This window comes from Seriola lalandi, unplaced genomic scaffold (assembly GCF_002814215.2).
Source record: "Seriola lalandi dorsalis isolate HSWRI2012SDOR001 ecotype SW California unplaced genomic scaffold, Sedor1 jcf7180002054542, whole genome shotgun sequence".
NCBI lineage: Eukaryota > Metazoa > Chordata > Actinopteri > Carangiformes > Carangidae > Seriola > Seriola lalandi.
In genome coordinates this window covers 135966-381912 of record NW_019525095.1, presented here as the reverse complement: position 1 = coordinate 381912, position 245947 = coordinate 135966, and the positions used below count along the sequence as shown (strand labels likewise).

The 245947-nt window shown below is 40.5% G+C and overlaps 24 protein-coding genes, 2 long non-coding RNA genes and 4 other non-coding genes across 45 annotated transcripts in view; 16 read left to right on the top strand and 14 right to left on the bottom strand.

Moving 5' to 3' along the window:
- Positions 1-3381: 3381 nt before the first annotated feature.
- On the bottom strand, positions 3382-6682 carry LOC111661304 (uncharacterized). Its single transcript, XM_023414824.2, has 2 exons — positions 6503-6682; positions 3382-6312 (listed from the first exon to the last, which is right to left on the bottom strand). Exons 1-2 carry the CDS (start codon positions 6527-6529, stop codon positions 4738-4740), a joined length of 1602 nt encoding a protein of 533 aa, XP_023270592.1. The 5' UTR covers positions 6530-6682; the 3' UTR covers positions 3382-4737.
- Positions 6683-7416: 734 nt separating this feature from the next.
- Positions 7417-10037, top strand: cldn1 (claudin 1). The gene is made up of 4 exons (XM_023414825.2): positions 7417-7777; positions 8676-8840; positions 9079-9163; positions 9443-10037. Exons 1-4 carry the CDS (start codon positions 7555-7557, stop codon positions 9603-9605), a joined length of 636 nt encoding a protein of 211 aa, XP_023270593.1. The 5' UTR covers positions 7417-7554; the 3' UTR covers positions 9606-10037.
- Positions 10038-30397: 20360 nt separating this feature from the next.
- On the bottom strand, positions 30398-39887 carry LOC111661270 (uncharacterized). Of its 2 annotated transcripts, XR_015437780.1 has the most exons (3): positions 33185-39887; positions 32883-33012; positions 30398-32694 (listed from the first exon to the last, which is right to left on the bottom strand). It is a non-coding gene; the product is annotated as an uncharacterized LOC111661270 (long non-coding RNA). The 2 variants fall into 2 exon arrangements; XR_002761207.2 differs by having other exon boundaries at positions 32883-39887.
- Positions 39888-40236: 349 nt separating this feature from the next.
- On the top strand, positions 40237-46290 carry bcl6ab (BCL6A transcription repressor b). Of its 2 annotated transcripts, none has more exons than XM_023414781.2 (9): positions 40237-40326; positions 42132-42303; positions 42507-42728; positions 42817-43695; positions 43809-43936; positions 44044-44211; positions 44315-44445; positions 44551-44688; positions 44889-46290. In XM_023414781.2, the coding sequence occupies exons 2-9, from the start codon at positions 42143-42145 to the stop codon at positions 45030-45032; spliced, it is 1971 nt and encodes a 656-aa protein (XP_023270549.1). In that variant the 5' UTR covers positions 40237-40326; positions 42132-42142; the 3' UTR covers positions 45033-46290. The 2 variants fall into 2 exon arrangements, with proteins under 2 accessions (XP_023270549.1, XP_023270551.1); XM_023414783.2 differs by lacking the exon at positions 40237-40326 and adding an exon at positions 40397-41758.
- A 974-nt stretch (positions 46291-47264) lies between these two features.
- cmpk1 (cytidine/uridine monophosphate kinase 1) lies at positions 47265-52941 on the bottom strand. 2 transcript variants are annotated; one of them, XM_087176192.1, is made up of 6 exons: positions 52661-52941; positions 51046-51192; positions 49913-50065; positions 49714-49790; positions 49314-49410; positions 47265-48156 (listed from the first exon to the last, which is right to left on the bottom strand). In XM_087176192.1, the coding sequence occupies exons 1-6, from the start codon at positions 52814-52816 to the stop codon at positions 48118-48120; spliced, it is 669 nt and encodes a 222-aa protein (XP_087032318.1). In that variant the 5' UTR covers positions 52817-52941; the 3' UTR covers positions 47265-48117. The 2 variants fall into 2 exon arrangements, with proteins under 2 accessions (XP_087032318.1, XP_023270524.1); XM_023414756.2 differs by having other exon boundaries at positions 52673-52938.
- Positions 52942-53044: 103 nt separating this feature from the next.
- On the top strand, positions 53045-56869 carry fam78ba (family with sequence similarity 78 member Ba). Its single transcript, XM_023414755.2, has 3 exons — positions 53045-54297; positions 54507-54786; positions 55461-56869. Exons 1-3 carry the CDS (start codon positions 53963-53965, stop codon positions 55701-55703), a joined length of 858 nt encoding a protein of 285 aa, XP_023270523.1. The 5' UTR covers positions 53045-53962; the 3' UTR covers positions 55704-56869.
- A 742-nt stretch (positions 56870-57611) lies between these two features.
- Positions 57612-70920, bottom strand: slc35a3b (solute carrier family 35 member A3b). Of its 2 annotated transcripts, none has more exons than XM_023414752.2 (8): positions 70834-70920; positions 66039-66288; positions 65689-65843; positions 63898-64020; positions 63580-63751; positions 59437-59555; positions 59171-59304; positions 57612-58483 (listed from the first exon to the last, which is right to left on the bottom strand). In XM_023414752.2, exons 2-8 carry the CDS (start codon positions 66244-66246, stop codon positions 58366-58368), a joined length of 1029 nt encoding a protein of 342 aa, XP_023270520.1. In that variant the 5' UTR covers positions 66247-66288; positions 70834-70920; the 3' UTR covers positions 57612-58365. The 2 variants fall into 2 exon arrangements, with proteins under 2 accessions (XP_023270520.1, XP_023270519.1); XM_023414751.2 differs by lacking the exon at positions 70834-70920 and adding an exon at positions 67620-67834.
- Positions 70921-71802: 882 nt separating this feature from the next.
- imp3 (IMP U3 small nucleolar ribonucleoprotein 3) lies at positions 71803-74202 on the top strand. The gene is made up of 7 exons (XM_023414760.2): positions 71803-72040; positions 72242-72349; positions 72588-72662; positions 72761-72840; positions 73004-73055; positions 73210-73282; positions 73449-74202. Exons 1-7 carry the CDS (start codon positions 71904-71906, stop codon positions 73473-73475), a joined length of 552 nt encoding a protein of 183 aa, XP_023270528.1. The 5' UTR covers positions 71803-71903; the 3' UTR covers positions 73476-74202.
- On the bottom strand, positions 74120-76296 carry sec22ba (SEC22 homolog B, vesicle trafficking protein a). The gene is made up of 5 exons (XM_023414759.2): positions 76156-76296; positions 75562-75671; positions 75243-75403; positions 75005-75151; positions 74120-74708 (listed from the first exon to the last, which is right to left on the bottom strand). Exons 1-5 carry the CDS (start codon positions 76228-76230, stop codon positions 74554-74556), a joined length of 648 nt encoding a protein of 215 aa, XP_023270527.1. The 5' UTR covers positions 76231-76296; the 3' UTR covers positions 74120-74553.
- Positions 76297-76523: 227 nt separating this feature from the next.
- On the top strand, positions 76524-83000 carry LOC111661254 (uncharacterized protein C1orf21 homolog). Its single transcript, XM_023414762.2, has 6 exons — positions 76524-76798; positions 77884-78028; positions 79473-79552; positions 79977-80047; positions 80217-80280; positions 81998-83000. Exons 2-6 carry the CDS (start codon positions 77938-77940, stop codon positions 82037-82039), a joined length of 348 nt encoding a protein of 115 aa, XP_023270530.1. The 5' UTR covers positions 76524-76798; positions 77884-77937; the 3' UTR covers positions 82040-83000.
- Positions 83001-84063: 1063 nt separating this feature from the next.
- tsen15 (TSEN15 tRNA splicing endonuclease subunit) lies at positions 84064-86259 on the bottom strand. Its single transcript, XM_023414761.2, has 4 exons — positions 86089-86259; positions 85924-86005; positions 85126-85261; positions 84064-85034 (listed from the first exon to the last, which is right to left on the bottom strand). Exons 1-4 carry the CDS (start codon positions 86143-86145, stop codon positions 84863-84865), a joined length of 447 nt encoding a protein of 148 aa, XP_023270529.1. The 5' UTR covers positions 86146-86259; the 3' UTR covers positions 84064-84862.
- A 530-nt stretch (positions 86260-86789) lies between these two features.
- On the top strand, positions 86790-92133 carry LOC111661288 (procollagen galactosyltransferase 2-like). Its single transcript, XM_023414806.2, has 12 exons — positions 86790-87069; positions 87382-87492; positions 87635-87752; positions 87887-88021; positions 88107-88311; positions 89218-89337; positions 89761-89834; positions 89928-90034; positions 90670-90802; positions 90926-91053; positions 91158-91364; positions 91511-92133. Exons 1-12 carry the CDS (start codon positions 86837-86839, stop codon positions 91794-91796), a joined length of 1857 nt encoding a protein of 618 aa, XP_023270574.1. The 5' UTR covers positions 86790-86836; the 3' UTR covers positions 91797-92133.
- A 742-nt stretch (positions 92134-92875) lies between these two features.
- On the bottom strand, positions 92876-99847 carry LOC111661280 (Krueppel-like factor 13). Its single transcript, XM_023414799.2, has 2 exons — positions 99079-99847; positions 92876-97391 (listed from the first exon to the last, which is right to left on the bottom strand). Exons 1-2 carry the CDS (start codon positions 99575-99577, stop codon positions 97147-97149), a joined length of 744 nt encoding a protein of 247 aa, XP_023270567.1. The 5' UTR covers positions 99578-99847; the 3' UTR covers positions 92876-97146.
- Positions 99848-101388: 1541 nt separating this feature from the next.
- On the top strand, positions 101389-135925 carry apoltp (apolipoprotein lipid transfer particle homolog). The gene is made up of 73 exons (XM_023414791.2): positions 101389-101394; positions 101746-101883; positions 101964-102034; positions 102258-102423; positions 102676-102813; positions 103336-103513; positions 103617-103759; positions 104224-104327; positions 105614-105779; positions 105948-106136; positions 106237-106389; positions 106602-106746; positions 107082-107240; positions 107433-107551; positions 107652-107846; positions 108615-108773; positions 108862-109046; positions 109125-109307; positions 110226-110317; positions 110628-110797; positions 110938-111091; positions 111170-111246; positions 111355-111535; positions 111695-111850; positions 112242-112375; positions 112553-112711; positions 112936-113119; positions 113209-113420; positions 113694-113882; positions 113984-114126; positions 114245-114404; positions 114518-114601; positions 114809-114946; positions 115172-115288; positions 115388-115480; positions 115622-115842; positions 115953-116146; positions 116983-117228; positions 117312-117541; positions 117675-117839; positions 118731-118808; positions 120475-120840; positions 121334-121687; positions 122019-122354; positions 122443-122574; positions 122739-122891; positions 123181-123297; positions 123409-123582; positions 123776-123980; positions 124469-124623; positions 124701-124813; positions 125006-125087; positions 126251-126388; positions 126542-126704; positions 126900-127015; positions 127268-127408; positions 128100-128213; positions 128361-128477; positions 128570-128728; positions 128873-129034; positions 129493-129655; positions 129750-129937; positions 130020-130112; positions 130222-130426; positions 130910-131097; positions 131648-131745; positions 132264-132448; positions 132931-133121; positions 133362-133530; positions 133615-133724; positions 133844-133951; positions 134483-134609; positions 134780-135925. Exons 1-73 carry the CDS (start codon positions 101389-101391, stop codon positions 134788-134790), a joined length of 11307 nt encoding a protein of 3768 aa, XP_023270559.2. The 3' UTR covers positions 134791-135925.
- On the bottom strand, positions 135167-141947 carry LOC111661281 (V-type proton ATPase subunit d 1-like). Of its 6 annotated transcripts, none has more exons than XM_087176186.1 (9): positions 141861-141947; positions 139338-139451; positions 138517-138688; positions 137955-138133; positions 136923-137002; positions 136600-136677; positions 136330-136506; positions 136144-136221; positions 135167-135430 (listed from the first exon to the last, which is right to left on the bottom strand). In XM_087176186.1, the coding sequence occupies exons 2-9, from the start codon at positions 139399-139401 to the stop codon at positions 135257-135259; spliced, it is 1002 nt and encodes a 333-aa protein (XP_087032312.1). In that variant the 5' UTR covers positions 139402-139451; positions 141861-141947; the 3' UTR covers positions 135167-135256. The 6 variants fall into 6 exon arrangements, with proteins under 6 accessions (XP_087032312.1, XP_087032311.1, XP_087032314.1 ...); XM_087176185.1 differs by lacking the exon at positions 141861-141947 and adding an exon at positions 141716-141854; XM_087176189.1 differs by lacking the exon at positions 141861-141947 and adding an exon at positions 141716-141854 and having other exon boundaries at positions 135315-135453.
- Positions 141948-143324: 1377 nt separating this feature from the next.
- Positions 143325-151643, bottom strand: asip2b (agouti signaling protein, nonagouti homolog (mouse) 2b). The gene is made up of 4 exons (XM_087176190.1): positions 151562-151643; positions 151313-151426; positions 144855-144928; positions 143325-144262 (listed from the first exon to the last, which is right to left on the bottom strand). The coding sequence occupies exons 2-4, from the start codon at positions 151413-151415 to the stop codon at positions 144095-144097; spliced, it is 345 nt and encodes a 114-aa protein (XP_087032316.1). The 5' UTR covers positions 151416-151426; positions 151562-151643; the 3' UTR covers positions 143325-144094.
- Positions 151644-158215: 6572 nt separating this feature from the next.
- ripk2 (receptor-interacting serine-threonine kinase 2) lies at positions 158216-169529 on the top strand. Its single transcript, XM_023414813.2, has 11 exons — positions 158216-158795; positions 159978-160131; positions 160696-160851; positions 161365-161522; positions 162085-162134; positions 162274-162435; positions 163037-163122; positions 165071-165172; positions 165412-165508; positions 165740-165943; positions 166350-169529. The coding sequence occupies exons 1-11, from the start codon at positions 158551-158553 to the stop codon at positions 166736-166738; spliced, it is 1803 nt and encodes a 600-aa protein (XP_023270581.1). The 5' UTR covers positions 158216-158550; the 3' UTR covers positions 166739-169529.
- Positions 169530-170388: 859 nt separating this feature from the next.
- Positions 170389-176713, top strand: LOC111661258 (Y+L amino acid transporter 2). The gene is made up of 10 exons (XM_023414769.2): positions 170389-170514; positions 170838-171361; positions 172918-173043; positions 173132-173276; positions 174231-174354; positions 175135-175238; positions 175328-175424; positions 175569-175718; positions 175834-176017; positions 176344-176713. The coding sequence occupies exons 2-10, from the start codon at positions 170851-170853 to the stop codon at positions 176436-176438; spliced, it is 1536 nt and encodes a 511-aa protein (XP_023270537.1). The 5' UTR covers positions 170389-170514; positions 170838-170850; the 3' UTR covers positions 176439-176713.
- Positions 176714-177947: 1234 nt separating this feature from the next.
- LOC147818649 (uncharacterized) lies at positions 177948-182272 on the bottom strand. The gene is made up of 6 exons (XM_087176183.1): positions 182063-182272; positions 180377-180594; positions 179746-179854; positions 178897-179007; positions 178442-178520; positions 177948-178310 (listed from the first exon to the last, which is right to left on the bottom strand). The coding sequence occupies exons 2-6, from the start codon at positions 180472-180474 to the stop codon at positions 178219-178221; spliced, it is 489 nt and encodes a 162-aa protein (XP_087032309.1). The 5' UTR covers positions 180475-180594; positions 182063-182272; the 3' UTR covers positions 177948-178218.
- A 4-nt stretch (positions 182273-182276) lies between these two features.
- Positions 182277-183884, top strand: LOC111661233 (uncharacterized). The gene is made up of 2 exons (XR_002761205.2): positions 182277-182611; positions 183786-183884. It is a non-coding gene; the product is annotated as an uncharacterized LOC111661233 (long non-coding RNA).
- Positions 183885-184357: 473 nt separating this feature from the next.
- ccdc39 (coiled-coil domain 39 molecular ruler complex subunit) lies at positions 184358-193625 on the bottom strand. The gene is made up of 23 exons (XM_023414737.2): positions 193375-193625; positions 192539-192658; positions 192263-192409; positions 192005-192163; positions 191778-191870; positions 191253-191381; positions 190894-191085; positions 190636-190739; positions 190413-190545; positions 189942-190136; positions 189642-189806; positions 189423-189560; positions 189015-189223; positions 188769-188892; positions 188510-188669; positions 188314-188420; positions 187655-187795; positions 187219-187398; positions 186989-187077; positions 185852-186806; positions 185625-185729; positions 185454-185530; positions 184358-185283 (listed from the first exon to the last, which is right to left on the bottom strand). Exons 1-20 carry the CDS (start codon positions 193471-193473, stop codon positions 186629-186631), a joined length of 2862 nt encoding a protein of 953 aa, XP_023270505.1. The 5' UTR covers positions 193474-193625; the 3' UTR covers positions 184358-185283; positions 185454-185530; positions 185625-185729; positions 185852-186628.
- Positions 193626-194572: 947 nt separating this feature from the next.
- Positions 194573-197624, bottom strand: dcun1d1 (DCN1, defective in cullin neddylation 1, domain containing 1 (S. cerevisiae)). The gene is made up of 7 exons (XM_023414817.2): positions 197532-197624; positions 196629-196842; positions 196334-196502; positions 195696-195826; positions 195524-195606; positions 195344-195440; positions 194573-195193 (listed from the first exon to the last, which is right to left on the bottom strand). Exons 1-7 carry the CDS (start codon positions 197607-197609, stop codon positions 195117-195119), a joined length of 849 nt encoding a protein of 282 aa, XP_023270585.1. The 5' UTR covers positions 197610-197624; the 3' UTR covers positions 194573-195116.
- A 215-nt stretch (positions 197625-197839) lies between these two features.
- On the top strand, positions 197840-199211 carry setd9 (SET domain containing 9). Its single transcript, XM_023414816.2, has one exon. The coding sequence runs from the start codon at positions 197886-197888 to the stop codon at positions 198744-198746; it is 861 nt and encodes a 286-aa protein (XP_023270584.1). The 5' UTR covers positions 197840-197885; the 3' UTR covers positions 198747-199211.
- Positions 199212-200525: 1314 nt separating this feature from the next.
- On the top strand, positions 200526-205567 carry eif4a2 (eukaryotic translation initiation factor 4A2). The gene is made up of 11 exons (XM_023414780.2): positions 200526-200630; positions 201577-201634; positions 201740-201872; positions 202181-202320; positions 202730-202898; positions 202977-203086; positions 203427-203570; positions 203983-204120; positions 204223-204312; positions 204601-204680; positions 204759-205567. Exons 1-11 carry the CDS (start codon positions 200602-200604, stop codon positions 204901-204903), a joined length of 1236 nt encoding a protein of 411 aa, XP_023270548.1. The 5' UTR covers positions 200526-200601; the 3' UTR covers positions 204904-205567.
- On the top strand, positions 201915-201988 carry LOC111661311 (small nucleolar RNA SNORD2). The gene has a single exon (XR_002761213.1). It is a non-coding gene; the product is annotated as a small nucleolar RNA SNORD2 (small nucleolar RNA).
- On the top strand, positions 202550-202624 carry LOC111661310 (small nucleolar RNA SNORD2). Its single transcript, XR_002761212.1, has one exon. It is a non-coding gene; the product is annotated as a small nucleolar RNA SNORD2 (small nucleolar RNA).
- LOC111661309 (small nucleolar RNA SNORA81) lies at positions 203144-203325 on the top strand. Its single transcript, XR_002761211.1, has one exon. It is a non-coding gene; the product is annotated as a small nucleolar RNA SNORA81 (small nucleolar RNA).
- Positions 203665-203847, top strand: LOC111661308 (small nucleolar RNA SNORA81). The gene has a single exon (XR_002761210.1). It is a non-coding gene; the product is annotated as a small nucleolar RNA SNORA81 (small nucleolar RNA).
- A 5112-nt stretch (positions 205568-210679) lies between the features above and the next one.
- b3gnt5b (UDP-GlcNAc:betaGal beta-1,3-N-acetylglucosaminyltransferase 5b) lies at positions 210680-216671 on the bottom strand. Its single transcript, XM_023414745.2, has 2 exons — positions 216363-216671; positions 210680-214316 (listed from the first exon to the last, which is right to left on the bottom strand). The coding sequence occupies exon 2, from the start codon at positions 214001-214003 to the stop codon at positions 212840-212842; it is 1164 nt and encodes a 387-aa protein (XP_023270513.1). The 5' UTR covers positions 214004-214316; positions 216363-216671; the 3' UTR covers positions 210680-212839.
- Positions 216672-227488: 10817 nt separating this feature from the next.
- LOC111661257 (F-box-like/WD repeat-containing protein TBL1XR1) overlaps positions 227489-245947 on the bottom strand; it is a 19184-nt gene continuing 725 nt past the window's right edge. For 3 of the 7 annotated variants that reach the window (XM_087176181.1, XM_087176182.1, XM_023414767.2), the window contains exons 2-17: positions 244251-244317; positions 243523-243568; positions 240919-241022; positions 240648-240793; positions 240230-240449; positions 238221-238353; positions 236526-236667; positions 236017-236080; positions 235826-235923; positions 234419-234479; positions 233890-234011; positions 233462-233536; positions 233180-233307; positions 232028-232193; positions 231811-231912; positions 227489-230229 (exon numbers count right to left, since the gene is read on the bottom strand). In XM_087176181.1, coding sequence (XP_087032307.1) covers positions 230203-230229; positions 231811-231912; positions 232028-232193; positions 233180-233307; positions 233462-233536; positions 233890-234011; positions 234419-234479; positions 235826-235923; positions 236017-236080; positions 236526-236667; positions 238221-238353; positions 240230-240449; positions 240648-240793; positions 240919-240976 — 1542 coding nt within the window. In that variant the 5' untranslated portion in view covers positions 240977-241022; positions 243523-243568; positions 244251-244317 and the 3' untranslated portion in view covers positions 227489-230202. Of the gene's footprint in view, positions 230230-231810; positions 231913-232027; positions 232194-233175; positions 233308-233461; positions 233537-233889; positions 234012-234418; positions 234480-235825; positions 235924-236016; positions 236081-236525; positions 236668-238220; positions 238354-240229; positions 240450-240647; positions 240794-240918; positions 241023-243522; positions 243569-244250; positions 244318-245947 lie in introns of those variants that run through there. The other 4 variants (XM_023414765.2, XM_023414766.2, XM_023414764.2 and 1 more) reach the window with 2 other exon arrangements.

Below are 245947 nucleotides of genomic sequence, written 5' to 3'. Positions count from 1 at the left end.
TGCTATAATATGACGTTTTTTGCCATTTTTTTTGCCATACTATACTATGATGTTTTTTGACATTTTTATGCCATACTATACTATGACTTTTTTTGCCTTACTATACTATGACGTTTTTTGTCATTTTTATGCCTTACTATACTATGAGTTTTTTTGCCTTGCTATAATATGACGTTTTTTTTCACATTTTTGTTCCATACTATACTATGACGTTTTTTTTCACATTTTTGTTCCATACTATACTATGACATTTTTTTGAAATTTTTGTGCCTTTCTATACTATGACGTTTTTTGACATTTTTATGCCATACTATACTATGACGTTTTAATGACTTTTTTTGCCTTACTATACGATGACGTTCTTTTGACATTTTTATGCCTTGCTATAATATGACGTTTTTTTACATTTTTATGCCATACTATACTATGACGTTTTAATGACTTTTTTTGCCTTACTATACTATGACGTTCTTTTGACATTTTTATGCCTTACTATACTATGACTTTTTTTGCCTTACTATACTATGACGTTTTTTGCCTTGCTATAATATGACGTCTTTTTGACATTTTTGTGCCTTACTATACTATGACGTTTTTTGACATTTTTGTGCCTTACTATACTATGACGTTTTTTGACATTTTTGAGCCTTACTATACTATGACGTTTTTTGACATTTTTGTGCCTTACTATACTATGACATTTTTTGACATTTTTATGCCATACTATACTATGACTTTTTTTGCCTTGCTATAATATGACGTTTTTTTGACATTTTTGTGCCATACTATACTATGGCTATACTATTATTAAACTATGACGTTTTTTCTTTAATAAGAAAGCATTGTGGTCCAGTGGTTACTCTCTAACTGTTGACTCAGAAACAGAAGGTTGTGAGTTCGAATCCCTGATGGACCAAAAACAAGAATATTAGGTTAATTGGCAACTCTAACAGTCTTTTATAATGCATTGCTAAAGTATGACATTTTCATTACTTTTTATGCCTTACTCTACTATGATGTTTTTTAAAATTTTCATGCCTTACTTAACTATCACGTTTTTTTGACAATTTTATGCCGTTTTTGGATATTTTTTCACTTTACTAAACCATGACATTTGTTTGTCTTTTTATGCCATACTGTACTATGACGTTTTTTATGACCTTTTATACCTTACTTAACTATGGTGTTTTTGACATTCTTATGCTTAAGTACACTATGACGTTTAATTCCTTACTGTACTATGATGTTCTTATGACTTTTTATGCCTTGCTCTACTATGACGTTTTTTTTCAAGAAGAAAGTATTGTGGTCCAGTGGTTACAACTGTTGACTCAGAAACAGAAGGTTCTGATTTCAAACTCCTGATGGACCAAAGACAAGAACTTTAGGTTAATTGGCAACTCTAACAAGTTTTTATAATGCATTGTTAAAGTATGAAATTTTCATTACTTTTTATGCCTTACTATACTATGATGTTTCTTTAAAATTTCATGCCTTACTATAGTATCATGTTTTTGACAATTTCATGCCTTGGTATACTATGCGGTTGCCTTACACTATGACATTTTCATGAATTTTTATGCCTTAGTGTAAAATGACGTTTTCATGAATTTTTTTTGCTTCACTATACTATGACGTTTTTTGACATTTTTATGTTTTAGTATACTATGACGTTTTTATGACTTTCTTTGCCTTACTATATTATGACATTTTCACTTTCTATGCCTTACTATACCATGACGATATCAAAAAATGTTATTCCTAAGTATACTATGACGCTTTTAATTACCTTTTATTCCTTACTTTACTATGGTGTTTCTGACATTTCATCCCATATTATACCATGACGTTTTTATGATTTTCATGCCTTAGTATAATATTTTTTTTACATTTTAATGTCTTAGTATACTATGATGTTTCTATGCCTTAATAAGTAAGACGTTTTTATGACATTTTTATGCCTTAATCATAGAATGACGTTTTTATGCCATACTATAATGTGACGATTTAATGGCTTTTTTTGCCTTTCTTTACTATGGCATTTTTTGACATTCTTATGCCTTAGTACACCATTACGTTTTTATGCCTTACTATAATATGACATTTTTATTACCTTTTTTGCCTCAATATACTATGATGTTTTTTGTATACCATGACATTGTACTTTGACGTTTTTATGACCTATTATGCCTTACTTTACTACGGCGTTTTTTGACATTCTCATGCTTTAGTACACTATTATGTTTTTATGCCTTATTATACTATGACGATTTTTGATATTTTTATGCCTTACTATTCTTTGACGTTTTTAAGACTTTTCATGCTTTATTATACTACAACTTTTTTTTTTTTTTAATTTTCTTACCTTTTTATACTACACTACTTTTTATGATGTTTTTAAGCATAACTATACTTTGACACTTTCGTGACTTTCTATACTATAACATTTTTATGACGTTTTTATGCATTACTATTACGTTTGTATGACATTATATTATGATATATGATGATGATGATGATGATATATTTTATGCCTAATTCTCATGCTATATTATATTATCCAATATAGTCCAAAGACAAGCACTTTAGGTTAATTTGCAACTCTAAGTGACTTTTTTATGCCTTGCTATACCATGACGCTTTTTGACGTTTTTATGCCTTGCTATAATATGACGGTTTTTTTTTTTACATTTTTGTGCCTTATTATACAATGACGTTTTTTTACATTTTACATATTATGACTATTCAATGCCTTACTATACTATGACTTTTTATGCCTCACTATACTATGTCATTTTTCGTCCTCCATATCAGAAACTCAGATGATGTCAAGTGAAAACACAAGCAGCCAAAATACCCTTCCAGCTTGCTTAGCTAACTGTACACCAGGGGCCATACCTGTTGTATTCCTTCCTCGTTGGTCCTCGACGGAAATCGCAGAAATTCGCACAGAGAAATCGAAGCGAACGTACGTATTTCGTGAACGCAGCGTTTGTAGTTTTGAAGTTTTCATTGTTTGATTTTGGGTTTTGTTGATTTAGTTGGTTTGAGTTTGGTTTTGTTTTGTTTTTTGTTTTTTTTTACACACATACACACATACACACACATCCATATACACCAGTGTGAAGTACCTCAGATTCGATCCCACTCCTCAAGGTTGAAGGTCGGCGTCCTTCCTCTGTGGACCAGCTTCAGCGCTGAAGTCAATCTGAACCTGACTCCGATGCAGCAGGTGTGGATCAGCTGACAGAGGAGGACACCTGGGGCCTCATGTATCAAAGCCTTGCGTAGAATTCACAGCGAGACCTGCCGTACGCACAAAGCAGGAAACATGCGTACACACCAAAAAATTCACACGGATGAAACCGTGCGCGCACAGAATTATTTTTCTAGAACTTTATTCACTTTCTCTTGATGAAATGTGTCAGAAATATTTACAGTTGTATTTTGTTTATTAACATCCATGCTATGTTTTCAATAGACTCTCACATGGAATGAAGCAAGACTATGAGACTATCCAAATCTTTTCCAACTTTTCACATTAGCCAAACATTTTTCAAATTAATTTCATCAATATTTTGTGGTTTGTTTCGACATTGGCATATCTCATTTAGTTTCTTCTTTTTGCTGAGGCCCTCAGTGAATAGAGATATGCATTTAACGATTTCCATACCTCTTGTTGCTCATTTGACAACAACCCTAATGTAAATGTCTGGTTTACCCAATAGTTTTGGTCAAGTGAGGATTACCTCCAATTTAACGATATTCCTCCAAACTCTGGAAATAAGACAGCCACCTCTTTTTGTCATGTGAATTGTGATGTCATTCAACTCGGACCAAGGACCCAATTGACCTTCTGGCCTTTGACCCTTATTAAGTGTGGGTTAGGGTGCTGTATTCAAGGTGTAGCCATCTGTGTGCCTTGTTGTTTCCAGGCCTCCCTCCTCCCCACGCCGCTCCCTCTCTCTTTATCATCCCTCTCTGTATTCAGGGGCAATGGAGTGATCACAAGAGGACTGGTGGGTCTCGCTCAGTGTTTTGAAACCCCTAGATGACAGAGTGGATGGCTGTGATGAAATGTAACTATGTAAATTTACTCAAAATCTAAAATTAAGTTCAATTTTATGCTGCTTTATACTTCTATTTCACCAGATTTCACGAGGAGATATTATACCTTTTACTCTAATAGACTTGTATGACAACTATATAAACAGGTTCTTTTGCAGATCATGATTTTACCTACAAAAGAAGCCTTTTTTTTAAGTGTTAAATTGAAATGTCAATTTTTATTGACATGTCTAACAGTTGTTCTAGTTTGTTCAAATTGCAAAATACATAGTCTGTAAATGGACATATTGAAACATTCATACTGAAGACTGAAGACACTCAAACGCTGCTAGTGTAGGCTACTACAGAAAGAGGAGAACCAGAAGCTACTGGAGATCGAACACACCACAGTCATTAAACACATGTTAGCAGATGATTAACATGTTCTTCATGGTTCCTTTTAGCAGTGACAGGATCTTAAAAGTACTGGATTGAACTTTGAACTTTACCAGAAAAGGGTTCATCCACCCCTCTTATCATTCAGCAGCCGTTATGTGTACTGGTTATCAGCTGCTGAGTTAGAGGTTTGTTTACAGTACTGACTCTGACAGTCAGAACATATAATAATGTGACTCTTAGTCTGATGAGGATATATTTGCACATAGAACAAAATCGAATAAACAGGGAGAATTACTGATTGGGGTTCTCGGCCATTGTCTCATTGCTACACTGAGAATGCTCATTTTTCAAAATATGCTCCTGAATGTTTCCATCATGATCCTGAAACTGCACCTTCACAGTCAGTGGAGAACATTTATCCACTTTACATTTGATGATCATGGTATCACTGGATGTTTGGAGGCTACAGCTGCTGAGATCCGGCATCTCGTCTTTAGACACCTGACACACCAGCTGGTCCTTGTCGATGGAGGCGACTGTTTGTTTTTTCAAATAGTTCGGGCTCTCGCAGAGCATCCTGTCCAGCATCTCTACGTCGAGGCTGTTTCTCAGCACCCAGTCATGAAGGTACCACATGTGGCAGTCGCATCTCCAGGGGTTTCCATGCAGCCTCACTGTGTGCTGGATGGCGAAAGGTTCTAAAAGGCCCAGTGGGAGAGTTTCCAGCTGGTTGTCAGACAAGTAGAGCTGCTGAATGAACGTTTGGTCCTCAAACAGTTTGGGCTCCAGATTTCTCAGATTGTTCCTGTTGAGGTGGATCGCTTTGATACCAAATAGATTGTTGAAGATTCTTTCAGGCAAAAATTTGAGCTGGTTTTCAGAGAGATCCAGATTCTCCAGCAGTGTAATATTTCTAAAAATGTCTTCAGGAAGTTGAGAGAGCTGGTTAGACGACAAGATGATGTCGGAAAGAGATGTCAAATCACTCAGAGAGGACAGCTCAGTCAGTCTGTTGCCTTTAAGGTTCAGCTCCCTCAAATTTGAGGCGTTGAATCCAAACACTTTATCGCTGAAGGCTGTAAGAAGGTTTCCTCGGAGGTTCAGCACCTCCAGCTCAGTTAACGCAGAGAAGGTGCCCTCGGCCAGCTCTGATATCTTATTCCACTCCAGGTGAAGCTCCGTCAGCTGAGAAATATTGTGGAATGTGTCAGATGTAAGATTGCTAATGAGGTTGTTGTTAATTTTCAGGATCTCCAGCTTAGCCAGACCAGAAAATGTCTCTCTTTTCACTCCTTCAAGTTTATTCTGGGACAAGTCCAGTACACGAAGGTTGTGGAGATTCAGAAAAAGAAATGTCGGCAGATCTGATATGATGTTTCCCTTCATCTGCAAAGTTTCTAGTTGTTTCAGGGAGTCAAACATGCCGGGAAGAATCGCCTTGAACCTGTTGAAGTTGAGCAGCAGTTTAGTCAAGTTACTCTGCTTTGAAAAAGTCCCCAGAAACAAATGTTCCAGCCAGGGGTTCCCACTAATCTCCAGCTCGTGCAGCTCAGTCAGATGATCAAAAGCCTGAGCGTGAATACTTCGCAGTGCATTGTTTAAGAAGACAATCTTGGTGAGTTGGGGGCTCTCCTCTAAAGTGTGAGGGAGCAGGTACGCCACAGCTGATGTCATTACAATAAAGTCCTTCACTTGCTTTGACATGTTTCTGGGCAAAGATATCATCCGTTCGTCTGCACACAGCACTTGGACCGAAGTGAAACACTGGCATTTGTACGGACAAGAGGTGTATGACTCTGTGTTGCCTTTGTGACAGAAAAGCAGCACCAGGAACAGTGTCAGGCCCAATTCTTTGTTCATTTTCCGCTGTCAAAACATGTAGAAAGTTTGTATGAATGAACAGGGAAGTGAGGCTGACGTTGGTTTTATATAAATACACAAACACATGCAGTACACTCCTGTTTCTTTTGTAAAACCTGGTATTTATTCACAGAAAGAAGAATGAGTAATGTTCATTTAAAGGAACAACTGTTCAAATGAATGAAATTCAACATACCTCTGTGTTACAGGGATCACGCAGCATTGAATCAAGTTTCCTTGTGGGACCAAAAGAGCCAGCTCACACAAAGTGCAAACGACAACAAGTCTGAATTAGGCAAGACAAAACCTTTGGCCAGTGGCCAGCTCCTGTCACAGTTTCATCTGCAAACAACAACAACAATCCTGTCATTCGGTAAATCAAATGAATCACAGGATTATATTCTCTGTAGTCTCACTAGTCTCACAGAGTAGCTGATTTTTATTTGCTACTGTTATAAACAAGGTGTGGAAGAAAGAGGAGGATTTTTGTCTTTTTTTATGTTAGTTTCAGTAAAAGTCTGTTAGCGTTGAGTCACTGTTTACCAAAACAAAACAAATAGATTCAAGAGAAAATGGGCTTTAATGGGAAAAGTAGATCACTCTGTCCATCTACAACTTCTGCTGCCACTACTAATAACTATACATATTTTATTTACTTAACCTGGGTGTCTTTTGAGATGCATCTCTTTTGCAAAAAAAGATCTCATAAAGGTCATAACAGCACAGTCACATAAAAAAGAATCTACACATAATATAAATATAACATGGTAACACCTGACTAATGAGGCATTAAGGAGGGAGCTTGACTTTTCAAAAGATTTATATTCCTGTCATGTAAATTGTTACAAGCCCACAGTGTATCAATCTTTCATTATTTTATAATAGATGTGAAAACTGTTGTTTTACTGTGTGTAACTTTGCATTTTCAATGAACGTTGGTTGGAGGTTCAGGAGTCATTTTTTAGTCCCTGCAGGAGGCCATTGCTTCCACTAGGTGTCGTCCTGCTCCTCATAACCTCAGTCAGAGGTGATGGCATTCCTGGATCCCTCCCCCTTCCATCAAATGCAGGTTATTCCCTGAAGATGCACAGGTAGACACCACTGTTTGGGACCATATCCACCACCTGAAACCACCTGGAACTACTTTAAGAAAGTTTTGTGTTTTTGTTTCACTGCCTTCATAACTAGGAGAATTTTTCCTTTTTCCTTTTTTTCACTTGGATCTTTTACTATCTCTGAATTTAAATAATGGCCAATGCAGGAATCCAGCTTCTTGGCTTCACATTGGCCTTCCTGGGCTTCGTTGGATCAATAGCATCCACAGTGATGGTGGAGTGGAAAGCTTCGTCTTATGCAGGAGACAACATCATCACAGCTCAGGCTATGTATGAAGGCCTGTGGAAGACTTGTGTGTCACAGAGCACGGGTCAGATTCAGTGTAAAGTCTATGATTCACTTCTCCAGCTACCAGGTAACATTGTCTTACACATCATGTTTTTTCATTGCACCATTTATAAGATTCCATTATAAATATCAGCTATTGAGCATATTGTGCAGAGCATACTGAGCCCACAAATTATACTGTGTCCAGCATCAGTTTCTATCAGCGTGGGAAGAAAATGGGTCATGGGACCATGAACAGTCCATTACAGAAACAATATTAGGATTTTTTCAGTAGTGACTTCATAATTGCTCATGAAATAATTGGACCAGTTTAAAAATTGTCTGGTTGTATATTGCAATGTGTGAATCTCTCTGGCCACTCAAACCTTGTGTGAGAGAATACCCTTTTCTTGAAGACCTCTTGCATGCAGAGACATGTCAGCCAAATACCAGCAGCTGGCAGACCAAGAACAAATCCATTCAAAAAGAATAGAAGTTATGCAAGGCGATCAATTATCAAATGTAAATGTATGTGTGTAAACTGAATTTTAACTTATTGACTATGAAAGATCACAGGTGATACCAGCTTCATCAGATCAAAAAGCCTTGCATTGCAGTGACTGAGGACACCTCAGCTGTTGTGACTCATGTTGTCAGTGCTCCCGCCCGTTTCGTGCCTGTTGAAAATAAGAGGATGTACAATGAGATTAGACTAGGCTATATACCGAGGACTGCTTGCGTGATGCTATTGGATATCATAGAAACATTTTTATGCTCAGGTTTTATTTAAACTTTCTTATTAGACAGAAGCGCGGGGGAGTGAGATCACCGCTTGCAATTCATTCATTATAATTTTAATGTATTTGTGCAGTTAGAAAACATAAAGGAAGAAAGAGTAGGGATGATCCAGGAGAGAACGTCCTGCTGAATCTACAAGAGGAAAGATGAATGAATGAAAACCTGCTAAAAATCAACTTTGTCTCCAGGGATGGTACAGGGCACACGCGGGCTGATGTTGTCCTCCATCTTGCTCAGCTTTATTTCCATCTTGGTGGAGGTGGTGGGCTTGAGGTGCACCACCTGCATGGCTGACCAACCTGAGCAGAAGGACAAAGTGGCACTGACTGGAGGGGTCATCTTCATTATCGCTGGTTAGAGTTCATTCAGTGCACACACACACACACACACACACACACATGCAATGGACACACACTATTTGAACATCACCTGGGTTGTAAGGTTGTTTTTCGTCCTTGAACAGGCTTTGGCTTGTAGTGTATATGCTGGGTTTTACTTTTATTAAGACGAAACACAACAGATGATTCTCTTTCTTACCCCTTATAATGCAACAATACCTACAACAAGTTTCTCTGCTCACTGGTTTTCCAGGTCTGCTTGCTCTGGTGGGAACATCTTGGTATGGCCACAGAATAGCACAGGACTTCTACAACCCATTCACTCCCACTAATTCAAGGTGAGTTAAGTAAATGATCAGGTATGACTGAAGGTGTTTTCATATTTAGTGTGCAGACGTCAGAGTGGTATCAATCTTCTCATCTAAGTCACAGCAGTAAAAGCAAAGAAGCACATTTCCCATAATGTCAAACTATTTCTTTAATTTTCAAGCATAGTCTTCTATGTTTATGTAGTGATCTTAATAACGTGATCAGTCTGTGTTTAGACTTGAAGACTGGTAATGTTGGTAAATTGATACGCAAGTATCAATGTAGGCTAATCTGTAAATCATTCACAGATTTGAATTTGGAAGTGCCCTGTATGTTGGATGGGGAGCTGCATGTCTCACTATTATAGGAGGGGGCTTCCTCTGCTGCAACTGCCCCGGCAAGAGCTCAGGGAAATCTCCACGCTACCCACCGTCCCACTCTGCCAGCCAGCCAGGCAGGGACTACGTCTAGGGGGACAATCACTCCATCCAGCCACTGCGCACTGATGACTGGACATCTTTCAGACTTGTTCAATATTTTGCAGCATGTACATTTGCAGGGGTTGTAACTGACACATGTTTATAGTTGTTGGGAAATAAGTTCCACACATTGCAAAAACAATGAACGGCAAAATGTTACTTGAATCTGGATGTTATAAATGACAATTCTGACTAAGAACTTCAGTACAAGAAAACTGTATTAGAATTAATCAGAAGTATTTTAAACTGGAATTATATTTGGCCAGTAAAGGTTCAACATATCTCAGGACTCCTTTTTCTCCCCACAGTATTTGCAACTAATACCATTTTATTTCTACTTTTGTTACTTTGCTTTTTGTTTGGAACGTTGTCATTGTTTGTTCATCACATGTAAAATAAAATCCTTGATACTTTCCTATGATAATATGCTTTTTGTAGTGTCTTTGTTTTCTTTTTACACATACTTGTACATCGTAAAGAAACAGGGTCGGGCTTGATCAGACCAAAACCCCTCAGGCAACAGTTAAATGAAAGATAGAAAGAAGTTATGCAAGTTAAAGAGCAATAATGAAGCCTCTCTTGGAAAAAACGTGCTTCTGTGAATATTTTTAGATTGTTTTTTAAAATAAAAAAAAAAGAAAACAACATTAGGAAAAAGCTGTGATGGAAATAGTTACATAACAGCCAGAGGATTCATGGTTTGTGTGAGACCTGAGTTTAGGTTAGGGTTGGCTTTTGTGCATGCAAGTGTGGACAAGCATATGCATGTGTTTAGGGGGAGGAAGAAAAGGCCAAGCCACAGCGTAATCATCATTATCCAGTGGAGGAGGGGATCTGTGAATAAAATGTTTCTATATAAATTTATTAGAACTTAAATGAGGCTGACAAAAACCAAACTGTAGAAAAGTCACAGCAAAACAGGATTTGAATATCTGGTTTAAAGGGTCGATGTGAGCATTAAACATTTCATGAAAAGATCATTTATAGTATTTAGGATGTAAAAACATTGAAAAAAGAGAGAACAAATTTAAATGGTTGCATAAAAGGTTTATCTTGCAATAATACATAGACAGACTCTTTAAAAAGTTGCTCTTCAATGTCCAACATGCGGCAGTCACTTATGCAGAAATGTGTGACCTCAGGGAAGAAAACTCCAGGGGAGGTGGGAAACAGGGGAGCGGCTCCTGACATAGCTCCGACCTGTACCAACATGTCTGCTCACAGACAAAGTGCTTTCATCAGAGTTCACGAAAAACATCAGCTCTCAAGACATTTATACCCACCTATGTTTTATCACACTATGTGCTTCTTTATATTGAAGAATTGCAGAAAATTTCAAATTTCCCATCCCACATGCACTCACACAACATGATTTAATCTATGGTTTTATCTACAACACCGACACACAGCTGTCTCCATTGTGCCACCTGCAACATACAACATGCAGTGATTCTCCAGCAGAGAGCTCCACCTTCTGGATACACGTGAGTGTGCTGCTGAAACACCTGCAAGATAAACTACATTTGGACTCAGTAACTTTAACAGTCACAGTTAAAGTATCGTGAATAATGTTGAATGTTCAAATTTAACTTGTCTCGAAATCTAGAAAAGATACACAAAATACACAAAGATCATTAAAATAAATAGTTCTGATTTCAAAATGCAAACAGTACACTCTCGCTGATTTTGTTTTGAGCGGGCTAACTTATAATTATTACAACAGCAGATTGAACAAAAGACCATATTCCTACATAAGCAATAAACACCCTGTGGTCACTGTTGGAGCAAACAGAGAGAAAAGATGAATGAATGATTCAAAGGGAAAACCGGAGCCTCTCTTAAAGAGATGAGTTTTTACCTAAAGTATACTGTGACGATACGACTGAACTGCAAAAGCATTGTTCAGTCCAGGCTTGAAGATGTTAGGACTTCTTTGCCGGTAGTTTTGGGGCCTGAATGAACTGTGTGAACACTGTGAACTGTGTGAATGAGATTTAAGTTCAATTCCTGAGTATGAATACTTCATCCGCCTCTTCGAGACCAACTTCCTGAATTGGGGGAAAAATACAAGAAGAGAAAGTGCACTGAAAGTTCAGGTCCTGTGGTTGTGATGGGGCAATGGGAAAACGCTCATTTATTCCCCCCCCCTTGACTTCCAGGAACTAATCTGGACTCTTATAACTGTCAGTGACGCTGCTTTGTCATTTTGATGTATGGGAAAAATACAATTGAAGACGTACTGGTGGGGCAGATAAATAAATGTTATTCACAAAGGGCAAAATATAAATGACCTGACAAGTAATGAAAGAGTGGAAAACAATATAATGACTATGCATGTATGAATATATGTTTTTAGTATACATTTCAGGAAATTACAAAATAGGAGAATTATGTGTCTACCATAAACTTCAGGCCAAAGTCCCAAATAAACATATTGTGATACTATTCTGTAGTGCAAGCAAATGTGAAAAGTGATGGTGTGTGGCCACTAGAGGACAACAGAGGCCAAGTTTCAAATCTCTTCGCTGCTGCCACCAGACAAACAAACTGTCACTGGCAATGAAAGAGAGAAAACCAGTAAAATATGTGTTTATATCTACACTGAGAGATATTACTTTTAAGAACTCTTTGACATTATCAAAATCATTATTATTTACATAATTGATTACAGCTTTTAGACAAAAATGAAATTACTGGAGGTCACATATTTCTTCATTATAAACCATTAATATAACATACATACATAATGTAATACATAAATTGAATTTCCATATATGAAATTTACATGCAGAAAAAACATATATGTAAAAATGAAATATGAAACCTTTTAGAAATTGGAACAATTTCATATATTGACATATGTATCATATATCATATGTATCTAGTCCATACAAATATCTATGTTTATATCTGTATGTTTATATTGTAGAGACGTAAGCTAAATATATATTTATCCGAAAGCCTGTTGAAGTTATATACTGTATGTAAATATAAAAGATGGACATGAATGTGTTTAAAATAATAAGAAAAACATACATAAGCATATAGATTTTCTAGATTTCAAGTATGTTGTTTTAAACTTGTATATATATAGATAAAATATCGTATTGAATTAAATATATCATTAACAAATCATGTTATATCATGTAAAAAATCATCATATAGACATTTTTAATACACAATATGTATGTACATACACAAATTTTACTATGGGTTTTTCATATATATTATAAACTTATATCATCATATATCTGTATATACCTGATAATAATATATTTCCTTATAGGCAACATATATGGCAACATCAATGACATATACTGTACGTCATTTCTTTATGGGAATGAGCACTGTCGTTTATTCTGACTCAACCCAACTGTCCCGCTGCTTTTAAAGGGGAAATCCATTAATTTTATACGATGAGATCAGAGTTTTGAAATGAAGAAAAAACAAAACAACGTTGTTACGTCGGCTTCAGCCTGGCTTGAAGAAAATCTACATCAGAGAGTCTATGTTGCATCTTTTTTGTGCTACACTCAGTCACTGAGTCACAAAAATGTGTATTAATGAAAAAACTGAAAAAAGTTCCCAACAAAGACACTGTCGAATAGTCTGAGTAACGTTTTCCAAACATTACGCGGCCCAGCAGTTTTAGGAAACTACTTAGCCTTTATCAAAAAAACGAAACTTTAAATGTGTGACTAATTTTTAAAGACTTATGTCAACACCAGGAACCTGTGGAGTTGGGGCTGAGCGCCACAGGGAAAGTACTGAGGCACAATACTTGTTGGTTTCAGTCTTTTCATGGGATTTGTTGCCGATAACAAAACTATATAAAACAGCACAAGCTTTATCCTTATTATATATACAGCAAAAGGTCAAATCTGATGGAGAATTTATCAATTAATTCAATTGCAAAAATTGTTTATTCACAACTATAATAATAATAATAATAACAATAGTCATAATAAAAACTGAGTAATTAACAACAACTGGATAATATATCATGAAAATGACTGAAATGGACCAAGAGAAACAAAGTCAAGAGGATAAACAAAAGAAATAATATCTTTAGGTTATCATAATTGCATAATGGTAACCGAACTAAAGTATTTATTGTACACACAGGACTGATTCTGACTCTGACTCTTGCTCTACTTAGAAAAGGCAAATGAAAAATGAAAAAAAAGAGAGAGAAGAGACAGAGCATCTTAAATGTAAATGTTTAGGATTCTTGGGGAATAGGAATGTATGCAAACAATAAATAAACATGACCTACAATATGTGCATGGATTTGACCTTTGACCCTCTGCACAGCTTACCCTCCAAAGCTCTAAGAAGGGTCTTAAATGAGTATTAGCTAATTGCCCAAACACTAAGCACAACAGCTGCTTGCACAATACATTGAAGGCATGGGTGTATGACAATCTTCAGCACCAATACTATTTTATATTTTATCTACATTTTTACAAATAACGCAAAAATAAAATATGAGGATGCGATATGACATTTTTTATGGTCTGTGGAAAACAGCTAGGTTTTTAGATTGATGAAGTGCATCAACATAGCAGCACTTAACTCGAGGGCTTCCCCGCTCTTCAGACCAGTATTGGATCTGGAGCGGATCCAAACACCAACTCAAACTGCTGTAATCAGCAGAGTGCAGCTGCCAGACATCACAGAAAAATCAATGAGCGGCTACAGAATCAAACAGAAAAACTCAACTACTGCTGAAATCGTCTCTGTCCTGCAGGAGTGTTTATGGCCTCTTGAGTATTATAAAACTATCATGAAAGTACTGAATAAGCTGAAGTACTTCCTTCAAGATAATGTGCAGTGCTAGGAACAGATTCATTTAGATCAGCTGGCTTCATCAGGTATGTGTCACGTGGTTGTGCATTGTAAAGCTGCACATTCTGGCAGGATTCCCACGTTTGATTAGATATTTTATTACCATTGATAGCGTGTACAGAAATAACTTTATATGTTGCCATAAAGCTAGAGAGAGTTAGATACCACAGTTCTTTGAAACCAACAGCTCGGTCCTCCTTGAAATGATCACATAATAGTCTTAGAAATGGATATAATGACTTCTTGAAGATTTGGCAGCATTAATTGCATTATACGTTTTTGTTTGTACACTATATAACTAAACCCCGTACCTACAGTAGGAAAACCACCCAAGACAACAGCATGTTTCGATCTAGTGATACTGTGGGAATATTTAAATAACACCAACATTGGGTCACAACGACAACAACCCAGAGTTGTGTCGGTGCTATGTTTACCCCTTTGACCTGAAGTGATGTTGCCATATATGTCACCTATAAGGACATATATTATTATCACATGTATACATCCTCTGGACATATGAAGATATAAGTTTATAACATATATGAAATACCTATAGTAAAATGTACATATTATGTTGTTAGCATATACAATATATATAGGTCTGCTATATATATATATATATATATATATATATATACAATATATATTTAGCTTATATATGCAAATATATTAAAACAACATACATATACGAATTCGATATGCTTATATATGTTTTTCTTATTCATTTCTTATTCATATTCATGTCTATCTTCCCATTGCAAATAATATCAACATATACTGACAGGCTTTGGGATGGATATATATTTATGTAACATGTGTATACAATATAAGCAAACATACATAGACATACATATTTGTATGGGCTAGACATGTATGTCATGATATTAAATTGTTCCCATTTCTAACAGGTTTTATATGTAATTTTTTATTTTAAATGTTCATACAGTATATGTAAATTCAATATATGTAGTCCTACATATATTACATTTGTGTTTGTGTAGAAATGTTGCTGGAATGTAGGTAATGACATACTGCCTAACTTTAAAATGTCCTTAAATATTGTAGATTATAATATAGATATAAAGAAAATAAAAAATAAATATGTGTCATTGTTGCCCTCTAATATTCTCTGTCTCTAATTGATAAATATAATCAACAACCACTCATTCTCTAGAGAGATAGTTACTCAGCCATCTTAATATATTTATAAGTTAATAGTGTCTTCTCTTTCTTTTACAATTTACTATTAATGGTTGCAAGGAAAAATAATGAATGAATGAAAAAATAATAATATAAATACTGTATTGATACAAATTAAAGTACCCAACTATATAATGTAGTCGCTTTATCGGTCTGCACAATAAATGTGTTTAGTTTTGAAACTTTATAAACATTTTGCTGATGATTTCAGGATTTACTTTTGAATTCAGGACGTTAGTGGAGAATTTTTCCTACTCTTAAGTAAGACATGAATATTTCTCCCGCCTCTGCTCATTAGACAGAGGGGGGTTATTTTGTGCTTAAAAGCAGAGGTGCCCTCTCACCTGATTTTAAAGTCGCAGACTGTCAGCATAACATCCTGAGCAGTGTGGGCAGAGATCCTCCTATAGAGGCTTTACAAGCGGATCAAAATAACCTGATCTGTTAATCCACTCTGCTCTGCTCCCAGGAGCTGGGACACCACACAGAGACTCAGCCTGTAACCCAGATACTGAGGTGACAGGCTGGGACCATTATTTCTTATTATAATTTTAGAAAACTCAGACTTCAGTTTGAATTATGTAATACTGAGCACAGTTTATTGCAGTGAGCATCCATTTGATTAGTCCATGTGTAGGTTTATTATGATACATATTGCATAAAAAACAAAAAAAATCAATAACATGATATTGATTTCAGCTGCATTACCCAGCGATTTTAGATCTTAGACCTGTCGCTGCCGTAATAATTACCCATATGAATACCTGATGTAATCCATGGGCGTTCACCTCAGACGTTCCCACTGCCGGAGACAGGGTCACATGAGTCATGGTGTGGATGGGTGTTAAGCTGCCTGGGGAGGGAACTCAGGGCTGCAGTGTAAGTGGCTGATAAGTGGTGTCGTGGACCACCTCCTCTCTTTAGTAATGGTCCATCATAACTCATGTGACTCGAAAGACTCACATGATGGCCGGGTGGGATACAACTCATATGTGACCTCAACGACTCTCAAGGTGTTGGCGACCCCCGCAAGAGGTTAAATACCTGGGACTCCCCACGAGACCCTGAAGAGGCCTCTCGGGTGAGAGGTGAAACGTCTTTATGAACCTCAAGCTGCCTTTGTGTAGCTCTTAGTGATCCATGTTATGTAAAGCATGATAAAGTTTATATTACACAGTGACAGTTAAAAGCGAAAAGACAATATGATAAAGCACAGAACTGTTAAACCTGATAAACCTCAGACTCAGTAGTCTACACATGCGGTTGTAAACCTTCGCTTGAGAAGCATCAACGTGAGAATAAAAATATACAATATCCCAGCTGCAGCAGCAGTGCATTGCTCTCTGTCACTCCCTGCGTCTGCCTTCAAGCTGTAAGAATGAGACTCTTCCTTCAGCTCTACAATAATAAGCCTTTCTAGCTGGAGTCCAACATTTACACATAGTCCTCCATGTCCTGCACAGAAAAAGCCCCCCTGCCCCACGACCAGCAAGTCAACCCGCGCTTGACATTTCATTGCTAGATATAAAACATTTTGCAAGCTTCCTTCCTTCCTTGTGTTATATGAGTATTTCCAAAATCTCTCTCGCTCTGGCAGACTTTTTGGAGTCTCCAAAATATCCAGAACGACACGGCCAAGACGTGGACGTTAAGTGATTTAAACACACAAAGACGCTGCCAGGCATCGCTGCACTGGCTCCCTGCCTCCTCCCATCTGACGGAGAGTGGGAGCCAATTGAATTCAAAACTCTTTTCACCTCTGCATTCCAGAGTATTACCACACCCTACCTAGGCCCATAATATTTTGTAGAGATATACAGCTTGTATTGCCCTTAAATTTATGATTTCATGCCTGAGAAGAAAAGACATCACTGGGATTTGACTTCAGCCACAACAATATTATGACCATGTTTCTATTTTGTGGTCCTCAAGTGTCATACTTTTATTCTTCATTACTTTGGTTTTGAATCAAAATTCTCTACAACACCATAAAACTAGACAGAAAATGTGCAATGCTGCCTACAAACACACTATGATGTGAAAGCGTGGTTAAAATAACATTTGTTTACTGCCAACATGAATGTTTTTAGTCAGTTAAACCTTCATGATGAAACAATCAAAAAGTTTGTTTTTGCACATCAGGAAAAATAGCTAAAATTATAAACACTTTCCATGTGTGAATTAATTAATCAGATACAGTGCCTTATTACAGTCTTGGTTATCTATCTACCAATCTGAAAATGTTTTGTTTTCTTTGCTTTGAACTGTCAGTTTATTGTAGCTCTCTGAGATTTATTCAGACTGTGTCACTTGCTGCATGAATAAAACTCTAGAGACATAGACATCTTTGCATCATGGGTACCACATGGTATTTCTTCAACACTTTCATATAGAGTGTAGCTCTGTATGAGGTGGCTCTGGTCTCATCCCTCCTCAAAGAACCATTGAAATGTCTCTTTGAGCTTTACACAAATACAGCGAGCTCTCCACGTGGCGGACACATGGTTCTGATCATGAGACATGGAAAGCCAGAAATAAGTCTCTGTTCCAAACACACACTGGCTTTACTGCGTTCTTATTCCTAAGAAACAGCTGGCCATGGTCGTGGATTAAAAACATTATTTTTTGATATTTAGACTTTTTCCACTATTGCTGTTTTATGGCAGATATGTTGAAATTCAGTTATGTGTTCTGAATGTGCCTCTGGGTCTGAACTGAAGTGAACAAAAGCTTTGTGTGAATGGAGTTTATTTTAGCAGCAGGCTGCACTGTTTCACATGGAATACACAATGGATCTGCTTAAAGGTTAATTCATCAATATGTTTATACCAAGTCAAATGACTGTGTAATGTGAAAGGAGATTTACCCATTAGATTTAATCATTTATTCAAATAAAAGTAGTGATACCATCCAGAGTTCCTGCTTTCAAAATTCTACTTCACCAAAATTGCGTAAGTATTACCAGAAAAAGGTTGAATTTTAATGTGTTACAGTCAAAGTACTAATTTAGATGATTACTTCAGAATATTAAAGGTATTAAACGTTCTTAAAGACAATTTCTTAAATCTTATCTGCATGAGATAATATCTTGTTTCAACAACAAGGTACAACTTAATTATTCCTATTAGCATGTGATGGCCTCATGTAAACCCCAGCTTGCTGCACAGCTCCAGCTCCAGCATGTCTCACTGGCAACACAGCTGAAAGCACCTGTGTGGGTTTACAGTAAATGCAATGAATTTCATCTATAATAAGGCTTCACTTTTTATAAGTTGGGCCCATATTTGTACCTAAAATCAAAGAGACTGTAGTTGTCAGATCAATGTATGGGAGTAAAAAGTTCCTTCTGAAATATAATAGAGCATTAGTATAAGGTAGCATAAATTCAAAACACTCCATTTAAGTGCAAGTACCTAGAAAATATATTTAAGTGCAGTAGACATATGAGGTAATGTATCTACAGTAATGATTTTTTACCACTGGGAAGAAGCTGCACTGTACTCTGCAGCTCTATTGCACTTTTTAGCTTCTGTCCAGCTCTTTGTTTTGGTGTACCCTCAGGTTCCCTCTGGCTGCTTTCAACAGCCATGTTTCCAGTTTCCATCAGCAACAAGTAGCAGTTGTCAGCATACTGATGTTTCCAGAAATGCCAGAGGCGTTTGGAAGACGAGACAGGGGCCATTGAAAACATGAGCAACTGACCGATGACTAAATTGGGGCGACTTTAAAAAGCTTTTTTAAAAAAAACGTGAAGCTCTTGTTGAAAAGTGCCTGGTACTGATCAGAGGAAACGTGGCTGTCCACACCTTCACCAACAGAAGCACTTACCAGGGTTACAGCACATGGGGATCATCCATTTCAAATTAGAGAGAAAAGAGGGAAAAATCCAAATATCAGTTGCAGTTTTCCAAAACAGGCTCATAATTAGATTTCAGTTTTTTTCTGTGCAGTCATCTGAAATTCATTCATTCATTCAATTCATTAATTTGGTCTACAGGACATACCTGACATTAGTAAGAATGGAAATTAACTCAGTATGTCACTTAATTATTCTCCTCTCTATAAATAATACACTTCCTTTCATTCAGAGTATTTTATGGAAGTCATGTATAGATGTTTAACTTGATAATCCTAAACAATTGGTAAATCTTCATCGGCAGTTAACAAAGACAGTAGTCTCTTTGTCTTGTGAGATAACTGTGACACATACACATACATAATGGTATTATATCAGCATGGTTTTTTTTTTTTATTACATACACTTTTTAACGTTTACGTCTAGTTTTGTGTCAATTTATAAAATGCCTTCCTCCAAGATTCTGGTTTTGAAACTGCAATAAAAAAAATCAGGAAGCCACATTAACTCATTCCAACCTTTGAAAACATATTCATAATTTAACCCCCTTTAGAAAAGAATTGATAATGATTAAATACTAAAAACACTCATTGTCATGGAAAAATAACAATCTGAGAGCCTGAAATAGAGAAGAGCTGGGGTTGTCTGAGGTTAAAAGACTTGTTTTTGCTTCCCACATGCTGCGAACAAACTGGTTGCCAAACAACAGAGTGCATGGTGTGTGTGGTGATTTGGCCTGACCTATAACATTTAATCTTCGGCTATCTGACAGTTGTGTGCACGGCTCCAGTTACCTATGAGATGTTACACATACTTCTCCACTCCTTCACAACACTCTGAGACACCCTGAAGCACCAAAAAGTATGATATTATTGAATTATATAATGATCCTGATATAAATGATTCCTTTGTTTCTTGAGTCTGAATCAAATAAATTCTGTCCAGTCAAAGAGTTGGAGTTCCAGCACTTAAGTTTTAACTGATATTTTCACAGTTTAACAAGACCTTTACTCTTCTCCTTGCAACTTCATCTGCCAGTCTGTCATGAAACATGAAGAGACTCTTGAGAGAAAATAAAAGTGTGTGATAGTTCATTATCAGTGACACTGTTACCTGCTCTTACAGGTTTGGCACGGCCCTCACGTGTTTTCACTCCCACTGCTTCAGCTGCAGCTTCCCCTACGGCATCTCCCTCACAACCTGACACTGCAGCTGCAGCTCCCTCCACACCGGGGTCAAGTCACCTCTCCTGTACAGCGGAGGAGGTGAGGGCGGAGCTCAAGAGGCTACGTTCCGGTACCTTAAATATGGCGACCAGGTGAGATAAATAACTACGGACCGGTGGCCCTCACATCACACATCATGCAGGGTCTTGGATCGGCTGCTTCTCTACCTTCTAAGGTCACAGGTTGAACATGCACTAGACTCCCTACAGTTCGCCTGCAAGCAACATACTGGAGTGGATGATGCCGTCCTTTACATGCTCCACCGGGCCCATTCTTACTTGGATGAGTCATGTAGTTACAAGGATTAAGTTTTTTGATTTTTCAAGCTCATTTAACACCATCCAACCCCCTCCATTCTTAAAGACAAGTATGAAGGGATGTGGGTGGATTCCTGCTTCACGTCATGGATTGTGGATTACCTGACAAGACGACCACAGTAAGTCAGGCTGGGTAACTGTCTCAGGGACAGTGATGAGCATCACTGGGGCTCCACAGGGGACTATGGACTGGGGTATATGGCTGACTTTAAATACAACTCTGAGTCTTGCCACATCCAGAAATACTCAGATGACACAGCTATTGTGGCGCGTATCAGGAACGGGCAGGAAGAGCAGTACAGGGATCTGACGATGGCCTTCAGTGAATGGAGCGACAAGAGCTGCCTCCTTCTGAACACCTCCAAGACCAAGGAGATGGTCATGGACTTTCGGAGGTCTAGGCCCACCATTCAGCTAGTCAACATTCGAGGGAAGGACATTGAGGTGGTGCACACTTATAAATACCTAGGTGTGCACCTGGACAGTAAACTGGAGTGGTCCCTGAAGAAGGATGCCATCTACTGGAAGGGGCAGAGGTGGCCAGTGTACTTTTGCAGCTGGCGAAAAAGGCTGGGTCTGTGCTTGGTAGGAGTCTGGACTCACTCAGGACTGTTGTGTAAAGACGCATGCAATGATAGATGGACGCCGTCTTGGACAATACCAACCGTCCCCTCCACAACATTCAAGCAGGACAACATCTCATCTCACTGCGCTGCAGAACAGAGAGGTTCAGGAGATCCTTTGTTCCCACTACCATCAAGTTATACAACCACTCAGCCAAAGGAAGTGGACTAATTTCATTACTATTATTTATATATTATTAACTGTTCCATCTGTGCTGCTGTTAGTGGCTCATTCTGAGAATCTCCTTAAAAATCATTGGAGGAAAGAAACTTACACATCTGTTCAAGTACTGCACGTATGCACAATACTGAGGTGCGTACTCCTCTTCCTTGAGTATTTAAGTTTTATACTACTAAATACTAGTTTTATAGTTTAATAGTTTTTACTCCATTACATTTATCTGATAGCTGTTGTTATTGGTTAAATTGTAGATTTTGATTTTTAAAAACCTTTGATGAGCACATAGCAAAATATCTAGAATCAGCTCTACCTCAACCAGCCAAACCTTTAGAATAAATGCTGCTTAGATTTTAATACAGTAATAATTACGACTTTTATACTTTAAGTAAATTTTGGCATTTCACATTTGCATTTGTTGAAGTTTATATTGTTAAGGGGATAATTTCTTGTAAGGAAAATGGCTTGTGGGTAAAAAAAAGAAATAGAAGGAATAAAAAAGAGTTAAGTGACCTGTTACATTTTAAAGCAAATTACAGTTTTCATTGACTAAGTGAATTGAATGCAACATTTTTAAAGCTTGCCAATCAAAAAACACCGTTGAGAAATTTCTTCATCTGCACTCATGGGTCAGATGGTCCTGTTCTAGTCAGTGAGTGATCACAGAGGGATTGCCTAACACAGATAATAGGATTCAGGCTTCATGCAACAGAAAATTGAACAAATTACACAGTATAGGCTATGTAGATGCTTAATGTGGCATAAATAAGTATCTAAATTGATCTTTCCCATCTAGTCATGCAACAAAAAGAACCTGATGCTTGTCTGTGAACACACAGGCTCTGACACAGCTGCTGTTGCTGCTAATGAAAAGAACACTATAGACAAAACCAGCGATTAGTTCTTAAACAGTCACGGGAAGCTCATAGCATCTTGATTCAGCTGTGTGTACGCAGTGTTCCCATCTGATTCAATTTACAGGGAACATGTGAGTGTCACTCAGAGGACAGAACGCAGAAAAGTACAGGACAATGACAACAGGAAGCTGTGAGCGCACTGCTGGCGAAAATTGGCCAAAATGTACTATCTGTATGTGACGCTTTGATTTCACTCCCTCCACCCCTTGTATGGCCTGGGGAGATATTTAGTGCTTACTGCCTGTCTCTTAGAGGTGAGCTACACCAAGCCTACGGAAGACAACTTAAAAAAAAAAACGCGGAAGGAAAAGATCGATGCCATTTTCTTTTTCTTTTTTTTTTAATGTTTTTATTGAACATTTCCAAGATATGAATTTACTCACTTCACAACATGACACAAATCACAACACACAACATCATGGCTTGTAGAATATACCATAGATCTATAGTGCACAAATAAGAGCACACATGCACACACAATAAGAGTAATACAGAGTATTGAAGTTAAAGACCCCGGACTAGAAGAAGGCTGCCTTTTGTCTCTACAGATATGATTTCTTAGTTCTTGGGTTTGAAATGCATTTTGTTCCAGCTCAGTAAAGATGTCAGAGGCAAGTGTTGACAGGAAGTATCCTGTTTTACAGGTTGATTTTGCAACCAGATACTTTTTTTCCAGAACTAGTTAGCCTTAGCCTTTAAAGTCAGAAATGTAAGACTGAGAAACATACAAAATTAAATTATCTGTATAAAATGATAACTTATATGTCTGGCCTCCTCCACTGACTTCTTTCAAGTCTGATTTGCTCCTTATTGCTGTTGGCGGGAGCCTAATAGTTATATCAAAAAGAAGCGGGAACAAAGGGCAGCCTTGTCCGTTGCCTCAGTAGAAGGCAAAATAATTACAACTTTGTTTGCTCTAATGCAAGACTTTGGTGAAGCATACAGGACCTCAATCCAGAAACAAAAAGCTAGGACAAAGCTGAAATCATTTATGTCTGTATACAGAAAATTATATTCAATTCAAATGTCTTGTGGGTATCAATAGGGACACATACAGAGCCAGAGATCCAGACATACATAAAGTATGTGAAATACTTACCAGAGAATGGTCGCCTTGAGATGAATCTTGTTTGATCAGGATGCATTATAGAGTTCATGACCTCGTCAAGCCTGGCTGCAAGGACATTGCTGTGAGTTGGATGGGACGACCAGCGGAGAGAGCTCAGGTAAACAGGGTGTTCAGCCCTCACCATCGATTATGGACCCCGGAGAGCATCGGTTGCTAGGGCTAATCTTGGTCTTCAAGCCATGGGTCACCAAGTGTTCATTCAAGAGTGATTCATCCTTCTACGGAAAAATCAAAGTGGTTGCTGCTGTGCTGGCAGTCTGTCATGCTGGTTTTGCAGAGCCAGTGGAGATATCACATTAAGAGACCACACACGCGCAGCATGACACGCTGACTGGTTGGGGATGGAACTTGTGTAAAGCAATACCCGCAGCCATTTGGGGATGCAAAGCCAACGTCTCCCTTCGAGGGGTGATTAATGAAAATCTGCGAGCCCTTTGAGATGTGATGGTGTCAGTGAGACTCGACTCCCACACTCTAAATACTAGCAGCCATCCATCCTCAGGTCCTTCTAACATCCAAGTGCCATCTGGCTTTCTCTCTGGAAACACACATGCATAAAGGCGTCTTTGATAAATGCTCATAGTGTGTGGAGTCAGTTCAATAACTTTTCATGAGTTCTTCTGTGGTAAAATGACTCTGAAATTTTCCCCCAAAATATTTTGTTTTTCACCTTTCATAAAACATAATGAAGGATATAAGTCAGGGCAGGAGACGTTTCATGCACATTAATGATTTCAAATGGGAAGCCAATGTTAGGCCGAAGACATACGGTGGCTCTCAAGAGGATACTATCTGAATAAAATATTAAACTTGTTATTAGTAAATTCTAATCCAATATTTGCAACTGCCAAAGCTATGGAGGCCTGGGGGGTTCAAAATTAAACATTGTTGCTTAGGTCTGAAAAATTGGACAGCCAATCACAGAACTGGATGTGCCCAGAAACCCCGTCTCCAAGAAATACATTTGTAGGAAACATAACTATGTTGGGATCATGTTTCCTGTTAATGTAATGAAGATGTATCGTTAATTCATTTATTGTGCAAGTCGCAAATATGTTGAACTGAACATCGATCAAGCGATCAAAATGTCCAATCTTTGCAGTACAATATCCACATAAAAAATGTATTTTCTGGTTATGGTTTCTGTTAAATTGTGTATAAAAGTAATTTCTAGGACACAGGGCTGGTTTATTTCTGTCTCTGAGAAAGACTTTGACATGAAAAGTGACTTTATAAAATAAAATCTATAGAATTTAGTGTTAAACACTTTAGCTCTCCAGACAACATGACACATATGGCTGTTACAAAAACATATTGGTTAAGATTGTGGGAAACGTTGACTTTTGGCAGGATGTGAACAACGGTCATATCAAAATCCAACACTTTGTACAACAAGAAAATCCACCCCGACTTCTTCCCTAAAGTACTAGTCTTTTATACACACACCTAAAAACTACACTTTGTTCAATTTCCCATGTCATTTAGAAAATGCAACAAAGACAGGTAACGCTTACTGAGATGATTAAAACAAAGCTGCTAAGAACCGACTTAAAACCAAAACCAACAGAAACCAAGTCACAGTGCTGCAGTGTGTTTTACTGTCAGTGGATGAGTCAGTGAGTGTGTGGGACAGTGGAGGGCTTGAGAGTTTACTCAAAGACAAACTGAAAGAAACTGCAACAAAAGTACCATGCATTTCTGTGACCTAAAGCCAAGCTGCTAGTAATTATGATATGATGTTATGATGCTAAATGCTAAGTGTTCGCTGTAAAGTTCAAGTTCAGTTTGATCGTTATTGTCAGGCATACAAAGCATCAGACATAAAAACATAACAAACATCTGAACGCATGGGCACAGCCAAAAACGGAGTGTTGCTCAAATAACTTGAGGCGTTGAGATAAAATTGGAATATTCATCGCTTTGCCTTCCCCTTCCCAGAAGCAGTGTTTGTTCAGTTATTAGTCGGGTTAACAGTGAGGAAACCCTCGTAATGAGGACTATCTAAAAGGGAAATAATTCCTCTGTTAATAGGAAAGCCTGCGGGCTGTAACGGAGCATGGTTTTCAAGGGTGATTCCACTGATGTTTGGAAATGAAAAATGAAAGAAATAAAGAGATTTAAGGGTGTCATACAGTGAACTGTGTGAACCTCACTGACATCTGCTGTGATCCCTTCACATGCACCTTTGAGTGCCTCACACTTAGCACTGTGTGTTCTCATCACAGCCTGCGTCAATGGAGACCACTGAGTATGCTGTCAAAGCAAATAGACAGGTAGCCATTGTTCCATATAGTCCCGATAATAATTAATCCATTTTAATGACCTTGTCTCATTTACTTTCACTGCATTCTGAACTATAAACTCCACCACGAAGAGACTGACACGGGCTGGACTGAATAACACGGTCAGGGATGTCAGAGTGAATCCATCCCTGCTGTGAGAAAAAGGATTTAGCAGATGTCTTATCAGATGAAAACTGGATCTCCATGTTTAGTATATTTTGACTCCAGTCAGACTCTTTGGGGAAGTCTTGTAAAAGTTTATTTTTTCCCAGATTCTGACTCCTGACTCTGACTTGTTTTGAGCCTCTTCTTGCCTCATCCCTTCTCTCTTTCCATACCTCTGCACATTGTCAAGTAGCAAGCAATACTGAAATCATTTTCTGGTGGTGACATAGCCCCGAGCTGATTTTACAGCTAGTGTAAGTGCCAGTATGATTTAAAGGTGTTTTCATCTCAGTGGTCGAAAAGCAGGAATATATGTGATGGTTTCCATCCTCTCCTGTGCCCTCACAGAGGAATGTGATCTCTCAATCCACCCAGATCTCCTGTGGCAGACTGTGAACTGTGTGTGAACCGTTTGACATGGATGTGGATCATCAACTCTCACAGGTCTCACAGGACGTGGATCAAGACTGGACCCTCAAATAAAGACCCTTTATCTAAAGATTGTTGTGTACATGTTCTAAAGACATGTACATTTACACAGGTGGCGATTCAAAGAGTGGGTTGCATTCACATCTGATGAAAAGATAAAGTTATTAAAGTTAAATTAAAGTTAGTTAAATTTTCTCTTGAATTTTTTTACATTTCTTTTTGCAGTTTTGAAATAAAGGATGAATTCTGAAAATATCAACTTCTCTGATGCCTTCTATCATTTTGTAACTGACCACCGGATACAGCAGTGAACAGTGTGGCTTACAGCCAGGGGCCAGTGTCTCTGGCAGACAGTGTGATGTGATTATGTTTCCTCCTCCTTGTCTCGTCTGTGTTACTGCACCTCGGAGCAAACTGATCCAGCCAGCAGACACTGCCTAGTCCTGGAAATCTGTCACCTGCAGGTGTCAAATGCAGAGACAGAGGGCCCTCCTACACTGCGGCTGGTACCCAAATAACCCCGATGATTTGTCTCATGTACGATGCTGCCCCCCTTTCACACCTCCCCGTCGCTCCTGTGCGGAGCAGTTGTTTACCTCTAGCTCGGGTTACACTTGTGGTTGGGCCTTGGCGAGTCTTGTGAAACCAAAGAGATGACCTGGAATTCTATCCTTTGACCCCTGTGTGAAAGGTCTGCTTGTGACGAGGCTGCACTCACATGATTGGGTTCTTTCTTTCTTTCTTTCGTTCTTTCTTTCTTTCTTTTTTAAAAATCAACCAAACTATTAACCATTTTTTTGCAGAGAGACAATGCAAAATCAACACAGCCAACAATAGAAAACCACACCTACAATATGCAATTAAATAAACATCTTTATAATAAATAAATACATGCTCTATTCAACACTCCAGGGCAAAACACTGCTGCACGTCGCACACAGTATCATGTTTCAGGTCGCACTCCTCAAACTGGATTTACCACCTTGGTTTATAGCCTGACCTTGAATGGTGGGAATGTGAGCCATAGCTGACACAAGGCAAACAGACTGCATATCATTTAGAAACTCTGAGCACAGGGTTGTTACAGTTACATTTAAAAAAGAATTGTTTACAGCACAATAAACAACCTGCTACATGAAGAGAGTGCACAGCAGCCACAGATAACAGAGCAACAGATGAAACATTTTTAAATTCCTGTGACCCCAACAATAAAAGTGATAGTAATAGCACCTTCGAGTTTGGTCACAGAGATATAAAAACACACTCGCTGCTTTGTTTATAGGTCAGTGTGTTCAGGAGCCAGCTTGAACAGATTGAACAGAACAAGAAGTCAACAGGACACAGGGTTCAGCTACCTCACTGCCAGACAGCACTGATGCAAAAATAAATATTTGGTGATCTGATGGAATTGCAATTGATTTAAAATACAATCTGTTAAAGATTTGACTTAAACTGTGAGTAAATTTGATGTCAGACTAAACAATAACTTAATGGGCTGTGCCTCTCCTTCCACAACATTGGACCAGAGCCTGCGTGCTGCACAAGCTGAATTTTTTTGGTCAGGTTTTGCTTCATTGAGGTTTTTGGTTGCAGGGATCAGATTCCTCCAAGTGCTGCGTTGTTATCCATGGCTTCGCTCTTTTCAGATTTCCCTGGATCTTATGAACCTCTCTCAGATTTTCTCTCAAGATGCAAATTATGCTGACATGATTGTTGTTTTGGCTTCCAGAAACAGTGGATTCATCACACCACTGCAAAATCACTTCCAGGCTGGACCTAGTTTGCTGAAGTAATGTGTTATTGATGGTGATAAATGATCCACTAACATAGAGATATTGCTTGAGTTCAAGTGAACCTCAAAACACAGAGTGGATAAAGGAACAGATTTGGGGAAATATGCTTGTTTGCTTTCTTGCCGAGAATTAGACGAGAAGATTGATGGCACATTCATGTCTTTCCAATCAATGTGAAGCTACAGCCAGTAACTGATTATCTTAGCTTAGCAAGCTTAGTTTAGCAGCTTAGAGTGGAAATAGGGGGAGACAGCGAGCATGACTTTGTCTAAATGCAACAAAACCCACCAACCAGAACCTATAAAGCTCACTACTTAACACGTTGTATCTCATTTTGGTCCATTCAAAACATTTCTGTGTAAAAATGAGCGATTACTTGCAATTAGCCTTTGGACAAAGCCACTCTAAGCCGGGAAAGCCACTTTCCAATCTTATAGGCCCCATATTTCCATATTTGACACTTTTCTGGTGTTTTTATTTGAAGTGTTGATGTCCATACGAGCCTTTCTTCTGATTGGCTGACTTTTTTCTGGGTGATCAAAAAAAAAACCAAAAAAAACCCCCAGCAGATTTCTGGTAAACATTCAGAGAAACCAAATCCTGCAAGGTTGGATGGTGGGTGCAGGTGGGTGGGGCACAAAGTTACGAAAGTCCTCACGGCTCATTTTAAGACACGGTTACAGGCTTTGTGCATTTCTCTGTGGACGGAGAGCTTTGATACTTTCATAGTATCAATATAGAACCTAGACCTGATCTATAATAAAAAAAGATATGGAAGTCTCTCTTTATACAATATGGGACCTTTAATGCTAAGCTAAGCTAACAGCTTGCTGGCTGTAGCTCCATGTAACGTGGTATCAATCTTCTCATCTACTAATCTTCTCAATAAAGTGAATAAGTGTACTTCACAAAATGTCAGACTATTCTTTAAGAAAAAAATATAGACATATGTAACGTAGTGGTGTAATTATGAAAAATTAATGTTAAACAAATTGCAAGAAAGCATTTTATTTGAATATCTCATTTGATCTAGAAGCTCAAGAGTCTTGTGCAAAAAAGTAATTGACAGTTAAAAAAAAAGCCAAGCTTGGTCTTACTCGTAGATAAATATACGCAGTATGTGAAGCAAAATGCCAGAGCAGATTTACCTTTACAACCATAGTAACCTTATATTTCATTAATAAATTGAGTATATCTACGTAGAGCAAACTGCTTCTTTTGCTGTCTGACAGTTAAACACTGAAAACACAATGGCCTTTGTTTTGTAAGTAGGAATCCGAGTACTAAAACATCAAAAACTTCAGTGCAACATGGATGATTAAAAGCATAACATCTGCTCTGTGAGTGACACTCCCCTTTTTCCATGTTCCACCAGCATTCCTGTAACTACCAGCACATACATTTTAACTGTTGGCCACATGAATCTCCCACACATCCCTGCAGAGAGGGGCGGGCATGCACTGCTGGGGCATGTCATATTTTCTAAGCAGCAGTTAAAAATTTTAATATATCCATCCGTTTGACATTAACACAGGTTATACATTAACCTGGTTTTCAGATACTTCCACTGTAGAAGCAGAATGCACTGTTTGCTCCCTCACCTGTTTTTTTCAAGGGCAGATGTTTCCCTTTTAGAACGTGTAATAAATCAGAAGCTATTGCAGAGGCAGAAAAGGTTGAAAACAAAAATAACACTTATATTCCAAGCATGCTTTAGTGAGAGGATAATGCACCGTCTTGTCTGTTTCCTCGCCTGTTCTTCTCTGAGGTGCTGGCACTGCAAACTGAGAGGGAAAAGTAAAACTCACAATCAAAACCTGTGGGTTGTTTTTGATTTATGATAAAAAAAATATAACTAATTTCACCCCAGCAGTGGGTCATTTTGCACCAGCTGGGCTCAGTGAATCACATCTGTACCCAATGCTCAGGTTACACAGTGATAGATATCAGTAGAGGTAACTAAGAGACAGTCCTAATGATGCACTTGTCCACCATTAGCGTTCTGCTGGGCTGTCTCCTGGAAACATCCAATGACTGTCACGGGATTGCGTGCATATTACCAGCATGGAGTGATGTTGTATGGTTCATGCAATGCAAACCTGTGCTTAAGGTTGAGGGAGGAGCTGTCACATGAACATGCAAGGAATGCTTTCCTTCTGGTTACCAGCAGGCAGCTGAGCCTGACAGCAATCTCCACAGAAAACAAGAGCAGGGAAGATGCTGTCAGTACAATAAAAGTTTAAAAGTGGAAATGTCACACGTCATACACAGCAAGCACAGTGGTGAGACGATTACTATGGTTACAGTGTAATTCAATTGTGTTTTTTACCTCGTCTCAACATTTCAAAAGAAAAGATGACAATTATTGCAGTTACTGTGTCTACAGTCACCAGGTTTTTGCACTTATCATTCGTGGAATATTTTCATTCTTTAAATGACAGCACATTATCCTGTGTTATACATTTACTTGTAAGGTTTTTTTTTAAACTTTACGTTTAGGACTGTTTTAGGGGGGAAGGGGAAATTCAGAAAAGGGGAAGTGTTATGTATTTGTCTTTTTTCTGAATGTATATGAATGTATCATAGAAAGTGACAGTGATAGTGAGAGGTTTCAGTTCAAAAATAACGAATGGCTAGAATATTCAGTAAACAGGACACATCATTTTGTTATAGCTTATAGCTTGACATTGGCTAATTCCACTTCTAGCATTTGATTATAGTAAGTGACTATGTGGAAATTATCATGGCTTCAATATATTAACATTTAGATTTGGAGTGAACCATAAAAATTTTAGCACTTTTAGTTGTTTATGACAAAGTGAATTGTACCACTTTAATAGTGTTATATTACTATGGAATATTGTGGGAAAGGTGCTGCAGTTTTTCTCTTAGTCACCCTAATAATTTCCACACAGTCCCTTAAAAAATCACCTTCAGTAATATTGGTCTTTGACAATAACAACAAAAGTAGCTGTTGGGATATCTGTTGTATAACCTAAGCAAATCTAGCAATAATGTTTGCTCATCCTAGGAGCTCTGTCCCAGTTTCCCTCCTCTGTGGTATGCAGACTTCTGGCATCTTCTCTCAAAGCCTCCTGCTGCCAACTCCTTTAAAATTGTCGGCTGTGAAAGACAGTATTTTTTTCATTGACCCACCAACACGGAACGAGATGAACCTCAGGCTTCTTCAGAGGTCACAGAGTTATCTAATTCACACATCACATCCGGATTAGCAGCTAATCAGCGAGTTGGTAGTATGACAAGTCCCCCAGTGTCTGCAGCTGGCAGCCAGACTGCAACTAATGGTATTAGCTCCCTGCTCTCTATGAGCCTTATCTCCTTATCTCAAAGGTATAATCAGCAACTTCTCAGACCTTTAAAGGTCTGAAAGGACCCACTTTTGATCCTGTGATTTTTTTTTAGTCCTCTGAACCTAAACTGTGTCAAAATAATGTCACATAATAATGATTAAAAAATACGTTAAAATAATGTTGGTATTGCAACAAAATCTCTGGAGAAAATTTTCAAAGTGAATGGGTATAAATATTTTATATGAATGAATCACTGTGCAGCAATTACGGTATGTCTCAAAGGAGATCACCTGACTACTACTACACACAGTGTTCATCTCCCTGAGCGTTTCTGTTGCGCTGCAGCCACAACAAAAGCATTGCAGGGAATACAATCCTTCCTTTGTGAAGTTCATAACGTTTGGCTGCTGCTTATGTTTAAGCTTAAAATACAGTCCACAAACTATAGGCTCACTTGATCACTTTGCTATGACACTTTGAGGTTTAACTCAGGTTGCCTTGCATATATTTTCCTTATTCACAAGAATAAGTTAGAAGGTGAGTCTCTGATTTTTATTTCCAACATTTTTTCCGCAGTCCCACATTAGTATTTCTCCTCCAGTGTTTACAAAATATTGAACAAGCATGCACAAAAACCAGTAGGACACAATCCAACATCATCCAGAGCCGCTGTTTATATTTCAGTGACATTCACATAATTGCCCACTTCGGTTTGTGTTGTGTTTTTGCAGTTATCTCTGGGATGAAGAAGAGTCAAAGACAAACCAAACAGGTTTCTGACATGTCAGTGGACACAACACCAGACTGTTGAGGAAACAAAAGAACAGGGAAATAAGCAACAAGAACAATCAAATGTTTAGAAATTACACGATTAAATATTTTTAAATCATTTTAAATTTTAAATAAATAAATAAAAAATAAAAAAGTGACTATCCTTCTCTTTAGACTACCATATCTTCTTCAAAACAGGATGGTATGCATTGAAAGTGCACCTCATTGGTTGGTTGACTGCTGGCATTTCCTTGTTGCCACAGAGGAGGACAGTGTGTAGGGGCGATACACACACGGATAAACATATGCTGCAGGCACAGTTTTTGTTATCCCTTTAAAATGTGTGCAGACCTTATTATAGGAAGACAAAAAGAAGAAATTCTCAATATTAGATGAACAAATAACAAATCACAAATCTTTCATGACAGCAGATTTTTCAATATGACAACGGGATCCAGATGTTTATTTCAGAGCACACACACACACACACATGCACTTTTTCAGTAACATGCTGTTTGCATACACTTTCACATTTGCCCCTGGGAGCTGCCTGTTGCAATAACAGTCTGCTTCTGTTGATGAGGTGAAAGACATCATCCCCTCGTTCATTTTCCTCATCCAAATTTTCCCAGCTGCTCTATTGTGAAGGTAAATTTCCAAAGCTAAACCGCTGGAGAGGCACCCAGGATCACATCTATAAGTTTCCTCTCTCTCTCTCTCACACACCCACTCCCACAAACACTCACACACCACACCTCTTGTTTCTGCGTAGCCCTGCCCACCCCCATCCACCTCCCTGAGGCTTTGCTGTAAAACAACAGGGGAATCAGCCATGGTGACCCAGCGCGCTCTGGTACTTTTCCACAGATAACATGTAGTGAGAGCTGGAGTGTTGCAATATGTGTTTATATTGACTCCGCACATTTATGGCCTCACATTCCATATAGTCAAGGTAGACTGCGCTCAATTCTCCTTCAGTGAAGATGGTTTGTTCTTTTCCCCCCGTGTATGAATTGGCTGCCGATCAACATCCAAACTTTTCCACTCTCGGCATCGTGATAATCTTCATTTATACAGCGTTTAATGAGCAAGTTAATTAGCAATTAACTCCTACTGAGATGTGCGTTGTCCTGACCAGCCCTCAAACGGTGACACATAGCTTTCCGCATGATTTACTGCACACAGCGATCCTCAGAGTTGACCTTTCCTCTGCATGTACAGCAGCAGGGCCATGCAGAGACCTTTACAGGGGCAGGTGCTCAAAGTTAAAAAGCGGCACATTTAACAAGATTTTAAAACACCATATAGAAACATGATTTATGTTGAATTATAGCAAACCATATTCGAACAGAATTTAAACTGCATCATACTGAGTCAATGATTACAACCTATTAAACATCACAGAGTCGTATTATTCTAATCAATAAGTGAGACAGGATTGGATTCTTCTTTCCGCCAAACTGGCAAAACAACCAGAGAACCACCATTAAACTTATGCTGCATAACTGATGCACAATTTGAAGGTGATAGAGTGACATGTGACATGTCATACCCTTTTTGCAGAAATCTACCAGGGCCACGTTTGCTCCATAGGGTTGGTAAATGCCAGTAAACAGTCGGAGCTGTCACGTTGGATTAACTAAATTGGCCGCCATTTTACATTAAGGCTACTTGAAATTAAAATGATAGATTCTCTAAAACAGTGAACTGAAATACATTCACCCACAACAAAGACAAACTGAGATAAGGCGCCAGTCAAAATCCTTCGTCTTTCCTGAGCAGCGCAGCTTTGTCATTAGCTGGCGGCTAACAACTGCTTGTTCTGTGAAAAGTGCAAATACCCACTAACGTGCATGCTCACTTTGTCTTGTAAAACACATCAAAACAAGTATGTTTTATTTATTTTTCTGTAAATCCTTTATTTAAACAGGTATTCTCACTGAGATCTCCTTTTCAAGAGAGACTAAAAAATAAACCTAGACAGTTTATACATAAACAAACACACCGATAATTCACATAATACAGCTGTAAGCCTCACTACCCAGCAGCTGAAATCTCCCCCTTTCAGAGAGAAATAAAATCCCAATATTTTTCCAACTGAGTGTCTGTCTGCGGCGTCCCAGGTCGCAGCTGCAACTCTGTTAGGGAACGTCATGGATGACCTCAAGTGAGAGGTCATCATGTGAAGCAGAGTGACTGAAGGCAGCCAGGACATTTTATCTTTAGCTAAATTATTGTTAATTGTTAAATATTCTTCTTGATTACGGGCGGAAAAACCCAAAAACATACAATATGCCTTGACAAGAGGGCACTTTGAATATCAAGGGGCAAAGGGGCAAGTGCTCAAGCACCCTCAACTCCACCCCCCTGCTTGTGCATGATGTACAATCCATTTAGCCACTTACAACTGAGGATGCATTCTTTGGTCTGGTGCAACAAAGCCACCATTCATGTATCCCCTCTAAGCGTTTTATTAGAGGTTGGACCACGAGGACATGAGTCGCTGTCCTCAGATGACCTGTAACCAATGAGATGTTCCAAATATTGTGATTTATATTTTGGCCAGAGTAGAAGAACTTTGCAGACTGGCCTATTTTTGCTTCAGAAAACACTCTCAGGAACTCATTCTACAATGGGAATGTTAAATCTAAATGAATGTTTTTAATCTTAATAAATTATCAGTAAGAGCTAACTTGCTTGATGTGTCATAAATCACCAACTTTTGCTCTTTGTAATCCCTATCTGTTATTATCTTGTGCTCAGCTGAACCAGGATGAACAGCAAGGCTCTGAATTCTTTCCATCTGCTCAAACTCTGTGCACCTGTGACAACAGCAAAAGCTCCGGCGTTGACAAAAATAAGATGAGGTGGAAACTTTCCGCAATTACAAACAAACAAACAAACAAACAGAGCAATGCAAAGTTGGAATACAAAACACAGAATTAAAATTTATATCTCAAGTGCTGAGAGGGAACTCGATGGGCTAATATGAAACAGTCCCCTCCTCCCTTCTTCCCTTTCAGACCCAAATGTCATCAGGTTTTATGGTAGCTGTCTTGTGCCTTGGGAAATGCCTGTTACAGCGTCCAAAAGACCAAGTTAATGTGTTCAAGTAGCTTATTTTGTCCAATAAACAGTGAAACTAAAAGAAATGCTATCGCACAAGACAAAGAAAAACAACAAATCCTCACAATTAAGAAGCTAGGGCGGATATATTTTGTAATTTCACTTGAGTAACTTAATCCACTGTCAAAATAAATAGTAATACATGTTTTTTCAGTCGACTAATCTAATTCTTCAGCTCTACAGTGTCATGTGTTGTGTTTCATGTGAAGTTATTCACACTTTTTACTTAATCAGCCACTCTCATTGAGGTCAAGACCTGGGGGAAAAAACTGTTTATAGTCAGACAACCACACAACCGGCTTTCACACTTCAGGTTTTTCTCACTTAAGGTAAAATCTCCTCAGTGCTATAAAGAGCTGACCTGACAACACATTGTTGGCTGTTGGCTCCACTGTATACTTGATGCATCAGGGTCACTCAAGGTTCAACAATTATTACACAAAGACCACATACCACCTGCAGTTTAAATATGTACTTCTCAGTCAGGCCCATGCAGGCTGCATGAAAGCAGTTCAAAGTTCACTATGTTTAGCTCACATGAACTTTCCATATTCAGTGTTTCACGGTTTGTGCGCAATATATACTTCATCGACAGCTGTTGAAAAATGATACTGAGCTTTGTGCTATAAATAAATGAGCAAGGTGTTTTTATGCACCTTGTTTTACTCTTTTGCATTTTGAGCATTTGAACTTTCTTTTGCCTTTCGGTGGTATGTAAAACTGCAGTCTTAATATCTTGCAAGCACATCGATCTTGCAAGATATTTTTCTCTTCTGCACGCTACTCCCCAAATTCAAGTGCATACTCCCGGTTCAGCAGAAATGAATGCTTCTCTCTTTCCCCCTCAGGCTACATGTCTGCAAAGACTGAGCTAGTTTTAGAGTCATATTTAACTGATGTGACCTTTGATCCCTGTCAGGCAACCATGTGCCTGGGTCATGTTTTGGGACAGGCACGTTGATATCCGTCTGCGTCTAGGCCCCAGGTCAGTAGAGTTCATGAGAAGGTGGGGGGCGTTTGTTAACACATAGCACTGCCTCTTTAGGCGGCCGAGCAGGAGAGAGGACGAACGGCAGCAAATACGTTCCAGGGTTGGTTGGCAAAAATCCCATGGAGTGTTGTTTTCATGACATGGATTCTTTAAATGGGACTGGTAGAAAATGAGATGTCTCTTTCTCACACACACACACACACACACACACACACACACACACACACACACACACATTGACTAACAATGATGATCAACAAAAATACATTTTATTGTTTATACATGTTATTATATTTTTTTCTTTTGTGCTTCTAGAGGAACCTTTTTAGAAAATTACCCTGGTGATGTCACAGTGATGTCGTCAGGGTTTTCTCGGACGGGGTTCAGAGACTACAAATGATCGTAAGTCTGCGTTAGAAGCTGGAAGTGAGGAGAAATATATAGGCATTTATGCGGCAGAGAGGCTCCAATGAAATACACTATGAAGTTGCATTGTGGGAAATGTAGGATCCAGTATTTCTCAAACTTGACCCACACCGGGGACTAAAAGTCTGGAGATCTCTGCCTCTGTTGCTTCAATTTTGATTGTTCTTTTTTAAATCTGTGTCTGGTAAGACCCACAACATTATGGAAGTGCATTAGTAAAATCACTGGAAAGGACCTCTACTTGCTTTAAAATGAATTTAACCTGGTTTACAAAACTGGGTTAATCTGTGTGACCAACAGCAATAACAGTCATATTTCTTGTCTTTCTGCAGGTTGTGGTGAACCAAAATCAGAACTTCCTTGCAGAAAAAAAAGATGTCTAAAAAGATATCTATTCTGCAAAACAAACCAAACACACTATATTTGGGCAATTATGTTGATTAGACTTTGAAATGTACAGATATCACATCTGCTGTAGCTTATCTGGTCCTACACAGCAGCAAACCCTAATGTGAAATTGAAGATGCTGCGCTGATATAAGAAAAGGAAAGGCTGACTAATCAAACCTATACATCCTCTTGCCTGCAAATAAACTAACAAGCCAGAAAAGCAGATGTTTATTTTCTGCCAACGCTCTCGTACCAACTGAACAAGTTTCGTCTCTTCTCATTCAGACCAAAAACTATTGCTTCTTTCAAAGGATGTGAAGATGAACAACCCACAGAAACTTAGGCCACTAAAGATAACCGCAGGGGAAAAACATGTAGGGTGAAAACATTAACTAGAAATAGACCTGCTTTGTTGCCATAGCCACCTGAACAGCTGTAATTTAGACCTGTTGAACTGCACTGCACATTTATTTAATGGGAGAAGGCACAGTGTGTGAGAGTTTTCTTTTTCTTTTTCTGCAACATACAAAGATAATGACAGGAAACTTAGCTGCTCTGTGTGTGGGTGGAAGGAAGGCTGATACTTTTAGCAGCAATATAATATTTGTTTTTAACTGTGTCTAATGTTGCTAAATTTGCTTCCCGTAAACTGCCGAGTCCTGACCCTGATGATGTGCCTTGCGAGATTTAAATTTTCTTTCAGCTTTATTGGACACTGGTTTATTAATGGTTAAAAACAAAGGTGTTTGCAGTTTGTAATATGCATGCACAAGACCACAGTGGAAGGTAATGTTGAGCAAATGCATATAAAAGTGGAGAAAACGCTGCATCAAATCCACACTCTCTAATCAAGTCTAAATGTTGTATTTCTGTAATAGTCCTCAGTAAAGTCACAGTTTTCTAGCTCTAGTTCTCAATTACTGTAGTTCTGTTTTTTTTTCCCCCACTGAAAGGTCTAACTTGCCTGAATGTTTGCTGCTGCTGCTGCTGCTGCTAGTGAGCGTGAAAGATGATGCCAGCAGAGGGTAATTCTATATATTTATAAACAACCTCAAAACACAGAAACCCCTTTTGTTTTTTAAAATTAGATTTAACTGAACAGAGAAGTGAAGTAGATGAACATGATCGTGCTCTATGTGCTCAAATTGTGTCATCATTCAACACAAAGGTAATTTCATTTATAGAGTAAAGTTTTAGTTAGTAGTTTAGATGTTATATTCATTTAAATCGTAATAGCAATCAATAATACTCTGCAGTTTGTTAGATACAATATGATTACATGCACAAAGCTAAAGCCTGTCCACCAAATTCATGTTTAACATACTAGTGGAGCTGATCTGTACATATGGACAGGGTACTGAATAGGTTAAGGTAACAAGTTACATAAGAATCCTAAGCAGTTAATAAGGAGTCGGTAAGGAACACGCAAATTTACTTGAGGAAAGACAAAAATAGTAACAAACAATAAATAGATATAATTAGGTGGTGCTTTTGTGCCATTTAGCAGATGAGTCACTGTTAATCAGAGGGAAGCCATTGAGACAATGGTTAAATATCAAGGAGCATGTCATTACACACTGATTCATAAACATAGTATATACTATATACAGCAGTCTGTTCTTTATTATCTTATCGTTGTATCATTTTATTTATACTACTCATTGCAAACAGCAATCTTTAATTCACAGTTATTCTGGAACTTTTTGTTAGTTGCTCGTTAAAGAGCTTGTTCCAGGACATGTCGATTGTGACTCATACACTCATACACTGGTAAGTACTCAGAATTTTTGTTTGCCTTATTGTATCGAAGTGTTACCAGATTAATACACAGCTAAGATAATGAGACAGGAAGTGGTGGGAACACAGACGAATGCAAGTGAGCCTTTTGGAGAGTTGAGGACTTTACGTACACGCACACACATTGCTTTCTTATGTGTGACTTTAAAAATAAAAATGACACACACACACACACACACATACACACACACACTGAGAAGTGAGATTAAAAGTCACCCATAAATTATCAGTATTTCAGAATTCCCCAGAAGACCATTCAAATGTTCACTTTGAACTTGTATAAAATGCCCTTAAAGAAGTGACAGAAATAAAATATTCACATAAATATAGTGCCTAAAGTATTGACAGAAATTTATTAGCCCACTCCCAAGAGGTTTCTTTATCAGTTTATCCAAATGAACGTGGCTCCTGCCTAAAGCAGTTATTCAGAGCGAAAAAAACACATGACGCAAATATGTAAAACTACACAACTAAAAGGGGGCATTATATGTTTTTATTATTAATTATTAGAAGATATGCTGACTGACTTTTCTCGACTGTTCGTAGAACCTCGGGCAGGTTTACAGCGATAACTTGCTCTCATGTTCCCCACGGTATTTATAACTCGGTCAGCTGACCTTGCACTTGGACCCTTCCACGACGCGGGGAGATTAACTCACACAGAAGAAAACTACAAACCCGCTCAAATCTCTGCTATATTCCCGCATAAACATACAAATGTGATTTAATGCGTGTGTTTGTTAAGCACCCATATGTTACACGTTACATTATTACCGGTGCAGTGCTGAAAAGAGGCAGATGACAGTGACGGGCTCCCCCGCCCCGGAGAAGATGGTACGGTCCTCTGTTAAATTTCCGAGAATTGAGCCGCTGTGTTTCTTAGAACTGGATTCTCAGAACTGGATGTGCACAGAGTTTCGAGGAAACTTTTACAAGGTGACATTTTTTTTCCTTCCTATTTTCTCAGCATTAGGTCAGAAGTGTAGTGAAGTAGCAGATGCTCATGTGGCTGCACCGGGGCTGGATTTATTCAGTATTTTGAATATGTTTTGTGATTCCTTTAGCTAGAAGTGAACTAAGAGATTTGAACTATGGGAGCTGGTTTTGACAGCTGCACTGTCTTTGACTGTGTTTTAGACGGAAGTGCTGCTTCAGGTTATGTGTTCGCATATAATTGTATCACTTGTTCTTTAAGCACCAGCGATAATAGCTGCAGTCGGAGAAAAAAACAAACAAACAACAGTTTTGCGACCATAACCTTCAGCCAGCGCAGCAGTCTTTGGTAGTAGCTAAATGTTAAATGTCTCTTTATTTTGTGTCAACATTTGACATAACATTTGGCATGTGAAATACTTGTTGCGCCAAAAGTGGCGCAACAGGACCGGTAGGTCTGGTTCAGTCACATCTAGTTTTCTGTCTGCGCATTTTCTTTCCTCGACAAACAATCTTTTCACTTCTCTGAATGTCTCCGACGCAGAGCCCGACGACTTTGTGATTGTACCATTAGTTTAAATCGAGAAAACACTTTTTTTTTTAAACACTTAGAAGAGTAAAAGCATAAGAAAGTGCGGCACAGTCCTCAGAAATGACAGCTAAACCGTATTTCTAAACTTGAACGGACTTGTGCTGGCCTGCTCTTTGGCTTACAGCCGAAGTTACGCAGCGAAAACTAATCACTCCTTGAAATCACATACTACCAAATCATGCTGTCTCAGTTTAGTCCAATATTAGAGGTTTAGAAATAACCGGAGAGATTAGTTTAACAGGAGGGGAGTAAATATTAATGGGTTAAACGGGATGAGTTGTACTTGTATCGGGGAAGGGGAAACCTCTCTGTGTACTGGCAACCTAATCAGAGCAGCCAGGACGGAATGTGCTCAACGTCAAACACGTTTACAACCTACAGGCTGCAGGTTGCCAGCAGTCAGCTCTGCTACAGGCTGGAAAAACTGCAGGGGCAGATGAGAAAATTACAGACAACATCATTGTAAACCTAGAGTTCAGAAACGCAGGACTTGTGTTTACTTATACTGTAGTTTATTAATGTATTATCTGTGGTTACGTCCGTTGTTGTTGCCTCAAAATTATAATAAACGTTGCTCTAAGTTATAAAGAACTGATCCGACGAAATATCACAGTTTTCAATAATAATTTATGTTAAAATATTGGTAATAGCCGATGTAATAACATTGTCATTAAGGCCCAATAAGAAGTAAGGCATGGCTCAAAATGTTTAGTAAACCTCCCTCTTACTTTTCTCTTTGCAATGACGCCGCCTTTTGACAGAACAAAGTCAAGACAGTTGTCAGATTGTTGTGATTAAAAACCCTGAAGGCTTGTATCACTGAAGAATGACTATGAGCCGGAGGTGATGAAATATAATAATAAGAATATGTGTTATCTTATATTATAAGAATATATATACGAGTGTGATTTATTAAAAAATTAATTAAGTGCGTTTTGGTTTATAGATTTTGCTTGCTGCAAAGTTAAAGCCCAAATGCTGCAAAATAAATCTCATCTCTAATGTTGTCAGAATTGATGATGATGTATTTTTATTGAGCATGTGTTATTATTCAGTAGTAAAGTTGTGCTCATATTGGTTCCAATATACTCATTCTGAAATGTTGTGCTCATAATACATTATATGTGCCTTTATTTAGCAGTGGATCAATGTTAGAGTCACTGATACTTTTAACTTATTTTAACAAATGATTCATTATTTTCTTGCCCTGGTTCAGATTGTGACAGCATGGCCACGACTGCAGATGGCTGCATTCAGTTCACACGCCATGCAGGTGACGTCCTGCTCAACTTCAACCGCCTCCGCAGCAGGAACATCCTGACTGATGTCACCATACAGGTGGACGGGCAGCATTTTCATGCTCACAAGGCAATCTTGGTGGCCTGCAGGTACGCACCATCATGAGATGCGAGTTCAGCAGCATGAGTACCTATGGACATGTTTTTAACCTGTTAAAGGAAGAGACTTTTTTGAGTTCTGTGAATAAAAGAACCACACCTGCACACCTTTTATATAGAACTGATGCAGAGTTGTGTCATCTCACCTTAATAGATGATAAAACATGGTTTCCATCTCTGTTGCTCTCTTATAGTGGCTTCTTTTATACCGTGTTCATGAACCCCGAGAATGCAAACCTTAGTGCCATCAGCTTAGACCCCAAAGTGGACCCCAAGGGTTTCTCCATCCTGCTGGACTTCATGTACACATCCTGTCTGAACCTTAAAGACAGTCTGGTCCTGGCCACCATGAACACAGCCATCTACCTCCAGATGGAACATGTGGTTGACACCTGCCACAGATTCATCAAATCCAGGTAAAAGACAGCAGACAATGTGATAGGACACAATCTCTTGACTTGTATATTGAAGGAATCTGATGTGGAGTTGAATATGTTTCTGCAGGCATCAGTCTCTGAACGTGCAGACTGAAGAGGTACGGATCAACTCATTACATCTGGCTGAGGAGAACCCTGCATTGAGGCCTGTTGATGAAAAAGAGACAGACTTAAGAAATGTCCGCACGTCAACCTCATCCTTTGTCCAGGAGTGCAGGTGCAACATCCCCAATGTTTTCAGGGGTATTAACACGTCCGGTTCCTATCATGTGTACGGTGACCTCCATGTCCCCGCTGGGAAGCTGGAAGGTTCCCATAAGATCAGCGCCCCTACCAGAGGGGGGGCTTTGTCCCAGAAACGATGCTCGCAGGTACCCAACACCAACATTACTCACAGTGACTCCACCACCATCATCCCCCACCCGCTGCCATTTCACCCCAGTTTCCCCACCACCATCATCCAACCAGCAGGAGTCCACAGGAGCCATCATGGGCCTGCTGCTCCCATGGAGGAAGAAAGTATTCAGCACCCGCAAACCAGCTGCCTGAGGTTGTCTCCAGGTTTTAGCAAAGGTGTCATTTGTAGCCCTCAAAGCCCACTCCGATCTGACTGCCAGCCAAACTCTCCCACCGAGTCCAGCAGCAGCAGAAATGCAACCCTGAGCCTCAAACATCCGTCAGACTGCCCCAAAGACGCCAAGGCCCGCAACTGGAAGAAATACAAGTTCATCGTTATGAACCAAACTCCTGATGAGAATGAAAAGGAGGCTCAGGGAGGCAACGCTGATGCTGCAGACATGTCCCCTACACTGAGCCCCTGCAGAAGTGGCGGAGCAGGTGAACACAGTGAGGTCCAGTCACACGAGGGAGCCAGCGAGCACAGAGAAGAGATGCCCATGTCTCAGAGTGTTGACAGCTGCAGCAGCAGCACCTGCAGCAGCATCAGGTAAAACTACATGTCACTGTCAAAACTGTAAAATGAAACGTACTATAAATTAGTTAAACAGAATAACTTCCCTTTATATGAATCAATATATATGGTCTTTATTCTCTTTGTAGCCACCGCAGATGCTCCTCCTGTGGCTGTGACAGCCCTCAGCGCATGGAGATGGGTCACCTTTCTCCTGACTCATACAGCAGAGACGACACTACCAAACTACACTCAGAGTATTCCCCCTCCCGCTGTGGTAAGTGCACACGTATATATATATATATATATATTAAGATGAATAATTTGGTAGGATTATTTAGCATAAAAATGCTCTGAGGTATGACTGAATACTTCTTCCCACAGAAAACAACACCTACTTCTGCAATGGTTGTGACTCCAAGTTCAGTGATGAAGATTCCCTGAAAGACCACATGGTCCAGGTCCACAGCGACAAGCCATACAAGTGTGACTGCTGCCAGGCTGCCTTTCGCTACAAGGGCAACCTGGCCAGCCACAAGACTGTTCATACAGGTAGGATTGATAAGTCTGCGTTGGCTTTTTAAAGCACTATCACGTGGACTTCAGGGATGTGACTGTGTAATTAATTTCACAACTCGGTGATCTTAACTTCCAGGTGCGAAGCCGTACCACTGCAACATCTGTGGTGCTCAGTTCAATCGACCAGCCAACCTCAAAACTCATACCCGGATCCACTCTGGGGAAAAGCCATACAAGTGTGAGACCTGCGGCTCCCGATTTGTCCAGGTGAGAAAACAAAAAAAGCCACAGCCACATCTCCGGGAAAGCTTTTGCAAAGCTCTGCCTCTGTCTGTCTGTATGTATTTAATATATTTCTTCATTTTCCCGCAGGTGGCCCATCTTCGCGCCCACGTTTTAATTCACACAGGAGAGAAGCCGTACCCGTGTGAGATCTGTGGAACCCACTTCCGCCACCTTCAGACGCTCAAGAGCCACATGCGCATTCACACTGGAGAGAAGCCTTATCATGTAAGCCTCCAATCAGTCTTCTCTTCTAAGCCACTGTGTTTGCTGGCTAAATAGAGTAATCCCTTTTCCTCCATGATCCATGTGCCTATCAATAGTTATGTCCTGAGTGGTAATCTGGGAGATCTATGAACTAAAACTGGGGTTAGAAACTTCCTGTTCACAAAAAGTGATTATAATTTATGTATTATTATTTTCTTCAGTGTGAAAAATGTGACCTCCACTTCAGACACAAGAGTCAGCTGAGGCTTCATCTCCGACAGAAGCACGGCGCGGTCACTAACACCAAGGCTCAGTATCGCAGGACTCCCAGCAACATCACCGCAGGCCTCTTGAACTCCTGCTGAGCCGTCTGCAGTCCTCTCACGTGTCATTTTTTGATTTTCTTTTGCATCGGGCACCATGTTGTCAAAAGATTTTTATTTTTTCTATACACAGATAGAAACATGAATATATATATTTGCCCTTTATGCATTTGTAAATGATGCACATTACTTTGTGTAAGCTCTTTGGTATTTCAAAGATTGTAAAAGTGTATGCTTTCGTTGTGAATGTATAATAACAGAATGTACATTTTGAATGTGAATTTAAGCAGTTATTTCTCTTTTGTTCAAATTACTTAACAGAATGTCAGCTTTGAAGGACAGTCCTCTTTCTCATTCGGATTGAGAATCGCTGTTACAGTTTTGCTTTCGATATTGGTTTGAATTTCCCCAATAATGTGGTCACAGTTTATGCAGTTACTTTTCATTAGGCTGTTTTTGTAAATAAGGTAATATCTGCTGGCAGAGTACGAATATATTTACGTTTAGTTTGTTTTTCTTACGCACAGAAAGCTTCACTGAGGGGCTTGTTATTTTGCCATTTCATAGTTTGTGGTATGTATTGTAATATGTACAGATTGTCATTCATATGAAAAATTGCTATGTATATATTTTCTTCTCTTATTTTCCAATCATTTTTAGGCTCCTGTTGGTATTTTGCACATACTCATAATGCTGTGATACATATATTTTCGTACTTTTAAAATATTTCTACTTAAAATGTTTGTGACCTGTTGAAATTATTTGTTACGCCCAGTGTATAGCACCTGCTATATATTATTTATAGTCTTTTTTTTTTTTTTTTGCTGTACTCTCATTACATTTTGGTGCTGCAATGATCCCCCGTCCCCAGGGGATCATTAAAGTTTTAATCCTATTTTATGTAACCATATGTATTATAGTACACTCATTCAAACCAGTGTATTCGTAGTGCCTTATGTTCACACTTTCTCAGACTAACTATTAATGCATTTTAAATTTGATGATATGAAAGCCCCGGTACTTATAAACTGCTTTCGTGATGCATTTGCCATTTTGCATTTGGTACTTTGCCCTATCGTTATGTGTATGCATGTCAGGTACTGTTGTTATGGAAGCTGATAATCTGTTGTGTATAGCTCTTAAAATGCAGATATACCAGGCCTCAAGCTAAAAAACGCTCAGGAATATTAGTATTATGTAAGCAGGTGTCTTTGTAACTGCAAATTATATACATATATATATATATGAAAAAAATATATATATGTGAAAATAAAATAAAATGTATATAATGTAGCACGTATTGCAACAGTATTTCTCATTATTTTTAACTGAACCTTAACATATTTTATGGCCCAGTTTTTTGTTTATATACACAGGCTAAACCTGCTCTCTGGCTCTCCCTGGTGTTCACTCCTAAAGATCAATTATTCTCTTACTCAGACTTTAAAAAAGAAATACCTGACTTGGGTTAGCATTTGGAGGAGAGCAGATGGTTTAGTTAGCTAATCAATTATCCAATATTTGTACAAAGGGTAATGGGATACATTTTTACAGAGGACAAAGTATGACTCATTTATCAATAATTAAATGAATAAATTAAAGCTGGAATTTATAATATACATATTTGAAATAACAAGTATAAATACATTTATGAATGCTGAAATAAATACATACATATACAGTACATATACATATATATATATATATGTGTATATATAAGTCTAAATGTGTGTGTACTACTTAAAAGTAAATAAACACTGAAATAAAAAAAGTAAAAATACAAGAATTAAATGTAAGTTTGTAGAAATGAATTACATATTTATTTATTCTTGATTATCTACATTTATTTGTATATCGTTTCTTTATTCATTCCAGTGCTGATACATTTCCTATATTAGTCAAAACATTTCATTTTAGCATGTGGTTATTTATTTGATGAAAGAGTCATATTTCATCCTCTGTAAAACCCAACTCACAGTGAATGAACAAAACAAACATACAAAACACTAACTGTACAGTGATGTCAAGCGCCCCCTCCTGGCTGATTATGTAGAAAGCTAACAAGTGCATGTGGTTTGTATTTGTAAAATCTGCAGAAGTTGATAATTTGATCTCTCAAATCTTGTAATGGACAACAGCACTATACTTCTATAGTAAAGCATAAAGAGGCAATAACTACGAGAAAGAAAGCACATACTGTCAAAATAGGCAACCATCACATCGTACTGAACAAAGATCCTATATTAAATGAGCAAAACAAAGGGGGAAAAAAGGTCAATGTTTTCACCTTTCAGCTTTATCTCCAGTCCTTCAAGAACATACAGTTCAGATTCAACACATGTTCATTTCTATCTTCATGTTTTCTCTAAAGTATGACTAGTCCCAGGTGTCATAGCTATGATGAAGCACATCCACGTGTTCCAGTACAGAGTTAAATATTCAGTCAAATAATGGGCCATTTATCAGAGTACCTGATAACTCCACATGGCACAAAAACAGTATTCAGGTCATGTCCGTGTTATGAGAAACATGACACATGCATTTTATTTGGAGACAGACAGGCTATTGGCTGCTCTGTAAAGTTCTAAATCGATCCTGGTCTGTCAACATCAAGTCAAACAACTATTTGGTCTGAAGCATTATGGCTGCTTCCAATGACATGATACTCTGAAGACATCAGTAACATACAGTGGGGTCCAAAAGCCTGAGACCACTTTCCCATTCACTGGAATGAGAAACTGTATTCAAGTTTTTGTAGTGAATTTTAGGACTATAAGTGCCTTTGATTAACAAAAAAATCTCTCTAAACTAATCATACATGTTGTTCCTATGCAAAGGCCTCAAACTATGATGAAAGAGTGCAGTGCAGATGAGCTGAGCTCTCCTGAACATGAACTAGTTGATCACAAATAGCTGCTAGGCATGTCTACGCCTCATTCACACCAATACATATTGTACACAAACTCACAAACAGTGCTTCAATTATAAAAGGCATGGAAAACAAAAAAATATGTAATCAAAGTAAAAGTCATATGTATGGACATAAACTTATTATATAGTGTACTTGCAGTTGATAAAAAGAAAACTAAAAATGTAAATGAATGTTGATGGCTGCTGGGAAAATTCATCACTCTACGCCTAGGATGGTTTTCACGTCAGCAAACACCTGGAAGAGAAAAACAGGTAACTTTGACTTATGAGGACACAAACATGGAGCCGCAGTTCAGCTCCAGCTGAGAAATTTCAAAACTTGAACTAATCCAAAATAGCCTGAAGCGCTGCACATATTTCTAACTACGATCACATTAAATATCCGGGTCGAACGAGTTTTTTCAGGGCCGATACCAATACCAATTATTGGTAATCAAGGAGACTGATAACCAATATTTGGAACAGATATGCCAACACAAAACTACTGTTGTGTAAGGACACTCACCTGGGAACTGATTCTATAACACTGTGGTTTTACTTCTACTGCAGTAAAAAGTCTTTTCAGTAACAGTTAGTGACCGTTCACCTGCTGACGAGCTGCAGTCAGCAAAGTGTCTCATCGCCATTCACTGGAGTTTCTCATACTAGAGGCGTTTATTGCTGCTCTATTGTATCACAGGTAATGCTTCCTTTTCTTCATCACAGTGACTAACTACCTGCTGTACATTTAAACTTACACTAGTTCTGGGCCAGAACTCACAGCTTTCTGCTCCTTTTAGCGACTTTCACTAATTCAGCTGTTGTTTACATGTTGTTCAGTTCAGTCAGTTACTTTAGCTTAGCAGTTAGTACTGTTGTAACTTCAGTGTAGAGGATTGTGATGCCAACTTCAGTAATGTCTGCTGTTTTGCCCTCGACACACAGCTCCACTCCTAAACCGGAGCAGCTCGTTAACCGCAGCTGTCTGTGTCAGTCTGTGTACACAACAGCCTTCAGCGTGATAGGCTTACTCATGACGTATAACCAATCAGATGGTGCTGTGGGCGGGACATTGCTCCAGACCACAGAGCAGAGACAGGTGGCTGCATCAGAGCCAAAGTAGTGCATTTTTAAAGAAATTCATTTTATCGATTAAAAAAAAAAGTTACTGATAATAGAAAAATTTTACCACCGATAATCGGCCAGGCTGATAACCGGTCAATCCCTATAAAAATGGGCCAATTGCCAAAAGGAGCTGGTATCAATTGGTGGGAAATTCCTCATATCACTCTACTTATGTTGCTCTTTAAATCATACTTTCTACATTTTGCGCCATTAAAAGGATGCAAAAGTTTAAAGAAGGGCATCCATATCTACATCCACATTTTCCTACACTTGATATCATTTACTCACCTCATCCACTGAACGAGAGGCGTCTACGGTGCGAACCTTCCCATGTTTCTCATATAGTTCAATGATTGGTCGTGTAGACTGCAGGTAGGTTTGGATTCTACATCACAGAAAAATATGCCTGGTTATTGGGGTCAGATGACACAGGGGACTCAAAGGAGACACAAATTAGGTCAAAAACACACATGCAGGTATCCAACAGTCAGTTAAATGGGTCAGAGAAATCTATACTGATCAGACATGCTTGTTGTACTTTGTTAACGACAGAAGGAAATCATTACATGAAATCAATTGTGAAAAGCAGCAGAACATATTTGCAGGGAGTACGCTGATAAAAAAGTACATTCTCAAATCTGAGATAAAGTCTAAAGTAATGTATTTTGCTTGTATTTCAGGACTCTACCTTTTCTCCAGGCTTTCTCTGTTGTCATCTGTGCGCCCACTGCTCTTCCCTCTTTCTAGACATCTGTTGATGCACACCTGTGTAAACAAAGGAGATCATGTCATGTCTTCAGTGTAAAGTAGATCCTAGAATATCAGCTCAGCTGTATGTGACTAAAAACAGCTGGAGGGGTTTCAGCTTTCTAGTTTCCATGACCTACCTCATTGCTGCAGTCGAAGAAAAGCACAAATTTGACATCTGCTTTGCCATCCATTGCAGTGTTCCACCCCTGAAGGTTGTCCTCGTTGCGGGGGAAACCATCGATGAGGAAACGGAACTTTTTCTCATCTTTCCCCATGGTCTCTTCCATGGCCTTGAGGAACAGGGATAAACTATTTTTTTGATCCTGATCTGAATTCATTGAAAGAGCTAACTACTCAAATGACAAATCAGAACCTGATTCCAGACAGACAATTCAAAAGTGCAATGACACACAAATTCTGCTGTGTGTGTGTGTATATATATATATATATATATATATATATATATATATATATATATAGCAAATTCTGCTGTGTGTGTATATATATATATATATATATATATATATATATACATAGCAGAATTTGTGTGTCATATATATATTTATATATATATATATATATATATAAATATACACACACAACAACCTTGTATCATAGTGCTGACAAACTTGACACAGAAAACTTAAATTTTAAGAAAAGTGTACAATCTCACAGTGCAGCTGGGATCATTTTTCACAGTTTCAAAACACATAACCAGTGTTTGAACATTAGCTATGATCCATGTCAGACATGGATTGGATTGCAACTAATAAAGCATAACATTTTAGAGCTGCTACTACTGATTATTTGCTTCAATATTATTAACATCTTTAAGTCATCGTTTTCGTCAAATATAAAAGGCATAATTGCCGATTACAAGTTACCAAAGTTATGTTTTCAAATGATCTATTATGTGCGGCCAACATTATGGAAACCAAAACATTTTAATCTAACAACAGACAGAAACACTAAACCCACACATTCACAAGGCTAAGAGAAGCAATTGTTTTGTGTATTTACTTACTTTAACATCCTGAAATTGAATAATTGACTCTTTTCAGCACTAAACATGAGACGTGAGCCCAGATATTGGCATTGGTATAATCAAAATTCAAAACTGTCAAATCTGTCATCACAGTAAAAGTTTAATATTATGTTTCCTTTTTTTTTTTTTTTAAGTCGTTGAGTTGCATACGGTAAATTGTCTGCCCAAGATTAACTTCTTGTTAGGCAGAACAAACCTGATTTGCAGCCTGTATTTGGTACACACCTTCTTGAGTAAATTGATGGTAATCTCCACAGGGACAATTTTGCCCTCCTTGATGTAGTTGGATATGAGCTGTCCGAACTCTGACCCTTCTCTAGCCCGCTCTGCTCTCAGCAAGTCCCCAGCTGACAAATGGGTGTAGTTGTAGTTCTGAGACACAAAAACACAGGCAAGTTTTAAATATGAAAACTTGATCTCATGTGATTAAAAAAACTCATAAAACAAAGCATTTTGAGATTAGTCACTGAGTGAATTTCCAGTTAGGTGAAAGACAGAGTTATTTTTTTTTAAGAATGTACATTTGTATATTTATATTAACCTTAAACCTCAACAGCAAGGAGTACCGCTTTTCCAGACAGGCTAATTCCTCCTCACTCACAAGCCAGGAAAAAGTTAGTCCGTGTGTACAGAATAAAAAGAGCCTCTATGTATAGCAGCCATTCAGGCCTGACCACCGTACTTGAAGGGTGGCAGCCAACACCCAGGAACATCCATGAACAGTAGTAGTTATAAAGTTTTTTCTTGTATGCTCTCTCTCATTCAAACACAGGCACACACATACACAGCAAAGAATCAACATTTGCCCCCAGTAGAGCTACAGCTTCATTAGCTTTCATGACTTTGACTTTCAGACAAACATCAAAGCAGAATTCTTTAATGTTCTGGCTTTCAAAACTTTTTGGGAGGCTTGTTAAAAAATAACTTTTTGTCAAACTCATGCTGCTTCTTTAGAATAGTGTGTGAAGCAGTAAACAAATTATGTTAGAGAAAGCTGAAAACAGTAAGACATAACATTTTTACCATTTCAGTCTTAAAATCAGGAGTGCACTGTAGACCTATCCCTTTTATAGACTGATGTTGATTTATTTCTGATTATCAATTAAAAAAACAAAACACAGCAGGTAGAAATGATCACAGAATACTTGGTGTTGAGAGTGCATAACTGCAGAAATTACAACACAGACTAAAAAATTAAAGTGCTAAGTTGAAGTAAATAACATTTGATGATGTATGTTGGGTCTTTATTCGTACATCTGGGTTGGGTGAGGTAAAGGATCCTCAGCCAATACATGTCTACGTCAGCATATGTTTCTGTTTGCCAACAGACAATGGTGGAGTTGCCAAATGCTTGCCAGACTTACATCTGACCATTACATAATCTCGGCTGCATAGATAAGTCAATGATAAGGTTACAACACGGGCCAAATGTCAATAGGCTATCTGCTCCTGTCTCTGTTTGTACTGTGTGAAGCTAATAAATAGATTTTCATTTAGTCTAGTTACAAAGACAAACTTATCAAACACTAACAGAAATCAACGCGTTGGTTTTAACTTAAAATACATAAATTGAACTTTTGTAGCTCATGTATGCCAGCACCGGCTTGTACATCAGCACATAAACTGGACAAATAAATATTGCGTGGCTAACTAGCTAGCTTGCTAATATACTGGTTCATTTTAGAGGACAACCGGAAGTAAATGCATTTGACACTTTACCTCACAAAAAAGCGTAATTAACAGCCACAACCACCCTAAAATTCACAAAATACCATTTCCATTCCGATATGCTAAATCCTACTTATAAAAGTCGGCATTTTTTTGTCGTCCTTTAACTTGCCATCCCTCGTACCTCCACGATTTTTGAGCACTGGGTTCCTTTGCCGGCGCCAGGCCCGCCCAGCACGAACACAACCTGCGGCTTCATCATCAGCGACGCCCGGTACAAAAAGCTCGGCACCTTCTGAGACAAGCTACCGAACAAACGGCCGATCATAAACCAGCACGACCAGCTGCAGGCGTGAAGCGGCGGGGTTGGGGAGGGGGAGCAGAAATAATAAGACGAGCTGGCCGGTGAATGCGTGTCAGTGTCGGTGGGTAGGAAGTCGCGGAGGCAAACGACACCACTTCCGGTGTTGACTTCAGCGACCAATGGGGCTTCCACAGAGGCGTGATGCTGCTGCTGGTAGCCACGCCCACTCGCACTTGTTATTTTTTTTCAATGCAGCGGTCGGGTGACGCCCCTCCCCTGCCTCTCCAGCATCAGCACCTCCAAACCGAACAAGGCGACCCGCGGCTCGAAGAGGATGCTCTCCGGTCCGTGATGCTCACCAGCTCGGAGGAGACACAACGATGAGACGACCAACCGAGAGACGGCTGGGTACAGTCACTGTTTTCTGCACGTTTATGCTGCCTCGCTGCCTCCATTCATGATGCACCATTCATGCATCCCCAAGAATGGAAGCCCAGAGCGAGGAAAACATTAAAATCGCCTTTTATAACCCCGCTGTCTCGCTTTTATAAGCCACATTCTCGCTCATTTGATGAAGCCTCTTTTCATGTAGGTCAAAGATATGAAGAGCCCGATTTTATCTTTTGAGGGCGCCGCGCGAATGTAGGGCTAATAATACGGTAAAGCCAAGCAAACAAAAGGCATCCAGCCCCCCTCCTCTGACGCACCTGGCTGCCCTGTCGCCACTTGACATGACAGCGCAGAGCCGGGAGCAGAGCAGCAGGATCAAGGGGCACCGACGTGCAGCCGGACGTGTGGACTCGACAAGGAGCAGAGGAGCCTCCGGACGCACGGCGGAGAAGCAGCAGCAGCCCAGGGGTGGCCGGATTGCAGTTTCTGGGGACGAGCGCCAAGGGCAGTGCGGCAGTCAGCAGGCAGACCGGGGGGAGGAGGCTGCGGAGATCTGTGATACTTCCCCCTCAGTCCCCACTGCGCTCTCACCTCCATATCATCCTGAAAATATGATGTTGGATGCTTTTAAGCTTGATCAATGGTGACTGTGATACCCCCCCCCCCCCCCCCATCATTCTCTCTCTCTCCTCTTTTCCCCCTTCCCAACCAATCAGTGATGATGGGCAATTAAAAGATTAGATCTGCTCTTCAGGCAAGGGTGGAACCCGGAGGGGACTGATGTGCATACTGGCCAGGTATCATCTGCTCCCTTCTTCTCTGGTTTTGCTCATTTTGCTTGTCGCCTGCACTATGGGCTGTATTCAGAGCATCGCATGCAAGCCCCGCATCAGACGGGAGAACATTGTGGTGTATGAGGTGTCAGCCTCTATTGACCAGTGTCCCACCATCATTGAGGAGAACTCACCGATTGTGCTCCGTTACAAGACACCTTACTTCAGGGCCTCAGCAGGAGTTGTGATGCCACCAGTGCCCCGTAATGAAACCTGGGTGGTGGGCTGGATCCAAGCTTGTACCCAGATGGAGTTCTACAACACCTATGGTGATATTGGCATGTAAGTCTGTAGAAGACACCTTCAGACTTTAACTTTTTGTTCAGTGTGTGTGTCTAGGTGGGTATGTGTTTGGATGTGCACACCTCCTTTCTGTTCTGCTCACTTACACAGACAAACTCAGAACATATAGACCACAACTCTGCCCCTGCCACTGCCAAAAAAAGCCTCTCATCCTCTCTCACTCTGTCCTCCTCCGTCCACTGCCGCAGGTCCAGCTGGGAGTTACCAGAGCTGCGAGAGGGTCGGGTCAAGGCCATCAGCGACTCAGACGGCGTCAGCTACCCCTGGTACGGCAACACCACTGAGACGGTCACTCTTACTGGCCCCACGTCCAAACCGTCCCGCCTGACCGTCAGCATGAACGACAACTTCTACCCCAGTGTGACCTGGGCAGTCCCCATCAGCAACAGCAACACGCCCATGCTGACCCACATCACCAGGGACCAGAGCTTCATCACCTGGCTGGTGGCCATGAACTCCGTCACCAAGGTTGGATAAAGAGAAACAAGTTTGTTCCCACATGCATCAAACTCATATCTTAATTATCTTCAGAAATCAAAGTGTCACAGAGTCATCAATATGTTTTACCCAGTTTGAATGGAGAACACTGACTCTTAATCTTTAGACGCTGCACCTGCATCACACACAGACTGACTGCGATCTAATCAGCTCCTCCTGCACTTTTACTTTCTGGTGTAAAGTTACAAAGTACCTCATCACTGCCTTCAACTCTGCTGAATATAACCCCTGCGATGGCTCTTGATTGCAAAGACTTCAAAAGTCAGTCCAGCATAAAATGTGTATCAAAATGCCCACAGTGTTTATGTGTTGTCTTTGTGAAGTGAAATGTTCTATCCAGGCTATTTTAGAGAAGAAGTGCTTTCCTCATTGTTGGTTAATAAGTAAAAGAACAAGAAAAGATCACACCAGTCTTTGTTGTGTTGGCTGCTCAGTGCAGAAATGAGGGTTCAGGGGACAAAAAACTGGCATTAAAATTCTGTATCTTAGTCAAACGTTCCTCTGTGTTCAAATGAAATGATTATATAATTCATTAGGATGCACATTAACTACACATCTATTAGCAGTAGAGGACAAAACGAATAATCAACTTCGGCCTTATACAGTGTTGATGATATTAATTTAATGCTGCTCTCCTCTTCCAGGAGCGTATCGTGTTGCAGACGGTGCGGTGGCGGATGCGGGTGGACATCGCCGTGGATCCAGACATGCCTCTGGGCTCTCGGGCCTCGTTGATGGGTCGTCCCTACCAGGAGCAACCGCACATCCTCAACTACCAGGAGCCCATACCTCCCAACGCGCTGGGGAGGCCAAACGCCAACGACGCCCAAGTGCTAATGTGGAGGCCACGGAGAGGGGCTCCACTAGTGGTCATACCGCCAAAATAAGAGGGTCAAGTGGTTACGCAGACAGCCAAGTCGAATTGTTCCCTCTTGCAGAAAAAGGGCCAGTGAAGGTGAAGTCATGAAGCCTATCAAAGAAGAGACAACTGATGGTTTCTCTGCTCTCAAGACGCCAGCAGCTCATTACCCCTAAGAGATTAAAGTGGACCATTAAACAAGCCAGAGAGGATATTACATCACAGAATGGTGTCAGAAAAAAAAAGTCTACAATGAACTAGTGTCAAAGGCCTGGAGTTGCATCAATGCTTGTTTGGCCCCTGACAAGTTTTGGACTGTATCGAAAGAGATCTGCCTGCCTTTTAGCGAAGAAGGAACACTGTTTTTAGACGTACCACAGAGGTATTAGTCCACAACGAGAACTGCATCCTGCATCCTTATGTAGATCTTATTGCATGAGAGAGTGAGAGAGACAAAAAAAACTGTCCTTGAGAAGTTTAAGAATAGCATTTGTTTTGTATAACTTGATACCTGAAGACATTTTGATTGAAAAGTCAGCCAAAAAAAAAACAACTAAAAAAAACAACAACCTACGGCTGGTTAAACCTCGTCAGTGCCAATAAAGGCCTTTCAGCACACTCAGTACCAGAGTTAAAGGATGTATTCAGAAAATTTAAGAGACAAAATTATTATATTATTATATATGAATCTTTTTAGGTTAAGATGAAACTCATACATCCATCAGATTGTATTAAGAGCACCCACTTGGCATAAAAGTCTGGAAGAAAAAGACATCTGCTGTAGTTTTCACTGGAGTTTTGCTAATACACCAAACTTATGCACAGACATATTTTCAAGTCTCTGTAGTGCAGCTGATATTGTATTCAGATTGGGTGACAAACCATCAGAGATGAGCTGGACCTGTTACCACATTAAATAAATAATGTCAGCGATGCTTTCAATGAGTGCAGTGTAAATGACTTGGAACCGTGCCATACAACAAATTTAAAACAAGAGTGTGATAGCAGCGAGGGCCACGTCGTATATCATCGCTGAAATGGGGCCGAACTGTACTCAGAACAAGGGTAGATTTGATGTGGCACTAATCAGGCCATGTTGCACTACAGAGTTACATAAATCTTCCTACAGTCAGGGAAATCTAAATGTACTCTTAACAGTTTCCTTGATGTGGAATTAAACCAGACTGAATTTTGGCAAGGATTGATTTGGGATATGTGCCATTTTTTTTTTTAAAAACACTGGTTCAATGAGCTCACACCACATCTCATATCTCCTCATATCACTGACATCAATTATTTTGCAGCAGGTTTCTGCAGACAATCACAGATGAAGGCCATACTGTGTCATCAGTCCAAGTCTGTGCCTGCCACTCCACACACGAGTCACATGACTCATCCTCCATCTGTGCTTCTCTCCAGGTTCACGCCTCACCTTCCCATCTGCCTGCTCTTTTCCTCCCCATCACGTCCACCTCAACACACACCACGTCCGTACTAAATATTCTCATTTGCTCTGAAATCTACAACTATGCAAAGATTGTGACAAAAAAAAAAAAACAGCAAGAAAAAAATGGCAAAATAATTTGTTCATCTGCCTCAATTCTGTTTTTGTCAGGGTCATCGTTGAATAAAAATGTCTGTTACCACCCTGTAAAATACTCAGAGGTTAAACTAGGTTATATTAATTCAGTGTCTACAGTTGTTGCTGCACCGCAGCTCATTCAGCCATCTGTTGCTATAGAGACTGGTTTGGTTTTTCTGAGTGCACTGCAACTGGAACTGGAAAAACAGTTCAAAATATTCATGGGTGTGCCTACCTCTGTGTGTATGCATTAGCATGTGTGTGTATGCGTATGAGGGTGCACACATACACACGTACAGCTCCGTTTCATCCATTCATTTCACTTTGAAGTAACAAACGACATCAAGGCAGAGCTGGTTGTTTCAGCATAAAAGATGCCTTAATTTATTCATTTGTTCTTAGATTACTTTGCATTTAAATAACATTAAAATGAGAGCTTTTGATATAAATAATGAGACTGAGAGCAGCAAGGTCAAAGCAGTCACATCCCATTTTATCTCATCTCATATAAAAAAGGACATTCAGCATCTTTGAACAGAGGTAACCCCTCCTCTTTGCAGCAAGTTTGCTCTTCATTCCGCCACTAGATGGAAGCTCTGTCAAGGATTTTTCTCCTCTTTGAGGCAGGCGCTATCACTGTCATTAACACCCTTTTTGGTTTGTAAATACATCCCTTCTCCCATATCATATGACACATACAATTAACTTGACTGAAATAGATAACTATAAAATAACATTTCCCAGCATTCATGTGGCCGTGGTTTCATCCTGGTCCCTTTAAACTGCAAGTACATTTTTATTAGACAGTTCTGTCACAGAGTATGTTTGTTTTACTGCAACAATGTGTGTTGACATGTCAAGCTCCACAGTTCACCTGTAAGTGTTTCATGAGAGAAAAATGTATTTCACATTACTGACCCCCATCTTTTGTGCAAATCAGTATTTTCCTACAGGAGAGATGGGGCGCATCCAGTTTTAACAGTCGCGAGTCAATTGGCAGTAACCGGTTCGATCATCTCCACATTTCCCACATTTTCAATTTCCACGTGCCAAAGTGGCCGTCACAGTTCATAGAGTCCCGCTCTACGCTGTCCTGGGCGGCGTCTCCTCAGGTAGCAGAGTTCACTGAGGTCTCTGTCTTGTTGGTGCTGCCACTGGCAGGTTTGCTCTCGTAGCCGTACAGAAATGTGGCAGCAATAACCAGCACTGCCCCTACGAAAAATACCCTGAGAGAAAGACAGCAACAGGAACAGGACAAAAAAAGCGTTACAAGTGGATTCAATAAACAAACAACTGCGCTCTCAGTTCATATCATGCAAGCAACAGTCTACATCCAGCAGCTGCGTGAGGTTGTACTTAGCCACAGGGCGCTTAGTTCAACATCAGCATGGTAAACAATGACAATGCTATCTCAGATGTTCAGCTGGTAAAATGTTTACCATGTTCACCATTTTAGCTTAGCATGTTAGCATGCTAACATTTCTTAATTACCTCTACACATAAAGTACAGCTGAGGCTGATGGGAATGTTGTCAGTTTTGCAGGTATTTGATCACAAACCAAAGTATTGGACAATCCAAATTTTGATCTGATGATGGTGCTAGAGAAGTCCGTCAGTTACAGGATGATTATCAAACTAAACTAAACTAAATGTCTGAGCTGAACTTAATCGCAATTCATAGTTGAGATATTTCATTAAAAACCATGGATGGAAACCTGATGGTGGCACTAGAGGAAAAGTCAGGAAATGTCTGTACATATTTCCATACCAATAATTCAATAGTTGTTTAGACATTTCAGTTTGGACCACAGTCGTGGATTGATCATATAACTGACTGACAGACATGGTTAAAGAAGCAAAGAGAAATTAGAACCAAGCCTTGGGGGAGTGTACATGAGCGTGTGTGTGTTTACCGAGTGGGATTAAAGTCCTCCAACAGGAAATATGAAATGAGAGTGGACATGATGATGGACAGAGAAGTGGCGAATCCTTTGAGGATGTTGTCTGCATATTTAATGACCACTGCGACCACCAGCCCGCCCAGAGCCTGCAGACAGAGAACAGAGTTTTAAGCAGTCTTGCATTCAGGCAAAAACTCGACATGAAGACAAACCTGCATAAAAAAACATATGCATTTTAACATCAGCTTCACATATACACAAATGTATTTTGACCAAACCTGTAAGACAACAACGGTGCAGGTAATAGTGTTGTAGCCCTGAAACATTCCCGACTCTCTCACCCTCTGGCCGTCATACACGAGCATTCCTAAGAAGCCAAACACAAAGCCGAACAAACCTGGGAGAGACGAGAAGAGACAGAGATGAGGTTTCTGTTGGACAAATAGCAGCTTCTACCGTTCTTGTTCAAAATTTAAAACATCGCAAAGGTCGACAGGAAATCATTAAGACTGACAAAAGGCAAGAGCAGAGAAACAAAGACATGATGACATGAGGTCACTAGCTGAACTGTAGTTTAGAGTTTCAACCAGACAGATGTCCTTAGAAGTTGTTTCACTGCATCTAACTGCTGGCACTAGAGGTCTCTCTCTCTCTCTCTCTCTCTGTCACACACACACACACACACACACACACACACACACACACACACACACACACGCAGGAGAGCAAAAGAGTCAATGTGTAATCTTTTAACCCCTCGCCCTCTGACTGTGCCTCTGGCAGTCATAAAGTAAGTCGACCTCATTTAGACAAACTTCTTCTGACTGAGGATGTTGCCAAACCAAACTTTAGTTGTTGTGTCTTTTCTGTTTTAAACCAGTTTATAACATTTTTTTTCTAATGTAAGTTCTTGTGTTCATTGAGGGGATCACACACTGCATGAACTTTTGTATGGATATTGTTGTTCTTTGTGAAAACTGTGCACTGCTTTGCGAACAACATGCCCTGGTCCTCCTCAAGAAGAAGAAGAAGAAGAAGAAGAAGAAGAAGAAGGCCTTCAAAGACCAGGGTCAGGTAGAGAGGGACCTCAGACTCTTGCGAAAGGCTAAGGAATCCTACAGGAGGAAGAGGCAAAAGCCGTGTTACAATCCTGCAGGTGTGCAAGAATAAAAGAAACAACTACACTACAGCAGCTGAAACAAAAATAACACACCACCTGCTGCACCACTCTTACCTGTCAAAATAAAACACACTCAGGCTGCTGACCATAAGACGTACCGCTCAATGATTGAAGCATCTACATGTGGTGCTGAAAGCGAAGTATGAAGCTAACAAAAAAACACATGAGTTCACTTCCAGAGCTGACTATCACACGTATCACATGAGTTAACTTTGGAATAGAAAGGCACAGAGACGGTCTGCTCACATTAAATCACAGCTGCAAATGGTAGTTTCACAAAGCCACTTGAACAATGTGATTGGCAGCTGGAACCAGTCAAAAAAACAAAACAAAAAACAAAAAAATAAAACAGGGAATACTGAGCTCAAACACAAGTGGCCTGTCTAGCACTTTAACCAGGGAGGAATCCCCCTGGAGGAGCGGCTGACATGTTGATCAAGGAAAAAACTGCCCCACAATGAAACTGTGAAACACAATACTAAAGGCGGCCCGGCCGAAAACAGTTGCAGGAGAATAACATGAGGGAGGTGTTGGATGGTATGTACTGACAAATAGATGGTAATGTGGAGAGAGCAAACTAGTTCAGCCTTTTCTATAACTGGTTCCACTGCCCTGTTCCAGCTTTTAACAGCTGCTGAGTGTCTAGCCATCAGCCCCACACCTCTGCCGTTAACTGCTCATGCACCCTGCCCCCCAGGCTGCCAGCACAGATAACACAGCCCCCCCTCTCCCCCCTCCTTTCATATATCATCACTGCTGTGGAGACCAGGAAACACAGCGTGGCCAAGACTACTGCAGGCCTGTGCCGCTGAGCTCAGGGGGAACCCCTTCAGCACCTCAGTGAGGGTCTCCACACTGTGGAAGAAATCATGCCTCAGCCCCGTGCCTAAGGAAGTGTGGCTCAGCGTGCTAAATGACTTGATTTCTCCAGTGCCTTTAACACCATACAGCCCCTCTCACTGAGTGAAAACCTGGCCAGGATGCAAGTGGACCCACACATTATGACCTGGAACGCAGATGACCTCACTGGCAGACTAAATCAGGCTGAGGGACTGCACATCAGAGACTGTGGTTAGCAGCACTGGACTGGAGCACCACAAGGGACGGTCTTCCTCTCCCTTTACATATTGGGCTTTAAGTACATCTCAGAGACCGGCTACACGCAGACGTTCCTGGATGACACTGCCAGTGTGGGGTGTATCTGGGGTGCACAGGAGGCTGGGTGGGTGAGGGCAGCATTAAAAAAGAGAGAGACGCGATGCAGCTGGATAAGCTGGTCAGGCGAGCTGTGGTCAGCATGAGGATGGATTCTCTCTGGTGACTGCGGCAGAGAGAAGCAGCCTCTGCAAACTGCTGTCTATCATGGACAATGACAGTGACCCACCGCACGTCACCATAATGAAGCAGAGGAGTGCGTTCAGTGGTAAACTGCTGTCACAGAGCTGCTCAACGGACAGACTCCAGAGACCCTTTGTCCCTGGAGCCATCAGGCTCGTCAACTCTCGTACTCGGCCTGATGCTCTGCTCTCTGTTTTTAATGTCACTGTTCATTATCTATCTGATCAAATGTATCATTTAACTTGTCAGAGAGGACGTTCCAAGAATTACTCTGTTGTTATTACATTACAAACAACTTCAGGTCAAAGGCAATTGTATTTGCTTGTGATTTACATGTTTTACAATCACCTTACAACAAAATTTTATCGGACAGCTTTTCCTAGTTTTATGTTTTATTTCTCTTAAAATTCCTCTGTATCAGTTTTTAAACCGTTTTCTCTTTTCTTTGAAACCTATTGATTTTATTTCGTTGCTGCCTTTGTCAAGAACTTAGACCTTGAAAAGTGCTCTATAAATACAGATTATTATTATTATTATTATTATTATTATTATAGGGATGAATGAGCAATTCTTCACCACCAAAGGCTTGAACAATGAACAACTTAATAACAGCCACACCAACGCTGTCTCTTCTCTTGAAGTTTAGCAACACTGAACAAATATTATGCCTTTGAACTTCAATGCAACAGGAAACCCAGTGTCGTTGACACACCTAACGCTGGCTAACCTGTCTGTAGAGAATTTGACTAACCTGAGGGGCCAGATGGTTCGTGAGAAACCAGCTGCCTTGCCAGGTTAGAATTTGAGGATTGATGTCCAGACTAAAAGCAGACCTCTTGAATTAGTCTTAAAACTCATAATATGTATCTCGCAATTATGTCTAACCTCTCTTGGCCAGGAAACCTGTCTGGCTTGTGATGCAACTATTTCAGTAATCGTTGCTGGCGTTACTGACATGGCTGTGGCAGAATTGGATCCCATTCATTTATCAAGTTGTATGAATGTTATATTCCCTTTCCAGTTCCATATCTGACCCCTGGAAAATATACTTTAAGGAATTTAATACACTTAAGTCTTTGCTTGTTCTTTGTTTATGCTCCCAACAATTGATGGATCAATTTGTTCTCAATGCATAAACACTAATTCAGTTTCTGCCTCAGTGTGGAGTGATGAGGTGGTTTGTTGATGACTGATTGCGGGCAGCATCTAGTGAGCATGTGGAAAACGTCGGCTGCTTCAGTGTAAATGTTTTCTGTGGCAGGTTTCATTTTTCCCTTCAGTGTACACAAGCAGTGTTCAGTGAAAACCTCCCCTGCACACTGAGCGGAGAGCTCGTACTGACAGCTGTCTAAGCAGCTAAACCCTCAGCAGTGAACAGTCACTGTAGCTGTCTTATTCTCTCCTAACATGTTTATTAAGGAATTAATAATGGATGCAAATTCAGTGTTATGAATACTAAAATCTCCACTGGTTTTCTTAATGATCTTTCTCTTTGAAAGGGGATAAAACAAAGTATTGCAGAGAATTTTTTTTTTTAATAAAACAGCAAATGAGAAAAACTTCCTTATCTCAACATGGGAGTTGGCCATAAAGAGGAACATATCATGAAGGCTGTGTGATAAGAAGAGCCATGTTGCAAAACTTTTATTTTTAGTTTTTACGGTTGATTGGGACATTACTGACAAAAACAGTCTTCATTCTCACTGTTTGTCTTCACCTTCAACACATTCATATCTTTATATATGTGAAGGAAGCAGTGAAGTTTGCAAATGACCATGAATTTCTGTTGGTGTGACAGGGGGAGGGTTGGGGTTGTGAAAATAGCCAAAACACCTGTAAATCTCAGTTAGACAAAACCCTTGTTCGATATTATCTCTCTTACCCAGAGGTCATAGCCACTCACCCAGCTGTATGTTACGGACCCACACACTCTGTTTAGTCTCCTTGAGGATTTTTTCAAAGTAAACTCCTGCAAAGCCACTGGACACACAGGCCATCAGCACGGCCATCAGCCCCGCAAACTGGGAGCCTGTCGACAGGACCTTGTGCTCGGAGTCACCAGACTCTGTGGGCCACTGTGGAAGTTAAAACATCGGGTCAAATATAATGCGCAGGGACAGCAAATCCATCTGGTGATTGAATAAAGTCATATTCATCATACAGAAACAAACAACAGCTACTCATGTGTATTTGTTAACACAGTTTCAGTGTCTGCTGGTACCTGCACTAGAGTGACTCCAGCCATGAGGAGGAGCAGGGAGAGCCACTGGTAGAGGCCCAACCTCCTCCCCAACATGGAGACGGAGAACAGCGCTGTGGTGAGGATCTTCAACTGGTATGTGACCTTGGTGGAGAACAGCACAAACACAAAAAGTAAGGTCGTCAAATATGACAAGAGAATATCAAACACACATCCAAAGTAAGCCTAGAACGGTGACCATAGAGAGCTGAAGTCTGCCCCTCCTGTAGCCACAACCCATTACAAGCAAGTTGTTCAAATGACTTCTAATGGAGGGTTTCTCTAAAAGGCTGAAACCATAGGCTGTATATAGAAACTGAAACATGATACTGTCGTTTTTTATCCAAACACAAAGATAAATGAATATTCACTACTGTACTGGATTTGAACACCCTAATTTTAAATAAGAAAAAATCTAATATATCCCAAAATATTACCTTATCATTTCCACATTTCTTGCCTGTACTGTAGTGGAACCCAATAGAATATTCAATCAATATATGCAAAAATCCACAGAGCTATAGGGTTTAATGGTACGTACTGCCTTCAAATATAACTAATGAGTTTGTATTTTATAAAAAGGGACGTCAAGAACACACTACTCTTGGTGTCTGTGCAGTTTAAGTTGTGAGAAAGCAAATTGCTATGTGACTAAAAGTAGAAACTAACATGGTCATGTTCTCTTTTCAAAAATGTAAATGTTTTTGCTACATATCAGTGTCATGCTAGGAACTAAGAAAGTAACTGGGCTCCAACATCCAAAGCAGTAGTTATGATACCACTGATATCACTCTCATGTCTGTGTGCTAAGTACTGGTAGACATAGCTAGCCAGCATAAAGACAATACACAGGGAGGAACCGATAGACTGGCTTTGTCCTAAGGGGAAAACATCCACCTACCAAAATTTGTTTAATTGATGCAAGAACCACAGTGTGAAAACTACAAATTGCACACACACACACACACACACACACACACACACACGCCGGAGAAAAGCTCCTCCCCGCAGATCATGACACACATGGTCCTTTTAACTGCATTGTTGCATAAGAAACGCCGCCCCACTTATCCATGAAAAGCATAAAAAGCTCTACATTATAAATTCATGAGCTTATTATAAAGATCATTTCTACAAAATTGCTTGTTGATTGGTGGAGAAATGCACTTCAGGGCTGAAACCAGTTTACAGTGGCTTCTCAGTTTTACACTAGGTTTCTTGCCTTTTCCCCCTGCTCTCACGCTTTATGCTAAGCTAAGCTAACTGCTAGCTGCAGCTTCCTGAGCGCAAGAAATTAAGAATGTATCACTTATCTAATCTCTCAGCAAGAAAGCAATTAACTGTATTATCCAAAATGTCAGTTCTTCACAGCTCATGAACTCTGAGCTACAGTATTACAACATCGGCATGGCACCATATCCGTCAGTTAGACACAGTACACACAATTTAAAAACACTATTTCTCAGGAGTTTTCCTTTTTTTTTTTTTTTTGGTCTGATGTAAAAACTTATCATCAGAATTAAACTCCTTTGTAACAATAATTAAAAACCAAACACTTTATAGTCCACATGGGGTCAGTGCTTGATACTAGTATCTCTAAATGTAATTTGATGGCAATTACACATCAGATAGGGATTTAAAATATATATATATATATTTCAGCCTACTAAGTGCTTTAAATTCATGACTGCAGGACGACTGGAAACTCTACTGATATCAGTTCAATTACACAAACACATGCAGTGAACTTGAACCAGTGCATTAATGTGTAACCTGGTAGGTGGCTGCGTCCAGGTTGGATAAGGCAACATAGAGCAGATTGTTCTGCAGTGTGTAGATCCCTGCAGGAATGGCCAGCTTCAGAGTCTCCATGGGCTTGCTGACAACCTCCTCCTTCAGCAGCTGCTTCATTGCCTGCACACTGAAATCTGGCAGAGACAGAGAGTGTGTTGTCAGTAATGTAACCTGGGGACCACCCATGGAGTGAAGAGACAAACAGGAGATACAGAAAGGTGGAGGTACATTTATACGAGACCTTGGACGAGTAGTGCCACCCGGAAAACGGAGTAAAAAAAACAAACATGTGAACTCCTCACACACGCTACTCGCAACTTTCTACTCACTGTTCTCCCTGAAGACGAGGAAGGTGCAGACAAGGATCTTGAGCACCTCAGCCGACACCACGGCGGAGGAGGCCAGGTAGCGGGGACCATCTTCCTTTAGGGTGCGGGAGTATCGCATGGTGAGCACCAGAGAGGTGGTCTGCAACACCAGCACCCCCAGAGACAAATACTTCAGCCTCAAGTGTGTGTGTGACGAATACATGACCATTGTGGAGGAGTCTGTGTCCAATTCAGCAGACGACGATGGAGCCTTTAGGAGAGACAGAAAGAGAAAGAGACAGATAGAGTGAAGGCAAAACAGGCATTAGACAGTCTGAAGAGTCTGAGGAAGAGAGTGACTGCGGAGCGACCGGGAGTGCTGTTCAGTAGTTGAAAGGTAGTTAAAGGGAAAGTTAATAGGTCCAGCCTGAGGCAGTGCCGGGCATTCCTGTGACCGGCCTGCAGTCCTGGAGCAGCAGGAATACAGACTCACTATAAAAGTGATGGGGGGGGCTGACAGAGGGAAAACCATGTATTTTACAGTAAAACTCAAACTCAGCTGTCACATTTTCTATACTTCACAAATCTGTCCTCCAAAAACAGAAACAACCTGCTGATGCAGGAAGGATGAACTGGTAAATCATTGGTGAAGCTGAAACTGCAAGTGACCACCAGTTTGTCTACACCGAAAGTAGTGAAGTGATTTGCACTAAACTTGGTGGAGGGATGGGCCATGGGCCAGGGAAGAACCCATTTTATTTTAGGTGCAGATCCGGTTAAAGAGGTAGATCCAGGAATTTTTTTATGAATAATTTCCTTAACATTGTGAGAGCATTTTTCAAAACTTCTGAATGTCGCAGTAACTATGGATCTTGAGGTAAAAAAAAAAAAAATCTGACAATTATCTGGATCTGGTGGAAGAAAATGTTTCGCCTTGGCAGCAGAGGAATGCGCTCTACAAGTTTTATCATTTTTTTATCCTTCATTTCCTTCAAATTGTGAGAAAGAACATTTTTTTGACATTTTTGTCAATTTCTCTGGAAATAATTTATGAATCCTGATGTAAAAAAATCAGACATGATAACAGTGTTGAGATCTGTGACTTTTACAACTGTACAATTTGATGCAGATCCAAATAATAACCTGGACCTCACAGACAGGTGAGGGCTTGTTTGGTCTTGGCAGAGGTATGTGCTCTAACTGAGGGCTACTCTGGATTTACAGCTCTATTTACTAGTTGCTATTCAGATTAAGATTTTACATAAAAAACATACATTGTTAAATGATTACAATAATACACTTTTACTCATAACAAAGGGCAGAACTTTAACTTGTTAGGGAGCATTTGTACGTAGTTGTTATGGTACTTTTACTTACGTACAGGATCTGAATTCGTCTACCACTGGCACACACATGCAGACTTATGTTGTGTAACAAAATATCAAAGACGGAGTAAAACAGTAATAAACAAGTTTGATATCATTTTGTATCCGATCTATTAGCCCTCAGCAAAACAGCAACAAGAGAGCTCATTGTCTAGCTGTTATTCATAACCCTACCCTGCATGAATGGTTCGGTTGAGAGTGATGAGATAATCATTACCAGTCTCATAACTCCAGCGAAGCCGTACTCTCTTCTGTGTTTTGCCTTACATTTCCTGACTGAAGCATCTTAATTCTGAACAGCCACTTCCACTTTTCTTCGTCACCTCATCAACATGCATCCCACTCTCAAAAGTAATTGTGCGTAGAGGGCAGAAACTTTAAAGAGGCAGACCATACTGGGTTTCTGCAGCAGAGTCACTTGTAGAGTGACAGAGTCTGCCCTTCGATCAGTGGGAGGAACTGAGGGAACTCTGGTTCTGATTAGATGAAACTGCAGGGTGGGACGGCTCAGGTGGACGGTTTGCATTGTATGGTCATTAACTAGCGCCTGCCAACACCCCTGCCACTGTTAGACACCTCTGCGCCGGCTCTGACTGCCCATAACTTAGTTTGCATTTCATTCCCACTGTTACTTTAAATTATTATTCGCTTATTTGGAGCACACAGAGAAGTTATTTAGTGAAAATAATAGGAGAGAATGAATAAATCTGCGCTCCCTTCTACTGGAGACAAAGTCCAGTGAGCCACGTCATAAAAGGGTTGTATAGTTTTATTCTATGGTGAGCAATGCACTTTGTAAACAGCGGAGGTAAAACAAACCACAGAGTGTTGACAGAACAAGAGGTGTGGTGTGTTCAAAACAAGGACTTCCTTATGTAGCAGCTCTGCTCAGCAGAGGGGCATGGCTGCACAAGCCCACCCCTGTGTGTGTGTGTGTGTGTGTGTGTGTGTGTGTGTGTGTGTGTGTGTGCATGCGTGTGTGTGTGTGTGTGTGTGCGTGTGTGTGTGTGTGCATGCGTGTGTGTGTGTGTGCATGCGTGTGTGTGTGTGCGTGTGTGTGTGATTCCACACACCGACAAACTCTCCTCCCTCTCTCTCTCTTCACACATATCAAGGACAATATCGACTTTCATTTTCAGTTGCCAGCGGTGCACTTGTTCATTAAATCATCTGCTGTAATTTACGTGAGACAGCTGTAAGAATAATGAATATTTAACCTCAGAGCTAATGTTCTCAGCATCAGTAAATGAGATGTGTGTCTCACTCTAAAATGATCCAGATTGTCGTCCCATGTCGTCAAAGTAAGTTAAGCACAGTGTGCTGTTTATTACGTTACAGAGATTTAAAGTGAGAGACACTGCGCAGTATTTCTAGTTACTCTTCAGATTAAGATTTTACATACAAAATATATGGTAAATTTATAAGAGAGGAGGCATCGCTATAAACTTTTCAACAGTATATAAAGCAGTTAAAATTAGCTCCACCTCAGCCAACAAGAACATTAAAATACTGCTGACATTTCCATACATCAATAATAATAACAGAATCAATAATATAATATAACACTAACAGGGCAGGTCTGCATAATGAGTAACATAGTTTCACTCTTAAACTTTAAGTATTTTGTTGTTAATACTGTAATCTTACTTTTTTTGACTTTTACTTCTCCATACTTCTGCCACCACCACAGACTATTTCACACTGTGCCAACATGATGCCACCAGAATAACACCACCGGCCCCTTAAAGTTACCAACCACTTTATAATCTCAACACCATTAAACATGTCACACATGATTACTCTGATGTGAGCCTACACAGAGCTTTCTTCCCCGTGGCGTCCTACTCACCTGGCTTAGTTAATGTAAAGGATACTCTCCTACAGTAGGAGGGACAGTGACTCAGAGAGGGGAGAGACTCCCATATTGTTCTCCGCAAATCAGCTCCAACAGGCTCTGACAGAGATGCACGAACCTCCTCCATAAAAACCTGACGGACTGGAAGAGTGATCGGCCTCGCAGCAAATATCGGTATCTGACACACCCTGCTCTCCTCAGGAAACAGGAGAGGTGAGGAAAAGCACTTTCAGGTGTTAGATTTAAATGTCAATAGTCACATCAAACTGGTCACTTCATCTACTCAATACCATCTAAAAAATGATGCAATAAAAGCTTAACCATGTCTGTATTTTCAGTATATTATATTACTGCATTGGTCTATTCATAGGGCTTTCAAATAAAAAAGGTCTTTGACAACTCTGTCTTATTCAGAAAGCTGCTGCTGGGGTCCTGACAAACGAAATACCACCACATCTCACCAGTTTTAAAATCCTCACACTGGCTACTGGTCGCTCAGAGAACTGACTTCAAAATCTTGCTGCTCATCGAATCACCTCTGTGGCCAAATTACATCTCTGACATGCTCCCAGCTGATATTATACAAGCCCCAACTCTGACCGAAGCTCTGTCAAAGCTAAAAACCTTTACACTGTCTATTCTACCCAGTAATGCCTAAAAACTCATCTTCTTATCTTAGCTTTTAAATAGCCTTCATGTTAATTATCATCTACTTTTTAGTCACTAAGTAATGTTTTACCTTAAGCACATTGAATTGCTCTGGTGAATGAAATGTGCAATACAAATAAAGCTGCTTTGCCTCCCGAAGCAGATGAAGCATCAGGTAACATACGAAACAGATCGGTGACAGACTCGGGTCAAAGAAAGCAGTGTCTGTGGTCCTGCTGAGGGTGGGGCCTCCACCCTTGGGACAGAGAACTCAGTATGCAGGACAAGGTAACTCTGCAGTAGTGAGGTAAACAGGTCTTAAATGTAAAGATGTTTCAGATCTCAAATGAAACTGAAATCCTGGGAACGTGTTAAAATGGAATTACAACCCAACAAGCCCTGCACCCTGAGCGGCCCACGGCCGGTGACGTGGATGTGTGCAGTGAAAGCACAGCTGGGTGGCTCCTATCACCAGGAATCATTTGTGTGGTTGTTTTATTGGGAGTTTACCTGAGCAAATATTTAACATCACAACATGATCAGGATGTGGGTCCGTCAGAAGGCAAATCAAAGTAGGGCAGTGAATGAATGGATGAATGCAAGAATGAATGAATGAATGAATGAATGAATGAATGAATGAATGAATTCCAGCAGCAGTTTTTCTATAAGCCCACATATCTAATGAGTCTGATTGCTGTTGGTTGCTGTCTACTGCTGAACGTAGCATTTAATCAATCTGCCCCTGAAGAGGGTTTGACAGATGGTCCAGACTAACAAGATTACCTCTCACAGATGTCTCTGCAGACAGGATAACTCATGTGTTTATCTAGTATTTAACCTGTGTTTTGTAAAGGGATTGAGAGACTAACTTCTCCCCTCTGTGTCTGAAACAGCCACCTCTCAAACTCTCCATCACACAGTAACTTACCTGTTGGAGCGGGTCTCAGTTGAAGACGTGGACGGCAGTCTGCGGACACTCCTCCGCTGGATAGAAATATCCTTTTGGCTCTTCTCTCTGTTTATTACAACACACTTCTCTCTGTTTATTACAACACATAAAATTAAGTCACAGGAAGTCTCTCACAGCGAAAAGTGGAAAGTTGTTGCGGTATACCTTAAATATAGGCTCCACTGGGAACGGACTCCCCCCACCATCCTGAATGAATGAATCCACATAGACCTCATACGCCGGAGATTTGCTGACACCTATCGGAGGGAAACATGTTGCTATAAGCATCATTAAACTAGAAGCACTCACAGAGCGCATATGTATATACAAGACAATCTTTTATTTAGCCTCTCTTTTTTCATCAAAACTCAAAATGAAGAACCATAATGTTAAAACAAACCGTAGTCTATCTACGCAAGCGTCGTGCATTCACGTAAAACAACAACAAAACAGGATTAATTTTTTTATTTAAAAAAAACTCCTGCTCTGTTTTTATGAATTGACAACATAATTGTCTAAAAAAGTCTGAGAAACTTTCTTAAATTTCTTTTTTAAATCCTGTTTTTCTGGATTAACGACATAATTATCTCGTTAATTCAGAAAAACTAGATTTTTTAAACCTCTCTAAAAAAGATTGATAAATAAAACGAGATAATGACGTCGTTATTTCATTAAAAAAATGATTTTTTTTTAAGTGGCTGCATTATGTTTCTGTAGTTTCAACTAAAGATGAAGAGTGTCTCTCTACAGGAGGTAGAGAGGATTCATGCGGAACAGCGGTAGATGGCGCTGTTTCACACTTTGACTTGATATTCAACTTTAAATTGTCGCCAATGAAGAAAAAACATTATTGGTGTTGTATTAGAATAAACAGCAAAGCCGTATCTGTAGGGGGCAGCATTGCGCTTTACAGTTTACATCCTGCCGGAAATTCATTAGACGAAGAAGAAGAAGAGGAAGGCCAAACACGTGTTTCCTGTTTCCCCCTCCAGTCGCGTATGAAGGATCCAGCTTTGTAAATAAGTTGGATTTAAGCAAAGGGTGTAAAAATGGTTCGTAAATTAAAGTATCATGAACAGAAGCTGCTGAAGAAAGTGGACTTTATCAACTGGGAGGTGGACAACAACCTGCACGAGGTCAAAGTGTTGCGGAAGTATCGCATCGAGAAGAGGGAGGACTACACCAAGTGAGTATCTGAGTGGTCATTGTAAGCTACTACTAAAGCCTGTGAACCAACCCTCGAAATATTATATGACTGCAGAAAAATATAAAGTGTAAGTAAGTTCAGACGTGCTGTGATCATTATTCCAGATGACCAGTTCATACATCGTATAGACACTAAAACGTGGATACAGTGTTGATGGTGTTTTTCTCTCGCATGTCCCAGGTACAACAAGTTGAGCCGTAACATCAGAGATCTGGCCCAGAAAATCAGAGACCTGGACGAGAAAGACGGCTTCAGAGCTCAGAGCACACATCGACTCATGGAGAAACTGTGAGTGAGAGAGTGCGATGACCCTGTTTGACTCATTTACAGACTCTGATTACATTTAAGTCTAATATTCCTTCATCCACTGGAGTTTGTACCTTGTCTCTCTCTCGTCAACACCTGCACTGGCATATTAATGATAGGAGGTACAGTGTTTGAATGGTGGGCCGGGGTCCTGTATGAAATCTCGACTCACTCACACTGATATCGCACTGATCATTTTTGGGTTTCTTCATATAAAAAGGTACAGCATCGGCCTCACCCCCACCAAACAGAACCTCTCCCTCACAGAGAAAGTCACGGCTTCTTCATTCTGCAGGTAAATAATCAATACGTTAGACTCTGATTCAGTCGGTAGCTGCCAGCATCCATCACCCGGCTGTTTTCTTGTCACCCTGATCTGTGTGTCTCCTGCAGGAGGAGGCTGCCCAGCATCATGCTGAACCTCCGTATGGCCCAGAACCTGAAGACAGCCATCACCTTCATTGAACAAGGACGTATCCTTCATTTCTGCAACTGTTTAAACCAAAGAGTGTCTGATATTGTAATGTACTCTGTGTTTCTGTGTTTGTGTCATAATACCTTTTTGGGAGAAACTACATTTGTCTAAGTCCAAGGGTAGAATTTGTTTTGCAGTAGTTGACCTTGACTGTGTCTCAGATGTGCGTGTTGGCCCAGACATCGTCACAGACCCAGCATTTCTAGTCACAAGGTCGGTGTCCGCATTTGCTTTTGACTCGATGTAGCAAACACCTCTTTACGCAAACTGTACGTTCTGTAAAATCTGAAGAAATGTACAGTCAAGGTGTCTGTGTAAAAGCCTCTCCAGTGATCAAATATTGACACCATTACTCTTGTCTTTCCAGAAATATGGAAGATTTTGTCACTTGGGTGGACTCCTCCAAGATCAAGCAGCATGTCATGAATTATAATGATGAGGTGAGTGACGTTTCAGCATCTGTTTACATATATTATCCCGCAGTCGTTTCAAACAAATAACCGCCTCGACTTTGAATCTGAATCGTAAAACACACACATAAAATTGCCATTGGGGCTAAAGCATAAATCTAATGTTGCGTAAATGACCTTTGTGTTTCTTTTGCAGAGAGACGACTTTGATCTGGTGGCATAAGTCTGGTGGCAAACGTCCATTTGTCACCCTGGAAGACAGGAAAGAGACGAGAACTCTGCTCTTTTAACTGTGGCATGAATAACTCTACAACCCAGTCTGAGTCTCCTGTCAGCTTGGAAATTATGGAGAGGGAATAAGTGCTCCCGTCTCCTCAGGAGCCATTACTCATTTCAGCAAGGACAAAACGAATGGACTACCGGGCCTTACATCATTCACTGAACACCTCTATTGATGTCATCGAAATCTGCAACTGATATCTGATAACGTGACAATTGATCATCCCTCCAATCATCCAACATGTCTATGAGTCTGGAAGTGACGCGATTCATCTTCAGTCTGTGTTGGTGCCTGTCGCTATCACCTTTTGACTCTTTACTCTGCACCTGAGCAGACACCAGTGGCACAGGGGTGCAGAGCCTCAGGTGTTCCCTCTTCATGTTTGCCAGTGGAGCCGCTCCCAACATTGGCTGTCATCACTCTGGTTATACAGAGCAGCTTCCAGAGATGTGTAGGTGTGACTGTTGTTTGTGTGAACATGAGCTGCCTGGGTTAGTGTGTGTGACCAGGGAAATGCTGGTTTACAATGCTGTTCATGATATTAAAATAACTTGTGTCATACATACAAATGTAAAATAGAAGCTGGCAATTTGATAAATATTTAATCTTTTCAGTAAGACTTTGTTACAGTGTAAACTTTGAACAATAAACTTTTTTTTTTTAATCACAATATTAAGACTTTCCACCATTAACCCCTGTACTAATGTGTAAACATCAGTTTGGCAACACCCTCTCTTAATATTCCAGTAAAGAGAGTTACATGAACTCACCATAAAGCATTTGCTTCCATACATAGAAGTCCCATCACAGACCAGTGGCTCAGTTTATACTGTATGTGTAGCATCAGTCAAAGCTGAAAAAAAAAGCATAGAAAGAACATGTACCCCCGACACGGACACACTATACGACCCCTTTAAGGCACCCTGCTATATAATGGAAATGTGGCGGGATCTGTTTAAATGATTTGTTTTTAAAGAGAGACACCCTCTCCTTAATATCAATGTCTTCGTCTGCGAGTCCATCAGAGCCACCAGAAGCGCACGTAGATGATGAGTGTGAGGAAGAACACGGTCACAGCGGCCACCTTGGCATACGTGGAGCGAGTGTTGAGGTATTTTGCATCGCTGCGGTACTTCTTCGACAAGGTAGACAGATTGCTGGCTTTTGTGTCTAGAGCTGAGAGAAAGAATGCAAACGGATGAATTGGGGCGTCTCTGAATCATTAAATGTACATTTAATTTTGAAAATTGGTGCAACAGCACAATGCCTGAACACTCCACAACTACCCACATAATTTACTGTAGAGCAGAATCAAAGCCTTCATGACACAAAACACATTTTATATTGCAATTTTTTTTTTTACAAAAGTAGTAGTTAATACAGCAATACTGTGTTGCATTGCATTATATTACCAAGTATTCTTGGTATTTTGCCCCCTGTGTTTTGTGCCAGTACTTTATTCCTGTACTTACCAGAAAGGGCTTCTCCTCTTTGCAGAACTTCCTCAATATTTGCCACCATAATTCTCTGGACATCCTGCAGCTCAGTGTTAATATTGCCCAGATTCCTCCTGCCTCTGCTGTCAACGTATGTCTTCTTTGTTTTCTGGATGTATGTGTCTGGAACAATGTGTGCATGAGATAGTCAAGGCTTTTGTTCTTTCTGCAGGGACAATGCTCCACAAAGAGATCACACAAACGCCAGTCTTACCAAACTCGATGAAAGAGTACGGCCTTGTTACTCTGGGCACTTTTCTTCCATACTGATCATAGAACTCATTGTGGAGGTGTTCGAGGTAGGCAAACGCCATCTTTTTGGGAAATGAAGCCTCACAGAGGGACAGATAGCAAATACCCTGTGCTATTAAATAACTTAAACAAAAGAGAGAAAAAAGTTAAGCTCGGATCAGTGGTTATTTGTAATGACTTTGATGCCTGGTGATACATGAACCAAACTCAATTGTGCAATATTACAGCAGGAACTCTTGGGTTTTGATGACACCCAACAACAGTACTTGTTTTTAACTTACTGGAAGTTCACGTCCCCGGCCTCCAGGGTGCAGCGGTCCGGACTCTGAGCATTCAGTTTACGGCACAGCTGTTTGGCTTGGCTCTGGTACTGCTGGAGGTCTCTTCGTGACTGGCAGAGGTAAACAAGAATAGGTTATAGACGGAACTGACATATGTTGAACTGTAGAATATTATATCAACACTAATACTTAAATAACACACATGGTTTTTTTTGGACCCACATGAATACGTTTGACTTAAATGTAAAATTCTTGCTCATTTGCAAACGAAGCTAACGTTAAATTCATTAACTAATCAACTTTTCTGCTAACACCAAACCATACAATAAACTTTTTTTTTTTCATTTAGTTAAACGTTATCGTTAACCGACATTCACATTTAAAATTAAGTTATAGTTTTATTAAATATTTGTAATATTCTGATATACTACCAAGTATCAAAAACATTCAGTAAATATATTTCCAGGGGGCCTACTCAACATTTTTTAGTGGATAAGCTAGCCACCGTTAAATATGGAAAGTTTTGAATGGAGTTTCGCGTGTGTTTCTCCTCAAACACAGAGTCTGTGTGAGGAAGATGAGCTTCATTCATACCTGTTCTTCCTCCTGGACGGACGCAGAGAGCAGGAGTCCGTCCGCCACGCGAGCGATCATCGTTAGTAAAATCATACCGACGGAGGTCAGTGTTCGGCGGCGTCAACTGTCACTTACGTCGGAGGAACTGAACTTCAACAAACTTAAGTGTGTTTTTTTTTTTTGCTGTCAACTTTGATGATGCAGAAGGAATGAGCTGGACGGAAGTTCGTGGTGCGTCGGTGAAATAGGTCCGAGTGGGAACTGATAAAAAAAAAAAAATACACCTTCGTAGTCAATTTTCCGTTGCATAAAGAGGTGGGATACGCTTCTAAAATCGTATGGAAAAATAGTGCGGGTTGTTTAGTGGTCTGTGAGCAAGAGTCATTTCTAAAAAAAAAAAAAAAAAAAAATCATATTAGCAGTTGTTTGACTCGCTTCAGTATTTTTGTAATCTTTATCACTTTAACACAGTATCAGGCCATGAGCTCCAATAGTCCGACCAGACAGCTGGCAGACGGACTGACTGCACCTCCACTGCTGATGATGCCTGTATTGAGCCGAGAGGTGCAGATGCGGTCTGTGTGTGTCCTCCGTCTGGAGTAAAAGCCTCTCTGAACTAAAACCAGAGGAAGGAGCTCGGAGCCATGGATAAAGCAGAAAGGTAAATTTGCCCCACTGCTGTTGGGTTTATTTCGCAATCTATTGTTTGTTTATGTGGCTCCGTCTGTGTGATAGTCGTCTCGGCGTTTCCTGCTGGCCGTGGAATGGCTGCTCTTTTCGCATCTTTTGTTAATATTTGTATACGGAACCCTGGTGGTTATCTCCTTTCTCCGATGTTGTGTCTGGCATTTTGCAGCTTTTAGGCGGATATATTTTCCTCTTGCATCTCTCGTTTATCATTTGCTTGCCTCTAGTTTAATGATATAGCCCAGTGATGCACCGTTTACAGGATGCAGCTGCAGCCTTTCTCTATATAAATGTACAAATGAAAAATAATAGTAATGTGGGTAGTGGTGTGTGAGGAGCAGCTGACTGTGCAGCTGGACTCAGCTGTGCGGCCGGTGCGTTTAGGATCAACCTGACCATACGGGGATCAATCACTCTGATTTTCCCAGAGCCTAGTGCAGAACACTTCGTCTGCAATCAAGTAATGTGGTCTAACACACTGTTATTTGAGCCATATTGCTGCGGGTCTTACAGGCCGATAGACTGGTGGAGATGGAAGCCATAGTTTAATCCTCTGAGCTCCACAGAAAACCCCTCATTCACTAATCAAATGCCCCGGCGGCTTGGCACAGTGGCATCGTGAACAGCTTGAAAGGCCTTATTGTTGCGGTGCAGCTGGCACCGCCGTGCGCACGTTCTGATTGGTGTTTTCCCAGACCAGCGTGTGCGTGACTCACAACCCGGCGACACCGTCTATTTTATTGTCTGTGCGGGAATCGATTGAGATGCCCGCGTGTATTAATTCCAGGGTGGGGCGCTTCATGACTAATTGATTATGAAAAATTAGTGGTTCACAAGCTGGAGTCCAGAGGATTTCTTCCTCTGCGAGAGAAGACTGGTTTACTTCTGTGATGATGAGAGCCCTCACTGACCCACAGATGCTCCTCAGATGATTTCCCCAGAGACCGAACCTTTATGTGGAGGCCTGTCTGAGATCCGAGCCTTCTCTGCTTGGTGGTCTTTGCTCCTCACCTACACACACCTAACCACGCAGTGTCGCTCCCTCATACCTGTCCCCAGGTGTGCCTGCGGTGCTCAGGAGTGAGGAGGAGAGCAGCTGAGGAGGAGGAGGAGATGGGCTGCACCTCTGCCAAGCAGGTGTCTGCCGTGCCCAACGGTGAGGAGAGCCAGAGTAAAGCCTACAGCAACGGGGACCTCCTGTCCGGTCAGTCTGTTCACTGAACACATCAGAGTGATTCACTGCTCACAGGGAGGTTACAACACACTTCTAACACAATCTGCACTACCTGCATTTTTACACATTTATATCAATGAGACTTACAATATGGGTATGTAAAATCAAATAATAATAATCCACTGTTGAGCTTTATATTAAGTCTTTTTCAAGAATGTTGAGAAATTGTTAGCAGTATTCAATAGTGCTGGAATGGACCTTTGTCAGATAAGGATGGAGTACATGCAGCTGCACATGAAACGTCAAACAGTTCAGGTGCTACCATCATGTTTAAGATGAATTTTGTCTTGGGCTGCAAATAACAGTTACACTTCACAATCAATTGGTTTGATTTTATATAAAATGTCCATCATAGTTTCCCAAACTCTTTCTTTTTTTGTCAGAAAAACCCAAAGATCTTCAATTTATGAGAGAAAAGAGAGAAAAGCAACAAGTCTTCAGTAAATATTTTTGCCTGAAGTGTGACTCACAATTGTTGCTGATTAAGTTCCTGTCAGTCAGTGGATTAATCAAGAAAAGCTTTTTCAGCTTGTGTCTATAAATGCATTTATATATAAAAACAATAAATAAAGTATGTTCAAAACACAACTTTATATCTCTCTTACTGAGTCACAGTAAGAAAAATTCAATTTTCAAGCAATTAAATAATCTGAAAACAATTTTCAAAAGCTGTGAATGAAACAGTGTTGATGCAATCTTAATTTATCCATTTAAAAAAAAAAGAAAAAAAGAAAAGGTCACCAGTAATGATGATTGGATGAACTTTGTTCATGGTCCAGTTCTCTGGGCCGGATTGACCCTTAATTAGTGCTTTATTAAAGGCAGGTGTGCTTGAAACTGTTCCACTCAGACACTGGGATACTATCACCAGACAATTGTTGCGCATTACTCAGGCCTAACAAGTGTGGACTAATCTGACATGTTTATTATTTTCATAATAAGGTTGTCTTTCAAAAAAACACAGCTGCTACGGACTCTGGGCTACAATAATCATATCTTACACAATATCAATGTGATGTGTTACAACTGTATGTGTCCATCAGGCCATCATTACTATGCATCATATCTCTATTTCCATTTCCTCTCTGATTGCGTGGGAGTGAGATGGAGGAGGGGGATGTGCATGTGTGAGAGAAAAGATGGAGAGCAAAGAGGAGAATCAGACTGACAGCTCATGTGTTTGCCGCTTGCCAACCATTGTTAAGAGGGGATTTAGTCTGGAGCGTGAGAATCCAAGCACATAATTACTTTGCCAAGTACTGAACTGTGAGAACTATTAACCCGGAGGATTGTGCTGATCAGAGTGGCTGTGAGTGGGTCGTCCTCTGCGTATCTGCCCGCCGGCCTCTGCTGTCATGTATTAATAAGAGGAGATGTGCTCCTCTCGGCTTCTCTGTCTCCCACTCTGTCACAGATGAGTACAAGATGAAAGGAGTGGAGAAAGTCAAGTTCATCAGTGGAGAAGAGGGAGGAGTGGACGGCCAGGACAGCACAGTGTGTGATTCTATTGTATTCTTTTTTTTTTTGTCTCTAATGGGACATTTACTGTCTTTAACAAAGGCTTCTGTTTATCTGCCTGTTTGTGAAAATAGCCAATTTGTAATCAAACTAAGTCATGATCAGATGTTAGAGCACCCTGCAGAATACATTTGCATATTAATGAGGAAAAACCCGAACAAGGGTAACACAATAATGCTAGAAGATAATGGGGTTTCTATTAATACCAGACACGTGTTACGTAAAGTTAAGTGCTTTTAGATATAAATATTTTCTAATACAAAATTTTGTTAAGTTTTATTAGTTCAGATAAACAGCTTAATTGAAATAAGTCAACTGTAGAGCTTCTTAGTTAACTGTCTGTTTTTTCCACAACTATTTGATGATGTGCACTTTTATTTATTTGTGTGGCGTCCTGCAGGAGAAAAGTGCTCTCCTTGGTAAAGGTGAACACATGGATGAAACAGGATCAAACGGAAATGAAAAGATACTGTAAGTGTCACCGACTGATGATGCTGTTTTTGCTCTTTAGATATCATTAACATATATTAACATGTGGTGTATTATTAGTGTGTTTGTATGTTCGTTCACCAGCTAACTCTTCATCATGTCCATAGTCACATAGCGAGGCTCTAAGCTGCTGTATCATGTTTCCTTGCAGAAGCATCCACTCCTCAGAGAGTCAGCAAGAATTCTTCAGGATGTTGGATGAGAAAATTGAGAAGGTGAGGAGAGACGAGCCGCCACCGCAGCATCACATTTTGATTTTGTGTTTCTCCAAAAAGCCCCTAAATGCTAAATGACATAATGGAGGTTAATCCTATCACTGCAGCAAAGCTGCAGCGAGTGAGGACACAGCAGATGACATGATGATACCACAAAAGAGCCTCAATCTTTCACGGCCTGTGTTTTCCAAGAGTGTCGTCTTTTCAAGTAATATTGTTGAAAACCTGTTAAATCAGGTATTATGTGTTTCCAAAGTCTGATTTAGCTTATTCTGCTTATTCCTCTCTCATTAACATGCATTTGGAAATCATGTATTGTTTTCACATTTTGTTATGTTTTCCTCATTAATCGACACTCAATTCCCCGTAATGACAGAAGGAAAAGGAGATTTTTCAGAGCCGGAGGCGTTATGTTTGTGGTTCGTCCCATTCTCGTGAACATTATATCACAGTAACTCTTTGAGGGTATTATTTCAGATTTGGTTCCAATGATCACTTGGACTCGTCAATAAACTTATTTGATTTAAGTGGTCAAAGGTCAGAGGTCAAGCTCACTGTTTTTGGCCAAAACTCAAGAATTCATAAGCTGATTATGACACAATTTAACACAAATATCTACTTGGATAAAATGATAAGGTGATGACATTTTATGTCCAAAAAGGTCAAAGGTCAACCTCACTGTGACATCATAATGTTCTGTAAAAACGCTTAATTATTCAACGCTGTAACTCAGGAAGGGGAGATTGTGAACATGTTTCCCGCCATGTGGCTGGTTGGGGGAGGCATACAACCGCGAGGCAGCTACTCTAGTAATAAATGAGCTGTTTAGCCATTTCTAAAATTTGTCTTTGATGAGAGAAAAAATGAATTAAACAATTTTAGTATGAGGCTGCAACACAACATGCAAAAAAAGTGAAGGCGTGTGAACACTGTGCACTGCGTGAGCCGCACTGTTGCACTGGCTGACATATTCCTTCATCACATAGTGACCAGACAGTGTAGTTTATTTTGAGTCGATCCCACATACACCATCCTACTGCCGGAAGTACTCACTAGCACACCAAATGTGTATTAATCCTCAGCTAAAAATAGTCCCCAACAAATGCCCCATTTCCTCCTGTTTGAGTAATGATTGCTAAAAACTACAGTGACCAGCTGTTTATGGAACATTACTTAGCCTTTTTTAGCCTTATGAATATGTTGACCTGTTTTTAAAGATTAATGTCGTCAGAGGGGAAACATTTGGGTGGAGATCAGAGCCACAGACAATGTGAGGTAGAAGGTACTCAGGAACAGGCTAATGCGTGGCAATGGGATTTGTTTAATATAAAATAATGCCAGAGCTGCAGTCAATAGCTCCTAGAGAAAATGTTCTGCAGTGTGTGTGTGTGTGTGTGTGTGTGTGTGTGTGCGTGCGTAGCTGAAGAGTGCATTTTATTTTTTCTGTCTTCTTTGAGTCTCCTAATGGTGATTGGCCTCTTAATAATAAATTGGTCTCTCTATGATTGTTCGTAGATGCGTGCATAACAGTGGAACCCAGTTAATTTAATTAATTATTAATTGGATCATTTACATTTGCTATTGAATGCATTTACCCCACTTCTTTTTCATATGAATATTTGAGTAACATTAATATTGTGATGCTCATTTCATTAGCTTCATCCTTGGGGATAAGAAATACACAGCAAACATTAGCGTGTCTGTGTTTTGTGTCCAGGGCCGAGACTACTGCTCAGAGGAGGAGGAGGACATGACATAGCACTGTTGTCGTGTATCCATCGGCCCCAAAATGAGAGGAACTGTCATTCCAGTGTTACGGATGGACCGTACCATGTGATGCCATATCCAGGGGGACTCCGTCTTGTTCTCACTGTCCCTTGTACACACCTGAGAAGAATGGATTACCGACTTGAATCAAGCACCTTTTTTGCCCTCCTGCTCACAACCTGCTCGTCTGATTAACCCCCGAGAAAGACTGAAACCAAAATCAAAGGTGGTTCAGTATGTTTTAAGTTTTCAAAGCTCTCCAAAGAGAGGGAGAACGTTGAGGTTTACTTTTCTTGATGAAGCCATTGAAATGTTGGGATCGTAAGGAACACTTGCTTTTCTCTCCCTGCTTGGATAACTCCTCAAAGGTCAATATAAATGGATGTCACCGAGATCTCCTGTAGACATTTGAAACACAGACCGTTTCCGACTGCGGAAATGACCAGCGCTGTTGTGGACACTGAGTCAAAGTGAAAATAATGTCTGCGTCTGCATCATTTTGAATATTTCATCCTTGAATGCCTCCCTGAAAAGTCAACAGGTTGGAAACTTCCTTAATTCCAAGACACAGTATGAACCTCTTTTCTACAGCACGTCGGCCAGTGCAGTGTGTTCGTCCGTCCATGTCTGTTTCTGTTATGACGTAGAGTATTTATGTTGAATAAGGCTCAGGGTTGAAGTGTTGTAATCTTTGTCCCATGCAGTCAAGTCCTTCCACTCATTAAGACACTGCTGCACCATTAAAAAGACACACATGCACTCACACAGCAGGGTTACTGGTGTGCCCTGCTTCGGTATCTGCTCCATGTTAACCCCGCAGGGTGGACACTGCTACATCACATATTAGTCTGATTATGTATTTCGCTCACCAGTGTTATGTCGTTGTGTTCAGTTTCTATGTCGAAATTTTTGTTTTTCTAGAAAAATAAAAAGTGTTTTCAGTAACTTCTCCACACAGCGGACACTGTTGTGTTGTTTTAAAAAAAAAAAAAAAAAAAAGAACTGGCAGCACAAGTGCAGCCAATACAAACAACCTGCCACATGAATGACTTTGGGAACAATGAGCCCAGTGTAGCGCAGACAGGTGTGGTATTATTCTAAGTGAATACCACACATGTTGATGAACGGCAGATTACTTGAGTCAAAGTATAGAAACTCCTGATCAAATATTATTCTAATACAAGTGACGGTGGTGAAGTCAAATTCTTATTTGAGTTAAAGTATTGGAGTACTTGCTTTGGAGTATTCAAAAGTAAATTTTGTTTATTCAACACATTGTTGTATTGTTCCACAGTGTAGTTATAAAATCTTATGACTGTGAAACAACCTATTGACTGACTGTAGAAGGTGTAGAATAAAAAGCTTGTAGAATCTGCTAAAGGCGATAAAGAAACATGGCAACAACTACTACAAGCTGTCTGTTTAAAATTTTATCCAGAATTAAAAACGCTACACATTTCAACATGCTTTCTAAACTTGGACGGCACATTTTTTGTAGGTAGTGATGAAGTTTGGTCGTTGCAAAAACAGCAACACGGTGTATGGTCTATCGCATTTCTGAAAATAAAAGAAAGTTCACTGCTGAATAAAAGCTCAAAGCTTCAAAGTATCGACTACTTCATAGAAACGTTGTGCAGTCAAAAGTACAATATTTGTCTTTTAAATGTAGCGCAGTAAAGGTCTTAAGTACAGACACTCAAGTAAATGTACTTCCTTACTGTCCATGCCTGATGAACGGTAGTAAATGCTCCAACTTGCACTGAAAGTGGACAGTGGTTTAGAGCCACTTGACTAGAGTCAAGTTTAGCTTGTAAGTGATTTCATAACTGGCGTATTTGTCAGCTGTTAAGTAACAAGAAATTGCAGTAAAGAAATGCTGATGTCAGGTGACTTTAAGAAAGGACTGTTATTACACAGTGTGTCCACCAGGGGGCACCGATTAGTTTATTTCTGTAGAATGTGACTGAAGTGAGATGTGTGGCTTGTAAACAGACAGACTACAAAGGTTTTAATAAGTTAATAATCAAAAATAGACCAAACATCTTTATAAATATACGAGTTCATTTAACATAACCTTGTTGCCACTTTCAACTGAAGCTCAACTGAAGTTACACTCAGTTACACTGAGTAGTGTGTCTGAAAATTATCCTTTCAAAATAAGACACTTCTGTTTTTAAAGGAAATAACAAAATAAGATTAAGAGCAAACTTCAAATTTTTGGGGACAAACTAACTGAGTCTGATAGTTATTCACAGTCACTTAATAACCACAATCAAGAAATCTTTATCAAAAATGTTTATATTATATTTCTCTTGATAATCAAATATAACTTTAAAATATCAAAATCTGTATCAGTGTCAGTCCAGTATCAGTTGGACTCTGTTGTAATGCTCCCGAAAAGTTTCGTGGATGTCCTGTGATCCAGCTCATTAGGTGCCATTTGAAGGTCACGAGGGAGGCACGGCGTAAACTGCACGTGACCACACAAAGTACACGTCTGTGTGAGCACGACCCTGACTGCACTCAAAGAGCCCCTTTCAGCTTTGCTGACAGTGCAACAAAAACCTCCCAAAAACTACGGCCGACGAGTCACAAGATAAATCTCAGTCAGTGGGTCACAAGAAGACATTATTTTGAAAATCACTGGACTCCACTGGTGGATGAGGCCACTGACTTCTTATTGAGAGGGAATGATTGGCTGGGCCTAGCAGCCACACACAGCACCTGGAGGGCCACCGTGGAAGCGTCCAGTTGTACCTGCTTCCACATCGTCAGCCCGTCCTTCCGTGGTTCATCAGCTTCTCCCTCCAGCTGCTCAGTTCTTCTGCCGTCTCTTCCGGTGATGTCGGCGCCCCACATCCTGGAAGGGGCCTACAGGAGGGTCAGGCGTCACCAGCCCATCAGTCATTCTCTGGTAGACCAGGGTGGAGTCAGACGCCACCGCACACAGCAGCATGGGAAAGCCTCTGTCCAGCACGTGTCGTATGCTGCACAGCAGGGAGGAGGGTTATAACTAAAAGTTGTGAAAAAATGGGAAGATGAAATCTGGTGGTAGAAGTCGATGAACGGTCTCGTCACCTTTTGTGGCACAGAGATCGGTGAACAGGCAGAGGAAGGACAGTCTGGATGGGTGCTCCTTCCTTCTCTCTCCCTTCCAGCAAAACCGCCTGAAGTTCAGGAATCTTGACACAGGTCACCTCTTTCCACTGACGCACTGTGGAGACCGAGGATCACGGCGTGGGCGTGTGAGAGTGGTAGCCTTACTTGGCAGCGAAGGTGCCACAGACAAAGGAAAAGTAACTTCTATCTTTTATCTCCAGCCTCACTTGTATTGCTCTTGTTATGTACATTAAGGGCAGTAAATGTCATATGTCACTTTTATGTCTCAACAGGAAACTCTGTCGCCTGTGGACTTGACATTACCATGGACAATATTAAACAGAGTTGTAGCAACCATTTAAGACGCCAAGTCCGTGACCTCAGTACTGTGTGAGGGAGTTTTAATAAACAAAGGAAGAGTTTACAGTCTACACTTACACATAAACTACACATCACAGGATTTAAATGCCATTTACCATTGTCTTTAGACAAAAGCCAAATGAATTAAATTCAAATAAATCTTATATGATTTTGCATTTCCCCACTAGAATTATATATTAAATGTTGTTTGAAACAGGATTCACACAATCAAGTTTGTTGGTAAATTCTGCATAAATCAATACATAAAAATGAATCAGTTGAATGGCTAAACGAATAAATAATACAGAAAAATCCTGAATAAAATGACCCTCTGTCTGACGCACACAATCATATAAAAGGAGACAAAAACAAAAAAGACTGACTCCTGTAATGACTTCAAAATCTTCTCAAACTCACCCTCAGCAAGATCCATGTACACGAGAAAAGCTGCATGCACCTGGGCGCTGTCCCCAACCTCCAGATCCTTCATCTGCTGATACTGACACAAAAGAAACACCGCTGGTTAGTGCGTGATTTCTCACGGGTGCCCTGAACGCAGCACAGAGCTCCACTGACACTCACCGCTGGATGCAGCAGGATCCAGTTCTGAGGTGAAGCTTTCTCTGACGCCTCAGACATTTTAACTCCTCAACGTATCTACAAGCAAAGCACCGGCTCATTAACCACAATCTAATGTCCGACACACCGCTGCTGTCACGGCATGTGTGGTCCGTGTTCTCAGGTTTCGCCGGCGTGCTACAGTGAAAGCCGTCCGGCTGGAAAGAGAAAATCTAATCTTGTGTTCCGCGCTGCTGCCGGTCTGGTACGAGAGGCACGTTGCCAAAAACAATTCATCTCAGTCCCGCTCCTTTATTCTGTTATGTTGTTCAGGTAAGAAGAATAAAATATAAATTGATGATAGTGATTAATTGCTTATAAATAAGTAAAATTTATGCTTTTAAATTCATCTCTTTTTACAGTTTGTAAAGTATGATGCATAATTAAACATTTTTATTTTCAAACTTGGCAAATCTACTAAAGACATGAAGATCACGTGGAATGAGTGAAAGCTCCGGAACAGCTACAAAAGAGACCTTGAATAGAGATTGGTTTGTCAGCTTGTTACTGGGCTAAGGCGCTGGAACTAACCTCGGTTTTCTTCAGACTCTTTCTCTCTTGCTGTGTGTGTGTGTGTGTGTGTGTGTGTGTGTGTGTGTGTGTGTGTGTGTGTGTGTGTGTGTGTGTTTTATCATGTGTGTGTGAGTCTATCTCTCTCCCTCAGTTGCAACAGTCTGAGGCTGCAGAGACATAAAGGTGCCCTGCTGGAAATATGACTTTTGAATTTGTGGGATTCAGATTATTCATTGTGATTTTAGCAGGAGAGCTCTTCCTGCACACGAGCTCAGAGGAGCTGCCAGCTGATCATCTCCTCCAGCCAGAGTCCTCCCTGCTGAAACCCACAGTGCTGATCACCATCCTCGCACGTAACACACAGCACAGCCTCCCTTACTTCTTGGGATGCATTGACAGACTGGATTATCCGAAGGACCGAATTGCCATCTGGTAAAGTTACATTTATTCTTTGCATTGATTAGTTGATTAATAAAAATGTGTATTTATTTCTGGAAAAAGTAGAGACATTTGCTGGCATTATGTTTATGGAAGAGTTTCTTATGAAAAGATGCTGATTTGTTTGGAAGACCTCACACAAAACAATAAGCCAATGTCTTAATTGGTAGGATTTAGCAAAAGTGACATTAGCACCAACAAGCTAATGCTGATCAGTAAACAAAGCGATTCTCAAACAAGTGAGGAAAGACAGAAAGAAAGAAAGAAAGAAAGAAAGAAAGAAAGAATTACTCTTTGTGATCTCAGGGCAGCGTCTGACCACAATGTGGACAACAGCACCGCCATGCTGCAGGAGTGGCTGAGAGGAGTCCAGCACCTGTACCACTCTGTGGAGTGGAGACCCGTGGATCGACCAAGGTGAACCACTGCCACAAAATACAATGTCTGAGGCAGCAACTTCATTTATTATCCACCATGGTGATTCTGTTTGATGGTGATTTAATGGAGTGGAAGTAAACCTGATCTCCTCTGGTTTTGTTCCTGTCTCTCTTTCTCTCAGCTCTTACGCAGACGAGCAGGGTCCAAAACACTGGTCCGACTCTCGGCTCAGCCATGTGATGAAGTTAAAGCAGGCGGCGCTCAGAGCCGCCAGACGACTTTGGACTGACTACATATTGGTGAGACAGTAAAAGACCCGAAGACAAAAAGAATGATGCATCTGATTGGTCAGAGAATTTATCCACTGTCACAGTATGTGGCGTATCATCAGTTCTGTCATCCACAGCATTAATGTTATTTCTCTGACCCTCAGTTTGTGGACAGTGACAACTTGCTGACAAACCGCCAGGTGCTGTCTGACATGATAGCGGAGAATCTGACTATTGTGGCACCCATGTTGGAATCAAAAAGTCTTTATTCCAACTTCTGGTGTGGCATTACTCCTCAGGTACAGTTTGTTAACAGACATGCAAAACATGGCAATTCCACAAACTGGGATAATGATGGTGTGAAATCTTATAATACCCACACAGGGCTACTACAGACGAACCCCAGAGTATATTCCCATCCGTAAGTGGAAGCGGCAGGGCTGCTTTGCAGTCCCCATGGTGCACTCCACCTACCTGCTGGACCTGAGGCGCAGAGGCAGCCAAGCGTTGGCCTTCCACCCTCCTCACCCCCACTACCCCTACCACCTAGACGACATCATGGCCTTTGCTTTCTCTGCAAGGCAAGCAGGTCAGACCTTTGTCCAAATGTGTTTTGATTTAAGATTCTTTCCCTGTATGAAGTGTTGGCAGTCATCAGTTGTGTAGAGCAGGAAATATACAAACTTTACTGAGCTGGATGTGAATCACTTGGAATAAAATCCACTTCTGAGTTAAATCAATTTGACAAAGAGTTTAGAGAGAAAACACACTCTGTGTTGAACGTCTCTCCATCCGATGTCAGAGTTCGTCTTTAGAGGTTTTCTGACATAAACCAGATTGTGATCGGCATCATTTTTCCCAGTTTGTTGAAATGTGATGAAATAAAACAGTATATACGATCTACAGTACATTACAGTGTGTTTCAATACATAAGGCAAACAAACAGGATCACAGTTTAAAACATGTTCAAGACTTTCATTAAGAGACTTTGTGAATCGTTGTTTTTAATATCTTTATATACACCAGTATATACTGTGCTCACACTAATGGTAATCAGTCTTTAATCTTAAGAATGAAACTGCATTACATTTGGGAAGGTGCTTAAAGTAATTTAATGTTTAACAAAGATGAGACACTTCACTAACATAATTAACATCCTCATTAAAAAACACCTTTATCATTACAAGTCTGTATGAAAGTAATAAAGTAATAGCTGGACCATATGAAATATAGTCACAGTTTGAGTTTACTTATAAAGACACAGGTATAGACATAATATGATTAATATGCATTTAGATATTTACTTTATTACCACTGATTTTAATAATAGTATAAGCATTTCACTTTACACCATGTGGACCAGACTCTTTGTGTGACTACATCATTTTCACGTCATATCTTAATGTATCTTAACCATTAGTGATGAAATGTATCTGCTTTTCACATGATGAGAAGATCTTTGCAGTGAGACCTGAGTTGCTCTTCCCCTCTGCAGGGGTCCAGATGTTCGTGTGCAACAGGGACCGTTATGGATATTTACCTCTGCCCCTCGAGCAAGACCAGACACTGGAGGAGGAAGAGGAGAGTTTCACCCACACACTGACAGAGGCGCTCAGTAAGCTCCTCTGTTTTATGAAGACTGACTCTGTAAGAGAGAATCCTGAACAACAGGAAGAGCTTTAAGTTTCTCTATCTTCAGCCTTTGTTCATCGTTTCCTTGGCCTGTGTGTGTGTGTGTGTGTGTTTGTGTGTGTGTGTGTTAGTGTGTGTGTGTGTAGTGTGTGTGTGTGTGTGTGTGTGTGTGTGTGTCTGTGTAGTGTGTATGAGCATATTTGGCCTTTTTGACTCTCACAGTCCTGACACATGTCTCACTCCTCCGTAAAAGCCCACTGCCTCTCATTTCACCTCCTCTCCGTCTTTCACAGGAGTTAGATTTTGAACTGATCTAAGAAATTCCCCTGAAGCCAAACATCTGTTCTAGAAAAATGTAAATTGACTATATATTTACATGAAATGTCTGTGTGAACTTTCTTTCCAGTCGACTACACCATGAAGCCTTCACAGTATGTGCACCCTGTTCCTAAAGAACCAGGAAAGATGGGATTTGACGAGGTGCAGACACATTTTCAGTGGCACAGTAAAAATGTTTTCCAGTAGCAGAGTGCTGTCTGAGTGAACACTCACTTTATTCTGCCCGACCTCTAGATCTTTCTGATCAACCTGAAGCGCCGCTCAGACCGGCGGGAGAGGATGTTGAGCTCTCTGTCCGTCCTCGGTATCAACGCCACACTGTCAGAGGCCGTGGATGGCAAGTATGACATGCACTAACAGAAGCAGTATTCAGAAGTAAGAATAAACACAGTGTAAAGATCCTCATTCATATTTGACAAAAACTGACAGTGTAGCAGGTAGAGCTCATTTCAGCTACTTTATATTAGTTTATATTGGGTAGTTTAGCTAGCTAGCTATAGCTTTTGATACTTTTGCTTCCGTACTTTAGTAAAATTTTGAATTGAGGACTGTCACTTACAACAGATTCAATTTACACTGTGGTTTTATTTTAAAGGATGTGAACTCTGCTCACACTGCTGCTAGTAACTAGCACATGTGACAGATATGACTGTAGTAGACTGAGTAGATGTATAAAGTGACATGAAATGGAAATACTCCAGTGAAGAACATGCACTTATATTTAGTAACTTTTTATGCAGTTTCTGTATGATCAAATGGGAAATTGGATGTAAGAACTTTTTGTTGGAAAACATAAAAAACTAGAGTTTTTTAATTTAAGTATCTTTAAAGGTGAGATTTAACCATATTAAGTCTCTCTACCTTCATGGAGTAGGAGCTGATGGTGAAATGAGAAACAAGGCTCCAAATGTCAGGAAACGTTTTTCTCAGACTTACACTGACAATGATGAAATGTATTTTCTTTTATTGTCCACAGAGCATTGAACTCCTCTCAGCTGCAGGCCATGGGTATAGACATGCTGCCTGGGTATAAAGACCCGTATTCAGACCGTGTGCTGACTCGAGGGGAGATCGGCTGCTTCCTCAGCCACTACAACATCTGGAAGCAGGTACACTTTAACACTGTGCAGTTCAACGTACCGTGCACTGGAGCTGGTGCGTTTGTGGCGGTATGGACCGGTTTACCTCGAGGCTGCTCATGACAGTTATGGCTGTTGGGTGTCGCCTCCTAGGTGGTGCAGCAGGAACTGCAGCAGGTGCTTGTGCTGGAGGATGATGTCAGATTTGAGCCCAGATTTCGCAGCAGGCTGCTGGCCATCATGGACAACGTGATGAGAGTGGGACTCGACTGGGACCTGATGTAAGTGAGTTTTGGAAAAGGTGCATATTACCATTATTTTTTAAAGGGATTTTCTTTTCTTTTTTTACACAACATGCCTCACTCACTGACCTGTCTCTCTGAAGTTATGTGGGTCGTAAGCGGCTGCAGGTGAAGGAGCCAGAGTTCTGGGTGAAGGGAGTCATTAACCTCGTGCACCCAGGATACTCCTACTGGACCTTGGGGTACGTGCTGTCCCTGCAGGGGGCCGAGAAGCTCCTGCAGGCAAAGCCTCTGCACAAAATGCTGCCGGTTGATGAGTTCTTACCCATCATGTTCAACCAGCACCCCAAGTGAGTCTCATCTACAATTTAAATACTCAAACGTTAACCTTTGAATACCAGTGAAAGCTTTTTGTATTCAGTCTGAACTGAAGTGAAACTGCCTTGTTCTTCTTTTTTTTTTCTCTCCTAACATTCACACTTCCTTGTTCCCTCAGAGACGAGTACATGCAGTATTTTGAGCAGAGGGACCTGAGAGCTTTTTCAGCGGAGCCTCTGTTGCTCTTCCCCACACACTTCACCGGCGAGCCCGGCTACTTCAGCGACACAGAGACATCCACCATCTGGGACGATGAGGCAGTGGAAACAGACTGGGACAGAGACGGAGCCAAACACCGGCGTGAGCAGGAAACTGAGGAGCTTGGGTTTGGACGCGTGGCTTCTCATTCTGCTCGCGGTGACGTGCCTCCCGTCTCTGGCAGCGGACGCAAAGATGAACTCTAACTGGTTCAACAACCTGGGGGCAACCTCTGTGCAGTGTTTCTAAGATGGAAGGTTTTTTTTCTCAGTGTTAATTAGAAGAAACTCAAAGCATAAAACTGAAATAGAAAGTCTAAGAATGACGTTTTATCACAAAGACCTTCCTAAAGACCCAACTCAAAAGCCCTTATCACCTCAGTTGAAATTGGACTTTACTGATACATATTTACAAAATAGCCCACAGTCAAGTCAAGGACCAGGACCACCTGTGAACCAACACAGTCAAACATAGTGTGTAAGTCTTTTTCTGTTACAGCTGTTAAACATTAGACTTAGTTTAAGAAATAAAAGCCCAGAAATACACCCGTTTCTTAATTTCACTACATTGCACTAAAATCTACAGGCAAATACATGGTTTTTGTTATGATGCAACCATGAGAAAAAAAAGATTGAAAACTCTTTTTATACATTTTAATGGCATCAGTCAGTACGGACCTTTTTTCATTTTAACAAGGTTTTGTCAAATTATTGGTCCAATAATCTGGTTTAGTTTGAGTTTTGTGATATAGATTAAATGAAATGTTATAACATGAAATGTTTTTTGTAAAAATTTAATTTTTTGGTATGTAGTAATAATTAGAAAGTGTCATACAAATATCTTCCGACAAAAAGGATCTTATTAGATCCTAAAAGTTGTATTTTTAACATTATAATATTAAATAGTCATTTTCCTTTTAGTCGTGGTGGCAGCAACAAACAAATATAACAAATGAAAGTGAACCTACCATTTTGTTTAGATCAGGGAAAAGAGCAGAAACAGCATCTAATGGAGACAAGTCCAAGATGGAGGCTTTAATCAAAGACTCCAGTCCTGACACTGACACGTTAACACAACCTGAGGCGCATCACCGCGTCAAGAAGTCACTTCTGTCTTTCAACAGTTGCAACATGATGCTCTTCAGTCATAAGCTTAGGACTCTAACTCATTATTGAATATCAGCTGAACCACATTACTCTCCTCAATAAGTCGATTCTGTTATTTCATTGAGTCCGACACTTTTTTAGTGTGACTTTTCACCAGAAAAAAAACATTCACACAACCATCAACTTAAGGATTTTTATTTTAAAAAAAAAAAAAAAAGCACTGGTATTTTCATGTCAAGCAAACAATGGAACTATTTAATATTAGTACTGTTCCATATCACAAAGTGAGTTATGAAAAGAATAATTAAACCACACAAATGATACGTTTTGTTTGTAATAAATTAATCGGCATAACAAAAGAAATAAAACATGCTTGTACTTCGGTGTTGCACAGGAAATATTGAAAGTCCAATGCTCAAAATTTAAGACACCTGAGAATATAAATATCAAAACAGCTTGTTGCAGCAATTATTTAGTTCCACAGTTCCTCCTATTCACCTTAACTAAAGCTTTGAAAGAGGATTTTAAAAATTACATTAATGTAAAAATTAGGCATCAATTTAAAAAACATCCGTTTCTGTACAATGTGCATATCTGAATTAGTGTGGTGACAAGAGAAATTATCGCTTTTTTTTTCTTTTTCTTCTCAGCAAGGCAGCGCAGCAAAAATTAAATCCAAAGTGGATAATGCTCGTCTGTCATCAAGCCACATTCAGTGATATGAACAAACAGATTTGGACTGAGCTCTTTCAATCAATATCTGCAGTGAAGTGACAGTCTACAGGTATTTTTTTACATTTTAATAACACTTCTCAGCCTCTGCCCCAGCCAGCAGTGACTCTTTCCCTTGGTAACTTAAACAGCTGCTGAGCTTTGATGACAGGGACTGTTGGTGCACGATTTATCCAGTAGATTCATTTACCACTGTCTATTAACAACAGAAGTTCATTGAGGCAGGGAAACAGAAACTCTGTTGCTACACAGGTAGTAGTGATGTTGCATATACAGACAATAGAAGGACAAGGCTACATAACAGACCACCTAGCTGATAAAAACTGAAACCCAAGGCTCAATGGCTTTATAGGAATTTCTGAAAGATAGGTTGGATGGATGCTGTACAGATACCGCAAAGGAAAGAAAAAATCTGTGAGGTATGTTCTTCTTGTGATATTATAGCTTTGAGACCCGGGCAGAGTCTGAGTGAAAAGACACTTCCATCTGTTAGAAAAGATGGAAGGATATATTTCCATTTGACAACGTAGAAAACAGGTATATTGTGTGTGTTCCTTTGTTAAACAGTCCATGTGTTCAAGGTTACTGCCAGCAGCAACCAAAAACTGTCAACAGATTGAACCTCTGAGGAAATGTGTACAAAATTCCAAAGCATGGCATTCACTACAATGAGTACAGTTCCTGTTCAAATCAACAGATCAACAGTGAAATGGCATATGAAGATGGTTTGACGTGTGAAGATGGTTTGACGTGTGAAGATGGTTTGACGTGTGAAGATGTTCTCTTTGATCTTAGTGTGGAGGAAACAAAGTCGACAGACCTGGGAGCAACGAATGACGTATGTCCCATCTAGAAAATTAAATCAAATTCATTTCAAAATTCAAATTAAACAAATTCCACAACATGAGATGGCCTGGGTGACTAAGCAAACACTAAAATAAACAAAAGTAAAAACAACAACTACCCAGTTCTTTTATCACGCTTTCTAAAGCACTTGGACAAAAAGGCAGTTTTACAAACCATTGGTTATTAACACATTAGCAAAGTTCCACAGTGCTTGCTTGTAGAAGCATAGTAACAGTGCAAGCCATTACACTATTCAGCCAAATACACCTGTAAGAAAAAAGTGCCATATTGCATAATGAGTATTTGTAATGAGCCCAGAGGAGGACATATATACCTATACAATGATTCAACTGTAAACATGGTGCAAAGTAGTTATGACATAGTTTAAGGCTTTCAGAGTTTCCTGAAGTATTGTTGTTCACTGAGATAAAGGAATATGTACATGAGTTGGACAAACAGTGTGGAAACATTAAAAAAAGAAAAGATTCAACCTCTCTAGAATCAGACCTGGACACTGCATGTACGCCAATAGATTTTAAATATCTACTTTACATGAGGTTTGCTTGATTCTGTTAAACGTGAAAATAATTTTTCTGTAATAATTCCTAAAATACATGAGGTTTGTTTTGGCAGGATTGGAATATTGAGGTTCCAGCTTGCTCAAATGTACTAAAGTTTTTTAATAAATCCTCATTTGTGTTTGTTTTTTCCAGCATAGTACCAAACCTTTATAACAGCGGCAATTTTAATTTATCAAACACAAATGTAATAACATCATTAATGGCTGCATCCCATTTAGAAGTGTCTGCCTACAAGTACTGTGCATGCTGGTTCAATGGCACACCTGCAGAGAACAGAGCCATCGTTATCGTTAGTTACACCTGTACTTCTGCTGCTTTGACAAGTTATAACGTCCTCCACAATAAAGGTCTACTGGTATTAGCTCTCCTAAATGGGGACAGACTGACCATGTTTAAATTACTTTGATATATTTTATACAAATTTTGAGTTAAGACCGCAGTTTGCCGGCTGTTGAAACTCAAACCGTGTAAAGAAACATCTTGCACACCTGATCCTGAAAAATATGTTCAGCCATCTGGCTCCACACCCCTGATGAGTGGGGTGAATGCTTTTACTTTGAAGGCAGCGAGCTGAATATCAAGCTCAACTCATGTCATCTTTTTCTCCCTAAATATTTTGATATTATCACATACACTTTTCCCAGTTCTGTCGCTAACGAAAATGTAAATAAAAAAAAAAATAAATAAACATACACACTGACACTCACAGGCAATACCATCCTATCAAGCGTATACTGTTACCCCTAATATAAGGACTACAATTCATCACGTATTAATTCTGCTGCTAGTAGCTTTACCATGTTTCTACATTAAAAGCTTATATACATTTGCATCAGTATTAGACATAATACTACTGTGTATTATGTGTCAGCATTTCATGAATGATTACTGATCAAGCCTCAAGGATGGCGTGCAAACAGCTCTTCTACAGTGAAGTTTGATCCACTTTCTGGCAAAATTAATATTTGATCTATTGTTAAATTCGATATATTGACAAATATCACCTCAATGTTGTTTACTAATGCAAAAAAAAAAAAAAAAATCAAGGAATGTGTCATCACTAAAACTTTGAATATGGACTGGCAAAGCTAAAAACAAACAAACAAAAAAAGCTAAAAAGCTTCTAGTCACTGCTTCGCTACCTAACATCACAATATTGTGCTACTCATGGTAAATAAATGGTACTGAAGAGTACAACAATAATCAGCAAATTAACCACAAGAAAACAGAGGAGTTTTGGCCGATGATGAATGTGCAGATTTGTACAGAAAACGTGAAAAATCCCTGCAATTTGTGAAAGTGTTTCAGTTTGAGAAAATGAGGTTATGTTTAGGGTTGGGTTTATTTTACCGAATAAAATCTGCTTCATGATTCCGATTCTTATCGAACCCTGATTAAGAAAGAAAAACCAGAATATGTGGAAAGCAAAAACCACATTTATTTTTTACAAGGTTTTGACTGATAAACTTTTTTTTGTTTGTTTTTGGTTAAAAGAAAGACAAATATATATTCTCTGTTTGCCATGCAAACTTGAATTGATTTTAAAGTAGTTTTTACTTTCTGAAGCATTAATAAATGGCTTTTCAGAATTTTTGCATCAGTCTGATAGGCACCTTGATTTGTCCAGCATTTAATTCAGAGGACAAACCAAAAACTGACATTCCCATCTGGTTATTTGATCTATAAAACGTTTCACCATTGAATTTCAGTATGTTATCACACAGGATATTAAAATGCTCTGCATTCTTACATCATGTCATCATATTAAAATGACTTTCCTCCCTCACATATTTATTTTCATACAGTGATCACATTTCATTGTATTATTAGTCTTTTGTGAAGCGTAGTTTCACTTTTGAAACCTAGCTCCAGTCTGCCACATTGTAAACATCATACACGTGCTTTGATACACGTGTAACCTGCAATGTAAATGGAAGTGCAGTTAGTTCAGACTCTGCTTTCAGGAAACGATAAGTGGAATCGAAAAGCACATTTGTTAACAAATCCTCAGTTCTTATAGATTTGAAACATTCTCAATACCCAACCCTAGTTATGTTGAGCAGGTGGATAGTGGTCACATGACTCATCTGTGTGGATGGAGAGATGAGGCTACTTCCCCCTCTCATCCAGCTCTGTGTGTGTTCGCTTGTGTATGTGCACATTTTACAGTACAACACAACAATGCTCAATCCTAATCAGTGGATCTGATTGTAGCTGGTTAACTTGAAACCACCGACATCTTCTGTGCTCTGCTGACCCCAGTACACAGGAAACCCCCATCCCAAACCATCCTAATGGTGCACAGCTGGGCTGGAAGCAGAGGATGCGCCCTTGTTGCGTCCCAACATGGCGGGCTGGAAGTCAGGATGACGGCGGGCGTGCTTGATCAGGTGGTCGCTGCGCATGAAGCGCTTGTCGCACAGTGGGCACAGGAAGCGTTTTTCTCCTGTGTGGGTGCGGGTGTGGCGTGCAAGCTCATCGGAGCGGGCGAACTTCTTCTCGCAGTCAGGCCAGGTGCATGGGAATGGCCTCTCACCTGCAGCATGGACACAGAAGAGAGCAGGGTTAACCAGTAAGCACCATGTCATTGACCGCTTACAATACAACAAGTTTACGTTACAAGCATGCAAAAGATTTGTTTAATGACTAAAAACATGTTAGAAGCAGTAACAGGAGACTTGATTAGTGCAAAGCAGTGTTGCTCACCATTTGGCCTATAAAATGTCAGAAGATATGTATAAATCCAAGGTGACATCTTGTTTTGTCTGACCAACAGCGCTAAACTGCAAAATATTTGCTTTCTATTACATAACACAAAGAAATACAGTAAATCCTCGCAACTAAGATGGAAACCAGGGAACTTTTAGCTAGTTTGGCTTTGAAAATGGCCAAACGACTGATTATCAAAATAGCTGTCGATTAATTCTACACTGACCAACTGATCGATTAATTTAAATTGAATCTCTTCAGCTCCAAGATGTGCAATTTATGTATATGTAACAGCTGGGTAGCTGGATTCATACTTCAAAGAATAGTTTGAATAAACACATAGATTGTGACATGAATCCACAGCCTGCATTTTTTTTTTTTATGGAATATGGTGGAGACAAAAAATATTAATCTCTACATAGTTAAATACGTGACAAAACATTTCTAGGATTTAGATTCTCCAGATAAGTCTTCATAATCTACTAGTAGCCTTAATCTCTTGCAGGCAACACGAGTCAAACCCCCGATAAGCGAGTAGGATGCTCGGTGCCATTTTCAAGATCACAAAGCCAAGCCACGTTGTTGTTGTAGGACTCTTTGAGGGCGTTCCCACCACAGTTCCTTTGAGCCGCTTCCTGCCCTTAATCCGTTTGCGCCTGCTCAGTGACCCCGAACACACCGATTCCCCTCATTTTGCGAAATAAAAAAAATAAATCACATGAACATTTACTACGTGCCACAGAGCTCTGCTATCATTCTCTCTGGCCTGTTTCCAACTAAATCTAGCTTTTAACATCGTGCCAACACACGATTGCGATCTAAAGTAACAAAACGGATTGTTAAGTGATTTGAAACAACATATTCTGCCATATTGCCTCAGCAAACACCCCAAAAACTAATGAAAAGGTGTAGTATGTCACATTCAGGGCTGACGCATCCACTATCGGGCGCGCCTCCCTCTACAGCTCTCCGTCATACGGTTTATTAAAAATGCTGCAGATAAAGCCCATGTGAGCTCATCAGCAGACCCCCACGAAGAGGATGTGATGCCCACAAAAAAAACGAGAAGCCAAACATCGAGCACTTGCTGCCACCATCAACAGGAGAGGCTGTGTCCGACAATGAACTCACTGCCCCCGACGTTAAGGTTTCGTCTTACGTTCATTTCATATGCAAATCCAATCGGGAGGAAGACCTTCGTCACCGGTTTTAACGTCCAGCCCAGTTCTTTTGTTAGTTTACTTCTTTGTCAGAGACTCTGAAGGGGAGTCTTTCTGTCCGTCCCTCTTTGTTTGGCCACGTTATTTAACCAAGTTGGAGGTAAATGAGGAAAAAACAGCCACCACCATGCTGCTATGAACTAATCCCATTGAGTACAACATAGCTTCCCACATTAGCTGATATAATGGTCATAACAATACGGGTGTGAATGTCACCGACAAAGCAGAAGTTGAGGACAAAGTTTATATTCAGGTGTTAGCTACACAACGTGTGAGCTTTTGTTGTCTCCATACCTGTGTGTGTCCGGATGTGTGCCTTCAGGTGGGACGATTTCCCGTAAACTCTGTCGCATCCGTCAAAAGTGCACTGATGTCGCTTCACCGGGGACCGCGGGGCCCCCACGCCTCCTCCTCCCCCCCTCAGCTGCTGCTGCTGTCCGGGGATCGGGGTGGCGGAGGGGGTCATGGTAGGAGTGGTTGGGTCGGACAACGTGGTGTAACCGCTCTCTCCACATGATGAGTTACTGTTCTCCGAGTAGGCCGACATGGGGCGGAACTTACCGTGCAGGTCGGTGAGGATACCGGCCACCGCCAACATGTTCGCCCCCTCCAGCCCCAGAGTCTCCCGCACTTCCCTATCCTCTCTCGACCCGTCGGGCTCCCCAGGGAGCAGGCCCACCATGGCCGGCTGGCTGGCGGGGACGACCGGGGTGGGTCTATGCAGGACAGGACCGCTAGATATCGATACCAGACACTCGGCAGCGAAATAATCAGACGAAGCAGTCAACGACATCGTTATCTGCTTTGCTTTGTTGGCTTTAGCTAGAAAAAAAAATAACGAAAAAAAATCCGCCAGGAGGGGCTAACGGTAGTCTGATCCCGACCTCGTTTTCATCAAACTCGTCGAACTAACCGTTCCCAGTTGAGCCTTGAAACCGCCATACAGCGTGTCAGTAGTTTGAGAATTACTAAGTAAGTCAAAGAAAAGGCACAAAAATCTATAATAATGTACTAAAACCGTGTTAATACCTCCGGACCAACATGCGTGCACCTCTCAGTCTGACGGTTCATTGTGTCTGAGCCTCAGAGTAGCCGGTCAAACCTACGCCCCCCCAGGATGCATTCAGGGACTATCAGTGAAAATGTTTTGGAGGGTGTTTATCCGTTTGAATCTCTGTAAAGGCCAAATCAGTGCTTTTATTTTGTCGTTACTGTAACTGCAGTATCGATTTGCAAAGTGATACATTTAACTTAATGCCCTAAAGCAAGTCACAAATCGCACTATCAAGCACAAATGGAAAAATCTGTCACTTAGTTGTGCTATTTAAGTGTATTTTACACATTACCTCCAAACTGCAAGGATAATTATTTTATATTTTGGCATTCTAAAATATATTTGCCATAATTAATGTAACAAACTAACCTACCACTACTATCTGAAGACCTGAAAGTTTGGGTGAAAGCGGGTTAACGGTATTTTTCAAATGGAGTTCTTAAATACTACTTTTCCAAGTGTTTGAATGCAGCGTCACTCCGCGGTACGCGCTATCTGACGTCGGAAGCTCGGGCGTGGACCGCGGCGGGTGCATCGTGGAAAGTAGGTGGCAGGCAGCTTGGGTAATGATGGGGGGAAGGAGATTGTGATGAAAGGCTTGTTGGATAATTTAACTTGAGCCCAGTCAAACGCTGGAGAATGTGGCTGAGTGGTGGAGGGCTTTTCAGTTCAGTGGGCCGTGATAACCCCACCAAATCTCCACTTTTTCATTTGTTTTTATCCATAAGACACAGACACTAGATGTTTCGCCCCTCTTTTGCCTACTCTCAACTGTACTTGTTTGTCTTCAGAAAAGTCTGAATCGGCCTTTAAGAGGTTAGAACCCATATTGGTTGTGTGGTTTATTGATTATGGTCATATTGACAGTGTGTGTGTGTATCCTCCAAACAAATCTATTTAATTGTAAGGATGGTATAATAGCATAAACACTTTGGTTGTTATTTCATGCTTTGTTTTGTTGTGCTGTTTTTTGTACTATGTTAAAAGGTGTTCTCATTGTCCACTTCTTCATAATGCACCTTGCTATATGATCTAACTATGTCTCAGACTGGATATCTGCTGCCTGCCCATCCCCTTTAAACTGTTTAACTTTCCTTCAATAAACAGAATTTTCTCCCCATATGAGGCTCATGTCTTATGTCTGTCCAAGTCAATGAGAGTATAGGAAAACCTCATTTTTTTATGAGGCCCTGTGCAGTGTCAAGTGATTGGCTCAGTGGATGTTTGTAGCTCCAGTCTGGAAGGTATTTCCTGATTGGTTGCTGTGAGCAGTATGGGTCACTGTGGAAGCCCACGTACAAGTGTGGTCATTCAGTGGCTGTGAACAGTGCTTGGTTTTCATCTCACTTACATGTGGAGGCTCGGAGGCAGCCAGACCTGCTGTGACTTGGGGTTGCTATGGCCGTGTCCTTATTATGGCTTCATTGTCTACATGTTATACTGATTTTCCTCCTACTACATGGTGAGTTTTATGGCTTTTGATGTGAGATATGTGAATTTTTAATGTGTTATTTTCCACTGAAAACACAGTCAACTGGTGTCACGATGACATGACTGTGAGTGTTACAGATGTATAGAAATAAGTTATAAATAGAAAAAAAGTTATATCATTTGTCAGCAATTCTGAGATGTTTGTACCTGACTCTCTGTGCAGTAGGTGATTGCTTTCAGGTGGAACCAAATCTCTGTGATTCAAGTTGTGCTGGTGAGAATTTTGTTTGTTTCTCCCTTTCATGCACGTTGCATCTGATGCATGCTAATTGACAAATACATCCATATACGTTTTGTTTCTTTTCTGTGTTGATTAGCAAATCACAAGATTTTCCTCAATGATTTTTTCTTTTTTTGATTTTTTATTGTATTATTTCATGTCCACAGGGCTTCCTACCCCTGACTTGTCCTTTCAGAGAGGGGTGAGGTATACTTACAGGTATAGCACGACAATTACCACCACCCTTCATGGCTCCAATGCTGGCAGGAATGGACTGGCTTTGGACTGTGTGGTTGATATTGATGTGGTCTCCAAGTGTCACCTAATGATGCAGGTCAGCTTCGTTAAAACTGTTTGTAAAATACTGCAAAAAGTCTATGATAATGTGGTTTCATGTACACGTTTGTCCAACAGATTAGGAATCCGCAGATAAAACGGCTTTCCCCTCAGAAGGAACACTCTGTGCAGCGCTTAAAAAGCCTGAGGTAATACATGCAATTGAGTGAATGAATGCATGATTTACCTTTTATCTGCTCAGTTATTTTGCATATGTGCATGTGGTCTCAGTCTGCAGTGTTCACAGTGAAAATCCAGGTCATTTTGGAATGCTACAACTGTTTTTCCTATGAATGTGATACTCTTTTAGGACGCTCCACTTGTCTGTGTTATCGGGTCTCAGGGGGCTCATCTGGTGTTTTTGTTTCTCAGGGAGTCACTAGAGAGAACGCGCCTCAAGTTCTCCCTCCAGGGGGGAAAGGTCACGGCCCTCTGTCGCCAGGAGGGGGAGCAGGTGTGGGCCCTCAACATTAAAAGGGCTCTACTGAGCATGCTCCAGACCTCCCGTACGACCGCCAGACAGGAAATGGAGGTGAGGGTTCATAAGGGTCATGGTCTATGTAGTATGTGCCCAGTTTACACAGATATTTACATGTAAAGAGATTTGTATAAATCTGTGCAGGAAACCAGTCTTAATGGAGATTTCAGAATAAAACAAGAGCAACAACAGCTCCGTCTATAGTCTGACAGATACCACCTCTACTCTTACTACTAACAATAACTGACATTAACACCATCATGCCATAATATGTTGTGATTATCTGACTTTCCTTTACTGCCTCTCTCTCAGACAGATGTGTACGGGACGTGCAGCAGCAGATATGAGAGGCGAGGACCGGTGTTGTTAAAGACCAGGGATCTAAAACAGTGCCAAGAGTCCAGACTGGCAAACTTCTGGCCTCATTCAGTGGCTTTAACTGAAGATACAGTGAGTTCACTCCTCTGTCTGTTCAAAATGTATGGTAACGTATCTGCCATTGAGGACACTGAGGTCTTGGACTTTTTCTGGGAATTTTGGGGGACATATACTCTCAATAATTATAAAGATACGCCAGTGTTATAGGCTGATTCCAATAGTTTGAGACTCAGTATATTTGAATATGATTACCTTTAGGTACAATAAATTTATAAAGGATTTAGTTTTTCTTCAACAGAAACAGACATTTAGACTCTCGTTTCAGGAAGCAGAAAAATAGGCACGGGGGGTTGGATTGCAGGACTTTGACCCACAACCACATCAATTCTAAAATCGCAGCTCTGGCACTTAAGGCAGATTTTTTTCTATCTGACTACAAGAAAAAAGGAAGTTGAAAAAGGGTGATGACACTGGTTGTCACTTGAGATTTTTCTGTACCACAGAATAAGAGGTTATGTTTTTTTAGACCACTATTATAAATATAACATCAGTCATTGATTCTCAAGGGAGGTTTGTTTCCTGTCTTTTTGCTAGTCAGTGCAGTCAGAACTACACTGTGTTCAGCGCCATGGATCTACAGTGATGGAGGAGGTCAACTGCACTGAAGCTGTTTCCATGGTAACATGGTCCAGGCCTGCAGGGTCAGTGAAGACCCAAACAGTGTCTACGCTGCTCCTGCTCAGAGCCCAGCCAGGGAGTCCTTCTGCAACAGGTCAGGAACCATTTTGCTCTATAAAATAATGTTGCATTTCTGTATCAGCTTGAACTGTATGAGCGACAGATCCTGATGCTTGTTCCCCTCATTGCTCCGGCAGATTCTTTAAGTCATGGTGTGCTAACCAACCTGCAGTTTGAAGACGAAGGAGCTGCACGGCCAGGAAAACCCAAGTCATCAACACTACAGCAAACCAGTCAGACCGTCAGGATGTTATGTAGCATCACCTCAGACCCACAACTGGTAGGCCTCAAATGCAACAGGTTTTTAAGAGGCTTTTTAACTGTATTTATCTGTAAGAAATACTCATTGTGTGTTTCAGTTTACCTGATTTACGCTTTAGGTGCTGCCGCTCCTTCAGCAATGAATATGAATCACTTTTAAGTAGGCTGTCCCTGCCAGACCGCTGTAAGCTTGTTTGGGTTTGTAAGTTGTGGTTTGACTTCCCCTGAGGCTTTGCTGTGTATATGAGCCAATGATTTTAATGTCTCCCATACACAGGAGGTTAGTCAAACCCAGTCTGGCAACCTTCAACATAGTCTATTTACTTGGGAACTGTTTAAAAGAGGCCCTCAGAGCCAAAGGCTGACACCCTGTGATATAATTACTGTTTGGGGATCAGGGGATCAATGAGATGAAAATGTATGTTCACAGTTCTGCCGGAGGCCATATGTCCATATATGTGTGTCCATTTTATCTGCTCCTAGGTCTCACAAGAGTTCCTTCAACTGGCTTTCCAACTGAGAGATCTGACTCTCTCTCAACTCAAGACACTCTGGCAAGAAGCGTCTTTCAAGTGCCGCGATGACTGGTCAGTATTTTTTTTTTTGTGCACAGTCCTTCGTAGTATATCAATGTGTCTCCAACATAGCTGTGTCAGTGGCACACTCTGCGTTATAGATGTATAGTAAAACATCTAATCTAGCAGCAATGGTGAAAGGACTCTTGTTTATGCCTTATAATGAGAAAAATACACAGCCCCTGGCCCGAGTCATGACGTAAACAAAGGACAGTCTGTGTGGGACAGTAGACAACTTAATGAGAAACTGCTCTGAGGCACAGATGACCCAACATGCCAGTGTCTTCTCCTCACTTCATAGTATCATCTACCACTGAAAATAGCAAATACCGCCTTCATCACAGAGCACATTTTGACTTGTCAAACACAGGTGTGTCTAATAACCTAATTAACCCACACTGCAGTTAGTGGTGGCAGCTCCTCATATTGTGCGTTCTGGTTCACCGCATGGGTTTAAGGTGACGTACAACACTTTGAGAAAATTGATATGTTTATATGTTAGCTGTTAGCTTAGCATTAAGACTGGAGACAGCTGTGAAGGTGACAAACCCTGCCTGGCAGCACCTCTAAAACTCACTAATTAAAACGTTATATCTTGTATGTTTGATCGATACAACACTGAGCTGTAAAAGCGACACGTTGTGGGGTGGGGAAGGAGTGTTTTGCTTTGTTTTGTTTTTTAGCCAAGCAACCAGCGGAGAATTCAGGAAGTCACTGCAGCCAGCCAAGTATACATGTAAAACCACAGTGTGTCAAGAGTTACACCTTTGTTTTTGCATGGATTAAACAAACAAGATATAATATGGCAAGTGAAAACATCAGATGAAATATCTTTTCACAGTTACAATTTAAAGAGTTTAGCACAAAGAAACAGTCACATGTCTTTTTTACACCTTTTTATGTGTTAAACAAACAAGGTATAATAAGTTCATCAGTCAGCTTTAGTGGTGTTGGTAGGAAGACTTTTTCCTGTCGTTATGCAAAGCGTCTCTAACTGGCTGCTGGCTGTATTTACTGTAGAGACACAGGAGTGGGATCCATCCTCTCATTGAACTCTTGGTATGAAAAACTGAACTGACGCCTGTGTTTGATAAGTCGACATTTCCACTGTGAGAATGATTTATATTAAATAAAGTATTCACTGAACTCCGCCGCAAAATACAATGAACACAGTTTTCTTATACATCATAGCTTTACATTAACCTTTAACAACATTGTAACACCATGTCATACTGCATGACACAGGTTAAATCCATACAGCAGAGACTAATACTGATGTTGATGAACTGTTTGGACAGGCAGCCGTTGTTAGATGCATTACCAGCGTGTGGGTCTGAAAACTGCATCGTTCTACTGACCGACCTAATGAGGAACAAAGAGTTGGAGGAGGAGCAGGCTCACTCTTTCCTCACCACCATAGCCCTCATCCCTCATCCATCCCCACAGATCATCGACTCCATCAATGTAGGAACCTGTGTGTGATATTAACGACGACCTAAATGTCTCACCAAAGCTATATGCTGTTATTCACTCATGAGATATAGTAGTCAGATTGATGTCAGTAGAGATCTCTTATAGAAATCCAACCCAGCAGTGTGTGCTGAGTGTACTGCATTGCTGCTCTTTGTGTAGGCCTTACTGGAGCTCCCAGAGGTGCGGTCCAAGGCCTTGTTGGCTGGATCATCTTTGGTCTATCAGCTGTGCCGGAGGTCCCAAACCTCCTGCAGTGAGCTTCCTCCCGTACGGACCCTCATGCAGACACTAGAGGAAACTCTGAGGGAAGGCTGCGAGGGAGAAGAACCCACTCAAGTGAGAGACAAAGTGCTGACACTGAATCTGGCTAAACCATGGATGTTTTATTTTTTATAAAAGAGACTGACAGAAACAATGTTCAGTTTGCATTTTTTATGTCACCTGGCAGGTTTTTTATGTCCTGAAATCAGTGGGAAACACTGGTCTGTCTGCTCCAGCCTTCACTCCTCTGCTAAATCGCTGCGTGCTCGGCCACTCAGCAGCACTTGAGCTGAGACTTGCTGCCATCCAAGCCTTCAGACGCTTTCCCTGCTCAGCGGATGTGAGTTCATACTAACGCCGCTATTTATAGTCAGATGTGAAATAATCATCTGCAACAATGACATCAGGAAATATCAAGTATCAAGTATGTTCATATCATAAAAGCTAAATGGGTAGATGACCATATAATTGATTCATGATGAGGTTGATGTGGAGGTGAAGAGGTGAGCAGGAGTCTGCCATCAGTGACTGACAGCAGTTTCCTTCCCTCAGAGGTCTGTGCTGTTGCAGCTGTACCGCTCCTCCCAGGAGGATCCCGAGGTCAGAATCGCTGCATACCAGCAGCTCATGCGCTGCCCCGACCACAACGTATTCGAAGGGGTGAAGGCGACACTGAGGAACGAAACCTCCAGCCAAGGTCTTATAGAAGGGATGTGCATAAAGATCTCCCAGCAGTGGGAACTAATAATAAAATAGTGTAAACACTTCATGAGAAAGGAATACTCAGTGGTTACTAAAAATAAAAAAAAGTCCAGTTTTTTAACCCCATCTATAGTAATGTCATATTCTTAGTAATGTATGTAATAGCAATTTTGTTTTAAATTGGTTGATGGAGTTTCTTGAGTTATTGATAGTGATTATTGATGCACATTGTCTTATAATTTCACCCCTTCCAAGTGTAATGAATAGTAGGTTGAAAATGTTTCTTGGTTCTGCTTAACACTCTGACATTTTGCTTTTCTGCTGTTCCAGTGGGCTCCTTCGTGTGGAGTCACCTGACAAATGTCCTGAGGAGCGAGGACCCCATGAAGCAGCCCCTGATCGAGTCACTGTCCGACGACATTATCAGCAGAGACTTCGAAGCAGAATTTTTAAAATACTCCTCGTATTCAGACCACACTTTTGCTTCAGGTGATGAGAGATTCACTTCCCTAGACTCAAATTCAGTAAAGTGGCAATTAGGATTAATGTCTTAATTTTCCCACGATCACAAAAACAGGACACTAACAGCAAATAAACAAATATAGAATAATTTGTAATACTGCTAATTACATGAATAGAGGGTAATGATACATTTCCCTGCTTTTTTTTTGTTTCTTTCAGGCCTGGGAATCACAAATTTAGAAACATCTTTGATTTTCTCTCCGAAGTCATTTCTACCAAGATCTGCCACCGCCAGCCTCACAGTGTATTTCCACGGCAGAGCACACACCCTGATGGAAGTGAGTTTGACATCCTTTCCGTTTTCATTAACGAGAGCAGAGTCCTGTTGGAAATATAACGAAATGATGTTGAATGCATGCATTGTGTTTCTCCACTCAGGTGGACCTTCATGTTGAAAATGCTGAACCGCTCTTGAAGAACATTTTTGGTCAAAACACTGAAGGAGAATCAACCGCTCCCAATCAAAAGCATGAGAGGAGAAGGACAAGAAGAAAAACAAACGACCGCCACAGAGGAGAAAAAGAAAAGTGTTTGTCCAGCACCAACAGTTTGCTGAAGCAGGCCAGGGCCATGGTGAGGTCGCTGTGATAGCTGTAAGACAGTCGCCTCCTCTGGGCTGTTATCTGAGGGGAGCAGTGAGGGCAGTGGGATTAGTGAGCTTGGTCATGTGGGATAAGACCAGACAAAGACCAGTACTGTTGTACGGCAGGTGGTGGTGGGGGGTGTTGCAGTGCAACTGTAACCATTTACTTAACAATTTAGATGTTAGACTCTTGACTAACTGTCAGTGCATTTCTAAAATACCGATATCCTTAAAGTGATAGATTACGGCCGCAACTGTTGATTACGATTATTCTCCCAACCATTTTTTTTATCAGTCAATTGATTCATTGACCTCTATCACAGTTTCCCAAAGCACAAAGTGATGTCTCTGAATTGCTTTTGTAATCTGACCAAACCCGAAGATGTTTAGTGCATAAATTCTCACATTTCCATCAAATATTTAGGATTTCTGCTTGAAAAATAACTTGAACTTAGTTTTTTTGGTTATGAAAATAGCTGCATTCATTTTCTGTCAATTGACTAATTGATGATTTGAATAATCGTTTCAGCTCTAGCATTTAAGCATCAAAAGCACACATACTGTACATGCACCACATTCCACCGATTACTTAGAAACACATAGAAATAAATATATAATGACTTCATTATCAAGTAAAAGGGTTTAACTTGCAGGGGCAGTTTTATTGTTTATGATTACTGGTCATGTGAAAGAAAATAGTTTTGCAATGAGAGAAAGTGATTTTGTGATTATCAGTCTGCATCATTTCTGTGTTCCAGGTGTTTGGGAGAAGGAAAACAGACGAGGAGAGGCCCAAGTGTTGGGCGGGTGTGAAGGTGTTTGGGAACGAGCTCAGCGTGTTCACATGTGAAGATCTGTACAACCAAATCAACCAGCTCTCACTGAGCGTGGCAGGACTGGCTGTCAAACTGCTCAAGGTATGAAGCTGAAGCTCTGTCTACTCTGTCTTATTTTCATACACATGTTCTCTCCTTCATTCCCCCTTCCTTCCTCTTTGTCCTCCAGGGTCACGAGGTTCAGCTGAACCACAGGGCCGTGCTGATGACAGAGGAGCTGCTTCTCCCGTCACTGAGTGGTCTGCCTGTCAAGCTGGGCATCAACATGACCTCCCTCATTTCACTGCGTCTGAAGGGCAACGTCAACTACAGGGACATTTCTCACTTTTCCTTGACTGGATACATCAAACCCAAGTATTTCCATAACCACATGTAACAGGGGCTAACAGCATTTGCTTCCAAACTGTGTGTAACGAGCCTCTGTGTTCTCAGTGCCTATGTGGGACTGTCGGCCAGGATGGGGGTTGACGGTGCCCTTGGTCAGGCTGCAGTGGACTGGTCCTCTGAGCTGAGGAGCTCCACCAGTCTGGACGGCAGCGTCCAGCTGCAGGAAGGGCGGGATGTCAGGGTCACACTAAACACACCCGAGGACATCATGGACATCATCTCTCTCAGGTAAGTGTGGGCATTTACATCAATGAAATCCTCTGTAGTCGTGAACATCATGTTTATTTAAAGGTCCCATATTGTAGAAAGGTCCATGTCTTTTTTGATTATAAAGTAGTTCTAGGTGCTAAATAAATACTGTGAAAGTAGCAACATGTGCAATCCACGGACAGAATGCACGCAGCTCGTATTCAAAAACTGAGCCTAAAAACAAGCTGTCAGAACTTCCGTAACTTTGTGATGTCACAACAAATCTCAGCTATGCCCTCAGCACCGCCAACCTGGAGCGTTTAACGTTGCAGGATTTGATTTCTCCAAGTTTTTACCTGAAATCCCTTATATTTGTATTTGCTCACCCAGAAAACAGTCAGCCAATCAGAAGAGAGGTTCAGAGCCTCCCTTCTGATTGGCTGACCAACCTGTTGTTGATGGAGTTCCAGGGAGAAGCCCAAAAGAAGAGATGTAAAACTACACTGAGATTGTTTTTAGTATATCTTCTTATGGATATAAAAACTTTAAATAAAACACCAGAAACATGTAAAATATGGGACCTTTGATTTAGTCAGAATCATCTTCTTATTACAAGGATTAAGAGAAGCTTTAGAACAAAGTATGTGCAGTGTTCATTATAGTTTATGTATCACTGTGTCTGTTTGTGCCGTATGTTTACAGTGTTTAACACAGTGCATATTTAAAGTCATTTTGCAGATTTTTGCTTGTAATATTTACAGTTATTTTTGGATTTATTATGTTTAGCACTTAGCACCACGTTGGAATGACAAGTACAATGACAACAGAGCTGACGTGAATAGAATAGAATAGAATAGAATGGAATAGAACAAGTAGAACACATAGTGTGTGTTTAAAATGAGATCTGTTATGAATAATGGCATCATAAAGAGTGTGTGTCATCTTGGTATTCACCAGCTCCAGAGTGTTTCAGCTCAGTGGAGACCACAGAGAGGAGATAAAGGGCCCAAAGACTCGAGTCCAGACGACCACCTGCACACCAAAGACTTGTAAGTCCTCATATTACAGCATATTATAAAACGTGCAATCATTTGTCAGACCAATAACTGGCCTATATCAGAGTCTGTGCCAGTCAATATTCAAGCGCAAATGCTAAATATTTTTTTAGCTTATATCTTACTGTGACTCCTTTGTTTAGCAATTATTACATCATTTTTCATGTCCTGCCTTTCCAAATGTGGATTGAACCACTTCACACTTGTAGCTTCTACTGTATTTCCAGTTCATATTTGGCCACAGTCTAACTGTTAAGTATTGTTATAGAGTCTTTACCAAACACTGATCTGTGTGTCTTTGCAGGGTCCAAGATGGTCGGTTGGCAGCTCTGCTCCAATGCATCTTATCCACTACCTGCCGCAGGGATCTCCCTCCCTCCTGCTGGACCCACCCACCTTTCCCTCAGGCTGCTGAAGCTGGACAGAGGGCTTCATTACTACCTGCTGGAGGCTGCCTACTCACTGCTTCCTCAGGTGCAAGGAAATATATAGAGCTACACATGAATTTCCAAAGAACTTTTTTTTTTTTTGCACGATGGTACACTTGAGTGTCTGATCTCTTTATCTAGTCTCACAGTGGGTAACACCTGAAGCTGTCACACCTTGTGTTTCAGAGAGGCACCTGGCTTCCCAGAGAGGCCTCCATCCATCTCCTCTTGGCCACTCCTCAATCCTCCATCCCCAGGGACATGTCTCTGGACCTGGCCTACAACCCTCACAGACTGTTGCTGAGGATCACCCATCCTCTGAAAACCATCCACATTCAAGGTTTGTCCCACAGGAACACCTGAAGAGAAATACCAGCTTCTGTGAGAGTTTAATGCTGAAAATGTTTTGTTTTCTCAGGGCAACTTGAACAAGAGAGGAATATAAAGTCAGGGAAGCTGGAGCTGATCATTGATGGTGTTCATTATTATATTATGGTGAGTATTATACTGCACCATGATTTATTAAGTTCAACTGCGTTGTGGATTTAATCTTAAAATCATTTCCCAGTTAAAGATGCTAATTATATTGATTGTACACTACAGGGTTTGGTCGACACTCAGACCCTCCTGTCAGAGCACAGGACGCGCTACCACCTTGAAGCCAAGATGGCCGCTGATGGACAACCCATGATCCTCTCTGCTAATGTTACTCGTGGACTGGGCAGGAAGACCAGCTTCTCTGCTACTGTGAAGAATGTGTTCAGAGAAACTGCATCACTGTCAGGTATCTAACTACGTTTGACATTTTAAATCTCTAAATATATTTTTACTCGACAATTAAATTTTACTCGCAATCTTTTTAAAACTAGTCGTCACACCCACATGTAGAGTTTAGCATGACATTGTATGTGGCAGTAGACATGTAAGTGATGCATGTCTCCAGTGGCCCTGGAGCGCAGGCGTGACAGCAGCAGCAGGCAGTACTCTGTGGAGGCGGAGCTCCTGTTACCCGGCGTGGTCGGCAGCAGGATGCTGGGACTCATGGAGCAGAAGGGCTCACTGTGGAGCTCCGCGCTCAGGCTCAAGTATGGTCTGGGAGGTGAGTGACTGAAAAACATCTGGTGTATAGTTCTGATGGAAAACTACAGTTGAGTAAAGTCTAATGCTACAACAGTTATTCCTTCTGCACCTGAATGTCACTACCGCGGCTTTGCTCCTCTTGATTCAAATCAGCAGGATTTTTCTGTATAAATAATCCATATCACCAGAACACAGCAAAACGGTGCAGCTCTATTGGAGAGCATCCCATCCACTCTATATGAAACCCAGAGGTTTACCGTCCTGATGTCGTAGTGACTCGTATGGACGAAACACAACATGTGTTTGAACTTTTTCCACAGACATCTGTAGATTCTTGTAGATGTTTTGCTTCTCCTGTCTCTTTCACAACGGTCTTGCACATGCATCATATTGTCTCGACCCACCTGCAGGTGATGCCCGACACCTGCGTCAGGAGTGCTACGCGTCTCAGAGACTGAAGAGTGAGAGGGACTCGAACCTCACCTACGTCATGAGAGCAGATCATGAGTTCTATTGCTCCGACACTGCTCGTATCAACCACAAGGTAACCATAGAAACACAGTGTTTATACACACAAGCCGTTAATATATGTATGTTCATGTAACACTTATTAAATTCAGTTATTTGGTTCTGTCTTCCTGTATGTTCATGCTGCTGATTTCCAGAAGGGGAAACAGAGCAGAAACAGAGCGTTGTTACTATGATTGTATGCTTTCCTCAGATTCACCTCAGGCATGAGGAAAGCCCCAGCCACATTAAATCAGTGCTGGACATGAGCTATGGCAAACACTGGGATGAGATTAACAACAAACGCACACTTCTTCTGAGCCAGTCCTTCAAAAACCAGTCCACACAAAACAACACCAGCTACACACTGGAGGTAAAAAAGAAACGTAATCTATGATTCTCTGTTGTCTCTGGCTCAAATGACTCCTGTTATTCTATTCACACACACACACACACACACACACACACACACACACACACACACACACACACACACACTGCTTACTGTGAGATAATCTTTGCATTTACATTTCCTAAGTAAAATGCATGTTCTCTTCTTCAAAGTCAAATCAAATATTCCCTCTCACATTATTCCAGTTCAGTCTCCAGGTACCAGAGAAAAATTTAAACTACAGGACTCAGCTTCTGCACTCTCACCTCAGGCAGTTTGGCTCTGAGAGCAGCACTCACTTAAAAATCATCTACAACAACCTGATGCCACTGGTGGCTGGATTTCACTGGAAAAGCCCCCCCAGAGATGCTCTGCAGAAGAAATGGGAGGGTAAGGTTTGAATGCCCAATGGATTTTGTTTACATAAATCAAATGAAGGCTCTATGCCTTATTATCATTTCTTTCTTATCATCATTCAGGCACATTTAACATGGACACCCCGTGGCTGTACATCTACACCGCCCACAAGCTGAGCCACCTCCAGCGCCACACACTCCAGCTCACGTCTGAGCTGACAGCCAGCAAGTGGCTGACCATCCGTAACCTCATCCTGGAGGGTTTCTACAGGGACAGGGGCAGAGAGAGGGAGGCACGTCTGGAGCTCTACACACCAGCTGTCACCTACCTCCAAGTGAGTAGTGAAGAGGCTGATTCATCCGAACATTCAAAGCATCTGTTTTTAGTATTTGACTCAGGGAATCTCTAGTTTGTTTGCATGATGGGAATTGTATTTGTTGGCACTGATCTACAAAATCATTAAAAGGGTATCAGATAAGATTTTATAAATAGTGTGAAGGTGAAGTTACTATCAAGGTTATGTCACAAATTATCATAGTTTTAAATAAGAGAATTGCATCACTATGTTTTTATAATTCTGCACAACTCTTCCTCCATCCCGCCTCAGGCAGGAGGGTGGGGCGTGGTGGTGAAGCGAGGTGTGAAGGCCTCCTGCTCATTGAGCTCATTGTGGACCCCTCCCCTGAGAGGAGATGTCTCTCTGGAGGCCTCTAAATACAGCCACACCCTGCAGATGGCCTCCTCCTACGGCAAGCACAACGTCAGCCTCGCTGCTGCCCTGAACACTGTAGACAAGGTGGGAGGGGACAGAAATGGGTGTGTTAAGTTGTATATTTTGTTTATTTGTTACATTTCTGGTGTTCTGACAATCTATGGCTCTTTACTGACTTGTTTAAGAATCTGAAAAAGAGGCAAGCGACACTGAAGATGACTTTCTCAAGGCCGAAGAGTCCGTCCACAGAGCTGGAGTTTGAGGGGACAGTGGAGGAGCTGAGGAAAGACAAGATGATGTATCAGAAAACAGCGATGCTTCAGCTCAGGTCTGTGTCACAATCTGATTTAATCTTGTTGGTTAGTTTTAGGATGGTGGTGATTTTATGTCAGAAAACAACAGCAATAAAAACATTGCTGACTTCTAAAACAAACCGTCTCACGCAGACAGCCCTTCCAGACCTTTCCTCAGACTCTCCTCCTCAGGGAAACTTTCACCATTGACCTCCTCAAAGACCTCTACATCCTGGAGTCTAAAGCTGGTTTCCATGGCACCAGAGAGGTCATCCACACCCTCACTCTGGGCTACCAACCACCCAGCCCTTTTGTAAGTTGAGCTCAGGCTGATTTATTAACTCAACGCATAATGCATAAAGACAAACTGGGGGGCAGTGATTTATTACTGTATTCAGAGATTTTTATGTCTCTCTTTATATTCAGGTTTGTTCTGCACTGGTCCATCCTTTCCGCTCTGACACTATTCCATCCGACTCTGAAATCTGTGTCACCATAACCAACAACCAGGTAAACTGCTGACCTCCACAACTCACAACACTGACCCAAAAGAGACAGGGGTGTAACCTGAAAGCAAGAGCAAAATAAAAACTATTTCGTATTTACCATATCATGTATAATCTAACTTGTCGACCATAGCTATGTAAGCAGATATGCAGGAGAATTATTGGAAACATTCGTGCATTAAATGTTGTGATATGGTGCGTCCTTTTTCAGACCCAGAAGGATGTCCGAGGGAGGTTACGGGTCGGCAGCAAGGAGAGACTGACTTTCTTTGGACAAGTTCAGTTGAGTCCTTTGCATTCAAGTCAACAAGTGATAAAAGTTAGAGCCAACTTTACGCAGCAGCTCCAGGTAAACCGACCTCTCCACTCAGGAAAACAACGTCTTATTTAACACAGTACCACCTCGTTAAGTATTCCACTCCTCCATTGTGCAAAGGGCTGATTTTTTATGATGTATGGTGACTGCAGTCATCAGTGTAATAAGTGATGTAAGTCCACCTCCAACAGTGTACAGTATAGTTGACAGTAAAAGAGGCCAAACTTATGACCAGTTCAACTATTATTGCTGTCACAGCTGCAGCTCCCCTCCTCTGCTCTAATGGAGGGAAATGTATGTTGGAGCCCCAAAAACAACACGGACTTTGATTATCAGGCCAGAGGGAAACTGAGAGTAGAGAGACAGGAGTGCCAAGTGAGTAAAGCTAACTCTGCATTTCAGTTATTGCATGTTTGATCAGCAGAGTTTTTGGTAAATTTGTTGTACTAAGGTGTTTTCCTTTTTTCTGTTTAGCTTTCTGTACAGCTCAATGGAACATCAGACAGAGTAGGATTGTATTCATCACTCAGTCATCCCTTCAAATCAAAGATTCCCAAAACCCTTGAGGTGGGCCGCTTTTGTGTTTCATCAAATTATTTTATTCAGTGTTCTCAAAAAAGTTCTATGGAAAAGTGCTGTAATTTTTAATAAACATAGGGGTCTGTTTTTTTAATCCTTTAAAATAATTTTGCTGTTTTTCATGTTAAGGTAAAGGCCACTGCAGACATTTCTGCAGTGGCCGGTAAAGGAAGTAGCTCGGTACATGTGAGGGCTGATGGGAAGGACAGGGTGAAGCTGGTTGCCCAGATGGCCCACTCCCTCCAGAGGGAGCACAGAGCTGTGGGACTGAGGATGAACATATCCCAAAGCTTGCTGCCTACGGCCACTGACCTGCATGTAAACATGACTGCCAACATGTCCTCAGACAGGTATCCACCTGTATTTTAACATAAGCTGCGAGGGCTACGTTTATAATATAATAAACGACGCTGACTGTGTCTTCATGGACTGATTTTCTGCTTATCTCTTCCTCCCCCAGTGTGTCTTTACATGGTTCTTATACACAGGGGAACGAGCTTCTGCTTGCCCAGGTTAAAGGATCTCTAAAAAACACCCAAGGTCTCCAACTTGCTGTGTCAGGGGATCTGAGGCACTCCATGGCCAACCTTGCTTTTCTTCCTCCTGCCCTGGGGTTGGATGGGGCGCTGGGACAGTCTGACACCCTCATCGAAGGTAGAAATTCATGAACTACTTATAGTTATTTAAAGTAGCCGTTCAACATTTTGGGAAAAACTTGTTTAATGTTTTTGCAGAGTTAAATTAAACTGATATCGCCATCACATATGTGAAATATGAAGCTACAGCTAGCAAATGTTGGCATGGACTAGCATAGCTTAGCATACAGACTGGAAACAAGAGGAAAAAAGCTGCTCTCTGTCAAAAGGTTAAAACTCCTCTACACGCACTAAGTAACACATTATGATTCACTTGATTCATACAAGAAACTGAAGCTTAAAAATGACAGGATGTGGTTTTATGTGCTGGTTTATTTATGGCTCAGAAACTGACAAACCACAACTTCACATTCTTACATTGTGTTTTGTTTTTCTATAGTGTAGAAAAATGAGCTAAAACATGTTCATTAGTGAGCGTTAGATGTGTTGGTAGACAGATATTGTAACCTTTGGACAATTAGTCTAGCTGTTTCCAGTGTTTATGCTAAGCTAAGCTAACCAGCTCCTCTTCGTAACTTCATATTAGACAAGAGAGGTGTATTGATCTTCTGATTTTATAATTGGCAAAATGTATTTCACAAAACATCGAACACTTCATTTAACATTACATTAAAGCATAATTAATGTAATTTTAGTGAGTTTACTTTAGACAGTCAGATGTCTTAACCTGAAAAGCTTTTACGTAAGTTCAGGATACTGACTAGGAATCGATTTTACTTTATATCGTGAGGTATCTTTGTGTGGTATTAAATGTAGAGTATGGGGTTGTCTAACCTTAATACACTTTATGAAAAGAATCTCGTGTAATGCTAAATGATTGTGTCTGTGTTGCAGGACAGCTGAGAGTTAGAGTAATGGAGACCTTGTACAGTGTAGAGCTGAGACATCAGGAGGACCCTGGAGAAGCTTTGGACAGTGAAGATGAAGAGGGCCTGATGGGAAAGAAGTCCTGTGACTGGCTGTGTGTTCGGTTGGGGGAGGAGAATTTGTTTGTGAATGTGAGTCGCCGACTAGGGAATAAAGGGAGGGGGGAGATCTACACCCAGCTCTCTCACTCTCTCCACCTGCTCAATGCCACAGGTAATCATTACATTATACATAACATATGTTTGATTCGTTTTTATCCCTCCCTGTCTCTCAGTCTCTTTGTCTTCTGGATACAGGTATACCTGCTAACAGTAGTATCCAGGTGAGGTGGGCCCAGGATGGCAGTCGACTGTCACTTCTGGCAGAGCTGCAGGCTGGACCTGAATATCTGAAGGCTGAATTTAAAGGTGGCAAGTCAGACCATCGTATCCCACGATGGGAATACTTCTCAGGGCTGCAGCATCAAGTCAGAGCTCTGCTGAAAAGAGGTTTATCAAGCTCCATACAAGCCAAAGCACACTACCAGGTAAAGGACTATCATGACAATATACTTCTCTATCCCCTGGCAACTTCCTGTTTTAATAGGAATCAAAGTTTCCTTTATGGATTCACACCTTTATTTGCCTTTCTAGTGTTTTATGTTTTTTTTCCTCTGTTAGCTAGAAACAGAGGGACTAGATACAGGTTTGGTCTTCCACGTGGAAGATGAGAGACTGGCTGACATCGTTTTCAACATTGGATCAAAAAACAGCACAGCTATTTTGGTAGTGTCTCTATGGCAACAGATGAAACTGCTTCAAGGACTCATACCCACCTCTTTACAGGTAGATTTTAATCATTTAAACACATTCACTTGCAGATTTCTGCCTATGACTGAAAATGCTTGATTGGGCCATTATTTATCTTTATCCGTGATCTTTACATAGTGGTGGCACATCCACGTGTTTAAGCATTTAGTATAATGAGTTATCAGAGAATCTAAAGGACCTACATCACTGGTGGGAAGATTTATAAAAATTACTATTAAGTATGTCACTGGTATAACTATAACAAAAAATATAAAGTCCAAATTGAGGATAAAGAGGGCCCAAGTATTGTTCCCTGAGGGACACCACACCTTAACATTTACATTGTTAGATCCCCAAATGAGAGACTAAGGTATCTGTACCCTGTATGTAGCATCTGAAACAGTTAAGTTTTGTTGCTTATTTGCTTTCTTTCACATTATATATTTTTTTTATTTAATCTGTACAAAAACCTAAGTAAAAAGGAAGCTTTATAAATGCTGGTAGGCAGATTGTGTTATCTTTGGACGGAGCCATGCTAGCTATTTATCCCTGTTTCAAGGCTTTATGCAAAACTAACCTAAGCGGCTGCTGGCTGTTGATGCATATTTAGAGTATATAAATATTTGAGTCTTTTCATCTAGCTCTCTGCAGCAAAGGGAATGATAGTATTTCCTGAGATGTCAAAATATTTCTTAGCATGTCCAATAGCATGCCGTGATTAGTAGTATCAAATGAAGCACTAAGAATGAAACAGAAACAGTGTTTCAACATTAAACATGTTGTTTTATAATTAGGGCTCAGATCAGCATGTTTGTACCACAATATTTTGTGTCTGGTTTCAGTAATTCCTCAGAAATTCTCCCATCTCCTCCTCCAGTTTCTCCTTTGAAAAACAAACTTTACCAACAGGGGGTTTTGTTTACACAGATGAACTGCACAGGGGACGCCATCGCAGACCGTCTCTCAGCCCAGTGCTATGGAAATGTGGCAGGTCGCCCTGTGGAGGTACGAGCCTTTCGCTCCTATAGACCACACAACAGGATCTGCTACGGCCTGTCGCTCTCTCACTTTAGCCTCAGTGCTCAAGCTAAAGGTTGTTACAGCTCCAATGGTCAGAAGGAGCTCAGAGCAAATCTCACTCATTCTTCCGTGTTACTGCTGAGGTATTTGGGTGTACCCACCAAATCTGATCTCAGGCTCCTGCTCCGGCCGGGGCCTCAGAGGTGGGCCCTGGGGATCGGGTTGGTGGTTGGCTATTGGAGAACGGACTTGAATATGGGACTGAGGTTGGAGAGGCCTGGGCTGTATGGCTGTCATGGGCTGCTCGAGTATGGGACCCGCAGTGTTACACACAAAGCGGAGTTGACAGGTCGGGTGAGGTTGGAAAGCTGGTGTCACATCTGGGCAGATGTCAATGCAGCATGGGACTCAGTCAGCTCCAGTCTGTTGGTGTCTGTCCGGTGTAAAGGGGTGGGGAGGCTGGTGTGGGTGCAGGTAGGGAGTAATGAGGGGGCAGTAGCTCATAAAACGTCTTTAACTGTACATGGACAAGCAGGGAAAGATGGACTGAAAGGGTTTCTGGGTTTAGAAAACCAGCAGGACTCCCTCCAATGCCTCCTGTCTGTACTGCTAAAAGACCAAAAGGCTGAAGTCAGCTGGACCCTCCAGCACCACTGGGCCTCTCTCACCTCCATCATCCCAAACAGAGTGGACCTCCGGGGGTCAGGTCAGCTCCATGATACCTCTCTCTCTGGAAGTGCTCGCTTCTCTTTCAATACTCACTCTGCTCAGATGGACATGACTGCCGCCTGGAAGCCCTCCATCTCCTTCAGGGTCATACTTGAGCAAAACATGGCCTCTACTGCTTTACCAGTGGGACTCACTGTTAGCATGTCGACCACAGCTAGTCAGACCCAGTTTGAGGTGGAAAGTGATGTGTGCTCAATACGTCTTCTGGCAAATCAACACAGGGGAGAGGACAGGAGGACCAGCTGGAGTGTTTTTGTCCAGCAGCGATGTGTCTTACTGAAGGTTAGAGAGGAAACAAGAAAACATGTCAGGAAACTTGTTTCCCAGCGGAAGGAAAGCAAAAGAAACATCTTCACCTTGGAGATGACTCTGTTCTTTCCATTATAGTACACATTTCATTGATAACATCAATACTGTATGAAAACAGTGGTAACAAGACTGTGGTTGAAATGGGTGCTACCTTCCCAATGGTTTTTAGCTGCACTAGCTGTGTCAGTCTGTTGTTCTGCCCACTACTTTGGTCCAGACTGAGATATATCAACGGACATTCACAGTCCCTACAGGACAAACTGTAATAAGTTTGGTTTGGTTTGAACAATCTAGATTTATCTGGGATTTAAATTTAAATCTCCACACTCTCTCAGGAAAATGTTCTACAATATCAACCCCTTTGGTACATAAATGTAAAATCTAATGGGCTTCAGTAATGGTCTTGTTTGTATGGGAATTTCTCAATATTCCTTTTTTATTTGACTTATTAAGGTTAAAAAGCTCTATACCTGTGGTAATGCTCACATGTCTGCTTTTATATTCATAAGCATTTAATCATTTTTGGCAGCACTTTATATAGTGAGATCCTGAATCTAATTTGTCTTTTATTATCCCAGTTCTAATCTTTCTTTTTTCATTTTTTCCCCTACAGACGCTCCTGCCACCACAGACCTCAGTCACCGTCTCCATCACTCGTTCTGGCTGCTCCACAAATCTCAGTGCCGTTCTCCAGACTGCGGAGGAACAGACAGGCAGTCTCACTCTCTACCTAACTTGTCTCCCCAGTCTTAGTCTGAAAGCATCTGTCCAGCACTCTATAGAGGCGATACAGATGCTGGGAGTTCCCTCCCACGGGGCAATAATTCTGAATGTCTCAACGGCACATCTGCCTGGTGTGGAGGTCGGCCTGGAGCTGGGACCATGTTATTTCAGGGGTAAATGGGGGGAGGCCAAAGAAACAGAAGGGGACCGGTCTTTTTACGCTGTCAATGTGACCAACTACTGTCCTGCTCTACAGGTAAGAAAGTTCTGTGTAATACTGCTCATGGAAACCTGAATAAATAACCATGTTTAAGGTGTAAATATTGCTGTTACTTCTAACTGTGACAAAGTGACGTCACTGCTGACATTTCTTACATGATTTGTCCATGTCAACACGGCGTCCTTTGAAATAGTTTCCAGCCTGTTAGGTCAGGCTACAGCTCATTTATCAGCAGCAGCAGGACAACAGTACTACAGGTGATACAGCTGCTATGTTAAATCTTTAGTTCCTTCATTTGACTTGCTGCCACTAAAGTGACACAGAGCTGAAGCATTTACATTAAAAACCAGCATGTAGAATATTTATCCACATTGCTGAGATTTGTGGTATTGATGGAACTATTCATACATGTGTACTGTATTTGACAGCCCAAACACTATAGGCACAACACCTGCATAGTGGAAAAATGAATTTAAATAACTAGTTATTACAAGGAAAGGATCTATGTTCAGACATGTGTCTTTCATAGGGAATGGTCCTCCCAGTGTCCCTGGCTCTTCAGGGTCTCCTATCAGTCTCCCCCTGCCAGCTGATAGTGACCTCCTCTCTGAGGGCAGACAACCAGGACCTCACCCTGGACCTGGCACAGTCCTGCAGGCCGCAGCATATCACTGGGACCCTCGCTCACTCCTTCCCTGGGCTGAGGAGTCGAGGTCTGCCACAGGTGATCTCCATAGAGGCTACTGCTCCTGGAGGCCCTGAGCAGAGTGGGGCTCTGTTCATCAAAGCTGGGACGTGTCACATTAGAGCCAACAGAGTCGTGGAGGCAGAAGGAAGAGCACAGTGGCTCTGGGCTCTGGAGTCAAAGTGCCCGATGTTCCAGGTAGGACTTTGGTGATGATTACTGAAGCTCAATGATTGAATGAATGAATGGACGAATCAACCAACCAATCAGAACAGGTTTCTATTAGATCATTAACCGGACTTGGTTGTAGATACTTGAAGATGCTTCACCAAAAGGCTTCTTTAGTTCTCCCTGGCTGATGAGGAGACGCAGGTGCTCCTGGTCCTCACCAGTCATTAAGAACTGAAGAATCCTCTCGGATGACAGGTGGAACATCTTTAAGTATCCGCAACCGAGTCCAGTCCACATAAACGTATTTATTTGCTACCACTGCCAGCCAAAATGACAACTGTCTTCTTATCCACTCTAGGCCCATTTGAATGGATCGGTGTGGCAGGACGCTGAGGGTATCTGGACAGCCACGGTGGACACTGATTTGGAGGGCAAAAGGGGTTTCCTGAGGCTTAATGCAAGGGCCTGGCCAGAGCTAAGTGTGGAGGGTGAGCTCAGTCACAGCATTCCTGCTCTCAGGGGTTTACCTGAACGCAGCAGAGTGAGAGTAAGCAGCAGGGCTGGAAAACAGCGGTATGACACAGAGGCCCTCCTCCAGATGGACGAGTGTGCTGTGAGAGCCGGTGGAGCTGTGATGTCACAGTCAGGCCTGCAGGGGTCAGTGGTGTACCACAACAACTGCACACTGATTCAGGTACAGAAACCACTGAGTGTATTCTTCGTTCACACACACTGAATATTAATTGTTTATCGCATCATAATATCATTCCCTGTGTTTCTAGGCGTGGGGTGGTCCGCACAGGGTGCAGGCTTCTGGGCTCTTGGTTGTCTCCCCAAATGTTGCTGAATCTAAGGTTTCCATGGCGATAGATGATACCGAGTTACAGGCTTCACTGGCTCTTAAGAAAATGAAGGTGTGGAGTTGCACAAAAACATTTGGACTTTTACATTTGTTACAATAAAAAAATAAAGAGTAAATTAATTGCCTTTAAAATGCAATAAATTTCACATTTCAATTGTGTTACATGTGACATTAAGATGTTGCCTGTTTTTTAATTCTTGGCTGTTGTTATTGCAGGATAAACATGAAGCATCACTTAATCTAAACCACTCTGTGCCTGTGTTGAAGAAGCTGGGTCTCCCTGCAAATGCCGCAGTTACAGTGAATTCTGGGCGTCATGGCAATGGCTCGTACTTTTACATATTCAACAGCAGTGCAGGCAATCAGAGGGTAAGAGCAGTGATTAGCATACTCAAGCAATTTAGAGATGAAAAATTCACTTTCAAACCACTTGAGCCCAAAGTCTCGGATCGGAGGTCTCGGATAATAATGTATATGTAACTATATCCCAGCTACAACCTTGCTGGCTGGAAAAAAATCAGACAGAAGCAAAAAGAAGAAAACTGTTCCCATTTGTGTGGTGCTCTGGTCTTCAAGTGGAAACCAGATGGCAGAGCGTTGTAGAAATGTGCATGTTTTCGATCATGAATTCTATATAACAGTTCTGGATGTCTTGCAGCTAACGCAAGAGGTGGCACTGTCCAAGATGTATGAGACAGTAAGAGTGAAGGGTCATTTCAGACACACAGTGAACTATCTGAAGAAACTGGGAGTCCCTGGAAACAACAGCATGCAGGTAAAAAGAAATTCAACAAGTCAGTTATCAAGAATGATGGAAACAATTAAGTCAGTGAAGGTGTACGGTCACTCTCTCAGATGATTCACGCCACAGTGGCTGTGTGCGCAGGTAGAGCTTGGTTCCTCTGAGGGGAAGGCATTAATCTTACACTCCCAGTTTGGAGGTCAGCAGGCAGGACTGAGGCTAAAGCTGAAATCTTTCCCCATGACCAATGAGATAAGTGGAAGCATGTGGCACAGCTGGTCATGGCTACATGCGAGAGGACTACCGCTCAGTATAGAGGTGAGTGAATGATGGTTTTAAACCATTCCATATTAAGACTGATTTGTTCTTTACATTTATTTATTGAACTGGGGGGATATTGTCTCAGTCTTCCTTTTTATCCTGGTGGTTTAAATGTGTCTTTGTGTGTTTTCCAAAAACATATTTAATTCTATTAGGGAACAAACAGCTTGTGTTTTTTTCTTTCTCCAAGGGTCTATGTTCCATCCAGGGGGTCTTTTCTCAGCTTCAGTCCAGGGCTCAGCTCACTGTGGACGGATACAAGCTGCTCGCCTCTGGTTTTAATGTCAGTGTGGCTGATGGACGTCTGGCCCTGCAGCTCTCCTACTCTCCACCAGCTTGTAATAGAACAGGGGCACAATTCAGCCTCGACACTGCATTAACTGCTCAGTTCAAAGGTCAGATTGCAATAACAGCTGGATATAATATGTGCGTGCTTCACCCCTCCTTTAACTAGTGTCCCATGAAGTTTGGGATGTGGAAATATTTCTGCGGTTATTTCGCAGTATCTTTAAAGGGGACAAGGGAATATAACTTTCGTTCTTCATATGGAAGACATTTGCTAGAATATAACCAGTATTATAATAATTACTTAATTTCAGGTCTGTTTTTATGTTCTCTTTCAAGCATGCAAGTTTCATGCCACACGCAACTCCAGCCTTATGTTTTCCTTCTCTGATTCATCATGAAGTTTTGCCTTGAATCCGACCATACAAATTCAATATCAAAGACTCACTGGTCAGCAGATGTTACCATTTGACTTTCCATATCACAAAGTAAAAGCAATGGATAAATGTAGCTCTCAGTTTTCTCTTGCAAAACATTTTTTATTCTCGTGATGGTGATGGTGATGGTGATGCTTATACCTGTCTAATCCTACCTGCAGGTCCTCTGCGGAGTGCCTCAGTAGATGTTCACTGTCAAGACTGGAGGGTCCGGGTGGTGGGGGACGTAGGAGGCTGGAGGGCACATGGAGGGTCCAAGGAGGCCAGAGTTACACTTAAACATACCGTACAGGGGCGAACGAGTCCTGCTTTACAGGTAAAGGTTCGCTGGCACTCAAAATTTCCAGCAACTTTGTTCTTCTGTGTTAACAACCTCTGTGACTGCTGATACAGCTGGAAGCCTGGGGAAGACTCACCGAGTCACAGCTGAGGTGCTCCATGGCTGTGAACCCTGAACTCAGCTCATCACTTGCACTCATCATCCAGGGACACCATCTGCCTCATAGGTACACACACACACACACACACCTGTCAGCCATACAGGACCATTGTTTATATGTGAAATCTGAATAAACTAATATAAAATACCAAGCCGTGCCTTCTGTCAATCAAACACACACACACACACACACACACACACACACACACACACACACACACACACACACTCTTTAATTGATAGATGTTCTTTTGTCCAGCAAGGACCTGATGGTGAAGGTAGTCCAGAATATCCCCGAGATGCTGGTCTACCTGCCTTCACACCTGAATGTCCGCTCACAGGTGGGTTGTTATTCTCAAAGCCACTGTTATTTCATCATACAGCATCTGAATGAAGAATGAAGCAACATGTTCTGTAAAACCTGTGCACAAGTTGTGAGTAACTGTCCTGATCCCCTCCTGGAATTACACTCGCTATGCTATATGCTATATATTTTTTATATTCATTTGTAAAGCAGTTATTCTTTGGTGTAATACCCCTGCACTCTGTTTGTCTATATTGTACATAACTGATCCCAGACAACTCTTTAGAATGAAAAGAAACAGATGTTTACTGTCAGTATTTTAAGGAGTATATAAACAATATTAACCCATACCATTGAGATAAATCAAAACCCAAATTAAGGCTAATTAGACCACTTTACACACGCACACGCACGTGCACACACAAAACAAAAACGTTGCAGGCCCGCGTGATGCTCTGAATGCTTTTCCTCAGCAGGGAAAAACATGAGAAACAGCTCGACGGCGACGGAGTCCCGCTCGGGACACACACCTACAGCTTTCAACACGATCAACCATGACGTCCTCTGTCCTTATAGACTGTAGTTTTGGCACAACCACACTCAAAGTGCATTGTCCGATCAGCAGTGTTGTCCTCTGACTTTGGCGGCTGTAAACTTTAGCACAGACACACTACAAGAGTCCTGCCCGATTAGCAATGGCGTCCTCTGGTCCAGCTGCACGCGGCCTTCAGTTTAGCGCAGACACACTCGCACAACATTAAGCATTAAGCTGATTAAGCAAAACCATGGCTGTCTCCTGCTGCACTTTCCTGCTGTTTACAGACACTTTCACCTGCTGTTTTTACCTAGTTTCGTCTTCTCTCTGTCGTTACGGTTTGTTTTTTTTCTTCTACCACACCTGTGACCAGTTACCACAGGTGACACAGACTGATACCAGCGAAAACTAATCAGAGTAACTGAAACTAAAGACACGAGATGTTTGTTTTTCTTTTAGTTTACTAAAGTTTGCTGCTTATATTGTTTAGAACTGTTATTTTAACAACTTGTTTAACTATTTACATCATATCTTGCTGATGGCTACTTTAACTTATGGCTATCTTTATCTTTTATTGAACTAAATTATTCTCTTTAACTTTATTGGGAATTGACATGTTTTAATCCCTTACTACTTTGGCATGACATGTCACCATCCCTCTCCAGCTGAATCAGTCTCAGTCCAGTGTGTCGGGCTTGTTGGAGGTGTTGTCAGGCAGGAGGAGGCTGTGGGCTCTGGGGGAACTGGCAGCCATCGAGAGCGGATACAGACAGGCTCTGGAGCTCAAACACTCGTACCCACAGGTATTTCTTGGCAACATTGCTCCGTAATTCTCTTGTCAACAAACAAAAATTGACATGTTCTCTCCTCTGCCGTACCCACCGGTACAGTAGATTTCCTCTGATCCTTGACCAAACTTTAATAGACATTTTTGTCCGTCCACACCCTGACCATAGCTGAAGCCGCTCCCCAGGACAGTAGCAGTGAGGACAGTGTATGAAGCCAGGAGCTGGAGCTACCAAGTTCAACATGGAGCTGTGTGGGGCAATCAGGAGTTCAGCCTGTCTGGTCTTTACTCTGCTCCTCCAGCACTGGAGATGGGGAACCAGACCCTGAAGGGTAAACCACTGCAGACCAACTCTGCAGAGCCACACAACAATCACTGAGACAATGTTTGTTCTTTTCCATCACATCTTTTGATGGTAACAGGGCTAAAAACAAAAAACAGACAAAACATGAAGTCGTTGCTACTAACCACCTCAGATATGAGCCGGCCACAGATTGTTGATGTCTTAAATTTGTCCTTGATCTTAGTTGAGATCAGCTGCGTTCCTCGCTGGACCGGTTTGGAGGTGACACTGGAGCGTTCCCTACAGGGCCGACTAGACAGTTTATCACTGGGCTGGACGAGGCATGGACGACTGGAGCAGGTCAGACTGTACAAAGTGTGTCATGACCCTGAAAACCTAAATGTTGTTGCTCACGAGCGGAGGTTGCTGCTGGGATGTTAGTGACTTTTCAACAGTAGAAACGCAGCTGCAATGATTTAAATACCCAGACTCTTTCATGCAAACACACCTTTAGCCTGTTTATGAAAAATCACAGAGTGTTTTTTAAATGGCAAGTGTTTGGATTTTTGTTTTGCTCTCTGTGGACATGAAGTGTGTGTTGTTCATCTGAAGGTCAGAGCTCTCAGCTCCTGGAGTCGGTCGGAGGAGATGAACGAGACCAGGCTGGAGCTGAAACAGCCGTTCTCCTCCGCACTCAGCCGCCTGTCCCTTCACACACACAGCTCACACAGGGAACAACACAGCAGCCACCAGGTACATGAGGATGTTTGCACTTTTATTTTTTACCCCAGCACGTCACTTAACCGAGAAATGGAGCTCAGCACTTGAAACAGCCGCCACAGTTTTGTATAAAGATGATCTATTGTGACTCTGATTCTATTAACTCAAGTGGAGCAGGTCACTGTGTCTCTTCTAATATTAAAACCTCTTTGTCAAACAAAGTTCCTCAGTACAAGCCAATACAACCTAAATGTAGTCTTTAAGTATTCAATATTTGGAACATTTTATACATCTGCTCACTGTAATACGATATTAGTTACCATGCATAATGTTGTTTACTTAAATTAAACTACATTGTAATGTGTAATTTAAGTACTTAGTGAAACGTCACATTGTTTTACTTAGAAATACATTTAAATGATGAATAAATGTCAGTCACTCAATCAATGATCCATTGCCCTTTGATAGACAGTGAGTGCAGATCCACTCACAAAAAAGAGCTTCATACTTTTGCCTCTTTAGGAGTAAAAAATATCCCTGACGTGCGTGGTGCTTATCACCTCACCTGTCCACCATTTAAAATGTTTTATCTAATGGATCAGGACAACAGACAAAGATGATAATTAAATTCAAGGATATTAGAGGGAAATTAATAAATATGTGAATTATTTGTTGAGTTTAACTATGTGTTTTAGTTTTTGATCTTTTTTTTCTGTGCATGCAGACCCATCTGTCATGGGACAGTACCGTCCCCGTCAATGTCTCCCTCAGCCTGAACAAACAGTGGCAGACCAACTCCAGCAGGGGGCAGGCATGTGCTCTGTTCTCCACACAGCAGGTTGGTGGATCCCTACACTTCCACAACTCTTGGTGGATGCTAATGGACATTTATGCATAGTATGCAATTATGGATCATCAAAACTTCTTGATATTTTTTGTGTGTGTGTGTGTGTGTGTGTGTGTGTGCGTGTGTGTGCGTGTGTAGATGGCAGTGTCCTCTGTTAAAGGTTGTGTGTCAGTAGGTCAGGAGGGAAACTCATATTCACAAAATGCAGAATTGAGATGGGACAACAGGAGCGTCAAGCAAGGCATGAAGTACCAGGTGCGCCGCTTCAAAGTGGATGAACATGTCTGATAGTGAATGGCTGGTGTTTTGAAAATAGTCTCAGTTTTGTGTGTCTGTGTTGTTTCCAGAAGGGTCCGCGGGGAATGCACAGCCTTCAGGTTAATGTTGGGTTGGACAAAGTGTCTCCTGCACCCTGTCCCTCACACACAATGCTGGTCAAAGTCCAAACCAACTTCAGGGATAATTTGGAGCACACGGTGCTGCTGGGCCTCTGCCCCCCCCAGCCCGTGAGTCCACACACATTCATGAAACCTGATAATGTGTAGTTACAATGAGTGATGGATCTGGCTGCTTGTCTTAATGCATTCTGGGAAAGTTTCCAACTTGAAAGAGAGATTTGAACATCACGTGTGTCTCTGTGCGTATCTCAGACTCTCTCGTGGTCAGGATCCCACAGAGTGAACTCAGGAGAGGAGCTGTTTCACACACAGTCTCGCCTGTCTGTGACAGGACACCCGTTCCACTGCAGCCTCACCCTCGCCCTCACCAACTCCTCCACTGCTCAGGGAACCAACGTGTCTCTGTTCTCTGAGGTAAACAACTGGAACAACTAGAATCATCTACAATAATGTGTCTCCATAACATTGGTCAAACAGGGAACATCATGTCACTCCTCTTTTATTGGATACAATGCCTTTATTACATTGCTGCTCTCACTTCATTGTGATATAATACTCTGTGTTTGTGGATTTCTTTCTTTGGGAGGACTGATTTAAGTTTTAAGCCTGGTGAGTGAGGATGTTTTTGTGAAGACATTTTAGTGTATTTTCCCTTCTTCAAAGGTGAATGTTAGGATTATGTTAGGGCAGGGATTCGGGATGTGCATGTGGTTAATTTAAAGGAACAGTTTGACATTTTGGGGAAAAATATGCTTGTTTGCTTTCTCGCTGAGCGGTAGCAGAGAGTGTCGATCCCAGCAAAGAAATGCTTATTTTTTTTGGCTGGGAATGACTTTATACATTTCATAAAAACGAGTGTATACACGTCACAGTCTCGGATAGGGAACTGGAGCGTGGAAGTGGGGGGCAGTGCGCTGTCTTGGCCCCGGGGCTCTGGTCTCCAGGTGCAGGCCAGACTGGACCGCAGAGAAAGGATGTGGCTGAACGGGACGATAGAGGGACGATGTCTTCAGACCACAGCAGGTTATGCGAACGGTAAATACAAAATACTAGAATATAATCATTTTTGCAAAAACACCAAAAAACAAGAAGACTATGATTATGAAGAATTCATCCGTTTCACGTCCAGGTCCAGGCGTCTGTGAGGACCTCACTGTGGTGGCGTGTGCGGGAACAAATCGCAGTTTGATGCTGGATGTGCAGAAAAGAGACAGCAGCAGCATATCTGCCACTTTGGGCAGCGTGTCTGTGGGAACGGCCAATCAGAGGCTGACGCTGACAGCAAGTGGCTGTTTGGAGAGTCTAACTGCAGTTGAGGTATCAGCAATGTAAACAAGGAGCTACAGTAGCTACAGTGCAGTATGACGCCTCTAAATCCTGTATCTTGTTGTTTTCACAGACACGGATTCTCTACCTGAGCTCTCGGATACGGAATAAACTGCTGCAGAGAATCAAGACGTTACAGCATCTCCTCACTGAATTCAGACGACAGGTAACCACAACAAAACACAACAACTGTAGGATTAACTTCCTGTCAACAAATGCATGTGGTGTGCAGTTTTCATTGCGGTGACTGTCTCTCTTCACGACATCCTCTTCAGTCCAGAGACAGTGAGCTGCTCCAGGAGCTGAGCGCTGTGCCCCTTCATGTTTCCCAGCAAGTCGAGGCTCTGCTGGGGCAAAGAGACAGAGGTCTGTTGGCTCCGTGGCAGAACAGCCCCCTCCGTCGCACCGTGACCGACAGCCTGCCGCGCCTCCTGAGTCTGCTGCAGCACGCCTCGCTGCTGGGACAACAGGAGCTGAGGCGTGAGTTAAGGAGGTCCACGTTTGGTGCTGTTGAAAAATATATTTATTGTACAGACAAGTACATTAAAGTACAGCAGCTGCAATGCAGTGATGACGTACTGTAGATGTGCGTTCACAGTGAATGTAGTTGCTGTGAATATAGACATATTCAGGGCAGTACAGCTGATCCCTGCCTTTCCTCACAGGCACGAATCCAATTCTGTGAATCATAAAGTAATCCTCTTTTCCTTTACTTGGTTATCTGAGGCATGAAAAACATCTCACATCATTCATTGTCTTTTTTTCTCACATGATCACGGAATGTTTGTGTTGCCAGGATCCACCGACCTGTCCTCACTTTTTTTTTTTTTGTAACCTTAGTGACGTAAAAGAAAGAAAAAAAAAACGATTTATTGCTGTTGTTCATTTTCAGTCTCTCTGGATGCCTGAAGTCTTTAAAAGCACAAGTCAAACCCTGACGTTGTTCTGTGCTCTGGGCTTCAGGGCCCCTGGCCACTCTGGCAGGTGTGTACCAGGACGTGAACGGCCAGAGGCTGGAGGCGCTGTGGAGGGAGGCGGTCTCGTTGTGGACTGGCAGGCTGGTGGAGGTCCTGCCTGCTCTGCTGGGGAACCCTCAGCTGAGACCGCTGGCTCAGGCCGGCGTCGCCACACTCAGCGTTGCCCTGGATGTGGTGAGCAACCTGCACAATGGTGTCTTAAGTTTTATATCGATATTAGTCATTTCTGTTTGGGTCATTTAGATCATTTTGTGGATATTTGTTAGAGTGTGTGCACGTCTGATTCTGTGTCAGATTCTGTGAACATTCACACACGTATCCCACTTACTGTGTTATTAGACCATCCTGATTATCTGTTGTTACATCGTGGTTTGTGATATGAGTTCGTATCCTGGATCTAAGAAACACGGACGTCCTCGAAACAGGATACTGTTGCATTTAAACACCTTATCCAGGTTTCTGCCATGTTTGCTGGTGCGTCATCAACTCAAATTATGTGGTAAAAGTCACTAAAACAGAAAATAATGATGAACTTGTAAAATATAATTATATCTGGCAGAGTGGAGGGAGAAGCAAAATGTTGAGGTAACTTAATGTTAGAATCTTAACATTAGTGCAGGTTGAATTTAATCATAACCCAAATATGGGATAAACTTAAAATACTTAAATGCATGTACACGTTGTGATGACTGTGTGTTAAATGCTGATGTTTTGTGTGAATCAGGCAGGACAGCATACCTACCACTGGGTAGAGACCAGGTTGGCCACGGTTCTGTCTGGACTCAGGAAACAACTGGCCTCTGTCTACAAATTCTCCCCCAGGTATCGTGCATGTCTGAGACTTACATGAAGAAAAGCGTCCTACACCCGTCCTCTCATAAAATGATTTCAACAGGTCAGACAGGGGGATAAATTCCTCATTATGTTGTAGTATGACAATCACACCCAGGAAGACCTAATGGCAAAAAAAATGCCTGGGTAAAAACTGAGACAAATTTGGTTTAAATGTTTGTTGTAGATGTATAGGTCACATAACTGTTATTTCAGTGACGTTACTTCAGTTTGAAGTTGACTCTAACTAAACTGATATATAATCATTCAGAGGCTCCTGAAACAAAAGTTACAAAACTAAATTTAGGCCTGTTGATTAAGTCGTCTGTAAGTTACTAAAATAGTCCTAACTGTGCAACAGTCAACAAGCGATGCAGAGATATTTATATATAGATATTCATTTGTTTGCATTTGTTGTTAAATTACAAAATGTTGAGGCAGAGCAAAACAGATGTAAGAAAAAGATCCTACGTCAGATATTTTGAGCAGAATCTTCTCGGTTTTTTCAGCGAGTGCTCAGTGGCGGTGTCGGTGCCGCTGCCTCCGCTCCCCCGCTCGAAGGTGGCCGAGGCCGGACTGGTGGAGATCCTCCTGGAGGAGTGGCTCCTGAGGCCCCTGCAGACCCTCGCCTCCATCAGACCCACTGCTGAACTTTACCGCCTGAAGAGGAAGATCATGGACAGCCCGTTCAGACGTAAAAAACAAACTCACACTCGTGTTTTTCAACAATATACACATAAGATATTTGACATGTCCATTATTTCCTGAAAACTTTCTGGGAAGATTCATGAAAAGTCATTCGGTTCCAATTACTGGGAAAATATTATAATAACTTCAGTTATTTAGAATTAGTCAGAGCTTAGTTTAGTTGTGCTGAGTTCATAAGCAATTATTGACTTCCAGAGGAATTGGCTGTGTACTGAATAAAAGACAGTTTCACTTTTCACTTTGATTGGAATAATTAACTCCTTGTGACTTATTAATCAATTATAACAATTAAACAATGTTTAAAATTTGGACCAAATCTGGGAAACTTCCTAGAAATTAATCAGTAAATTACAAACCTGTGTTACCCAGGCTTCATTAAAAACCTGCTGTCTTAAATTTCTAACATGCAAATGATGCATTTAAAGTCCCTTTAAGTTCTCTCTCTTCATTTTTGTCTCTCTCTAAAAGACCGAGCTCTGCTGGTTGCGGATCAGTTTGTAGTGACGTTTGATGGCCACCTGTACGAGCTTCCAGGCTCATGTCCGCTGCTGCTCGCCCAGGACGTCAGCGCCGACCCTTCATTCACGCTGCTGCTCGGTTCAGGCTTCCTCCTGATGGAAATGAATGACAGCACCATCAACATTCAGCACAGTGGACAGGTATATGCTAATGCTGCTGAGAAAACTTGGTTCAGTAAATACCAAAAACATGAAATATGAGAGCTGAATGTTGGAGTCTCCAGCTATCTGGTATTTTGAAATGTGTCTTTGATTTCCTGCATGTGTGAGAAAAACTATTCTGGGGTTTTAACAGGTTTATCTCAAGTTGTTCGATTTTTTATTTTATTTTACAAGAGGATTTAAAGGAAAACATTTAATAAAAAGATGTTTGTGTCACAGGTGAAAGCCAACTGCAACGACGCTGTAACACACACATTTCACAGTGACAGTGGAGTGGCTGTCAGAAGAGGGTCAAACATTGTGCAGGTGTCCAATCAGAATGGAGTATCAGTATCATGTGACCTGTCGATTGAGGTGTGCAGCTTCACCCTGGATGGATGGTTACATGGTAGGAGAGCTATGTCTGTACCAGTATTACAAATACAAAGAAACAGGTCCGACTCTGGTACATGTACATGTTATTTTTCCACAGGCACGTCCACTGGTCTGTTAGGGACTAACGACAATGAAGCGGGGAACGATTTTCCATTGCCTGGTGGATCTCAGGCTGAAAACCTGGACAGATTTTTCTACAGCTGGCAGGTAGGAGAAGTTAGAGGAGAAACTCCAGATTCTTGCATCTCTAAAAATGTCGGCACATTCATATTTGATGGAGCTCCGTTGACGTGAAAGTCTCCAGTTCTCATCTTGTGTGTCTTCAGATGAAACCGGAGTGTATCAGGCTGCCAGCTACTGCAGCCACAAGCCCTGTGAGCTGTGACTATCTGTTCTCTTCCCCTGATTCTCCACTGAGTTCCTGTTTCAGGGTGGTGAGTAGAACAACACAGCTGACATGCATGAGCAATTTCGTACCTAGAATGATCTGAGATTAAAGAACATGAAATCATTTGTGGCTTTGATCACTGTCTGGTGACGTAGATTGTACATTGACATAAGACACTGTGAAAACTCGTCTGGCGCCCACCACTCATCCCTGACCTTTCTTAACTTTTAATGGATTTCTTTGCCAAGATAAGACACTGTTAGAATAAACATGACCATATGCACTTTTTATCAACTTTGAGATAGATGAAGCAAAAAATTCTTCCAAACAGAAATATTGCAAAATTCCGATGAAAAGAATTTGATGTTTTAATATTATCTACTGTTGTTGGAAAGCAATATTTTTCTTTACTCTTTCTGCTGCCTGACCTGACCATGAACTTAAAGATGTGGCATGAAGGAAGCCGAGTTGAGGACTTGGTATCTGTCAGGCAAAACAAATGTCCAGTCCCATTCACGGTGCCGCTTGGGACCGATTTTGAGCTTCATGTTTAACAGCAGCGTGTCCGTGTCGTCAGGTGGATCCTGCTCAGTTCTTGTCGGTGTGTGAGTTGAGCTCCTCCGGAGCCCCCTGCAGATTAGCATCGGCTTTTGTTCATCTCTGCCAGCAGAATTACATATCACTGGAGGTCCCCTACCAGTGCTGTAAGTAAGACCATCACACAACCAGGATGTGCATGACTGGACCCCTGCTGGGTCAAGCAGGCAATACTATAACACTGCTGTCATGGTGTGGCAGATGTTTTACATTTCTTAGTGCGAAAAAAAAAGGATTTGACCTATTTTTAACTTCTTGCTTTTCTTTTTTGTTTCAGTGAAAGTATGAAGGAAGGACGAGCTTTTGAAAAGCAGAGATGAGTGATGTACGACCCTGTTAGCTGCTAAAACAGACACATTTACACTCTCATACCACTGGTTGTACTACATTAATTATATGCATACATTTTTTATTACATTTTGTACCCTATTGTATAGTAATACAATATTATACCTCTGGTAATGTACACTTTGTTTTGCAGTAATGTGAATGTGGACATACTAACTATAGCAAGTATTAATTATTATTATGAATCACAAGGCCTCTGTTTTGTATTTTCTGTGGTCTGTAGTGCAAACACTGAAGATATTTGTGACTGACTTTAGTGCAACCACAGTAACTAATCCTCACAACCAAACTTTGACCATAAAGAGATCAACAAATATTTTTATACAGTTTGATTAAGTGCATTTATTACATTGTTGTACACTACGTATGTGAAATATGTTTGTTTGTATTTCTCTTCATCGCTCAGTTAATTTGTTCCCTGGAAGATGGGTATGTAGTTGTGTATCTTGGACTTCTGTCTCTGTGTGACACACTCAGCGATCCAGACAATGTTGCGACTCTCCTGCTCCTTCAGTTTGATGTAGGAGTAAAATACTCCGAAGTGGAACTGCTGCAGGAAAGCAAGTGCGTTGAGCTTCACCTGAGGAAAGAGTTGAAGCCGCTCTGAGAGACAGAAACACAGCTTTATATCCATGAAGTTTACAACTGAAAGCAAGTTAAGAATGTGATTTTCCTGTATTAGCAGTAGTCAAGGTTATTGCAGGCCCTTTATTTGATAGCGGGCGTAGGAGGATACAAACATTTGAGGGGAGAGCTAGAGGCACATGGTGCATACACTCTGTCCCTGGGACAGAAGTCAAGGAAGACTCTCAACGTGAGTTAGGTAAGACATGAGATTATGTTTAGGTTTAAGTATCCACCACATGTAGGTGAGAGATATGAAATTGCCTTATTTGGGAACATAGCTGGCAAGAGGCGAGCTTGAGCCAGCCACATGAGAAACTGTGTGTTTATACACACGCCTTAAAGAGACAGCTTATGATTTGGGATGGCATTACACTAGTTGACCTGATAACGTTTGTTAGCCTGTCTCTTTGGTGTGCATCAACCTGCAATAAATACTTATCTTAACACACTGAGTGTCTCACAAGATTTTCATCACAGTCACTCTCTGATGCAGCGTCTTTGGTGAAGAAGTAGCGCTGCTCAGGGGGCGTGTTATAACCTCTTGCATTGTACACGCAACAATGGCTGAAGCTCTTGGCAAGGGTATTAAGTTAACAGATGTTAATGCTAACATTGGCTATGTAGCAAGAGTAAAACTTGCAAATAGCTCTTTTAAATTTATATTACCTCTTGTTCAAAGAATCTGTCCTCCAGAGTCTTAAGATCTGATCCCGGCTCAGGGTCATCAAAAATGATTTTATAGTCCTGCAGGGAGGTTTAGGTTAAGGTTACTCACATGTCTGACTTGAATTAAGTGCAGCAACAATAAAAGAGCACTCATTAGGGAATCCTCAGAGATGAGCAGAGACTCACGGGATAACAGTCGGCCACAGCTTTGACCTGCTCGTGGTCCTCTGCCCTGGCCAGCAGTTGCAGGCCTTCGGGGTAAAGTTTGCCACAGGACGGATACAGAGCACTTCTATCTGCACCACTGAGATCTGTCCCGAAAGAGTTCACCGTGATGATGAAGGCCCGCCTGTCTGCCTCAAACTGCAGCACACACATGGGGCATTTTCAGCAAAAACAAATCTTTAACTTTATCGGAAACATGATGACTTCACGCAGCGGAAACTGTGACAGTACCTCCAGGACAGGACACATGATATCCTTTGTGGCACCATCGATGTTCTTGCAGAAAGAGTGAAAAGACTCTAAATAAGCCTTTAAAAAAAAACACATAAAAAACTCACTTAAAGGTGGGACCATATATCATGAACCACATAATGCATCTGCTGGCGGGTGAGAACTTTGACCTCCGTCACAAATAGCAACTTAAACTTTTAGTACACATTGTAAAATTTGTCTTCAAGGGTTGTCAAACATGACTAATAAAACCCTACACACACACACACACACACACACACGGTTAGTTATAGTAGTCTGGTCTTAAATCACCCAGTAGTCACCTTATACAATTTGTTTCTCAGGATCTCAGCCTCCATTTCATCCAGGTTGGACTCAGATACAGCATCCTGGAAAAACTGAGCTACAAAACAACACAGTGGTCATCAGTTTGATCGGTAGCCTGTATCATATGCTACTTTTTTATTTACAGTAGTAGAACTTCAATATGGAAGCCAATTTCTGACAACAAAAGAAAAAAAAACAGGTGAAAAGTTAGAGATGATAAAAATATAAATGGTAATTCAAAATTATGACTAACTAAAGGCCTGGTTACACCAGCTGTTCAAGCAGCTTTGCAGAAAATTTCACTGCGAAATCAATTTCAATGGAATAGATACGGTTAGTGGATTTGAACATGTGGGCAAAGTAAATTTCAGTTCAATTGTAATGAACTCTGACCTGCAAATTCACATGATTTACACAAAGCGGTCTTTTCACTGCTGACCATTGGGAGAACAGGGTCCAAAACGGAGAAAGCTAGCACAGTTTGTTAGCTGTGTTGCTAACAGAGTTATCATGCTCGTTAGCTCAGAGAACGATTTTCCTATTTCAGTGACTCTTTACTTAATGAAACGGGGCACAGAGAACAGGATGCCAGGAGGAGAGTGAACAGGACAGAAGAAAGCAAAGGAACTTGGACAGCTTGATACTGACTTGTGCTAACTCAACTGGCTAGCATGTTTAGCGGTTACCTCGCCATTTACGGTAGTTTACGAACGAGGCCTATTATGTCACCAAAGAAGAACATATTTTGTGAAAACACACTGATGAATTCGTGTCACCTTCTAGTGTGACCAGATGTGAAGTCAGAATTATGACATTGAAATTATAATCATAATCATTTTTAATTCTTTCAAAGCACAAATTGGCTTCCATATTTCCACATCTCCAATCTGTTCCCACTGTAAAATGGTGATGGTTTATCTCCACTGACTCACAACAACTCTGTGACTGAAAGCGTATTTAATACTTAAATCAATACTTCATATATTTTATCACCTTTGGGAATAAAACTGATCATTTAAAGAGTCTACCTAGCGGTGTGTCCACCAGGATGGCCGAATACAGTTCAGTTGGGGTGCGAGCGATGCCCACCGCTGCCATTTGGTCGAAAGCTCCCAGTGGGTGACAGCGCGGGAGGAGCTCTGCCACATCTCTCTGTTTCAGGGCCCCGGTGATCAGCATCACCACATTGTCGATCATGTAGCTGTAGCTATGGCAACACAGAGAACACAGTAAACGGAAGTACCTTTATTTGTCTGCGTGGCATTTTCTGTTATGCAGCCCTCTTAATAGAGACACATTTGCTTTCTGATACACCTTTATTTTTAGAGATTATGAAACTGGGAGCATGTTCAGTTGGTTTAGTGATAATTGTTTTCTCTCAATTTCATGGCCTTGAGTGCTTTTCATCGGCCTCAAGATAATGCTATTCAGAACAGTATAAAAAGGAGCATCATCAAAACTGATCTACCTAAACCAGAGAATAGTGGATGGATAGAAAACCACAGGACATAAATAAGTAATGTGCTTATTTGCTTTCTCCTGTGACCTTGGTATTATTCATGACGAACCACATGCAGTGTTAAAGCATACGTTATATAGTCGAGGAAGGTGGAGAGCGGAGGCAGGGCGTTGGAGCGCAGGCAGCTGAATTCAGTCACCAGGTTCTCCCTCAGCTTGTTGTCCACCAGAGACACAGTCAGGTCGTCTTCGGACGAGGACAGCAGTTTACCGTAGTCTGTGCTCTGCAGGTGCAGCTTCATGTCTGAGGAGAGGAGAGGAAAGGTGGAAGTACCTGAGGGTTTTGTGCTGGACTTCTCTTTTTGTTCTGCTCGACTTATGTTCAGATCACAACTAATTCTGCCCTAAAATCTGTTTTTCCACAGCGGCTTCCTGTCAGGTTGCAGTTACAAATCAGGAGGAGATGAATCATAATACACAGTAATACACACATGGCTATTTTTGACCTTAGATCAACTTGTTAAATAACATACAGCTGATGTCATCAATCATCAGTCAATTATATATACAAACACATGTGGTGTAGAGTATGTTTTTCAGAAGACTCCTCCCAAAAACGTGAGTCTCTGTGTGGACATACTAAAATGACTGCTGTGTGGGAGTATAAGGTATCTTAAACATATTGAAAACTAACATCTCATTGCTCTTTCTCTCTCTCTCAGAAAGGAATGCCTGCCTGGAAAGAAAATTCAGACATGCTCCTTGATAAATGAGATCCATATGAAGAAACTGGGTAGATAAGGTGCTCCCTGTCAGCACTCAACTTTTGAGACACTCAAACACATATGCACAAGAATCTTGAAAAAGAAAAAAAAGGCATAGTTAAAGAGTATTTGTATATTACATTCCTGGGGAAGTTTAATTCAAATGCATCCAAAGCACAATTTTCTTACCTTCGAGTGTGTCGCACTGGGCCAGATTGTTATAGTCAATCTGAGTCAGAATTCCAGCCTTCATCCCTCGAACCAGACCCTCCAGATACCCATGATCCACGTTGAAACTGAGCTCTGCCATGATGCCAAATGACTTGTTAAAAAGCCAGGCTGCTGTTTAAGTGATGTTTAGATGTTTCTCTTTGGGGTTTTTTCTTAAAGCAACTTCTGTATTATTCCCCACTGACTAACATTCATGCAGTTATTTTCCCTTCCTCTTTGACACCAAGAAATTCCATAGCTGTCCTAAAAGCGTTTGCTGTCTCACTTCCTGCTCTTGAATATGTCAGTCTGTCTATACAGTTAAATTGCTTACATTTTTTTAGTGTACGCAGAGTAAGACGTATCTCTTTTCAAAACGCTGCGTGACTGTTATATAAATGAAAGACCATGATGCTCTTTGGCTGGACATTATGCAGGAGAAAAGGGAATTAAGCTAAATAAACACGCACACAAATCAGCTTCCATCCTCGAGCGCGCACAGTGATTATTTTCAATCAGTCAGCCTCACGCTGTTTGCTAATGTGAGAGTGAATCTGTGTTTAATCAGGCAGCAGAAGACACATCAGATGGTTTGAGGAGGAAGCAGATAACAAGTTTGCCATGTTCCTATCAGACCTCCATATCATACCTTTCCACATATCCTCCTCGCCACATGCATGTTTTTCATTTAAACTTCCCATATTTTGAAGTTTAAAATTTATAGATATATTTATAGATATATTTGTGATTTACTTTTACATTTCTCTCTCACGCTTCTATCTCTCTGGAGCTCTAGCAAGAAGAAGGCGTTTGGTGTTGTTGGTCACTGAGCCTCTCTTCTGATTGGCTGACTGTTTTCTGAGTGACACCAGGTCATGAAAACCACAGGTAACAGTTCGTAGTCTACTGTAGCCTCATTTTAAGGCACAGTTACAGGCTGTTTACATTTCCCCGTGGACTGAGCGCGTTGATACTTTCAGTCTTTATATAGAACCTAGATCTGCTTTACATTCTCAAAACACATGGAAATCTCACCGTCTACAATATGTGTTCAGCCCCATGAACTTTGATGCAGCTCCTTCATGTTCATTGCTTTAGAGGACATACTGTAACTGCGCAATGCAAAATAAACACACATGTGATGATGATTTATGAAATGGATTATCGATCAAATGGTAGCAGCTCATCAGATGTGACTCTCTGCACCTTCCATTAGAAGAGGAGCAGACAGTGTTCCAGACAAGGTAATACACCAATTGCAACGCAGATTATCTGGATAAGATTTAAGAGATGCAAAACTTGGAATTCACTCAGGCTGCATCAACATGTGTCTATGCATGTTTCTTTTGGATACACACTTGGCCCCCCTCCACATGTGCTTAATGTTCATCATCTCTCTGCTTTCCACAAAATCATCCCGGAAATACAAAGCAGGTTTAGTCCCTGTTTATCCTCTAGATAGCTGCCAGCAAACCTTTTCAAAATAACTACTTCTTCTCTTGTTTTGTTTTGATCCTGTGTCTCATATTTCCCAAATGAAGCAGGGTTTCCTTCCATAAATCCACATATTAGTAATGCTACATTTAAGTGTTGTGGCAGACAGGGTAAAATGACCCATCACTATGGTTACCAGCAGAGGAAAACCTTTTTTCAACTTGAAATTTGATGACTTTTCCCCAACATTAGAAAAACTAACACACCGCATAAACTCCCTCTCCCATAATACTACATATATTTCATTTTTACTGTTCTTTTTTTTGGTGACAAGATTGATCTTGACAAAAGTGAAATACTATCCCTTTAATGAGTTTCCCCTTAGGTGGTCACCCAGTGGGCTCACATACCTAGAGATTATTGGACAAGGATTATGTAATTTATGTAAACTCAACCAGTTGAGTTTGTTGCAGAGTGGAGGGTGACTTGTATAAGTGGATGAGCCTCCTTCTTATTTCATTAGGCTAAATTAATAATTTTTTATTTCTCCACTGGATAAAACTGATCAGATAAATCCCCAAATTACCCTTGATTATTGAAAAGAAGGATTGTCAGATGGGTTATTACTGTTATGTTATAGTATTGTTTGGCAGCACAAGCTAGATTCTTGGTTCATTTGCTCCCCAACCTAAATGTCAGAGATGAGTGAGAACTGTTTGATATTTTATATAAAGGTGATAGTCAATCAGAACTATTAACCCTTTCATTGTTCACCTTTTTTTAAATACTTACATTTAAGAAATTTTATAAGGGTTAACCTTGGAGAACAGTGAAAACACACACACTGAACATCTTTTTCAGGACGGTCAAACAACGGTTCTAACGTCTTTCAACTTTCTCTAAGGTTTTTGAAGACGTGTTACCTTTTCCATCCTCCCACCACACGTCCATGAACGTTCCTCCTGTCAATCACCTGTTTTCACTTGTAATCACCTATAGCTTCCCCTCCCACTCACACACCTGTTCCCAGTCGCCTCAATATCCCAGTCACTATTCAAACCAACCTACCTCGCTCTTCGTAGGATCATCGGTTTTTGTTTTTGTTCACAGTACCTAGTGTTTGCTTTGAGTTTTTTTTTCCCCCCTTGTTTTGCTGGACTTTGGATGTCTGCCTTTGGAGGCCTCCGATTCTGCCCCCTGTCTGTCTGTATTTAGGTTTTCTCTTTGCCTGTGCTGTTTCTAGCAAACTACAAGGTTTTGGCAGGGATCTGTGATGCTTTATCCAGAATTCATGGAGTTACTTTCCCAGGATCCCGATGCCTTTTGGGCAACCGTTCAAAATATTTGTGGCTCTCAGAAGTGAACAATTGCATACCTCTGGAAAAGATAACTTGCTCACTGAGGACTTAGATAAATCTTTTAAAATATAGCAGCCTTTTATCAACTACATGGAAAATCTCCCATCTCACATGATTGAGTGATTGCTGGCATGGTCTCTCTATTGTGGTTAAAGCTGTGTCTTATTTTATTGTCAATTTATTTTTGTAATACAGTTTGCTTCTGTCTCAGTAGCTGTGCAGTTTGTACACTAAATGAAAAACCAAAACAAAAGCTACAAAGGGAGATTAAAAATAGATTAATTTAACTCCCATTTTAGAAAAAAATGTGTTTCTCACTTTTTCAAGTATTCTATGTTTTGATAATCGTGAGTCAAGACCTGCAAGAGGTGTAAGAGGTTGGAAACTGGTAGGTGGAATATTTAAGATATGGGTGGTCTGTGACGGAGAAAAACCAGGGGATGTGGTTTGTGCTTGGTGTGACAGATGGACTAAAGGTCACACTATCATGTGTGACAATTTCTTCACCTCTGATGAACCTCTTTTTAGAGGAATACCTCCCTGGCTGGCACCTTTTGTAGACTACAACCACAACAGGGGAGGCGTGGACAGCCTACAGCTGCAGGAGGACGACTGTCCACTGTGGTCGTCTTCCATAGCATTGCATAGGAGATACCAATTCTGCAAAAAAATACCACATGCTGCACACGAGTGAAATGACATCTGTTTTTTGTATGTGTTTTGTTTCTTATTTTATTCTTATTTATTGTTGTTTTTTTAAGGTTCAAAATGGGGAAAGTATTTTACAGTTGAATTCCTTATCGTACAGTGTATAATACATATCACAGTTGCCACTGTTTCCTTCAATGAAATACATTCAAAACTACTTTTCTGCTACATACCTCTTACAAAAAAATGAATGTTTACACCCATGCAGGACCTTTAGCAATAACAATAAAGCTCTACACTGGTTAAATGCAGTCTCTCTGCAACTATTCAAAGTGTATCATGAATGACAGGTTATTTGTTCATGGGGGTTTAAAATTCAATTAAGCTGCTTTATTTGAGGGGTTTAGTGAAGGCGGGTGATTTTCAACCCTTGGGACAAGGCGAGTACAGTTTAGACTGCAAACGGATTTAGGAGATTTCCACTTAAAAACAAATATGTAAGGAAAAGAACAAAACAAGCATGATATAGGCTTACAGTGTATTTATTCTATAGCAAAAATATAAACTAACTTTACTCATAAATCCACACATTAATAATTGGTAATTCCTCATTTGGAATCCCAGATCATCTCTTCTCCAAGGAATGGTTTACAAAGGAACAGAAATCTGTTTGTTTTTGGGGGTTTTTTTAACCGTTAATGTTCCAATGTAAATCCATTTATTAGCGTCCAAACACGTTTAACATGACAGGAGAAGCAGAAATGAAAGATATTCAAAAGCAGCAATAGTGCGGAAAATACCGGAGGAACAACACACAGTTAACATGTCATTGTATACATACATGAAAAGCAGATGTCACTCATCCTTTTGTTATACTGACATACTTTATGTTGTGTATTTGGATATTCTGGAAACACTTCTGTGGGTACTTTCTTTTTCACATTCATGTATCGGATGACTGAGGACAAAAAAGCACTGTCTGTCATCACATGGCTTCATTCTCTCATTCACATCTGTCCTTCCTTCACAGAAGTGTGGAAACCATTGACAATGGAAAGAAATTTCACTTTTCACCCCAGACTGGTTCATGGTTTTCCAAATACTTCTATTTCACACTGAACTGAGACAATGTTCTCTCAACTACACCTACGCTGTAAAAGGCCAGAGATCAGCATGTGTGAATGCTGCTGTGTGTATATGCTTATCACTGTATTTATCCAGGTGCCGGGGTGTGTTTGTGTGTGTGCGTGCGTGCTTGTGTGTGTGTGTGTGTGTGTGTGTGTGTGTGTGCTCCATTTATGTCTTCTTTAAGCACAGGTGGTTCATCCTCCAGCAATGACAAATGGTGTTGAAGAGCCGACAGCGGCAGGAGGCGCAGGGGTCGCAGCACGGCACGCGAGAGGAGCAGTTCTCCATCAGGCGGCCGCAGCGACGCGCAGGACTCATAAGATCTGTCTTGTGTTTCTGAAACAACACCAACAAACACAGTAGTTACAGGAAATTTCTCACAACAAAATGGAAAAGGAAGTAAAAACTCTTTTGACTCGTTGCTGAAGAAAAGCACCGTTTAAACAGAAAGAGCTAAACTTTAAAGCGGCTCTAATCTCAATTTTTAAATACACAATGGGTCAAATTATAATGTGTAATGTGGAAGGGGTTGCTCATAGTGAAGAGCCCACAAACAAATCACCCAACCTTTCAGTTCCCATAAGCTCTACAGAGAGTTTTAGCCTTTTTTCAGCTCATTGTTTTGGTTTTACGTCCTGCAACTTCAATGTTTTGGTTTACTCACCGCCTAGCTGGTGAGCATAGTGAAGCATTTAGCTGCTAAAGAGCCAGATATTGCCCTTAAGAGTTACTAGAGACCAAAACTGAGATTAAACAGAGTGCAGACTGCAAATACAGGTGTCAGATCTGTTGCGGACTTCAAACATAGCCTTTTTCTCACACCTTTCATTTCAAGGCTTCAGAATCGCACCTTACTGAAACATGAATGAAAATACAGCGGCCTTATATGTTGTACAAAGGCAGTTTAAGAAGAACAAAGAAAACTTACAGGAATGTGACTTTCCTGTGATGGAGAAATCTTTCGCCGTGCAAATAGCGGTCTGGTCTTTGCTTGGCTCCAAACTAGAGTTGGAAATAATAGAAGAATCGTTGTTTTTTCTTAATAAACATGTTCCTTTTTATTACAATGATCTCTGTGCTTTTTTTCAGTGCAGGTCAATCCAGTTTCTCTGGCCAGGAATAAAACCCCTAACTACAGTCTCTGGAGACCTATATTCTTATTTCACATGATGGGGAAACAACAATGCAACTTCTGCTTTAGTTTCCCCTCTTTGTTCTATCAGGTCAACTCTAGATTGTGAACAGGTTCTCAGAAGAGAAGTGAACACACAATAAATGCTATAAGACTTAATCACAGATGGGTGTTCTGGGTCTGCCCAGGGACATCTTCCAGTCAGACAGTGGATTGCCAGCTAATTACTGGTGGAAAACTATCCCATACACATTAGCAGACACTTGATTTTGGTAGAGGTGCAGTAGATGCACATTTTCCTACAAACTAGGCAAGAAAATGCAGCCCTAAGTACTTGACGATTTAGGTGCCCCTCCATGTAGAGGCCTTATTCAGAGAGAACAATTACTCGTCGTCAGGTGGGTTTGAAAGGCCTCCTCTCAGAAGGAACTTAAGAGTCTGTGCTTTCATGGTTTCCAGGAAAGAAATGTTTCCAAATGTTTTGGTTATCTCCATCCTTATGCAACTACTGGAAAGAGTTTTCACTTAATCAAATATTACTAGAGAAACAGTTGCACTAAATGTGTTTACTGTTTTCTTTTGGGTCCCTTCATCCTCCCTTTCTGCATCATTTGTCACCCTTTTGGCCTGACAACTGGAAGCCTACATCTCCTTCCTCTCATCTTTTCTGGATAACAGACAGTCTTTGTTTTCTTTAGGAGGAATTGGGCTCACATTAAAGGGCTTGTCTAATAGGTTTTTCACTATGTTAAAAGGTTTAAATTTCCACTTGATAGCTCTGCTGTTTCAGTTTGGGATGATGTTTTGTAGGACTGTAAAATTCTTTTAACACAACTTTCTACTGACATACATTTTTTTAAGCGATATTCATGGCCTATCACTCTATCGATGACAATGTCAGTCTGTTGGTTGATTGGTCTTCCACTTTTGGACTGAAATAATTCTGCAACTACGATTGCCATTACATTCGACATCTCCAGAGGATGAATGCTGCTGTCCTTGGTGATCCTCTGACTTGTCGTCTTGCGCCACCATGTGTTGGGGTATTTGCTGAAAAGACTTTCATCTCCCACGATTGTTATGTCACCTAACAATAAACCGTAATTATGGGTCGTAATAAGCTGCTCACACAAATTAACTAGAGGGTCTGAAATTGTATTAAATTCTAATTTGTTCAATCCATCATCCTGAACTTTACTTTGTGTTCGGTACTAATCAGCAAATTTTAGCAAGCTAAACTAAATTGATGAACATGATAAACATTAGCATGTTAGCATTGTCATTGGGAGCAGGTTAGCATGCTTATGTTAGCATTTGGCTCAATGCACTATTGAGAATGAGTAGCTAGCCTCACAGAGTGGCTAGCATGGCTGTATACTCTTAGCTTAGCGCTATTATTTTTCTCTATTGTTTGTGTATGTGATGTTTGTGGTGTCGTTCTGTTCTTATCTTATGACTGCATACTTAAAAGTTCTGCATTTCCTTTTGTGTTGTTGTGAAACTAACAAAAATGTGCTTTTTCCAACTACTCAGATGTAGATTTATTGGACTTTAATTGATAATCAACTGGTAATACTATGATAATTGATGAAGTTCATTCTTGACTTTGAGAGAAAAAATGACTGAAAGCCAACTTAATAGCTTTTTCCAGAACTTTTGCTCACATCTCACAGTCTTCTTTAGCGGACAGAATTTGGTCAGTTGACATCACGTGACCCGAAAGTAGAACTTCCATCAGACAAATTCACAAATGAATGTAACTGAATTTCCCTTCTTAGGTCATCTGATTTTAATTGTGCTACTCCTTCCTCTAACAAACACGATAGTAAGTTAATCAAATGGTCATGGTATTTGTCTTTTTAAATAGATTTTACGATGAACAGTTGACTCATTGATTTATTTTCCTTCACTGTAGTGAAGTAGAAGCATTTCATGGATCTCTAGCTTGAACTGAAGATTGAAAATGATCATGCTAAGCATTTGTTTTGTTTTGTACATCCAACAGTGTCAAACAGCACCAAGAACATTATGTGGAACACACTCAGGTGTCTGTAGCCAACGATGCTATTTGCATCCGGGGTGGATATTCAGTTTGGCTATTTACACCTGAGTGTATATAGCACAACAGAAATAAGCACCCAGGAGTCTGTAGCCAACAATGCTATTCACACCTGGGGTGGATATTCAATGCAGCTATTTACACCCATGTTCTAGGCTCTCCTTGACCGCGTGGCAAAGTTCTGGCAAAGCCTTTCTAATGCATGGTTAACGTTGTGAAAGGGTCTGTTTTAACTAAAACAATGATCTTTTTTCCGAAAGTAGTTTTGTTACCTAAACCAAAATGCGACTAAAAACCGAGTACAATAAATTTAACTAAATTAATTAACCATGCCAAATGTGCACAGGTGATTTATTATGATGTTTGCTTTGAAACGTGTTGGTATGTTCTCATAAGCAATGGAGCTGACCAATATGTCCAAGGCTGTTGGCAGTGTGATATTTTTTTAGACAGAAATAGTAGCTATGAATGTCAGTGTTCCAGTGGAAACCAAAATGATTTGCCTCCAAATCTCTGGCCTAGATCTTCTTTGGATCATCACCAAAACATAGTTCATCAAAGTCAAACACTCACCTCTGACATTGGCATCTTTAAGACCCTCACCCTTATACCTCAATGTGTCTTTTACAACCTAGATGCTGCACGAGTCCACAGAGGCAACAAATCAAAAATCCTCCTCCTTGGCTCTGATCATTTTCCTTCTGCCTCGTGATCGATGGCTGTTACACCTACTCTTCCAATCCAGCTCAAGATCTTGGGGCTAATCTTTGGCCAGATGTGTACAATTTATCTGTTACAGTGCAGAAAATACCTTCACTCAACCTGGGGATGTTTGAGGCCTCTTCTCCTGCTGATGCTGAGGCCTTCATCCACACTTTGATCTTCCACTTTAAGATATCTCTACTTTTCTACTTGAAATGCAACATTTTCTGTGGAACCACCATCTGTCTTCTCAACAAATTATAATGAAACACTTGTGCTTTTTCCCTCAGGTCCTCCCTGTGTTTACACCTTAAAAGCTTCCCTCACTGCATCTTCTGAATTGACATTAATAGATGGATTGGTTTTCTGTCAACCTGAATTGTGTTTTGTGTACTCCTTCTGTATCTTTGAAAAGGTCCCACCAGGAAAGTAAAAGCTGAATCAAACAGTCTGAGATTCAAACTTGCTTAATAACACCTCATAGTCTTGTTTTAGTGATCTATTATGGGTGACCAGGCATTACTGTTGGTTTTGGTCAGAAGTGTGCTCTGTTGCACTTGTATTGACATCCTCATTGTACTTATACATCACTACGGCAACTTAAAGCTGCTCGAATAAATATTTTCATCCTATCAATGGGTATGTAAAGTGAAAGGAGTGTAGTTTGTAGTGACAAATCCACCAGACTATGCAGTTCTCTTAAAGCTCTGCAGAGATTTTTCAACAGCTTATTTTTTTTATTTTATGGACACAACAATACTGTTTTGGGTCACTGCTTATTATAGCGAAACAAAAAAACTAGAGCTAGAGCCTCGTGGTTGTAAAACTCCACCAAACAGCCAATTTGCAGGAAATATGGTTACAATCTCCCCTTCCTGAGTTAGTGTGTTGAATAATGGCCAGAAGAGTTTTTGCAGAACATTATTATGTCACAATGACCTTTTGACCATTTGGATATTAAATCTCATCACTTAATTTTATTCTTATAGACATTTGAGTTAAATTGTGCCATTATTAGTGTATGAATTTGTGAGTTATGGCTAAAAACATGTTTTGTGAGGTCACAGTGACCTTGACCTTTGACCACCGAAATCTAATCCGTTCATCTTTGTGTCAAATTTGAACAAATTCCCCCAAGACATTACGGAGATAACCCATTGACGAGAATGGGACGGACAGATGAACAACCTGAAAACATAATGCACCAACCCTGTCTGTTAGGAGGCATAAGAATCTGATAAACTCACTGAATGCTACCTGTCGAGCGCCAAACATCAGACAGACAAAGTTAGTTTGTAGCTGGAGAACTCAGTGGAGCATTGAACAGCTAAAGAGACAGTTGTTGGTGGAGACAAGAGACAGAGCTACAGCGAGAGTGAATATGGGACTTACATTCATTCGAGTGGCCAGAAACAGACCTTAAAATAAATGTGGTAACACTTTATTTTAAGGTCTGCCTGCAGAGAGTTTACACAGTATTTGAAAACATTTCAAGAGGTTATTAGTTGAGATTCAACAATTCAGATGAACCTAACACTAACACTAACTGAATATGTTGAACATTAGAAAGTTCAACAAAGATTAGTAAGAAGTTACAAATACTGTGTAAACTCTCTGTAGATGGATTCCTTTGATGAAGAGGAATACGACAATAATAGGGATCCATTTAAAAATGGGTAAGTATATATATTTTACAAAAACTTTGTTTTGCAATATCACAGTAATAGTACACTTTGTCTGTAATTGTGACCATATTGCCTATATGTTGCTTCTGTGCACAACTAGCTAAATTAATTCGTGTATCAATAGTCAGGAACTTTGTTTTACAAAAGTGACCGATCATTATTAATAAAAGATGGAAAGAAAGATTTTATACTAACTCAAAATTACTGGTAATCTCTGTTACTCTGTAGTGAGTAGTGAAATGGAAGACAGCGTATCCCCACCCCCCACATTCCTCTTTAGTTCGTGTGAGGGGCGTCTGGGGGAAGAGAGGACAAAGGCAGTGAGAACTTTCTTTCAATTAACTTAATTTCTATTTTAATTTTTCTACAGAGATGTTTCACAGCTTCCCAGGCCGAGTGAACCCCATGCAGCAGCTCTCAAGCAGCCACACATGGAAATATGGAAATATTGTAAATGATGTTTCTGTTATATATATATATATATGTGTGTGTGTGTGTGTGTATTTATAAAATTTCATTTTAGACATTTATTATAGGTCTATCTACTATTTTATTGATATTTTCCACTACCTTTGTGAACCTACCACTTTGGTAAACCCATTTTCAAGCGCTAAAATATTAAATCCACATGAGTAAACATATTTTAACAAGAGATTTGATGAATTTTAAAAAATGGACTTGAACTTTTCAGTTTTAGGGCCAAATAATCTCTTTACAACTGCGTTTAAAAGTTGAATTTAAGAAGATATGTAAAAACTGAGAAAATGCTCAGAACAAAAACAAATGATTTCCCCATCTTCATATTGGGCGACAGGTCTTTAGATCCACAATCACAAAATCTAAGTTGTTGAAGTTTCTGACTGTTAAAGGTTTGTTTACATTAACCAGGATTTTTAGCAGTTAAACAGGCTTACTATACAATAAAATGTGTTTTTCTATTATTAAGACAAACTCCGTACACTTGTAATTTCTATGGTCATTAATGATGGATTGGGCCTTTAAGTGTGACACACAGCACATTTCAACTGTCAATTCTTTCATCAAGGTCAACTTTTGAAATGGTATGAAACATAATTTGCCTCACATGTTTCAGCTGTCATAAGATTTGCTTCAAAACATTTGTTTCAAAGAAAAAAGAAAGAAAATCATACCAGATATAAGAGCATTGGTTTAATATGATCATATGTATAGTGACAATGTTTCAAACAGAAGACATTGGATTTTGCAAATGTTTTAAAAAATGTAAATTATCTTTATCATAGTAAGATTCTCCTGACTCCTGCTGTGATCAAACCCCTACAGATATTTATACAACCTGCAATAAAAGATGGGAACCATAAACATACAGTATTCCCAACCTTAAGTGTTGATAAATTGAGTTTGACAAGATTAATCGCATTCATAAATGTTTGGGGAATGTTGGACAGATTCATAATCATATTCCAATATATAGGCCTTTATTATTAATTTTGATTTTCATAATAATCCTCTTAAATACAAACTGAAAAATGAGCAGGTATGAGCCACCTCTGTCTCTCCTCCCGTTAATTGCATTTACTACTTTGTGCAACAAGCCCGTGGATTCTCTGGTTAATTAAAGACGTACATTGTATAAGGGCAATATGAGACACGCACAATCCACATCAGTCTGTAATAACTAGGCTACATAATAATTTCTTATCCAGTCAATCTGTTATAAGCTGCACCATTTCTCTCACGATGTAGAGGCTCGCGTCAAAATGAAATCAGCTTGAATGTGTTAGAGAGAGAGAGAGAGAGAGAGAGAGAGAGAGAGAGAGAGACCTCACCTGTATCATTGTCAGTCCTCCTCACATCTTTCTTTGTGTCCTCTGCCCAGGACAGCGGGAAGACGAGCAGGAAGAAGCACAGTAAGTGTTTGCCAGTGATCATAATGATGAGATCTGTTGATGACACGGTTGAAAAGCAGAAGAAGAAAAGAAAGAAAACATCAGTCTCACATTTATTAAAATAAAATCCAGGACTATCAGGTGCAATGGTAAAACAAACAAAAAAAAATCCATGAATCCATGACTCACGTAGTTCAGCTCCTGTAAGTCTTCACTTCAGTTGCTTCAAGTTTCCTTCTGGCTGTAAGGAGGCGCCACTGCTTCCAACACAGGGAGGCTGACGAACCACAAAGACCGAAACGCGCCGCCCCCACATGACGGGCGCGAGACACGGCAGGAGGTGATGCTTGTGCTTCGCGAACGATGGTTGCCCTGGCAACAGACAACAAATCACACTGGTGGGTGGTAGATTAGGCTACTTTGTGACAGAACATAGTAATGGCAGACACCTTGATTGATTTCTGTTTTGTTTTTTTAAGTCGTTACGTCATGGGAAAGAATAAAGACAGCACATAACCATGGTTAAATGTATCTGAAGCCATTTAATACACGGATTTGTGGACATCATTAAGAATAGATCCAGTGCTAATGTTGTGTGTTTTCCTACTGTGACAGATCAAACTGTCTCCCATGAAAAATGGCCAATCTTACTGAATAGCCATTTTGTCTTGCTGCAAAAAACAGCTCAAATGTCTCCATTGAACTGTCAGGCTGGACTGAGCTGTGAGTTTCTTGTGGAGCTTGTGGATCTGAATAAACTATCAAAACCAGGACTGTCTGATGCAGCTTTGGAGCAGCTTCTAACCCCCAACCTAACCCTTAACCCAAGTACAATAGTCTATAGTAGAGTCACTACATGCGTCATTTTGTAGCTTTTTTAAACAACAGTTTTTCAAATGATTGTTTAACAGCTCACAGATGAACTGTCCAACACACTGTGGAAATTTTCTCAGGCCTGTACCATATTTTCCTTGTAAATTCGCTTCTTTATTATTTTTCTCTGATGCTGATGACAAGGCAGATCGTATTCAAGTTAATATATACATATTGTTTAATATGTAAGCTATTGTATGTCCAACACTGTCAACAAAAACAGGAGGCAGGATAAAATATTTGGGAGCAAAAAGTTTTTTCTTACTGGAAACTTTCTGACAGTAAATAAAAATATAGGAATAAATAACAAGGATGGATTTTCATCATCTTCATATATAATACAGTTTAGAACAGAGTTAGTGTGTTTTTGAAGACCCAAATGAAATTTCTTCAATAGTTTAAGACCCTCTTTGTCTTAAATTAAGAAATCAGATCCATGTTTACAATCTGAATAGTATTGATGCCATAGTTGTGTCAGGCCTGGACTTGAAAGAGGACTCAGATGCAGAGTAACAATTTGGCAGACTTTATTTATCTATTCCAACCTCAAGAGAGAGAGGGACGAAATAAAAACAGCATGAAAATTATGCTAAAAACCACTCCAAATGGAGGGACAAAACTGCTAAAACAAAAGGAATAAACCAACAGAAAATCACTCTACAAGGAGGCAACTAAAACTGCTACAATCTTGACAAACAGAAAACTCTAGACTATGAAAATACAAACAAAAATCGCTCACTTGGAGGTAAAGAATAAGTACGATAATGCAGAGACAAAGGCAAGGCATGGACTGTGATAGTAGGCTGGGGTGCACGACAGGACGAGACACTCTGGCACAAGACAAAGGGAGACGCAGACTATAAGACACATTAAGGCAAATGGGGAACAGGTGGACACAATCAGGAATCAGGGAAGACACTCAGACAGGTGACACATGAGGAAGGGCAAGTGACCTGAAACGAGAGGAGAGTTAACCTTTCAAAATAAAACAGGAAATTACAAGACATGGAGACAGGACAAACCCAAACTTGACCTCACCTTGTGACAAGTTGATTTGAATTCTTCTGATCTCCCCGCTGAGTCTCACAGCTGGTGATTTCATGCAGTGCTTTGAAAGTGGTGAAGATATAATAATTCACTTTAATGCAAGAATCAGTTTTTCATTTCATAGAAGATCTCCTCTTAGTAGACATTTGGAGACCCGGTTAGCTGTAGATAATGTTACTCCAGTACATACCAGTCTTATCTCACTTTGAGTAGTTTTACGGTCTAAACTGAATAAATACACTAGTATAGTTATATAAGATCATGCTGCTGGGTGTAAGATTTACGGTGATTCACAAAACATTACTCCAGGTGTCGAGTAGAATTTATCTGACAGCCAACTGATTGCTTTCAAAGCAGCATGGTGACTTCTGGCTTGGCATGTGCATTGAACAGTCTCAGACAGAGAAAGCTTCAGTATTACCTGTCTAGTCATACCAGAGTGCATCCTACAAATTTTCAGAGTATTCAGGAGATTTTCAGAAAATCTGTATAGCTCTTTGCAGCTTTTGTTAATTCAGAGACTCATATTCTATTTCCTTGCATTAACATCCCTCAAATCTCAGAGGAAGTAAAACAAATGCGAGAAACCCATTACTGATTTAATATGAGGCAGTACTGGTGATATAAAATCAGGAGAATCAGAATAGACTTGTACAGCTCCACTGATTTAACTCTGGAACAAGTTTTTATTTACTGACAATACCCTGCCTCTCCTCTATTACCAAAGTACCGAGCCAGACATGTCATATGGGTATTTTACACTACTTGACGTTTACTGGGAAAATAAAACAATTTTATACAGATGTTGTCAGAAAGTTATGACTGGTTCATGTTCTGTAAGCTGACAAACTTGAGACATAAAATTGCTCTTGTTGGTGAATATTGTTTTTATTATTTGAGAAGAAAAAGCTCTTGTACACAATCTGCTGCATTTCCAGAGCAGAGACAAATGCCTAAGAGATCATCTAATGATATGTCACGGCTGGTGGTTAGCGCACAGGCAGGGAACCTGAGCACAGACATGCAGGCAGGAACTTCAACAGAATAAGTGATGCGGACCAGACTTACAGACGGTTGGACAGGTAGGCAGCTACAGACAACATGAAACTATACTGGTAGCAGGAATGGGAGTCCACAGCATGAACAGCATAAAAGGAAACACAGAAACAATAGCAAACAATCTGGCGACAGACAGGGGGGAAAAAAAAGGGCTGTTATAGTGAGAGCAGATGAGGGAAATGAGGAACAGGTGTGTTGGCTGAGGGGAGAAGTTCCAGTGATTGGAAATTAAAAACAGGTGAGCAGGTGGATTTTGAAACAGGCAGAAAGTTCGGGGATATCTGACACAAAGATGTCTGCTTCTTGCCTATTTGAGGTACAGGAATAATTAGCAATTAATTCTGGGTAAATTAAGACTTCTTAAAATTAGTCAGTTTACAGCTCAGCTTCGTTCACACAAGCATTAAATATTTGCTCTCTGAAAGAATTGAACCATATCAAGGACGATTAACTGGTAGAAATTCAGCGAAGAATTTAACAATACAAAAAGAAAACAATTATTTGGAAAATGTATAAACAATATTATTTACAGTATTATTCCCACTGTTGACAGGAGCATCAAAGCAAGCTCAGCTTTTTCTCTGGAAAAACGAGAATGACTTGCAGTGTCCTCCCTGTGGTATATTTCCATCTGGTCTCTAAAAACATTTTCCTTTCTCATTACTCACTCTGAAACATTGTTATCATCCCAAGGCCCCGCGTTTCGAAATCTAATTTCACTATCTTTATTATTTCAGCAGATCTCATTCTTACATGCACTCAGCAGGTGCAGGATATTATTCCAGAAAAGCAATACATGTTCCTCTCTGAGTGCTCGGGGCAAAATATAATGACTCCTCCATATATTGTCCACGGTGTGCACCCTACATGATAGACAATCAAAGGCAATAGGATACATTCACATAACGCAATGTGTGGGAGGACCAAGGGGGTCAACAGCTCAGGTTTGCCCCTGGGCCTGTTACAGGGATAATCTGACCTTGCAAAGTGGGCTCAACAAGCTCACCTCCTCGACCAAAATCATGTGCATCAGTGGATGAACTTCTCACCATTAATTCTGAAACCTTAGAGGGTGCAGAGGTCTTTGTATACTTTGGTAGCATGTGATTCCCGTCCCCTTGTCCATCCTCACCTGGTATATTGCTCTGCTCCCCTTTGTTCACTGTCAGTTTGTCTTTGTATCTCCTTGCGTGTCCTGTTGCTCTCCAGCCTCCTCCTTGTGTTTGCCCTGATGGTTTGTGACTTTGTTTCGCTGGTTGGTTTCTGGATTTTCGGGTTAGGGTTAGGATGTTGAAACCACCGCGTCTAATTTCACATTTTAGCTGTTAACACATCACAGGTCAGATAACAGAGGATACTCAATAACTCAGGCTGAACAAGAATCAAACCCAGGAACGAGGTAAACAATTCTCTAGTCCTGCCATGCTCACTGTTTGTGCTGCTGCAACAAGAACACGATGTTTCATCCCCAATTTTTCAGTTTGAAAATGTAACTGGCAGCTGATATTACGCTTTAATAGCAATAAAATCTAAGAAAATGTTAAAGGTTAATTCAGGGGAAATTAATTCATGGGAAAGACAGAGTTTTATTCTTTGTTCACCGTCACCAGAAAGTTTGATTTTCCTGTTCTACTGTGAGATTCTTATATTTGCTATACCTTGTTGTCTCAGGATGAGAGTTTGATGCACCACTGATTCACTTCCTTCATATTTTTTAAATTTATTTTATGACACATGAGGCAATTCAGTTTGACACTTCATTTAATCATTTATTTTATTATCAACCATATAAATACCTCATATTAATATTAAACATTTTGTATCTTCAGCTATGTATTATCTTTCTTTCATGTGGGAAGAAACTGCTCCTTCTAACAAATATAAATAATGAAATTTATTCTGAATCCTGCACTGACGTGACGAAACTCCCCATGCACAGCCAATATTAACGATCAGGTGTTGGATGACTGCAGGCACAACTTCAATGAAAATCAAAATTAACGCTGGTTAATTTTGATTTCACTGCACAGAGATGTCTTTGAAGAGATTTTGAGGTGAAGACAATGACCAGAGGGTGGCACTGTATAGCAGTTTCCAAAAGTAGAGCCACTGCACCTGAATGAGAGGGACACTGGGAACTTCATGTTCTGTTCTCGTCACTCTCAAGGTAATTTCTCTGAGCCGTGAACACAGCGCCCCTCGAAAATGGGCTGAGATGTTTTTCTTGAATGAAAATGTTTCATTCCTTTCAGCAGTGTGTGTGTGTGTGTGTGTGTGTGTGTGTGTGTGTGTGTGTGTGTGTGTGTGTGTGTGTGTGTCAGAGCTTCAGACCCCATTCATAACCTTGTTATCTGACTGAACAGCCATTTTGTTTCATTTCATTCATTCAGAATTATTACTATGAGCAGGGAAGGACAGAGTGTAGTAGCTCACTTATACCAGCTCAGTGAGAATTATCCCTGACAGACCTGAAAAGTGTTGTCCGCATTGTGTTTCTTGCCTAAGATATGTGGGGAATTCTCGCTGATGGTCTTGCTGGGTTATCAAAAAAAAACACAACAAGGCAAGTTTTGTGAGATCAAGGTCAGTAGCAGCAATAATCTGGTGAGTAATTTGTTGACACCCTCTACTTCACAGAGGGTTTCAGATTACAAGACGACAACGTAACACAGTCATGTGCTTCACAGTGAGGCCTGGCCCCTCAAGCAGGAAAAGTTCTTTCTGTTTAGATGAACAACAAACAAATTGACCAAACATATCGATGAAGCACAAACTGTGTGAACACACATTATTGTCAAGTAATAATATTGTGACTGATTGTATTGTGTGATTGTGAAATATATTAAATAGCCATATACCACACCAACAAATACATAAGTTAAAATACAAAACTGAAACTAAGACAAAAAATACTAAAAGTCTTAAACTGGTAGAAATATCATAGGATTTTTTAACATAATTTAATTGTAAATAGTGATACATAAGATAACAATGAATTGATTACACAGTAAAGTCATTATACAAACTATAGGCTATGGACTATCCTTTGTGACATATATTCAATATAGTATCATAAAATATATTCTACTATGTAACCATATTATCCCAAGTTTTAAATAAGGATTTATAGTTTTTGCCATTAAATTTCAATCTATCTATCTATCTATCTATCTATCTATCTATCTATCTATCTATCTATCTATCTATCTATCTATCATCTATCTATCTATCTATCATCTATCTATCTATCTCTTGGAATTTACGTTCTACGTTGTTTTTGTTTTGTCTGTATGGTTTTATAAAATTCTGCTAAACTATGAATTGGATTAAACATACACTTTATTACCATAACTAAAAGTATCTAGTACAGATATGAGTCTTATGAGTTCACATATTTATGACCTAATGAAGTATACTTACTTTTTTTATACTGAAATGTATTTTTCAAATCAACAACGTGTTAGTGGGAAAACCCCACGTCTGGGGTATTCCGGTATGAATCTATGGTTAAAATCCCGACATTAACAGTTGCGTTCAGGCTCTAAGGAGGTGTCACTGTTCCAGCCAAAGTGAAACTAACTATTCATTTGAAGCCTCAACCAAAAGACTATGTGAACAACTCATAAGCTTCCCCTCATCATATTTTGTATTATTAACCTATCTTAGTTTCTCTCTATAATTCGTCTCTGAATTCAGTATCTCTTTATGCTCAGAGGGCTGTTTAAAAGACCAGCCGCACAAAAAAACAAAATAAATTCAGGTCAACTATCCGAATCTGTTAAAAATAAAACCTAGGATCGTGAACGCATCTGGCGAAAACCCGGAAGCGTGTCGTCATTAGCAACAACAAACCCACCTGCCTTAAATGACAGCGGGGCACAGTGGCGCTCTGTTGTTTTCGCTCTTTCGTAAAGACTCTGACAGCTGGTCACAGGAAGCCCCTGTAGCGTTTCATGAGTAAACGGGAGCGTGAAAGCTCATACATTTAATTCTTGTCGTTGGGTGTACGGCAGTTTTGGTCAGGAAACGTGTGAACTGTTAATCGTTGGCTCACTCAGCCGTCCTCCACCTCCGCCACATTAACGTTAGCTTAGCCTGCTAGCGTTCCGCGACATTATGGCATGCGTGTTAATGGGAGAGCTCTTCCTCATTGCGTACACCTAAAGAGGCAGTTCTGCTTTCAGTAGCTGACCTAGTGGATGATAAATCCTCAGAGACTTCTCGTAAAAGGCTCACAAACTGCCATGGAACCGTGCGCGGCTATGGGCTGTGTGAACATGGGCAGCCTGACCAGCACCTTACCGGTGATCCCCTACCAGAAGCTTACAGACCTGTACTACCTGAGCAGAGGCGGCTTTGGCACCGTGTTTAAGGCGCAGCACTCCGACTGGAGGACCACTGTGGCCATCAAGTGCCTGAAGTTCGACTCGCCTTTCGGGGAAAGGTACCGTCACCATCTCATATAACAATTTAGGCCATGCACACTGTCAGGAAGGAAATTAAACTCTTAAATTTAAGGATGAAATGCTCTCAAACAGAAACTTAAATTGTGCTTTTCCGGTAAAAAAAATTATACAGAAAAGTGAGCATCCACTGTACAGTCACAGAAGACTGTAAGATGCAAATGAGAGCATCAAGACTTGAACTGGTGTTAATTTTAATTAAATGTCAGGCTTGCAGGTGCATTTGAATCAAATGTGTCGCAGGAGTTGTTTCAATGCTCTGTCTGTGAAGCTGCTGCAGGGTTTGACTCTAGACGATTTAATCTGTCTGCATTCAGGCAGCTCAGGTGAACAAAAAAACTTGCTCAGAGCCGCATTTTTAAACCTGAGCTGCACAAAATGATGAAAATAAAACAAGCCATACATATACACACACCTTTACACTATGTAATGGAGACACTCTTTCTACATTACCTCAGATGTGTGTAGCTGTTTCTGTACTATTATTTAATTTTACCTACTGGTTGATATATATGCTAATACTAGTACTTCATTAATAAATAAATATTAGCTGATATATTGACTCTGTGATCTGTTGGTTTGGCTACAATGGGTGTGTCATAGCTTTCTCTTTGAGCCAGCTGCATGGTTTGTTTCTAGATGACAGAGTCAGTCTGCCCTCCTGCAGTTGTGGTTCAACGGAAATTTGTTGAGATCTCAACATTTAAAGCTAATCTGCGCTAATTCTCAAGAAATATTTTGAGTACAATGACCCTTTATTCCCCCGTATAATGATGCCATGACGGATGGGCATAACTCAATATTACCATTTACTGACTTTCAACAGGATCATAGTGTAATGATATGCTTTATTAATATTATTTTAAATGTCTATAATCCAATTGCATAATTCAGAACAACCTGCAGATACTAACAAAACTAAGTGTTTTGTTTCATACATATAAAGAATTTGGCCTCATGTTATACCTAACAGTGGAACGCAGGTCATTGCTTGCATACATTTGTAACATCATGATGGGTAGCAATGTCTTAAAGTTTCCGTCTTAATACTGTGATAATGACTTTACCACCTGTACCTCTGTGTACACAACACTACAAATGTCATCAGTGCTTTGGTGTTTTTAAGAGTTAATACTGACTCTGTATCGCTGGCTGTGTTTCAGAGAGAGGAACTGCCTGCTGAAGGAGGCTGAGGTGCTCCACAAAGCCAGATTCAACTACATCATCCAGATCTTTGGCATTTGCAATGAGCCAGAGTTCTTCTGCATAGTCACAGAGTTCATGAGCAATGGCTCTCTGGACCTGTTGCTCCACGAGGTAGATATATGTCAGCAGGTAGCATAACGAGGCTGAGAGTAGTTATGTATAAGGTATACATACATTGGCTTCCTCTTTTACCTGGGAAAGGAGAACGAATGTGTAACTGATCAGAAACAAAATAGTTTTATTTACTTTGAATTCAGTTAAATTTCAGTCACTATTGAACAAGAGAAACGCCTACAGTTCTTGTTTTTCACCTCAGTTGCCAGAATAGCTGAAGCGCTAACTCATTACTCAACGTGTACATGTATGACATAGCTTTCTCTTCTGTGACACACCAAACCACTCCAAAAGTGGAACTTGGAGGTATTCAATGTCTCTGATGAAACTTTGAAACAAGCAGGAAAAGAAAAGTGAAGAGAGCAGGCAAACATAGTTTGGGGAAATTCCCTCTTGTGTTAGTATAGTAAATTTTTTCTCCCTCCTTTTTTTATTCTTGCATCACTTTGTTCTGTATTCTCAACACAGTATAACACACCCTCTCTCTCTCTCTCTCTCTCTCTCTATATATATATATATATATATATGTTTTTATATCTGGCCTGTTGTCTCTTCCTACAGAAGGACATGTACCCAGTTCTTGCCTGGCCTTTGCGACTGAGGATTCTTTATGAAATTGCACTTGGGGTCAACTTCCTTCACAACATGAACCCACCGCTCTTACATCATGATCTAAAGACACAGAACATACTGCTGGATGGTGAATTTCATGTTAAGGTGTGTCTGTCAATGAGATTTGATATGGTATTCGCTGTATGTGTGACATGTACCACTTGGATCTGTCTGCTTTGTTTCTTAAAATACATTTTCTGTATTGAGTTTCACAATTCTGTTGTAAAACCTTACTGCTTTTGGATAGAATTTTCTTTTTTAGATTTTATTAGAGCTGAGTCAGTTCTCAGACATTTTCTTTTTACATTTTTAGACAAAATTATTAAAGGATTGAGAAAATAATCATCGAATTAATTCATAATGAAATAATTGTTAGTTGCAGCCAATATCATTTCTTTGATTAATTGAAGTCCACACTTTAGCTTAATATCTAAAGATACAAAATGTGCCAGAGTGTCTGCCATTATTATAAACAGGACAACTCTCACAACATAGCTAAGGTTCTTGGAGCCCCAACCAGTTGTCTTTTAATCAATTAAAGTTAAAAGTTGAAGAAAAGTTATGTTAAAATAATTCTATTCTCAAATAGTGCTAACATTTTGCTGTCGTTCTGTCCAGATTGCGGACTTTGGCCTTTCAAAGTGGCGGCAGCTGTCTGTTAGTAAAGGCTCAGGGTCCAAACCCACAGAGATGGGCGGCACAGTCATCTACATGCCCCCTGAGGAGTACGAACCATCCAAGAGCCGCCGTGCCGATGTGAAACATGATATGTACAGGTGAGACAACAAATCCCAATAACTTGTAATTACAACACTAAGTATGTTCCCCTTTAATCTGGGTATGACTTAAATCTCAAGATGTTTTATGTGTGTGACGTTCAAATGGTCAGTGGTCAAATTATTGGGTAGAATTTGTGAATGGGTGAACTAGATAACTTTATTTCACTGTTTAAAACTCTAAGTAAAAGATTGTCAAACACAGTCAGCACTACGAGGAAATGAAGTTGTCCTGCCTGGCAGCATGAGACATATGTGCCAACAATGGTTTGGATTGTTGGCATACCAAACCAGAACACTGTGCAGGGATTTATGCCAAAGACTAAATCTGTCGATCATGTCCGGCTCAATCAGCCAGTAAATCCTCTGTCTTGTGCAAGTTAGAGTGAATCTCTCTGGGCTATTAAGCTTTTGGGCGGTGGATCTGAATTCTTACAATGAATCATCAAAGCAGCCTCTCTGGGTAGCTTGTCGTAAAGTCCCTCAGCTCTCAAGGGGAATACCAGTGGAAAAGACACAACTCTAATTTCCCTTCTCTCTCCTCTTGATGTTTACATTACAGCTATGCCATCATAATGTGGGAGGTGCTGTCCAGGCAAATACCATTCGAAGGTAACACATTTCTTATTAAATTAGTTTTTGTAAATGTATATCCAAGCCTGACTTGTCACTCTCATTTAGTTTACTTGCTCTTTGAGGGAGTTTTCATGGTGTTACCAGACTAAACTAGTATGTGTGTGTCTGTGGTCAGAGGTGACAAACCCCATGCAGATTATGTTCAGCGTATTGCGCGGTATGCGTCCTGACACAACCCTGGAGAGCCTGCCCGCTGAGATCCCCAGCAGAGGGACCCTCATCAGTTTAATGACCTGCGGCTGGACCTCTAACCCTGACGAACGGCCTTCCTTCCTCCGTAAGCTCACACCAGTTTTTCAATGACAGGAACTCATTTCTGGAAGTAGACTACAAATCCCACCTACTCAAGATACTTGCACTTTTTTTGTATCGCCATGACATTTTTCACAGTTTGGGATAACCCTGTACTGTTGAGTAACAGACACGTTTTTCTTAGGCTAAATTTTACCCTAACGAAGCAGCAGTGACTAAGTATCAGCTTCCTGTCATGATATTGAAATTTTCTTCTGTCTTCACTGAAACACTATGAATTTCTCTGCCAGCACTGACTCAAAGTATACATGTTCAAGGCAACTAGCTTTTTATGACTGAAATAATCAAACCCTCTTTGATAATCGAAACATGTAGCAGATTTATGAACTTATAGTTGTTTTCTGTAATGTTTTAATGACTGTACAACTTTCTTTCATCTGTGCGTGAGAGTCACTTAAACCAAAGACCAAATAGGCAAAGTTTGTGAGCTGTTGTCCAAACTGATACAACCACATGACTTGGGGAAAAAAGTAATACTAGTCAAAGATAGTTTTGTCCTTCCTTGTTGACTAGATTTCACAGTGTGACGTATTTTAATGGCGTGTTGTGTTTTCCTGCCATTTCAGAGTGTTTGATTGAGCTGGAGCCCATGGTGAGAACGTTTGATGAAATAGACTTCTTGGAGGCCGTGCTGCAGATCAAGAGGTCAAAGGTCAGTCACAGGCTTTTAACAGTGTTTTATTTATTTTTTTAGGTGTTATATGCCTTTAATTAGATAGCTGTCAGTAGAGCACCACAGGAGCTGAGGGTAGAGAAAGTTGGGGAACGACATGCAACAAAGGTCACCGGCTGGACTCAGACTGGGGATGTTGTGGTTCATGGTCGGCACCTCAAACCCAGAGACTAGCAGTTCTCACAGTTCTGGTTCACTGTGATGGAGGTGATGGGTATGGAAACGGAGACAGAGGGAGACTTGAGTTTGCTCACCTTTGATGATAACACACAGAATGGGGACGTTGGTAACATACAGTAGCTTTACACTAAAAAGGTTGTGATTTTGATTTAGGCAGGAAATCATCTTCTGTAGGTGTTTTCCTATTTACTGAACAATTCATCTAACAGCCAACTGCCCCACAGCATTTTAGTGTCCACCTGTGGGGCATTTTAACTGCACAGGGCAGGTCCAAGCTATAGATGTGTGTAACTACAGGAAACATAACACACACATTCTCAGGAGGTTTTTCCCTGGATACACGATTACTAAAAAAAAACAAGTAATTATTACATAATCCAAAGGCTGTTTGCCTTTCTATCATGTCTCAGTTGTGTAGGGTAATCTCCCTGTTCAGGAACATACAAACAGCAAACTAAAGCTGAATATCTGATGTCTCTGCACAAAGAAAGGTGGCTAAAGGTTTAACTGTGTGTAATCTGGGACAGTTTAGTTTAGTCTGTGACTAATAAAGGATGACAGGTCAAAAACTGTGCTTCATAATTTCCCTTTACCATATCCTTCCTCTATTCAGTTTTGGTGTGTGTACATGTGAGGGAGACCATTGCTTCCAATTACGAAACATTTTACAGGAAAACTACTGCCTGTAAGTTAAAGTAGGATTAGGCCTTAGTAGATAGCTGTGGTTATCCAGAACAGGTAAAACCTATTGCTGTGTTAGTCAGGTCAAGTCAGTTTTGTTTTGTTGTAACAGGGACAAATCCTAACAGAGGTTATCTCAGGTCACTTTGAATACAGAGCGGGTATAGACCGTACTTTTTATAATACTATTTACCTAGACCCAATATTCCCTCATGAGCAAGCACTTGGCAACAGTGGCAAATAAAGGCTCCCGAAGCAGGTTCAAGGTGCTCGGCCGTTTGCCTCGACTGCCTCAAGAGAGAGAGAGAGATTCTCAGATGATGATAGTTGAAAATACAGACTTATTTTCTTATTTTTCCACTTTTTATATTAATAAATAATGAAAACCAACATTTCTTTGCGCTTGAACTCAGAAATGAATTCTAGGTATTTATTGTCTAGTGTTGGTATGTCAGTATGTCTGTGTATTAAAAGACTTGTCAATTACTGGGAGTAATATTAAATTCCTATCTTGGGTTTTAAATGTTGACAATAGAGTAACTCCAAATCGCCCTTGCTGCAGAAAACTGAATACTCAGGACAAATGTTGTTGCCAAAAGTCCAGTAATTCGAGTACTCATTGCAATCCCCTCTGGCTTTAACTGCAACAAAACAATTACACAATGCACAGCTTTTAAATCCAAAAATAAACTGGGACCTTTTGATATGAGCAACACTTGAAGGCAGCAAAACTTCCACCCGAAGAAAATATAAGTAATAATGAAGTGATAATGAAATAAATGAAAACTGTTCTGGTTAACAAGCTGTTTTTTTTCTCCTCTTGTAAATGGAAAATACACGTTTCCTTATGTGGACATAAAGTTACAGTGTTTTCTTTTATATAAGGGTTTGCAAATAAAGCGTCTTATTTAGGGTTAGCTGTTTTATTAGTTTAATTAGCTCTGATTCCAGCGTATTTAATTTAACACATTCCTAACATTTGATTGTTGCCCACAAAGTTTCCCTGTCGCTATGATTCATTCCCCGTTTCCTGTTTGTCATCCACCTCGTCTTCCTCACTCCACAGTTGAGGCAGAGATCAGGCTGTTGTTCAGCTCAGACGGTGTGTGAGAAGAGGAGTGAGAAGGGATCCCTGAACATGCTGAAGAACAGTCCCAGCCCCTGGCCAGTCAGTAACCACTCATCTTCACCTACGAGTTTAGCTGTTTTAGCTGTTCAATGGATGTCTTTAACTGACATGTCTCTGGAAATATCAAAATAAAAGTCTAAAATTAAGCAGTGATACTGGGGGAGCAACTTCTACATTTAAGCCTTGTATGTTTTGGTATTTTTATGTGATTACTGCTGTATAAGTGTGTGAGTGTGTGTGTGTGTGGAAATTAAGCATTACTGTCTGTTCTGCCACAGGAGAGTTCAGGCTCGGGCTCAGCCTCTTGTTCTTCCCAGGACACGGACATATCCCAACCAGGTGACCTCATCAGCAGTAATGCTGAACCGTCTAAAGGTAACAGCGAGACTGGCATGTATGTCTCGGCATCATTTAATTAGTGGTTATTCTGCTGTGAGATTGAGCATTGACTTCTGTATATCTTATAAATGTACAACATATAAGGGCATGGTTCATTGACAAGATGGACAAGAGCATAGACGAGATCAGATGTAACATTTAATATAAAATGAGCTTCATTTGTCGCCTGGGTACATCACACCTCTTGCTCTGCTCTTTTTCATGTAGGTAGTCTTCCACCGTCATTCATAGCTAATACTCTGGAGCCTCCTGAGTCTCTGAAGGACCAAAGCCAAATCAACAATCTCAACGACTTCCAGAGCGCCAGGCCCCTGAATGATTTGAACATTCCCATCAAGTCTGGCCTGCCAGTGACGGAGTGTGAGACTCGACTGAACAACCTCACTCTAATGCCACAGCCTCAGCAACAAGGTACAAGCATTGAAAGCATATGTCTTTGCTCTTGTGTGTATATGTAGTCTGTTTTTGGTCTTTGTGGTAGAGGGGAGGTGATGAGGCCCAGATCTGGTTTAGCGACACCTGGAAGTTGCCTTTTTTGTCTGTTTTTTATGCCCCTTTCTACCTGTAATTCTGCTTCTCCTTACTGTGATGTTTTTGTCATGTGTCCCGTTGTTAAAGAGTTTTTTTCTTAACCAGGCTGTAAGGATAGAACCTGTCCTATGTTGCACAGATTGTAAAACCCTTTGAGGCAAATTTGAGAGTTTGGGTACATAAATAAAAATGACTTGACATAGCTAATAACAGGTAATAATAATAATATGACATATTTTTACAAAATCCGAATCACAGCTCTCTTTCTCTTTTTCTTCCCTCACAGTAAATTACACTCCTCCATTGCAGCAGTCCCCACCCTCACAAGGCCCCGTCGCCCAGTGGATCGCAACACGGCGTGAGGACATCGTCCTCCAGATGACAGATGCCTGTTTGAACCAGAGCTTGGACGCCCTGCTGGCCCGCTCCATGCTGATGCGAGAGGATTACGAACTTGTGGTGAACCAGGCCACTCGCACCGCCAAGGTCCGCCAGCTCCTGGACAACTGTCACAGACACAACGAAGACTTCTGCCGCATTGTCGTCCGCAAGCTGCACGACAACAAGCAGATGGGTCTTCAGCCGTACCCGGCCGAAATCAGCTCCCCTACCGCAGCCATCGTCCCCAGCGCACCGCCAATGTCCACGTCCTACAATATCCCCAGGAACATGTAGCAGCAGTTTCAGCCAAACAATGGAAACTATACAGTTTACAGTCTGTTCCGACGTTACACTAAAGTTGTCGATTACTGGTTCCGCTGTCATCAAGATGGTCACCATGTTTCCTGCCGGTCTTTCCCCGAAAAGGATTGAGAAAAACACGTCACAGGTACTGAACCAAACTACTGGTTGGAAAGTTAATATCCACTCATCAGTAAGAGACGGATTCGATTCTGAATTATCAGAATCAAAAGATTTTGACTGAATCATTGATTTTATTTAACAATGTTGTGGATTAAATGAGGTGATTTATTTATAGTATTCACACACTGAGTGGATGTATTCCAGGGTTTCACTCATTTTGGTACGTAACTCAGTTACCATTAGTTATGTAGCCTAGTATTTTTATTTATGTGTGTGTGCGTGTATGCGTGCGTGCGTGCGTGTGTGTGTGTGCGCGCGCACAGCCTTATTTGTAGAATGCAGACATCCTCGACACACTCAGTTGATCTGAGTAAGTGACAGGACGACTGTTAACATGCTGGTAAATCTGCAAGAAAAATAAGATTTATTCCTATTATAGCAATCTCATCTAAAAGAATCATGTAGTTATCTGTAATCTTGACTTTCCTGACAGTGTTTCCCACCTGTGAAGGGGTACGTGGCCCTCAAAGGAACAAAAGGTGTCTGTCTTGGTTTGAAGCACATATCCATTGATAAACCAGTGAGAAAATGCATCATCGAGTGCTGTACAAGAAATACTCCAGAGCTAATGATAGCAATCTAACCATGTGTTCTTGAACATTAACAGTGCCACGTAACTCAGCTGAAAGGTTGGATTGAGTTGTGATTTTGGTAGACTGTGACAGTGTGGAAAGTTTTTGTCCTTGGCTGGGCATTTTTTCCTCCCTCTCTTTTTACCACTGAGCTAAAGAGAGTCACTGGGACCTGGTGTAAAGAGGAAGTTGAGATTGTAATATAACACCCAGAATGAGAGGGATGTGTATGTATGTGTGTGTGTGTGTGTGTGTGTCTGCATGTCAAAGTGGACTAAAGTGATCTGCCCTCTGATTTCTTTTGGTCTTCTCAGTAGTGGCGTCACCTCTCAGTATTCTTAATAATGTTCACTTTAGACACTTCAGACTCATCTGGATGCTTCAAGAGTTACAGTTCTTCCATGCGCTCTGAGCTGAGATTGAAAATTAAGAGTCACATTTTTATCCTACTGAGTTGAGACAAATGCAATACATGAACAGAGTAAATCAAACCCGCTTTGCTTGTAGCACTGTATGGTACAGTCTAAGCTGTCACGCTGCTCAGTTTATTACTCTTTACTTGTGAAACTTTTTCTACTGTATCTGTGCCGCCTAAATCTGCTCAAACTGACAGTAAGACATGTTGAAAAATCTGTTTCTTCTAGACATTCAGCAAGGCATAAATCTGTTCAATGCAAGAAAATACATCGACATGAAAACGGTAGCATCATTTTATCTCTATATATAAGAGTAAAACCTGTTTGTCAGCCCCAGAATTCACTGTCACTTCATTCAAATGTCTTACATGTAATGGATATTCTTTGTGCCAAAATACATTCTAGTAAAGAAACAAATGATTTCTATTCCCATGACACGCTCATTACTTTCAGTCCTCCTTAACTCATTTGTGTTTGTGTGTGCGTGTGATAGAGCTGCATCTAATGATGATTTTCATTGTCGAGTAACTGGATGATAATTTTCTCATTTGGTCTTTTATGGTTCAGAAAATGGTAAAAACAAAAAATGCAGTTCACTGTTTCCCAGAGCCCAAGGTGACATCTTTTTTCTGAACAACAGTCAAAGCCCAAAGGTTTTTAGGAGACTGAAGACTAAGAAAACAAAGCAAATATTTACATTTAAAAAGCTGGAATCAGTGATTTTCCTTTGGTATTAATGCTTCGAAATAATTTTATCAATTAAGTGATTATTATAATATTCTGACCATTAACTAATCATATCAGCTCTAGTGTGTATGTGTATAGTTTCTCATGAAGAGCCTTACTGCCGTCGTCACTACTTTCACTTTATCAAATGGGTGCTCACATTACAGTATTGTAGCTACTGTCTGTATATCCATACATTCATCACAGAATAACCTTTTGTTTTCTTTCCATTTCTCTACATAAATGCACTTCCTCATTGCTCATTATGTGGATACACAGGCTCCCTGTCATTAAGTCCAAAGTAAATTGCAGTTCAATAACAACTGCGCTTTGAAGTACACAGTGGGAAATGGACCCCAGCAGGTCATTCTTACTAGAAATATTACACAATGATGTAACGTCATTTAAATGACAACAAGAAGGCCAACAAGGTCGATATGCTTCCATGATGTTGGACTTGTATTGCCTTGTCTTTGATAACTGTGCCTCATATTCTGCTTTGAGTCTCAACTATAGTAATGTGCAAAAGCCTTTGACACACATATCAAGCAAGGATGAGTAAAAATGCTACAAATTTAATAGCCTAAATATGTTTAACATATTTTGTATTGTAGATGATCGTGTCATCTTTTTATATGTATTTTCATCCGTGATCAGTTGTTAAAAACTCATGCATTGTTTTGTTTTTTTTAAGTGTTGATTTGATATTCGTAGCGTTGCCTGGCCCATAATTTGGGACATAATTTAGTGCCCATGTCATTATCAATGTCAGTTTATCAGTAATATTATGTGCTACATAAAGTTCAGTTGATGTGTAGCTGTGGTTTCAACAACTAGGTATTTTTCACAAACTGTATCAAACGCATTAAAATTGTTACTCTGTTTTTACTTCTGCCTGCTTTCGTCTTCTTTCTTTCTTTCTTTCTTTCTTTCTTTTTATGTATCATTAATCCAAGGGCAATATTTAGTCAGTTAGAACAGTTAGGTCATATAATGTTATCATCTATATTAAGCTACTGATCGGGATGCCAAGAAGTAAGAGGGCTTGTGTGTAACCGTGGAATACTGAACGGGCCCACCTGGGACAAAATGTCACTGGAAGAGATGCGTAACACCTACAGACGCAAAACAACCTCAACAAGATGCAAAACGACTACAGAGATGCAAAGAGAAGCAAACCAACAAGGAGAGACAAAGCAACCTCAAAGAGAAGCAATATCACCACAGAGATGCAAAAGGACTAAGAAGATGCATAAACCACAACAAGAAGACAGAACAACCCCAAAGAGATGCAACATAAAACTACAAAATTACCACAAAGAGATGCAAAATGATTATAAAGAGATGCAAAATACCACAGATGTAAAATTAGCACAAAGGAGAGTCAGTTTGCATTTTGCACTTTTATTTTCGGTGTCCTGCTCCTATGTAGAAGAGGGGGGCTTTTTAAATGTCTTGGGCCCACTGGCTGTTCAAGTGTATAGCAACCTGTCCGAGTGACTGATAGAGAAGCAGATGTCGGACCAATCACCAATCATTAAATGTTCTTTAATGACTGACTGGTCTTCTGTTGACCCAGAAGCAGACTGGTTCCCTCTGTCTTTGCTGATGAAGGCTCCCTGGGGGCAGGGACGAGGTCTGCTTGTCTCTGAAAATAGCACAGAGGGGAACACGAGAGTTTCAGCTCGCCTGCTGCTGGAAAAAACACCCGTTGTGGTCGTGCTGTGCTGCAGCGATTGCAACACTGACAGTCATGTTGCTACCTCAGATATGATCTCACCAATGTGTCACTGGCACAGAGGAGCAGCACTGACCTGAGAGACACTACATGTTCAGACGGACACATACACTGTTAGATTTACCAAAACATAAGGTAAATTCACTTCCTTTTTCCTTTTTCTTTTTCTTTTCCACATTTGCCCTTTTTTTTTTTTTTTTAAGAATTATCGCACCTGTTAAGTAGGTTTTATAAATGTCTGGAGCCAGGAAGTGTGGACTATGAAGAAAAACATTTCTGTTAGTGACCCTTTGAGCATGTGTGACCTTTTCTTGTTTACTTGACATTAACAGGGTGGTGCTCAGCTTTTATGTTTCAGCCTGGAGTTGTGTAGTTGAAGTTTAAAGTACAAGAATCGTGTCATATTAATTGTTTAAACTAGATTCCCTCTAATTCTTATTTCATCATCCCCACACCAGCTCTGCAAGACCAATGGAGGATCTGAGGGAGAAGATAGGGGTTATGTCACAGACAATATGCCCAAGATCACGGGCTCCGTCTGACGAAGACTTAAAGGCCCCAAAAGAAGAGAAAATGCAGATGAGGAGAGAAATCTCTCTCATGAATGGAATCTGCCTCATCGTGGGCAACATGATTGGCTCTGGGATCTTCGTCTCACCAAAGGGTGTACTCATGTACAGTGCCTCTTACGGACTGTCGTTGGTGATTTGGGCTGTCGGAGGGATCTTCTCAGTGTTCGGGGCTTTGTGCTACGCAGAGCTTGGCACCACCATCACGAAGTCTGGAGCCAGCTACGCCTACATCCTGGAGTCGTTTGGCAGCTTCCCGGCGTTCATCCGCCTGTGGACGTCCATCCTGCTGATCGAGCCAGCCAGCCAGGCTGTGATTTCACTGACCTTTGCCAACTACCTGGTGGAGTCTCTCTATCCGACCTGCCAACCGCCGTACAATGCTGTCCGCCTCATCGCTGCAGCCTGCCTCTGTAAGAAAAACTCCTGTGTGTGTGTGTGTTTGTGTGTGTGTGAGATATACTAGATTTAGCATTTAATTCATTACCCAGAAAAACACGTTGCAAAGTCCCCACGGCAAAAGAGAGAAAAAAAAGAAAAGCAGTCTGTGATTGAGAATGTAATTTAGTGAAAGTTAATCAGCTTTTTAGCTGTAAATGTATGTCCACACATTTTGTATGGTGAAACACAAGAGTGAGTTCACTGCCGCCACTGCGGTGCTGCAGGCAGAGGAAGGCTGAAACAAAGCACGTACAGGTGTTGATAGGTGTTGATCCATAAGAAGATAAATTTGTGATTTTAAGTTCCAAAAACCATCTTGGTTAGTTTTAGTAGTTTTACATCTCCTCTCTCTGACCTTTCTGTGGAGCTCTAGCAACAACAGGTCAGTGGTCCAATCAGAAAAGAGGAGGCTCTGAGCCTCTCTTCTGATTGGCTCACTGTTTTCTGAGTATTCCAATAAAAATGTAGCAGATTACAGGTAAACACTCAGAGAAACCAAATCCTGCAAAGTTGGATGGTGGTTCTGAGTGACATCACAAAGTTACAGAAGTCCTGATGGCTCATTTTAAAACACAGTTTCACAGTTTCTGAATAGGGGCTGTGTGCATTTCTCTGTTCACTGATCATTTTGATACTTTCACAGTATTAACAAAGAACCTAGAATCTCACTTTATGCAATATATGACCGTTAAAGTTATTGGCCTTACAATTTCCGTGAAATTATTAATTAACTATTTACGTTTTGTTTTTTTAACAATAGCCATTCAATATAATTACATTCAGTTATTACCTCTCTATAGAGTATTTTTCATTGTTAGTGGCAGGGTCCGCCAATCCTGTTCTGGATTTAAACCACCTAACGATACATGTATGTTATCCAGGTTTACAGTGTGTAATTTCATCTTATTGATGTCAGCCTAAGTGTTTACTATTCACTCTTCCAACTCAGTCTCAGAGCTGGATTAAATTATTGCTAATGCAAACCCAACATTTCCTACTGCTGCTAGTTCATATTAAAACCTTTCAACTGGGATGGCTTTTATTTTGAAGTAGTCACAGGAAATATGATATATTTGTCAGCAGTAATTTCCATTCAGCGCAAACTCTGTAACCCTTCGTGCGACTGGCACAGGCTATAGTTGGATCTCCAGTACTGTAAAAATACCACGGTGGTTTACAGCCGGCTTTGTGCTGTGAAGAATGTAATTGGCACAAATGGTATTTAGGTGGGAGAGCAGCACTGCCATGAGTCATGAACCACTCTCTCTGTACCCACATACTGAATGAGGCTGAGATGGTTGGCTAAGAACTATAACTTTAAAAATTCAACTTCTTATAAAATGAATTTCACAAACTGACCAATATGGTTTCCCACTGTTTCCTGAATGATTGCTCTTTGCCTGCTCTGCACATGCCGCCTAACAATAAAAGCAGAAGCTGTGTTAGGCCTCGTTCGTAAATCATAAATCAATATGTTAGTCGTGCAGAGGAAGATTCATTCATTGACTTATTCATCTGCTTTATCCAGGTATGCTCATTTTCATCAACTGTGCCTATGTGAAGTGGGGGACTCTAGTCCAGGACATCTTCACTTACGCCAAACTCATGGCGCTCTTCCTCATCATCATTGTAGGACTCCTGAAATTATCTACTGGTAGGTTCAAATAAAAATATGAATGCATAAAAGGAAACAGGAAATAAATGCCATGTGTTTCAAACTCTGACTTCTCTTATCTGTGTAGGAGCAACAAAGAGCTTCGACAGTCCGTTTGAGGGCTCCTCTACAGATCCCGGATCCATAGCTTTGGCCCTCTACTCTGCTCTGTTCTCCTACTCTGGCTGGGATACACTCAACTTTGTCACAGAGGAGATTCAGAATCCAGAGAAGTAATCACACAGACGTACCAAAAGAAACACTCTGAGACATGTACATATATACTTGACCCTTATGCAGACACATTTGACACTTTAATTTACTTTTCCTTCCTGTTTTTGGCTCACTGCCCAGATCTACTCACAGTTAGTCTCTGAACAACCCAGCGCTGAATGGTTAACATGCTTCTGAATATTTAAAAAAAAAAAAGGTTAAAACAGATGGTGAAAATGAGCCACTGAAGATTGTGCTAAAACATAAAACTCATTGAATGTTTTTCTATTTGTCCAAAAAATACCGAACTTCCAGTAACAGACATTTGTTTAGACTTGAAAAGTGTTGCTCTTTGTGATGAAGCTGCAGAGAATCATCAAATGACTCAATTGAATTGAACCAAACAACAAAGTAAGTGACTAATTAGTTCATGAAATGGAGAATCGACTTTTGTCCACCAAAATCTAATCAGTTCATCCCTGAGTCCAAATGAATGTTTTTACCAAATTTGAAGAAATTCCCTTAAGGCGTTACATAAAATGTCATGGCAACAACTTTGTGTTTTTATCAGAATCAGCGTTACTGGCCAAGCATGTGAACACATACAAGTAATTTGACTGTTTTTTGTTTCTCTCGATGAACTTACACACTGATGCAATAAACATACAGCGTAACAAAAACATTTTCATTAAATACCTTGAGATTCTTCGCTACATGTATTAGATGAGTCTGGACAGACATGGATCTAAACTGCAACTTGACTGGTTGGCAGAGACAAACAACCACGAGGTGGTAATTTACATTTCTTGCTTGTTGTGTTTAGACGAATTTAGACAGAATAAGAACAGAAATAAAATCACATGAGCTGGAATTACAACGTAATGGATTGACAAGGTGTGAAGTGCAACTTGAGTGAAACCTATTCTGCAGATCTCTTTTAGTCATTTAACCTCACTGTGTGCTTGTTGTTGCAGGAATCTGCCCCTGGCCATTGCGATTTCCATGCCCATAGTGACCATTATCTACCTGCTGACCAACGTGGCGTACTACGTGGTTCTGGATATGTCATCTCTGCTGGCCAGTGATGCTGTTGCTGTGGTAAGATACCAAGGCTTAATCCCAATGGCCCCCCGAAGGCCTAAATCCTGAACCCTCACAGACTTTATTCCTCTTTTTGCTCCCTGTTTGTAAACAAAAAAATTATATTGGATAAGAGCTGATGAAAGCATACATGGAATTCATCATCATGCCATCATAGGACAAATAACTACATGAATCATCAGTGAGCTCTGTGTTTATACTATGGAGAGCCAGACCCAAAGATACTTACATGTAACGTTAGGGTTTGTTCCTTTCATGCTTGTTTGTTAACCATTCTTCTTCTATGTTCTTCTTTTTTCCGCTTTATGGTGGTTGTTTACCATGTTTTTAATGCTTCCCCCCGTGGTAACCCAGTGTTTAACATCACAACGCTATGAACTGTGGGTAAAGTCAGGCAAAGTTTAATGGGAAATGTGCATACAGGGCTCAAAATGTCTGCGACAGAGCCCTCATGCATTTGATGATTTGACAGCGGGACAGCCGTAAGCCCTCATGGACTTTGCGGGAATGCAACTCAAATTGTGTTGAGTCCGTGAATGTGGACACTGGGCCCAACAGCTACCTGAGAGAGAGACGATGCTAAATATAGTCCTGTTCTACTTAGAAATGTTTGGCCTGAGACGTTTTGCCCTCTGAGAAGAAAACAAGGCTGCAGAGATTAAAGCAGAAGCAGCTTGCAGTGAATTGACAGTGAACTCTGGATCATACAATGCTCTGAGGTATTTATAGGCTTTGTTGACCCAGAGCTTAATAGACCAAGTGAATCTGATCCCGCAGACATTTGGGAATGCAGTCCTGGGCCCGTTCAACTGGATCATCCCTGTTTCAGTGGCCATGTCCTGCTACGGAGGACTCAATGCTTCTATCATTGCTGCCTCACGGTACTCACAACACACTGAACAGGCAGACTTCAGGCCCACGTCATGATGAGTATTGTGACAGTAACTTTACATCTTTATTGATCATGCAGGTTGTTTTTCGTTGGAGCCAGAGAGGGCCACCTCCCCAACAGTCTGAGTCTGATCCACCTGGAGCGCTACACACCTATACCTGCCCTGCTGTTTAATGTGAGGAGCATTTACCTCACTCTTGATTATACAAATGAACATTTAATACCTCAAATGCCAGCACGTGCACGTCACTTTAAAGAACAGAAAACGGTCACATGACGGGTTGGTACATGTTCTTTTTATTGTGCTGTGTGGCTGCAGGGGTTAATGGGCCTGATCTTTCTGTGTGTGGAGGACGTGTTCCAGCTCATCAACTACTTCAGCTTCAGTTACTGGCTCTACGTGGGTCTGTCTGTGGCCGGCCTCATCTACCTGCGCATCACTCAGCCAGACAGACACAGGCCCGTCAAGGTGCTGCACACAGTCGAAAGTGACTGAGTACATTCAGCCGGTTACTGTACCTTTGTGCAAATCTGAGCTCCTTGAACTTAAATAACTGGAGATGCGTGTCCACTTCTCTCCACAGTTGACCCTGATCTTCCCCTTCATCTACTGTGTGTGCAGCCTGTTCTTAGTCATCGTCCCTCTGTACGGAGACACAATCAACTCTCTCATAGGAATTGGCATTGCTCTCTCTGGGGTGCCAGTTTATTATGTGGCCATTTACCTGCCTGAGGAGAAGAGGCCAAAATTCATACGCAAAATAAATGGTAAGATTTGGCCTCGAATGTCCATGTACAGAAAATATGATATTTCAGAGCAGTATATATTTTAAGGTATGAATATCAGTTATATATTGTCCTTTTTTAGCCGTTTAAAACATGTGGAGAGGAAGTGATAAACGGTGGGGGAACACTTCCCTACTGAGTTACTGAAGTTCATTATAATATTTAAATCCTTTACACTGTCTGACTCAATATCACTTTTAAAATACAGCATGAATCATCTTGGATTATCAGTGACAGTTGTATCTGACCTCTCCACTCCCTCTGTCTTTTCACATCCCTCCCACACCCTCCCTCTTCTCCTCCTCCAGACTTTGCCACCAAAATCACCCAGACGCTGCTGTACTGCTGCCTGACTGAATTTGACGAGCAGGAAGAAACACAAGCAGGCACTAAAACACAGTGAGCTGCAGACAGACTACGTCGTTGGCTGGGCTGCCTCCTGCCTGAGGCCCCAGCCCTGAAAAACAAGGACAGCGCAGCAAAGCGTAGACTCACAACGTGAGGATTACTTCTGGCCAGGTCAAGTTAAAAAAGGCCTGATGTCTCAAATGACTCACCTCGAAGGAGACGGCACTTGAGAGATGGCAAACTGTTGCTTTCTTCTGTAAATGCGATTTCATTTTCTACAGAGATTGAATAATATTTTCTATGAGGATTTAATAAAACTATTAAAAAATATGTAGATCGAGCTCACATTTTATTTTTGTGTGAAGATGTGAGATGATTACTTTTTGTTTGTTTAAAAAATATGTGGCTAGAATCAAGTCATGTGATAGCCTTTAACTGGCAGGAGTAATAATCTTACATATCCAGAGATGATTTGATCATATATTCATATGTAAATAACCTCAAATTTAAAACATTATATATTTGTAAAATTCAACAAGTATTGTTGATAAACAGTTTCAATTTAAATGTTTGATTCCAACAAGTTTAAATATTGTCTTTCATCTATTAACCTCATAATCAGCTTCAGAGATTTAGCAGGATCATCTGACTGAAGTGTGGTTTGTCTGCTGGCAGCTCTGAGTCATGCTACCTTTGCACCAAGTCGTCATGTCAGCAAAACACTTTCTGCAAACTGGTGGGAAACTCATTCACCACCTCGCTGCTGCAGCAGCTTCTCCACAAGGGGGAGCTGTTTGGTCATTGTCCAGTTCAACACGCGTCAAACAGCGACACCTACAGAAAAGTAACATTTGTGCAGAACGAACCTGCTGCTGCTGCTGTTATATTTCTTACCTGCAGATGGCGCAGGTTGAACTGAAACAAAGGCTTGTGTGTCTCTGTTTTAACTGTCTAATAATAATAATAAATCAATGTGTATTGTAAAATGTATGTCCCCTAATGCCAGCTCTTTTTGAAAGGAAACCATTCAAACTCGACAGCACTTGAATGATGAACACAACCTCTCCATCACGTCAGTGTATAAGATGCAGCTCTGCAGCACTTGACCTCTCTGTGCATTCATAACAGATTGTATCATTATTATTACTTTATTTTTCACGTTAAACTGCTGTCAAATACACACCAAAGACTATATTTACACATGTAGATTTTCACAAAATGAAGTACCTGTTAATGACTAACTTTGTATAATGATTAAACTGCAAAGATTTTTCAGATCATATTTGTGTATTTTCTCAGATAATGTGTGTCACACTCCGTCACCTGTGTCCCAAAGTACCAGTTTCTTACTGGGAGTTTGCAAATTCCCTAAAATAATACTAATTATTATGTATTCTTAGTCAACTGGACTCATTGACAAATTGTATATAAATAGAATAATGAAATATTATTGTCAGTACAGCATCACATACTCTACTCATATCAGTACAGGGGAGTCTCTTATCATTTTGTTCTTCTTTGTTTCTACCTTGTTTTTAATCTTCATCTTAAGGAGTGACACAAAAACAGTTAATTAATTTATTGTAAAAACAAAATCAGCCATTAAACATTTAAATATTATTCAGGTTAAATTTCTGTGCATCAGTGGTTTACAAAATTCCTCCATTGTTTTCATTTAATTTATGTAAAACAAACCTTTTGTTCCCGGTAACTGGTCTGCAACTTGTCATTTCATGATACTATTAAAAAGTATTAATCATTCAAAATAAAGCTAAATTATGCACACAGGAACTACAGAGAATAAATGCACTGTTTACTCAGGATCTACTCTCCTCCTAAGACATGGTGCAGTTTGCAGCATCAAACCCAGGACAGATCCACTTATTGCTGAACTGTTTGTATCCCTCAGCATCGATCAGGTCACTTCCTGAACAGAGAAAAGCACACACACATTTTTAACCATGGCTGTTACCGTTTGTTGTAATGTAGATTCAAATTACTGACATGAATGACTGAGTAAATCACAGGTATCGTGAGCCAAACAGAGAGAACTTTTACCATCCATCAGGTTCTGGAGGCTGCAGTAGTTTGTGCTGTTGTCAGCCGGATCTTTGGAAAACTCAGACACCGCGTCACCCTGCACATGAGAGAGATCAGAAGACCAAAAGGGAAACGGTATTTGAAAGAGGAATGTCAGAGATCAAAGCTGATAAACTAAGCATCACACACATTATCTATCTGCTTGTTTCAACATCTGATTGAAGCCGTGTGATATTTTCTAGGAGTTAAATAATCAAACCTAGAATTTATTTAATTTTTATGATTGCTCCATGAAATCAAATATAAAATAAAACACTGATGAAATTTGGTGTTCACTTGAATTAAATAGCGTCATTTGGTCCTGAACAAAGGTTATTGTGGGCACAGGGTGCAGAGTGGTTTAAAATAGAGGAAACACTTCAGCTTCTGTTGGAGCTGCATCATTGTCCGATTCAGAAAGAAATCGTACTCACAGTCACTTTGCAGATGGTGGACTGCTCTAGAAGAAACTGAAGGTTGTTCACTTTCCTTGTCGTGGGAGACGTGTGCGTGGCTTTGATCAGGTAAGGAGCTGTCGACACAAGCTGCAGCACATTTCAAATTCAGTCAAGTCTCACAGGAGCGCTGCATACTGCACATGTCAAGCTCACTTTATTAATCATGGAAATGAGGACATTGTGCATATGCATCGGGTAAAACTGTTTGTAGTAATTTCCCAGAGGACTCTTGTGAGTAGTAACAGCCGTCGGGAGTTGCAGTTTAGTGTTAAGCCAAAGTTATTTTCAAAATCACAGTCAAGTCATGACAGACGAGACCGTGTGTCAGGGCTGGACCACAAGCCACTCAGTAATTTAAAAAACATGGAAAAGTAATTAATAGCATTTACAATAACAACCATGCAGTGTTTTACTGCGTATTACATACATATGAACACTGAGGTCCATGACCTATGAAAAACTCGAATCATGAATGAATCATATGGCAACACTTAAACCCCCATTTATCATTAAAAATCACTATATAAACATTTAATAATAATAAACCAATTTTAAGGGTTTAATAATGTACAGTGTTTGTCAGCAATTGTAACTTCTCCTATGAAGACATACATTATATTATTACTACTGTGTTCGACTATAATGTTCATACACCAGCCTCCACTCTCTATCTATATTCATAACATTTCTAACGTGTTTACATCCATTGGCTCGTTTCCCACTTTCTGAATCTGCGGTGAAAATGTGGATTCTTTTTTACAGAAATGAATTGTTTGTTATTTATTAAAATTCAACAATATGTTAGTTGAGTGAGATGTTTCTGACCTCGTACGAGCACCGCTCTCCTGCATACAGACAGCTTTGCCTGATCTGCCAGGCCTTGATCTGGTCCACCAGCCTCCCCTGGACATCGCTGCACGAGATCCCAAACAACCTGCAGAGCCGAGCAGAGCAGTGAGCGTTAGATCTGTTAATGTATTGTTCAGTCGAAGGCTCATATTGTATTCATGAGAATTATCTGATTAATAAAAGATGAACTTCATGCATCAGAAAATTGACAACTGCTTCAGATTCTGTTAATCATCAAAGCTTTCTATTTTTTCTGCACTGCATGACTAATGTGAGTCTTGTGAGCCCGTATCTGAGATAATAAGCGTGAGAAATTACACCACACAGAAATCTGAAATCATAAAGTACCTTGTCCACTACTTATTTGAGCATTTTGCACTGTGACAGCAGAGGAATCCAAACAGTATCTTAAAGCTTTATCTATGCCTCGCGGGTCACATAATGCTGCCTCTGCACTGTGAACATTAACAGCAGGAACACACGTTGCAGCATTGATATTAATAATCAGATAAAACTCAGTCATTAGACAAATACGCAAATCACTGAAAGCTTCCACACCAGTGCTGACTCTGCACAAACACTGAAAAAAAAACAACAACTACATTACCATTTGATTTTGCACTGTGCGGTGCGGTCTGCCAGCGAGATGGTGAGCGTGGCCCCCAGAAAGAGAGCTGAGGCTACCAACAGGAATCTGAGGGTCATAGTGAAGTCAGGAAGATCAGGCCCGTATCCAGTCAGTGGTCAAGTGTGCGGACGTCTTCTGAATGTCGGCTCGATCGGCTCCGAGGGCTTAAAAGGGGAGTGCATGGGTCATGTGGAAAACTGGAAAAGAGGACAGTACAACATTGATTAACACAGACTACAGCATGGGATAGAAAGAGACTGTGGGAAACTGGCCAAATATCTCAATATAGAAAACACGTACACATACAGAAAAGTATTTTTTATTAGAATTACACTGGTGATTGTGTCTGCTTTGGCCTATTATCTATGGATTATGTATTACTGCTGAACACTGTCCAAAGCATATCAGAAGTCTTTAGATTAATTTTAATACCTCCTGCCTTCTGCTCCCAGATATACCACATAGCAAATACTATACTGGTATCTGGACATGATGGTTCTACCTCCGTTCAATGGGGGTGAAGTGACGTGTTTGTGCTGCTCGCTGCATTAAAAAACTACATTAAACAAATCAACAGCAGCATTTCTTTCTAGCGGTAGTGTCTCTGTTCCTCTGGACAATCCTCACACTCCAATCCATAGGGAACCAAAAACTGTTTCCACTGAAGGACAACGGGAAGTTAATGTTTGGTTTCTCTGGATCTTTCAGCTTGATGCATTGTAATGTCACACATGTAAACTGAAGACCCTGATAACCTGTTTGTCACTCTGAACGATGTGATCAGACATTTCTGCCAAAGTTCAAACATTATGTTTGTTATTTTTCTGCACCAGATGCTTTGAGGATGAAACACTATATCATAAATCATGGATTGTGAATTTAAAGGAGAATCCAACCCTTTTTTTAAAGAATCCCCATCTCTTATTCCTGTGCCCCAGAACAGATTGGTGAATATTTGTGAACATGCAGCACCTCTAAAGTCAGAAAACCCAGATTGCTCTATAACAATGAATGGTGCTCTGATGCTGTGAAGCCATGAAATGTTTGTGTAATTTCTTACATTAAAATGAATGTTTTTATTTCTTAAACCTTATGTCCAATTTAAACTCTGGATGAGACCTGTTAGGAGGTAAACTACACGGCTCCTGTAGATTATGGGGTTAGTGAGGTAATGCCTTTCTCACAGTGGCTCAAAGTAATTTCAGCTCTATAACTTCAGTAGCCTGAACGATGAAAACAAGCCTTTGGCTTTTTTAGATTATGACATTTGCTAGTCTGTATTTCCAGAGTATGTTTTTCTATTGTTCGCCTATTACTTCATCAGTTGCACTCATTAGCTCTTAATGTGGGGGTTCAATTAAAAAGTGTATTCAACATTTTCATTTGTCACTTATGACATTTGATCGATATTTTAATGAAATACACATGTTGACAGAACAAAGTCAGTGTCCTTGTGTTGTCTGTGGAATTGGGGATTGTCTGATTTCTAGCTTTAGGACAGATAATATAGACTTTACTGTCCTCAGGCACAGGAATAACATAAGTGACATTTAGCCTTTTATCTTTTCAAATTGCTTTCAAATGAATGGACTGTATGATTATGAAAGTTGTGATTATTTCTTATCAGGCACTTGAACTTCATGCACAGCTGCTGTTGACTTTAACCTTCACTTCCCGCTGCAGTTCATGGCTTTTAGCTGCAGCTTATGAATTTTGACCGTCACTTTATGGATGTTGTGTCACTTGCAGCTGGACTTCATGTTTGCTGGTTCACTCTTTCCTTTCCTGTGTGTCTCGTCTCAGACTAAACAGAGTCACGTGAATAACAGCGTAAGAAAAGTAAACTGAGGAACCATCGATGTGGGGAACGTGGATGTAGGCCTACTATAAAACATGTTAGGTTGAAATAATACAACCACGTTGGGGAAACTAACACCTTTAACAGACGGTTGAGCAGGAAGTGGAGGGGAAACCCCGAGGCTCTGCACTCAGTGCCCTCACGGCTGCAGTGATTGAGCGTGTGGCGCCATTTCAGATTTAAATACAGACGAGAAAAACATGATGGCGTCAGTGAACCACACCTGGCTCTGATTACAGTCCGCAGTTAGTAAGTAAAATACTAGGATCTCCTCCTTAATATCAGGCCGGTGTCCAGGAACCATCGTCCTCTTACATCCTGTTTGCAAGAAGAAAATCAATTACTTGGTACCGGAAGTAAGTCCGACGGAGTTTTAGAGTTTACTCTATGGCTCACTTGTGTGGTAAAATCACAGGTTAAAGCAATGAATTGAAAATAGTTGAACCAAAACATTGAGTGTTTGGGAAGAGCGTTACTCAACACAAATTTGATACGCCGAATAAATTGAACTGAATGTGATATTTTTGTTGAATGATGCCAGACTCTCCTGTGTTTGCTGTGTGTTAGGCTTTTTGAAGTGTGTCCCCCGTGACTTACCGTAGGGCTGCTGTAAAGTGGTGGTTGTTGTTGAAAACTGTTTTGGGGTCTCATGTGGAGTACACATGGATGTATTTATTACAATACATCCATGGGAGTACAGAACTAAAGTGTGTGTGTATATATATACACACACACACACACACCGGTGCTGTTTCTGACATGGCTGCCTGGGTTACCAATGTTGATATCGTGTACGTATGTATTACATATGCTACATATTGTATGTAGATAAAGAGTTAACAGACATGACAGTGACGGTGACCTTGGAAACAGAAAGTATGTGAATATAAGGATGGTGATAAAGTAAAACCTAAAGAATGACAGTGTCTCCATCCACAGGTGACCACACCTGGTGACCTGAATGGTTTGATGAGGATGAAAATGATGTGAATTGTATGCTGTGGCCTTCAGTAGCCAGATCTGAACCCAGTTTAACAACTACTGACGATAAACACCTTACTAACCTTACTTTCTTTTATTTTTCAACTGTCTGGTATATTATACATCACTGAGATGTTTTACTTGTCTACATTTATTAGGCTGCCACATTATTTACCCGTAAACTATTCATGTTCCAACCATATATCTAACTGACCCCCTCACAAACATCAACGTATATTTGCACCTAGTACAAGTAGGACAATGAAATTAGGCAAATTAGACAATTTATGTGATTCTCTTTGGGTCATTTCTCACACGTGTTAAGACGAAATACATATTATATAAGCTCTAAGATTTAGAACCAAGTTTTTGGGGGTTTTAGATTATTATTTCCTAAAGATGCTTCAAGGTTGAGAAAAATTAGTAAAATCTTACTGTTGTGATAGAAGTTCAGTTTTTGCTGCTGCAGCCACAGCAAGCAACATTCACTCATTTACGCTATAAGTCATTTTAACGATACATCCCTTGTGTAAATGTATTGATTTGCAGGTTCTGGTTTGCCGGTTCTTACGTTAGATGCTGGAGGTTGTGGGCTGTCAAATTCAAGCACTGGAACAAAAGATCTGAGCAGTAAAATAGAAGCAGAAATGGAAAGAAAGACTTCCGCTGGGACAGAAGATTCGGGCCGTGTGAAAGGGGAAAGATTGTACCTAGAAAGAAGTAAGTGCCTTCACTGACACCACACTGGCTATTTGTGCTCACGCTGACTACAATCAGTTTATGTTGTTGTTTTAATACTGTCACATTGATTCAGTTAAACTCAAGCAGCATTTATCGTGGAGCATGACAAGCTGAGACTGTTCCAAGAAAGATATTTCGTTTTATTTCTTTGAAGATGTTGCACTGTTTTAAGAACTGAGTAAAAGAAAAAATTCCAAACAAAATACTTCATTGTGCTTTAGTAGTAGATGGTGAAAAAGTGTCATGTGAGCAGGATGAAGATGAGAAATGTGTGAGAGGAAGGTTGGGGCCCATCTCAAAGCCTTAAACATCAGTGTATGTTGTCCTCTAGTGGCTTAAAGTGGAACTGCACCAAGAACATGCCAATGAACAACAAAACATTCCCTTGTTATTCTTTCATAATTCTTTATTTTTTTATTATTGTAATCATTATAATTACTCTGTTGTTGATTTGTTATTGTTTTAACTAAAAATGTATAAAGACATTTTCTGCTTTTTGAAATTGGTGTCATCCTGTCATGATTTTTAACAGACAATTTTTACTCAGAAAATTTACTTAAAGCAGCACTTACAAACATCGGTCTGTCTTCTTTTCTTATCACACAGACTGAAGTTTAGGTGCGCTTTTATTCATGCATTTTTCTTATTGTCAAACTTGTCATCTGTAACATTATCTTCCTTTGAATCCTTGAGTGTCTGTCTAAATGCTCACTTTGCTTTTAACTGTGGTTTCACTTGTGTCAGTTTCCTGGTTCTGAATCTAAATGACTGCTTGAATTCAAATGAGAAATTGGCTTTTCAGAACCACCCACTACACAACACAGCATGTCTGTCATTTTTCTGCTTTAACTGTTTGGGTATACTACGCTGGCAGTCACACACTCGAGTCATTCTGGTCTACAACTTGCTGCCACACAAACGGGTTGTGTTGTCACTAATGACAAGCTCAGAGGTGGATTCTACGTGGTGAGAAAGTTTGTGTGAGTGTTGTCTCCCGTCGGCCTGGAGTAGTTAAAAACTCTCTCCCAAGCCATTGAACAACTTAATGTTACATTTTTAAGGGGTATTTCCAAAAGTAAAATTAAACGCATGTATAAAAAAACACCACTGATGATCCTCCTAATCCACATAGAGGATTTTCAAAAGCCTAATTTTTTTATTTATTTATTTTTTTTCCCCAAGTTCAGTGAAACAAGTGAACAAACGCAGAAAACGGTGACGTGAGAAGGTTTCAGACTTTGGTGACGTTCTTTATATTCAGAGTGAAATTCAGATTTGGTCCGGACCTCTGGATAATGTTTTGGAGCTGAAACACAAATCATTTTAAACTCATTATATTCAGGTCCCCGGTTCAGCGTGCAGTTAATAATTACACTATGATGTTAGACCATGCAGGCACAATGAATACTGAATTGGTTTTAAGAATTTTTATCAAAGAAATAATGGACAGAATTGGAGATTAAACTAGCGAGTTACCTCTTGTAAGATCAGAGTAACTGTCCTTCCATTTAGCTCAAACCTGGACTGAACAGCTGTCTGAAGGATTGCCACAGCTGTGGGACAAATAAAAAGATGCTTAAATACATAATCATCAATCATGTCAGACTTCTAGGTGAATCATATTCCACAAGTTTAAAATGCACCTACTGTTGTTTATTGAATTAGACGTGGGAAGGACTGTTGTCTGGCTTGATTGTAGAAAGGGAGTAGTCGTCACGGGTGAAAGCCCCGGAGTAGAGGAGGTAAAGGGTGCTGGATAAACATTAAAATAAAGTAGACCACATTTGAAATCTAGGCAGTTTAAGTTACGAAAAAGCTCAATACATTTACTCACAGTAAACATATTAAAAAGAATCAGCGGTCGGAGCACTCACTTGACTGTGCAGCACACAAGGCCAAACCAGAAAACAGGATCAGCAGCAGCATGTTGAAGCTTTCTTTTTTCGTATTTTTAAAGAGTGTGAAATCTGTCATGGGAACGTGTTCCTTCTGCTCCCACAGAGCCCCTGGCTACTTTTGTTCTGTACAAGGAAATGACACCTTTTATTCAAAGGGTGTGGCCTATAAAAAAAACAAAAGATAACTCCTCAAAGAAATGTATGGGCTGGAGCAACTCGAGCAGAAAAACGAGGTTAAAAAAAAAATCCTGTCAGAATAAGACTCTTTCTAAGGTTGTGATTTGTTTTATTATTTACCAGTGAAATACAAAGTTTACCAGCCACTAAGTAACCAAACATGTTTTTGAAATATAGAAAAAGAACTGAAAAGGATTTTGCTGCTGCAGTTCCAAAACCTTTTGCTATTAAATAGTTTTAGTTTAACTTAAAATAACCATAAATGAGTTGAGGCAGAGTTGTAGCTACTTTTTATTGAGATGTCTTTGAGTCAGAGAGGAACACGGATCATGTTTCTAGTTCAATCTGTTCTGTCTGTCTACACTCTGTGGGCACACCCAGTTTTTTTTTTTTTGTGATAATGGAGTCAGGATGCGTGACATTTACATTAATAAATATAACTACAGTGAAATTAAGAATAATAAGATTTTTAACTCATGAAAATACAGCATAACATCACACAACTATCCTCAACTATCAACCTCTCTTCACAACTTAAATAACATTTCAGAATAATGCGACAGTTATTCCGTGCAACTATGGTTTTTTTAACTTCCTGCTGCTGTTGCTGCTGCTGCTGCTGCTTGCAGAACTGGAACGTCTGGAGGTGGTGAGAGGATCCACAGTCAGATCCAAGCCCAGTTCCACAGTCTTCAGTACGGGGGAATGAAGTGCAGGGGCCCTGGGGCTGCTGCTGGCTGAGGAGGCAGGAGACCTGTAACACAGAGTGAATATCTCATTCAGAAAGTTTCTTCACAATCAGTGTGGAGTGTCTTTCTCAGCCCCTATTAACAAGAGACTTTAGTACACAATCAGCTGGTCAATTGACAACAAAACCCTCATCAATTCTCTGCAACAAGATTCCCTGGAGAAGAGGCTTTATCGAGGAAGTCTGACCTGAGAGAGGCAGAGCTGCTGGAAGAGCTTGTCTTGGAGCTGCGGTGGCTGGTCGGAGTGGAAGAAGGAGACGGAAGAGACAGATTGGCCTGAGAGAAACAGCAGAAAACAAGTTAAAGCCACTTTAAGCACTGAAATCCCTTTATTGACAGTAAAGCACAGCTGATCATGACTTAATGCTGAATATAAATGCTTAATATAAAAATAATGCCGTGCCAACTATTTGATACCTGGAGGAAGTATTTCTCCAGCACTGATCTGAGATCAGGCCTGTCCTCCATGGCCTCATTCAGCATCTTATCGATACTCCTGTTGAATTCTTTCAACTCCCTCAGCTTAATGTCCTTTTCTTCAAAAGTCTCAGTCTTTGTGTTTTTCGCTGAGCGGATCTCTTTGGTCAGCTTAGAGCTCTGCAAACAGTAGGACAAAACAAAGTGAAAATATGATTACAGCAACCACTATACTGTATATAGTACGGGACACCTGCACTATATATAGACTCACACATTCCTCCTTTACTGTTCAATGCCAGTGCATGATGTGCACAGCTCTGGGTTGTGTCCAACAAGATGAAACAAATCAGCCTGATTTCCAAACAATTTAAGTGTTGCAATAATGAAAGACATTATGAATTGCTAGCCGAACTGGTGCAGGTGGACATCAAACCTGTTTTTTTGCCCTGTCAATCTTCTCCTGCTGGGAAGAGATTTCTTTGTTCAGTTTAGTCATGAGTGATTGTTTGTGCTCCATCTTATCTTCCTCCACCTGCTCTTCTTGCAGCAGACTCTCCAAGGTATTGTTCATGTCCTGCAAATGGAGAGCGACACACAAAAACACTCACGTAAGCACACAAAAGCAAAGCGCACACAGATACAGAGATTCGTGCACATTCACTGGATGACTCAGACAGATAGCGGTGCTGAGGGTTTTCTTTTACCTAATACTCTAACAGGAACACGACTCAATAACACAAGTTACAAATGGAAAAATTGATTTATGAATAGTTGGTGCAACCCAATCTAGAGCAAAGAGTATGATTTGTCATGGAGATTAACATGACAATGATGATTGTTTACTTTATACCATTAACTATTATGAACAAAAATCATAATAATTGAGAAGAAGGCAACACATTTAATGTAAAAATAGGTTGACAATGGAGTTTAAGGTGTTTAAAATGTGTAGAAGATGTATTCTGAATGCAACACAAAGACATATTTTGTGTAATGGGAAATGAACTGTTATAAGTTGAGGTATTCAGTAGTCAGGAGGCTAATTGCTTTTTCTACGTGGTCTGTTCAACACTGTCTAGAAACATGAATAACCTGTAAGTCCTGTTGGAGCTCCTGTATCTGTCTTTTCTTGTACTTTAGTGTCTCTTCAGCCGCCCTGAGCCGCTCTTCTAACTTCAGTTTTTCCTGGTATTCTGGGCCTAAGACAAAAAAAGACATAAATCACATAACTTCCTGCTATTGATCCCTCCTAAGAGTGTGGCTGCTGAGTTGCTGGTTTTATACGTACTCGATTCATTTACTTTGTTGAGGGATTTGCGAAAAGCTGAGTTGCTGTTGTTGAACAACTGGATGGTGTTTTCCAGAGCTATATTTTCCAGCTCTGTCCTGCATATTTTAGCATCTAGATCGTCTCCCTTCCGCTTGAGCTCCTCTTTCTCTTGTGCAGCCTGGTGAAAAGGACACGACAGCAGTCATTCAAAGTGCTGTTACAATCTCCAGTCAGCTTCAGCACAGTGTGTGTGTGTGCGTGTGTGTGTAGGTCTCACCTTTGTGATATAGTAAGCCTGTGACTTCTCCTCTTCCCCCTCCGGAGCTGCCATTGAAAGTGTCACTACTTCAAAACGTTTCTTCATCATGTCGATCTTGGCCAGTTTCTCATTCAGTTCAGTACTGAAACAGAATCAGTCGCTAAATTAAGTGACACTGTTCTGTCAAAACCAGATGACGTAAAACACCACTGAAAGCAAAGTTGAAACAAAGTTGAAACAGCAGGTAACAGTTGGGGTTTTTACTTGAGTCTCTGTCTCTCCTGCTCGCTGATCTTGAGCTGCTGGCTGAGCATTTCTCTGTAGACCCTGATCTCATCCTCCCGGTCTTTTATGGCTTTCTGCAGTTCCAGCTTCCTCTTCTCCAAAGACAGCACAGTGTCCGTCTTGTTGTATACCAGATCTCTACAACGCTTGAGCTCTATCTTCATGATATTATGCTCAACCATGTTGTCCTGATGAGGAACACACGAGGTCAACATCATAGTGCATGGGATTGATTTTCATACAGATAGTGCTTTCTTTCCTTTAGCTACATTACATAATATTTGCTATGTTTTTTGTGTAAATTCATTTAACATTGTCTTTAATATAGAACAATACTGACTTAAGTCTTAAGTTAAGATAGGAAGACTACATCCATCAGTGACTTACCTGTTTCCTGAGTCTGAGTCTCTTCAGCTCCTTTTCATTGGTACTACGGAGAAGAAAGAGCTCCTCTACCCTCTCGGTCAGATCTCTCTTTTGAGCTTCTGACTTTTCCATTTCTTTCCTCAAAAAGCGAATGTCATCCTGTCAGAGAGACAGAGACACATGTGAGGAGTAATATTACTCATTTTGTAGAATGATGAAATAACGAGCAGTAAGACTGACCTCAGACTCCTTGAGCGTGTTGGTTAGCATGTTCGCTGTCTTCTTCTTCTCTTCTAGGGCTTTGGTCAACTCTGTGATCTTCATGTCTAGGACTTTTCTTTCATCACCGTGAATGTCACCCTCTAACCGTGCCAGTTTTCTACCCAGGCAGATGATCTTGGACTCCTATAGTGCAAGAAAGTGAGAGGGAAATTTGACTACTGCAGAGGTAGCACTAGACTGGATAAAGCTGGGTTGTGTGATTGTAGATGGTCATGTGTGTGTGTGTGTGTGTGTGTGTGTGTTTTTTGGTAAGCTTGCCTGCCCATTAATGGTCATTTGCTGTCTTATTAAGTCCTCCCCCAGTTTTCTGAGCTGGTTGTCCAGGTTGGTAATCATGGATTTGCTCCTCGAAACGTGGGACACAGAATCCTTCACCTTTGTCTTTGCAGCCTTCAAATGCTCCTTACGACGAAACAGCTCCAATCTGGAGTCACGCAGCTGGATATCCAGTTCCTTCAGCAAATCACAGGCCAACGCAGGGTTACAAAGTAGTATTTCAACACAAAGCTATCTCATTTTAAGCACAATATAAAACGGGCTTGTCATATGTTACAGTTGGGGGTCTTCAACCAAAAGAAATCCCGCTGCATTTATATGATTTTATATAATATATATATATTTTATCAACACTGACATACAGTAGTTGATATTTGGATTGTGTCCAAAAGCTATAAGAAAAAGCAAATAGAAAATGATTAGTTCATGGTTCAGGATAGTGAGACTGCTCACCTTGATAGCCTGTTCCTCATCCTTAAGAAACTGGTCCATCTGGGCAGCTCTCTCCTCCTCACTAAGGGCAGTCTGAGTTACAACTTTGAGCTTCTCCTCCAGCGCAGCATTGTACGCCTTGGCCTCTTTGAGTCTACAGCGAACACATATACAGACAGAGGATGTGTATAAAGCACGGGAGTGAAAATGTATTGATAGAGACACGTTGTAAGACTTCACTCACTTGTTTTTGTTATCCTCTACGTCTTTCTTCATTCTGGATATGTTGGACGTCGCAGACTCCACATCGGACGTCGCTCTGTCCAGTGTGCCCTTGCAAGTAGCCAGCTGCAAGACACATGAGAATCAATTTACTCACTCTTAAAATATGATAGATTAGGATTGATAAAATACTTATGAGATGTAACATGTGAATGTAATGTAACTGTAACATTCTTTGAGTACACATTCGACTATGGCCAAAGTCCTTTGACGAGCAGACCTCATCCTGAAGCCTGATGCAGTTATTTTCCTGCTCCTTCAAATCCTGTCGCAGTTTTACAGCTTGTCGGTTGGCTACGCTTATCTTCCTCTCAGTTTCCCTGTTGTTATTCCTCTGGGTATCCAGCAAGTGCTTCCTCTCCATAATGGTGGCATTCTTTTCCCTGATGTTCTGGTTGGCCTGTGCAAGTTGCTGGATGGATGAAGGAACAGGATAGGAATACAAAAACAGAGTGTTACTAAAGTGCACTGCTCAGTTTGCTTTCACATTCTGGCAGCTTTTGTTGTTCAGAAGTTAATATGTGCTGGTTTGAGTCAGCATGTCTTTTATCAGCAGAAAAGCAAGGTCACAGACTTTACCAGTGCACACTGCTGCATCTCAGTGTCACGTTGCTTCATCTGTTTGATGGTGTTTTCCCACTGGTGGATGAGCTGCTGTGTCTCCAGGTGGGCCTGCTGCAAATTCTCTGTAGTCTTATCCAAAGCAATCTGTTAAAAAAAAAGCAGTGAATTTTTTTTTCAAACACTGTGTAATACTTATACCCCCACAGGGCTAGTAGTCAAGGACAATATCGTATAGATCTGAATTTATACTTATGTAATTCAGTATAATAAGGTAGTTGACGTATAGGAACGCAATGGGTTACATTGTCACATTTGTTTGCAGACATCCTGAGGGATGTGTATTTCAATTTCAATTTCAAACTTCAGTTCCTGTCATCCGTCTCACAACAAAGCAATTTCTTTCCTTCTCTAAAATACCATATGATCGTGATGCGTTTGATTTCTTGCAATGAATGCAAGCTGGACTTTGGCTCTGAAAAAAAAAATGGAAATGTCATAGCCACATAAAGAGTGACAATGTGCAGTTTTTTCTTGCCGTACCTGTGCAGATATAGTCTCAGTCAACTCCTTGTCAAGTGCTTTGCGCTTTTCATTGGCTTCCAGTGTCTTCTTCTCTAAAGCCAGAGTGAGTGACTGTATGAAGAGATTACAAAGCTATTAGCTCAGGAAGAGTCAGAGTTGTAAAGGGCAGTTTAGTTTTATTGTAACTGCTGCTGCAGACAGAATGTAGAGCTTATAGATACTTTTTTTTCATGTTTTCTCTTTACCTTGATCCTCTGCTCATCTTGCTGGGCATACTTAATGATGGCCATTGTGTCCTCGTCTTTGCAGGCTGACTCCTCCAAAAAGACATCCATGGTCTGCTGGTCCCAGTTCATCTGGTTCCTAAACTCCTCTAGCTTCTGTTTGGTCTTGAAGATGTGGTTCTGAGGATATGGACAAAGGTTAGCACATTTAAAGTAGCAATTTGGCCCCAACAGATGCTGTATAATTGTTTCTGTTGTCATGCTGTGAATGGTATAGACCTCTAGCATGTTTCTCCTCTCTGCTAAAGATCGGAGCTCATTCTCCATCTTAGTAGTCTCCTGTGCCAGTCGACCTGTCTCCCTCTCTGTAACGGCTGTGAGGTGTTTCTCCAACTCATGTTCTCTTTCCTTGGCCTTGAACAGAGCCTAAGTGCAGGAAAATCAAAATGAGAAATTTGCAACATATCCTGACACTCTGACTATAACCTAATTACCAGAAAAGATGCACATCTGTCTGACACATGATAAATAAACAACGTATTCTGATATACCTACCTCAGTATTTCCCAGCTCTTGTTGGCCATTTTTGACGAATTCAGTCATTAACTGCTTTTGATCCTTGTTTCTCTCAAGTTTGTTTTCCAGTTGCACCAGCTCATATTCTTTTTTATGAATCTGTAGTTGAGGAAGTCATCAGATTACAGTCATAGCATACATGACATACCATCTGCAGTATGTTTGTTCTTGTGAGCTGGCTAAAAATGGTGTCAGTCACTGTATGCAGTAACAAACATTTGTCTCGAACTGGTACATGTACAGATTTACCGTTTTAAAAAATTTAAAGTTAAAAGCCATCACAAAACATGTCATTAGTGCAGTACAAAACAATTGAGAAAATAGCAAAAAAATAAATATGTATACATTCAGCACATAAAAATGTAATACAGGAACCAAAGACAAATTTTAAAAGCTTATATCTGTCAGGAAGGAAATTTCTCCATCTGGTCATATTGTAGCAGGTGTTATGTTGTTGTAACTTTTGTTGTGTGTAGGAATCCCATTTGGGATGGGCCAGATGTTTAGCATAAAATAAAATTATCATGTGGCTAAACTAGTACATATTAATTTTGTTACAGTAAATTAGCCAGTTGACTAAAAGCAATGAAACCTGTATTTTATTTATAACCTCATAGTCATTTTTGACGATTCATAAATTCCTAAAGTTATTTTGGGATAGCTTAGAGTCTGGATCTCAAATGCCAAACATCCAGCTAAACTAGCTTGGCCACGTTGATTAACTCGCAGCACTATCAATTAACTCGGCAACCATTACTAAGATAAACTATTCATTAGTTTTGTCACAAATGGTAGCCGTAATTTTCCATACTCACCTCCTCTATCAAAGCCTTGTTTTCAACATTGGGTTCAGGAATGGCGAAGTGCTCATCCCAGCCAATCTCAGATAAAACCGTATCAGGAAGATTCGACATTTTCCTGCAGAGTTTGACGAAGCCTCTTCAAAGTAACAAAAGAATAATCCAGAGTGATAACTGCTGTCGATTTCTGTTTCTACAGTTTGCTGCGAAACTGCTGAAGCCGCTGTTTGTCTGTTGTCAGTCGCCCTTAGCAACCACACGTTCCCTTCAATGTTGTTGCCACGAGGAGGCAGCGCGAGACCACTAAGAACACTGCCGCACGGTGCGTAACCAGTCCTGTCCGTTGGGCTGCAGGGGGCTTTTCTACATCTCACGGAAGTTAATAAACCGCCAAAAATATCCAACATGGAAGTTACAAATTCTACACAACATGTGTAATACTCAAGGTAACTCAAAATGTAGTAAACAAAGATGCAGTCTAAAGAGTGTATGTTGAAATGAACATAAAAGTGACTACCAATACCTCAATTTATATATATTGATCTCCCTGAAGGCAAAACTAATCATTTATGTTTTCTTTTGTGAGAAAGAACTTATTTGACATACCCACATTTCTTCTTGTCTAAGACTCCCTTTAGATGTGAAACATAGAGCTCTGGACTTTGGAAAGACTTGTCAGTGGCACCATCTAATTTCCAGTCATTTAAGTTTATGGGACTTTAAAAAAAATAAATAAAAAATAGGTCTTGATTATTTCACTGTCAGCATTTCAGATTGATCACTTGGACTTAGTTTATCCTTTCATGGATATAACATTTGTGTAGTCTCTTATTAAGTGGGCCACTTCTTCAATTTTCTTTTAAGACCTGTGTCAACATTCATCTTAAAAACTCAATTACACAATCTTCTCCACATTGAAAAAAAATGTAATAGTTGAGGACAAATTACCTGCTTATCATAAACCATGACCTCTACAAAACCATCAACAAAAGAGTATTTGTATTGCAGTCAGAGGAACAAACAACTTCTATTTTGGATAGCATTTGACCTAATTTAACACAAAACATTATTCAGTTTTATGAAAGAACCTACACGGTTCCTAAAATATAACAACCTCCAGTATTCATTATCCAATGGCTACTGAGACTAATTTCTCAATGCTTAACCTTTATCTATTCATTTTTAATACAGAAATACACAGAGGCTTGCCAACTTTAAAGATACCAAATTGAAACATTTATTTTATCTTTATACATTTGTGTTTAAACAAACAGCATTATGCTTAAAAAATTACAATCAATGTTTTATACTGACTTGTCACACAAATGTATTGTAAAACAAAAGCAAAATCAGGAATGCACACAAGTGTTAAAATTCAATATTTAAGGATTGACATCTCCTCTCGAATCCTCCAATTTACATTACAATTCAAAGTTGTGTCTATCTACCTGCTTTTGAGCCAAACCTCGTGGGCAAAGATGGTGGCTCCTCTGTAGTTGGCTTGAGCACACACAAAAAAGCCCAATACTTTAGATAAAAGTTCCAAACCACAACAAGCTGACCAACAAAGAGAGATGCCTTTTTATATATGTACATACACACACACATATATAAAGTCTCTGCTGTGTAAAATATTTCAGTCCTGAGGGTTGAAAAGGCAACATAGTTCTCAGCTCAGTGTGGTCCCCTTGTCCTCCTTTCACTGCACTCTATTTTGTAGAAAACTCACATGGATGCTCCTTCAGTGAGAGCAGCCCTTAAACCGCCGTGCTTTTGGTCCCGATGTGCGGCCTTGCAAACTCCACAAAGTCATCAATAAGGACAGGCCATGCTCCTATTGAACATAAAAACAAAACTAGTTGAATAAATTGACTCCAATGATTTCAATATTGTGTAAACCATTGTTGAAGGATGTGAGGGAACAACTGCGGGTCAAAGATGTAAAGAATTTCCCAATACAGCCGACTGTAAGCACTGTACAAACCTTCCTCATCATAATTCGACATGTCATCTGTGATCATTGTGCTGAAGTCTAGTAAGAGGTTCCAAGTGTCCTTAGGAATTGATCTTTTGTGGTGCTCCTGCAATAGGAGTAGGGCAGAGTTGAAGCAACCGAACAATATTTGCATTTTTAGAGTAGTCTTGAGTGTGATTATCAACTTACAACTAAAAATTTGTTCCACAAGTCCAAGAACTTGAATCTTCCAGCCAGTACTAAATTCCAATATGCAATTGCCATTTCTAAATCTGTGAGAAAACCACAAAGAGGTTAATATACATTAAAAAATAAATAAAAAAAACACAAAAGAAGGTATGATGAACATAATGAGACTTACCCAAACCTTTCTGGCCGGGATTCTTTGCAAAATTAAATGTAAACTGGTAAAAGTCCTTAAATTTCCCTTGGTCCTTTAACTCTTGCTCCATCTTTGGCAGCTGAGCTTTTAACTTCTCTATACTGTCACACCTGAGGAAACATAAAGCAAACTTAGTTTTTACTGGACAAAGAGATAACTTAATTTGTTCCTAGAATATTTCAGCATTCAAATAAGCTGTATGCACTACAGTGTTAAGATGTTTGAATGGATCTACAGTATATACATGTAAATGGGAAACAGTTTAAGTGACTGTTTACAAAGACTGCATGGTTACCACATTAACACAATTTAGTCAACATTCTCCGAAACAACCTGAGTATTTACATTAATACATGTGGCATCTTCTGATTTTAGTAACACAATTGAAGGGCATTTTAGATAAATGTCGCAGTCCTTTCATGACCCGCAGACACACTTTATATTGAAATTCTACTTAAAATCAAGTCAGCATTTAAATTATTGTTGCCTGTTTTCCTGTGGTCTGTGAGTTTATAATGCTTAAGTTCACTTCCCAGAAACCAGAGGAGCAGTTTCATGAGAGAACAAAGTTTGTTCTGTTCTCTCGTGTTTGTACAGTCTGAAAAATACATTCTCACCCTTGTTCAGCCATGCCATCCATGAACTCCTGTTTTGAGAACTCGCACTGTGTTGCTGCTCTGAACTTCCAGGCTATGAGGAGGACACTTATACTGGCTGGATCCAAACCCAGGTCATCACAGAACTGCTGGATCCCGTCAATGCCGATCTTGTTGTCATCATGAGGATCTAGAAGTAAGAGTGGGAACAGTGATTATTAATTTTCAGCCCTATGGAAAATTTGTAACAACCCAAAAATTGCCTTGAGCCTTGTTGTGGTGCTTTATTCTTGTACATGAAAAAGGCTTCCCATACCTCTGTATCTGTTGTACAGCTGCTCGAGCTTCTTCTTGTCTAAGACTCCCTTTAGATGTGAAACATAGAGCTCTGGATTTTGGAAAAACTTGTCCGTGGCAACATCTAGTTTCCAGTCATTCTGTGACAGACAGGTCAGTGCAGTCTTCTCATTGGATTGTGTGAAAATCATGAACTGGCGAACTTTATCCTTCTGTGAGGACTTCAGCTTGTTCTGCACAAAAACAAGCACACATCACATGAAACGCAACAACACTGTTGTTGCAATAATACACGATTAGATTACTATGAAAAACAACAATAACACAACGAAACGCATTTTTTCTTTAACACAATAACTACATTTATCAGTTGTCTAACACGATTATATCAACAACAGCCTGCATATGACTGCAGGACTCATACCATCCAAAATGTCACATAATAACCACAAAGGACAGGCTAGTTGTTAGCTACATAAGGACTGAACCATGGTGAAACACACCTAAATAGCAGTAAGAGAACTAGCAATAACAAGCGACCTGACAGCAGTGACCGACTTTCAGTGTGTAAGCTGCCTGGTATCTTTACAATTGTGATAACACTGGACTAGCCATCTAGTCTTAAATCCTGTCGACAATAATTCATAACTTACACTGCTACGGAGTATGTAATTTTGTTTGTCAGCTGTTTTAAATGATAGCAAGCTTAGCTAGCTAACTAGGCGAGCTGGCTAGTCTCACCGTGAGCTAGTTGGCTAATGCTAACGAAGAGAGCTACATTTGTTTTCTTTTTATGGAGGTAATATAGCGTCATTGCCGCACTTTTTAAATTTATATTAACAACATCAAAGTGATAGCTTGTGTATGTAAGAGCTGTTTACATTTGCATTAAGGCACCAGGATAAAAAGAGTCATTTCTTACCATGTTTGTCTTCGCCCGACTCCCTCTCCTCCCATCCAGCTGGCTAACGCGTGTAAAGTTTTCACGAGTCACGTACATTTTTTTCCGGATGAAGGATACCTCTTCAAATTAAAAGCACATAATTAATCGCTTCACGGTGATATGATTTCCTTAAAGGTTAAATATCCCCCTTTCTACAAATTGCATAGCATATTATTCCCATTTATCGTAACACATTATCAAAGTGCAAAACCTTCGAACGAATTTGGAAATATTAACAAGTGTCGCTTTTTATTTTGAAGTAACTTGTCGGAAGTGACTGCAGAAAACCTTTATATTAGCTGATTCCTCCGTGTCTGTCAGACGTCGCGCTGAATGTTCCGAACTGCCCTAAAAAGATTTCAGAAGAAATGGAAATCATACAGACACAGATTTGTGCCTTGGGTTGTACTGAACCTGTCTAAAAACGAGAAAACTCTGCGAAAGGTGACGGAGCGCTCAAAAGACAAACTAGTCCCAGATGTAGAGGTTTCACGGAGCCTGCTGAAGCTTTTCAGAGTACTGCTGAGGAGTCATGGGGCTAATCACTGGGATCTCCGTGCGGCTCAAACTCACTTTCACAGACAGGTAACAAGTGAAGAAGAGCAGTATGAAGGAAATCCAGCGTTTGGGTATGATGCCATGTTACAGACTCTCGGATTCTGCATTGACCGGCAGCCTAGCACTTTGTCCTTTGCAGGAAGTGGAGTGTTTGTCACCAAGGGATTTGTACCCAAAGGAGCTACAGTTGCCATGTACCCTGGCACAGTCTATCAAGCCTATGAGCCTATTCTTCTCCAGTCCATTAGAAACCCTTTTGTATTCAGGTGTATTGATGGTGTCTTGGTCGATGGAAATGACAAAGGCATCTCCAAAATGGTGTTCAAGTCCTGCAGTGGCAGGGACAGAATAGGGCCCTTCATGATGAGTGACACCAGCTGGCTGACAGCCACTCCACAAAACCCACTTGCTGTGGGCCAGTATGTGAACAACTGCTCTAACGAGTTTCCAGCTAATGTGTGTTACCAGGAATATGACGTGCCAGACAAGTTTCCTATCGAGCTCCACCAGTATCTCCCTAATGTCAACTACAGCCAGGACACACAGAGGCCTCTCCGGTGTGTTGTCCTTGTTTCACTCAGAGACATTAAAGCAGGGGAGGAACTCTTCTCCAACTACTACACCATTGTGCATTAGAATTGAAATATACTCCATTGTTCTGCTTTGGTTTCAGAACAGAAGAGAATGAACATTTTTGAAATTCAAACAACATTGTTATCATTGTTTGTATTTAATGGCAAAACCACTCATTTTTAAAAACGTTGTCTTTGTACATTCAGCAATGCTTATTAACAAGTAAGAGCAAAATATGTCTCGTATGGTTTGTTGTAATAGGCAAGAAACAAAACTGCTGTTATTGGTTTGGAAGCATAATGCAAGAATATACAGAAATATGGAAGATTAGTTGAGCCAGGCCACATAAGATATATAGTATAGTATATGCCAGACCTGAGCACATGACAGAAGAGGTATTCAGATCTTTTACTACAGTAAAAGTAGCAATACTGCATTCAAAATGTTATATGTGTGAAATACAAATGTGTTATCATCAAAATATACTTAAATGTTCAGAAATAAACAATTATACAGTATGCAAAATAACCTGTTTATAGTATGTTATTTATTAACTAAAAACTGTGTACACCATGCTGTGATAGAGGTGGAGTTAGTAATGTTGGGTATAGTTTGAACAGTGCATAAATGTGTTCACATGTTTTGGATGAAAACCATAACCTTTTAAGGAACTGGTAACTAGCTGGCAAATAAGTGGAGTGGAGTAAAAAGTACAATATTTCCCTCTGAAATGTATTGGAATGAAAAGTAGCATATAATTGACCTATTCAAGTAAAGTACAAGTACCTCAGAATTGTAAAGTTCAGTAACAGAGACACGGATGGCTAGAACTTGAAGAAAAGAAGATGGTATACAAAGAATCTGGTCATGTTAATTGGTCACAGTGAGATTAATTCAACTTTTAACATAAAAGAGAGACGCCAAATTAAATACATCATCAACAGATAAAATATATGATGTTTGCTGTTATAGTGTAATACAGATCAGTGTTTAAAATTAGAGGCTGAAAGAAGACTGGAGAGAAAGGTCAAATTAATTACTTTAATTTGGAGATACTCAAGTGGAGACCATTTTTCAGTATGCTGCCATAAAACTTTTCACAGCAACTGAAAAAGCAATGGTTGGTAAAAACAGGTTTGTCTGTCCAATCAGGTTTCTTGAGGATGTTCAATGTACATAGTCTCTTTTTGCTTTACCTGGTGCAATACACACGCCATTTACATATGAGAGGGATTGTATACTTGTTGGTTACTATTATGTTTCAAAACCTGTCTCCAGTTTTCTCTCAAAGAAAGAATGTATTATGCAGTTCAAAGTTGTGATTAGCATCTCACTGACTGCTATACTACAAAGCTGCCTAAGTCAACTTATTAAAGCAGGGAAAAAGGTAAAAAAAAATAAGAAAAAAAAAGTCAGACACAACATTCACTGCTGCAAATCTTCTAAACTTCCTCCCAAGCAAATTGGTTTCATGATGATGGAGACTTAAATCTGTTTTATCAGTCTGTCAATTTTGTTCTAAATGTATTGCATTTAATTTTATTTAATGAACACCACATGCGTCGGCCTCATACGAACCCTCTCTCCAAAAATGTTGCACAACCTTGTCAGGCCGAGTTTTGACCTGTCAGGGACACTGTAGCAGCCCGAGCACCACTCATTACTGCAATATCCTTCCGCTGAGAAATATAGTCTGAAACAATTTTCACATTTTTATAGGTTATTGGCATGCACCCTTATCTATATCAGATAGTCAATAAAATGTAGTGCAATCCAAACATTAAGTCAGTCAAATGAGACCACACTGTCAACGAAAATGAGCATTGAGTTCATCGGTGAAAATAGTCCGGCTGCATAAAGGCAGTTGGCATCGCCATCAGCGATCTTTCCAGTCGCATGCTGAAGTTGGGGACGGATCATGTCTAGCGATTCTGCTGATTACAACAGGTAAACTCTTACATTTTGGTCACTTTTTTTTCAAACATTACTCGATGTTTAGGTGTAGTGAGGTGCGCAGCTCTAGTGTGTAATTTGCATGTTGCCGAATTAGTTATTATCTAGCTAGCTAAGCCCCAACCGCTGTCAGGGCGATCTGGTTGCTAAGAGTTAGCTTTGAGACGTTAGCTGCCCAGCTACACCGCGGTTCAAAAATGCCGTTGGGAGCTATTTGGGTTAAATATTAGTTATTTTTGTTGTAGCAAATGCAAAATACTTATGAATCGGTATTTGTTCTTGAAATAACGTATTGCTGTCGTGGCCGGTGGTTATGTTAATCTAAAGAACCGACGGGGAAGGCAATACCTCGGCCTAGTTCTCGGGCAGCAGGAGCCACCGTTGGCAGCACAGGCCCAACTGTCCGACATATTGGCTAACGGGGAGAGAAGCAGAGCTCCATGTTGAGACCTGCAGAATGCGTACAGATGTGACTTTATCGCTTTTGACATGCATGTTAACATAGACCATAGTGGGTGTGTGAGTCGGTTTGGAACCTTTGCGTGGTTACATAACCGGGAATTTTCCGGGGGGCAGGTAGTTGAGCCCTACTCGTGGAATTTGACACGTGCGCCCTGCGAAGCCCCGGGCTGTAACGAGATACCCTGGGCGTAACCCGGACCACCGTGGACCCGCTCACTACACATCTGACGTAGCTTTTACATTTTAATACCCCGAAATTTACGAGAAATAGGAGGCTTTCCTTAGAAGCGGCTTGGCAGTGTTGACAAGTCTGACAGTAGCCCCCTCGTGGTATGACACGTGGTATGAATGGCAGCTAGTTATACTAGCGTGTATCAAGTAATTTATCCCCAAGACTTATTTCCTTTTCTGTGATGGGTATATGATGTTGAAGTTGACTTCAAGTGAAATTTTGACCTATTTTAATTCTCTTTAACAGCTCACGAGATAGAGACCATGGGGGGCCAGATGGGATGGAGCCTGATGGTGTCATCGAGGTAATTACATGATTAAACGTCATAAATTTCATTTTCATGGTGTGAAACGGTCATCATTGAGTTTATGTACTTTTCATTCATAAGCTATTGTTCCTCTTTATCCAGAGCAACTGGAATGAGATTACGGACAACTTTGATGATATGAACCTGAAGGAGACTCTTCTCAGGGGAATATATGCGTATGGTTTTGAAAAACCATCTGCCATTCAACAGAGGGCAATCATTCCTTGCATCAAAGGTACAGTAACTAAATGTATTCAGAAATGGATTGTTTCTGTTTGAGTGAAATGATGCTTAACCATCTTTCGGGACTTACCCATTAATGGGGATAATTTTTGTTCTCACTGATCACTCAACTGTTGAATTTATTCATCAATAACTCAGTTTTAACATCAGAAATGCTCTGTGGTAACTGCATCAAGGCAGTCAAATTTGACATGGCATTTCTTGGACACAAACAAATTTGTATTAATCACATTCTGTGTTAGGATTGAGTAGGAACAAATCTTTTATTTCAGATAATAATCTTTTTCCCCTTGCCATCAGGCTATGATGTCATTGCCCAAGCCCAGTCAGGCACCGGCAAGACGGCCACGTTTGCCATCTCTATCTTGCAGCAGCTGGACATAGAGCAGAAGGAGACTCAGGCTCTGGTGTTGGCTCCCACCAGAGAGCTGGCTCAGCAGGTATGCTGTTCCTGAGGTCACGATAACCTCAGTGTCTCAGACCTAGGCAGCATATTGAGGACACTGATTCAAGTGCTAAGGTACCATTTTCTTAAACTTGTCAAAATTCTGAAAATTTGAAACAAAGTATCCTCTTACGATTGGTGTAGTCTCTGTCCATGGCTGCATTGGTCTAAAAGGTGATCTGGCTTCATCGAATTTGTTGTGTTTTGTGTTGCTGTGGAAAACTGGGTGATATGATGGCATACCATCTTTCGGGACTGACTCTTGAAATGGAGAAATCCTTTTGTTTTACTGATCACTTTTAACAGTTATTCTACACTTTTGAGTTTGCATGTCCTGCCATGCCATATATACCACATTATCCTGAACCAGTGTTTTGGTTTTTGTTCCTGTCTCACCTGATTAGATCCAGAAGGTAATTCTGGCTCTGGGTGATTACATGGGAGCGACCTGCCATGCCTGCATCGGAGGGACCAATCTCCGTAGCGAAATACAGAAGCTCCAGGCTGAGGCCCCTCACATAGTGGTGGGTACACCAGGACGTGTATACGACATGCTTAACAGGAGACATCTGTGTAAGTATCACAGGTCCTGTTCACCAGGAAAGATTTTAAGTTTATTTTGTGACTTCTAACCCAGCATTTCTTGCACAGCCCCAAAATGGATCAAGATGTTTGTTCTGGATGAAGCTGATGAGATGTTGAGTCGAGGGTTCAAAGATCAGATCTATGAGATCTTCCAGAAATTGAGCACAAACATTCAAGTAAGTATCTTTTTGAATACAGGCACAACACAGACAGTTCAGCAGTTAAATATGGTTCCCTTCTGCATTAACAGAAGTCTGCTATAATTGTGTGATCCAGATTTTATCTGTTTTATGCAATGATGCTAGCAGAGTATTGCGCGGAAGGAGATTATTGTGCACTATACTGAAAATGAGATGTGGTCGAACCTCTTTCTTAATGTTCATTGGCCTCTTTCTCAAGGTGCAGTGCCACAATTAGCTCTGCATTTAAATGTAATTCTTTTGGAACACTGCACCACATTTTGAATTGGTCATAGTCTCTTGAGTCTTATGGTAACTTGTAACGCATTTTGTTCAGGTGGTCCTGCTGTCTGCCACCATGCCAGCAGATGTGTTGGAGGTGACTAAGAAGTTCATGCGAGACCCCATTCGCATCTTGGTGAAGAAAGAAGAGCTTACCCTTGAGGGTATCAAGCAGTTCTACATAAATGTGGAGCGAGAGGTGGGTTTAATTATCAGTAACACTTTATCCAGGAAGATTTAGCTGGCTTCCAGTTTCTGGTGCATTCTCATACTTTTATGAACTTTATAGATTTCCCTTCTCTCTAAAGCACCCTGCTAAAACTGCAGGAGCCAAGCCTCACAGGTTTGGCTCATGTGGCCATGTAAGCATGGGTACACCAGGGAAGGAGATAAAAGCACAGTATTGGAAATGAGGCTTGGAGGGACCTCTTTCTTAATGTCCTGTGTCCTTTGTCTCAAGATCCTGTGTTACATTGTCAGCTGCTCCTCCTTAATATGGAGTTAAATAGTTGCTTGATAACCACCCCCATGCTGGTTTGCAGTATGATTTGTCAGGTTTACTTTGTGCAGTTGATGGTGCATAACCTCTTGTTTTTCTTGGATGTCTCCAGGAGTGGAAGCTGGACACCCTGTGTGATCTGTATGAAACTCTCACCATCACCCAGGCTGTCATCTTCCTCAACACAAGGAGAAAAGTTGACTGGTTGACTGAGAAGATGCATGCTAGAGACTTCACAGTCTCTGCTCTGGTACGATCTGTTCTGTACAACTGTTAAATTAGAACATTACATTATTTGCTTGTCGGTATTAATGCTGCACAATTTTCCTTACTAAAATTATTCTTTTCACAGCATGGTGATATGGACCAGAAGGAGCGTGATGTCATTATGAGGGAGTTTAGATCTGGCTCAAGCAGAGTGCTGATCACAACTGATCTTCTGGTTAGTACGAGGTGCAATGTTGTGAGATTGGATGTTGATGGGCAATAATAAGAAATGTCAAATAATCAGTTTGTGAAGTTAAAACCCAAAATGTTCTTAATCCTGCAACAGTCCTAAAATGACCAAGCAGTCTAAACTTTTGGGAGATTAGGGCTCGTGCTCCACAATGGGTTCTTCTTGTAAGAATCTGTTACTTATACATGGGCGACATTAACATATGCACAATGTTCAAACCATCAGTCTCTTAGACTTGAATATAATTGAAATGCCTTTGTTTCTTTCTCTCAGGCTCGTGGGATCGATGTCCAGCAGGTTTCCCTGGTCATTAACTATGACCTTCCTACAAACCGAGAGAACTACATTCATAGGTAAGTTGGAATCATATATTGCACCAAATGTGCACCTTTTTAGTCTCGTGTGAGTCTTACGTCTCTACTCTTCTCCAGAATTGGTCGTGGTGGCCGTTTTGGTAGAAAAGGAGTTGCTATCAACTTTGTCACTGAGGAGGACAAGAGGATTCTTCGGGACATCGAGACGTTTTACAATACAACTGTGGAGGAGATGCCTATGAATGTGGCTGACCTGATTTGAGCCCTGAGGTTTATTTCCTTTTTTTTTCTTTCTTTTTTTTAAAACGCAGTGATAGCGATCGTCCACTTGCATTGTGCTTATTATTCGAGGGGGAAAAAACTTCTCAATGCTAAACCTTGGATCAGAATTTTGGTATGTGTTAAAAGCGAGGTGACTTCTATGGTGGTCCCTCTCGGACAGTTGTAGATTCTAACCTCGACAGTCGGCTGGTTGGAGCTACAAAGCCATGGGGTCTGTAAACATTAAGGTCCTTATCAGGTATTTCTTTCCATGTTCAATTAAGATGCGTGTATTCGATGTTCTCCACCATTTAGTAACTTACTTGTGGACTAAAAGGTATAAGTGCTGTATAAAGTCTGCAAATTATGTTATGCTAACATATGTGCGATGTATTGTGGGCCTGCTTAATAGAGGCACTTGTCATGTTATACTGTAGATTCACTTGCTTTTTGTTATCTTTTGTGAATGTGTTAATTTAAATGTATCATATTTTTTATCCCACTTGCTTTATCAGAATTCCTCACTGGTTGGCCATATTTTGCTGACATGTGGTTTTACCCTTTCCAGAGTATATTGCTATTTCCCAACCCTTGACTACTTTTCAGATTTCCTCCTCCCCAGAATTGTATGAATGTCTTAATAAACTGAAATTGCTGTAAGTAAACTTGCTTTGTCTGTTATGAAACACTAGAGTTTGTACTTAAGGATGAATTTTTCTGCTGTTTCATTTAGCACTAGGGGCCAAACATTGAGTGAACCTGCTGTTGATGGACACAATCTTTAAGTAACTGCTGGAACTGAAAAGACACCTACACACTTAATATGGCAGAGTTGAAGCATGAGGCAGGGGGAGGATCTGTGGGCACAGTTGAGGAAGACTAGTTACCAGCACCACCTACTGGCAAGCCAACAGTAAGACCTGATGTAGGAATAATGGCGTACGTACATATACATATATGGCCCTATAGCTGTAATGTTTAAGTCAACAACACGTCTCAATGCACCAGTCTTCCATAACTGCAATCATGCATGTGAGACCTTTATACAACTAAGTTTTGTCTGTTCAGCATTATTTTCTGAGCTCCCACTTATCAATATTTATATACAAATTGAACATGGGAAATGCTGTGTTGAGTGAAAGGGAGTTGCTTTCTTCAGGCATCAAGCTTAATATCTGATTTTTAATTTGTTTAATGAATTAACTTAAAATGAGCATGTAAGAGTGCATGCTTAATTGTTTTAACCTTACACTAAAAAACTTTGAATAACATAATATATACATGTATAAAATATTAATTAACCACTAATGTGACAAGAGGCAACTTTAGCTCAATTGAAAAGCTAAACGTCAAACAGAACCTTGCGTGCTGCACAGAAGTCTGATACAGACAGTAGAATATAGCTTATGCTACAGCTGCTCTTAGATGTGCGTAGGGAGAGAGGTCATGCAGGCCTTTTGGCAGGGCACATTTTTTATATTTAACCTCAGCGACACTTTCCAGTCATGATCTAGAAAAAGTCGATCCTCTTTACCCTGCAGGTTTCAGCACACCATTATTTACTTCATTACTATCAGCCTTGGCAAAATATACTCAGACCTCATCTGCCTTCAGCTTTTTGCTACAGTAATCAAAATTGGTTGAATTTGATTATCTTCTTATTATAAAGTGCTGAGGAGGTGGATTACCTAACTAGCAATCAGTACAATCTGTACTATGAAATATTTAACACAGATGACAGGGAGATAGCAAATTATAAACAAAAACTGAATTTGAATACATCTCAAGACCCTGTTGTCACATGACATTTTTAAGGCACTAAGTTATGATACTTTCAAGTTACACTACCAGTAAGTGTCTGAAGGATGAAGTTATACAAGCAAGATGTTTATCATTTTTCTTGCAAAATGATCAGGATGCATTGCTGTAATGCTGTTTCACCTCACCATGATGGCAGTGAGATTGTAAAGTGGTATGTGGTTAAACATTCATGTCTTCATGCAGCACATTTTAAGTATTTTAAGCTATAAACTGATAAATCATTGACTTTAGGGAAATGTCATAGCGTCTCAATTAGAGGTTTAACCTTCAGGACTGTGACATTCATGTGGGTAAAGAGCTTCTGTACTGGAAAACATAAAACTGTATTTGTACTCTGAATGCTTGTCTGCTGGTTTGTGCCTGCACCATAGAGACATACATACACTATAAAGAACCACTGCTTTCCACTTAAAATAAAAATGTCAGCTGTCACTTTTCTTCAAAATGTCTGTATCCTTGGGCATATGTAATAATCCCTTACATTTAATACATTAAGGGCCCAACTGACCTCTCAATAAAAGTGAATAATGTAGCTTGTGTAGTGTTTTAAATTGTGTCATAATCAGTTTTGCAGGTAAGAATAGTGAATGTTTTCTGTACAACTGATTCCTGTATATTCTATACGACGTCCTTTTTCAGTTTGCCATTTGATATGTATTCTTCATTGTTCTTCTCATAATATTTAGCCAGCCTGTACAAACAGTGTCCAAACACCACAAGTCCTGACATGATGGAAGGAAATCTGATATGCTCTCCGATATGTAAACCAGTTCAACCTCTTTCTCCTATTTTCTGTGAATTTTAGATGAGTGTGAAACAAGCCACTTGTTTGTTTGACATTAACAAGATAAAGTGTGAATTAATGAGCTTAAAAGTCGCTGGTCGGCTGATTTTTGTTACCTTTGGACAAAGCCAGGCCAGCTGTTTCCAGTCTTAATGCTAAGCTAAGTTAGCCAGCTGCAGCCTGTAGCTTCAAAATATCTGTCCACATAGGACACAGGAGAAAAGTCTGAAATGAATCTAAATCGTGTTCTATGTGACCAGGATATTTGAAACAATAAAATTATTTGGAAAATGTAGTTGTATAACTAAGAAAAAAGAGAGTCTTATGCCAGTAAACCACATGTCCTAGATTTCATGGATTGATGTGGAATTTGCTATATTATTGTACTGTCCAATAATACAGCTGTTTGTGTGGGACTCAACCTCTTCCTTTAATAAATATCGGGAAATTGTTTATTTGCTTTCTTTCCAAGAGTTAGATGAGAAGATTAATACCACTCATGTCTTTAAATAGCTGCGAGGAAACGATTAGCTTACTTTAGTATAATGAATGTAAACATATGGGTTAGTCTAAAGGTAATAAAAGTCCACCTACTAGTTTTCAACTGTAAACGGTTTGTTTTTTGTTTAACTAATAAATTGTTATCGTAATTAGTGGGCTTTACACATGCTGGAGGGTAGAATCATAGTTCCCCTTTCCAGTCTAAGAAAACTGTCTTCAGGCTGTAGTTTTACTTTTTGGCATACAGAGTTGAGTGTGATATCAATCTTCTAATCTAACAGACAGCAAGTATATTTCCAAAATGTCAAACTATTCCTTTAAGTCACTGGAACCTGTCTATTTTCAAGCTTCTTATTTGAATCAGGAAATTTTAAATGCCATTGACTACACTCCAGAGGAGCTGTACAACATCTTCATCAACATGTTGCCTTGACACCCTCCCAACAAACTAATGTTTCTAGCTGCTTGGCAACAGACTTACTGCACATAGTTAACAGCTCCCTCCTATCAGGCATTTCCAAAATTTAACAGCTACTAAAAAAGGGTAGCCTGGATGCCTTTTTAATTAGCAAATATAAATCTATATCAAATCTACATTTCATAAGTAAATTAGCTGAAAAGGATGTCTCCCAACAACTTAACACATTTAACTGTAAAGGGTCTTTTAGACAAATTCAAATTAGATTATTGACCCCATCACAGCACTGAAACTGTTCTGATTAAGGCCCTAAATGACGTACGCATGAACCCTGATTCAGGCAAAATTTCAGTCCTTGTGTTACTGGATCTTGGTGCTGCTTTTGACACTGTTCAATTCTACTAGACACTTCGATTGGTTCAGGTCATATCTGCAAAACAGGGACTATTTTGCTTCTATTGGCAACTTCATGACCAAGCTAGCTTGACATGTGGAGTACCTCAAGTTTCAGTTCTGGGACCTCTCCTATTTAACGTCTGTATGTTTTCACTAGGCTGTATTGTGCATAAACTGTTGCACATCTTCTTTCCCTTTTTTGAAGCCGAAAAATCAAGTCAGAAATCTTGGTGTTATTATTGACTGATTTAAATTTTAACTTCCAAATCAAGACTATTACAAAATTGGCCTATTATCTTTTTAAAAATGTAGCAAGAATTAGAGGACACATGTCTAAACAAAATCTAGAAAAACTAATGCATGCTTTAATTTCCAGCAGGTTAGACTAAAAAATCTCAAACAAGCACTGAGGCAGCTACAACTCATTCAGACTGAAGCTGCTGAACATATTGCACCAGTTCTCCGCATCATCTCTGCACTGGCTACCAGTGTCTAAAGTAATTAACTTCAAAATACTATTTACTTGTCTACAAATCACTCAATGGTTCATTAAGGCCTTAGTATATCTCTGACTTGCTTCCACAGTATGAACCCTCCTAGCTCATCAGTAGAGTCAGTATAATGTCACACAAGGTGAAGCTGCATTCACTTATCATGCTACACATAGCTGGAATAAATTTCCAGAAGACCATAGATGTGCCCCAACTCTGGCTGCTTTTAAAAACAGGCTAAATACTTTAACATTCACCTCTGTTTTCAGTTGCTTAAACACACAATGACTTTGTATGTATTCTATTGCTTTTATACCTTCTACGCATTTATACTTAATCTTAATCTTACTTAAACTTGCCTTATTCTCTCAAACCAGACAAATTTCCCCATGTGTCAATCTTGTGTGACGCTTGTTTTAGCCGACCTAAGGTCACCTTTTACCAGGTTCTGAAGAGATGAGCCGATTATAATTCCACGGTAGGTATTTTTAAATAAGCTATAGTTATCGCTTGCCCGTGGGGCCTAACTTGTACATTGACCAGGACAGTCTGGAATGATATTTAGCACACCAACTTTGTCAACTCAATTATTGACGAGCTCCTGATTACTTAAGTCAGCGGCTGAATCCTCGTGGGCTGATTCAGTCACCATCGCTTGAGTAAATCTAAAAATAACAGACCGGTTTCTGTCTTCAAGGGAAATTAGGCTAAACAGTTCACATATTGTACACGATATCAGAATAGTGTTTCTCATTTAAATTGATATAACTGCATATTCATCGTATTTAAATGAATATCTTAAAATCAGCCCACAGGCAGTTTAAAAATCCACTCACTTTCTGCAGTATCTACCAGATGTAGGCATCTGGTTGTGTTTTTAGGTCTGTCTAAATCCTTTGTGTGAATTATTCTTCGTTATGTGTTGCCATGCAAACAGAGCAGCTGTTTGGTGAACAGCTAATCCGGGCAACATCACATTGGAGGGTGAGGTTCAATAAATACACATATAGACAATTCAAAGCGAGTGGATATATTCATGACCTTAAACAGGCAAACACTGACGTGTTTACTCATGCACCCATTCCCATCTTTTAATATTAAAAGGTGGGTATTCAGTGAGATGAGATTTGGTGAAACAGTGTTCTCAATGAGGGAGCCTGGCTACACCTGCAGCAGAGGATGTACAACTCGCTGTAGGGCATGAACACTGCAGATAAACACAAGAAGTAATTCCAAAAAATGTTTTTACTGAGAATAATACAACGGATAAATAACTACATAATCACACACCTTCAGTGATGTGTGAGTGTGAAAATCAAAACGTCTATTTTACTGTAGCTCTGAAATGATAAGTCAGGACAGGGGATTTCTCCTGGCTCTGTTTTAATCCGTCGTACAACTGAAAAATTACCACAAATTTTGTTTGTGAAGGTTTACGGCATTGATCTCATGTCTGTTGAACAGTGACACAGGGCCAGCCTCAGCCATCACTGTTAGCAGTGTGTCAGATGCCTCTGTGGATCACACACTCTGAGGACACTGATGACTTTCTGGCCGATGCCAGGGGTTATTTTGGGCTCCGCATATCACATGTCAGATGGAGAGCACCTAAAACCAAACCACAGTGAGCTTTATGCACGCTCACTCATAAGTCCATTCTTGCACTTATAAATATGCACTTATAAATAGGTGTTTGGGTAGTAAAGTGTGAGGTGCTTTCAGGCAAGATGTTTGCACTTCCACTCTAATGAGCCTTGTGTAGCAGCTACAGCGGCTCTGCTGCTCAGCAAACTGTTGCTGTGGGAAGGATGTGAAAAGTTGATTTCCGTATTAACTGGTGTGTTAAAACCAAACAGTTTCAGAACATTGGTCTCTATGCATTTCCCACAAGTGGCTTTTTCACTCACCGCTGCAGAATGTTAAAATGCTTCCCGCCAGAACTGAGTGTGGTTAAAGACCAACAATATCTGTGTTAACGGGTGTTTTAGAGCTCTCAGTGAGCACTACATATCTACATACATATTGGTCATGTGATGCTCTATTTAACTTCAACAATCACTTTTACACAAAAATAGTAGCTTGATCTTGACCTTTTAGAAATTTAATGACATTTTTGGAAAAGCTTTTTATGATAAGTCAGACTGGTATTGATCTTCAGCAAGAAAATACACAATTTCCCCTTGATTCAAACTTTTCCTTTAAGGGAAATCTTTACAGAAGTTTCAGGGCTCTTCTTCTGCTTCTTTCTGTGGTTAATGCTCCTGTGGTACGTGGGAACAAACTCTTTACAGAAAGGGAAGGGCGAAAAATAATCTTTTCCACTCTACTGATTACAAATGCCACTAGGACAACGGCTGTCACATTTAATCCATAAAGACATGTACTCTTAGGAACAGAATGGAAATGTGCCGTCCAAGCACAAATCAACACAACTGTGGGAGAACTTGATGTTTTTCACATCATTTTGTTGCCTGCATGTTTGACTATTTTCTAAAACTGTTGATAGAATTAACTTCAGCGACAAAGTGCCTTATATATCTGGGTCATAATACGTTTTTTTAAGTAATGACACTGTCGAGTTATACTTTGAGTTTTACTGTTTCCCTTGAAGTTGTAGTGACACCATTGAAAGAGTTAAGCTGTCAGTGAAACCTTCAACTTTTCCAGTATGTCCTAATACTATAGATGTTTCCTGAGCTCATGTTCCCTGGCCAACAAACTGACATGATTGATCACTATCACTACTATTACTGCTACTACTAGTTATAATAAAGTACTTTGAAAATATTTGAAAACTAACAACAAAGTGTAGATTTTATTTCATTAAAAAACATTGTTCTCAAATGTAATCACAAAAAAGAAAAAAAAAAAGAAACCTCTTGTAACAAAATTCTCAATTTCGAGCCCACACTTTGTTGCTCATCATTACTGCACAGGAGATGTTTGTTAAGTCTTTGCAGTTGCACGTCTACCCTACTTCACTGAGGAATCTTGCACATCATGACACAGAGACAATTTTAGATCAGACACTGGCCTGTTTTTTTGACTAACACCATCCAAATGTGTTGTCTATTGTTCCGTGCCATCATTTAGAAACCCAGACTTCTTTACCTTTTAAAAAAAGTGTATTTACTTCACTCTTAAGGTAATGAAATACGTATGAGTGAGGCCTTGTGTTAAGAAAGGTTTGATTTCAGATTTGGGTTGGGATAGTGTGTGAGCATCACCTTTTTCGGAACTATTTTCTCAACACATTCTCCTGTCAGTTCAAAACTTTAAGTCGAACAAGACCAGAAGTCATTGATGTCTTTGTGATGTCATGCTAACCGTAACAGAGATACTTCATGTGATCTCTTTGCCTGTTGCAACACAGAACACATTCTCCAGTCTTTTGACAGACATGGGTGTCCAGTTAAAAGGACTGAGGTAATATTCGCAGCAATGATCCTCATTTCGTTATGATCACAGTATGACATACACTTTCTCTCTCTGTCACACACTGACACACACTCAAACCTGAATAATACTACAAAAACGCTGCTTTGCAGGGGTATGTGTTGAAATAGTAAGGTTTACAAAGCAGAGCCATCTTCACAGCCGTGCAGTAGAGCCTGCCCATGAGTCCAGAGGTCCACTGTTTCACCTGCGGGTCCGTCGCCGCCTTCCAGAGGTCATGGATATCTTCCACGTGACCATGTGAGGTCATCATCTGGTCATAGATACACAGGTGGTAGGGCGCTTTGCCCTCCCCTGAGAAATAGACGTGCTCATGTGGGGTTACACCAATGGCGTTGGCGCAGATGCCCATGAACACATCATCTATGTAAAGAGAGGCGTTCAGGGTCAGCGTGGCTTGATAGACTTTGTCCGCTACGTCGCTGGAGACGACGTACCCGGCCCCAGCTGTGTAGTCGGGGTACGACAACCACTGGTACATCTCAAAGGGCACGTAGTACTTACTGTCTTTGCTCCGGATGGGCGGCGCCCCTCTGTGCACTCGACCAACCCAGAAGTGTGTGACGCCCCTGCTGCTCATGTCCTGCAGGTAGCTCACCAGGTTGGGCATGTGGACGAAGATGTCGTCATCAGCGGTCATGAGGAAGCGGGCGTGTGCGCAGCGGCTGTGCATCCAGTGGAACTGTAGGATCAGCTTCAGGGTCAAGTTGTGGAAGGAGTCTAAGAAGTCTTGTTGGATCAAGTCACCATAGAGACGGTCCTCGTGGATGAGATGCTCCTGGAAGCCCACCCCGCTCCTCTTACTCCACGAGGGCTCCTCCTTCTTGGTCTGAGGCGCTCCTAAGGCGAACACCACTTTGACTGTCACGCCCAGGCTGCTGTGGATGTAAGTCTCATTACCCCAGGTGGATCTGATGGCGTTTCGCCTCTCAATGTTCTCTGGGGACGTCTTAACAAATAGGAGGAGGAGCACGTCCTGTTTGGCACATTTATCCGGGTGGTCCAGCAGGTAGTGGAAGTTGCTGAAGCTTCTTGCCTGCTCGCGCGGGATGGTGAGGCTCTTGTTGATGTAGATGAAGCGGTTGACCAGGTAGCGGTAGGAGTAGGACTTGACGTGGCTGACGACACTATTGTCCAGCTGTTCCCAGCAAACCATCACCACTGACAAAACCAGGCAGGTGGTCATCAGCTGCACACACTGGCATCTTCGTACTCGGCGGAATTTCAAAAACATCCTGGAATCTTGTCACCCCGTGGCAGTGGTCCCTCTCTGGTGGGCGATGGTGGCGAAGCAGCCGGTTGTGGCGGTGTGTGTGGAGGAGACAAGATGACTGAGGATGTGGAGGTTCAGCGTGTTGTTCCAGTGCCTCAGAGCAGCACGTGGTGGGTCTTCCATCCTAGGATTTCCACATTCAGCAGGAGGCACAGGCGGCGGTGGGAATCACTGGGTCCGCTGGGAAACATCCTCCATTGCAGCATAATCACTCACACGGTCAGCCGGCAGGTGGAGATTCATCGTTCATCCATGACGCTGTTGTCTGAGAGATCTGAGAAGAGAGAGCACATTTACCAATGTGACAGAGTTCGACAAATCATATGAGTGAATAATGTTTTTTCTTATTTTGACTGCAGGAAGTGTGACCTCAACCATACTACGTGTTTTCAGTATCTGTTTGGTCCGTACTTCCTTATTTGTGTGACAAATGTAGGCGTTGTCCTGTTCTGTCATGTTGGGCTATAATTGTACAAGCACGAATTATTCTTTTATTATTTAATGGTCATAAACAGATCATCCCGCTATCAACTTAAGCGACTCATCAGGATGTCACTGAAAAATAGAGACAATTTATTCATTCGGTTGAACAAGTTCCTCACAGTAAACTAGGGCTGCACTTATATTTCTCAGAAAGAAAAAGCATGCGCTCAGATCATATAACTTCAAAATGGCAGCACAACTGAAACCATGGTGAAATGGTCATGGTCTTTTGTTGTGGTTTGAAAGTGACTGCAGCAACATGTATTCAGTGTTTCTGTGCAAGAGTAGTAACGTTCGCTGGAAAATCAAAAGTGAGTCGGTGAGTGGGGTGATGGGGGGAGGGGAGGGTTGGGAGGGAGGGTTGGGGGTACTGAATGCAAAAGCCTACACAGCAAATGTTGCAATACAAGCTCGTCCATAATGGAGGGGTTTAAGGTGCAGACCCACTGAAATCGCTGAGAGTCATGGAAAGCATTCGGACACAATGGGCAGCGTCAGAATAGCTCTGCAGCACAATGCTGTACAAGAATAGCCTGCTTCCGCCCGGGCCTGGGCTGAAACCAAGGGGGGATCATGATGGGCCCGGGGCCTGGGACTCCCACAGCACCCCGAGAGCTTTTTAAACATCATTGGATGGCCTACGCCTAATGGGGTCAATGGCTCATAAATGGCTCTTTTCTCTCTTCCTGATAATGAGAAACTCTGCCTCACCTCTGGTTCACATCAGCCTCCAGCTCTATCACAGTAAAACTTACAGTTACCAATGATTCTGAGTCAGTTAGTGCACGCCATCATTTATTTCCTGTCTCTCTGTCATAAAGTACACGTCAGTTACAAATTTCTATTCCTGTCAGCAATTTGACCGAGCTGGGGTTATTCTTACTGGCCAGTACTGAGATACATGATCACACCTGCTAGATAGTGATTTATTTTTGTTTTTTTTTATATCTGTACCAATTCATCTCTATTGTGTTGGAGTGGAGTCAGAAATAAAACCAACACTATCTAACATCTACCACTGTAGCTCAATGAGAACATAGTTTTTTGTGTGTCCAGCTTTTCAGCCACATAACGTACCATTCACTTGAATGGGAATAATTAATCATAATTCATCAAATATTCATCATATGAAACACACGACAGTATGAAAATGAAATTGTAGTGATCTTGCAGGATCAAATCTCTAATTTCCTGACTAACATATGATAGCTGAGCATCATATGAGACCAGACTATCTTGTTTGCTGGGTAGGAAAATCACAATAGACAACAAAGATAATCGTCTGATCATGACGTCCATAGAGACAGGGCTTATGTTACAGGTGCCTGGTGTCATCTGCCAACAATGTGACTGTGCTTAATGGATAGGAGCTACTCCCAGAAAGATGTTGTTCATCAGTCTGAACTACTGCTACTTATCTTTAATCTTCTTTTTTTAATACACGTTTCGGCAGACAGTTGTTATTTTCTTGTAAGCTAAGTTTGTGGCCGTGTAATGGCTGCAGGTCAGTTCCTTGTTAAATGTTTAAGAGTTAAATGCGGTTACATTATTTACTGAAGGTGTTTTAGCCGTCAAGTAGCAAACAGGTTGTGTTGCTGTCATTCTTGTAGTACCAGTCCAAAACCAAGATGACCCTGTACTGGAGCACAAACACAAGTGTCGAGCCTCCCTCTTCTGACTAAGCTGCATCTAAAACAAGCGCCGTGTGAAAGTGAATCACCCCACTAACATATTTCAAAAGTCACCATTTTTATAAATAGATTAGAAACACACGGAGAGGGGGGTCGCGAGGGAGGGAAAAGCACGCCACAACTCCACTGATCACTCCAGCACTCACCGGCAAAATAAAAGATCTTGGTGTGAATCCAACACAGACGGAGCAACAGTCTCCGATCGTCACGGATTTCTCGTCGGTCCCACACTGGTCCTCTCCTCTGCTTCAACTTTACTCTTCCTTCAGATGACAGGAGGTGAAGCGCCCGTCAGACGCAGCCATCACTCCTCGGTTAGACAGTCAAACTCGCTTGGCGGTGGTTGTGGTGGAGGAGGAGGAGGAGGAGGAGGAGGAGGAGGAGGAGGAGGAATACCTGTGAAGGTGTTGGGGAGTCACTCCGCAGTCTCTGTTCAGACTCAAAAATTGCTTGTTAATGAGCTAGTTCCCTCTCGCTCCCTCCCCCCCTCCTCCCTTTTCAATGTAGGAGTGGTTTCCCTCCATAGGTGCGCTGTAAAACATCACGTGGTGATTTAGTTCTAATTAACTTCATGTGAATATGTTTTGTTAATTTCCAGTTACTTTGTGTAGTTTTGATTTTCAGACCAGTTCAGGACTCATCAACAGACATTGTTCTAACTGGAGGCGACCTGGACTGAAGTGATGAGTTGAATGAATGAATGAGTTGAGTTCAGACTATATATACTATCACCATGTACTGACAGACTTTGGGATGGATCTATATTTACATAACATATGTCTACAGTATAAGCATATATACATAAACATACATATTTGCATGGACTAGACATATACGTCAATATATGATTTTTTTCCCATTTCTAATAGGTTTTATATATAATTTTACATGTATGTTTATATTTTATATGTACATATATGGAAATTCAATATATGTAAATATAGTCTCTCCTGGTTTTGTAGTTTGAAGAAAACAAACACAGTGTTAACTCACTCTGGGAGCAGTGTTGTCTTTGTACTGACTGGAACCGAATGGCTTCACATCCTGCAGCTGTACGTTCAATATCAAATAAAGAACTGGCTCTTTAAACTGACAAAATATCAAAGTAAAGTAAATCTGTCTGTGTGACTGAACAGTTGATTTAATCTAATATTTTAGGATTATTTAACTTGTTTTCTCAAGTTCAGTTAACTCAGTTAGTTTTACATTTTGAAAGCTCATAAAAAGACGCTTTACGATTTCACTTAAGTTCAGTTCACTCACATTTTTAAAGCTGCAGGAGAACTTATCTATTTCTCAGGTGAACAAACTTAAAATGATTTACAGTGTGGCGGCAGAGAGAAAGAGGGAGGAGGAAATAAAGAGAGGAAGGCCTGCCCCCTGGACCTAATGTTGGTGCTCTGTGTTATTGACAAAAGCTTGAAGGACAGAAAGATCTCCCTCTTTTCTGTCTCAATCTTTGTCTGACAAGCACTTTTATTTTTTCAAATCATCAAGATGCATGTGATGCTGTAAGTAACCACCTCAGTGAACCAGTGCTTTCTTTGTCCTGTTTATTTATTTTTTCCTTTGAGTGCAAGATCTTTGGTTTGATATCAACATTTGAATATCTTTGTCATAATTTTGTTGCCAGGGAGCAGATACACAAAGCTCCCTGTTTCACTCATTTGAATGTAGAGTTTTGTGTTGAGGCATCCTTTGAATCTGCCAGGGGAGGTTACACAACCATCGGAGAAGACAGATGCATGAAAAAAAGGAAAAACCAACACAAAGAGAGTAAAGTGTTCAGACACCATGACCCACCAGAACAGCTTCAGTCCTCCTGGTCACTGATTCTACAGGTGTTGGATTCTACTGGAAAGATAAACACTATTCTTCCAAAAGATATTCCCTCATTCAGTGTTTTGATGATGGTGGCGGAGCGCGCTGTCTAACACCTCCCATAAGTGTTAAACTAGGTTGAGATCTGGTGACCGTGAGGGGCATAGCATATGAGTCACATCATTTTCATTCTCATCAAACCACTCAGTGACCCCTCGGTGGCCTGTGGGTGGGGGTATTGTCATCCTGTTTCTCCACTAATTTTTCATGTTTTTCCTTTAATTTGTCACCCGTCTGTATACAACACTGCATGAACATATTACTGTGAAAAACCAGTCTAAAGAAATGTGTGTTTACATTGTTCACAGCATCAGTCCAGTAATTTCCTAATAATAATTACTGAGTGAGACTGCTGGAGAAAGCTCTGAGATAAAGAGGGTTCATGTATTTACTTTTATTACTTAAGAAAGAACCATGAAATCTTAAAGTAATTATCCCACATAGAAAATAGTAGCTATGCCATGATGTTTGGTACAGACATTAATGTTCCCCACAGGATGAACTGTAAGAACTCTGATGAGCCCTCAATTTTTAATGAAGAGCCATCATCAGGTCAAACTTGCTTGTTTCATCTTTGCTTATATTTCTTTTCTCACTATGTTTATTATTATGAACCAAAACACCAAAGCAAATTCCTTGTATGTTGAACATCTACTTGGTAATGAACCGGACTCGGTATCAGATTCTGATTACTTTTTTATGACCAAAAACTAAAACTGACGACATTCCCATGAGCATCAGCATCAGTTATACTTACCAAATGTGAGCATGCTAATATGCTAAACTAACATGGTGAATATAGTAAACATTATACCTGCTGATTATCAACATATTCGCATTATCACTGTGTGAATGTTAGCTTGGTAACATTCACATTCAGCCTCTACAGTCTCAGCAGCTAGCATAGCAATATACTCATCATATTTTTACATCAGCCTATTACACTGTATGTGGTCTGATGTTGTCACTTTCGACCACTTCTGCTGCTGCATCTGGTTCATTGTGAGGCTTTACAAGAATCACACCACAGACATAATTTGACTAAAGTGTGACATAGATTTGAAAGGCCTGTTCTCTCATTTTGAACTTAATGTGTCAAAAGAGGTAATGCATCTGCATGCCCTAATGTGCCTATATATTTGTCAGTGTGCGTGTAATGAATGCATGTAACTGTGAAGTCGTTATGCGTGTGTGAATTTAAAAAAAATAAAATAAACACAGCAAATATGATTATACTGGAATATATTCTAATTTGCTTTGTTATTTTATTACTCTAACAAATGCTATTTTTTTCTTCTAACAGTGGGTTCCCACTACAAATTGACTGAGATAATTGGTTTGCATCAGAAAATGTATATGCAGTTCGTCTGCACTTATTCTCTATTCAGACTGATACGAACATGCAGACTCCAAACTGTCAAACCTCATTTAATAAAGCAGTTGCTCAGAAGTTCACCTGAGAGTGTACAGCAATTGACAGTAGATGGATGTCTAAAAATGTACCGGGTGGCCTGATTAGAAAAAAATGTTTGTCAGGAGGTCACAGATGTAGAAGAGTACAGTACAAGACACTCAGGTCCTACTATGCACAAGACTAATGCATTATGGGATTTTTTTTTTCAGGGGAAGTGTAAAAAAGATGTATGCGTGAGCCTATATGCACACTTACTCAGAAAAACAAAAATGCACAAATGTTTTGTTGTTTCATTGTTACAAAAGCAGAACTTGGTTCCATGAGAGGATTGCTGTCTTTTGCATAAATGGCATGAACAGCAGACCTCAGATCTGTAAGAAATTTGCATGTTTTCATTGCAACTTCAATGTATTAGATGAGACACCTTTCTGCATAAAAAAATGTAGATTAGTCAAATCAACTGGTTATTTGTAAATTTTAGACATGTAACACATGTTTTAGGATGGACCTTGGACCACTGCCAGCATGGACAGGAGGAATTATTACAGCAGTTATTGACATATATGGATCTATCTTTTAATATTACATTATAATATTGATAGGGACATGTCCCTAACAATATTTAAGTGAATCTGTTCGCACTATGTTTGGAGCGACGTCATATTAGACCATCCCGATGTAAGAGGCTCCGTCTCCAAGAGATTTAGGCATGCCAGCATTTGATTGACTGAAAGGACGGAAGCTCACTAAGTAAATACTCTCCCAATCCCAATGTCCAACCACACAGACTCTCAGACTTGGAGGCGCGTGTTCAAGTTCATGAGGGCTGTCCCACTGTCAAACCATCGAGGGCATGAGGACTCTAGCGGACATGTTGAGCCCTTTATTCACACTTCCCCTAAGTCTGCAATTCTGCAGACTTTGCCTGAGGAGTAAAGTTCATAGTGTTGTGGCGTTAAACACGGGGTTACCATGGTTATCAGGTGACGCCCGGAAGCGTAAACGATGGCTATAAAACAGCAAGAAATAATAAGATAGAAGATGACCGGTTAACAAAGAAGCATGAAAGGAATAAACCTTAATGTTAGCATTACAAGAAAAAAAGACAGTATATGACAGTTTAACACAGAGATCACAGTGATTCAGAGCCAGAACTGTGGAGTTATTCGTCCTGATGAATTCAAAATATCCAAATTGGATCAGATCTGATCTTATATTATTTTTTGTTTACAAACAGGGAGCTAGAGGAGGGAAAATGTATAATCAAAAGTCCCAAACCGACAACTGGATGCGAATGTTTTGGCATAATCAAAGTAAGGTAATATAAGTAGGCTACTATCCCGTCCCTCTTTATACCATTTTGAGCCCTTGCAGCCTCCGGCTCTCAATCACTCACCAGGTGATGTCAATTAAGTCTATGAGGGCTTGGGATTGGGCCATTCTCACCATCCTCACTCCTCAATCGATCCAACCAACAAAGGTAACGATCACGAGCCAATCAGAGGCAGAGTAGGGCAGGTCACGTGAACTACTACGGTAGGATTCCGAAATGCGCGTGCTGCTGCTGCTGTAGCGTTGACAGCTAGCACAATGTAAACATTAAATCACAATGGCGCAACAACGCATTGTTTTTTCGACAGCACCGAGAGGACTATCAACCCGAGCACCGCCACCACTAAGGGGCCGCTGCTACCAGGAGTCAGGCTAGGACTCACTTGGCGGCATTTGAGGAGCCAAACAACTTCCGAAAGAAACTTCCGGCCGCGCATTTACACCAACCTGGTTTGCTAAGTGGCTTCATGACGTGGCGGAGAGTGATCAGGTTGTGTGTTTTGCTTGTATGAACGCAGCGAGGAAAAAAACCTGATTGATGAAGACAGTTTTAGGACTGACAACCCCTTCGTGAAGGGTGGCTTTTCAAACTGCCGTAAAGTAATTGAAAAATCCAAAGAGCACGAGAGATCTAAGTTGCACACCAACACAAAACAAAGGCATTTGACTTTAAGTGATGTGCCGATTAACTTCCTCTTGTCTGATGCTGCTGCTGCCAAACAGCAGGGAAGTGTACGACACGTTTGGGAACTACAGTTCAGATCCATCAGATTCCTGGGAAGCAACGGGAATCACCTCCAGGGGTGACGTCACACCAAACCGGTATGGGCCTGCACATCTCTGTGGCCTCATCCCAGAAAACATGGCTACAACACCATGACCCAGGAGAGACTGACTCCCCTTGATGCATGTCCACACTGACATTTGAACTCATTGGAGATCCAGACCCAAGGCCAAGGCCAAGGTCACCTTTGGATCATTGTAACTACTGGAGCACATTGTCTGCAGCTCAAGGTAAGATATTTGGTTTATTACAAGCTGCCGCCGAGCAGTTTAATAGTCTGTTGTCAATACATTTTAACGTCACACTGATATTCATTTGTGGAAAACAATGTGCATATTTGGATATGTTCTTGTGCCATGCAAAAGCCGGACGTGTCTGTTACAAAGCTAAGGTATTATTGTGTTTGTGTTTTAAAAAGTCAAGTCAGTTTTTATTCGTATAGCGCCTTTTCACAATATAAGTTATCTCAAGGCACTTTCCAAATCGAGCAGGTTAGACCTTCTCTTTATAATATTATTTACAGAGACCAGCACTAGGCAAGGAAAAACTTCCTTTTTAAGAGGCAGAAACCTGGTCGATAATTATTTAAGGATCCTGGATCAAGGTGTGGTTTTTTTTTTAAGTAAAGGTTTAACCACAGTAGTCTTAAAGCTGCTGGGAACAGCGCCAGAAGTGAGTCATAAATGATTGAATGAATTCAGCACTGAAGTTCCCAAGCTTGGCCAGAGGTCTTTGGAGAGCTCAGCTGGTAGAAGGTCCAGCAGACAGGTGGTGGGTTTAGAAGATAACACCATCTTAGACGGCGCTTCAAGATACAAGGTCTCGAATTTAGTTAAAATGAGAAAAGTTAAAAGGGACTCAATATAATGCTCTGGTGGTTCTGTAGAAGATGGAGAAGAAGAGGTGATTTTATGTCTAATCTCATCTATTTTATCACTGAAAAAGTTTAGAAAGTGATGGGCTGTGCAGCTAAGAGGTGGCTGCTGCTGCTGAGTGAGTTTAGCTACAGTACCAAAAAGAAATCTATGATTGTGTTTATTGTTAATAACCAGAGAGAAGTAGCCTGCTGTTGCAGTGGATTGTATTTTAACACAGACCTGTGCCATTGAGAGTGAGTGGCTCAGATTTTGATTTGCACCATTTGCCCTCCAGTCTCCTGCAGGCCGGCTTCAGGGCTCGTGTTTCTTCAGTAAACCACGGTGTAGATCTCTTTAACCGTCTAGTTTTAGTGGTGCAACGGAGTCCAAGAGGTTTAATTTAGTGGTACAAATTTCGATGGAGTCAGTTGCTACAGTGAACGGAGCGAGGGCCTCCGGTAGTTCCTCAGCAAAGAGCAGCTACAGTTGCTGGACCAATGTGTCGTGTGGTAAATACATTTGCGCCATTAATGTGTTGGCAGGCTGGTGTTGCTTCAAACTTGATAAAGTGATAAGAGATTACAGAAGTGATGAGAGAGACAGTCAGACTAGATACCTCAATTCCACGGGATTGGATCAAGTCCAGAGTGTTGCCATTGCAGTGAGTTGGTTCAGCCTCAAACTGGGTGAAACCAAAAGTGTCAATAATGGCTTGAAAGGCTTTAATTAGAGGATCCCAGGCTTTATTCAAGTGAATATTTATCTCACAACAGCTCCAACACAACAAGCAGCTTCATTACAATCAGCTGATCGGAGTGTCACATGTGTGCGCTCATGTGTTGAAGCATCGGTTTATATACGTTAGACTGTGACAGGCAAATTAAATTAGTATTAATTTAATACTACAAATAATACATTACTATATTAATGATAAAACAAGTCAAATATCACCTTGACATTTGCAAAGACATGAACAATCGGCGATCGTTCTGATGATCGTCGATCACTGATATCATCGTCCATCGGCACAACCTTAATACTAGACTTTTTTATGCCTTACTACTTTATGACTTATGACTAGAGCCTGACTGATATTGGATATTGTGTTTTTGGGGCCGATACCAATACTATGAAAAATTGTGAAAAAGATATGTAATAAAAACAGGATATTTTACAGTTGAACAATAAACTTTATTGTCCAAAATTACATCAATCCACTGAAACAGTAAATTTCACAGCCCCACAACATGATGTTCCCACCTCCAAACTTCACTGTTGGTATAGTGTCTTTGGGGTGATGTGCAGTGCCATTTCTCCTCCAAACATGGCGTATGCTATGACATCCAAAGAGTTCAAATTTGGACTCATCTGACCAGACTATATTCTCCCAGTATTTCATAGGCTTGTCCAAATGTTTTGCAGAAAACTTTAAATGAGCTTCAACATGCTTTTTCTTCAACAATGGAGTCTTGCTCACGGGAACATTCAGAAGTTTAGAAATATGTCTGTAACCAATGCCATCAGTATGTTTTGCAACAATAAGTTTGCAAAGGTCTTGAGAAAGCTCTTTGCTTTTACCCGTCATGAAATGCCCATTGTGTGTCACCTTGGTAATGAGAAACCTTTTTATAGGCCATCAATTAGGACTAAACCAGCTGATATTAATTTGCACTGATAGGGGGCAGGATTGCTTTGTAAATACTGACAGATTTCAGCTGGTTTCTTGGCTTTCCATGTCTTCTTGCACCTCCTTTTCTTCATGTGTTCAATACTTATTCCCTGTGTCTTTCCACTTTATTACACATAACTTAATTTATGGACATATATGTTTTGATTTCTTTGTATGTGTGGATTACTTGGGTTGTTACCGACATCTGGTGAGAATCTCATGTCAACAGCCCCATTACAAATATATTATATATATAAATATATTTACTGAGGAAAATGTTGATGTGTTCAATACTTATATGATATTGTTCCAATTTCTAACAGGTTTCATATGTATTTTTATTTTTTTTTTACATATATAGGCTATACTGTGTATATACATATGGTTTTACTTCATATGTACATTTTTTTTGCATTGTCTCCTTGTTGAGCCTCTTGTCCAACTTACACTCCCACATGAAGCTGTATGTATGGGGCATAGTCTCGCCTATGACAGGCCATTGTTTGGAGGTTGCAGTTGCGGTACTGGACATAAATGTAAATATAATGAAACAGAGAGGTAATCTGAATCCTCAGTGATATCTTGTATCTTATATATTTTGTAGAAAAGACTAACAGGCAAGTGTTTGAGTGCTTCATCTGGCACACTTGAACTTGCTAGAACTAGAACAAGCTTGTGCAACCTCAGCTGGTGACTAAGGTTATTCTCTGTGCACTGTCCCTTCCTTTTCCTGTGATACTTCATGAAAACCATAGTAACAGCATGCTTTTTATAGTAAGTAAGATTAATCCCTCTGGGGATGAAACCACACGGACTATCAGAAAAGAGGTGGGTGCACACAGAACTTTTTGTGACAACAAACAACAGCTACAACATTAGAGTGAACTGCAAAGGTTAAGTGAGGAACATGTGAGGTAAAGAGAAGGAAGCAGAAGACAGAGTCCTGTATAATTTCTTGCTTCATAGTTGAAATGACATTCAAAAGGCTAAAAACATATTTACCCTGTTGAACTTCTTCAATAGTTTCCAGTATGTAACAGCAGAAAATGCAGTCATTTCCTGTTCCACATAATTTGGAAAAGAGTCTGCAGCCTTGCTAACTGCACTGTGTGGCTGTACTGAAGCACAGCAGTGCTTTGAGCTAAGTGCTAACATCTGCATGCTTGTTAACATACCTTATATGTTATAACTTAAAAAAAAATAAAAAATTCAAAGTGTGTCAAATTGTTCTGGTTGTTTGTTTAAACATTTGCATGCTTTGAGTGTGTGTGTGTGTGTGTGTGTGTGTGTGAATGTGAATGGTCACTGTATATACATATGTTTTTATGTGAAGCACATTGAATCTCTCCTGGGGACTATAATAGAAAGTGAGTTAAACAAACTGAATTTAACCCTGAACTCTGAGTTGACTAAACCTGAGATGTAAAACTTCATCAGTGGAGATCTGATACTATGATTCACCATGGCAACAGCTTAATAAAGAGCAATAAAAACCTCCATTTTAATCCGGTGCAGCCAGAAAGATAAATCTGTGACAATGCACATGAAAAAACAGAGCAGCAGCAGTGAAAGAGTCAAAGTTAACACTATTACATTTTATTCAGCATAGTCCACTGATTAATTTATATTGATATTGATCAATATATTAATGCAGTAACCTGATAGGGACAAAGTGTTGGTGGCAGCAGTTTGTTTATAGACCTATTGTAACCTCATTGTCAGAACCAGTAAAAATTATCTTGGAGATTAACAGTTGTAAAGGCACCTACCTTTAAAAATTACTGTAAATTATAGATTTATAGGACTTTTAGATTATAGGCAGATATTTTACATTTAAGTCATGCTCAACAGCATTTACTGACTATACTTCAACAAATAAATTTAAACATAGTCACTAAAATGCTGTTAAACACACGTTAATATACTGTCTATGCAGCCTGTATTCAAACCGCACTTTTAAAGTACACTCACCAAGAACTATAGAATAATACTAATACTGGGTAGGGCCTCCCTTTGCTCTCAAAGCAGCAACAAGACGTTGGAAAGTTTTCATTGAGATCACACTCCCAGTTTACATGACTGCATCACATTCTGCAGATTTGTCAGTTGCACATTCATGCTGCTAATTTCTCGTTCTACCACATCACACAGGCCACTGAAGGACACTGACCTCCTTTTACTCTGTGACATGGTGCATTATCATGCTGGAAGTAGCCATTAGGAGATGGTAATCTGTGGCCATCATGGGATGTCAGCAGTAATACTCAGACTGTGACATTCAGATGGATAGATAGATAGATCCCCACACCTTTACACCGCTTTGTTTGTACTGTGGTTTTCAATACTGACACCTTAGTCTAACTTGAATGAGATTGTTGTTTCTGTCCTTGGCATGTCTGACACTGGGTGTGGCTTTAGCGGCTCGGCAGGATTGCTTGCTCAACATTTCAGGTTTGTCACACCTCATTTGTCTTGTCACAGACTCTTCAGGATGACTAACTTACTTCTCGTGTAGTTGATGCAATCTGTACTCTGCGACTTCAGGTGAATAGTTTTGCTTTATGCTGCGACATCCATCTGTGATGGTTTTGCTCACCCTTCTTTGACTTACATGTTTTTCTGAGCTCCATCTTAGCATTTTCCATGGGAAACGCATATGTGATCGTGTTAACATAAGCGTTGTCATTCAGCTTTGGATTCATCGGCGCCCTCTGGTCAACAGCTCTGTTGGCTGTGTACATCAACTGACCCCAGCTTTCATACATCAGTGTGAAGCATTGCAACCAAAGTCAAGTCATTACATTTTTCTCCATTCTGATGTTTGATTTGATCGTTACCTGATGCTCCGGACCTGTAGCTGCATGACTTTATGCATTGCACTGCTGCCATACGATTGGCTGATTGGATAATTTCATGAATAAGCAGGTGTGCAGGTGTTCCTGTTAAAAATGCTCAGGTTTTTCAGGTGCAAATAAATAAAATTTTTAGTTTTACTAAAAAATTAGCACTAAACAAAGTATATCTGAGGCTGGTGAATGTCATTAGTCCTTCAGGTATGTTGCCTTAAACCAAAGTGTTTAACAAATTAATAAATAATAAATTTTGACTTGATCAGGGTTCTTACACATTTTCCATTTCAAATTTCTGTTTTTGCTCTGTCATGATTGGATATTGAGTGGAATGATGAGGGAAAAGAGGCGGCAACATAAAATGTGAAAAACACTGGTCTGAACACAGTGTGTGTTGCCAAAGGATTGTAGTTAGGTACTGTAGTCCATAACAATCAATTAACACCAAAACCAGACAAGTGTGGAAATCAAATGCAAACATGATGATATTATCAAAATAGATTTTATTCTAGACCTTGAGATCTGAGTGATTTTACAACAGTCAGATCAGGAGGCTGCAGACCAGCAACCATGTGAGTGAGAGAGAAAGAGAGTACAACGTAGGTGAGGGCAAAGACAACACAAAAAAAAAATCTGCAAATTGGTATTTACATGTTCTGTGTTATAATACATCAACAATTAAATCCAAATTTTTATATTTTTGTTCATTTTGAGTACATAGCTACAAATAAATCAGAATTACAAAAGTTTTGAGAAGTACAAAACCTTCAAGGGCTCTCCGACATAGCAAAGATAGAGTCAACATTAGTACTTTCGGTAGGAACAAAAAATAGCAAACACGCTTGACTGCAGTGTAAAAAGCTTATCATCTAAAAACAAACCATTATAAAATACCATTCCACTGTCATAGACATCATTTGAAATAGTGTCTTTGTGGTACAGTCCAATCACTGCTGACTGCATTAAAGCAAACTTCAAAATAGTCTATAGCTTCAGTACAAAATTTTTATTTATTTTTTTAAAAACGAGCAACATTCTGAACAAAATCTCTGAAACTTTTGACGGTGTGTGTGTGTGTGTCTGTCTGTGTGTGTGTGTGTGTCTGTGTGTGTGTGTGTGTCAAGCCGTTAGATGTTAGTTATGGCTATGAGATGAAGTTGGCTTGGTTCGTGTAACCTTGAGGAGTCGAGACAAGACACCTTTCCCCCCTCGTTTCCCCACTGGAACACTGCACGCCACACGTTCTGCATCAATTCTGATTCATCGTTAAGAGCATTTTCAACATTAGGTGTGTCTATGATGACTTGAATAAACACACCTCCGTTTCTCCATTTTTAGCCTAAAGTGCAGAGAAAAAAGACCCTTCAAAGGGCTGCTCTTCTTTTTGTTTTTAATTCGCTATGACTGTTTAATGGTATTTTATAAAAACCATTCCTCATGGTCACGACCCCTGGTGATGCACAGCAACATCACATACTGTAGTTCAAGCGTCTTCAAAAAGTTACTTTAAAATCCACCCTCAGCACACGAGTGGCATACAAAAGAATCCCCTGTGATAGCACAGATATATATTTATATATATATATATTATATGCAGATACCATGTTACATGAAGTCATATGCTGCGAGTCTGCTCTGTAACAACAAGCACAGACTTGCCTCAAAACAGCAAGTCTGAACACTACAAACAAAAGCGCCGTCTATCCGTGCATAGGCCTGAACACAGCCTGTCTCCAGAGAGTGTGTATGTGTGTGTTAATGCTGGGCAACAACAGCAAACCAAAGCAAGGACTGTAGTGTGTACTTAGGTCAACACTGGATACGAAAGCTGCACACGTTACAGAGTGAAAGTTTGAAGCTGACTCGTGGTTGTGAAGGTCTGCTCAACATGACCAACTGATGTGAAGTGTGCAGTTTTCGATTCACTGTCTCAGTCGTGATGTGAGCGAATGTTGAGTTGTGTTTACGAAGGTGCGATCCAAAACCCTGTGCCTGCAGAGGGAGTGGCACTCCACATGATGTCCTGATGTTTAATGACCAAGCACAATTAGACCAACTTAGTCTGATTATCATTAAGCATTGGATACAAGCACAATTATGACTATTAATTGTTTACGTCAGATGGATTCAAGCCGTTATTGGCTTGTTTTCCCATATCTCTCTCGCCCTCTCTCTCTCTCTCTCTTTCCCCACAGAAGCTGCATTGACGCCAGAAAGCAAGCTATTGCTGTGCCACGTTACCTCACTACTGACACAAAAGCATGGCCGTCTACTCGTAAGCTTAGGACGCAGGTCCAGGACGAGCTCAGTTTCAATGACAGGAACCTCAAGCTGACTGCACATTTACTGTCTTTCTGCCCAGCACGCTGTTAGAACATGAGATTGACATGGAGTTTAACAGCTACACAGATTATCTCTCAGCCTGGAGGTTTTGAATTCTTTAGAGCTCTATATTAACCTGATGAATTGTGAAAACCTGAAAACCATTTCTGAGGATAAAAGTTGCAAAAACAAAGGACAGTTCACCCTTTGATTAACTGCTTTAGACTTTGTTAAAAATGGCAAATGGAGCAAATCTATTCGATAAAAATAGTTGACAAAATTATAAACCACTTCATCTTCTGAGCTATACATCTGCATTTTTGAACCTTGAAGAGTGCCAATGAACAGCTTCGAATACCAATTGTAAAAGACAAACAACTCTCAACCCCCCCTCCCTTCTCTCCCAACCCACATGTAATATAAAACCTACAGTAAAATCCAAATTCAAAACAACAATGTCCACAGGACACCAGATGCTGACATATGCAATATGCACACACCAACAGAGAACAAAAATCTTTATAAATCTGGTACAAAGGATAAAAAGAGGAAAGCAAGAAGAATCCTGGTGTTTTGGTTTGTGTGTGATGGGTCCAACAAGGTCATACTGAGTGTACAAACTGCAGGTTTCTCCCTGCAGGTCTGTGAGAGCAACGCAAGTGTCCATACACACCTGTCAGACAGGTACATAATGACTGCATGTAGCGAAGGTGTGGTCCTTGTGTGTACATGAGGAGGAGGGGGGAGGCTCTGTTTGGCTGTAATGGTGGGCCATGGCATCTGAAGGGACTACAGCAGTGTGGCGGACAGGCAGGGACAGTCAGTCATTTTGGCTATGTACACATTCGTAGTCGGTCCATGGCTCCCGCAGACGAGCGTCATTTCCTCAGGTCTAATACACAAACCTGAAAAAACAGGAATTGGCAGACGGTTAGAAACAACACTACTGTTTCTACCACGTCAGAGCTCTAACTGACACAGACAGGAGGTTTCATTTATCATCAGTAACTTCAGATATTAGTCCCTTTTTAAGACAAAAAGTTTTTTCTAGGTTTTGTGTGGATTTTTTTTAATTGCATGTAAATTAAAATTCATTGTTAATACAGTTAGTGTGAATGAAAGCCAGAAAATTACTGTGTCAAGCACACACAAACATGACAGGCACCTGATGGAAAATGCATTCTGTTAGCAGCAGCCAATCATAAAAGATTTCATGTTGTGACTTGGTCAGGGCAAACAATTGATTAAAAGTAAAGTTTGAACACCTGCTTTGTATCCAGAAGTGTAGAAATTGGACAATAACATGATGCATATTCAGAGCCTTTATTCAGTATTTTGCAGAACCTCCAGTGGCAGGCATTTCAGTGTCAAGTCAGTTTGGCTGAAAAGCATCAATGAACTGAGATTTCCAGGTTTCTGAGCAGATTTCCAATTGGGTCAGATTTTGGCTCAGCAACTTAATGACATTCAGATGCTTGTTCCCAAACCACCTCGGTGTGTCTTGTCTATCTGCTGTAGTGCAGACTTCAACTTTCTTCAAGGGTCTCTGTATATTATGCTCTTATCCTGGACAGTCTCCCAGTACCTGTGGCTAACTGTTGTTTTTTTAAGCACTTCCTTTTAGTGTTACTTGGCTAACAACCATGTGGCTGCAGTATCCCTTTAACTGTGTAGATACTTCTGTCCAGCCATCCACCAGAAACGCCTGACTGATGGGGTGTTGCAGTCATCTCCCTGATCACAGCACTTCTTGCCCGGCTACTAAATTCACTCCCCAGGTTGATGCTGAAAAACTGGTCCATGTCCAAGGTTTTATGGAGCATTCCTTTGCACCAGTTTGGAAACCTTTGATTGAGCTCAGTATGCTAGGTCATTGTGGGGCATTACCATGTAGAAAGATAGCCCCAAAATAAATGAGTGCATTTGATTATTAGCATTATTATTGATAAAAAATACTACTTAATTTCAGAATAAAACTCTAAAACAAAAAGTGTGAAAAATGGGGGGGGTGTTAGTTTGCTATTGACAATTTACAAATGGTTCATTTACTAAGCAGTGACTAACATTTCAGACAACAGTGGCTCTATCTAGTGTTAAATAATGGCAGTGCAACGTCAACTGTTGTTCAATTTTTGATGCTACATTTCAAACAGGTCTGCTCAGTTTAAGTTCACCACAGTCACCAAAGCTGTGTTCAAATTCTGGTTTTCTGACCTTGTCGCCACCACCATAGCACACTATTGCCTCATTAATCAACAATCTCGTTTAGCCACATGTAGAAGCCAGATCACTGAAACAGGGAAGCCTCGTATCATAAGTCATCATCACCCCATTTTATGGTGTCAGCTTACCTGGGTCAAACCTTTAATACACAGGGTTGACCCACAGATTCCCCAGGTCAGTAGACTGTTGTGAGAGTTGTACACAGAGGCCAGGGCGGCTGGTGTGTGTGTGTCTGTCTAAGCACTCGATGCAGCACAACTCACCGATCCATCTGACGCGCTGGCTCCTACTTTGTCCCCTGTGGCGTTCCAGCACACCTCAAAGATCCCTCCTGTCCCCCGGTAGCTGTGGACTAAAGCACCAGTCTGAAGAAACACGTACACACATCTTAGAAATGGCAAGCAACTTCTTTTTCATATTTGTGTAGACTTAACACAAAGTTTATTAGTGTATATGTGGTTATTGGTTGTCATTCCAGACCTGAGTGTTCCAGATGTGGACACACTTATCGAAAGAGCCGCTGGCGAGGTGCCTGCCATCAGGGCTGAAAGCCACGCTGTAGACGGGCTCCTGGTGGCGGGTCAGTGTGTGGATACACACCCCACGCTCTACGTCCCACAGACGCACTGTTGAGTCAAATGATGCGCTAGGGAGAGGGACGCGAAGTGAGCTTGGTGTCAAAGAGTGAAGGAGCATAATAATAATAAAGTGCCATGTACCACAGCTGTAAAATACTGTATGTCAACTGGATATGACAGCTACTAATGAATTGAAACAAGCTATTTAACAAGTTGTCTATGCAAAAATATTATGTTCACCTGAGAAAATATCGTCACTCGTATCAACTATTTCCTAATTCAGATTAAAAAATCCTTATAAGTAATTACAATTATTGATTTGAGAGGTGCATCTCATGGAAGGACAAAATGACACACTGAGTAGTTCACAGTGGATGGCATTGCCAGGTACACATAGGCGCTTGAGGACTGTAGGCTGTTGAGGTAGAAAGCCCATTCTGGCTTGTCTGACCCTGTGATTTCCACAGGATCAGTTGAGTCACTGCAGCATAAGGTTCATCTGAAAATCATTTAAGGTAGCCATGTGGTGACTCAGCCTACAGCTTAAAACACAGCTCAGGTACCAGAACCGTCTCTTGAGATGTCAGTATTCAGCCCAGGCAAACCTTATTACGGCACGGTTAAACCTGCATATTACAGGTCGCAGCCCTGAGATCATTGTCAGATATTTTATTGATGAGGTTCATTCAAAGGAATGAGACTGTGACCAAAATCTGATTAGAGGTCAGAAAACTTATACAAGTTGTTCAATATTTTACACACTTCATGCCCCATTGAACAAAAGAACAAGAATGTGGTACACACCAGAGTAAAGCACTGGTTCACCCCACCTGAATAAACTATTGAGTATCCGCCTGATTGAGTATCGCCTCATAATTATGAGAAAATATGAAGACACTGCTGTTTTTCATTTTCCTAATTTGAGATAGGATTGCATAAACACTGTCATCTTGCACCTATAAATACAAAACTACACTGTAGCAATCCAATGACACAAGGAGATAAAATCTCCTGTAACTGAAGCTGGTGTTCAGGTGCAGCTTTACACTCTTACCTGGCCAACATGAGGTTGGCGCTGGGGTTGTTGGTCCCGGGGCCTGTGGGGCTCCACTTGATGGTGTAGATTTCTTTGCTGTGGGCCTGAAGGTCATGGACACATGAGTCCTGCTTCATACTCCAGATCTATGCCAGAAAGGAAGGAAGCAATTAAAAACAATCACTGGTAACACAAGGTACAACACTTTTCTTTAAAACTGTGTCTGATTAAGGCCAGTTTTATGCCTTTTTTTTGGCCATTAGGTGACATACACTGCATTTGTGTGTTGTGTGGACTGACCTTGAGAGTCATGTCATCGGAGCAGGAGGCCAGCAAGCTGCCAGTGGGATCCCACTTAATGGCGTTCACCTCATTCTACAGCGAGAAAGATAGGGGTTAGAAATAAAACAAAGGAGCAAATGTGACTGATGTGCACAGGCAACAGACAATTTAGAAACAATGTGCATTTAGTTTCGATGTTCACGCATCAATATACAGTGTCTTCATGCATCCCAATAACTGATTTATAAAACCGTGTCCAAAGTTTGTCAGCTTGTCACAGATGTGAGGGGGATTTTTAACAAGTGGTTTGAGTTTTTCTGAATGCACCTACAGTGGTCCTTCGACACGCTTCATATTATCTAACAGTGGTGTGTTTGGTTTGTGTATGGCTTCTCATTTCCCTCCCTGTGAGAAAGCAGCACAGACACAAAAGATCCACGTCTTACCGTGTGTCCCTGAAAGGTCTTGACAGGTCTGTCCTGACCCAGCTTACACACATGGATGCACATGTCTGTGCTACAGGAGGCAAACGTGTTGTTGCTCTGCCAGTCTACGTCCAGAGCAGGTGCTGTTGGGAGGCAGAGACGGAGCTTAGGGCTGCTGCAGCAGTCAGATATGCAGGCGGGACATGAGATGACAACAACAGTATGATGGTCTGAATATATTTCTCATTGCCACACTTCATCTGAATTAACTATTGACTGTGCAGATAGTTTTAAAACTTAAGCATAATACTAAAAATGTATAACCATAACATAAAGTTTGCACATTCATTTGGAGGTTTGATCTATTACTGTCACACTGTCACAATTCAGAGCTGTTGTGTAAAATGTTTTAAGATTTAATGCCAGAAAATAAGGAATTTTATCATCATTATGGTCTGACTGCAGTTCAGCAAAACGTAACATCTGTCTAAAACAGACTCTCCTGCATTAAAAGTCATGTGGAATAATCCAGCTGACTCCTGTCACTCACCCGAGTGGAAAGGAAATTGTTGCTTTGCCTCTCCCGTGTGTGCGTCCCAAATAATTGTGGTCTGTGTGAAGGAAGAGATTTTCATTATTTATACACATTATACACACCTCAGGCCTTTTTATACCTGCAAGACCACAGCACTTGGGCATTAATATGTATGCTGAAGGTGACACCGTGTATGTTATTACACTTAAGTACACTAGATGGCAATGTTGTACAATGTCCATAAACAGTTGCCATTTATATGTTGTGCCTTTCCATAACTAATGTTTGTAGATCATTGTAATTCATCATAAACAAACTATGGCTGTAACTTATTACCATTTTCATTGTTGATTATTACTATTAATCTGCTTGTTGTTTATCAGAGCCCAAAGCCCAATTCATTCGATTTCAATTCAATTCAATACATTCGATTTCCAATGATATAAAACACAGAAATACAACAAATTCTTTTTTAGAAGCTGGAACCAATCAAGTAATTGACTGACTGAATGTTTCAGTACTAAAAGCAACCTAAAATCAACAACTTCATTTTAGAATACATCCAATGAGCATTAACTGTTAAAATACTGCTTGGTCTGCCAAATTTTTCCAACTCTCTAATCCTCAAGAACAAACAGTGGCCCAACAAAAATGAAAGACCCATGAAAAGCTTTTTAACATCCCAGGAAACTGTTACTTATCGGAAAACTATTCATCTTTGACAGTGATCATGTGACCCACAGACGACACCAACCTAATTAATCCATCACACATTTCTGAACTATTTCAACCCTCCTTTCAAACTGGTCAACTATAGGAAATATATCACAGAAAAGCTCCATTCGGACTGGATTTATTTCTCTAGAGGAGGTGGGGTGATTTTAACATTACCTGGGCTGGTCAGTGACTTTAAATGAGTTGAGAATATCTGACTTGTTTTTTTCTCTATGGCAAGTTCTGTGGAGTCTTTTATCTATGTCTATCTATCTATGATTTATAAGAAGATTTATGGGACTTTATTTGCGATGGACATAAGTGTAAGTCATGCTGAATGATATCAATATGCACTTCATTCATGTGCTGCATGAATTTGCATCATGTCTCTCCACACCCTCTTCAACTCTCCGTGATGAGGCTTTTGTCTTTGTCTAAAGATATGTCCATGTCTATCACAGATCATATCCTGTAATTTCCTGCTGGTTAAAATGCCGTCCGGGAAGGAAGAGTTAACTTACTAAGGAGCACTGTGAATATTTTCTTCCCCACCTCCCCCTCTAATGTTAATCCTGTCTGAATGGGGCTTAAGATGGTGATGATAATATTTCAGGGGGCTCCAGAGGGATAACACTGACAAACCAATATTTCAAGAAATGTCTGTACTTTGGGAAAAAAACGCAGCTAAAATCAATCCATATGCTTTACCTTGTCTACACCAGCACTGAGGATGAAGTTTCCTTTCTTATTCCACTTGAGTGCAAATATAGGACCTTTATGTTGACCCAATGTACTGGCCAAGTTACCTGAAAACATAAAAAAACCCACCAGAGCTTAGAAAGAGAGGAGAAACATTTCACTATCCATTCATATTTGTAGTACAAGCTTGAGAGTCTTACCATCTTTTGTCCATATTCTAGCAAAGCCATCGTATGAGCCTGTTGCTAGCAACGTTCCCTCACTCTGAAAAAGACAGAAATGATTCTTATTAGTTGCAGCAAGTTGCATTAAATAATTCTAAATTTCATTTGTATATTTTGGTTCATAATTTTTCCATATTTTGCAAGTAAATTCCACTTTCTTCATTAATGAGGCTCATACTGAGAAATAAATAGTTTATAACATAAAATATTAGTGCAAATTTGGTGTTGTGCATTGACTTGTACTACTCAAGGAAAAAATAGGTTGCAGCTGAGCAGCATGAAAGGCCTGTTCCCCCTGTGGGAATGACTCGCCCCCATATATCTGGTTGGAAGGAATGCCTCTAGCAGAAGTAGTGGCCACAGGCATGCACACACACACAGCACTAGATTAGATTACTTAAACTGCACTCAGTGGAACAGACGCACACAATCATACTGTGCAACCACACACACACACACACACACACCCACACACACCCACTCACATTCCAGTCTAGTGAGGTGACGTCTTTGTTGCTGGGTACGTCCTGGCCCCCTTCCCGTATGCAGTGCCTCAGAACCAGCTGGGTGGATCCGCCTGTGCTGTTCTCACTTAGGTTCCAGATCCGTGCTGTTGAGTCCCCAGACCTGCCCGAGTCATCACACACACACACACACACACACACACACACACACACACACACACACACACACACACACAGAGACAACCTAACATTAGGCACCATAACTTGGCTTTGACTTTTAAAATCAGTAATGAAAATTGTATGAAACTGACCATCGTCGCTCGAGTAGGGTTGGGGTTTTAAGGCATTTTATCGAACCTGAACCCAGTATCAAATCCGAAATCTTTTTAAAACCCTATTAAACCTTTTCACATCATCTGTTGAGGAAAAAGGAGAAAGAAATTTTACAAGCACAAAACTCAGTGACTTTGATTTCGTTTGTGTGGATATTTGCTCTGATATTACAGGACTGTGCCTGAATAACTGCATTTCTCTCCAATTTCCTTTAATTTTAAGAGGTGTGCCCATGATTAGGAGCAGTACTTTGGTGAACACACAGTATATGTATCCAGCTGGATGCTCACCTGTTTGGTTTACTACTTTTATAAATGAACACTAAACTAAGTCTAATGGGATTTTAGGAAGATGACGAATCACTCTGATCCTTTTTTTGTTTAGTGAAAGTTAAATCACTTCTCCCCACTGATCAGGGAATCGGTCCATGTGCTGTAAAGGACATTAATGTTATGGCTCAGGGTAGGGGCCATTTTACAGTTGGACAAAGCCTGTCCTGGGATGGGTATTTAGAATTTCATTATCTTCCGTGCAGAGAATCATGATCAGACCAGCCGGTGCATCTTGTCCAATCACATGTTTTGCTTGAGGGATCTCCCCTCAGCAATGTTGACAAACACAGTGGGAAGAGCGGGTGGAGATGTAAACGCATAACATCATCAAAGGAGATAGTTGATTCAATGAGAGGGTTTGTTTAAACTGAAGACTAACAAAGCTGTGCATTTAGATGAGAACATGTTAAAATGCAATTAATCAATAGGGGCTGTTTGTGTAATAATGAATCAGTTAATTTGTTGTTCTTTATGGGCAACAAGCCTTTAGTCAGTCACTGTTACTGGATAATTTGTCACTCCCAACTTCAAGAGCATATTCAGAAATAGGATTTGCTCTTTAATAAACACTACATTGTCAGAGAATCTTCTGCGTTACTGCATTCATCTGGGGAGGGATAATGACACTGGAAAAACAGACTCCTGTCAACAAAGAGTTCTTCAATGGTGATAAATGAGGTGGGACTTTGGAACAAAAATAAAAACTCTTCTCATATATCACAAGTTTCCCCTGAACAAGACAAGGTTAATTCTTAACCTGATTTACAATTGTCTAATTATGTGTTAAAAATTAATTGGCTGACAAATAAGAGACATTGAATTTGTCTTTAATTAACTCAACCTAGTGTGGGACACAAACAGGACTTGTATTAAATGTAGGACTCTATTGATAATAATGTGACTGGTGTATTAAAATAAACTAATGCACTACATGACTTCAGTGTCCAAGTGAGAATGACACTTTTACCATTGACCAATGACCACTATTACTATTGACACTGCATGAGCAGTGAAAGCTGTGGACAGAGAGAGATGATGTGCTGATACTGACCCAGAGGCGAGGAGGTCGTTCACTGGGTTCCAGGCGCAGATAAAAACTTCGGACTCATGGCCCCTCAGGACCATGGCTTTACTCTGGGGGATCTCCACGTCCCTATCCACCTCCATCATCTCTGAGTGGTGATCTACAGGAAGAAGAAAGAAGCACAAACAAAACCTTTTAACTAAAGGTTTATATTAACAGTAATCATAAACTACTTTCTTCCTTCTGGAAGCTTCTTCAATCTCCACACAGGATCTCTGGAACTCAGTCAGAGTGACCATCGGGTTCTTGGTCACCTCTCCTACCAAGGCCCTTCTCCCTCAATCTCTCTGTTTAGCCAAACGCCCAGTTCTAAGAAGAGTCCTGCTTGTTCCAAACTTCTTCCATTTAAGAATTTTGGAGGCCTCTGTGCTCTTGTGAACCTTATGTGCAGCAGAATTTTTTTTGTATCCTTCCTCAGATCTGTGCCTTGACACAATCCTGTCTCTAAGCTCTGCAGGCAGTTCCTTCCACCTCCTGGCTTGGTTTTTGCTCTGAAATGCATCATCAGCTGTGAGACCTTAGACAGATGTCACGAGAAATGGGAGTCACCTGAGCTTTTAATTAATTAGCAAAAATTTCTAAAATTCTGTTTTCACTTCATTATAGTGTAGTGAGAGTAGATTGATGAGGGGAATTATTCTTCAATTTTAGCATAAGGCTGCAACATAATAAAATGTAGGAAAAAAAAAATTGAAGGGATCTGAATACTTTCTGAATGCTCTGCATATGAACAACCAGCAAGCAAACCAGATCCATTTAAACATTTGGCATCATCTCATTTCCAAGGAACCTCCAGTCCCACAGCAGCACATGTACTTCATCGTCTGATGTTGTTAATTCAAGTAGAACGGCGATGCCAGTGTTTCATGTGTCAAGTAAACGGCACTGTACTGAATGAACACCAGCTTGAACAGCTGACAGCAGTGGAATTAAAGGGCAGGAGTGTTTGTACCAAACAAAGCTTGTCCATAAGGTGGGCACTGAGTGTGAAATACAAGTAACCAACCAATGCTAGATACTGTAAGTGAGTACGCTAATGTGGACTTGTCTGTGAGAACCTGAATCTACCCCTCAGAAGCAATCTAAATTTGATTCTAAGGCCTGGGGTGTTATCATTGTTGGGGGAAAAAAGAGGGTTTGAGGGAAAACAACCAGACCACATTTTTCCTCCTACGCTAAAATAAATAAACAATTGTACGCTGGTAAAAGGTGAGAACAGACATGAAGACACAGGCAGAACAAAACCATGTGGAAACACGTGCATGTTTAAGGAAAACTCCAGAGTAGCTTTATGTTATACCAAGTAGGCAACAGACATTTCACACCAGACAGAATCCTAAAGTTGTATCGCAGCTGTCATCAGAAAGAGGGAACAAATCATACTCACAGGCAGAGACACACACACACACACACACACACACACACACACACACACACACACACACACACACAGGTTTCCCCCCACGAACTGGTTAACAAAGGGTTAGGTAAGCCATGTAACATTGAAGTCATGAATTAATTAGTTAATTTTTCCTTTACTTATGCAGGGACATAATTTTATACCACGATATATATCATTACTTTGAAATAAATTTACTGTGGTAGATATTTAGGTCATACCACCAAGCCATACATTGTATAATTTGTTTTGTTTATTATTTTGGACTTATACTATTATTATTATATAAATGTGCCAACTTTCTGCTGTGGTATCATCCAAAATTACAGCTTTTATATAACTGTGTCAGACTTTCAAGTGAAAGGGGACAATAATACACAGTGAACCTGATAAAGAGCTGATAAAAAGCTTACACAGCATCTTTCACTCTTTAATATTATTATATCCAAGCATCCTGCAGAAGATTATGAAAATAAATTCCTGCAGTGTGGCCAAACATTTTTCACCCAAACACAAAAAAACACAGCTGTTTGTTAAAGAGTTGATTCAGAGACTGAACAACCATGAGATAGCTTACTGGCTAAGGCGTGGGATCCATTTTCCTCCCCGTTGGCAGCACCCTCTCCGTTTTTCGTGCTTCCTTGGGGTCCTGTGCTGCTGCCGCTGCCTGCCGCCGCCTGCTGCTGCTGGGCCAGTTTGTCCCTGTAGGCCTGCTGTCTGGTCTGGACCACATCTGGCATCACGGCATCGATTAGAGACAGCGACTCAATGGGCCGCCCGTCAAATAAGGTCCCGTCCTACGCAGAAAACACAAAACTTTATATAACCACACTTTCCTTATGTTAATAATGGATATTATTGAAAAAATATTCCCCAACATATAAGCCAACAGGAACACCTGAGTCAAAACATAAAGCTGACTGTGCACTTCTTCTTGCCAATTTATTTTAGGGATACACTAAATAGCAGTTGATGGTGTAAAGATGGACCCTGACCTCATTGATGCTGACTTCTGCCTCCACATACTGCAGGCCCTTCTGGATGATGGAGATGAGGGCAGCAGGGGGCACCAGGGCTCCATTGATGTTGGACTGGCTGATGTGGCTCTCTATGCCAAAGGTGAACGCTGAGTGGGAGAAGCCTGGAAGAGGCACAATCATTTGGAAATAAGAGTCAAAGTTCAATAGCAGAGTGTCAACAGCAGCAGTGTAAAATTTTAGATTTTAAATAATTAGTAATTTAGTAAATAAAATCTGTCACACTTACCTGACTCTTGCAGGTATCTGTAAACGAGGAAATTGACCTCATCACTGCTTATGCTCATTTTTAGTCCTGGTGATTAAACCATTGGGTCAGCACAGGATAGGAGCCTGTAAAAGCAAACCACGGAGTATTACACATCACAGAAATGAGCTTGTATCCTGAAAGTATCTCCATCGCTCACATGCATTAACATCCCACAGAAACATAAATGGATAGTAACAAGTAAGAGGACATGTTATTTCACAGATCCAGGTGTAAAAGAGACCTGACACACACTTACACCGAGGGTGGTGTTACACTACGAGCTTAATTCCAAACTGGCACACACGATGAAAACCGAGAAGAGGAAGAGGTTAGAAAAGACATCACCTTGCTTGACCTAGATCTTGCAACTTTAGAACAGGGAAGTAGGCAAACTGTGATCTGCCATTTGATAAACAATGATGTCTCGTTCCTCTCTATCTTTGGTGGCTGCAGAAGCCTCCTGGCTCTAAACAGGGCACCAGTTTCCATTCATTAACCTACAACTGGAAATAATTACCAGCCGTCTTCACAAGGTAGGCGGGGTATTTTGGACCAAAATGTCTGGAATAGATGGGCTTTAAACCTCAGCAATAACAGATTGTACAGTTCTTGTGTCCGGCCTCCATATTTATTCATGCAGAACCCGCACTGTTTAAACGAGACTGTGGAAATAAACAAGGGGTCTGGATGAGGGACAGAACCTCTCCTGTTTCCATCATGCCAGCCGGCTGAAAAAGTCAACATGTCTCCTGCTGCATCCCAGAGGCTGAGGTCCAAGACCAACTGAACCAAGAGGCCTTGAATCTAGTAGAAACCCTTCAGCAATCCCTAACAAGGTGGTCACAAGTCATGATGGCTAATGTTTCTCACAATGACGCACTACCACTAGTACTTAGCAAATGGCTTGATACAACCACAATATCTAACAGATTGAGCTTCTATTCAGGTTGAAACAAACAATGAATGACAATCTTTCAACATAGAAAGAACATACTTACTTTATATATACAGTAGGGTCCAAAAGTCTGAGACCACTTTCACATTCAAGTGGGTGCTTTTTCCACTGCACCACCACTTTACTCAGGCTGCTAGAGCACACTGTGTTTTTCCATTATTTTCTTTAAGGTTCAGTATGGTTACAGTGCACTACAATCATGTTGATATAACACTTGTGCTTATCAGATATTAACCTGCTTTCAAAGGGTGCCAGCAAAATTACATTAATATGCAAGTCTGAGAGCAGTGAACAGGGTCAGAGCACAGTTACAAGAATAGGTCAACCAATTCATCTCGCTGGCATTGTGTCCAATATTTGAATGTTTTATGAACATCAGGGCTGATCATCAGCTTTATCAAGCGGTGTTTCTTTCTCTGGGGAGCAATCTAGCTACTCACAAGACTGAGGAGGTCGACATGAAAATGACCCATTCTTAGCTGACTGAGTCTCATCATCTTACTTCTTCAGATATTCAGTTGTATGTGTCATGAGAAAGGATTAGACAGCCTAATTAGCAGCTAATTACATGAAAGATGGTCTATGCAACAAGCAAATTGTTCCAAGAATCTCTTCGTTATCTTTAAAGTTTATGGGATCACACTTAAAAGCTTATCAACTTAATAGTTCATGGTTGAAACTCACAAATACACCAGGCTTGATGCTAATTTAACATGCTACGATTAGGCTAAATCCTAGTTTCAGTACCATGGTTAGTGCCACTCAGCCAGGCATGCCAAAACAGTTATTAACAAATTTCAATATTTAATGGAAAATAATTTCAAAATGCAATGGCACAATGTCCTGTCTACATAAAAATAAAAAGGCCATTGTCACTTTCTAACTTCAAGTTCACTTTTCCAGCAGCTGGATTCTCTTTTCATTGATGGGCATTAATGTCAAGCCTATGATTCTTTATCATAAGAAATTTAAATCTTATTAGTTATAAATGAGAGTACTAGTTGCTTTCTATGCTACATTGTGCTTTTACTTCCCTTCCCCGTTTCAGCTTCGTTTATCCCTGGACAGGACCTTCAACAAGTCATACTGATGGACTTACAATGGCCATCCACCAAATGTTTTAAATAATTTGCACAGGTGTAAAAGACAACATACAAATTAGTTAAGTGTACAAACAAAAAAGTCCAACAAAACACACTGTGGACCTTCAATTGGTGCTCTTTCAAAAAAGTATTACAGCAGTGTTTCCCATACATCAACAATGGACCTGTCTGTGTGCCTGTCTTTCAGGGTGAACAGAGTGTGCTGCATGCCGGGGCTGGGCATGACGTGAAGAAATTACGCTGTACACTGCATTTTTCAGCTATTTATTTGTCATAAAGAACTTATATTTATATATTATAATATTTGCAATAGAGCATCTTATATATGGAAATATTTGAGAATTAATTTGAGAAAGCCCAGTGGTCAGCTATCGCAACAAATAGAATCTAATTCTGTGGGAAGTACTGTACTGCACACTCTTAACCAATGTTTAATTTGATTCAAAGCAATTGTTTCCATTATTACACACCTGAGTTCTGAACATGCAGTACATGCTCAGCAATAATTTCAACATGTGTACTGACCTAGTGCCACACTCCACCAAACCTTGGGTAGTGTACAGCAATTTAGCTGCGGAATCAGAATAATAATACCACAACTCAGACCAATATAATGATTTCAAAACAACAAATGCAAATAATGTTGTATGGCCTATGATATCTCTCTTCTCTGAAGCCACAACAACCACCTCTCCAACACTAAAATTTGGTTCATTGGGGCGTTGAGTGGCGCAGTGGGTAGAGCAGGTAGAGGCTACAGTCCTCACTGCAGTTGGCCCCGGTTCGAATCCCACATCGGACGGCCCTTTACTGCATGTCATTCCCCCTCTCTCTGTCTCCTGATCTGTCTCTCTCTACTGTACTGTTAAATAAAGGCATAAAAAGCCCAAAAAATATACTTCAAAAAAAAACGCAGGATATTCATTACACTTACATTAGTTGTAATTGATTAAAGCACTTGATTACTGCAACAGCTATGTTAACAATTGGGTTATTTTAGGTATATTTTAAGGTTAAAAATGTGTATGTTCTTAGCCATTATTGGGGCATGCATAATACTAACAGTTGGTCTTGTCTGAGTCATTTCTGTATACCATCCTACCACTGGTTGAATAGATAGTTAAATTGCCATCTCTATAGGACTCCTGACACTTTGCTATAGTGAAGTGATCTTCCAGACCTCAATAAATGTGTGCAGTCATAAAAAGAGGTGAAACAAATTTTGGATATAGAACAGAAACAAGATACACTACCCATGTGAGCAAGGTATTTTCAGAGGCGCATCATATCTCCGTTGTCCTCAGCAAGAACTTTCAGTCCCTGAGAGAAATAGACAGAAAATGAATCACAGATTGTCATCATATCTAAATTATATAAATGATACAGATTATACTGTTTCTCCAGGCTGAAATCACTTGTACTCAAAATGTTTCAATATTCTGTATCATGCATTGTAGTATCCCTATTAATAATTTGGCAAACAAGAAAAATAAAACTTATTAATCCCATTCAATATTGTGACGGTTGCTTTATACACTTCAGACCATCTCCTATCATGTACTTTAGTTCAGTAATATACCCCAAAGTTATGTATAAAATAACGTGTAGCAGCAAGCAGCACACGAACCGCACAGGCCTTGTCATAGTATTCACAGATAACAGTGTTTCTCTATCAGTGCTGTGACAAATTACCTTAATTAGAATGGACATTTTAGCAGCAGTGTGTCAGAGAGTGGGTGAAAAGGCAGCCAGGGAAAGTGTTATGTACAAAGGGGCGTGTCACCGAACAATGAGAGAAACTGGGTCAGCAATGTAAAAAGCCAGAACAGCCAGTGGATTGTGCTATGCATGGTACAACTATCCCTGAAGAACTCTAATTAAAGGGGAGTGTGCTTATGTATTGTATTAAGTAAATGAAACACAGACATATCATTGTGAATTGAATTTAGTAAGACATGTTTGAGATGCTTGTCTCCTACAATATCCACTTAGCCAACAGCTCACTGGTACTGTTTCATAAACAGGTGGCTGAGGTGTTAGTTTTTTTTTTGGGGGGGGAGGGGGGGGTAAACGTAGTTTCATATAGCTGCATCTTTCAGATTTTGTTTTTTATCGCCATTTCAGTGTATGTGGTTGCAGGTCCTTCTCAGCTCACACTTATTTCGTGCAAGTTAAATACATACAAGTTATGTCACCATGTTAATCTGCCGGTAGCTAATTAGCAAGATAGCATGGTAAACTACTAGCGGAAATAAATTGCCCATCCCCCCACACACGGTAGCGCGTGAATGGGCTGAACAAACTACAGTGCGTGCATTAACCGACACGCTATTTGAAGCAGGCAGCCGCCAGATTTGTGGAACAGTTTGTATCGATGAATGACTCAAAATGCACTTTATTTCTGTAAGACAAGCCTCAATCAAATGTCCACTCCTCTGTTAGTGGAACACTGAAATATGCCGCAGTGCCACATCAATTAAATGTAGTAATCGTTTAATCTAACTCATTAAAGCTGTAATGTTAACAGTAGGCTGACAATTACCCACATGTCATGGGTCACTGAGTGGATGTACGGGGGAAATGGGAACGGGCTTTATCAGAACTTATTCTAAGTGATTGTCAAGTAAACACTTGGTACTTGCGTCTTTTTATTTACCTCGCCAACTTATGTAATAGGGAACTTCACATTTCAAACCAATCTAAGACATTGCCATGAGCTAGTCAACGTTAGCACCCTGGCTAATGGCGAGCTAACATTAATTTTGCCTTGGCGGCGGCCGTACCCGTCACCCCACATGCCACTCAGGCAAGGCGGTCTAAGATTTCGTTAATTTGAAACAGGTCACCAACAGTAAGCCAAACATTACAGTTAGCTACCAAACATTACAGTTTACCGTTTCATAGTTTAAGTTTTTTAGACAACACCCCAAACGTTAAGTTAGCTTCTTTG

What these genes read in the sequence shown, in the direction of transcription:
- LOC111661304 (XM_023414824.2), bottom strand. Translation starts at nt 6,529, where the DNA reads ATGCTGCGTGATCCCTGTAACACAGAG. An exon ending in GTGATCCCTGTAACACAGAG is followed by an intron (nt 6,313 to 6,502) that starts GTATGTTGAATT and finishes ATGTTTTGACAG; the next exon opens with CGGAAAATGAACAAAGAATT.
- cldn1 (XM_023414825.2), top strand. Translation starts at nt 7,555, where the DNA reads ATGGCCAATGCAGGAATCCAGCTTCTTGGCTTCACATTGGCCTTCCTG. An exon ending in GGTCATCTTCATTATCGCTG is followed by an intron (nt 8,841 to 9,078) that starts GTTAGAGTTCAT and finishes CTGGTTTTCCAG; the next exon opens with GTCTGCTTGCTCTGGTGGGA. An exon ending in TTCACTCCCACTAATTCAAG is followed by an intron (nt 9,164 to 9,442) that starts GTGAGTTAAGTA and finishes AATCATTCACAG; the next exon opens with ATTTGAATTTGGAAGTGCCC.
- bcl6ab (XM_023414781.2), top strand. Translation starts at nt 42,143, where the DNA reads ATGGCCACGACTGCAGATGGCTGCATTCAGTTCACACGCCATGCAGGT. An exon ending in CCACAAGACTGTTCATACAG is followed by an intron (nt 44,212 to 44,314) that starts GTAGGATTGATA and finishes CTTAACTTCCAG; the next exon opens with GTGCGAAGCCGTACCACTGC. An exon ending in GCGGCTCCCGATTTGTCCAG is followed by an intron (nt 44,446 to 44,550) that starts GTGAGAAAACAA and finishes ATTTTCCCGCAG; the next exon opens with GTGGCCCATCTTCGCGCCCA.
- cmpk1 (XM_087176192.1), bottom strand. Translation starts at nt 52,816, where the DNA reads ATGATCGGCCGTTTGTTCGGTAGCTTGTCTCAGAAGGTGCCGAGCTTT. An exon ending in TCGTGGAGGTACGAGGGATG is followed by an intron (nt 51,193 to 52,660) that starts GCAAGTTAAAGG and finishes TTTGTGTCTCAG; the next exon opens with AACTACAACTACACCCATTT. An exon ending in TCTTCGACTGCAGCAATGAG is followed by an intron (nt 49,791 to 49,912) that starts GTAGGTCATGGA and finishes TTGTTTACACAG; the next exon opens with GTGTGCATCAACAGATGTCT.
- fam78ba (XM_023414755.2), top strand. Translation starts at nt 53,963, where the DNA reads ATGTGCATACTGGCCAGGTATCATCTGCTCCCTTCTTCTCTGGTTTTG. An exon ending in ACCTATGGTGATATTGGCAT is followed by an intron (nt 54,298 to 54,506) that starts GTAAGTCTGTAG and finishes CCACTGCCGCAG; the next exon opens with GTCCAGCTGGGAGTTACCAG. An exon ending in CCATGAACTCCGTCACCAAG is followed by an intron (nt 54,787 to 55,460) that starts GTTGGATAAAGA and finishes CTCCTCTTCCAG; the next exon opens with GAGCGTATCGTGTTGCAGAC.
- slc35a3b (XM_023414751.2), bottom strand. An exon ending in CCTCGTCTTCAGGGAGAACA is followed by an intron (nt 65,844 to 66,038) that starts GTGAGTAGAAAG and finishes TGTCTCTGCCAG; the next exon opens with ATTTCAGTGTGCAGGCAATG. An exon ending in GCACCGTTGTTGTCTTACAG is followed by an intron (nt 59,305 to 59,436) that starts GTTTGGTCAAAA and finishes CTCTGTCTGCAG; the next exon opens with GCTCTGGGCGGGCTGGTGGT.
- imp3 (XM_023414760.2), top strand. Translation starts at nt 71,904, where the DNA reads ATGGTTCGTAAATTAAAGTATCATGAACAGAAGCTGCTGAAGAAAGTG. An exon ending in CATCGACTCATGGAGAAACT is followed by an intron (nt 72,350 to 72,587) that starts GTGAGTGAGAGA and finishes TCATATAAAAAG; the next exon opens with GTACAGCATCGGCCTCACCC. An exon ending in CCAGCATTTCTAGTCACAAG is followed by an intron (nt 73,056 to 73,209) that starts GTCGGTGTCCGC and finishes TTGTCTTTCCAG; the next exon opens with AAATATGGAAGATTTTGTCA.
- sec22ba (XM_023414759.2), bottom strand. Translation starts at nt 76,230, where the DNA reads ATGATTTTACTAACGATGATCGCTCGCGTGGCGGACGGACTCCTGCTC. An exon ending in GCCGGGGACGTGAACTTCCA is followed by an intron (nt 75,404 to 75,561) that starts GTAAGTTAAAAA and finishes CTTTTGTTTAAG; the next exon opens with TTATTTAATAGCACAGGGTA. An exon ending in AAGAGGAGAAGCCCTTTCTG is followed by an intron (nt 74,709 to 75,004) that starts GTAAGTACAGGA and finishes TCTTTCTCTCAG; the next exon opens with CTCTAGACACAAAAGCCAGC.
- LOC111661254 (XM_023414762.2), top strand. Translation starts at nt 77,938, where the DNA reads ATGGGCTGCACCTCTGCCAAGCAGGTGTCTGCCGTGCCCAACGGTGAG. An exon ending in AACGGAAATGAAAAGATACT is followed by an intron (nt 80,048 to 80,216) that starts GTAAGTGTCACC and finishes GTTTCCTTGCAG; the next exon opens with AAGCATCCACTCCTCAGAGA. An exon ending in TGGATGAGAAAATTGAGAAG is followed by an intron (nt 80,281 to 81,997) that starts GTGAGGAGAGAC and finishes TTTTGTGTCCAG; the next exon opens with GGCCGAGACTACTGCTCAGA.
- tsen15 (XM_023414761.2), bottom strand. Translation starts at nt 86,145, where the DNA reads ATGTCTGAGGCGTCAGAGAAAGCTTCACCTCAGAACTGGATCCTGCTG. An exon ending in GGATCCTGCTGCATCCAGCG is followed by an intron (nt 86,006 to 86,088) that starts GTGAGTGTCAGT and finishes CTTTTGTGTCAG; the next exon opens with TATCAGCAGATGAAGGATCT. An exon ending in GTACATGGATCTTGCTGAGG is followed by an intron (nt 85,262 to 85,923) that starts GTGAGTTTGAGA and finishes CGGTCTCCACAG; the next exon opens with TGCGTCAGTGGAAAGAGGTG.
- LOC111661288 (XM_023414806.2), top strand. Translation starts at nt 86,837, where the DNA reads ATGACTTTTGAATTTGTGGGATTCAGATTATTCATTGTGATTTTAGCA. An exon ending in CACACTGACAGAGGCGCTCA is followed by an intron (nt 89,338 to 89,760) that starts GTAAGCTCCTCT and finishes CTTTCTTTCCAG; the next exon opens with TCGACTACACCATGAAGCCT. An exon ending in ATGTTCAACCAGCACCCCAA is followed by an intron (nt 91,365 to 91,510) that starts GTGAGTCTCATC and finishes TTGTTCCCTCAG; the next exon opens with AGACGAGTACATGCAGTATT.
- LOC111661280 (XM_023414799.2), bottom strand. Translation starts at nt 99,577, where the DNA reads ATGTCGTTGACTGCTTCGTCTGATTATTTCGCTGCCGAGTGTCTGGTA. An exon ending in ACACATCCGGACACACACAG is followed by an intron (nt 97,392 to 99,078) that starts GTATGGAGACAA and finishes TCCATGCTGCAG; the next exon opens with GTGAGAGGCCATTCCCATGC.
- apoltp (XM_023414791.2), top strand. An exon ending in ATTAACTGCTCAGTTCAAAG is followed by an intron (nt 123,981 to 124,468) that starts GTCAGATTGCAA and finishes TCCTACCTGCAG; the next exon opens with GTCCTCTGCGGAGTGCCTCA. An exon ending in ACATTCAGCACAGTGGACAG is followed by an intron (nt 133,122 to 133,361) that starts GTATATGCTAAT and finishes TTTGTGTCACAG; the next exon opens with GTGAAAGCCAACTGCAACGA.
- LOC111661281 (XM_087176185.1), bottom strand. Translation starts at nt 141,743, where the DNA reads ATGGACGTGTGGTGGGAGGATGGAAAAG. An exon ending in ACCTTCCTCGACTATATAAC is followed by an intron (nt 138,134 to 138,516) that starts GTATGCTTTAAC and finishes GTGTTGCCATAG; the next exon opens with CTACAGCTACATGATCGACA. An exon ending in ACAGATTCTTTGAACAAGAG is followed by an intron (nt 135,431 to 136,143) that starts GTAATATAAATT and finishes CTCTTTCCTCAG; the next exon opens with GTGAAGCTCAACGCACTTGC.
- asip2b (XM_087176190.1), bottom strand. Translation starts at nt 151,415, where the DNA reads ATGATCACTGGCAAACACTTACTGTGCTTCTTCCTGCTCGTCTTCCCG. An exon ending in GAGGACTGACAATGATACAG is followed by an intron (nt 144,929 to 151,312) that starts GTGAGGTCTCTC and finishes TTCCAACTCTAG; the next exon opens with TTTGGAGCCAAGCAAAGACC. An exon ending in CACAGGAAAGTCACATTCCT is followed by an intron (nt 144,263 to 144,854) that starts GTAAGTTTTCTT and finishes GTGTTGTTTCAG; the next exon opens with AAACACAAGACAGATCTTAT.
- ripk2 (XM_023414813.2), top strand. Translation starts at nt 158,551, where the DNA reads ATGATAAATCCTCAGAGACTTCTCGTAAAAGGCTCACAAACTGCCATG. An exon ending in GACTCGCCTTTCGGGGAAAG is followed by an intron (nt 158,796 to 159,977) that starts GTACCGTCACCA and finishes GCTGTGTTTCAG; the next exon opens with AGAGAGGAACTGCCTGCTGA. An exon ending in CAGGCAAATACCATTCGAAG is followed by an intron (nt 162,135 to 162,273) that starts GTAACACATTTC and finishes GTCTGTGGTCAG; the next exon opens with AGGTGACAAACCCCATGCAG.
- LOC111661258 (XM_023414769.2), top strand. Translation starts at nt 170,851, where the DNA reads ATGGAGGATCTGAGGGAGAAGATAGGGGTTATGTCACAGACAATATGC. An exon ending in TCTATCATTGCTGCCTCACG is followed by an intron (nt 175,239 to 175,327) that starts GTACTCACAACA and finishes TTGATCATGCAG; the next exon opens with GTTGTTTTTCGTTGGAGCCA. An exon ending in ACAGACACAGGCCCGTCAAG is followed by an intron (nt 175,719 to 175,833) that starts GTGCTGCACACA and finishes TTCTCTCCACAG; the next exon opens with TTGACCCTGATCTTCCCCTT.
- LOC147818649 (XM_087176183.1), bottom strand. Translation starts at nt 180,474, where the DNA reads ATGACCCTCAGATTCCTGTTGGTAGCCTCAGCTCTCTTTCTGGGGGCC. An exon ending in GAGAGCGGTGCTCGTACGAG is followed by an intron (nt 179,008 to 179,745) that starts GTCAGAAACATC and finishes AATGTGCTGCAG; the next exon opens with CTTGTGTCGACAGCTCCTTA. An exon ending in CCACCATCTGCAAAGTGACT is followed by an intron (nt 178,521 to 178,896) that starts GTGAGTACGATT and finishes TCTCATGTGCAG; the next exon opens with GGTGACGCGGTGTCTGAGTT.
- ccdc39 (XM_023414737.2), bottom strand. Translation starts at nt 193,473, where the DNA reads ATGTCGAATCTTCCTGATACGGTTTTATCTGAGATTGGCTGGGATGAG. An exon ending in ACAAGGCTTTGATAGAGGAG is followed by an intron (nt 192,659 to 193,374) that starts GTGAGTATGGAA and finishes CCTCAACTACAG; the next exon opens with ATTCATAAAAAAGAATATGA. An exon ending in AGCTCCAACAGGACTTACAG is followed by an intron (nt 187,796 to 188,313) that starts GTTATTCATGTT and finishes CTCCATTTGCAG; the next exon opens with GACATGAACAATACCTTGGA.
- dcun1d1 (XM_023414817.2), bottom strand. Translation starts at nt 197,609, where the DNA reads ATGTACGTGACTCGTGAAAACTTTACACGCGTTAGCCAGCTGGATGGG. An exon ending in GATGGCATGGCTGAACAAGG is followed by an intron (nt 195,827 to 196,333) that starts GTGAGAATGTAT and finishes ATGTTTCCTCAG; the next exon opens with GTGTGACAGTATAGAGAAGT. An exon ending in TGTGGAACAAATTTTTAGTT is followed by an intron (nt 195,441 to 195,523) that starts GTAAGTTGATAA and finishes CTCCTATTGCAG; the next exon opens with GAGCACCACAAAAGATCAAT.
- setd9 (XM_023414816.2), top strand. Translation starts at nt 197,886, where the DNA reads ATGTTCCGAACTGCCCTAAAAAGATTTCAGAAGAAATGGAAATCATAC.
- eif4a2 (XM_023414780.2), top strand. Translation starts at nt 200,602, where the DNA reads ATGTCTAGCGATTCTGCTGATTACAACAG. An exon ending in GCTTAACAGGAGACATCTGT is followed by an intron (nt 202,899 to 202,976) that starts GTAAGTATCACA and finishes TTTCTTGCACAG; the next exon opens with CCCCAAAATGGATCAAGATG. An exon ending in ACATAAATGTGGAGCGAGAG is followed by an intron (nt 203,571 to 203,982) that starts GTGGGTTTAATT and finishes GGATGTCTCCAG; the next exon opens with GAGTGGAAGCTGGACACCCT.
- b3gnt5b (XM_023414745.2), bottom strand. Translation starts at nt 214,003, where the DNA reads ATGTTTTTGAAATTCCGCCGAGTACGAAGATGCCAGTGTGTGCAGCTG.